This window comes from Danio rerio, chromosome 20 (genome assembly GCF_049306965.1).
Source record: "Danio rerio strain Tuebingen ecotype United States chromosome 20, GRCz12tu, whole genome shotgun sequence".
Classification (NCBI taxonomy): domain Eukaryota; kingdom Metazoa; phylum Chordata; class Actinopteri; order Cypriniformes; family Danionidae; genus Danio; species Danio rerio.
Genome location: NC_133195.1, coordinates 38,345,932 through 38,634,289, shown reverse-complemented (window position 1 = coordinate 38,634,289; position 288,358 = coordinate 38,345,932). Strand labels below are relative to the sequence as shown.

General features: G+C 35.3%; 6 protein-coding genes across 52 annotated transcripts; 2 read left to right on the top strand and 4 right to left on the bottom strand.

Moving 5' to 3' along the window:
• Window positions 1-45,168: 45,168 nt before the first annotated feature.
• fam49a (family with sequence similarity 49 member A) lies at window positions 45,169-86,746 on the bottom strand. 16 transcript variants are annotated; one of them, XM_073932209.1, is made up of 15 exons: window positions 86,555-86,654; window positions 70,165-70,212; window positions 69,810-69,923; window positions 59,545-59,598; window positions 53,353-53,433; window positions 52,853-53,285; window positions 51,290-51,411; window positions 50,400-50,505; window positions 50,181-50,317; window positions 49,986-50,063; window positions 49,778-49,894; window positions 47,977-48,056; window positions 46,122-46,248; window positions 45,944-46,014; window positions 45,169-45,853 (listed from the first exon to the last, which is right to left on the bottom strand). In XM_073932209.1, exons 6-15 carry the CDS (start codon window positions 53,115-53,117, stop codon window positions 45,790-45,792), a joined length of 1,167 nt encoding a protein of 388 aa, XP_073788310.1. In that variant the 5' UTR covers window positions 53,118-53,285; window positions 53,353-53,433; window positions 59,545-59,598; window positions 69,810-69,923; window positions 70,165-70,212; window positions 86,555-86,654; the 3' UTR covers window positions 45,169-45,789.
• Window positions 86,747-87,513: 767 nt separating this feature from the next.
• On the bottom strand, window positions 87,514-134,832 carry fbxo16 (F-box protein 16). 3 transcript variants are annotated; one of them, XM_073932459.1, is made up of 10 exons: window positions 134,769-134,832; window positions 94,228-94,469; window positions 93,940-94,081; window positions 93,746-93,781; window positions 93,444-93,650; window positions 90,276-90,440; window positions 89,955-90,199; window positions 88,863-88,941; window positions 88,103-88,331; window positions 87,514-87,986 (listed from the first exon to the last, which is right to left on the bottom strand). In XM_073932459.1, exons 3-10 carry the CDS (start codon window positions 94,018-94,020, stop codon window positions 87,958-87,960), a joined length of 1,071 nt encoding a protein of 356 aa, XP_073788560.1. In that variant the 5' UTR covers window positions 94,021-94,081; window positions 94,228-94,469; window positions 134,769-134,832; the 3' UTR covers window positions 87,514-87,957.
• fzd3a (frizzled class receptor 3a) lies at window positions 95,777-134,018 on the top strand. 3 transcript variants are annotated; one of them, XM_005160748.6, is made up of 7 exons: window positions 95,777-96,030; window positions 98,154-98,572; window positions 115,360-115,556; window positions 115,638-116,655; window positions 122,476-122,624; window positions 127,079-127,327; window positions 129,699-134,018. In XM_005160748.6, exons 2-7 carry the CDS (start codon window positions 98,378-98,380, stop codon window positions 129,949-129,951), a joined length of 2,061 nt encoding a protein of 686 aa, XP_005160805.2. In that variant the 5' UTR covers window positions 95,777-96,030; window positions 98,154-98,377; the 3' UTR covers window positions 129,952-134,018.
• Window positions 134,833-135,969: 1,137 nt separating the features above from the next.
• Window positions 135,970-264,512, bottom strand: cdc42bpab (CDC42 binding protein kinase alpha (DMPK-like) b). 27 transcript variants are annotated; one of them, XM_068215516.2, is made up of 42 exons: window positions 250,918-251,717; window positions 213,419-213,510; window positions 201,286-201,369; window positions 200,833-200,928; window positions 198,896-199,044; window positions 185,550-185,643; window positions 185,255-185,455; window positions 184,536-184,556; window positions 183,390-183,638; window positions 183,186-183,265; window positions 180,996-181,156; window positions 180,798-180,920; window positions 180,570-180,703; window positions 177,918-178,160; window positions 177,209-177,319; window positions 175,006-175,256; window positions 171,503-171,608; window positions 169,141-169,265; window positions 167,213-167,318; window positions 166,972-167,120; window positions 165,371-165,462; window positions 164,466-164,542; window positions 164,216-164,263; window positions 162,487-162,525; window positions 160,672-160,788; window positions 159,651-159,731; window positions 158,949-159,054; window positions 158,597-158,733; window positions 156,640-156,779; window positions 156,469-156,550; window positions 154,234-154,453; window positions 154,090-154,152; window positions 151,664-151,956; window positions 151,036-151,330; window positions 150,846-150,943; window positions 148,051-148,135; window positions 147,766-147,889; window positions 147,407-147,524; window positions 145,590-145,707; window positions 144,925-145,082; window positions 142,259-142,333; window positions 135,970-138,400 (listed from the first exon to the last, which is right to left on the bottom strand). In XM_068215516.2, exons 1-42 carry the CDS (start codon window positions 251,093-251,095, stop codon window positions 138,269-138,271), a joined length of 5,451 nt encoding a protein of 1,816 aa, XP_068071617.2. In that variant the 5' UTR covers window positions 251,096-251,717; the 3' UTR covers window positions 135,970-138,268.
• A 2,517-nt stretch (window positions 264,513-267,029) lies between these two features.
• On the top strand, window positions 267,030-269,429 carry lft1 (lefty1). Its single transcript, NM_130960.1, is given in 4 exon segments — window positions 267,030-267,323; window positions 267,530-267,773; window positions 267,877-268,116; window positions 268,837-269,429. Coding segments are annotated over 4 exon segments (1,077 nt in total). The 5' UTR covers window positions 267,030-267,055; the 3' UTR covers window positions 269,162-269,429.
• Window positions 269,430-272,936: 3,507 nt separating this feature from the next.
• Window positions 272,937-284,797, bottom strand: hnrnpub (heterogeneous nuclear ribonucleoprotein Ub). 2 transcript variants are annotated; one of them, NM_001033595.2, is given in 13 exon segments: window positions 272,937-274,802; window positions 275,320-275,418; window positions 276,369-276,658; window positions 277,820-278,104; window positions 278,225-278,522; window positions 278,613-278,732; window positions 278,901-279,164; window positions 279,415-279,527; window positions 279,619-279,718; window positions 280,380-280,519; window positions 280,632-280,705; window positions 282,980-283,094; window positions 284,214-284,797. In NM_001033595.2, coding segments are annotated over 13 exon segments (2,385 nt in total). In that variant the 5' UTR covers window positions 284,650-284,797; the 3' UTR covers window positions 272,937-274,751.
• Window positions 284,798-288,358: the final 3,561 nt, after the last annotated feature.

Here is a 288,358-nt window from a genome sequence, read left to right as displayed (position 1 = left end):
TATTACTAACCAAATGTCCCCACAGTGTAATAATTAAAAGACACAAACACAAAAGTGATGTTCAATAGTGAAAATCAGGATTCCTATTGGTCTACTTTCATCGTATGAGTCTTTTGATTTACATTAAAAATGCATTGATCGGTGTGCCATTCAATACATCGTAAATCAGTCACAGGCATATAAATATAAACGGGAGTGTGTGTATTCTGTGAGTCTAACTAATAGCTGATCTATTCAAGCTAAAGGAATGAAATGGTAATGATTATTAGGTATGTGTCTGGAAAATGTCTGCTATTATAACAAGAGGAAGGCATTTCTTATTTATCTCCAATGATTTTTTTGATAAGGCTCCTGGATATTAGCAATGTGGTGATTTACAGTTGCGTATTTGTAGGGTTAGCTTATGGTGTATGCCTAAATTGCCTATAAAATTTATAGTGGATCTGAATATGCCTTGAATACAATTAGTTTGTAGCATTCATTCTGTGGTCTAAATTACAGCAGGGGTTATCGAAAAAATACAACTGACCACCAGCAACTTAACCAGCTAGATAAGGAACTAGTCCATCCAAAATGTATTTTGTAGTTATTCAAGTATGTTTGCACAGATACCTGATTTGCAGTCTTTGAGAAAAAAAGTATGCATGCAAATAGCACATATGAGCACAGTTCATCCATTCTTTCCATGGCTGCCACTAAATGAGTCTACTTTTTTTTTTCTATATTCCTGACTGGGATTATTAAGCTCCATCATAAAGGAAGGAGAGAGGAAAGGAAATAAAATAAAACATTTTCTAAAACTTTTCAGTAAACCCTATTTTTATCTACCTCTTAAAGGGTAATTTTATTACATCAATGCAGGTTTTATGAATAAAAATAACAATAATGATCATACCAAAAATAGTTTTTTTTTTACAAGACATATTAGTAGTTTGTCACACACTAAAAAGCTGTAAAGATGTGTTTTGTTTTTAAATATGTGTTTTAACCTATATGCACCAGCCACTTTATTGGGTACACCTTACTAGTACCGGGCTGGGCCCCCTTTTACCTTCAGCACTGCCTTAATCCTTTGTGGCATAGATTTAACACGGTACTGCAAATATTCCTCAGAGATTTTGGTCCATATTGACATGATGGCATCACGCTGCCAAATTCCAACCCTACCATCTGAATGTTGTGGCAGAAATTGAGACTCATCAGACCAGGCAACGTTTTTCCATTCTTCTATTGTCCAATTTTGAATTGTAGCCTCAGTTTTCTGTTCTTAGCTGATAGAAGGAGAGGGGTCTGGATTCAGACCTGGTGCAGTGCAATCTGAGCTGCATCCAATGCTTTTTAATAGGCTCACCTACCCCACCCCAAATCCTACACCTCACAGTGGGGTTGCTGAGTGATGCAATCTAAGCTTGCATCGTAAAGGCTGCATCCAGATACTATTGAATAGGAGTGGCACCCTGTGTGGTCACTGTGTGATCTACCTCAAGGTTGGACACGTTGTGTGTTCAGAGATGCTCTTTTGCATACCTCGGTTGTAACGAGTGGTTATTTGAATTACTGTTGCCTTTCTATCAGCTTAAACCAGTCTGGCCATTCTCCTCAGACCTTTGGCATTAACAAAGACATTTGCGCCTACATGACTGCTGCTCACTGGATATTTGTTTTTTTATGGACCATTCTTTATAAACCCTATAGATGGTTGTGCGTGAAAATCCCAGTAGATCAGCAGTTTCTGAAATACTCAGACCTGCCTATCTGGCTCCAACAACCAAAATGTTCAAAGTCACTTAAATCACCTTTCTTCCTCATTCTGACGCTCGGTTTGAACAGCAGCAGATCGTCTTCACCATGTCTACATGCCTAAATGCATTGAGTTGCTGCCATGTGACTGGCTGATTAGAAATTTGCATTAACAAGCAGTTAGGCAGGTGTACCTAATAAAGTGACCAGTGAGTGTATATTAACAAATAGTGGAAAAAGAAGTATTGTTCATTGCTATAGTGATAATGGTTTATTACTTTATGATACCTAATGCATGCAATAAAAAGTAACATTTAATCAAGCAAAGCATTGTATCTCTAAACACCAAACCAATAGAGCCATATTTTTTTTCTCATCTCTGAGTTGTTTCAAGTAAACACTTTGATGATGTTTAGTGAGAAAAAAAAGGAAGTACAACAAAGGGCATTGCAATACAACACACAAGAGTATTGTTTCTATGTAGCATTAAATTAAACCAGCAGAAGTCAATACGCACAGGACAGCTCTGCAGCATCCACACAAACAATAATTTGATCGTCTCAGTGTACTTCACTATACATAGCGCTTGCTGGAACCCAATAGCGATTGTATTTTTTTCAGGCTGTTCACTGACGGCACTAAAAGCACTGACTATACGGCTCATTAAATAAGCTTCTATAGAGCCTGGCCGATGACTGAAATAGACATGGCCGCAGTGGCAGGGCAGTTTTTCCAGATCCTGCACTTGGAGATATTTTGGGATCATGATGAGATATTGATTGCTGGCAGGGTGAAAGCTGATTGGCTGATGGGCTGGACACTCATTGATCTATGGGTCTTGTTTGGGTGCTTGAGTTATAGGCTCGGGATGGTCCTGAGGCTTGGGGTTTTCACACAGATGGAGAAACCCATCTGACTGAGGGCATGCTTCATAAAACTCAAAATCAGTCCCTCTTTGAAGACAGGTGGCATAAAAATGGACATGAAAAAAATGGATGACTGCACAGATTACATTTAGACACTTTGTTTCCACTTGGGAAAGTAGGCCTGTAATGGAACACATACTGTATTTGTTACTGGTACTTTTCAGTATGGGTCTTTTAAACAACAAATACTGTGTTGTTTCAAGATCATGTGCAAACCTTAATTTTACACACCCAGTTTTTAAATCGTTATTTTAACAAAAAACAATATTGATTATTAAATCATAACGTCAATATTTTAGTCTATGCCATTTCAATTGGTGCATGAATAAACTTTCACTACACGGTATACTGGACATCACAAAATCCATCCAATAATGTCATGCAAGATGCTTTGACTTTGGTACTTTTAATGAGAAACAAAGACTCATCTTCTTAATTTTGTACATTTTATTGGGCATTTCAAATTTAAAAAATGACATTTTGACCTGACAGTAGATATGTGCATCAGTAAGTTCAAAAGGCAGTGAGTGTATACCATCATTCCTTTCTCTTTACTATGGGTGAAATGATAAACTCAAGCCACTATTTGATATGTATCACAATGCCAACAAAAACTTGATGTGATCTATTGAACTAAATCAATGGCAAAAGTGCTGAAATTAAAAGCTTGTCAAATAGCACTGAAAAAAATAATCATACATTGAACTAACAAGTTCTTTCATTTTAATGATGTGAATTGCTGTTTATTTAAGCTGTTTATTTAAGTGAAGTTTCATAAAATAATTTCCAGAGGAGCACGTGATTTGATTGAGCATCTGTAATCAGTAATAATCCAATCAGAGTGATACAAGTTTACAATAAATAGATCGTATTCTTCCTACTGCCCTATCTTCATTTTGAAAGAATCCCCCCTTCCACCCCATCTCCTCCTTTTCCGCCCTTTTCTAAGGCGGATCTCTCGAGACCTACCTGATCTCGGATCCCCTTATATGCTTATTGACCGGGCAGAAGCCTTAGGCTCAAGTATCTCCGAGCTCAGTGTTCTCTCACGGAACAGCATGCCAAACCTGCTATAAATGCTAAGCATATCTAGGTGGGAACTCTTAAAGCTGTGAATATTCAAAACATATTTTCATACCTAAAATTCAATACTTTATGATCAACTTCCAGATTTCACTTTCAAAATATTCAGCTCTATTTAAAAATATGACTATAATATTCAAAAGGTAACTTTTAGTTCATTTAATTTAGTCTAAAAATTTAGCTTTAAAATTCAGTGGTTCAAATTCGACATTACATCCAGGAACTGCAGAAAAAGCAATAGCAGGTGGTGAAGGACCAATTAGAGATTTTTAAACCAGTAAATAGTTGAGGAAAAAAGCTAATAACGGGACAAAAGTAGCATTTAATGTTGTAATGTCCAAGACATTGACATTAAGTAGTCTAATATAATGATGATGAGTAGGCCTAAAATGAGTAAATAATGTTTTGCACATTTATATGTGCCCTAATGTGACAAAAGCCAGCTGGTGATCAAATAAACACCATTTCTCAGAGCTAAAGATTAACAAAAATGTGTGGTTAATTAAAATATTTTCAGGTGGTGGACTTCTGTCACGATCACCAGCGAGCTAGCCACCATAGATCACTGGAGAACATTCACACAAACTACGATCCTGCCTCTAAATGAACTACAGATCCAGTCATGCAACACACACACACACACAGACACACACACACAGACACACACACACACACACACACACACACACACACACACAAACACACAAACAAACACACACAAACACACAAACACACATCTGCTCCAAGTCACCATTGATTGCAAACACTTGTAGACTGATTAATGCACTACTTATACAGCACATTAACACACAGAAGTTGCTGAGTCTTGTTATCTGTTTCTGTGACATTACAACTGGTATCTTCATATAACAATTTTTCTATAACAATGTCGACAGTTTGGGCTCTTTTTTAATTTTAGCATATCATAGTAATATACAAATAACCTATTGTTTCGTTGTTGTGAAATCTGCAACTGTATTTAGAGACAAAAACACCATTCGTTTTATTAGGTTTATTAAGAAATCAAAGATTTTTTATTTTAGTTTTTGTTTTTTTGTTTGACTTTAAAATTGAGGTATGCACTGAAACATCATTGTTTGTGTGTGTGTGTATATAAATATATATATATATATATATATATATATATATATATATATATATATATATATATATATATATATATATATGCTAAAACATATGCTAACATATGTTTTATGTTACTTTAACTTTCTAATTGATGTTGGTTTATGCGACACTATGGTGCTCACAGTGACCTGAGCTGAATTCTTGCCTCAAGGTCCTTTGCCGATCCTTCTTTCTATTTTTGCAATGCTTTTCTGTCAATACTCTCTACTATTCTGACTAATGAAAGGTGAAAAACACCTTCTAAATGCTTCCCCTATTCCATCTAGAGTTATTCAAGATTCAATTTGATGTTTTATGTAATGGATAATGTACATCCAGCTGGTTGTTCTTGCATAATAATGCCAGACAGACTTATCAGCAGCTGTTGAATAAGACTGAAGGGCTTTATCCTACATAAACAACCATCTGGATGTACATTATCCTACCTATTACATGGCTACTTGCCACAAAACTAAACAACAACACAAAACATTGATCTGAGCTGTAAAAATGTTATAGCTCTTTATTAAACATAACGCTAACAGAAAGAAAAATATTTCTTAAATGGCAAGATGCAGCCACTAACTTACTTTTATTATTGATCAATTGTTAGATGACACATATATGATAAGCATGTAGCTATTTATGTTCTTTTTATTGCCTTTAAAGTGAAACAACTAAGCATAAACATAGGAGAGTAAGAAAAAGGCTCATTTTAGAAGAATAATTGTTTTGACATCTAGAGGTTTTTACATCTAAACTCTCATATATATGTCCAGTCAGTACTCGCTCTATATATACATACCTTGGAATTTATGATTTACCAATCAAAAGTCAATTAAGTGTTTCATAGAGCCATGTCATTTGTCAATTTAATGTTAAGTTGAAATTAGATTTAGCTTAAAACCTTAAGACTGCAACTGTTGTTGTTTTCATTATAGTGTTCTGCAAACTCCCAGCATTAACAGCACAGAGTAAACACTACTGAGCCTGAACACTGAATAAAAGGCCCAGATGGCTTAGCCCTGTCTCTGTGGAGGCCAGGGGCCAATCATCCAGCTTTTTTCAGGGTCAGAGAAACAGACTGTGCCCATGACAGCAGGCAGGGTCGGTCGACGACTCCCCCTCGCCTGCCGTACTGCTCTCTGACATTCTCTGGATTATTTGGGCAGTACGCTCATGGCAAAACAAGTTATGGCCTTAGTCTGCAGACACAAAACAACCAACAAACAATCATTCGATGGTCATCTCAGGATTCTTTGCTATTTATAGAGCTTGCTCCATTTCCCAGAGCCCTTTATTTCAACTTGTATTTACTTCTGTGTGTCTGTCATTTTGGTGGGATTTTTCTTCTGTTGTCGGAATACAAAATCTTAGAACAGAATACAGCTTTGCTCAAATATGAAAAATCCTAAAGATTAAGTGATTTGTCAATGTTGTTAATAAAATGATTATTGAAATATCTTCACAACAAATAACATTTCAGCCAATTTCACATTTGTAATTTCTTTGCAAATTTGAGTAAACTGTCTATAGTATGGGCGGCATGGTGACTCAGTGGTTAGCACTGTTGCCTCACAGCAAAAAAGGTTGCTGGTTTGAGTCCCGGCTGGGCCAGTTGGCTTTTCTGTGTGGAGTTTGCACGTTCTTCCCATGTTGTTGTGGGTTTCCTCCGGGTGCTCTGGTTTCCCTCACAGTCTAAAGACATCCAGTATAAGTAAATAGGATGAACTAGATTGACCATAGAGTATGAGTGTGTGTGTGTGTGCGTGTGTGAATATAAAAGTTTATGGGGGTTTCCCAATATTGGGTTGCGGCTGGAAGGGAATCTACTGTGTAAAACATATGCTGGAATAATTTGTCGGTTAATTTCGCTGTAGTTATCCCTAATACATAATGGACTAAGGCGAAGGATAATGATGGAAAGAATGTCTTTAGTACACTGTAAAAATGCTGGGTTCCTTGCTTCATGTTTTCCCAACACAAATTGATTAAGTTAACTTCATTGTTTTTACAGATGTATGTGGATTGAACATAGAACAATGAAGAGTTTCAACAAGCAGCAAAAGTCTTTTTTTTTTTTTGAGTGCATTAGCCATACAAAGATAATTTAGGAGACGTGAACTAAAAATTAAAGATACTTTTAAAGCATACACTCAAAGAAATAACACAATTTTTAAGGTTTTTTGGGACAACTTAATTGTTTATGTTCAATCAACTTAAAATTGTAACAACTAATTAAATAACTTAATTAATTTGTGTTGGGACAAAGTGATTTTTTACAGTGTATACACTGTAATAAAACAAGTTTTGGTGGACTGAACAAAAAAATTAAGTTGTTCCCAAAAAATCTCAATAATTAAGTTGTTTCAGTTTGTTTTGAATAAGTTTGATCCGGCAAGAAAATAAATTTTATCTCAATTTGAGTTCATTTAAATTTTTAATAAACCGCCACTGAAGTGATAAGATACACTCCAAAAATCAAACAACATTTTGAGTTGTTTTGCACAAATTTGTTGGGTTAAATTTGTTATTAATTTGAAATTACATTTTAACCCAACCATTAGGTTTGTTCATATCTGACCTGAATTTGTCTAAAAAAAAAAAAACTGCATTTTTGAGTGTGCAAAAGTTGAGTGTTTCAATAATTATTTAAGCAGCCTAAGGTAACACAAACAACATATTTATATTATGAAACTTTATCAAATCTGGTATTAACCAACCTTTTCCAGCTTTTCTCTACAATTAAACAAAATCAAGCTGTTTTGGAAACAACAGAGATAAAAAATAAAAAAAATTAATTAAAAACAAACAAAAAAAAAAAACTAGAAACGGCAGCTATAAATAATACAGCTGTACACTGTCTGCATGGCTTTCGCTCACGTTAGAAGATTTAAAATGTGAGGTCATGCCATTTTCTCGATTACAGCAAGGAACTGCAGCTTTTATTCTGCCATCCAGAGACATTTCTGACTCGAACAAAATGAAAATAATAAAAAATTAAGAGAAGGGAATTGTGTGAAACCCAGCATTTTTTACAGTGTACTTTAGTAAGTTTATTAAAGGGTTTTGTAAAAAAAAAAAAAAAAAAAAAAAAAAACTGATTTGTTAATTTTTTTATGTTTTATGTTTTGTTTTGTTTTGTTTTTTTTATTAATTTTTTAAAAAAAGTTTTTTATTAAAGGGTTTTATGTTTTGCCAAAAAAATAATAATACAGTAGCAGGACAAAAAGAAAAAAAAACTAAAAACACAATTCAACCAGCTATAAATATTTAATAGTTTCTTACTTGTAATTGAATAGCAGCCATTCATCTGTGCCTTTTTCAGTTAAAACAACTGTAATGCTGAGAGCAGAGTGAAACATACACAGATCATATACTCTGCAAGCATATCTGATTTGCAAGTCAAAATAATAGCCCTCCTGTGAATTGTCTTTTTTAAATATTTCCCAAATGATTTTTAACAAAGCAAGAAATTCTGCATAGTATTTCCTATAATATTTTTTCTTCAGGAAAAAAGTCTTATTTGTTTTATTTTGGCATGAACAAATGTATTTTTTATTATTATTTTAAGATCAATATTATTAGCCCTCTTAAGCATTATTATATATATATATATATATATATATATATATATATATATATATATATATATATATATATATATATATATATATATATTTTTTTTTTTTTTTTTTTTTTTAAATGTCTACAGAACAAACCATTACACAAGAATTACCCTATAAGAATTATCTAATTACCTAAATTACCTAAATTTAATTGGTTTAAGCTGAATTCTAGTATCTTGAAAAATATCTAGTGAAATATTATTTACTGTCATCATGGCAAAGATAAAAGAAATCAGTTATTAGAAATTAGTTACTAAAACTATTATGCTCAGAAATGTGTTCTTTCCGTTAAACAGAAATTGGGGAAAAATATACAGCAGGGCTAAAAATTCAGACCAGAATATAACTGTATATTTATAGGTGAACAAATGGTAAAGAGAACAGTTTTCCTATTGTAACATCATGGGCTCTATTTTAACAATAGGCGCAAAGCTTGTGGCGCAAAACCATTAAGGGCGTGTCCGGATCCAATTTAGCTATTTTAAGGACAACAAAATACACTCTGCGGCCTGGCGCATGATCTGACAGGGTTGTGCTTATTCTCTTATTAAGTTTTGGGTGTGTTTTGAACATAATGTGCATTAAACCAATCACAGTCTCATCTCCTATTGCCATTAAGAGTCAGTTGTCTCTTGCCATGGCGCATTTGCTATTTACATGGTGGACTTTGTAAGTGTAAAAGCAGGCATTGGTTTTTATATCTATGTAGCAAAACTTTTTTTTTTCATATGCACGGATATTTGTGTGTTGCTGTACATCTTGTGTGTATTAATTGTTTGGACCTGCATAGGTGTATGACTAACACACTCTGCACTGGACTTTAGACTTGCTTTACTCTGTCAACAGCGTGGTCCATTTCAGTTTCTCAAAATAGCAATGTGCCAACAATGTGCCTTAACACACCTCCTTTCTAAACCAGTAGATCCATGAGTCCAAACGTGAAAATCAGGGTTGCGCTGGCCTAAAATAACACCAAAACGGGCCAAACACGTCTTGCGCCTTATTGTGCCGGGTGTATGATAGGGCCTCATACTTTAAACAACTATTAATGCACCTAGACATAAAAACTCGAAAATCCACACAAAAGCATACAGCATCTCAATGAAGTGAAAGGTTACAGTGTGAGCAATAACAACCTTTGACTGCTATTATACCTCCAGAGAGCAAACACACACAATGCATATGGTCTGAAAGCTCGAGTGTTTGCCCTGGCAGATTCCTCACAAATGAGAAAAACTACTAAAGAAGAAAAACTTTGCGCCTGACCTTGCACTTGTTCAATAATGCACGGAAACACAACATCAGTACAACAGCAATTCTTTCACTGAGACCTCAAGGTCCTGCTCCTGTCTGAGAGCATTTGTAAGCTGGAGCCTGGACTTGGCTCATAGAGATGCTCAGGGAGATGATTAAATCCCAAAGAGAAAGAGAAGCACGATAAAACCACTGCAGGGCGATGGAGATCATTACAGCACAGAGACACAAACTTTCCAAACACCAACCACAGTCTTTACAGTGATTTCACAACTGTCCTGCTTGATTGATTATAATGCATTAAACATAAGTGTGTACAAAAAAATCCAGACTTTTGCAAAAAAAAAAAAAAAATCCTAACGTTCTAACAGTATTGTATTTAGAGTGAATTAGTGGTATGCATATCATTTTTATATAAGTAGATTTGCACATAATTTTTTGCACATTTTCTAAATGTTAATAAAAATACTGCAAAATGATGGAAGTTCCATTACAGGAATAGTTCACCCTAAAATGAAAATGATCTCATCATTTATACTCCCTCATGTGGTCTCATTCCTTTTAAAAATAATGAGAATGAACACAAAAAAAGCATATTTAGAAAAATTCTGGTTTCTGGCACCTATTTACTTCCATGGTCAATTTGTTTCCTATTGTGAAAGTCAATGGGTGCCAGCAATGGGGGAAGATATTTTCAAAATATCTTTTTTTTGTGTTTACATTAGAAAGAAACTCTTTGAACAAGTGAAAGGTAAGTAAACGATTGCATTTTTTTCATTTTTGAGTTAGCTATGCCTTTAAACGATGTTATTTGATTAAAATAATTGCTTTTCCTCTTGCAATAAGTATTCAAGCATGAGTACGCATGTTGGTATGTTTAAGTATATTGTAGCCCCTCTCACACAGTGATACCGATAAATATCAGAAAAAAATACGGAATTTTTCTGGAAAAGACCATTTACACATCCATTCCAAAATATTGGTAAATTCTGACATCCTTAACCAGAAATAAGCTCTAAATGGCTGCACTTGTATTTGTAAACATATAAGTGGTCAGGCTTTTGTTGATGGTTTCACTTTTATTTAAAGCTTTAGCATTCATGCAGCTGCTTTGTCCCAAATACATCCAAAGGCGGGAGGGCGAACCGCAGTTAAATGATTACACATTTGACTACATTACAAATTCGGTGGAAACAACTTCGATGAAAACGCGCGTCAGGCAGAGCTAAACAAACAGCGGTTTATCATAAGCATTTTATCATAATTTTTTTTCACAGTTGGCATTAAGAAGGAACATAGAAAGGTTACCTGACTAACATCTAGCAGCTAAATGTGTCTGGAAAAATATTCTAAGGCTTTTATTTTCATAAACAGCGCGAATATGAATGCGGCTGTGTGTTCTGGTTTACTAAAGCAGACGACTCACATCAGCGTGTTCTAATCGTGAACACGCTCTTTCCAGCAATCTACAGGTAATGTTACAACTTCTCTTTTCGAAAATGAATGTAAAAGTATTTTTTTTAAAAACAGCCCGTTCACTCAGGATCCCTTTCTGTAAAATTGCCAGTAATTTTCTGGAAAGGTCTGTATGTGTGAAAGGGACTATTGTTTTTCATCCAAGGAGACGAACTTGCCATTATAGTCTGCAGTTTTGCTAAATATTCTTTTTTTATTATTGCTTTAAAAACAACCTCATGCGAGTGTGAAAGTTTTTTTTTTTTTTCTTTGCTATACTCTATGGGAATTTTTGTAAAATAATGTATTTACATTAGGTGTATTTTCACTATTTTGAATAGTACTAGAAATCTAGTAACTGTGGGCTAGGACATTTTCTGATTTTTTTTTTTCTATACAAAAATCACCAAATCACAATGTATTCAGCCTGATCTCACGAGAAAACGTAAGTATTTTACGTTTTGCCAGTTTATAGTTCAGTCGTACGAAATGGTAAGATTATAAAAAGGAGGCGTGGCACCTAACTCCACCCCTAACCCCAACCATCATTGGGGGATGAGCAAATCGTACTAAATTGTACGAATTAGATCATACGAATTTATACGAATTAGCCACTAAATGAAAAAGTTACGAATTGCCGTGAGATTGTGTTGATGTATTACAGCGCAAATCTTTTTTTTTTTCTTCTTTGAAATCATTATTGTGGTGATTAGTGTTCACTTTGGGAACTTTAACTTTACTTTTAATACAGTTACTTTCCTCCCAGCTGCTGTATTCAGTTACAGAACACTATTGATTGCACTGTTACAGTTAAAAAAAAATTTATAATTTAATCTTAGGGACTGATTCTCGTCTAGCACAACCTACAAATATTTAAAAGTGTTGTGCAATGCTTTTACAGTCTCAGATTCCTGCTTACTGTGAAATGCAGTCCAATACAGATCATAGAATTACAGAATTATGAAACTGCATGTATTTATTACATTACATATAAAGATTACATAAAGATTACAATTTACATATAAAGATCATAAAAGATTAGTTCAAGCAAAAATATAGAAACTATTTTATGTGTAAATGATCACAGAATTTATATTAATTTAAATTTATTTTGAAGTCCCACTTTAAAACACAAAACAAACATGCTGAAGTTCATATAACTGCATTTAAAAAAAACTAGTTTTTGTTTTAATTGCAGTTAACATTTTAAATTAAAATAAACTGTACCACATAAATTAATATTAAAACATATATGCACATATAATATAGGAAAACGGTCAGTTTTATATATGTCACATATATTTAAAAACCTATATCAAAACCTATATTAAAACATGTTTATATAGGTTATTTGCGTGTGGGTAGATCAACTCTAAGTAACTGTCTAACTTAGTCAAGCTGTTTTTATTTCGTTAGAGCATCACATCAGTGGAATTTGACATATAGTTCATTATATAAGATAATATTGTACAGTATCATTTTAAGAAATGGCTTCTTATTAATCAACATTATGAACACTAGGTTTTGTTGTTGTTTTCTGTGTGTCTGACGTTTGAGTTCTGTTTATAGCTTGAATTTGTATTTTTATTAGTTTATAGGCCTATAACACCTGGCAAAGGGACTATTAATGAAAACTAGACTTTGGGTTAGTTTGGGTACTTTAATTTATGTTCTTGTAGAATGCTGATTAATGCACACTGTCCCTTGTTGTGAAATAAATAAATAAACTAAAGAGACAAGATATGACCAGTGGCAGCTCAAGTATTGAGCTGTGGAATTGATGCTTGTCCGTGACATTGGCGTATTTGTCAGAATTAAAGCTCTTTTAAATACTCTGTGGGCAAGCTCATCTGGGCCTGGTTCGTGGATGTCCATTAATGAGATAGCCAAGTACTTCAAACAGAATTAATGCAGAATTCTGGCAAAGGAAATGCATGAACTACTCAGATGATATTTATGTGACATTCTTTATGCGCACACCCTTTTTATACTCAACCAAATCAAAATAAAATGGTCAGCCAAGGTTCTTTCACTCTATCTCAGTCAAGAAATCCAATGAAATCTGGATTGGCGTGAGGTTGCCTGCCAGAAGCACTAAATCAAAAGGCACAGTCATTTGGAAGAAGCTCAATTTCTCTTAATTTTAAGTTTAGAAGAGGTCTGTGTTTTATTGAGATAAAACAGATCTTACATAAAAATGTGAATAACAAATAAGTTTGCTTTACGGTAAAAGTCTAGATAGGATACAAGGCTGGCTACAAACAAGATATCCACATCAATATAGCAGCATTTTATGACACTGTATAACAATATTCAATATTTTACAGTACTTGACGGTTGGGTTTAAAGTTTGTGTAGGGGTAGACATTAAAAAATACAATTTATTGGGTAATTTAATAGATAACATAAATAATACTATTGTATAGCTACTGTTTTAAGTTACTGTGATGGTTGGGTTTAGGGTTGGGGTGGAGGTAGATGTTAATAAAATACAATTAATGGGAAATTTAATAAATAATATAAATCATTTTCGTTTACTTCCATCCACAAAAATATCTGATCCAGTACCTACCCCATTTTACATCTGGTATTAAGATGCATTTTAGTGAATGCGATCAGAAAATACAAATTTAAACTGTCTGAATAGTTTTAAGCATGTCAACCACATCTAGAGGAAAGTCAATTAATTTAAATTCTCATTTTTTTCTAAACAGGAAGAAAAAGCTTTAATCAAAACAACAATTCCAATAAAATGTTCATTCATCTAAATAAAAAATTTAAGCTAATGGTTTCACATCTAAATATGATCACTTGAGCCACTTATTCATTCATTCATTCATTCATTCATTCATTCATTCATTCATTAAAGGGCTTAGTCCCTTTATTAATCAAGGGTCGCCACAGCAAAATGAACTGCAAACTTATCCAGCATGTTTTAAGCAACAGATGCTGTTCCAGGTGCAACCTATTACTGGGAAACACCCATACACTCTCAAAGCATGTTGAGCTTCTGTTTAATGCGCATACACTGGCCTGTGTGAGTAACCTTAAAATTTTACATTGGTCAAAACAAATACTTCTTAGTTGAGCTCTTAATCAAAAACATTTATATTCAACTATGTTTTAAACCTAAAATATATTTATGTTACTTTATAGCAAAGAAGTCAGTTAACAGGCAGAGGTCAGGTTCTGAATGACAACAAAGCAAGAGCTAATGCACTAAATACTGTAACAGATTTTCCTAGGATACGTACACAAACTCCTATTCAATTAATCTTACTAACACAAGCAATTTCTTACTATGAACGTCAACACACCACTACCAACCACAAGTGAGCTCAAACAGCTAAACACAAAGTGACAAAAGAAGATTGGGTTGGCATCAATTGGAGCACAGGCAGGACCAAGCAAAGGAGCAAGTAGCTGCTTCCTGCAGAGAGAACAACAGAACACTTCCCAAAATAAAAAAAGAGCAGAATTAATGCGTAAAGGGACATAACACTTCTGTAATTATTTTTAAATAAAACAATATTAAACTGAAATGAAAGATACATTTTTAATTGGATGAAGTACTGCTCCAGATTTTTTTCTTTCTTCAGTGTAAACAATGCTCATTTTCAAGTTGGTATGAATCTTTGGCAATAATCAAATATCTGCTACATACTTTGAATACATTTCCACATTGATCATGCAAAAAAAAAACATACTTTTACTTTGTCAAAAAACATTCTGTTCAGCTCTGTTCTGCAACCCATCGCAATGCATGTCTCTTAAACTGATAATGAGCCACTGCTCTGCCGACCCTCTCAGGAAGATTATTCTGAAGAGCCGAAAACCTTTTACTATTTCTTTCTGCTTCACAGAGCCTGTTGAAAAAATGTCTTTTGGAAAAAAGAACAATTTCACAGAAATCCCAAGTCACTATTATGACACTATACACTGTTTTTAAAGATTTATGTTTGCCTTTTTGGGCTTAATTATGATAAGAAGTTTAAAGGAAACAAAGTTAGAGAGAGAGAGGAGAAAGGGAATGGTAAAAAATGCCTGCAACACAGTTACTTTATGCCTGTGCAATGACTTCCTATAGCTACTATAGTTTCCAGTGGATACAAAAAAATGTACTAAATAATACAATTTTCTTTCACATTAACTCAAAATAATAATATTAATTTATGTATGATCATACGGTACATTAACAATATTTTTGATCCATTTCAAATGTTGACTACTGTAAATTCTTAAATATGCAAATTGAGGTATACAGAGATGGCAGTCTGAACCTGTACTTTTATTTAACCAATTAAGTAGCTGGTCAAACTACAGTAACATGCTAAAAACTACGTTCTAGTCTGAGACTGACTTAGAAAAAGGCTGTGAGGAAATTCGCATTCATATAGCTACACATTAAAAAATATTGAGTTGTGGTATAACCTGAGGTTGATGAATTACAGAGCGACACAAACAGCACGCTAAAGTATATCAATGCATGGCTACGCGCAAGACAATCGGTGTGCGTCACGGCAATCAATCGATGCAGATGTACTGTATAAACAAATCCGCCTTTAAAGTCAGAGGCTGATTTATTCTATTATTCCACTTTGCAGCCACATCTGATCTCTAGTTAAGTTAGATTATGGACCCATTCTTGAACCTTGCTTTGCACTAAATTGACGATGATTGCAAGCTGCGCCAGAGATGGAATATTTTCCATTACATTCAAATTGTCCACAGAAGATGCAAGAAATGCACTGTTCAAAATATTATTTACAGGATATGCAAAAGTTATTTTATTTAGAAGACATGCTACTTACTTTCTAATTTTAATATGAAAAACATTTTTTTTTTTTACTTTTTTTTTTAAAGAGCAAGCTAATTATTTTCACTTTAAAAAAAAGTGACTTGGTTTTAGGCAATGTGTGTTTTAATTTTAGTTTTTCAACGTTAATGTTCGATAAATAATCATAGAAAGTATATAATGTGTGTTTCCTTCAATTATATATATTCAAGTAATGCACCGTTCATTTATAATTTTCTCACTTGTAATATGTGAGCATATTTACTGTACAAAGCCTGTGAGTGAATTATGAAGGCAAAAAAATATATACATAATTAGAAAATTTAATAGTCGTTCAATAATCGTAATTAAATTAAAATGTTCAATAATCGAGATTTAGATTTTTAGGCCTAACAAGAAACCTAAGTAAATGTAAAAACTGCTCTATATAATGTCCCATTTGAATCCAACAACTTGTATGACCTTCTTTCTTTAGTTATACCTAAAAACAGATTTGTTTGTAAATACAATGAAGCCAGAGGTTGAATGACACAATTTGAGATTTGACTTGTGACATTTCATTTTGTGATTTATCAGCAGTACCAGCCCACATGAACAACAGCAATCTTAATTTCCATATGTCAGGTTTTAAGATGCAACATGTTGTCATTAAAAATCACCTGCTTTTGACCATTTAGCGCTCAGTCTGTCTGACACAACAGGATCCATGTGATAACATCTATTATCAGCGTTGCTGAGAAAGCAGCAAAAATGCTCCGGGTTGGGCCTGCCCTTGTCCATTCTGCTACTCGGTTCATTAAAACCCTGACAACCTGGCAATTTCCACTTTCCCATCAGGTATCAGAGAACCAAGCCAGGGCCATGCTGAGAACAACAAAACACAACACCAACAGATACACACACAACCGTATGAGGACAGCGCCCATGCCATCTGTTTGAGAAAGAATTAGTGCCTCCATAGCTCAAAATTACACTCAGGAGCTTTTAATACATATTTATGATGCTGGTTACTTGTCTGGCATAGAGAGGTGTGGAAATTTATAAAGACACATTATACAATACACTGTTCATTTAAACTCTACAAACATACACCTACACACATCGACACTAACCAAAATGTACCAAGTTATTCTGTGAGAAGCTATGTAAATTACATGATACATGATTAGAATAATAATTTGCTACAAAACAATTGGCAATACTTATTTTCATGGAGCATTGCAGCATTTACAGTTTTTTTTTATAATTGCTTTCCCACAAATTTCAGAACCCTAATGTCAATTTTCAAAACTCTAGATACAAAACTCTAAACAGTCACTACCTATTACACAGGCTCTCCGGTGTTCAAAACTCTTTGTTCATTTCTTTAGAGAAGCCTTGCATTTGCAGGATCATTGGTTCACATAATCCTCTTATCATACAAATACTACAGGACTGTTAATTTAGATCAACAGGACACAAGATACACATCGCTTCAATAAACAATCATTAACAATCATTAAATTTTGTTGTTTAAAATATATGATACAGCTTTCATTATGGTTTATATATAAGTTTAGAGGGAACAGTACAGACAGTGAAATCACTCAACTAAATTTTTATTCATTCAACTATAACATAGGCTTACTGTAGAAAAAAAGTTAACCAAAGTGTTTCCCAACGCACGACACCGCTATTAAAGCTGATATGGTATATGGCAACATGTACAGTTTACATTTAAATACTGTATATAAAATTTGGATACTGTATATACTGTAAAATGTCATGTCAAAATATATTAACTAATATTATAGGTAATCTATTTAAACATAAATGTACATATTGGGAATTCTAATGGTTTTTAAAAAAATCACACAAGGGTTCTGAAGTTTGAGGTAAAACAGTTTAAAAAAAAAAACTGATAAAAATTTGTGCATATTTGATAACAAATATTTTTGTAATCATCAATCAAAATAACCTACCTGTCTTTTCTAATATAATCTTTGATGACAACAAGTTACCACTCATAATAATAAAGTTAGAAAACCTATATATATATATATATATATATATATATATATATATATATATATATATATATATATATATATATATATATATATATATATATATATATATATATATATATATATATATATATATATTTGGTGCTTTGTTGGGTTATTTTTAATCTTTATTGGGTTATTAATTAATAACTCAAGCAGTTGGGTTAAATAATTTCTTCTGTGTTGGGTTACTTTTTTTTACTTTATTAGGTTATTTATTAATAACTCAAACAGTTGGTTTAAAAATTTGGTTCTTTGTTGGGTTGTTTATGTAATAACTTAACCAGTTGGGTTAAACATTTTGAAATTCAACAGTCAACAGATTTAACTGACACAGAACAGCTGTATTAATATGCACACGTAATGTTGTTTTTGCGTTATAAACTTTATTAAAGCTCTAACTCAATCATGTTTGTTTTTTGTTTTTTTAATCAGATTACCTCTCCATGTCTTGTTTTTTTTTATATCTGTTTCACCAGCACTCTTAATTATTAATAGAAATGTGCGCTTCACAGCCAATCTATATTAAATGGATAAAAACCTCTAAATAAAAGTGTCTGGAACTTAAAATGTAATGGAAATAAAGCATTTTCAATATTTTTTAAACATTTATTATTTACACAGTCGTTATTATAAGATAAACAGTAGTACTAGTAATGCTAGCAATAGTAATACCAGAATGGAAAAAAAAGATGTAATCAAAATAACCCATTGCATTGGGTTAAATTATATGCCCCAATGCATTGGGTTAAAATAACCTATAGTTGGGAAGGTGCTATTTGGGTTATATGTTGGGGTATTTTTAACCCATCAATTTTAACTGAGTATAATGAGGTACACATTTGTACTTTTTAGGTACTACTTTTTAGCTTTAGTGTCCACATGTTGACCTAATAGGTACAAAAAGGTCTCTTTTAAAAAATTACCAATACAGTTTCAGGACTTTAAGTTTACTGGCTTGAAAGACAACCTGCCATTCATGTGAAATCCACCAAAAGCAAGCTAGAATCTGCCAACAATCCAATCAATTGCCATTAAACAAAATCAAATCCCAGCCCATGTTTTCTTAACTGTTTCCTTTCAAAATATGTCACAATAGGGAAAAAAACTTTCATGATGACTTTAAATAATTCTTATCTAATGCCGTCATCACACCACTATCATACCACTATAGCACTTATGTAATGGAAAAAGTACAAAAAAAACAACTTTAAAAGTCCCTTTTTGAAAAGATATTGATCAACACTGTAAAAATGCTGGGTTCAACTTCCACACAATCGATTTGTGTCGGAACAACATGAAGGAATTGAGTTAACTTACTAGTTTTTACAAATCTAGGTGGATTGAACATAAAACAAATAAACTGTCCTGAAAAAAACTCAAGAATTATGTTGTTTCCACTTATTTTAAATAAGTTGTTTAAACAAACAGCAAACATCGAAAGAATGGACCGGCGATGATGCTGAAAACTCAGCCAAAGCACACTCCTCCAGAATATTCTTTTAAACTCCTGAAACAAACATTGCAAGATTTTGTTGAAAAAGACAGCACGCCACTTAATTCTACAATTTCCCTTGAAGCATGGTTTTCTCGTTTGTACATCAGAAGCCAATGTCTCTAAAGATACCAGTAGACATTGCTTCATTCAGCCTAAAGTGGATTGTGAAAACACCCAGAAGAAAGTAGGGCTATTCCTGTATTACTGTCAACAATATAAAAAGACTTCAGGCATGGTATTCAACTTTTTATTGCCAAGTGCTCATGGGAGTCTGAATTCCCACTGTTCCACAATTCATCTAACAGCTTGCTCACTGTGTTGTGCCCACAGGTTTGGTATTAATGTTTCATTTGTAAACAGAGACCAATAAAAAACCCAGTGTAACGTTTGCAGAGGGTTATGTAAGGTTCTGTTAATCTCAATTAATTAATCAGAGGTTAAAATTGCAATGACATACATCTGAATCAAAGCTGATGTTAATTAATTCTGTGCTAATGTACTAGACATGGCTAATCGCTGTCTCAAACTATACCAGTTATCCATTGTTAGTGTTTAAGAGGGAAATATATTGGATATCTTCATGTCAGTTAATTTGGCTTGCCTTTCTAAATTATGAAAGTGAATAAAAACGTTTAAGGACTGGAAAATTCTGCTTTGCATATCATACCATCACCAACCCACTCAAGTAATAATTGCACAGTGTGAGCAATCAATAAAAGCACAACAGTGACCACCCACTTGTTCACCAGCCCTAGAAAACACATAGAGGAATTTAAACTCATTTATGATGCATGAACTATTCATCATACCAGAACAAAAGTATAACACAAAATCAGTCGAAACAAAAAGCTGTTTCCATCCACATTTTGAAATATTTCATAAAAACACAAAGATTTAGATATATTTAGATAATGCCCATAAAAAACATGACATTTCATCTTCGACTTCTGAGATGGAAGATGGAAAAAATCCCCACAATGGCTTCTTCTTTACCGCAACACATTTCATTTTGTACTGTGGACGCAAGAGCAAGCTGTCTGAAAGGGATGTCTGGGTGCTAACCCGGATTATATCCAAAAAACATAAATCCACAACAACCCAACTCACAGCAAAATTAAATGTGCACCTCAACTCTCGTTTCCACCAAAAACTGTTCATCAGGAGCTCCACAGAGTCAAAATGCATTGCTTGGCAGCTATAGCCAAACCTTTGGTCCCTCGTGCCAATCCCGAACATTAGTTTCAATGGAGCTAGCAGAAAAAAAATCTGTGGACAATGTGAAACATGTATTATTCTCTGATGAGTCCAGCTTGATTGTGTTTCCCACATCCGAGTGAGTTATGGTGTGGAGAAGCCCCAAAGAATCATACCACTTAGACAGTTGCATGGCCAAAGTGAAGAATGGGGGTGGATTAGAGATGGTTTGGGCTGCAATATCATGGCATTCCCTAGGCCCAGCACTTGTGCTAAATGGGCCCATTACTGCCAAGGAATACTGAACCATTCTAGAGGACCATGTTCACCCGATATTTCAAACAAATATCCTAAAAGCGGTCTCATGTATCAGGATGATAATGCACCAATACAATCAGCAAGACAGTGGTTTGATGAATACGAAAGTGAAGTTACCAGATTTAAATATTATTGAGCCACTTTGGGGTGTTTTGGAGGAGCGAGTTTGGAAACGTTATCCTCAACTAGCATTATATAGTGACCTGGACATTATTCTGCAAGAAAAATGATTCAAAATCAAGCCACAGTGCAGGACTTGTTTCTGTCATTCCCAAGATGATTTGATGCTGTATTGGCAGCAAAAGGAGGCCCTACACCTGGGGTCTCAAACTGACAGCCTGCGAGCCATTTACTGCCCGCCCTCCTCCTCCCTCCAGCGCGCAACTGACGTAGTTTATTTTTGTGGCTGATTTAAACATTAAAATACATGTCCGTAAGTGCTCTATTTTTACTAAAGCTCTATTTTTGTAAATATTCAAGGATCGTTTGATTATTGCCAGTTTTAAACCACTTGTATTTTGTTGTACAAACACTTCTAAATGGCTCACATGTTATGCTGCTGGTGTAACAAATATAATAATTTTGCTAATATTGATTCAAATGGTCTCATTTAAAAGACTTTCTTCATATGCTTATTTCAATTTGCATAAAAAAGATGTACTGTACATTAGTAAAATTGTACTGCTAGTTAAATTGAATTGTTAACGTTAATTTGAATATGTACATAATTTTCCCCCTCTTTGATATAGGTTTACAAAAGAGTATCTGCTGTTCTTGCGCTTTTGCTAAATACAATTGGTTAGGACAGAATTATTAATATGCCTAATATTTGTAGTATTTTCACGGCATTTTAAACGAACCCTTTAATCATACCTGTCAACAGTGGGATGTGAAATTAAGGGATTTGCCCATCATAATAAGGGACCCCCACCCCTTTAAAAAATCCCAAAATTACTAAATATTTTCATTTGAAGCGGTTTCATTGTATAAAAAAAAATAATAATAAAAAAAACTTTAAATGGTCTGTAATAGATTTTATTATTTTTATTTACAAGAGAAAAAATAAATAGTATACATTAGCTGAAAATACATTAGCAAACAGTTCAGCTTATTACTAGCTATTATAATAAAATAGAATCAAGCTATCAAACCTCATTAGCCATTTCTTCACTGTATAACTTAAACGCAACGAATGAATCTTTTATTTACTTAGATTTTCTTTGTTTGATTACATTAAATATCAGAGGTGTCAGTTTAAAAATGCACAGATCTAATGTCATAATGAAAGCATTCGATTACTTTCCTAACTTTATTTAGGACGAAATTAGTTGTGTTTGAAAAAAAAAAACAAGATTGACATATTTAGATATTATTATTGTTATTATTAAGTCTATTTAAACACACACTCAAAGCCCAGACCTTTGCTTCACTTCAAATCACGAGTACATAATACGTTTGGGAAACAGCTTCTGTTTATCACTATGGAGCACGTAAGCTGACAGTCACACACTGCTATATGGCTGTTTTGAGAATTACAAATGAAGGGGAGACGGCACCTGTAAAGAAAGGGAAAGGTTACAGGTTTAAAATGAAAAGGAAAATCCACCGTTTTTATATTTATTTTAAAGTGTTTTCATGCCTAAACAAAGCGAAAGCACAGAACAGACTTACATTTAAGAGCAAGGGGTGGCCCCTTGTGGTTCAGCGGTATGGGTTGCGTATAGGGAGGATCGGCTCTTTAATGTTTATTTGCCACCATTCAGAGAAAGACTGAAAATACGGGAAAATACCTTTACGGGATGATAGCGGTATAGAACTGTAAAATAAGGAAGAATCCCAGGAAAAATAGGAGGGTTGACAGCTATGCCTTTATTATGTACAACAAGAAACAAAAAGCTAGAGTTTTGACTGCATATAGTCTGTGGAAAGTGACTGAGTGTGTGTCTAACTCTCGGCCATACACACAACAACCACCAATGTATTTCAGCAGCTGTGTGACTGATTTGCATTATCACTGTTGACAGGTGATGCTTGATATAAACGTCATGTCTGTTATCCTAAGATACATCAATTACTTCAGGTTTCCACTTTTTTCTTGTGCTTGAATGTTAAAACGGCCCTCCTATGAATTGCCAGTCACTGAAATGACCCCCCGGCAATTTGAGTTTGATACCCCTGCCCTACATCATACTAATAAAGTATTATTGTATACATGAAATATATACACACAAAATATACAAAAACAAAATACACTTACACTGACAATAAGTGTATTGAAGTGAACTAACAATATACAACCACAGCACCAATATACAGATTGCTACCAACATAAGTGTGAACATTTCTCATTTCCAGATGAGCAGTTCCTTTACCTCACTGACAGGTCTGTCTTGAACAGTTTCTGCTTTTATCTTTAAAAGGAGTTTCTATGTTGGGTTTGTGCTTGTGCTGAGGTCAACCTGGCTAAAGGATCAGACTTAATGGCGCTTGATGTTCCAGCGTTCCTTATGCCCACAGGCGCAGGAGCCATACAGCCAACCCAAACCAGATGAGACAGGAGAGAGAGAGAGAGAGAGAGAGAGAGAGAGAGAGAGAGAGAGGGAGAGGGAGAGAGAGAGAGAGAGAGAGAGAGAGAGAGAGAGAGAGAGAGAGGGAGAGGGAGAGGGAGAGAGAAAGGGAGAGAGAGAGAGAGAGAGAGAGAAGGCACACATGCACACACATATACACTAAATACTTACTAAATTTACTGTTTATTATTATTTTGTTTTATCCTAAAATGTTGATTGATAAATATACTGTTTCTTATTATTTATTTATTCATTCATTCATTTTCTTGTCGGCTTAGTCCCTTATTAACCCGGGGCTGCCACAGCGGAATGAACCGCCAACTTATCCATCAAGGTTTTATGCAGCGGATGCCCTTCCAGCCGCAACCCATCTCTGGGAAACATCCACACACACATTCACACACACACTCATACACTACAGACAATTTAGCCTACCCAATTCACTTGTACCGCATGTCTTTGGACTGTGGGGGAAACCGGAGCACCCGGAGGAAACCCACGCGAACGCAGGGAGAACATGCAAACTCCACACAGAAACGCCAACTGAGCCAAGGCTCGAACCAGCGACCTTCACAGCGACCTTCTTGCTGTGAGGCGACAGCAGTACCTACTGTGCCACTGCTTCGCCCTTATTTATTAATATTGTTTTATTATGAAATGTTGATTGTTAAATTGACTTTTTATTGATATACTGTTTATTATTTATTATTATTGCTTATCCTAAAATATTGATTGTTAAATATGCTGGGGGCAGGTTTAATCACTATGTGTTGTTTTCGTATGTTCTATTTAATCTAAACATTACAAATGCTTTGACAATACATGTGTAGCATTAGTTATGTCAATGAGGCTTGAATAAAGTTTGAAATGAATAGAACGGAATTGAATTATCTTTTTAATAATAAAAAAAACATGTCTTTTTCTTATTTGTGTACATTTTTATCAAATTTCTTATTGTTTTTTTATGTATGTATGTAATATTTCATTCATTGTTTATGCTTTGGCAATACTTGACAAGTTATGCCAATAAAGCTCATTTAAATCAAATTGAACTAAGAGAGAGAAAGAGAGAGAGAGAGAGAGAGAGAGAGAGAGAGAGAGAGAGAGTGTCAGGAGACTATAAGAGGAGCTGTGATGGAGAAGCTAAAGATAGAGAGAGGGGGAAGGGGAGAGAGAGAAAGAGAATGAAGGGAAGATAGCAGTAGATGGAGAGCTAGATGAACAGGAGGATGAGGAGTAAATGGGGGTAGGGCACAGTCGAAAGACACACAAAATGAACTGAACACACAACAGAGTGAACAAATAACCTACAACAACAACAAAAAAAGAGCAGATAGAGAGGGAAACCCCACAGGTCTGCTGGGGAAACTGCAGCGGTAAGGATTTATTGCCTTAAGATTAATTGGGTTCAACCCGCGCTCAGAGAAAATCCATTGAAGTCAGCAGCGTGAGGCTCCAGCACACCGTGCAGCATGAGGAGGGGTTTTCAGACAAATATAAGCGCTTTGAAAACAATGGGGAAGTTAATGAATGATAATTTGCAAAAAGACTGATACAACGGTTTCTGTTAAACAGTCTGATGCTTATACATATACAAATTATGGCCCCTGAAAGGCATTCGAAGAATGTCAGTATGCTTTATAGTCCTTTTAGTGGTTACTCTCTCTCTATTCTGTGTTTGTAATAATAAACGTTGTTTTATTAAAAAAAAATGAATTAAAGAGTTTATAATCCTAAAATGTTGATTGCTAAATACACTGTTTATTATTTTTTAAATCACCACCACTATGTGTTTTGTTTTTAGATGTTCAATTTAATGTAAACATTACACAATAACTTGCCTAATTACCGTATCCTGCCTAGTTAACCTAATTAACCTAGTTAAGCCTTTAAATCAAGTCACTTTAAGCTGTATAGAAGTGTCTTGAAAAAGATCTAGTAAAATATTATTTACTGTCATCATGGCAAAGATAAAATAAATCTGTTTAAAAAATAAAAAAATAAACAGAGGGGCTAATAATTCTGACTTCAGTATGTAGCATTTGTTAAGCCAATAAAGCAAGTTTGAATTTAATTGAATTATCTTTTTAATAATTGTACCAGATTACACCAGTAGTTTGAAGAATCATAATTATGATATAAATTGTTTAAATCATCACACTGTCTGATGAAGTGTGATGTGACACTGTTTTTAAGTAAATTTGATACTTTGAGCTTTTAGCCTTTTCATATAAATCATTTATTTGTTAGAACGTCTAACTTTTTATGTCATAATTCAGATTTTTCAATTTCAGGTTTATCTCATCAACTCCAGTTATAATTCAATGTTTTTATATTAAATACTAATTTCTAACATTTATATAGCGCTGTTTCTAGACACTGAAAGTGCTTTACACATTCTAGAAGGCCATGATAGATATAGCTCAGTGGGCCAGGATGCTGGGGTTAAACCTCAATTCTTTTTCGAAAAAGATCTTGGGATTTTTAACAACCACAAAAAGTATGGGGCCTCAGTTTCACTATGCTGTGGTGTTAGGACCCACACAGACTGGTTGAGAGTCCCCTGCTGGGCTCACTAACACCACTTTCGACAGCAACCTAGCTTTCCCATGCATGTGGTCTTCCATCCAGGAACTGACCGGCCGCAGATCCTGCAGCTTTACTGGGCAACCATGTGAGACTTGCTGATCATTTCAAGATCATGACATGACTCTTTGTCATAGTTGATTTTGAACATCTGAAGGATGACTTTTATCTAAACATTTGACCTTTATCTCATTGTTATGATTTAATATCTCATCATTTGGCTCAGATGGATATTTTTGCTTTTTTTGATATACTTTGTTTCAGAATTATGATTTGAGTCTCCTCATTTCTTTGTCAAAATAATCGTTTAATCATGATCTCATCATTTTTAAATGCATCTCAAATGTATGATTTAAATATCTCTTGCCTGAAAATTCATTTTAACCTTATTTGGTTTCTTTTTCATAACTGATTTTTACCACATAATTCTATCTTTCATTTTATAATAATGATTCCGTATCTTGTCATTTCAGTCATTATCGACTCATCATAATTGACGATTTTTTAAATAATTTTATAGACTTTCATTAATTATTTCCTCAAAATGTTTATGTTAAAATTATGACGTTTAAAAATCTCAAATAATGTATGACTCAGCATTTTCTAATGTCACATTTTTATATCAGAATTTTGACTCATTATATGACATTACTTTTATGACATTATTATTGTTGTTTTTTTATGTACTTTATTATGTATTATATATTGATTTCTATAGTATTTAAAATCAAAGCAATTTTACCAGTATCATGTTTCTTAGAGACTAGCATCTCTACATTTTTGCTCCACAATCACTGTATTTGCCGAACTGTTGAACTCATCATAATTTTGAGGCTAAGAGGCTTGCAGACTGTGCATTTTTTTCTCCTCAGACAAAATTTGCCTAATTAGTTCATACATTAGCAATCAGCGGTCTTGTTTGTCTAGAATTGCTTAATTATATGATGCTCTGCAAATCCATATCAAAGTAGCTTAATAGGTTTAGATTCATCTATTACAGGAAAAGATGATAAAATAAAATACATTAAAAAGAAGGGTTGCATTTATTTGCATAGTTGTATAGACACAAAAAACAAACAACCCAACCCCCTCACAAAAATGCAATACACTCACTGGATGAAATGATTTTCAAAATGGTAAAAGCCTTGGATGATTTCAGACAGGGATTCCTGGTGTGTTTTCTATGGTATTCCCCTCAACACCCCCCACCTACACACTTCTCCATCCGCCCTATTGCAGTACGTCTCTCTGACACACACCAGCATTCAGAAAACCACACTGCAGAACTATAACATCTGCTGCTGAATACCAATCACGGAGAACTCTGGGAATCGGCCCTACCCACTGCAGTCCGGCCCTGACCAGGATCACACACACACACACACACACACACACACACACACACACACAAACACACACATTCAGCAGAGACCGCAGTTTACGATAAACCCTTTCGCCATCATGTGGATCACAATAAACAATTCATCAGACCCCGTTATGCTATAATAGGCATAATACAGCTATTATGCTGGCAAAATGAATCAATTCAACATGACAAATATGACAAATTCCCTGTGCATTTGAAAAATGATGCGTCATTCCCCTCAGGAAATAGACATGATGGGAATGTAGCCACTGCAAGAGGAAAAAGGAGAAAAGGAAATCTGATTTGCGTCTTTGAGGTGAACGACAATTGCAGAAAGAAACTGACCTTGAATCGGATGGCAATTATTATGAAGGCGTTAGGCGCTGTACGCAAGTAAAAAAAAAAACAACATCCCACACATTTTCGCAGGTGCCTACAGTTATAATCAGTGCTTTCACACTATTCACATAAGGAGATGGATGTAAATGGGAATTAGTCATTCATGTTATATAGCTACGCATGTGGAATGAAAACTTGCCAAATGAGAAAGGTTTTTAGAGGATATAAATTCATTTGCAATAATGACAAGATGACTGTACGTTATCCTTTATATTACACAATAGAAATGCGAGGAAATGATATATAGATTTCATATGATTGTATAATTATGTAAAAAAAATACAAATTTATTTTCTTAAAGCTGCACTCATTATCTTTAAGCTATAGTCTAAACATTTGTATTGGCAATAAGATAGACACAGAAACAATATCACAGTACATTACAGTAATGAAGTGCTCTGGGTTCATTGTCACTGCTGGGAAGCAAGATGGCACTGTGTATGTAGAGAGCAAAGTGCATAGAGATTAATATGAGAGACATACAGCGAGGAAAATAAGCATTGAACATATCATCTTTTTTCCTGGGAATACTATTTCTAAAGGAGCTGTTGACATGGAATTGAACCCGATTTTGGCTAAAACCTCAAATAATACAAACATAAAAATAAATCAAAGCAAAAAATTTGAATCATAAATTTAGTTGTGTAATAACAATGAAATGACACAGGGAGAATGTGCTGAATTACTGAAACGTATTTAATACTTTATATAAAAGGCTTTTTTTGGTGACACCTCTCATATGAGAATGAAGTCATGCATAGCTCAAGTGCAAGTTTTTCCACAGACTTCAACAGAGTGTAAAAATCTTGATGGTTCTGTTGCTTTTGTCTATCAAATCTGATCTTTAGTTTGTATTTTCTTTTGGATTGAAGTCTGATTTTCTTTCTCTGAAAGCATTTGAGAGTTTCCTTGGCTGTGTTTTGCATCGTTTTGCTGAAATGTTCACGTTGGTTTCATCATTATCCTGATCATGTAGATGTTGGACTGAAGCAGCTAATATTCATTTACAATGATGGAGGGCAGAGGGCTACTGAATAACTTCTGAGAGATTTCAGCTGCTGTCTGGGCTTTACATGCCTTTCCACACCTCCCTTTCCTCATGTGTTCACTACTTTTCTCCTGCATCATTTCATTTATTACGCATAACTTCTTTAAATTTGTAAACTAATTTATAATATTTTCTTTAAATATATTGATTTCTTTGATTGTTGCCAACATTCAGGGAAAATTTCAAGTGAACGGCACCTTTAGAAATATGTTTTTTGAGAAAAATGATGATATGTTCAACACCTATTTTCCCCATTGTATCAATAAAACCATTGTTTTTTATGTTCACTATTGAGTTCACCAATAATAAGTTCACTAAGAACAGAACTGTTTACATTTTCAAAGGCTCTGTTTACACGTGCTATTAAAATGTACTTTTTTTATCTGATCACAAGTGGACAACACTAAATAATGGGAAAAAATATTACCTTATGTTACCTTAAAATTATGATATGATAATTAGAAAAGTCCATAATTATAAATTTCCATGATTAGGAAAGTCAAATCAAAGTCAAAAAGACAAGTATAAACAAAAATATACAAAAAAAAAGGACCAAAGAGTCAAAAAAGTAATTTATTTATATTATAATATTATCAAAACTATATGAGATTTAACAACATAATGTCAATGAAATTGAATCATAACCGAAATTGACAAACTAAACAAGTCAAAGTTATAATAGAAGACAATTTTTAGATTAAAAGACAACTCATAATTATTATGTGTGAATTTTTTCTCAGTCTGACGTCATGAGAAAATTAAACTTTTATGTTTTGTCAGTTTAGTGGCTAATTCATAGTTTAGTCATACGAAAATGTACAGTTTTAAAAAGGAGGGATGAAACCAAACCCCAAACCTGAATCCAATCATCAATGGGGATGAGCAGATTGCTGCATAAATTAATACTAAATTGCATGAATTAGTCAAACGAATAAGCCACGAAATCAAAAAGATTGAGTGAAGAATGAATTTCCATGAGATAGCATTGAAATTTTGATATGGTCTGTATTTCTCCACCAACTGCTTTAATGCATTAGTGTTCAACCTGCGTCCAAATGCTATCAATTGGCAAAAACAAATATCATTTAGCTTTAATGTTACCAACAATTCTGGAACTTAACCTTTTCCATGCTGAAATCTCAGATGGTCAGCCAGTGATTCATCTTTTATAAATCATTAAAACGCTGTTATGTGCTCAGAGACTTACAGTAGTGAGTCCAAGAGAGATCAAACACGTTGCAAGATAAATAAGCACATTCAAGTAGAAAAAACGATTAACAAACACATTAGTTTGACAACATATACACACAAACTCTCACAACACATGCAAATACAGAAACACACACCAAAAAGCACAACAACAAGGAACCACCATGTTAAAATAAACATCAACAACAACAAAAAAAAACACCCTGACAATAATTCTGACTCTAAAGCGGAACAATTTTTTTTGTCTTCCACACATTTTTGTTGTTGTCTGTGCTATTTTTAGTGCCTTCCTGTACTTGCATGTTTTGTGAGAAGGTGTTCTATGAACATGTTGTCCAACTGATAAGGTTCTCTCAATTTGTTAGTGTTTTTCCAATTGCACATGTTTTCTTAACTTGCACAGCAATTGAGCTTTCTCAGCCACCATAGAGACTAGAGTGTGGTTTATGAAAAGGTTAGCTTAATATCTATAAACAATGCTCGTAAGCGGCACTTGAGACATTTTCTATAGAGTCTTGGAGCACAAGTGTATATTACTCGTGTTGCAATCAAGCACTCCTGCAAAAGCGATGTAAAGTGTGACAAAAGGATCTCAAGGACATCCAAACCCAAGTGGTTACACACACGTGATGTTTTTGAACGCATCTTTAAACCAGATGGAAACAGTGCTGGCTGTGCTTCCGACCACTTGAGATCAGAAAATGTGTAATATTTTGTCAGGAAACGGAGTCAAAAACATGAGATGCAAAAATATTTTTTGACTGAGGTTTTATATCTAGACGGTATAGATCTTCAAATTTAGAGAGTAAATACAATCAGTTATAGAAGACATAAAGAATGAACAATCAACTAGAAATTGTGTGCAGAGCCGTCTGATATAAAGCGCGATTTGGATTCTGAAAGTAAAAAAAACATCTGAAAATTGACTTTAAGCAATAACTTCAAGGAATTGTTCACTCAAAAATGAAAATAACCCGAAAATTTACTCACCCCCAAGCCATTTTCCAGATTGCACTTTTAGCTGAGCACTAGTATCTTAAACATATCTAGTCAAATATTATGTACTGTCATCATGGCAAATATAAACGAAATTAGTGTTTAGAAATCAGTTTTTAAAATAATTATGTTTAGGAATCTTCTCTTCATTAAACAGAACTTAGGAAAAAATTTTAAAGAATTTCAATTTTAACAGGAGGGCTCATAATTCCGACTTCAACTATATATATGACTTCTTTCATATGAACACAATTAGATTACCCTGGCTTTTTCATTCTCTTTATTGTTGTTGAAGTGGCTTTTTTTTAAAGCATACAAAAATGCATAAATCCATTGTAAAACTAACCCATAGCAGCCAGGGGGTAATGCATACTTTATGAAAAGGATTTTTTAGTACAAAAATATTGCACATTTTTAAATTCTATACTCAAATCCCTTACTTCTGGCAGCTGTTGAATGTGCATACTCGATAACTTCTTGGCCGACCACAGACTCAATGTATGACGCCTGATGATGACAATGATAATTCAAACAAGTAAAAGACTTTGCATAACTATGGGAAAATGTTTTGTTTTGTCACATGATCCTTTAGAAATCACTCTAATATTAATTATTATTGTTATTATTATTAATGTTTTTAGTAATAAAAGCAATAATGTCTGGACTAATAATTTCATTTGAAACTACATACAATAAGAAAGCAGTTATTTAATAGTGGATCGTCAAGAATACTCATTTAGCAGCTGCGAAAAGTCAGTGATTTAAAATACATACATATATATACATATATATATATACACATATATACATATACATATATATATACATATATACATATATATATACATACATATATATATATATATATATATATATATATATATATATATATATATATATATATATATATATATATACATACACACACACACACACACACACACACACACACACACACACACACACACAATACACTGTATAGGCTACATCTGCTTTAAGCTATATATTGCTTTGAAACTTTTGAAAATGTATGGTGTGATTTAGGAATTTGATTAAATAAATTTTAACTAAATAGGATATTTACAGCTACTGTATATTTCTGTCTGTTCGCACCCCGTCCCTTTGTGCCCCCGGTGGCATAGTTGCAAATTGCTGTTACACCTAAAACAACGTTCTCACACAAGGCGGTAATGGTCCTTTTGAAGTGTCACCCACTGTACCATGAGTACACAGAGGCTGTTTAAATGTTTGTATGTGCTTTTGTTTTCATTTGCATAAATTCATCATCTTTCTAATACAGTTTTATTTTCCTAGTGAAGTTCATGCAGAAGTGGCTTGACACTAATTCAATCTATTGAAAGGTTTGATCACAGAATGCTGTGAATGACCTATCAGAATAAAGTATTCCAGATAAATGTAACATCACACTAACTGTTAGCATAGAAACACGTCAAAGAAGAACAGGACCTATTCGAGCACGTTTAACTAATTTCCAGAAAACAAACATCACTTGGAATCAAAATAATTAAACCTGAATTAATTCATACACAGACACAACTGGAAGCTATTTCCATGCAATTAAAACAAACCATTCTGTTGTGTGTAATTTAGCCAGATGCACCGCGGCCTTTTTCCTTGATATTTTCACACAAACACAGTGTACCATCTAACTTAGTGATTACATGGTTGTTTCTTCTTTAGAAAACAAAGACAAATCAGCGTGGCTTTACTTTACCAACCACGCAGGGAGCAAGAGCACCAATTATCTGGCATTACGTGACGGTTGGCAGCTGTGGTATGAAGAAGAAAAAAAAAAGTACAGGAATGTGTGGAGAGCAGAATGAAGAAAGCTGTTTGTTTTAATCAAAGGCATGAAAAAAGGAGGCTCCAAGGTCTCCATATGCATCTTGCCAGTTATGCAACATAATTCAAGATGGAATTTGTATATGTATCATTCATCAGGCCACGACTTGCGTAATCCACCGCACTTCTGAAAGAGTGCACAATGAACGCTTTCATGTATATTTCAGAAAAGGATTTATTATTCAGGAGAAGGAGATGGTTTGTGAGTGAGTTCCTCCAAGTTTGACTAAATCTAAGAGATAGATCTGGAGGTTTAAAGACACAAAGTGCTTAAACTTCTGCTTTAGGATTTTTGACAAACTAGAGAAGAAAAAAACAGGATGTGTGCGACAACAGCTATGTTTCCATCCAAAAATGCAAATGAACTTTTTGCGCAAAAATGGATTATTGCATGAAAGACGTGCGAATAAAGCAGAGCTTCCATCCAGCGAGTCAAATCGAACAAAATCGTCACTTCCTGAACTGGTGCCACATACCAACAGTAAAAACTGAATTTACTGCAGTAGGAGAAGCTGTGTCAATCTTTTCTTCATCTAATAAATGACTTACGCCACAGAAGGCAATCCTGACACAATGAATTCGCTGTGGAGTTTGAAGGTGTCAGACGCGGAGCACAGACGCTGATTCTGGAGGTCATTAATAATATAACAGCACTAATACTTAAACAGTAAAAATGCGCATAACAATAGGTGGATGGAAACATAGCTAATGACTACAATTCCATCTATAGACGCACCGCTGAAATATACAACATGCTTGCAAAAGTTTGAGAACCGCTAGCAAATATGTGAAAATGTGAATAATTGTAACAAAATTAGAAACTGCACATATATAATATCTTTTTCTTTTAATGTAGCACTGTCCGGGGTAAGATATCTCACAAAATATGTTTACCTATAATCAACTAATTATTTAAAATCACTATTTTTTTTAAAAGTCTACGAACCCTTGGTTCTCAATACTGTGTAGTTGCTGTGACTTATTTAAAAAAAAAATTATGATCGGCGCAATAGCCTAGTCGTTAGCGCGTCGACATATGGTGCAGTAGCACGTCAGGGCGTCCCGAGATCGAATCCTGGCTCGGCGACATTTACCTACCCTACCCCCTCTCTCTCTCCAACTTCGCTTCTTGTCTAAATACTATCCTATCTAATAAAGGCAAAAAAGGCTAAAAATAAATCTTTAAAAAAAAGGAAAAAACTGACATATCAATATTGTTATTTTCTACTGCAATATTGAACATAACTTCACCAGGAGAAATGAATATGTCTATTCGGAAAGAATTTATAGTTTTAGATTGAGATGATTTTATAAGAGACAGCATCTGCACAAAATATAATAAAGCAATCACAAACATTGATAAATACAGTAAAGCAATGATACTGTACAAATCAAATGCACAGTTCTCTAAAATAGCGATTTTCAGATTTTTCAGACCAATTTAATAAGCAAAGGTAAAATAACCCTGTATAGTTTTCATTGCATATTTACCCAAATACAGCTAATCTTTCTTGAGGTTTAAAAAAAACATAATTTCTTATGCCTGTATGCTTTAAATTGACTTTGAAAAAATACTCATAGTCACAGGCCCTTAAAACACATGAACGTTTTGGTAACTTTTTGCGTAAACATTGCAATGACGAATCATGAGTGTTTTCAAATATAGCTCCTGGTCAATATTAATAATACAGTTCAACATTGCAGATTCTGGGATGTGACTATTGCAGATGCGCATATTGCAATATCGATGCTGAAACGATATATTGTGCCACCAGTCGAAATGTTTCTTATTTTGTTTATTGTTTATTATTTTGTTTATTATTTATTATTATTTGTTTGTCTTATTTATATATATATAATTAATATAATACTAATTTAGCTTGAGTTTCACTTTCAAAATATCCCACTTTATATTAAGTGGCCTTAAATAACATGTACTTCCATTAAAATTAATCATTTGTTACAATCTACTAATTGTGTAAAGACATATTTGTACATCATTCTTGCTTAATTAAATACCTGCATCTAATGACATCTATAATTAGTTTCTAGAATTACAGTTAGAATTACACTGCTGGCCATTCCTTACACCCCAACCCAACCTTAAACCTACCCTTACCCCCAAACCTGTCACTAACCCTACCCGTATTCCACCTCAAGAGCATCACAAGTGTTCTGCAATACTTTATAGACACACTGAGTACATCATATTTATGCTTTGATGTAGTTTTGTCATCAGAGTGTAGAGCATCTGAAAATCATAGTCACTGCTGAAAAGGGATCAAATATGCAAAAGAAGCAGTAAAACCAAATAATCTACAGTAAATATACTGATGAAAAACACCATGTTTGTCCTCAATTTGGCGAAACACTGAAAGTGCGTGCAGAAATCAGTGATTGGTGAGTGTTTGGTTTGTGGACGTGTTCTAGATGTGAATGTTTTCCATCTTAAACGGCTACACGGCAGATCAAATGCAAATGTTTATCATACGCATACATTGATTTAAATTCCACAGCGCATGAACACAATAGGAGCTACTTTGCGTGAACTGGATTATGGGAGTTTATTTTGCAGTTGTGGGCAGGAATGGATGGATTGAAAGTGTTTGCGGCTTATGCCCAAAGACCAAAGCTCTCATCAATGTGCTCTCCCATCCATGGAGAAAACATTTGATCAGCTATTCGAGTTGTGCACATAATCCATATCCCTAGTGTTTGAGCACGTGCTGCGAATATTTAAACGCTGTATTCAAATATCCTTTCTTTTCCAATTTCTGCACAGTCACGCCCAGCTGCTTTCACATCAGTTAACTCCCTACAGGCAAAACAATGCATTTCATTTGCTCAGAAACACAGAGAAACAATCCGGTTTGGTTTAAGAGAAGAGCAGTCCATTATACACCTCTAGAGGGATGGTAGTTCACCCAAAAATGATATTCTGCTAATTATATTCTCACCAATAAATTGTGTTTATTTACTCTGATGAACAAAAAAGCATGTTGTGAACCCATTGATTAGCAGTATTTATTTCCATAACATAGATGTCAATAGCTACTCATTTTGTATTTATTCATTTTGTATGTATTACTGTATACTTGAGTGAGTAAATGGTGGGTTAATTACATTTTTGGGTGAACTATAATACATGTTCAGCCAAACAACAAAACACGTTGTCAAAATGAGCAGCTTAGTACTGTCAATAAATGAACAGCTTGAAACTGCCAACAAATACAATAGCCAATACAATTGTTTGAATAACCCCATATGTGATATACATTGGGGCAGAAATATACAAACATCAGATGTCCTGTTTATTTGTGAAGGATATTGTGATGGTATAATGACATGTGCGTATTAGAACTGTACTGCATTGTATAAAATACACTGAGAATGCGATAAAACTGCGTATTGACAATCAAGTTTCATAAATTAATGAAGCCACTTTTCCACTATATTGTGTCTGGTGTTTTAGCCATGTACAGTTCCAGTTGTATTTTCTTGTGAGCCTGGTATAGTGCGGCACAACAAAAACAGTTCTTGGCATGGGATTCTGAACTGTTCAGGACTGGTAGAGCATGTGCATAACAGCTACCAGTTTCTCCATACAGTAGCAGCTATTTAATTGTTTTCATATTTGTTTGTTAGTGAACAAAGCAAATATTAAAAAAGGAGTGGCAAGAATAGAAAATACAGTTTAAAAGTCAGAATTATTAGCCCCGCTTTGAATTTTTTTTCTTTTTAAAATTTTTCCCAAATGATGTTTAACAGAGCAAAAACATTTTTACAGTATGTCTGATAATATTTTTGGTTCTGGAGAAAGTCTTATTTGTTTTATTTTGGCTAGAATAAAAGCAGTTTTTAATTTTTTAAACGCCATTTAAGGTCAAAATTTTTAACCCCTATATTAGCCACGATAGTCCAAAGAACAAACCATCGTTATCCAATAACTTACCTAATTACTTGCCTAGTTGAGCCTTTAAATGTCACTTTAAGCTGTATAAAATTGTCTTGAAAAATATCTAGTCAAATATTATTTACTGTCATTATGGCAAAGATAAAATAAATCAGTTATTAGAAATGAGTTATTAAAACTATTAGGTTTAGAAATGGGTGAGACAGTGGCGCAGTAGGTAGTGCTGTCACCTCACAGCAAATAGGTCGCTGGTTCGAACCTCGGCTCAGTTGGCATTTCTGTGTGGAGTTTGCCTTCGCGTAGGTTTCCTCCGGGTGCTCCGGTTTCCCCCACAGTCCAAAGACTAAGCGGTACAGGTGAACTAGGCTAAATTGTCCGTAGTAGATGAGTGTGTGTGTGAATGTGTGTGTGGATGTTTCCCCAGAGATGGGTTGTGGCTGGAAGGGCATCCACTGCGTAAAAACTTGCTGGATAAGTTGGCGGTTCATTCCGTTGTGGCGAACCCGGATTAATAAAGGGACTAAGTTGACAAGTATGAATGAATGAATGTTTAGAAATGTGTTGAAAAAATATCTTCTCTCCGTTAAACAGAAATTGGGGAAAAAATAAACAGGGGGGCTAATAATTCTGACTTCAACTGTATCAGATCATTTGCATTATTTGCGCATTTGTATCACATTTCAGAGAGCTACAATAACAGCACCAGCATGGAAAGGGAAACTGCACCATTGACTTGACCATTATAACTACATTTGATGGTGCATTAAAACACAGTCTTTGTTTTTATTTACTCCATGTAGTTCTGAGAGTTGAAATGCATATTTGGATTTTTCTCAGAAACATCAAGTCAAGTGCGTAAACACACGAACGCAGGCACGCACGCACGCACACACACACTTCCATTTGCTGTTATACTTTATAGAAAATCCAGAAACTAAGTTTTTGCACAGGCCTGTCTAAAGGGTTAATGTGCCAACTGATGATCAACAGTAAAAATAACAAATTTTACCTCTTCCCAACAGGGACCACAATCAACAATCAAAACTGCATGATTATATGGTGTCTTGGTTTTGTAATAATTTTTTTTTTGTTATAATAGAAGTCAATAGGGCAAAAACAGCCACCAACAGTAAATGACAATGAAAATGAATAAAAAATGCATCAAAGGCAATGTTGCTTTACATGTCAAAGACTTTGAAAAAAGGTTTTAAAAATCCAGTTCACAATTACTTTTGATATTGAAAATGTCAAAAAATCATTCTGCTAGCTAAAACACATAAAAAGTTATGGCTAAATTAAGACACAAAAATCACTCCAGAGTGGATGAAAACACAAAATGTACAATGCTTATTTTGCTAGTGCACATTGTTATTCTTTAGGTGAACAATTAAACCATGCAAAATTCAAAATTCTGAAATAACATTCAAAATCATGAAATAAAAGCCAACAGCAACTTCCAGTTCGTGTAGACTTTAAGCATAAGAAAACCCTTTAGCCTGATAGTTCAAAAGTGAATAGATTTTGACACCTTATGGACAATCTAGATAGCAAAATAATAATCAAAGCATATGCACGAGTGGTTCATACATTGTATGTACAGTTAAAAAAAACCTGGCCTATGTGAACAGTATAGTACACAAAGTTGGCTGTTTGTGAAATTCACCAATGCAAACTGCGTTAAAAAGCCAACTATATTAAAAACAGTGTAGCTTTAGTGTGAAGAACATTTTATTACCGTTTTTTCTTAATAAAGGGGTGCAACAGGAAGCTTACTTTTAGGACTCCAGGACTTTAAACACACCAAGGGATCATGAACCATTTGTTTATTTGATCAGCCTCATCATCAGTATGCAAAAAAGAAAAGAGATCTACTGCCAGAAACAAGACGTGATATAGACAAAAAAATAATAAGACTCCCCCAAATAAGACTGTTCTGTAATGGAGCACGCTTTTAAAGGCTTTTAAATCTGCGTTCTAATTACTCAACTGGACAGCATTCAAAAAATAGCCAAAAGATATATTTTAGTAGGCTATGAAATATTTTGAATGTCTTGACATTACAAATCTGACATTAAAATGTTCATAATTAGTCAAGAATGATTCTATTCAAGCACATTGAAAGCTACATCTGTTAGGGGTAATTATGAGATTATTCCATTAAGTCACAGAAATATATATATACATATATATATATATATATATATATATATATATATATATATATATATATATATATATATATATATATATATATATATATATATATATTTAATAAATTGGGCACTTTGATCCAAACAACCTTCTTCAATAAGCATTTATACATCGGGGGAAAACAGAACTCGGATTTCTGGACTTCTGCAATGTTGCTTGCACACAGAGTCTCAAGGGTTTAGATCCTGACGGTGACGCCAAGTTTGTGTTGCGAGGCGGTGTGAGTTTGCAGCGCCGCCACCAGGATCTGGCACCTGAAAGGATTTTCCTCCTCCATACTGAGACACCTCTCATGATTGCATAACAATATGGAGCCAGTGGCCACTCCATCAAGAGTGCTGGGCCATAAACAATAACAGCATGCTACTTAAATGCCTGCCAGTTGCAGCTAAAGCCACGCAATCAACCATGTGCTTGCATTTAGAACTAGTGACAAAAACATTCTGGCATACAAAACAGCTCATTTGGCACAAAAAAATATTGTCAATTATATTTTTAAATGATTGAAAAATATTTTAAAATGCCAAAAATGTATTTGGGAAAAATACGTTTTAAAATGAATTTAATATATTTAAATTTTTGCCTATGAAAAAAATTGCCTTCCCATATGAATACATAATTGCATAACATCATGGTGTTTATAACATTTGTCAAATGTTTGTCGTGAAAATAAGCCAGTCAAACCATTTGAATAAAGATAATGAATATAATTTTGATAGAGTCTATTACAAAAACTTAATATTTTTTCAAATAAATGTTGGTACATTAAGGGAAAAAATATTATATATTTCATTGAGCTTCACTGTTAACAGCATATAGTAATAATACTTACAGTACACACACATGAGCAATATCACACTCCTAGCAGTGCGATAAGGGTGTATATTGGCACTGGTGGGAGGCGTTGGTACGAGACCACAGGCCGAGTGCTTTAGTATCCCACCAGTGATGATATACAGCCATATCGCACTGCTAGGAGTGTGATATTGCGTTTATACAACAGTTTGACGGCATAATCATGTAAAAAAAAGAAACTCAAACACAAAGAATCTAAAAAACCCTTTTGTATGAGGAATTACTTTTTTCACCATTCATTCACATCTGCAGCTGACGTCAGAATAGCAGAAACCATTGCTACTTCACCAACATCACTTTAGAGCTAATGTTTGAGTGATTCTCTAGCATCATGTCTAAAGTGATGACAAAACGGGTATTTGAAGAGCTGAAATGCCATCAATATACAGAGATTTCCCAGTATTTCTCGGTTGCAATTGAGATATCACAATACTTAACCCCTATAAAGCCAAAGTCAAACAATTACTACCAGATTATTGTTGTGATTGTGATAAGGAAAAATGATAAACACATGCGGGCATTTCTTCTTTCTGCCTGTTTACTGAACTAGTCTCCATTAACGAAAACAGGAGACACATAAGAAACAGATGGCTAACCAAAAAGTAACTCGGGGTTATTTAAAGAGTGGTCAGCACAAAATACACACATTTCTAATATGCGAGTCCCATCTCACACTCAATACACTACGATTACTACAGTATAAATACAGCCCTACAGCACACCAAAGAGAGAGATCGACTTAGAATGTCACTTACCAATTTTATGTTTTGATCAGCTGTAGTTTACAATGTTTTTCTCGTCTAAAGGCTTATTATGTGGTCTCTTTAGCCATCTTGTGAATGGACAACAGCAACTGTCTTGGGATTGCTCAATGGTCGCCAATTTGCTGTTTCTCAGAAATTATAAATATTTAGCAGGTTTTGGCAGGTTAGGGTAATTAGGCAAGTTATTGCATAACGATTGTTTGTCCTGTAGAATATCGAAAAACAAGTTAGCTTAAAGGTGCTGATAATTTTGACCTTAAAATTTTTGTTTGTTTTTTTAAATTTAATTTGTTTCTCCAGAAGAAAAAATATTATCAGACATACTGTGGAAAACTGCCTTTCTTTTTTAAACATACAGTTGAAGTCAGAATTATTAGCCCCCCTGTATTATTAGCGCCCTTGTTTATTTTTTCCCCAATTTCTGTTTAATAGTGGGAAGATTGTTTCAGCACATTTCTAAACATAATAGTTTTAAAAACTTATTTCTAATAACTAATTTATTTTATCTTTGTCATGATGACAGTATATAATATTTTGCTTGATATTTTTCAAGACACTTCTATGCAGCTTAAAGTGACATTAAAAGGCTTAACTAGGTTAATAAGGTGAACTAGGCAGGTTAGGGTAATTAGGCAAGTTATTGTATGATGATGGTTTGTTCTGTAGACTATCGAAAAAAAATTAGCTTAAAGAGGCTAATAATTATGTCCCAAAAATGTTTTTTTTTTAATTAATAACTACTTTTATTCTTGCCGAAATAAAACAAATAAGACTTTCTCCAGAAGAAAAAATATTATCAGACATACTGTGAAAATGCCAATGCTCTGTTAAACATCATTTGGGAAATATTTAAAAAAGAAAATAAAAATGAAAAGGGGGCTAATAATTCTGACTTCAACTGTATATACAGAGATATATTTAAAAAAAAAAAAAAATTCAAAGGGGGGCTAATAAATCTGACTTTAACTGTACATTGTTCAGAAAATGTATGTTATTGTCACCATATTCATTCAAATTCATCAATTCATTTTGACAAATATAAAAAAAAGAATACATTGAAACCAAAACCCTGCATTATATAAAATATATTAATGTTCCACAGAAGTCAGAGTCCTACACTATGCTGCCGACAAACATTTCGAGTTTGGGTGGCCTGTCCCTTTAACAGAGACAATGCAGTCTCAAGGCCTCGGCTTCTATCATCTCTGCTAGAACACACTGCCAATACACACATTCTTCCCTGCTGATTGACTGAGACACAGAAGGGAGATTCCATTACCATCAATAACCCTGAAACTCCTCAAGCCAGCAGCATGGGCCATATAGAGGAGCTGCATGCCTGTTCGAGAGGAACTAAAATATACAGCTGACATTTGCTAGGGCTCATTTCCCTTTCATTTATGCCTATCTCGGGGCTCATAATCAGGGAGAAGATTTTACATGCCGCAATAAATATTCAATAAACACATACAGTGGACACAGATTATACACCATCCTCAAAACAAGACTGTTAACCCTTATCCACCGCGGTCTGCTCTCTGTTTGAGAGAATGTTATAAATCTGATTACTTTTAATGTTTCCGGAAGGTTTTCAGGCCAGATTTAAAACCAGAGTGAAGGACCACTAAGAAAGATGGAAGTCTATAATCTAATTTGCTGTAGTGCAGCCTAAAGAAGAAGCTGTTTACATGGCTCTCAATTCAATAGTATAAGCTGTCTATAATATAATATAATATAATATAATATAATATAATATAATATAATATAATATAATATAATATAATATAATATATTTCCCAGAGATGGGTTGCGGCTGGAAAGGCATCCACTGCAAAAAAACCTGCTGGATAAGTTGGCGGTTCATTCCGCTGTGGCGACCCCGTATTAATAAAGGGACTAAGCCGACAAGAAAATGAATAAATGAATAATATAATATAACATAGCTGTCTATAATATCTATCTATCTATCTATCTATCTATCTATCTATCTATCTATCTATCTATCTATCAGCACTTTAAATGGCTAGTCATTCATTACATAAACTAGCGTTCAGAGCATTGCATTTATAGATGTCATAAGACGATTCTTAATCATTCAGAATGTTAAAAGAAAAAAAAAGTACATTTTATATTGTACAATAATTGTTTTGCCCTAGTGATAATCATTCATTCCTATCTACGTGCACAGGTTTATGTTATAAAAGTTAATGAAAAAAAAAATCACTGCTATCTAGTCTAGAAGGTTGGGTTTATTCTAAGTGAAAGCAATGAAACACTGCCCTCTGGTGTTTGCAGTCGATATACATTCACTGCCTACCAAGGTTATTAAAATTTAGCACTTAAATTTTATAATCTAGCACTTAAACTTAAGTTTTTTATTTCAATGTCATTTTTAATCTTGCTGTAAATTTTAGTTTTAATTTATTCATTAATGGTTTTGGTAGTTGTAGTTTAATTTGATTTTGTGAGCATTTCTGTTTAGTTTTTTTTTTTTTTGTATTTGTCTTCCATTTAAGTAATTCTTTATATAAAACAACCAGTCAACCAGAGCACAGCCTAAAGTTTGTACAGCTTACATTAATTCTAGTGCAAATTTCTTAGCATTTGTTTAAACAAACCAATATTAGTAATTGTTGGTACAAATTTGAACAAACACTAAACTGAAACCCATAAATGTAGCTTAAACAAATAAAAAAATAAAAAATTCAAGTTTTTAAGAAATTAAGACAAACTTCATAATAAAAATTATATATAGTATTATACACACCTAGTTTACATTTATGACAACTGAAGGAAAGTTAGAACTCGTATTTAAGTTTACATAAAGGATGTACACAATCATGCACTTGACTGATATATTTGGCTGTAAAAGCACCATATAGAGTACAGGTAATTTCATAAACAGCTGTGGGTCAGATTTTCTAGCACAGAATTAATGCTTATTCATTCTTTTTAATAACTTTTATTTTATGTGAGCATTTTAGTGGCTGTTATGAGCCGTTTCCACTGAGAGGTATGGTACGGGTCACCTTTATCAAGCTTGCTTTTCCACTGCCAAAAGGGTACCCTTTTGTGGATTGTACTGTACAACAGAAAGTTTCAGTCAACGCCATTCTCACTCGAGGAAATGTCAAAGTAAAGCTGTATGGGTCATTCACATATCATATGAGAAGCCCTTCTCCCAAAACAGATGCTTTATACACATACTGTAAATACTTGTGTAGAAATGAACTAACCATTCTATGAACATGAGTTGATTATAACTGCAGATCAATGATAGTGTGAAATAGCCTACTGTAAAGTCTGCAATTATATTAAATACATAAATAAATAAATGCAACATATATAAACACATACAAACCCTTATCGTCTCCGATAGGTTACCTATTACAAAAAAACTACATACAACCAGCATACATTTAGTCCTTATTTCGGTTCAAAAACAACATACAGCCCAGTCAGTGCAAACCTTTCATACGAGTTCATTATAGTCAAAAAGGTGATGCTAACAGTTAAACATGGCAGATTGTTCCTGTTTTAGGTTGCTGAAAGAATCATTTGCTCCTGTTTTTTCGAGCTTCTCGTTTGTTTTTTCGCGCTTCACTCTGGCGTTTGTCTGTCTGTGAAAGGATGTCAGAAGCGCTTCAATAATCATGTGCATGTTATTATCATCAGCTCAAAAAGTGAGCTCTCTAGAGAGAGTGAAACCGCTCACACTTTAGATGGCCTTGTACAACACGGCACAGGGCAGAGTCTGCTCTTTTTCTTGGCTTTGTGGCTGTTGATGAAGATGACAATGTTTGTTTGAGCTCGGGCCGACCATGGCTCATTATTATATGTATATATTATTACGGTGTAATGTCTCGGCTGTGTATTTAAAAATGGTGCTTCCTTTGTTTTCATTCTTCTGGCTTGTGCACAAGCTAGTGACGCTTCTCTGTAAACCAATAGCGTTTAGCTGTGCGTCTTGCTCCACCTTCTGTAGTGCTAGGTACCCTTTCAAATGGCTACCAAAAAAGTGGTAAGGTACGGTTTGCTTTTTGGTACCTTTTGACAGTGGAAACGGCCATAAAAGCGCACCAAACCGTACCACTCAGTGGAAACAGGCCATTGGTTTCATTTATTGTGATTTTTTGTTTATTTTAGTTAACAAAAATGTATTTTGAACAATAGTTTTAGTCTTTGTTTTAATTTACTAAAATAACCTTGCTGCCTACTTTTAAGGTAAATTAATGGAATTAATGGGGCGTAATTAGTTGTAGTTATTGCTGGAAAAAAAACATTCATCAACAAAATCTGGGAGAACATTCATGAAAATATAAACCAAAATATAATCAAAATGTCAATTTTATTTTAGATTTTAAAGCTGTATTGATGAATATCGAATGTGTTAGAAACAAAGAGGCACAAAAAAACAAAGAGCACTCATCACATAATGACAAAAAAAATGCTGATCTCCACCTTCAGTCGGACCACAGATTTAGGGAAATGAACAAAAACAACAGATTATTTTACATAGTTTTTTTTTCTCTTATCTTTTCTTGTCATTACCTTACAAAATACAAAAGCACAACCATACCAACACACTTTACTCATTCAATATTGACAAGGCTTTAGCCAATATGATTTCACTGTAACTCACAACCAATGTTTTAGCCCCTTTGGTTAACATGATCACTGTTATATATTTGAAAGAAAATGGCAGATGATTTCTTTTTTCCATGAATTTGTATAAGGCTGCTTGGTTTTTTTCTTCATTTGTGCTTCTGTCAACAACAGTATAGGCAGTTTGTTTAGAATAAAGGTCTGCTTTTTTTTTTTTTTACATTGCAGTTACTCGGAGGGAATGATTATGTAAATACACCCAAGTATTAACATCAAGTCCTTAAATAATTGTAAACATATACATCTTTAGAGGTCAGGATATTGACCCGATTCACTTAAAAACCATTACTGGAGCATTGTTCTGATATTTTTTGGAGTGGACTCATCATTCAGGTGTTTTGTGGTGAACCTTAGGAGGAAAAACACGATTTTATAAAAACACATAAGTTACACAAGCTAAATCATATCTCTCTTTAATAAGGGGAAGGGAGAAACTTACTTGAGGGCATTAAGGAGACCTTCCACATTATCTGCAGGCTGATCTTTTAACACCTTAATGCATCCTTTCATCTAGAGAAAGCGTGTGCAGGAAATTATGAGAGAAAAGTCAATCTAAGCTCAATGGAATGAGGAGAAATATATTGGTTGATTGAGAAAGTGTGAGAACGTAGACTTACATCGATTTTTGAGGATTTGTTGAAGGCACCATTTGGATGCACATGGTCATAAAGGATAATAACCCCCACCATCACCCTCATACAAAATAGAAGTGTATCTTCACTGTTGAATCGACTTGTGTATTCTCTGTTAGCAGAGGAAAAACTTAGCTTAGTATTGATAAATCAATGCACTTTAAAAGAAACACTTAAAATGGGCTCCTTTTACAACTTTTAAACAGTTGAGTTTTACCATGTTTGAATCCATTCAGTCAATCTCTGTGTCTTGGGGGTGATCCTTTCAGCTTTGCTTAGCATACAGTAGATCATTGAATTGGATTAGACCATTAGCATCTCATTAAAAATGACCCAAGAGTTTTGATAATTTTCCTATTTAAAGCTCGACTCTTCTGTAGTCACACATTGTGTACAGAAACCGATGGAAAATAAAAAGTTGATATTTTCTAGGTCGATATTGCTAGGAACTATACTTGCATTATGGTGTAATAATCAAGGAGCTTTGCTGCAATATCATGGCTGCAGCAGGCACAATGATATTAAACCCCGGCAAGGTAACTAATCAGGCTAGGTAATGTTGGTCATATTGACAGGAGTTAGCCTATTTTCAGGCAAAATTTGAAATAGGGAAGTTGTCAAAAATTTTGCCCATTTTTGGGAAGGATGCTAATGGTCTAATCCAGAGGTGTTCAAACTTGGGCCTGGAGGGCCAGTGTCCTGCTGAGTTTAGTTCCAATTTGCTTCAACACCTGCCAGAAAGCTTCTAGTATATATAGTAAGAGCTTGATTAGCTGGTTCAGGTATGTTTGAATAGGCTTGGAGCTAAAATATCTAGGGCTCAGGCCCTCCATGACCGAGTTTGGGCACCCCTGGTCTAACCCGATTCAATTATCTACCCTAAGTTTAGCTAAAAGTGTTCCCACCAGACCCGAAAATCAGATAAATGCATTGATAAATGGTAACTCAATGGTAAACTCAACTGTTTAACTGGGTTTGTAAAATAAGTATTTTTTTATTAAAAGCTGACTGTTCCTTTAATACAAGCAGTCATATGTTTCATTAACAAGCAGTCATATGATTTGTTAACAATTATCAATAAACATGCTGTGACACTATTTATTTTTTTAGGTTAGTTGAGCCCTCATGAGAAAGTCCCATGTCCCATAGGAAACTGTTATTACATCTGCTGGCCAAAGAGTCACACAAACAGTTTCCTTCAGTGGGCAGACTGATGTTATCAGCAAGTTAAAATCGTACACAAGCATGCACAAATAGCAATGTCTAGCCCTAAAAATATTTGAGGATTTTAAAACGAACTACAAAATTTCAGAGAGAAATATGTTATTAATGGGAGCATAAAAAGTATGGTCCAATGAAAACTGAAAAATTAAATATACTCACACTCAGGCCAAATAAGAGGTATGTGGCTTTTTTTTCTTCAGTAAGATATGAAAGAGGATTATAGGCTGACGTTGTTGATGATTTATGAAATGTAAATCAAAAACTAAAACACCTGAAGACACACTGAGGTCTTAAAATAAATATGTTGAGTCTTTTCCCAGTAATGAATGTAAGACAAAGTGAAATATGAAGACTTGAGTTTGTTAGTGGTTTTCACGAGTGAGAATCATAATTTCTCATAAGTAATCTAATTGACACAACAAAAATTAAACAAATTAAAGAAGGATGGTGCAAATGGCTTTGTTGAAATGAATCACAAATGACCACCGCTTCAGCAAAAAAAAAATAATAATAATTAATTGTAGAAAAAGGCGAGTAAATGAAGAGCAAAATGTTCATTTTTGGGTGAACCATGTCTTTAAAGATGAAATAACACGAGAACAGACTGAGAACTCACGGTGTCTCCAGCATGACCTTGCAAACACTTGCCATAGTGCTCAGGCAGTCTGTGGTGTTCTCAAGAGGTAATGTCTTATTCTGAAGGAGAGAAAAAATAAGAAAAGTTTCACACAGAAAATTACAATGTATGGATACTGATTTTTACACTCTTAAACACTTTAAAAGTTTGGAGTTTATAAGACTATTTATGCAAGTTTTATGCTAACCGGGCATTAAAATACCTGTTATTTTATTAAAATACTTCATTTTAAAATATTAAATATTTAAATATTTTTCGTGATGGCAAAGCTAAATTTTGAGCATTATTACTTCATTCTTTGGTGTGACATGATCCTTCATAAATAATGTTATAGTTTTGTCCAATTGTTTACACACAATTACTTGTACTTCAGACACAAGGACTACAACATGTAACTGATGCACCAACCCCCTGAACCAGTTCTGCTAAGCTACAAGCACAATTCCTGCCTTACACTTAAATTGCAGGTTTTAAACACTTTTTTCAAAACACAACACACAATTCTCTGCATTTTGCACAATTTTCATGCAGAAAATCTCGTTTTCACAAAGAACACACTGTCTGTCAAAATTGTAAAGTCAGTTGTCCTACTTTGCATACCAACTTATCTCGAGTAAACACCTTTCACACAGAATTGCAATTTAGAAACCAGAGCTCATCTGGTTCATAACTGGTTCACTGCCCACCCATGTTTTTTAGTTGTTTATCTCCCTCCATTTTCTCCAATTCTCCAACCTTTTAAGGACTTTTTTCTGCCTGGGGATGGAAAGTGTATGACCGAAATCCACACATGCATACCCCTTATCCAAGCGATAGCAGCTGATGCTTTTCATGGCTAAATTCGCCATGCGAGTTGACATTACCCCCACTACTTGGCCAGACCAAAACAGAAAAGAGAATACAGTATAGCTGTTTGTTTTGTTTTTTTACTCTAACTGTATTCTATAAATACTTCTGTTGATGGTACATGTTGATCACGTTATGTGCAACTTTGTGTTGGTTGGGATGAACACTGCATACACTGTTTTTGTGGGGAAAATACAGTAAAATGTACTTGGTATTTGTGCTTTTTGTAATATATATATATATATATATATATATATATATATATATATATATATATATATATATATTTTACAGTTGACTTCTGTAGGCCTATGTATGTCTGTAGTAAGTGTAACACTGAACAAATAAAGGCTTACAGTTAGTCATTATGATGAATGGAGAAGAAGTGGTCAGAGGGTTTTACACTAGGCATATCAGTGTTCAACTGTTCTTAAAATTGTCTATTCATGTGATGGCTTGTGTGTGCCATTTGAAAGCAAAATAACATTTTGAGAAGAAATCTCATTGTTTTGAACGCAGAGTTTCATTTTGCAGAAGAAATGAAGAGTTTTGGCCAATGTGTGTGTGTTTTGTGATTTGTGTGTTCTGACAATATGAGACATGCTTTCAGAAAATGTGTGTAAGCAATCTGAAAAAAACTGTAATATGCTAATTTGATGGGGGGACGGGGGGGGGGGGGGGGTTAATTGTTTTATCTTATATTAAGGTGAAAACATTCTTAATAATCATAAACAGCATTTATTTAAAATAAAAATATGTAAAATGATAAAATACCTTGAGGGAATTTTTTTTAATGCAGTTACCAATGAAAATGATCATTGTTAAAAAATAATGTACGACTCCTAAACCTTTGACAGTACCATCTGTGAAAAGAAGCACTGCAACTGTAGACAAAGCTAGAATGAATGTAAAATAAAAAGACAACAGGTAATACCTCTGTCACAAAGTTTGTTGTTGCTGTGCTCAAGGTCTTCAACATCGGCGTGGCTTCAGCATAGAACAGAGACATTCTGTTTGCCATTTCATTATTGACCTCATTTTCAATATCAAGCTAGACCAAGGAAAAAAACACAACTGAGTACAGAAATGTTATCAGTGTACAGAATATTCTGTAAAATCTCACATTATGTTCCTGCACTTACATTCATGTTGTTTAATCGGTTTCGACTGATTGTTCTTCTGTAGTAGCTGAAGTCATTCTGGATGGCTGGTATTCTCATCTAAACAAATGTAATAATTTAATCAACAACACCCAGAACAGTGGAAATAGATATATATATTTTAATTCCACTAATTTGAAAACTGGTATTTGACAAAAACACTGAAGCCTCCAATACCTTAAGCTCATCAAAGCGGAGGGTGAAATGCAGGATTTCAGCAAACTGTTTAGCGAGGGCCTGCTCTCTCTCCAGGTGCTGAGTGGGAGTGTATGGTGGACACGTCAGAGACTCCAAAAGACTCTGCAGCGCTTGCTCTATATGAAGGAAAAGAGAAAACAAAAGTCATAAAGAGTGTACAATTATGAGGCTATAGGTGATTATATATGAGCAGCGCACCTAGTTTCAATGAAAATGCATAGAACTTCTTTAGCCGGATGACAAGGGGACACACAGAGTTCCATGCCCTTTCCTGAAGGAGCATGTCGTTAGGATTCTGAATTGCCTAAAAGAACAAACAAGACACATTATTTAATCTGACATGATAAATAAAACCAAAGTGTGTTTAGATACAAAGTGAAATCTCCTAGAGTTAAACAGTTGCGTTTTAGCATTTTTGAATTCACTGATCCATCTCTGGGTCTGGCGAGAGCTCTTTTAGCTTAGCATAAATCATTGAATCAAACTAGACCATTAGCATCTTGCTTAAATTTTTTTTTTAAGAATTTCTGTATTTTTTTCTTAAGACTTTTCTGCAGTTACAGACTTTTCTTACAGTTACCTGTAGAAAATGAAAGGTGCTATTTCTGCTTTATTTTTATTGCTATATTTCTATATTCTATATATTGCTAGTTTGTTGGTCCATATTTAAATTCCTGCTAAGAGAGGTCATGTTTTGATCCTCGATTGGTCTCATGAGTTCACCAAGGTCAGAGTTCACCAAGCTTGAACTTTCTAATGCAGCAAACTGTGAAACTTGACGCACGACCTTGCGTTTCCGGTCTGACGCATTCACGTGTGTATGAACAGAAGTCTATGGGGAGAAAAGTGCAGTGTGACCGCTTTACCTGTAGGTTTCAAATAAGCCTGAAGAACTTAATTAGTTTGATCAGGTGCGTTTAATTGGTAAATGGTTAAAACTAAACTGCACAGCTGCGGACCTCCAGGAACTGAGTTTGACACCAGTGGCTTAATGGATAAAAAAATGATAAAACTCAACCGTTTCATTTCATTATAAACTGAACCTATTTCCCCCAAAAAAGTGAAGAGTTCCTTTAAATAAGACGTACATCTCGTATTTCCTGGCCTGCACCCTTGTAGGCTTGAAGGCCAGAGAGGATGCTCTCAGACTCCTGGAGAACAGCATTCACCTGGTTCCACACTTCTCTCTCACAGTCTGTTGGTTGTGCGTCTGACACAAATAAACTTCATTATGTGCTGTTGAACACTAGTTATCACAGGCAATGGATTTCACTGCATAAGAAAATATGAAAGCAAGTGGCATCTTTAAACACAAGTAGTACAGAGCCTTCAAACTTCACCTTCATTTTCCCCAAATGTTGCATTTTCATAGTCTTATTTTGTGCTGCAATGTATAAAGGCATTATTCTGTTGAATCCAATTAAGCCAAATCTGACCCATAACGGAACAATTGCCACCAGATTTGACAACCAAAGTGTGTTCAGATACTAAAAATACAATAAGAACATTATTCATTCATGGACTACTTCTATGGGAAAAATAAAAGCTTTGTAAATTTTCTTCCAAACAAATACCATTTGCTTTAATATTTGGTTATGTGATATAATGACGTTTGAATATGAAGTTGTGGCTTAAAAGCCCCAATATTTTAGGGGCACTTCATATAAAAAATTTTTTTTTTTAAAAATCACACAAATCAGTGAATATATTTTGTTCACTGGGCTTTTCACACAGAGTCATGGAAATAAACAGAATTCTGGATTGCCTCGGTTCATTTTTTGTCTATTTACTATTAAATTATGTAATTAATTAAAAAAATTTAACCCTATATCTAAACTACAAGCATAAAAAGTTCCTTTTAACTCAGGTTTAAAATTGGTGTTTAGAATCACATGTGAAAAGCCCTAATGTTTCCTTTTATTTAAAGCAGAGATTCCCCAGTTTTTCAACATTTCACTGAAATGCTCATACAAAAAAAAAAAACTAAAGGTTATGATGATTTACATGGTCACACTAATTGTATTAATATGTATTAAAACTGGACTCTCTTTAAACAAGCAAATGCTCAAGAAATGTTGAAAATTTTGGGTAAAGCTCTCTTTAAAATGTATATACAGAAAAATAATCAATCTTTATTGTTATATAATTGGGGTTGAGTATAAGGTCACAGAGGAATTAAATGTTTAGTGGTAAGTATGGTATAACAGGTAAAGTTACAAGGTAAAGGAACAAACAGAGAAGAAAATAATATCAGAGAAAAAGCATAAGCTGCAAAGATTTAGCAGATCATTTTCTGAGAAAGGATCATGCATAGACACACATATTGGTTTAGTTACAAATACAAATTAGTAAATCATGCACATTTCGGCTGTCAACAACAAATCAGATTTTTAGAAACGTATGAGATTATCAAAAAAAGATTATTTAAAATTCCTCTGTAATAAATCTTAATTTAAAAATTAATTAAAGACTTAATTAAAAAGGCAAAGCCCTGTCAAACTCATTTGCACATGCAAAAATATTGTAATGCTCTGTTTTGCTGTTGCGTTGTGACAAAGAGGTTTGCAAGAACAATTCTGACAATGGTACTTGCAAAATGTTAGTAGCTGGAAAAAATGACAGACACCAGGCCAGGCAAAAGCTCTGCTCACTTTCAAAGTCAAGGAAAAAGTTTGGCCCCTGATCAAAGTCTGTGCAAGTGAGCACTTTTAACAGATTCCCCATTTGGTTTCTGAAACAGAAGAGCACGAAGAGAAAGAAGAAAAAAAAGGTAGAAAGAGAGAGAGAGAGAAAAGAAAGGTGTTGCATATCAAAGACTGTAAAAAAAAAAAAAAAAAAAAAATCACAGGATGTCACACTGAGTGTTAAAGAGTGAAGTCTCATGCTCCTACATACAAAATTCCCTCTGCCTGACATGGTGAATTTAGAAGCTGTTCAAAACTGAATCTAAACTCTATATGGTACTAATTCAAACACAAACTGCATTGGACAGCAGGAAGCATAAACTTTCACCACAAGAAGGCAAAGAGGGAAAAGTGTCTTATAAGAGCTCTGAGACTGAGGTTCCGGCTCCTCCTGTCACTGCTGAGGAAAGAAACAGCTGGTTAAAACGCCTCGCCAATCCCAGACTCCACTTCTTCTTAAAACTTACTTTCAAAGTCCAGGAAAAAATGTGGATAGTTCTCTATTTCCCTTGTAAGGACTTTTAGAAGATTACCCATTCCAGCGAAACCTAATCAAGATATAATGATAAAAAAGCAAATGAAGGAGATAAAAATCAGACACTTAAAATCACTATAATAAACAGTGAAACATTAATTGCGAGAATGGTGAGAGTTGTAACAGTAACTGATTTAAAACATGTGAAGTATTTAGGCCTGTCACAATAATCAATATATCAGCTTATCGCACAATACATGAACACACACTCAATCATTTTTGGTGGTGCATTATATATTTCCCAAACATAAAAAAACAATTCTAGCCACATTTTAGCTGATTGCACAACCTCTATAATGGTGTCAGTATGGTTAAAAAAAACACTATAGTATATTTTCATGTTCCTGACAACTGAAAATAGATCTGGTAGCAGTTATCACAGGCTTGGTTACTTTTTACCTTGCACTTTTTTGTTAACATTTATTATTATTTGTTTAGGATATGTTAAAAATAAGATAGGAGGTGTTCTTTGGACGAGTGTACTTGCATTATGATGCTATTACATTGCCTTAAAATGACAATGATATCGTTTAGCGCAATATATTTTATTGCAATATATCATACAACTAAAAAAAAGATATCGTGACAGGCCTATGTGTTTTTAACAGATAACAGTGTGGCAGCAGTTTGAACAATATTAAAGGCAATCTGCATATGTGAAAGCAAGCCATTAAATAACCACCAAATGAGTGGTTAACAGGAAAAACATGTAGCACCCAAGAGACCTCAAGACATTTGTTTTCTTTGTTGGTCAGTTTGACTTAGCCCTTTTCATTTGTACTCGAGAGACTGTTCACTCACAGCCAACAAATAAAACAGTCTGAAAAATATGCTGTCCTTTCTAGGGCTGTCATACTACATTAAAATTCAGCAGTTATTTGGTGTCCGAGCCTCAGTTAAAGGGAAAGTTCACCCAAAAATGACAATTATGTCATCATTTACTCACACCCTTCACTTATTTCAAACCTTTATGGGTTTCTTTCTTCTGTAAACACAAAAGAAAAGATTTTAAAGAAAGCTTGAAACCTGGAACCATTGACTTCCATAGTACTTGATTTTCCTATCATGGAAGTCATAGTTTACTGGTCTTCAGCTTTCTTCAAAATATCTTCTTTTGTTTAATTGCAGAAAAAGACAAATAAAGATTTGGAACCACTTAAGGGTGAGTAAATAGCAAGTAAATGTTTATATTTGGGTAAACTATCCCTTTAAGCAGTGTAACGTACATGTATGTTTGTTTAAATGCATTTTCTTTTGACGAACCAGCTACACTGTCCGTAAATGAAATGTGTTCTCTCACAAAAAGTGTTAATATTGCTCTATAATAATTTCATATAAAAAATTATATATAAATTATATAAATTATACATATATATATATATATATATATATATATATATATATATATATATATATATATAATTATTTTAAGTTACATAACAACATCAACAATACAGCTGCACAATAATATATCGTTTCAGCATCAATATTGCAATGTGCACCTCAGCAATAGTCACATCGTAGAATCTGTAATGTTGAATCCTATTATTATTGACCAGATTTTGGAAAACACTCATGATTTGTGGAGTTTTTGCAGTGTTTAACCATAAAGTTTCCAAATTTATTATTTGTGTATGTTTTTATCATTTAATTCTGTTTAAAAGTATTTAGGCAAAAGATTAGGAAAAGTAATTGTATTTATCTATATATACTACATGGTGCTACTTTACATTTGATTATTATATTTGTGCCTTTAAATATCGCTAGACTTCCAGAAAATTATACAGCACTGCATATTTTTACATTGTGTTGTTGCTGTACTATATTTCTCAGTGCTTGTGATTGGTTTGTTATTGTTTATGTAAATGCACTCCCTTACAAAATGTATCGAAAATGATTAATTCTTTCCAAACAGACGTATTCATTTCATCTAGTGAAGTTATACATTCAATATCCCGATATATATATATATATATATATATATATATATATATATATATATATATATATATATATATATATATATATATATATATATATATATATATTGTAGAAAAATAAAACATCAAAACGTCAGCTTTTTCAATATCGTGCAGCCCTAATCAACAATAATCACCATCATCATCCTCATCCTTGCTTTTAGAATTTTATAAATAACAACAGTGAAATGACAAACTTATTATTTATGGTTGTTTTGTCTCTACACTTTCAGATGCTAACCCATTAAACTTAATCTTGACTAAAATTACAAGGAAGAATCTTTTTTGAAATGCCTTTTTAAACTGTGCGACTATTCAAAAACACCATAATTACAAACATAAATTCATGCGTTTCAAGAACATTTTTATAAGATAATTATAATTATAAGAGAACATTATGTATGATGTCCACATGTTGACAGATCATGAGACTGGGAACTGTGCTGTTGTTTCAGTCTGTTACAACAGAGTTTATTGTTTGTGTGCTGTGTAAAACATAATTTGCAATGGTCTTTCCTTCATTATTGTCACATATATTATAGCACCTTTAAAATTGAATTAGTACCTTTAAAAAATAAACAGGACTTTCAGTATCATTTTCATTTATAATAAACTCTTCAAGAAATCAATTGACTCATGATGACAAAAAATATAGTGCCTGTGACTCCTCACTACTCCAGCAGAGGGAGCTACTGCACATTATATTAATATCATCATCATCATCATCATCATCTGGCATTAGTGCCATTGAATCACAGCTTCTAACAGTAGTGCTGACAATCTTAGTACTTTCAAGAATCCAGTCTCAGCCTTCACAGTGGTGTCTGTAGAGGTGTGTGGCACATCTATCAGCAAGTCAATAAAAACCTAAAGCAGCACCCTCTACTAAACCAGGTTAAATCAGTCAGTTTGATCCACCAGATGCTCTTCAGCGCAAAAGGATGTGAAGACAATACCGTTTCTGCTGTATGTGGTTAACCACCACACATGAGTGCAGGCGATTCAAACGAGCTTCCTGTCAAACCTAAAGTGCTTCAACTATCGGAACAACTGCACTTGCAAAGAAGCATGAGAAACCGTCAGTCGGTGGCTGTGAAACAAAGCTGGCATACAACGTTCTGCCTCGCCTGTGTGCGTGTGCATGTGTGTGACCATCACTATGAACTCTATTCATTATCCAGAGTGAATCATCACAGTATGACATGCACAGATCCAGCACTCTGCCCACATACTACATATGAAAAAACCTATTAGAAAACACAGGCAGCACACAGGCCTTGACCCGCATCGGTAATGAGGTGACCTTGCGGTGTAAAAAAATGTTGGAGGGCAGTGTAATAAAAACCCTGACACAAGTGCTCTTAGATGTGTTTGGGAGCCAGTATTGAAGAAAAAACAAAACATGATGAAGAGCTAGAATATGTGTTATGCGTTTTAAACCGGAGTAACCAGAAAAGTTGGTCAGAGAGAGTGTTACTCAAAGCAACTTCCTGTTTAAAGAAACTAGACTAGGAACAAACAGCCTGATTTTAATAATTGCGTGGGGATTTTTATTATTACTTTAAATTAAACTACTACTGCATGCATTTTTGGGTTTATGATGGAAATTTGAACAAGAACATGATTAATCAACTAATTAAACTAATTAAAACACCAAAAGAAACACAATTGTTTATTAATTCAGCACATAAAATAAATTATTTTCTTTTTTGTTTTCTGCCACTTAATCTAAAGCAATATAAAGCAAGAGAAACATGCACTAGCTTGTTTCACTTCAAATATGTTAGGGCTAGGCGTTAATAATAAATGTTTACAGTATAACACTGCAATTTGTCTTTGTTTCATTAACTGAGTTTCTATTTTAATGTAAAGAAAATCTTTTCAAAGATAACAAAAAAAAAAAAAAAAAATATATATATATATATATATATATATATATATATATATATATATATATATATATATATATATATATATATATATATATATATATATATATATATATATATATAAAGATTAGGGTTCCAAATGCAAATTAGGTGAATTTCCAAGTTGTTTGAGTGGACCTTTGTAGTATTGGCAACCTAGCAACCAACAGTAAACAGGGCAAGCATAATGGAAACATGTCTAAGCTCACAAGACTAATCAGCTGTGTCAGAGTTTCTCCCATTATTCGCATTAACCATTTGTCGCAAATCCAAAACATCCTTATACGAGTGTAAACCTTTGTTCTTTTTACAAATTAATTGTTTTTAAAATGTTGTATTTTTATCACTAGTTCAACTTCTAACACAGGACAGTGTAAACTCAGCTATCGTTAAAGTTTATCCTCTTTTTTGTTCTTAAAGATTTTGTTGCGAAGTGAGAGAAACTAAAACTATTTAATAGAGCTTGTCAAGATACTTTTACTAGTTGAGCTGGGTAGATACAACGGAATTGGTATTTATTGACCGAACACCATTATCAATAACGTAAAAAAAAAAAAAAAAGTTCAATATAAAGTTTTGATATGAAGTGCTTTAGCTTTATTAAAATGTGGCTGCTGAGAGCGCGCAGAATCGCAGCAAATGTTTGTTCGTTTGTCATCCCCTGAGAAAACGGTTGATGGTCACTTAGGTATGAAAGACGCCAAAGGACTGCGAGCATTGAAAATGGTAAAAATCGTGCATTTCACATGCTTTTAGACGCAACATGTGAATAACAACATACGTGAAAATAAGTGTTGTGACAAGCAGCAGTAAAGAGATTGTAAATAAAAATAAAATAAACGAAAAATCTATGCAAGGATGTCGCCAGAGTGGCTTTTTGTTTTTTTCTTTTGTATCCCATCCATTAGCTCCTCATCTGAATAGGGCGTAATGTAGTCATCCAACTTAACAATTTGTATTGCTGCAATATGTATTTGAATAATGATGGTTGGTTCCTTTACTTGAAAGCTCAGATTTAATTAGCATAATTTGTTTTGTTTAGAGAGTTCGAGGTTCACTGTATCAGTCTTTTTATTCACATCTTACAGGCATTAAGGTTTGCTTTGATTGTTTAGCGTTTACTTTTTACCATTGCACACCTTTTGTAACATTTTATCAAGTTTAACAGACGTTTTTATTTTATATTAAAACATTAGAGATTGTTTTTTGTTTTTGACTACTAAAACTATTTGCCTTAGGAATGTTGGTCAATTAAAATAAAGTGATTAAATAAAAAATTTTAAAAAATCCTAATATTCCTAGGATTGCTAAAAAAAAAATATCGATACCGAATGATATGAAATATGATATCGGGATAATTTTTTTGCAATATTGCCCAGCCCTAATTTATACCTAGTAATATATTTCTTTAAATTATTTCAGAGATCATTTACAAAATGCAGTTTTGTTCCTGCTGAGGACACAGAAGGTATTTTATACATCATTCAAAAACAAACAAAACTGCTTCCACTGATTTCATTACAACCAAGTGCCACAAAAAAAAGAGAAAATTAACCCAGTATAAGGTGACAGAATTTTTATTGCATGTCAATTAAAAAGAGCCCCCCATGGCTTGGGGAATTAGATGAAATCAAAAGCGTCTGTGGTCTGCGATTAAACCATGTATGCTGCAATTATAGGCCATGCGAGTAGAACAATAATCCACTTTATCCATGGCTGAAAAGACCTCTGTTAGCCTCTGCCCGCTGAGCAGCTCATAAACAGAGCAGCAAATGAACTTTTGCATCTCGGCCTGGGCTTAAACAGAATTTGGTCATCCTCGGTTCTTGCGTACAGCCGCAGTACTTACAACTTCACAAATTACTGGTTTATTCACTTCCTAATGGGGTTCCCACAGTGACCGTATTTGTGTTTATCAAATCCTCATGTTACGAGAGGCACCGGCCTACACAACAACACTTCCTGCTTTGTGGAAGCTAAACACCACGGCTCTCATTCACAGCGTACAGCAGTCCTGTTTGTTGTAACACTGTCTGGCTAGCTTTTAAAGCTCATTTGCTTACACAGAAAGGAAATGCAACATACTGTGGCAAGAGTGAAGCTCATTGAGCCTATGCTCAACGCGGCAAACAAGAAGTGCAAGAATAGTAATGCAAGTGTAAATCTGATATTGCTGTTATGAACAGAAAGCCTCTAGTGCAGGTTTATCAGTGTTACCTTTTCTGGAGGAGAACGTATGCTTCCTTTTAGATCATCCACGTGTGCTTGAGTCTGAAAACAAAACAATAAGCAAATTAGTCGAGTTGTGGTGAATGAGCAAAACAAAACGCATATTTTAACATGGAGTAAAATGTAAATACCAATATTTTGACATGCAAATGTGTTTTTTACATTGTGAGCAAACCACAGCAGAGATATTTTCATTATAAAACGCAATATATCTATTTCTGATCCACCGTACTGCACAAGAGGATAATAATAATAATCATCATAATAAAATACTACAGAGGATGATGCGGTGGCGCAGTGGGTAGCATGTTCGCCTCACAGCAAGGTTCAAGCCTTGGCTGGGTGAGTTGGTATTTTTGTGTGGAGTTTGCATGTTCTCCCCGTGTTCACGTCGGTGTACTAAACGCTGCCTAAAACGTATGCTGACCAAAAAAGTCTGCTATTTTAACAGTATACAATACTTTGTAGAAATTCTGTTAATTAAACTGCACAACCTGAAATAAATAATGCTAACTAAAAGGATAAGAGTCGGCTCTCTAAAGAACAAACATGATTGATTTTATTTTATTTAGCATTTTTGCATAAGGGAAAAAGCTTGGTTATGGATGTGACATCTCTCCGTTATGGATGTGACGAATGTGAAATAGCCACTTGTGTGAGTTGAAAGAGACATTTGAGTATGTTACAGTATTACAGTATACAGTACAGCACACGGTTTCGCTATTTTGGTGAAAACTTTCATGACAAGGTTGAAATTTGCATGGAATTGCTCAACTTTTGATGTCCTCTTTGCGTCACTACTTTTTCCTACATATCGTAAATGCTAATGATCGCAACCATAAACAATGACATACAAATCAAAGTTTCAATAAATTTTATCATGAACAAAAAAATTTTTTAAATCTTCACAGATCCATAGTTTCATCTTAATGGCGGGTATTAATTATCTAGAGACATCAAAGTCAAATGCAACTAATGGCAACCCAAAACACTCTTGAGTACAGAAACCATCAGAGACCCAATCTCTCTAAAGAGAGCTCATATGCACATAACAGCAATACATGCAGTTTCTATGACACCTGGCTTTCAACAACCAAGTATGTTAGTAACTGGATATTAAAATGAGATGTCATAGATAAATGATGGGCGCTCATGCAGTTTCAACAATACGAATAAGGAAAGAAAACATTTAGACACCAGGCATTCATGCAAAGAATGATCATGACAAAAGCAAAAAACTTGTCACATGAGTTAAGAAACTCCTAAATTACTAATCCATTTGTCAAGAAAAATGACGCTGCCTTCATGATAAAGTCATCTATATGGCAGGTCTGCTCCATCAACACGTGTGGACCTTTTTTTCCTCTGAGAGGCTTGAAATGAGCTTTCCCTCTTTATCAGCACACAGTGATACTCACAAACACCCTCCCACCAGACGGCGTTCCGGTTACACACTCCTTCTTTGATTCTTTTTGGAAGATTTGGATTGCTGATCCCAATTAATACATCAGCTTCTTCTGCCCTCATGCATCGCAACAGTGCTAATAAACCTGACGGAGAAAGAGATAAAGAACTGCCTCCCTCTGGCTCGACTCCCATCTGTCAGTGTGCATAGTGCTCATGCTCCCCTTCCCCCCTCCCTAAACCTGAGGACAGGGCATGAACAGACCCCACGGGGTCTCTGCCATCGAGTCACAGGCCCTTATATGGGCATACGGCTGCTCGACGTGTGAGCCGGATGAGTGGTCTTCCCTTGCCTTGTCCGTCTCTGCACTTTTCTCACACACACAGATAAAAAAAGACATCACTGTATGCCTGTCATCTCCACACTCTGCAAAACCAAACCAGTGCAATTTCTGTATATAGGGGAAAAACTATAAAATGTATGTTTTACAAGAATTTTTGTCCAAACCATCTACAATAGTAATGCTAAAATTTTATAAAGAGTTTCTATTTTTTATACGTCGCAGCCAAACAACTTTATAAATTACTATGACGATCACCTCAGGTACTGATAATGTGCGTTATTCGATGTTAGGTGCTACTAATGCAAGTTTTAATAACATTTTAAGTCACACTTATTGCCATTCTGAATGAGGAATAGGGATGCAACGACTATAGATTTTGGTTGTTAGATTATTATCTGAAGAACAATCATGGTTAATTGATTTCAACACCACTAGTTTAGAAAAATCACATAAAAACGTCTTCCATTTTAAAATGTTATTTGTTGCTGACCAGTAACTAAATAATACAGCACAAAATAATATTAAAAACGAACAATAGTCAATTTCTCTTTGGACCTAAAAAATAAGTGAAAACAGTTTTTAGCATTTAAACATAAGTAATAATTTTACAGTGAGAATAAATGAGAGAACAATGAATACATAAATAAATAAATGCATTTGTTTAATGTAAATATCTAAGCTACACATTAGCTAAGTACTTCCCTTTTAAACAGTAACAAATGTAGTCAAAGGCTGCTGAACCTGTGTTTGAAAGTCACTTTTAATCAACTACATTACAAAATTGTTTGTTATTTTCCTTTCGTATTTTTTTTCTGTTTGGAGTAGAAATGTGCATATTCCATACAAATTACAGTATGAGGCTGATCGGTCCAATTCTTGTCACGTGACTCGCGGTACGCTCGCGGTCTTCTTTCAACTGGGAGCACCTGGAAAGCGCGAGTACATTGTGCATCAATCCCTATACGTGCGTGCAAGCTGCGCGCCTCCACTGGAAATAACAAACTTGCGCCCACAAAAGACGCAGTATGTGAACGGTCCTTAGTTAATAGCCTCAGCCATAGTTAATCCAGTGTGCGTGGGTATTAGTTTTGGTGTAAAAGCTTGGAACTTTAAACTAGCACATAGTTGGCATAACTTTGTTTAGTTGCAGCAGTTTTATTCCGTGCAGAAACATGGTGTTGAGAAGCCTTTTACGATTAATTAATAACGAATTAAAGCGTTGTTAATAGTAAAATCGGTTAATAATTGCATCCCTTATGTGAAATCAGATGATAATGAAAGTTGGGACTGTAACAGTGCGAACCAACAAACATGAGTCACTCAGCATCTTTTTAATAATTTTAAAGAGGTTTAATATGCATTAAACAGATTTTAAACCGTATCATTTTATTGATTCTAAATGCATAATTTACATTTCACTTTCGTGTAACGTCTGGTGCGAACAGTCAAATTGTTTGTCCCTGTAATCTTGTCATGTCGCATATGAGCAAATAGTCACGATATCTATTTTTTGTTGTGCAATATTTTGCACCAAAATATATTGTGATAAACGATATTATTGTCATTTTAAGATCATTTTATGCCACTTACTATATAATGCCAGAATGACAATATACTTTCATTACAATGCAAGTACACGCTTCTAATAAACACTTATTTTATTTATATGGATATTTAAATTTATTTATAGTAATTTTAACAATTTAATAATGAGGCATTAGAATCAGAATGTAAAAAAGGCATATCCTAAATAAATAATAATAAATATTAGTTAAAAAAAAAAGGCAAAAAGTAACAGAGGCTGCGGAATCTTCTATCAGATCTATTATTAGAACACCCATTTATAATTATAAAATTTATAGGAACAGCTGTAACATTGCAATTGCAAGATTGACACTGTTAAGTGTGCAGTATTTTGGTCAGATCATTTTTAGTCTTTGATGATCTGGGTTAAAGTAGTATGGGGATATCATCTCTGGTATTTCCCTCCCACCAGGTCCAGGTACTGGAATCAGGAAAAGAGAATTCCCAGAGAATAAACATGTTTTTCTGAACCCGCAGTGGAATTTTCCAGTGACCCCAATAACACAAGCTGTACTATGCTGAAAAGCAGTTATCGTTTGAGATTAAACTAAAAGGATGAAGCAGCCTCCCAGATTATCTGCTTTCAAACTGAATATTTCCGCTTGGTTTATGAAATATGAGAATCTCCGCAACAAGAAGCAATTCCAAGATTGCGGAAATTGAAGTAACGAACATTCAATGAAAGTAAGCTGAGCTGACACACGGACATGAATGCGTCTGCCAGGATGACAATAATCTCCATGACAACTCAAGTGCTATTATTGCACAGTGAAGCACATTTGAGTAACATCTTTCCTCTAAGGCAAGGACAGTATGGATGATGAACACATCTTGACCTAGAATCAAGTTGGGAGCGAAGTCTACAGTGAAGTCACGTCATTCTTGGCTGAATCTAGCATGTGTGATCACAAATCTAGATCACATTTTTGAACAATTATATCATAAATTACATCACATATTTGGCAGAAGTTTTTCTAAAGTAAAAGGTTACCCATGCACTCAGAAAAAGAGACTCCTTAAAGACCCTTTGCAATCAAAAGTACAATTTTGTGGCATGTCTAAATAACTCTATTGTCTTCCATGTACTACTATGGCAAGGCAAGGGAAGTTTATTTATATAGCACATTTCATACAAAGTGGCAATTCAAAGTGCTTTACATAAACAGGAATAAAAGAAAAAAATATATCTACAAATAGAAAAAAACAGATTAAAATGTGTTAAAACAGGTTATAAAGAATGTAAAAGACAAGAAAAACATAATAGTGCAATCTGTTGGATGTAGCACAGTGCTCATTCAGTAAAGGCACAGCTAAATCAGATTTTGTTAATCTTGATTTGAATGTGGCCAATGTTGGAGCATATCTGATCATTTCTAGTAGTTACTTGGTGGGGGGGAGAGTAATAACTGAAGGCCAATTCACCCTGCTTTGGCTGAACTCTTGGAATTTCTAGTTTATATGATCCTAATGATCTGAGTGATCTAATATGATGTTTTTCAGCCAATATTTCCTAATGGCAACTCAGTTAAGAGCACACAGTAATGTCAAATAGCGAACCATGATCATCCCAGTGTTGTTATGGCTAACTATCCATGAAAAAAAAAAAAATTACACAAGATACAGAAAAATAAGCACATATTTTAAAAAAAGTTTTTAAAAAATCTATTTCAGTTCAATGAGTTTAAGCTAATTTTTGTCTCTGACTCCAAATGACTCAAAATCAAGCAGTCTGGGAAAGAGCTATGCCCATTTTTAAAAGCATTAGATTCTGACCAGCTGCTAACCTCCAGGACAAAACTGTTTGCCTGCGAGAGGCAGATGGGCTCATCAAACGACCCAGGCCAAATGACCCGACAGCATGAAATATTCAAGCAAACAACTCCCAGTTCCCATTCTCACTTGGCTGGCACACAGAGCAGTAAACAGGAGTGTGATTAGTTGAATAATATCACAGCAATCATATCAGTGCAAGAACATAACATTACATCTGTTGACAAACTGTGGCTGCAGACTTAAAACGGATTACACCACTTGATCACTCTTTACTTACATTAAGCAGCACAGCCAGATGCAACTGTGGTGAAACAGATGGTGATCTGTTCCAAAAAAAACAATGTGCACATCATGAAACTGTAGCACCTCTAGGCAATAACTGGCCTTTTAGATGATGACATCATCAGGGCTCTAAAAGAGCGGGGTGTAATCATGAGGCAAGATTCATTTACAGCTGCACATTTTTTTTTTCAAATCCTTGATATGATTTAGGAAAGATGGAAATACATAAATGTATATACGGTTTAGATTTGTAATCATGTACAACTATGTTAAATTAGGAATCTATTCTAGACATCAGTTTTGTCCATCATTAGAGAAAGGGTAAAGTGTTTTAACCCAGACATAAAGGCAACACATCAGCCATTCAAAAAGCTCTTAAGAGCCACTCTCCGCAGTTCATCCAGGGGTTAAGATGCATGAAGAGTCAATGAGGTGTAAAACTTCAAAACCACTACAGAACACAAGTGTGGATGCTGGACGGACAAGAAAAGAAGGAAATGCAGGGAAATACAACAGCACAGCAATTGCAAATTTGAACAGATCTGATTCTCATTGTAATGTGTTTTTTCCACTTCTAAACTGGTGGCATGCCAAAGATAACATTTAGAATTAAGAAGCAGGAGACTGCTTAACTGCAAGCATAGCAAAAATAGCCTGGATGGCTAATCTTACAAGAAAGTGATTTTAGTGATGGCTCAGTAGAGTGGGATTTGAAGTTTGACTATGGGGGTTCCTGTAATCATGTTTGCTTTAAAAAGCTAAGTAAATTCACAAGTAGCTCACAGCAAACAATTGTAAACTGTAGCAAATCCTGCCTCTCACTAACAGTCCACACTAAAGGTGTCAAAATTAATTGTTTCTTAGGTGCACCGCAATGCAGACGTGGACAATCTGGTATTGGTTCAGTAATAGATCATAACCGGTTAAAAAAAATTTTAATAATCTTATAAAACATACAATTCCAAACCATATAAATGAATCTGAAATTAATTGTTTTACATGACTTTCAGACATTGCACATGCAGCACACATGATGTATTTGAGTGTCTCTCAAAAAATGACGTCTCATCTCACAATAATTACATTACATGGAAGGGGGGGTTGCAAAAAAAAAAATGGAAAAAAAATTTCGCGAAAAACTAGGGGGTTTTAAAAACACAGAAACTCTGCAAAATTCACTGTGTGTGTTTGCTAGACAGTCTTTTTACTGAAACTGAAGTACAGCAGAAGCCCTGTTTCACTGTTATGGAAAAAATGAAAGTAAACTCTATTTCTCTCTCTCTCTCACTGTGGATCTTTGACCTGTTGACATGAGGTAACATTTCCTCTCCTCTTGGCCGTTACAGTGTTACTTCCATTAGAGTGCGTGTCTGCAGAGCGCGTTTTCTCCTATCATGGATCAGCTGTGATCGCCACTGCCTTTTATCAGTGTCACTCATTGGTGAACAGCAGCAGAGCGTTATAGCCAATCGCAGCCTTTTCTGTTGAGCATGTGACCAATAATAGGGGTGTAAGAATTTGCTTGACAAGGCTTAGAAAGTGAGCGGGATCTTTACATTTGTTCATTTGCTATAAATGCTCATGCTGTTATGCGCATGTACTTGAGTTTTTTAAAGGTATAGTTCATATATCTGACTGTTTGTATAAAAGCACAACATTTTATTAAAAATAATATATAAATCTAAATATATTTATACATTTTAACACAAGAATTGTTGTGCTGTGAAGTAAAATATATAATTGTGATATATTTATGTTACACTGCTCATCCCTAATTAAAGGACGCAGCCCAAAAAAATTGCTATTAATTACGCATTCACAAGCATTGAGCACTGATCTGTGTGTATATGCCCACGTACTGGCACTGAGGAAAAGAAAACAAAAAAGTCACTATTTTTGCTTTATGTGCACACAAAGGTTTTCTAGTAGCTTAATAATATTACAACTGAATCAGTAAAAACACATAGTTTGTCTTGACCATGTTTCTTCCTTTTTGGACTGTGAATCAATCAGAGTCATTGCTATCTATGGAGGATCAGGGAGCTCTCAAATTTAACCTAAAATTTCTTAAATTTCTTAAAAATCTTAAATTTGTGTTCTGATGATGAACAAAGGTCTCAGGGGTTTGGAACAACATGAGGGTGAGCAATTAATAACATAATTTTAATTTTTGGATGAACTAACCCTTTAGTCACGATAAAAGCCAATTCATTTGACAAACAGAAATATTGATGCATGGTTCAGTGATTTGGTGTTACAGTACATGCACACAAATCAGCATTTCTTATAAAGACCAATCAAATAAGCTGTTTTTGTTACGTTGATGTGACGTTAATTTATTAGTAGAAAAAGCTCATTTCAAATTTTAAAAGTTAATATAGTTTGTACATTAAGATATAAAACAGATTTGGAGTCCAAATTTTGTACTACTGTATATAATGTCTCAGCTTCTCTCTCTCTTTCACACACAGAAATGCAATGCTAGAGAATATTAGGTGACAGAGATATTTCTCTGCTGTAACATCTATGAAATGTAGCAAAGTGACCTTACTTGATGATGTGTGGGTGTTCACAAGATTTAGTAGCTCAGTGTGGTTTGTCAGAAACACCGGAGCAGTGCAGAAAACACAGTGAAAGGACACCACACAATAAGCCTGAAAGTCTAGCCTAACCAATAACAGTGTAGTAAAAACAACCATTTCCTGTCTCCACAACAAGTCCATTTGCTGCAAGCCGATCATCACTGGTGGTTGTTTTGCATTCTGCTGTTGCTAATATTATAGCACTTACTGACCTCATGAGAGGGCATCTAAACATCGCTTAATAAAAAAATATCAGATCCTGTAAAGTTTACCATTTATCCCAAATCATATGCTCCCTGATGCATCCATATAATTCTGGAAAGTACAGTTCTGCCCCTAAGAGCAAACTGCACTCCCAGATGGTGTTCAGCATGCTTAACTGAACTGAAACCGTCAAAGTATCGCACTTATTTGCACCACACAGACAGAACAGAGCCTTTTGAGCTTCGATTTAAACCATGCTGTGCATGAAGATTACAAGTATATAAAACATATTATTTCATACCATATTAATCTGATTAAAGGAATGGTTTACTCAAACATTACCTTCAAGATTATCATATCTGTCAACATTGAGATGTGAAAATAAGTCTACCCAATTTAGAGCTGCAACTAATGATTATTTTAATAATCGATTAATCTGTCGATTACTTCTTCGATTAATCAATGAATCGCATAAAAAGGCATTAATTTGTAACCCTTTATTCAAAAGAGCTGTTTATAATAATAATAATACAAAATAATAATAATAATAATAATAATACAAAAAGCTAACTAAGAAGTTTTGTCCTGTTTTTAATCTAAATATCTAAAAAAACATCTTAAAGATACATAATAGACACAAAGTAGCATAAGAAATTATGTATTTTTTCTGGAAAAAAAAAACACCTCAAAATTAAGTGATTGTTTGCTTAAAACAAGCAAATTTATTTGCCAATGAGGTAAGAAAAATAATTGTAATGAGAGAAGTTTTACGCATCACTTAATTTTCTCAAGCCGTTTTTCTTGTCTTGATTTAAGATTTTATAGATATTTTGACTAAGTGTATATATACACCACTTTCGTGGTGACGTGTCAAGTTTGCCACGTGACACACAGCAGCGCTCTATGACAGATGTGTCCCTTTTATTATGCTTTTCCATTTTATTTCAACATATTCACATGCCTGCTCATCATGTCATCTGCTACCTGATATTCCAATTTACAAAGACAAATGGTCAAATGGAATAAAAGTAGGATTCTGTAGTGATTCACCGAACTCTGCATCAGTGCAAAAGAGCGACGTGTTCACTCCGCTCCGCGTTGAACTGAAATTTTTTTTTAATAATCAAACGTCCACGTCACGCAACACAACAAACCGATTATGAAATTCGTTGCTAACGTTTTTAGTAAACGATTTTTATCGATTTAATCCATTCGTTGTTGCAGCCCTAACACAATTTACCTGTACCGCATGTCTTTGGACTTGTGGTGGGAAAAAAAGCACCCAGAGGAAACCAACAGAAACGACAACTGACCCAAAGCTCGAACCAGCGACCTTTTTGCTGTGAGGTGCAAGTGCTTTCCATTGCACCACAGTGCAGCCCCAGAATCAGAAACATGTTTTATTATTATTATTGTTATTATTATTATTTTTCAAAATAGTATACATTAGAAAAAGCTGAAAACAAATTAGCAAACAGTTTAGCCTATTTAAATAAATAGATATTATAAAGAAATATAATCAAGTTGTCAAATCTCATTAACCTTTTCTTCACTGTATAATTAAAACATTCTGATTAAAGAAAATTAATCTCCTTTAGAATTTTCATTTGATTACATTAAATAACAGAGGTGTCACTTTAAAAATGCACACTTCTTTAATGAAAGCATTCGATTACTTTCCTAACTTATTATGCTCGTTTAAGAGTAAATTAGTTGTGTTTAAAAGAAAACCCACCAAGAACGACATGTTTAGATGTTGTAATTATTATTATTATATGTATATGTCTGTTTAAACACGCACCCAAACCCCAGACTTTGCTCCTCTTTAAATCGCATGTACAGAATTCGTTTGAGAAACAGCGTCTATTTATCACTATGGAGCACGTCAGCATGAACTGACTGTTTTGAGGATTGCATAAGAGAGCCAATGGCGCCTGTAATGGAAAGGAAGGTAATCCCACAGTTTTGATATTCATTTCAAAGTGTTTTCATGCCTAAATAAAACGAAAGCACAGAACAAATTCACATTTAAGAACAAGGGGCGTCTCCTTGAAACTACAAGAGAAATACAGGAAAATACCTTTACAAGATGATAGCGGGATAGAATTGTTAAATAAGAAAGAATCCAGAGAAAAACGGGAGGGTTGGCAGGTATGATGATTATGGATCTTTATCTTTATGGGTTTCCTTTTTCCTGTTGAACACAAAAGATGAGATTTTAAAAAGATATGAGAAACCTGTAACCACCGACTTCCATAGTTGGAAAAAAAATATACTATGAACGTCAGTGTTTAACGTTTTCTAACATTTTTCAAAATGACTTATTTTGTGTTCAACAGAAAAGGTTAGTGATGTGAAGGGTGAGAAAAATGATGAAAGTCTTCTGTTTTGCTATCGATTAAATTGTGCGAGTGAAATGTAATTTTTTATCTTACCTTAACATTTTGATATGTAAATATTTTCATAAACACAACATGAGCCACCTGTAAGAAAGAAAGTGACCTAGATGACTGATATTCAAAACTAAGCAAGTGCTTTGTTTACAATTAGTATATCTGCTGTCCCACTTTCAGTTTCCTTTTTTGACTGAGGAACATAGAAACATAGCAGCTGATAAAGATACCTGGATTTTTTTAATTCAAATGATTAGAGGGTGGGGGGAATACAACGGATTACATGGAAACTATTTTAGTAGTCACTGTCATAAATGCTATGTCTTTAACTTTGCCAGACATGTCTATTTTATATAATTATACTAAAACCACAGAGTTTGTTACAACACCTACACATCATAGACTCCAAAATTAAAGCGCATTCAATTCTCAGATAAAATACTTTTTAATGAACCTACAGAATTTCAGTACAGCTCGCAAACTGCAGAGGTCTGGTCTAAAGCATAATCAAATATTTAGTGGCAGTCTGGTGCAGAAAGGTCAGTGAGCCATGCGCAAGTGCATTTTTGTTTACTTTAAGACGCTCTCAGAAAGCCAGACGGAGCTTAAACCTGCTTCTTAAACTGACACCTGACACACACACACACACACACACACACACACAATATTAGATGTAATGCAGTCTGCAGGACAAAAAGGCCTGACATGAAAATAAGGCTTCAACCAAGAGACTTGTAAAGAGCATAAAAGGGCTACTCCACCCTATAAAACATAACAGAGACACCACAGGGCGAGACCTCATGGTTTCATCCATTTTTAAAGACCTCTCTGTTTTGACTGTGGAGGAGAGCAAGCCTAAAATTGGGCTAAGAGAACTGTGCCTCCCTCAGGCTGCAGCAAATGTGACTGAGGCTTAAAGGAGGCTGGTTGACTTTTTTTGCCCCTACATGGGCAATGGTGGGCGGGCAGTTTGGCAAGAGGCAGGGCGACATAAACACTGCCACAACAGTTGTCTTGCTTCCTCTGCCGTAACACTGTGCTCATAGGGTCATGAAGGGTGGAGCAACACTTCCAAAACAACGCATCCCATTCAAACACCACATATGAACCTCTAGTCCTAAAAGTATGAATGTTTATAGTGTCTAAAGAAATTCAGATCATTCAGATAATGGTTTCTATTCACTTAACCAGGCAAAACTTCAGCTAGCCAATCTTCTTGGCATTTTGGTATATCGAACCGAGGAAAAAGCGCGAAAAACACAAAATAGCCTCAGTGTGTAAAGTGATGGGGGATTGGTATTCAGCGGCAGCCTCAGCAGTCAGTCATAAAGTGTGTAGAACTTGGAGGCGTACAATTCTTCATACAGTCTGCTTCTGGTCTGAACAGCACTTCTGTTCTTTGAACACAACATCTCAAAAGCTCTGAGATACAAAGAGCTATGTCTCAAAAGTCTATGGGAAAGAGCTTATTTTAGGCCTTTGTTGCGTTATCTAACAAGGGCCGCACAGTTGCATTTCCACTGACGGGCCAGTGCAAGACAGGGCTTTTATCGGGCCTGGCCGTGCCATTAGCTCGGGAGCATGAGCAGTGAGGCTGAAATCATGTTGCGTTTCCACTGTCAGGCAAGTAGCTCCGCCAGAAAGTCCACCGAATCAAACGTCACACAACCTGCCCAGTTCAGTGGAAATCAGGCAGGCAGATAAAGCACACCATCGCATCATCACAAAACGATTAATAAGCAGACAACCAAAACAAACAAATGACACATAACTGTACAGCATTACGTTTTATGTCTATACGCAGAGATCTATGTATTGTCATTCATTATATTTGTTTACTTGCCAACAGACTGTTGGCATCGTGCAGAGTCGCCACTAACAGAGGAGGGTTGATTGCTTGAGGGGGCTAATAATATCGAGCTATTAAGATAGGTTTCAAAATATTTAAACCTAAAAGGATCAGGACACCCTGGAGAACTTTTTTTTTTTATATTAACAGATGTGTGTGTGTGTTGAGCATCAGTTAAGACAATGTTAGCACCTGTCAGCTTTAATTGTGGGGAAAACTGGATAATTTTCAGCTTTTGTCAGCTAATTTCAGCTTCCGGGTTTAAAATGATTTTTGGGGCGGGATCAAAATCGGCGACGTAGCGCAGTACTGCAAGTGCAATGATGACGCGTCGGTTTCTCATTATTATTCATATCGGAGTTTTCTTATCCAATGAGAAGAGTCGGCTGCTTAATTATTCATGAGAGCACGTGCTTTCCGAGGGAAGGCATGCCAGTTTCAAGCGAGCTGAGAGTCAACAGACTTTAACAGACTTTAAGTATTAACAGACTTTAAGTATGTTCTGTTTGTTAATTCACAGTAAAGTGATGACATAAGAATATGACTATTGATCATTCTAAAGTTGAAATATTATGATTGAGATATATGCTTGTCATTTGTCATTGACAACATTATTAGACCATTTTTATCACTAGTAAAATGAGACATTTGTTATTATCAGATTTCTCTTGCATTATATAGGCTAGAGTAGTTATACTGACACTGTAAACATTTATTTGCATGCAAAATGCAGAATACACATTGTATTCGCTAGGAAAGAAAAGACAAAGCGCTTGTCATAATCATACCTCTAAAAAGCGATATGAAAAAACATACATGCAAATCATGCTTCTCTCGCAGCTCACAAACAATCAATCTGTGCAACAAACTGAACATTATTCACAACTTTATTACCTGTTATTCACAGCATATGCAGGTTCTGTTCAGTAAAGGATCATTGGCATGCACTCGCATGTCCTCTCGGTTGTAAACAAACTCACATGTTATTTGTAAATGTGTCATTACATTAAGAGAGAAAAACATTTTTGGGTGAATTAAAGCATATAAATACTGCAAGTACCACTTTTAATTAGCGCCATTTGGAGGTGTCCATTAGGCTTGGGCGGTATTACGGTATTATGGTATACCGCGGGATCTAAAAATAGCAACGGTGTCAGTTTCAATACCGTTATACCGTCATAAAATATTAAATATCCTTTATTTAATGCCTACAAAAACGTATGTGTGGTTGTCATCACGGGACAGTGTGGAGGAGAGAGGGAAAGGAAGGGGGAGGGAGAGAAGGGGGAGAGGGAGGGGGAGAGGTGACGTGACGAGTTGCGCTTCAAAGTGTCCTGCAGTTTGGCAGTTTCGACTGAACAGAAGGGAGACGTGGTTAATATGAACGAGAGGTCTGCATTAGAGCTAAAGATCTTTGACCGAACCCGGCGAGACCCGAAAAAATCCAAATCCCTGCATTAAAATCCATCCCTGCAAAGGTGAAACAAATGATGACGAAGTAGTAAAAAAAGAGAATTTTGACGGCGGTCAAGTCAGTCACTAGCTCAGAAGGAGCGGGTATTCCAGCCGCAGGTATTTCGCGGTCGCTCATACACTGCGTATTACGGTAGAGCCCTAAACCGCAAGCTGAAAAGGTAAAAAGAAGAGGCCATTCGCTAAAGTGAAACTGCTGTCATCGAAAATTAAATGCATGTTCCTGACTGGTAGAAGATGAACAAACAATCCTACCAAAAACTTGCAAAATCAGCCAGATCAGAACTCTGCATCTCGACCTGTAGCCGCAGGAAAGGGTGTTCAGCTGCTGGACGCACATGAGTGAGAGACTGCGCTAAAGCCTGTGGATTTAATAATGTTCCTCCACAAACACACGTAGCCTAATCTTGGTGCGTAAAGGGTTTTTAAATTATAAATAAATATTAATTAAACCATATAATCATAATGTAGACAGAGTATACAGACTAATGGTGGCATTATTCTTTTATTATTCAGCTTCACCGCCGCCTTAATGCCAGATTGTGAAGAGAAGTGGAGAAACACATCTTGCAGAGCCTTTATCTTAATTTCGTTATTGCCAAAATACCCGTCACCATTTAGAGTTTATTTTAATTTGATTTGTTAAGCAAGATTACTTTTCATTGGTGTGTAGGCTAATTTAAAGGCTAAGTGTACCTAGACCTATAGAGTGCTGAGATGTTACGATGTTACAGCTGTAGGACTTATTTTATTTCTTTGTTCCAACTTTCAAGTGGCCTATAGTCTACGCTTGTTACGAATACATAATGTTAAAACATATAAATGACTCATTCTTGAAAAAAATGCATTAGAGCTGTGTGCATGAGCACATTGTAATGTAGGCTGTGAACGGGTTTGGGCTGTATAAAGCTGTCAATCAAAATGTACCTGTCGGACTCGGGACCTATCGGGTATAACTGCTGTTCCGCGGGAGCCGGCCAGATTTCTTACGGTGTAGGAGTAAATTTCTGAATAAATCGCGGGAGAGATTGTGTGTGTGTGTGTGTGTGTGTGTGTAAAAGGGAGAGAGAGAGAGAGAGAGAGAGAGAGGTGCTGTGCGTCGCTTTGCTCTTCTCTCTCTCTCTCTCTCTCTCTCTCTCTCTCTCTCTCTCTCTCTCTCTCTCTCTCTCTCTCTCTCTCTCTCTCTCTCTCTGACCGCGAGCCTAAGGTCGCATAGAATGTATTCAGTTTCTGAATGGTTTAGGCTTAAGCCAACAGTTTGGTGACGCTGTTTGAGCCTTACGTCATATTTTTTTTTATTACGCCGGTAATACCGGATACCGGGGTAAAATATGGAGGCGGTTTGACGGTATCAAAATTTGGATACCGCCCAAGCCTAGTGTCCATCCATGTTGCTGTGAAGACATGTGCATCTGCCTTTATGCTTCTCTCCTGACTTTGAAAATATGATTAGCTGAATCGTAGAAAAGCTAAATTAAAATTGCGTGTAGGGTCGAATCGAGATCACAATGTTTTTCTGATCAATGGTGCAGCCCTAGTAGCTAATGAAATCAGGGAAATTTCTCGTACATTCGTTTGAAGAGGTCTCCTGAAAAATATCAGTTTGATATAAAATACCTTACCCCTATGCTTACAAGCAAAAATAAATAAATAAATTGGGACACTACCCTTCACATGAACGCAGATGCAGAGGTATTGGGGTTAGGGAAAGAGCTAAGAGGTAGAATTGAACGAATGCAGCTTTTCTGACAAACTACACATGAAAAAGGGCCTTCGATTTATCCCCCAAACCTATCAGCTTCAACATGCTGGGCCCAATACTAAGATTGGTCAGCTGATAAATTACAAGCTTGATGTAATAGTTTCCCTTACCATTACTGCTTTATTATTACAGCTGTAAATGTATTTATTTAATTCTAAAATATAATAAAATTTCTCAACAAGTAGATAATTGCATTTTAACAATACAACATTTTATATTACTGTCATACTGATGACAATATTTTTGACATCCATAAAAATCTAATTTATTTTACAATTTTTAGATTTTCTCCATAAATTATGCAGTTCAGCCTACAGAGAAAGGCTGTGGTCTGTAGGTGGTGTTTGAGCTCATGTGTAATTAGCATGGCTCTGGCATGCTGAAAAACGACTAGCTTAACAAAAGCAAAAATACACAAATTATTCCCACTAGCATGAGTTGCAATCAAGGCTTAAACATGTTATTAGCTCTGCCTCTTATTTCCAGACTATCTTCATCAAAAAAAAAATCTAGGTCATGGATGCTTCATCCAATTCTTGTTTCTTGGTATCACAGCAAAAGAGCGGTTGGTATTTTGCTAAACTTCTAGTACAAATAAATAGATTATAACAAAAAAAAAAAAACAGTAAAGCAAAGACAAGGTTACATAAACTTAAACAAGTGAGAAGACAGAGGGAGAAACAATATCTGAGCCATAACGCATTTCATTCACAGTGCTTTCACAGACTGTTACCATGGACAAAAACATCATAAATCTAAATTCCAGCAGCTGCTCAATTCAATGAGAAGCAGCATCACTGAGAAGAGCCAGAGAACTGAGGAGGCCAAGGTTACAGTCAGGTTCAAATGCCAGCTAAAGAGTCAGGTCTGGTAACACTCCAATGCACACAGTACGCTGCTAGTTATCACCTACACGATCTCCTGCAGTAAAAGCATGCTTCTGTTTTCTGGCACAACAGTAGGGCTACAAGCTTTCACAGATATCCTACTAATTACATTATGTAAAAATATTAACAGTGGTTACGGCAATCATTGCATTTCACACAAGCTACTTCCTGTGTGATTAACATCAGCATGACTGACACACAGAGAGGAAAAAAGAAAGTGTAAAGCAAACAGGAAGTTTATTGAAAGTGCACAATAAAGGCATCATGCTGCTTGTGTGCAATATAGTATGTCTGGTTCAATGCCAAATTCCTGTCACACTTCTGCCTGAGCACAATTGACCCGTGCTTGAACAATTTCAGAAAGTAATCAAGTATTAGGGCTTGGAATTTACAGGGAGAATTAGATGTTAAAGCAAGGACCTATATGAAGGTCATTTATCTTTGTCAATAATATTGGAGCACTGTGAATAGACAAATCATATCAGGCTATTAAATTGTTATGCATTACTTAAATCTCAGATGCAATTTGCTGATAAAAGTATACAGTATGAAAGAAATACATGTTTGTTAGAGCTCATTTACTAAGGAGTCACATTTTTATTATTTCCCCACTGAAAAAGAGGAAAGAAAATAATCTTTCAAACAGAACAACTGAACAATAATAGTTTTACAACAATTTAAAATAAAAAGTCTAAGCCACCCAATGCAAATAAACGTGAGTAAAAAAACAAACAGAAAAAAATCGACATAAAAAAATGAAGCATGTATTTTGAAAATAGAGCCCAATTGCACATCCAATTGTAGTGTTTGCATAAAATTCTACTTTAAATACAAATGTGACTTTAAGCACATTAAATGCAACTAATAATGCTTTAAACACCTATGTTAAAAATAAAACCACAAAATATGAAAGAAATAATGTACTTCACCATAACATATATTAAAAGTCTGATATCATAGTTCCAGAAGAGTGTCAAACAAAACAAAAAACATTAAAAACATATTAAAATCTAATGGTACAAGTTAATTCAAAATAAATAAATGTACAAAATAATTAAACAATTAACTTATATTTCTTATATTACATTATTAGTGTTTCTAAAACTTAATTGGTTTTAAATTGCGGCAAATGTAACCTAAAGGTAGGGCTGGGCAGTAAATCGATTTTATTGATTAACTTGAGTGTGAAGCGTACCTCGATTTTTTTGAGTGAAATTTTTTATTTTTTTTCCCCTTAATACGTGATGCTCTACTCTGGGCTCCCATCCGCTTGCTAAGTGTGACGTCACGCGAAGCGGCTTCCGGGTCCAAGCGCTCAATTCAACTGAATGGGGAGACTCATGAAATGGTAATAATAAACGTTTACAAAGCGATTTAATGCTTTCGAAAATCACGATCGCAATATATATGTCCATGCCAAATATCCAATGACCAGAAAGTGATTAATTTTTTTATAAATTGTAAAATTTTTGGTATTTGTTATGCAGCAACCCCAGAAATTGTTGTGTACACTATGACTTTTTATAAAATTAACTTTAATGTGTGATAGGAATAAAACGTTATCATAAACGAATGATTTCTCCACTCAAATGAATGGCAGCTTGGACCCGGAAACAGTATACATACGTCACAAACACGTCACCACTTAACAAGCGGATAGTTCTCCCTGCATTGCCATAGAAATGCATAAACAACATGCAGCGAGCAGAAGAGAACTATAAGAAATGTTGCGCTCTTTGAAATTAAACTTAATTATAAACAACACAGACGCACAACCATACCAGGCAAATAAACCCTGGCATAATTCAGGGCTCGCAGTCGTCACGCATTCAGCGCAAAACTGCATGCTATGGGACGATAACCGTTTTCAAGTTATACTGCGGTTTGGAAAAGTCAAGGTTTTAAGATAGTATATGTAAGATTTTTTTGTACCGTTTTTGGTTTGTTTTTTAGGACAACAATATCTCCAGCAGAAAAGCTAGCTGTTTTAAATCATAAAGAAATCGTTTTTTTGAAAGTAATATAAACAGCAGAAGTCAATGACTCATTTGAATTATTACCCTGAGGTTTATGGTTCCAAAATATTTTAAATGCTTCACAAAATAAAATTTACTGTGTTGAAAGAGGAAAAAGCTTTAGATTTTTACCCAGAGATTTAAAAAGATTTTTTTCACAATACCGTGAAACCGTGATATTTTTTATTTTTATGCAATCAGAATTTTATACCGACCCATGCCTACTGCACCTTCTATTTCTCACAGTGCGAAGTATGGATACAACAGTTAATGAATAAGATGTGCATATAAATGTAATGCACATACTAATAATAATAATGTATAGATATATAAAATGTAAATATCTATAACTGTTACCGATCTAGAGTTGTAATCCAATGTCGCCTTTTCCGAATAAATTATGTGACCCAGCCGCAAAGACGTTCATTACTGTATATATAAAGACTGACAAAACTCACTCAGTGCATTAGACTAATCTACCAGATGCAGCGACCCCACGCAATTAAGTGAAGTTTATTTCTAAACAAATTTCGACAGGATCACGTGCTTTTGTTTGTTAACAGCTGTTCCAGCATTAGCTTATGACCATTGACCAATTATCCTATCAGACGATTTCTAACTCACTATAAATAACCAGAGTTTTCTCATCTTAATATCTTCGTCTTGAAGAACAGAGTGATTGTTTGAGAGCCACACGGGAAGAAGGAACCGTACTTAGCACAAAATGAAAATGAAAACTGAAAGTAGATCGGGAAATCACACTTGACATGAGCTGCTGACCGTGAGCAGTTATCACAGAGAGGGTGCGCGCGCGTGCTCTACTCAATGATAGACGCGCACGTCTACTTTAGTGAACAGAACCTGCATATGTTGCGAGTAACGGGTAATACAGTTGTATATAATATTCTGTTTGTGGCACAGAGTGATCGTTTGGGAGCCGCCCGAAGTATGAACAAGCACTTACCAGTCAAAATGAAACTGAAATTGTGCACTTCATTTAAATGATTATATCACATTTTAGAGTTATGATTACGACAAGCATTTGATATGTTTTTTCTTTCATAGCGAACCCACAGTTGTGCATGAAAATAAATGTTTACAATGTCAGTATAACTACTCTAGCCTATATATTGTTGAACATAATCTGATAATGGCAAATGTCTGATTTTACCAGTGAATAAAATTGTCTAATATGAAAGATTGCAAGCATATATCTCAAACATAATAATTCAACATTAGAATTATTATAAGTAGAATAGAATTATTTATAGAAACCAGTAGACCTACACATAATATTATTATCAATGTTGTGCCATATGTTGGTTTTTACCATACCTTTATTTTACATCTACAGAATCGTGAGAAAATCGTGATCTTTATTTTAGGCAAAAAAAAATTGCGATTCTCATTTTAGCCAGAATCGTGCAGCTCTAACTGAAAGCATGCACAACATTTAAATAATTCTATAGCATTATAGAGTTATGATTAGGCTATGACAAGCATTTAATATGCTTTTTTCTTTCTTAGCGAACACAAAGTGTTGTGCATGAGAATAAACAGTAGACCTACATATTGATATAGTTTTTTTACCATATGTTCGAGAAATAATAATAATAGCCCATATATATTAACCTTTATTTTACATCAACAGAATCATGAGAAAATCGTGATCTTTATTTTAAGAAGAAAAAAAATTGCGATTCTCATTTTAGCCAGAATCGTGCATCTCTACCCACTGGCCTAATGTGAGTAATTTACAGGTATATGAACTGATAGAAAACAAAATAAAAATGAATAAATCTCTGAATGCATGTTTTTTTTTTTCAAACAGATATAATCGCCCAGCCCCACCTAATAAGAATCAGCAAAAACACACAAAGATCCAATAAACCTTATTTTAAATTCTCCCAATAACCACTGATACAATGCATTGCTAATATGCTGTAATGACAACAATATACTGGTTTAATCATGTAATCAGCTTTGAGAGCTTAAACGATGAGTCGACTAATCCAACCATGCTTAGAAAACCCTGGACAGCTAAAACAACGCAGGGTGCATCCTGTTTTTGCTTCTACACATGCACTGCATAGAACAGACAAACGACCTCTGTGGATTAACAAGTGATTTTACACATGCCTTGTTGCCAGCTGGATGAGGCGACGGAGGCCTTTTGGACGACACACAATGCATTTACACACTGCCAAAAGGCTACACATTCAGCACAACCCCATGCACTCCCATTCGCTATCTTTTGCATGTTCTGCCACCATGCTTGCTCGCCATGGCATGAGAAGATTCTCAACAAAGTCTGAAAAAGAAAAATTACTCAGAGCGACTAATCAATTAGCTCCTCAGCACAGCAGACTTTAAAAAAGAATGCAGCACATGTTCAGTCTAAGGCAACCTGATTTAGGGGCTGTTCACACAACATTTTCAGTCCAAAACAGGTAATTTTTATCAGTTTTGCTTATATGACAATGGCATAACGCTGCCATTGTGTCTGTTTAAAAACGAAAATGTGAGAAAACAATGACATCATGCGTGTGCATAGTATGCATTTACTGGATATACGAAGTGTGGACTTACTTTTACAGCCAACAATGTGACCCATCATACACTGTAAAAAATAAATCTGTAAAATTTACAGTGAAAAACCGGCAGCTGTGGTTGTCAGTACTTTACCATTAAAAACACTGTAAAAATTACAAAGTAATTTTTCATTTTCATGGTAAACTACCGTATTTCATTAATTTATAGAGGTAATACGTCTGTATTTTGAATGACCAACATCTACACATCTTTTGTTACACAGTTAGACACGTTAGCAGATCCATATGCAGGAGGTGATGAGGAAGTAACATAATGAACCAAAGCTCATCACAAGCAACTTTTCCCTTAAGCAGAAAAATGGATTCATATCTAGAAGGTGCTTAGTGTCATTCACACAGCTACTAAACACCAGTATGGTAATACGCATAAAATTAAAGTCATGAAATAAACATTGTTTATCAACATTAAATGTAACATAAATCTCTAATGTACATAATTTCTGGGAATTCTGGGAAAGTCAGTTTACGGTTATTTGCCGTATATATTAAGGAAACATATCGTTAACCAGGTTACGGATTTTGACTGTAGCATTTTTACAGTTGAAATCACGGCCATTTTTTACAGTGTACACACGCAGCAGATTCTACACACACACCAGTGCCGAGCTATCCATAGCACATAATCACTTCTTTACCTGTACTGTTTTCTAACTAGATGATGGCAACTACTGCAAATAGCAAATACTGGCCTGACATAAGTATTTATACATGTGTTTTTGGCCATTTTTACAGACATGAAATGCAGATCTTATTAAAAACAATGTGTAAAGATAGCCTTAAACCCTGATCACACCAACGCACTGGAATTGAGAGCCGCACCTTTTGAATAGTTTACTAATGGCTGTGAGCATTTTGCATGTTGCTTATGCACCCTGTGCACCTCGATTTTAACCACCTGGGGCCGGTTGCACCAGCAGTGCGCAAGTTAAAACGTAGCCCAGTTGTGACTTAAAGGGGCACCAAGTTACAATTTACACATTACTAAATATTTTTGTGTTGCACCACCGAACTTAGTTTAACCGTAACGCTACGTTCCACCTAAATATTTACAGCAACTTCCTGATTACTGAATAACGAATGAAAAGATATGACCATGAAATTAGTTTACATTGAGGAGCTCGCGATCATATTGAAGAATCATCTCGCACTACTCACAGCCTTAGTTTCCTCCCAAATCTCGCATTTGTTTTGGTTTGTGAAAAGAGTTAAACTTTCTATCAAGGAGTATTTTCTGTTAATTGTAATTAAAACGAGAATTTCTTCATGACTTTTTCTTCCAGCTGTTTTCTCTATCATGTGGAGGATTATAAAAAAAAAACAAGTATGTTTTGATTACTTCATGTGTATTTTGCGTGCATTCACGGCTCGCGATCCAGATGTGTGCATCGTCTGTTATTAATGCCTGCCTGTAATTTAAATTACTATAAAAACTTAATTTGTCATTTAAATTTCATAGGACAGTTATATCTAGATGCATTAGTTGCAGAATTTTCAAGCAGGTTAACGATTTAATTGCTTTTTATTGGATATTACATCATTCAATGCGACTACAAATGACTTTACGGGGAGCTTACGACCTAACTACGGTTTGCCCTAAAAACATGAGGTGCAACCTAGTGCTGCACGATTAGTCATATTGCAATCGCGATGTCAGCCTATGCGATTACATTACAGTAAAACTTGCGATTATATTAAATAAACAAAAGCGAAAGTAGTGCATGGGCAGCGCGTATGGAGAGCAGAAGTAGCACGCAGGCGTTTGCCTTTCACACTAGCTGCGTCTGCAGCACGCAGCTCTTCAACTAATAATGACTTCCCACAGCTAGAGCTGTGCGATTTGGGGCAAATATTTATTTGACAGATATTGCGATTTCAATTTGATTTGCGATTTAATTTTGTAGTCAATCTTTAGCTCAATAATCTGTATTGTAGATTGGGTTGGGTTTATGGTTGGGGTGGGGGAAGTCATTAAAAATACAATTTATTAGGTAGCAGATAGCATAAAAAATACTTTATACATCTATTGATTTTATGTTACTGCAGGTTGGGTTTAGGGTTGGGGTGGGGATAGACGTTAATAAAATACAATAAATGAAAAATGCTATAAATTATATAAATAATTCTCGTTAAGTTCCGGCCGCAACTGTATCCAATCTAGCAATGAGCCTAATCCAGCTGTGTTTAACTGCGATGTAAGTTCTAGGATGAGACTGGGTTGTTACACTTTTCTGGAATTATGGCAGGTCATGGACAACTAGGAGTTGTGAGGAGGTCCATACTTCCTGCTGACTTTTCCTCCGCTCTTTGTTTACTTCCATGTGTTGTGCACATGACTATCCCTGCTCATTAATTCTGACCGGTCAAAATGCAATTAAGGAAATCGGTCTAACCAATGACTGATGTGGATGTTGTCACGTGACAAGAGCATTCAGAGCAGTCGATCTGATGCGAAACGAAACCAAGACGGCTGAAAATGCTCCAATGCATAATTTTTACCTTTGGTCCAAACCAAAGAAAACATACGTTAGCTGTGAAAGTGGCCATACAACCATAATATTATCAGTGTTCAAACGCAGACTGATCTATGCAAGGACAACAAACAGCTTAAAAGCAGAAGAGATCAGAAAGTCGTTGCAGGCAGTTTGCATAGGTAATAATATTACCGTAAGAGGAAGTACTTGTCCACAGAAACTTCACTATTATCAATCTCCAGGTGCTTATGTGCTTTTCTAGCCACAATGAAAACTTTGTCAGGATGGAAGACTGGTCAAACTGCCCTGAAACAAGATCCCTGTCATTTCAAAAGATATCGTGCAAAGCCATACCCAGAGGCTGAACCCGTACACTGAGCACCGCAGCTGTCGCCATTCGTCTGGCAGCAGGCAGCATTTCACAATTGATCTGGGAAAACAATAATAAATCTCCAAATTCTCTGAATGTCCAAAGAAGCACAAAAACTGAAACACTAAAGCAACTGGAAGAGAAGAGTAGCTCAGCAGCAACTTGTCAGACTGACTTTAAATCATGGGGGTGTCCTAACTGGCGCTCCATCAATCCCTGTACAGGATCCAATGGGTGGGATTAGACTTTCCCAGCTCTCCTGAGTGTCAGTAAAGAAGCAGCTGCTGTGGTCTAGTGTTGACAATAACAACCTGGAGCTTCTCTTCGCCAACTAAGCACTTTGAAAAAAGGCTTTATCCTCAAAAATGCAATTGTATAGGGCTACATTTTAAGCTTAATTGCATTTGGTGCATGACTGGAATGCTAGTATCTTAGTATTTTATCCAGCAACAGAAGAACATGGAAACTATGCAAAAAATGTTTACAGAACAGTCGTCTCAACTCAAATGATCTTTCATATGGGGCAAGGTTAAAGCACAGTTCTCTCAAAAATGAAGTTTTTACAATAATTTATGCAAAAACATCCAAGATGCTGGTTACTTTATTTTTCTTTAATAAAAAAATGTAAAAATGTTCTTGATACATAAAATGCAAGCCATTTATATAACCAGCACATTGGGAGTCAAAAAACATAAAGAGGGAAAAAAAATAATAATACCCACAACTGCTGACAAAACAGCGCAAGATTCGTGGTGCATAATCATAAATGCATTGGAGCAAACTCTCATGAGTTAACACGGTTTGGTTACAATTTTTGTTTTATAGTTTTATATATTCAGAATAAGCAAAAGTACAGTTCAGATGGATAATACAACACTGAACACTAGGGATAGGAGGATAACCGGATTCAAGGTTTACCACAGTTTGAAAAAAAGTCAAGGTTTTGAAACCGCAAACATTTTTTATACCGTTCCTAAGGTGCATTTTTTATGACTATTTCATTAGGTTCTTTAGGGCAACAGTATTTACAGCAAAAGGACCGTCCAAATTTAAAAGCTACTGGCCAGCTTCACAATTCGGGAACTGTTTTAAAAACAAGTCACTTACACCAACATACAAGCATGAAGCATGCTGTAGACCTGAACAGTGCAGTGGCTTTACTTTATATACAAAAAAAAAAAAAGCTATGCAAAATAATCTTAAAATAAAACATATTGTGCTCAATGGGGAAAAAGTTGTTTTTATAACCATACATTTTAAAAGAACGTATTTTAGAGCAGTAATCACAATACTGTGAAACCATAAAACCTTGATTTTTTTATCTAAGGTTATCATACTGTCAGAATTTTATACCGGCCCATGCCTACTGAACACACACTTCATCCCTCAGCAGTGTAAACAAGAAGCATCAGTTCATGAGCAAGTTTGCATCTGTCTGCATCATGTGACAGGAAGCTTGCACTGCAGACTATCGTGAGCATGCTAAAGACCACTTACTGAGGCATTAAAGATAATTGCCATTTTACATTATTAGAAAACGTGATAATAGCTACAATATTTTAAAAAACTAAACAAAAAAAAATTTTTAGAGAAAAGATTTTTAGAAAAGATTAGAAAACATCACAACTGATATTGAAAATGAACAGTCATGGTTTACTGTTAAATAAAACAAAACAGACACTTTAACAATGTAAATATTACCACCACTTCGATTCACTAGTGTAGTTATATCAACCTGAAATCATCAAGAACAATCAGATAAACAAAAACACCTGAAAAAGAGTCAAGTTACTTCTTTGTTAATTGTTATCTACTGACTTTCTTATCATGGTTTGATTGTTGGTCATACAATATTTCAGAATCCATGCTAAAATGTTACAGATTTCTGTAAAAACTCTGCTTGGTCTCTTTCAGAGGGTGTGCTAAATCACCAACTTATCGCAAAAGCACTGTGAGCTAATATATATGCAGTATTTCAATACATTGCCAAGCCCTAATAGTAATATTGTTATAAATAATGTTCAGTTTTTCGCTTAAAGAGACCTCAATGTATCATTAGGAGCAATGGGTATTAATTCTGTTTTGCCTGTATGGTTTTTTTTTCACTCAGTGGCAATAAAAGTAGCACATTCTGATACACCAAAAAGCACAGATTCAGCTATAAATATATTTTAAATTTAATTAAAGAAAACAAATGTCACCTGTGTAATTTTGGGATGAACTATTCATTTTAAAGCTGGTATATTTCTGGTATATTGACTCTTGAGTCAAGTGTAACGTTACGAGGATTAAACCTTCGAGCAATGTCAGCAGTGTATATCCTTGACATACCACATGTATTAAGTCGTCATCACGCAGAGATATAACGTAAACGATATTCAAATTTCTCATTTCAATTTAAAACCAGATACAAACGTATTTGTGCTGCAGATCAACCGTTGGCAGTTAAACACCGTTACAGGCACGAGACTCACTGCCAAATGACAACTTCATTTACGTTTAACAGCCAGCGGGTGGGCTTTACTAAAACACCAGTAACGTTACGCTCTTAACCCAAACATATTCAAAACACATTTTGTGTATAAACATAAATTATCTGTACAGCTTTAATGTTCTTTAAATTCTCGTGATAATCGCTGTCGCAGTTAACAGCCACAAAAATCAATCACTGAACTCTACTAACGTTAGCGCCTTCCTCTTCGATACAGCCTAGTTCTGACTAACGTTAAGGGTTAAATAAAAAATATACCTGCTCTGTGAAACCTAAAACATATAACCAAATAAGATCCTTATGAGAACAGCAGAATAAAAACTCAAACATCGATGTTGCAGTGAAGTCGCACTTCCTGCGGCTCTGGGAATATTGAGGCGTTTGACAAGAGAGCGCCACTCTTCCAAATAATATAAACTGAGGAATTTGCAACAATTCATGTTTTATTCTTCAACGTAACATTAAGGATGCAGACACGTACAAGTAGTCTTGTTGTACTTACCAATAATTTCCGCAAATAACGTTTTTACAGAGATTTCTCTTCTGTCAACTCCAGCGACTCGGACAGCTCCACCTTCTACTTCACTAGTTTAGTTGCAGTCAACTCAGTGCACTGGAAAACACACACAACCGCGTGAACACCGCGACAGGCGCCCAATTCAAAATGGCCACCCGAGGAGTCAGCTTTTCATAATAAAAGTCGAGTTAAAAGGCGTTTATTTATTTATTATTTTCTTTTGTGCATCCTTTTGAACGTTTTGTCTTCTGCATTTTATTTTATATTATCTGATTTATGCTAAAGAACTCAAATAACACAATTATATTACTTTCTTTGATTGAACTTCTAAATATTTCATCCAAAGAAAACAATCTTACATTAGTTGTAAAATATATTTATACTAGGGACTTTTAGGGATACTACAGGGATATTTTTGTATCAGGACAATATTTCCACACACATTAAACCGCAATATTTTTCGCAGTGCCATTTAACCATTAGCATTTTAACCATTTTTGTTTACAAGCTTCCCTTTTGGCGAGGCATCTAAAATGTAAATATATATTTTTAAAATTCATAATAATGAAAAAAAACTTAAATTATAAACAGAACAAAAGGTATTCGATCATTTAGCTGACTTTATCAGTGGGGATTTCAGATGTTCTAAGCAGACAGAGGCATCTAGTGGACAATAACATTAATGCAGGCATACAAAATTAATAATCATGTAAAAATCAACAGCAAGTTTGTTTGTCTGTCAACATACATTGATGACAATAATGATTCAGGCAATTGACTGCAGGTGATTACAATGCAAACACTTTTGGATGACAAGTTTTTAAAATTATATTTTAATATTAGCTATTATTTTAAATAGTAACTAATTTGCATAATTTGAATCTGTACATAAGACATGAACATAAAAACAGTTTAATTTTTTACAAACAAAAGTTTTTAAAGAGTAGATTTTGAGAATCTTTTTAATAAAAGTCTTTTGCACAATAAATATTATACATAATCAGGCATATTGCATATGAACATAACCCTCTGTGATAATCTTCAGTATACAGATTTGAAGTAAACTGAAGTGCTCCTGAAATGGTGATTTATGAATCGGTGTAAATAAAAAAGTACATACTGTAAATAAAAATTACGAACTGAATCTACTGATAAATATCGATAAATACTTTAAAACTGTAGTTTGTATGTTTTTCCTTAAGAGTAAAAAAAAAAAAAACATTCAAAATCTCACAACTAAAAGGTGTATGAAAAAATGCCTGCACTGTCTCACCATTAAGACATGATAATAACTCAACTCTAAACTAAACAATCATTCATGTTGCAATCACAACATGATCCAGCAGATGTCCCAACTCTTCATTTGATTCTTCACATGTCTGTCTCCTTCATGGTTGTCCTTCAAAAAGAGTCACAGCTGGAACAAAAGAATTCATTATAAAAATGTCATTTTGTTGTGTAATTTTCAGTTCATCCTTGGTTAAATTAAAAATACGAGCCCAATAAATTATACGAGAGTGCACATAGGCTTACTTGGTGTGCTTCTATGAGATCTCTGTGATGCACGGAACCCCTCTTTACTCAGTCTAGGCACTGGAGGCCTCACAGGACCAGGACGTATCCCTGCATTCCACTGGGACGTCTGGGAAATTCTCTTTATGGAGTCCTTGTCAGCCGGAAGTGCTTCCAAATTCCGTGCTGCCCATTTCGGCCTGTTATGGCTTGGCTTTCCCGCTGTACTGAGATCCAGGGATAAAAACATCTGTGGAAAAAATATATACAAATGTTTTCCATATACAGCTATGGGGAAAAATGATACAAAATTCTCTGTTTGTCTGCATTTATTAGGTATGTGATTGAGTGAAATGTTAACATTTACCTGAGATCGGATCAAATTTATTCCAAATTTCCAATAAAAATCTTGTCATTTAGAGCATTTGACTTTTTGGTCATTGTTTTATTATTGAAAATCACTGTTATTCCACCAAATAGTGATGTCTAAACTAGACTGTGCTGTCCAGAAATGAATATACACAGATCTACACATGCTTGTATACATTTTTACATAGCGACATATGCAGTATGAGGTCAATTTTCTTCCCTCAGCAACACAGTGTTCTCTTTTTTTCTCTGAGGCACCATATTTCCATGATATTCTACATGTAGTCTGTTCAGTATGCGTGATGCCTCTTGGTTATGTCGTCTCTGGAGAATTATTTGCATTCTGCTGTGGCTGCTGCGTGATTTCTATGCGAATCAACAGTGCAGTCACACAACAGTTGTATTGGCTTACCAATGATTTGGCCTTGCGCAGCTTGTATGTTGAGTGAGATGGTGCTTTAATAGTATCTTCTTGCCTTGTCTTTAAGAGCCTGTAGAGATAAAGACAAATTATTTTTTGTTGGGATTAGGCATGGGACGATAACTGATTTCAAGTATACAGCGGTTTAGAAAAGTCAAGGTTTTAAAACCGTCAAAATTTTCTGCTATACCGTTCCTAGGCATGTGTAAGATTTTTTATTTACATTTTTTTAGGATAAAAGTACATACAGCAGAAAAGATATCCAAAGATGCTGTTTTAAATAGTAAAAAAAAATCTGTTTTTGAAACAAATGAAGACAGCAGAAGTCAATTATTCATTAAGCTTGACATGTTTAATGTTCCAAAATAATTTAAATGTTTCTCAAAATAAGATATGTTGTGTTTAAAAGGGAAAAAAGTTTTCCCAGACATTTAAAACTAAATATTTTAGAGCAGTAATCACAATACCGTGATACCTTGATATTTTTATCCAAGGTTATCATACCATCAGTATCTTATACCGGCCGATGCCTAGTTGGCAGTTAAGCTAACAATTTTTAATAGCTTTACAGATCATAAAATGCACAACAATAATGAAGCAAATCTGTTAAATGAGTCACATATAGTTTTTGTGGTTTTATTTTTTATTACTTCTTCCCTAAAAGTACATATCATGTGTATAATTAACAGTATGGAGTTGATAATAACACACAAAATAACATTTTAAACATTGGAATATAGTTTAAAATAGCTTCAAAAATGTTTTATGCTTAAGAAACATTTATTATTGTTATTATTATTATTATTATTATTATTATTATTATTATTAATGTTAAAAAAAAGTTTTACTGCTTAATTTACTGTTTACATTTTTAAATTACTGGAAATTCTTTTAGTATTCTTTGATAAATAGGCAGAAGATAAGATAACAAGATCAAAGCCTTTACTGTTAACTTTAATCGGTTTATTGTAATCTAATGCTGGATAAAAATATTAAATTACTTTAAAATTATCTTATAAGAAACAGCAGTCTACCTGCATATGTGCGAAACCAAACAGGTCATAATGAGGCACATTCACTTACGCTTTTCTTGCATGTTCACCCGAGTGGAGATTATCCAGATAGTTAAAGCGTATGGTGTCAGTAGGATGCCTGTCTGAGTCTCTCCATGGAGGAAGACCTTTGGCTGATTTCCCCAAGTCATTCCCATTTTTACTCCTCCCATGCAGACCCAAAAGATCCCTGTGACCGGTCAGAGGAAGTGACCCTTCTGTCTCACTGCCAATGACTTTCACATCAGGGACAATGAACTCTTCCTTCACAGGCACCTGCAATACATGAGAGAACACCCGAATGACATTTATTCCCGCATTTCCTCATGCAGAGTTCTCCAAAATCTCTTACCTTAGGCCTGCTAATGTGAAGCTCTTGTACTGTCTCTATGTATTGCCTCTTCCATACGCCTTGCTCAAATGGTGTCGGAGTAAAGGTTATGCACCAGCCGAGTTTCAGACATTTAGGCATCCACAGCTGGTCAAGCTCCACCAGGTTTTTCCAATGCCAGCTCACCTGCAAGCAAAATATCACTATAATCAGAGAATGCACTAATGTCATGGAAACAGTAACATTTCACAGTTCAGGGTCATTGTATTTTATTTATTTTAAGAAAATTATGACTTTTGTTTAACACAGATATATTCGGTTGCAAATAAATGTCCTTGTTTCCAAATCTATATTACTCCCATCATATCTCCAGAATTACATTCATAAAAAACCTGTCCTTAGCTATGGCCTTCAATTACAGAATATGGGGAAAAAGGCTTTTAAATACGCAGCACCTTTTGCATGGAATAAACTACAAAGTGGTCGTTTAAAGAATTGATTTTACTAAATGCTTTTTTTTAAAAAGTATAAATGATTTAGAAATTGAAACACAGGCTTATAGATGTTTTGAATAGTTTGTTTGTCAATGCGTGATTCATGTTAACTGTTAATAGCTTTTTGTTTGTTATCTGTTAGACCCATGTGACACGTATACTGCCTAATCTTGGCCAGGATGCTCTTGTAAAAGAGATTTTTAATCTGGTAAAATCCTGGTAACAGACAACCTGGTAAAATCCTGGTAAAATAAAGATTATAATAATAATAATAATAATAATAATAATAATAATAATAATAATAAGAAGAAGAAGAAGAAGAAGAAGAAGAAGAAGAAGAAGAAGAAGAAGAAGAAGAAGAAGAAGAAGATGCTTTTCTTTTGAGCTTATTTATTTATTATTGAATTTGACAAAACAAAATCCATCAGTTCCTATAGAAACATAATTTTTAACTGTGACAATAATCTTAAATGTTACTTGGGCATCAAATCAGCACATTAGAATTACTGTACTGTTACTGTGGCTGTTGAAGATTTAGCTTATATATTTGCCATAAATGTATTTAAATAGTAAACTGATTTTTTTTTCAAATATTTTAATACAATATTTTAATATAATGTTAATAAATGCATCATAAATGCATCATTTTTCTCCAAAACATTAATAAAACTTAAATGCCAGATTTTTAAAAACTTTAATGAATATGATATGCAAATATTATGTATAGTGTTTACGCCTTTTTTATTAATAGCATTACAATATAAACAGAATGTCAATTATGTGGTTTTATTTCTGTAGTTGATTTATAAATGCTGTTTTTTGAGCTTTCTATTTATCAAACAAAACAAGTCCATCAGTTCCTACAGAAACATCATTTTTAACAGACTATAATCTTAAATGTTACTTGAGCAACAAAACTTAAATGTTACAGAATATTTAGCTAATATATTTGCCAAAGATTTACTCAAATAGAAAACAGATATTTGAAAAAAAATATATATGGAGACAATATTTTAATATAGTGTTAATAAATGCATCATAATCATAATAGACAATATATCAAAAAACATTTACAAAACTTAAATGCCAGATTTTTTTTAACATTAGTGTATAAAGTATGCACATATTATGCATAGTGCTTATGCTGTTTTTTATCAGTAGCATTAAAATTTGAATATAATGCCAATAATGTGGTTTTATTTTTGTGGTAGATTTATAAATGTTGTTCTTTTGAGCTGTTTATTTATTAAATAAAACAAAAGTTCATCAGTTTGTGGTCAGTAAAAATCCCAGGATGCCCTTCAAAAAAAGAGTAGGGCAAATTTGCCCACTGGCCTCTGTCCATCATGGCCTCAACACAAGATATACTCCGCCCATACATGTATCTAAAAAAGAATTTAATATTGTTTGTAAGGCCATCTCCTTTGAACTTAGTATAATTTTTAGAAATAATAATAATACATTAATTTTTGTTTGTTCCTCTAGTCCTGATTCAGATTTTGGATCTATTTGTTTCTCCACTAAAAAAAATCATAAAATCAGATCTTTATTTTTAGACCTTGTCATTTCAAATCCTTCTTCTATTTCTTATTGGAACAACCTCTTTGATGATATTAAATGGTCGTATATTTGGTTACTCCCCTAGAATTTTTTTTTTTTAACAAATAAAATTAAAGAAATATCTTAAAAAATTATACACAGATTTTATCCAGTTAAACAATTTTTACAAAACTTCAAAAATGACATTAACATGTCTTGCACTTTCTATAAGTTTTCTATTTCATAATTTCTATTTCTTCTTCTGAATCTATTGCTCACTTGTTTTGGGAATGTCCCTTTGTTAAATCTTTGTGGTCTGATGTATATTCTTTAATTGTCCAAAAGGTTTGTGGTGATTTTTCTTTAATTTCATTTAATTTTTCTGTTGTTTTGGGGTTTTATATTTAAGAAAAACAATTCCTTAAATCAACTTTTTGCATCAACCTCATCTTATTTATTGGAAAGTTTTTTTTTTTTTACACAAATGCAAATATACTCAATGTAAGCCAATTTTTTTTTTACTTTTTAGAGAATTGGAACTGTATTTAAAAACCATCACAGACTCTCACAACAAGAAAGCAATTAAAACATAAAACATGTGCTTTATTTAATATTCTGCATTCATTTGTTTTATTTTGTCATGTGTTCTTATTTTTTTGTTTCTTTTTTTCCTCTCTCTTTCTCTGTTTTTCTTTTGCTTTACATTTTTTTAATTTATTTTAAAATTGTTACATTTGTCTTGTTGCAAAAAAATGTAATATTTGTATTGTTTGTACTATACTTCTATCAGTTTTGTATTTCTATTTGTTGTAATGGCCTGTTGTTTTTGCAAAAAAAAAATAATAATAAATAAATCATGGCCTCTACACTGGTGGTGAATAAACAGATTCCCAAATGTGTAAAGCGTTTTGAGTGTCCCGTAAAGCTCTATATAAATGTAAGAAATTATTCATTATTTGAATACAATTTTTTGTATAGTGTTAATAAATGCCTCATAAACATAATAGGCATTTTTCTTAAACATTTCCCATACAGTAGTGTATACATTATGCACATAATATGTATGGTGTTTATGCAGTTTTATTTTTTATTAGTAGCATTAAAATGTTGGTAGCATTAAATAATGTGATTTTATTTCTGTGGTAGATTTACTTACCTGAGCGCATCTGCAGAGACTCCTGGGGTCTAGATATGAAAATATATATAGAGAAATGACCCTGGGAAGGACCGTGGTGAAGTCGAGGGTTTCTTCTGGTACCCAGCTGCTCAGAGTCTGTCTGAGATGTTTCAGCTGGCCGGCAGAACATCTGGAGAAAAAATCTTGTAGCACCTGCTTCCGCTGACTATCCGTCCATTTCTCAAACTGAGTCAAACAAGCAAAGAAACTGAGCATAAATAAGCTGAGCAAACTTGTGTGGTGTTCAAATGGCATTTTGTACAGTAAAGTGCATGTCTTACCCACTTTCCAAGTAGATTTCTTCTCTCTTCAAAAACCTACACAAAAGTTTTACATAATATGCCTTCAGTCTGAAGCATTCTGTGCTATATCACTATATCAATGTTACTGGAGCTGCATATACAGCCAACATATTGATGCTGTATTCCTAATGGTAAATAAAGATAAGAAAATATTGTTTGTCTGGTGTACGTACATGAGCATTGGAGAGCTGGTGATTTAGAGGTGTCCAGGTACTCAGTTTAGTCTGCATTTTTGTGCTGGGTGCTTTAGGCATCTTTTCTCATTGAAGTTCAGACGTTTGAGGATCAGTTCCATTCAGTTATTCCTCCGTAAATCTGATTTCAGACACAACATCAGAATCACGTAAGCAAAATAGCATGATGTTAAGGTAAACAAATGTGCTGTGATTTTTCACACTGGCAGCAATGAAATATGTCATAGTACAATGCATTAGGTGAAAAAAAGAAGAAATCAGACCTACCATGTACAGCAGTGTCAACACGAATTAATAATGTTAGCCATCATAACGAAAACATTACACTAAAATGTTTAGTGACTCGATACTGATGTTTTTGGTCCTCCGGCTCGGTTCAGTTTACTAGTCTCCATAGCAATCACACTCTGTCCCGCCTCTTTCCAAACGCTGTCGATGCTCAATTCACGACTGAATCGTTCAACTGAGTCGGATCTTTTACATGATTCAGTTAAAGGAGTTGAGAAAAGCTGTGAATAAAAGAATTTGACAAATAAAACGAAATTAAGTAAATCGCTAGTCAAATAAAAGAAACTTTACAGATTAAATTTAAATATTTATGCTAATTTATGACTTTATTGTTTTGAAAGTTATTATTACGATAGGGGTTTACAAATTAATGTTATTAAAGAGCATTTTAAAGTATGCATTTATTTAACCAAGATATACATGAATTTTAATTGCACTTATTTTATTAGGTATCAAATCATCACATTAACACAGTTATGATAAAGAAAACAAGCACATAAAATAAAATGACGTTTATTTCATTTGTTTTTAAGGCATTATATATGTTTTTTGTGTACTGGTGGGTTCAAATATAATTTAAAATCATTTATAAAACGGACAAGTCTGGATTGCAAAGACTTTTTATCTGAATATTTATTTTTCTAGAAATTTAGGCAATAACTGAACAATTCTTAACTTTTCAAAATGTCATTCTGAAGACAAAAAGCCACCTCAAAATACACAAATATCTTATTTTTATATTGTTTAGTACGTGCTAATGCTACACAACTATCATAGTGGGATTTTTTTTATTAAAACAACCGCAAATATACTACAATTTAAACAAGACATCCAAAAATACAAATGTAACTAATAACATAAAATAAACAAAAATATAAATTACGTAAAATAAATAAAAGGACAGCCTCATCATAGAAACCTTTACAATAATATTATGATTTAACCTACCCAATTGACAGCAAGTTTACTATTCAATTAACTTCAGCTCCTTTGCAACTACAATTGTATCTTGACATTGTTTGCTATTAATATATTTGAGTGAGTCTATATACAAATGAAAATCTATAATAGAAACCTTTTTTAAAAAAGGTTAAGAGTTATTCAATCTACATTTATGAATATGAAATTTACCAAATATAATCTAGAGATAAATTGTTTGAGAAAAAATAAAATATAATTTATTTGAGGGTCAAATTACATCTCAAACCTGTTTTTTTTTTTTGGGGGGGGGGGGGGGGGGTTGACATAACTATAAGTCTTCCCAAAACTTCTTTGAATGTTGAAATTCATAAAAAAATATGAATCAAAGACTCTGAACGAGCACTTTTTATCACTCATCAGAGTGTGAATATGCGATGATGTAATTACGATATGACGTAAAAGAATAGGCTAAATGAATCTTCAAAAGCCGACTCTTCCAAATCATCTGCCCAAAAGAACCGAATCCCGAAAACGACTCGGACTTCCCACCACAACACACCGCCCCTCATTCCAGGCAACCACAAATCAACAGCGCCAACTTCATTTCATTATAGTGCTGACGCTCGTCGTTCCCAGCGCGACTGCATTAATGATATCTGTAGAGAAACCCAAGCCATCCCGTTTGCTTACAGAATGTGCTTTTGCACGCTTATTCGTGTGACGTAATACGATTTAGTACGCTTTTATATTGAGCGAGTCAAATGCGCGCGCCCGTACAAATCCACAAAACCTGCAGAAAGAAAGACACAAGGCGCTCGTATTGTTAGAGAAGCGGAGGGGACTCCTGCACGTGAAGGAGAGGTAAGACAGACTTTTAAAATCATTATATCGATCATTTTAGCTTATGAGCACGTTATATTCGTGAAAAACAGGAATAATTGACCTCAAAGTACATTAGATACCTATTTTGAAGGTAGTATTTTCATTCACAGCGATTCTGCTGCGCGCCTCCCGATGGAGAAGGTCTCATCTGTTAATAAAGGAAGGGTAGCTGTTTGCCTTTTTCGACGAAAACGCGACATTTTTATCCCATTATTGTTACAAATTAACTATTACTAACAACACAAAATCATGGTAAATGTAGCATTCGTCAGTTTGGCAGTAAAATTAGAGGTTCTGGGCGATGCCGGTGTGCTGAAGCGCTTTTTTGCCTGAGGTGAAAGGTGTTTACTGAGCGTTTGGCCTCAAAATGTAATTAAATCGATATAATAGATGTCAGGCACTAACAAGAATAACCACACATCATTTTGTGTAATCACAGTCTATCACTTTTTTGGCTATCATCTTTTTAAAATTATTTTTGAATCAACAAAGAAGGAAAGACTACAACATGCATCTTTTATTATTAGTATTATTATTATTATTGTTGTTATTATTATTATTATTATTATTATTATTATTATAAATGTCAGGGTAAAAAAAAAAACTGCATCATAATGTCATAAATGTGTTACATAGATTGCACAAGAGTTTTACAGAGAGGTAAAGCATCAAATAAGCGCATAAAAGAAAAATATAACCTAAAAACAGATAATATAAAATCATGTAATCATGTGTTAAACTAATTAAAAAAGGAAAATAAGTTAACAGATTTAATAGCTTTCATTTTAAGAGAAAGCAATAGCTCTAATGTACTGTTGAAGTTCCTTTTCAAAAACAATAATAGTGTATACGAATTTACAGCGGTGTATATGGATTTTTGCAAGAATTAAAAGAAGGTTAATAATGAAATATTCCTTACTTTTATCATAAGGAGGACTATTGAAAAAACCCAGCGGGATAATCCTTAAAAGATAACAAGAGTCCCGGTAGTATTTTGTAATGAATAACCAAAGAAAGTTCAATACAAATGCATTGTGTTTGAGGGCAATTCCAAAAAACATGATCAGCAGTTTCATTGGGTTTGTTACAGAAAGAGCAGCATGTCTGACTTGTTTATTTATTTATTTATTTTTAAAAATGTCTTGGCTGAGTAAAATCTGTGTTACAGTTTAAATGAAATTTCTCTAATTTTACTACATCTAAAACTACAGCCGTGACTATTTTGAGCAGTTACAGAAATTGAATTCAGGTTATTAAGCCCTTCATATTTAATGAGAAATATATTTAGGCCTGTCACAATATCTATTTTTTGTTGTTTGATATATTGCACCAAAATATATTGCGATAAACGATATTATTGTCATTTTAAGACCATTTTATGTCACTCACTATATAATGCCAGAATGACAATATACTATCATAATGCAAGTACACTCTTCCAAAGAACATGTAATATTTTATTCTTAAGAAAATTTCATTTAATTATAGTTGTTTTAACAATTTAATAACAGGCATTGGAATCAGAATGTAAGTAAATACTATAGCGTTTTTTTTTTTTTTTTTTTAAACCATACTAACACTGACACCTCCAGTATAGATAGAGAAGTTGCACAATCAGCTAAAATGTTGCTAGATTTGGTTATGTATGGGCGATATATATTGCATCACCAAAAATTATTGTGGTCATGTCCATGTGTTGTGTGATAAGCCAATAAATTGATTATTGATTATAGACCTAAATAAATCCACAAAATATATCTTATAACAGTTTAATTACAGTCACTGAATTCCAGTTCTAACACATTTCATTTTTATGATCAACTTCAGGTCAGAGCAGGATAGTATTGTGTCCTGTGCTCATTCTATTATTTCTGATGTTGAAGTTTCTCCGAGGTAATCCAATTTAAAAAGCCTCTTTTATTTGCTGCCAGTGTAATATGTCAGTGCTTTTTGATCATTGTTCACTCTGGAAACATTTCCCATGCCTTGAGAGATCTCTTCTAGATGTTTTTCATGTTTGAATAAACTGTCGCCCCATTCATGAATAATTAATGTTAGTCTGTTCATTTCGCACATGACATTTGATGCTCTTCCCCTCGCAGATGGAAATGCATATCTCCTAAATGCCTGGCACGCAGACATAGCAACACTGGATGGACATGCATTGAAAAGCACTGGATCTGGCTCAGCAAAATGGGGAAGCGCACTTTTATCCGTGCAATTTCATCCTTGTGTCAAGCAACAGATAATTAATGAGGGAATGGAGGAGCTCAAATTTTCTTGATTCAACCCGTCATTTGCAAGTCACAGCACAGACGGACGCACCATGGTTCTGCTTTGGGCTCTGTGCTCCATGCTGACTGTATGCATGGCCATCAATATGGAGGCTACTGGAAGCCATAGCATGTTTAGCTGTGAGCCCATCACATTGAGGATGTGCCAGGGCCTTGCCTACAATACCACCTTCATGCCCAACCTTCTGAATCACTATGATCAGCAGACTGCTGCTCTCGCCATGGAGGTAAACCAATTCACATTGCATTACTTTAACCTAGAACTAGCGCTGATTTTCATGCTCTAATAATGTGGTGTCCTTGTAAGGGTTGTGTCTAGATATAAATGTATGCAGTCCTATATAATTCTCTGAGAATGTAAAAGGAAAAACTAAAGGGTTTTAGTGATGATCTGATTCTAATGTGAAGTCCGCTGAATAACCAGGATTTGGTTGACAGATAACCTTTACTATTTTTGCATACAAATGGCATTAGTGACTAGAAGGTGATTAGATTCAACTTTAGTGTCATTACGCATGTACAAGTACAAGGCAATAAAATGCAGTTTAGGTCTAACCAGAAGTGCAATAGCAGCAAGTGCAATTATAGAAAAACTATGGGTAAAATTTACAGATGGATGTACTATAAACATGATATACAGGTTGTATTAACTGTGATCAGAGATTTACAATAGATAAATATATGTACAGGTTGATATTAATAATCAGAAGTATGCGGATATACAGTTAAAGTCAGAATTATTAACCCCCTTGAATTGTTAGCCACCCTGTTTATTTTTTCCCCCAATTTCTGTTTAACAGAGAGATTTTTTCAACACATTTCTAAACATGATAGTTTTAATAACTCATTTTTAATAACTGATTTATTTTATCTTTGCCATGATGACAGTAAAAAATATTTTACTAGGGATTTTTCAAGACACTTCTATACAGCTTAAAGTGACATTTAAAGGCTTAGCTAGGTTAATTAGATTAACTAGGCAGGTTAGGGTAATTATTCAAGGTATTGTATAATGATGGTTTGTTCTGTAGACCATCGAAAAAAAATGTGCCTAAAGGGGCTAGTAATTTTGTCCTTATATTGGTGTTTAAAAATTAAAAACTGCTTTTATTCTAGCCAAAATAAAACTAATATGACTTTCTCCATGAAGAAAAAAATATTACCAGACATACTGTGAAAATTTCCTTGCTCTGTTAAACATCATTTGGAAATATAAAAAGAAAGAAAAATTCAAAGGGGGGCTAATAATTCTGACTTCAACTGTATATGAACATGATTACAAATGTATATGTGCAGTGGACATGTACAATTCAAGATGAATTAGTTCAACGTATTGCAATGAGTATGTACAGTTTTAAATGTGCAAATATTAAATAGTGATTATGGGGAGTATAAGTTATGAGGAGAGTGTGGGGGTATATGATTATTTTAGTATTAAGTAAATTACGAAAAAAAAAATGTAATAGTATACCAGATTTTTTAATTTATTTCATTAGCTGGCAAACGTTTACTTCGGGCTTCATAAAGAGCTCATATCATCATGCTCTAATAACCACATGGCCTTAACAGCAGTCATATAGATGTGGGTTGTGCATGTATTCATGTGTACGTGTGCTTATACATTTTCTTTTCTAGTGAGAAAAAAGAGAGAGAGCAAATCAGGTTTCAAACAAAACTATAAAATAAAAAACTTCTACTTGAACAATAATAATATGAATTATAAATATGAATAAAAATGTATTTTATTTCAGCTAATTGCATATAAATAATATAAATATGCACACACACACACACACACACACACACACACACACACACACACACACACACACACACACACACACACACACATATATATATATATATATATATATATATATATATATATATATATATATATATATATATATATATATATATCAGGGCTCGAAATTGCGACCATTTTGGTCGCATATGCGCCCGAAAATTAATCTATGCGACCTCATAATATATCTGGGAGCATTAGTGCGACTGCTGATAATGGTTGTAGTGCGACCTGTTTTGGTTTTTTTTAAAAACGTGCTGAGTCGCTCTTCCCTGCCGCTATATTGGTTCATATTAGCTGTCATTCACTCAAGGTATTCCGCTGTCAGATGACAGGGAAGGAGCTTTTATGACCACGGGAAATACAAACGGCTGAAGAGTAAAAACTTAAAGCACGCAGGTTTGCAAACCCCACCTAAAGTTGAGGCGCAGATGAGAGCGATCACGACACGTCACGTGGTGAATAATGATCCGCCAGCTGTGATCAATCGAGTACGCGCTTCTTGGAGAAGGTGCCCGAATCTCCATGCGTTGCATTCACTGCGTGTTCAGCGCAAATGTCCGCTAAAAGTCAAATCTAACACTGTACATATCATCGCCGAAGAAGCTTGCCTTTACTAAGTTTACACTGAAACTGCGGCTCATAACAAAGACCGGTATTGGGCCGGTGGTCAGCGCAAGAATCCTGCTCTGCCTGCTCATAAATTGGGTCGGCTGACTCGCCAGCTTTTCCACAAACACAGAAACATGAAGATCAGCTCAGACTGAACCTTTAAATTGATACAAACTGAAACCAAAACTTTTAAAGAGTGATAGAAGTGAGACTTTAATTACTTTCTTTTGTCTATTTTTGTTTGAGGTGTGTATTATTTTTTTATTTATTTACTTATGACTGCTTTGCAGCTTTCATCATTGAATTGAATGATTTATTATAATCTTTTGTTTGTTTTGTTGCAGAAATATTATTTATTAAATTGACATGCATATAAAAACAGCAGCACAAAATAAATTTTTCTTACTGCAATGCTTCATTTTTGTTTGATGCAAACTATACAATTATTTTTCATAAAGTAACTGACATTTTATAGCAGATAACCTACAATCATGCACATTCAAGGCAGTATCATAATGAGAAATGGAATTCATTGTTACGATTATTGTCATTTTCATCATCATTAATATTCTATGGCCTAATTATTAGACATTCATTTTGGAATTATTGCACACAAATATCAAAGTCTTCGCAGCATTAGTTAGATAGTTGTTTCTGGTTTTTGTCAGTCCTATTAATGTTGTTTTAAAATACAATAAATCCCTTAAAAAACAATTTGCAGCGGTGCTCATTCATTTTTGGTGGGTGCTCCTAAATTTTTTCTGGTGCTCCTAAATATTTGAAGTTGGGAGCACCGGTGCTACCAAGTAAAAAAGTTAATTTCGAGCCCTGTATATATATATATAAATTTTTCAAATAATAATTTTTTTTAATCATTTACTTTTAACCTGTTTTGCAAATACTTAACTTCAAACTTAAACAAAAAAAAAAACATTTATAATAGTCAAAAATTTATATGTAGACCATTTTGATGGATGTAAACAAAAACAATGGTCCCAATGTATTTCCTGTTGTACATTTTTAATTTATATAGCTTCCAAGAATCTAAAGAGAGTCACATATTGATAAATAATGTTATGATAGCTGCTTTAACATTAAGTTGTGATTGAATTGTCTCTTGCTACAGTTATGAAATAGTTTGACAACAAGCAGGAAATGTTCATGGGCCAATGACGTGACCACATAGAAATGGTCAATTTAGTAATATTTGAAAATAATAGAGCAATGATCATTTTTGTTACTTTATAAAAACGTTTAAACTAAATTTTTAAAAAAATATTTTAATCAAACATTTTAAACGTTTAACTTTAGAATATCTAAAACTACAAAATCGAGAGACCTGTTTTAAAAATATTAATGCAAAAACATTCACTAAAAGGAAAGCAGGACGTAAAAACTAGATCTAATAAAAAACATGAAATAAAAACTACAATATTGACTTAATTGTACTAAATTATCTCCTCAAGTAAAGGAATTTTCTGACTAGGGCTGGACGATTAATCAAAAAGTAATCGAAATCGACATTCAGAACCTATAATCGATCAAATTTTTCCAAGTAATTTTTTAAAATTTGTTTCCCTAATCCCTACCGCATGTGGAGTCACATGAGCCTGCTCTGTTAAGGCTAATTTATACTTCTGCATTAAACGCACATGGTCCGGCGCAGCCTTTGTGCGGTTGTATACCCGCGCACCTCTCAAAAGAAAAACTTCACAACATGTTGGACATTTGCACTATATTGACTATGACTGGAAGCTGCAATTGGAAGCTATTACAATAAATTTATTATTTACATAAAATATTTGTCTAGAGAAGATTCAAGAAATGCATTGTTTAAAATATTATTTATAGGATAAACATGAGTTATTTTATTAGCAAGAGATACTGCTTATTTTCTACCTTTGCAATCAATTATTAAATATTTTGTTTCCAAAAGTGCCAAGTAATTTGTTTTCACTTTTTTTATAAGAAAAAAAGTGACTGTTGGTTTTAGGCAATGTGTGTTTTCATTTTAGTTCTTCAACGTTGATATTCAATAAATAATCATAAAAAGTAAATAATGTGTATTTACTTCAATTATTTTAAAATAAAGTAATGCACGCTTCATTTAGAAATCTCTCACTTGTAATATGTGAGCATATTTACTGTACAAAACCTGTCGGTGAACTATGAAGGCAAATAAATAAATAAAAGAATCGTTTATTAATTGTAATCAAGTTAGCATGTTCAATTATAATAATAATGACGTAAATATCATAATAATAAAGTAAATCCCTCTTCAAAAGCATTTTGTCTCTTTTTTCTAACACAAAAAAACAACAAATACAAATTGCAAGAGTGCATCCCTTTAAGCGCATGTACCAAAAGCACCAAGATTTGCCATTTTCAATTTGACCCAGTTCTTTCTCGTGCCTTGCAGATAAATCAGATCACATTACAGAAACGTTTAAAGGGAAATTAATCTTTAATCTGTCCCACAGGGCTGCTTGCAATGTCTTCATTTCTGAACTATCTTGCTGTTTTAAACAACATTTCAGGTCCTCTTTTGCTTGTAGCTTAGATGAAATAAGCATCTTACAACTACTCACGCAGCAAGGTTGCTTTCCATCAGCATGCTAGTACTGTATATGCCGCAGTCGCTGATGGTATGAGCATTTAATGATACTTGAGCACATTGTTTATTTTGATTGCTCCGTAATCTTTGTATCTGCAGCCACAACGCCTGGTTTGATTCTAGCCGATGGGTAATCCTCTTTACCGGGCTGCAGTTTTCAGCTGAGCCCGACTGAGAACAGCAGCATTAGCTTGTTACAGTGGTCAGTGTGTATCTGTTGAATAGACACTGCACTGTAAACGTTATCTAAAACCTGCTGTCCTCAGTCACAAGGTTTTAACTTATTCACTCCGGCCCTGCCTCAGTATAATCGAGGGATGGGATAGGAAATTAAAGAGATAAAATGAAGAAAGACAGGAGGATAGAGACGAGCCGAGGCAACCCATCTGTTCATCCTCTTGTACATTTGTGTGGAAATGTGGAGTTACATAACCTTTTGCACTGTAACCAGCACAAACACATGCAGAAAAGTGATGATACTTTTTAAATCCACCATTGCACAAAGGATTAACAGATGGCTGTAGAATATATCGAAATGCATTTTTGTACAATTCACACGTAACATGGCAGGATATATTTTCCAAGCATTGTATCAATAATAACAATACAATGATAGTAGATAGAAGTACAGCCCTCACAAATCTATCTTTTACATTATTATTTTTAATAAGAAGCTATACAATATTATATTTGTGCATATACATTAGCCAGTGCCAAACCAAATCTGGCACTAATCTAACAAAATAACTTATGATAACGGTCCAAAAATATGCACACACAAATGTTTATGTTAAAGAAAACATAAAATATTATGTATGAAATATTTAAATAATAAATAAACAGTTTAAAATGATCTTTATCATTTTATTTTTATGATTTTTAAAAATCAACAGAAACAAAATATATATATAAAATTTTGTTAAATCTTATTAAAAATATTTCACATAGATTTAAATGTGTTCTTTATATTTTTAAAGATGTTCAGTGAATAAAAGATTATTTTAATAAATATATCTGTTTAATAAATCAGTTTTGTTTAAATGCACCAATGTATGTTAACTATATTTACTGAGAAATCAATATAAATATTCATTTTCAAAATAGGGTGTACTCAATTATACTGAAAACTTTATATAGTACTGTGACTGTGGGGTTTTAAGCTTTTTCAGGCATAAGAAATTGTACCGCTTGTAATTTCAATTACAAATCAATAACAAATCTTTCTTTTTCTTCAATTGTTTATAGAAGAAGACTATGCAGTATGATTTTTTCATTTGATTATTCAATTACTGTATACCGGAATATATTTCGACTGTTCAGAAAACAATCAAATGCGGTTTATTTAATTCGCATATTTTTCTTTATTGAATTTTTCTATGCTTGTAGTTTGTTTATTAACTTTTTTGCACCCCCCACCCCCACAATTATTTTAATCAATCCAAAATAATAGATTCTTTATAAACATTTTACTCAACTATTGAAATTGTATGCATATCGCAATACATATCGCAGATCAAGAAATATCGCAGTTTGAAATTTTTTCATTATCGTGCAGTCCTATATATATATATATATATATATATATATATATATATATATATATATATATATATATATATATATATATATATATATATATAGTAAGTCGTTAGTTAATATTATATTAGTTAATATTAGTTAAGTCTGTTAGTAAATTCATTAGTTGATATATTTATTAACATGAACTGTAAATTAACAATATTTGTACAGCTTTTATTAATTGTCTTTCAACATTTATGAATTCATTAAACATTAGCTAATGCACTGTTAGTTAACAAGAACTATCAATGAATGACTTAATTTTCAATAATTAACGTTAACAAAGATGAATAAATACTGCAATAATTGTGTTGATCATTATTTGTTCATGTTGGTAAATACATTAACTAATATTAACTAATGGAATCTCATTGTAAAGTGTTACCAATTTTAGTTTAGCTTCAGTTTAATTTTAGATAATAAAATTCAGATTCGTTGCTTTCAGATTCAAAAGCACTGTGGGATGGTGGCAACATCTTGCTCTGAACTCTGGATAACCTCGTTTGTGAAGTGGGACAGTTGCCTACAGGGATGCTTTCTGGGAGTGTTATGCTTGCATGCAGTATAATGGGAGGGGTTCAGGCAGGATCTGAAGTTATCGTGCAAAGGGATTGCTGGGTAAAGCTAATGAAATCCAGCCTTTCAGGTGCACTGACTGATGTGGTTTGACATCCAGTTAATTTAAACTTCATCCCCCATTTGTCAAATGTACACAGATACATGACCTCGTCCTTTTGTTATTTTTACCATGGTGTGATCATTAAGGCCACACTGCAGATGGAGTTCAAAAACTCAGATGATTTCAGTTATGCAAAGGCTCGGAAGTCATTTAGATAGTAATCGGAAATACTGTGATCTTTTGATAGACCACTTTTGTCTGACCATAAATCCAACATATTTAGTAATACACTAATGACCTTGCTAGCAACCAATTGCTACTAGTGATTCTGCAAACTGTCAATTTTGGGTTTGCATATATTTATTCTTCGACTAGGGGTAAAGACAAGTTTTAGTACCTCAGCATTAGTATACTGTTTAGCAGGAATTTACTTAAGTTGGGATTATAGTTGATCAACAATTGAGTATATATGACATTGGTGGAGTCATTGCAATGTATAACCTTAAGAGAGTAAGGTTGTACTCACACTACGGACAGTTGCCTCGAACCGGGCCAAAGCACGCTTGTCCCGTCTCCCCCGACGGCCCGCACTCACATTACAATCGGGCCTACGCTTACGTCATCGATGCTGCGCTGTTCAGTTAAATTCAGTTAAATTCAGCTTTATTTGTATAGCGCTTTTACAATGTCGATTGTGTCAAAGCAGCTTCACATAAATGGTCATAGTAACTGGATCAGGGTAGTTCAGTTTTTAGTGTTTAAGTTCAGTTCAGTTTAGCTCAGTTCAGTGTGGTTTAAAATCATTACTGAAAGTCCAAACACTGAAGAGCAAATTCATTGATGCGTAGCTCTTCCGATCCTGAACCATGCAAGCCAGTGGCAACAGCGGAGAGGGAAAAAAAACTTCTACGATTGGGGAGTGAAGAAAAAAAACCTTGAGAGAAACCAGACTCAGTTGGGCACGACCATTTTAATTTCTCCGCTGGCCAAGTCTTGTGCAGAGCTGCAGTCTCAGCGGTGCAGGCTGGAAGCTAACTGTTCAGTAAGCGCTCTCGCTCAGCACAGTGGAGATTGCTTTATCTAAATCGTTTTAGTCGTTTGATATGCAGTGACATGGAGTCAAATATTTCGCCGAACAGATCCGCCACTTTTGGCACTCATAAACAATCATGCAGTGAGGGGTTTGCGTCTTTATAAACTACGACAGTTTGCGTTCACTGAACAGTAAGAATGATTAATAAATCCATATGAAACAGTCCCTTAAAAGTCATTTCTCGCTTTTTTAGTTTTGGGCTCAAGTGATAGCCCAAGTGAACCACGCACACCTCTTTCAACCGGGCCAGGGCCGGCCAAGTGAACCGTGCCTAAGCCAGATTCAGCACACTCACACTTCTCAAACCATCCGGGAAACGGGCCTGGGCACGGTTCGAATAGCATAGTGTAAGTAGGCCCTAAGGCCCAATCCCAATTTTATTTTTGTACCCCCACCCCTTCCCCTTTCCCTTGGCCCTTAAAACTGAGTGTGAAGGGGAAGGGCTTCAAAATTTACCCCTAAGAATTGGGACAGCACTACAGCACCTGCACATGTCGTCATATGTCATCGCCATCTCTTGCTTCATATGAGATCAGACGATCGCGACTGCTGTAGTGATTACAGCTGTTTTATTTTTTAGTATTTATCTTCAGAAAATCATTGAAGGCATATATTATGTTATCATAATGATCTAATGTGGCAATAAGATCGTAACTGGACTAAGCATTTAACACAGTGGCCAAATTTATCTATTTAAACACACCAAAAACGACATTAGCATTATAGCAGACACTGTAAAAAGCTCATTCCCAGCCAGTAGACTTTTCAGACAGGGTATTCAAGTGTCATCAATTGTCAGAATGTTGTGGGACTGCTGTACAGGAGTTATTTTTATGGATTATGGATCTCGAAATTTAGCAGTTTTTATTTTAGCGTTTTTTTTTTTTAAACATGACTGTAAAACATGAACGCAGTTATGAATATATTAAAACATGTGCTTGTTTGATGAATTATAAAATAACAGAGTTATTTTACATTACCAAATTTCCATATTTGAGTACTGTTTGACTCTCTGGAAAACCATAAAGAGCTGTTTATTTACTTTTTTTGTATTTTTGTAATTATCCTTGCAATTTTATTTTCATACATAATTCACTCCCTTAAAAAAAAAAAATCAACCCAACTTCTAGCTATTCAAGCCATCTGGTGAAATTGTTTTCATACTGCAATATGTATCGCAGCAAAATTTAATCTCTCTAGAACACGCAGTAATTCGAAAGTGTAGGAATGTTTACAGGGCGGCATGGTGGCTCAGCAGTTAGCACTGTTGCCTCACAGAAAATAAGTTGCTGGTTCAAGTCCCGGTTGGGCCAGTTGGCATTTCTGTGTGGAACCCCATATTGGCGTGGGTTTCCTCCAGGTGCTCCGGTTTCCCCCACTGTCCAAAGACATGCTATATAATTGGATGGACTAAATTGATCGTTTTGAGTGTTTCCTAGTGCTGTGTTGTGGCTGGAAGGGCATTCACAGCGTAAAACATATGCCGGAATAGTTGGCGGTTCATTCCGCTGATAAATAAGGGACTAAACTGAATGAAAATAAATGAAAGAAATGATTACACTATGTTGTAATTGCCATAATTATAAGATTCTCTTCTACGTTTGCGTGACGATGCAGGAAAAAACAGAAAAGTTTTTCCTCTTGCTTTTTAAAAAAGTTTCAAATTTTACCGTTTTCAAAATAACCGTTTACTCTTTATTTTGTACACAAGGCCAGTATTTGGTCCTGTCACCTTATTAGTAAACAATACCGTTAAGGAAGTCATGACATGCCATTGGAGGATTTGAAGTGTGTGTATGATATGCGTATAAGTAAATCCAGTAATCATAAATAATTATATAAGTAAATCCACACTTTGTTGATGGATCGTTAGCAAACACTTGAGCAACAACATTTCACCATTGAGTTTGTTCACACTTGCCTTAAATCTACACCTGCTTAAACATATACTGTATAATGCACATGCATGATGCCATTGTTTTCAGAGACTCTCCTTTTCAGTGTTTGCACAGACATGACATGCATGGCCTTTTTCAGAAACGTCCACTTTGTAAGGTCTTACAATTATGATCTGTCATGTTTAAAGATCAGAACATTTGAATTCTAGATTGAACTAATTCTTAATCCGTCTAACAGCCAATTAGCAACAAACTAGCAATCACATGACTGAAGATCACTTACGTATTCTTTATAATTCTCACGAAATAGGCTTTAAATGTGTAGAAATATACTATTTTGCACAAAAAAAATCTCATTTTATACTATATGGAAAACATGAAGGAAGCACATATTAGCATCATTTATGCGCATCATTAATGTATGATCATCAGGAGAGTGTTTACTGGATTTTTTTATTATTATTATCCATTTCTTCTTCTTTGTCCCTTCCTCTTCTGTCTGTTTCTCTCCACTCCCTTCTCTCTCTCTCTCCATCCCTCCCCCCACACAAGGTACTGCCGTTGCCCAGGAAACCGATCCCAATTGTGTTGCAACAAAAGAGCAGGCTTTCTGTCTCAGGAGGAGGTCGTCACTCGCACCCTGACCTCTCCTTTACACCCCTCCCTAAAAAAAAACAGCCCGCTTGTGCATCACAGGTTGCCATGGCAGTGCAGTTGAAAGAATGTTTTAAGGGTGAGACCTGAGTTTCCTTATCAATGACAAAATGGGGCTTCACAAAGAAAGGCATTCGTACAGTGGATTTATGGGTAGAGGGAGGGACAAAATCTATTTACTTGTGAATGGACGTTAAAAGGTCAGGTTAGGTGACTTTTTCTCTATTTTTAGCTTCTTTTTAGCCAATCTCTTACCACAATTAAAAAAGATTTGAAAAAATGTAATAAAATAAGTGAATTACACACTATATCAACTGCTATTATTGTTTTTTTTAATCATACTGAACACTAATTGAACAATTGTACATGCTCATTTCCAAAATCTGTATTATATATGCCAGACCAGTACTTGGTGATGTAGTTTTGTGAAGAAACATTATGCATTTGTGCAAAAGGGGTCCAATAATTCAGCAATGTTGTTTTGGTTGTCAAGTTAGTAGACTGGACACATAATGCATACAAACTACTATGTATAAACTACTTTAATAAAGGGCTGTAATGTAGTAGTATGGCAAAAATGTAATCTCCATAATTATTTCCCATATTGAACCATAACGATAGATATTTTGATATAAACTGTTGCTTCCAGATTTAAAAAAGTACCCCAACAATGACTAAAGTCAAAAAAAATAGAGGGTCCATTAAACGGTATAGCATGTTTTTGGCCAATAAATTTTCGGTGGCCAAAATTTGATGCATTTCTAACATGAACACTCTTTTAGATTCCCATTGCTGCACATTTCTGCTGTGTGATTGACTCTTAGATCAGTATAGAGTAAAAAAGATATAATAATCGTTTATCGGCCCAGTCCAACTATAATATAAAATATTTTGTAGTTTAAATAGAGGATATGATGCAGTTATCCAAAACTTGTACTGTTTTTTTATGTAAACAGTGGAGTGTTGAACACCCTATTCTGATAACAAGCTTTTTTTTCTTTTTGAAGAATTTACAGACCCTGAGAATTAGTTAAAATACTTATTTAATACTGCAAAATAGGCTGTAAGTCACTGTCCTTGCCATCCAAAATTAAAGAGATTATCCCAATCGAGGGAATTAGAATCATTGTTTTAATAGTTATCGTGACCCAACATTTGCCTCACATTTCAGGATGAAAAGATAAACATTTCAGGTGAAAAATAATCCCCAGCAGACAGTATTATGATCTATATGACCTTATTATTTTTATTGTGAGCATGAAGACTGATTTATACTTCTGCATCAAGCGCATGCGTATGGTCTGACGCAACCTTCGCGCAGTTGCATAGCCCTAGCCAGCGCTGACGCGCACCTCTCAAAAAATGTAACTACATGTCGCAACAATGCATAGCGCAACCTCTGTGATTGGTCGGCTTAGTACCAGTGAAGAGGGTGGGCAGTGTTGAGAGCCACGAGCCCGATGGAGCGATTGTTTACAAGTGTTGAGCCCGTGAAGGAGCTCCAGATGGAAAGTTTCGTTTTGTATGATTAAAGCTGTAATGCATGCTAAATGCAATGAGACTATCTTGTGATGATTTTCATAATGTCTTTTAATAATTTTATTGCAGTGGCTTTTATTGGGGTTCATTTATTATTTAATTAATAATAAATAAATTTGAGGCAGGTTGAGGCAGGTTAGATAACCACTCCCACTAGCCACTTTGGCTGGCTTAAACTCATTTTAAATTGCCAGTGCTGGCTTGTCGTCACTAGATTAGACTGTTAGTTTATGACCGTTTGTCTATATGCATACAAATGTGATATTAGAATCAAGAAGCAGCACGACTGACAAAAACAGCTTTTTACGCAAGTAAAAGAAAGCAGGTTTATAATGAGAGGATCACGCGCACAGTGAGACAGGCTTTCCTCACTCACTAACGAGGGCTTTAGTGTGTTTAGTGTTTAAAAGCTCCTGTGCCGTTTCCTCACTTGAAGCAAGCATGCCTGGCACCAAAACTAGTGCGATGCTCGTGCACCCACAGTCCATCAAGCGCTCGAGATTCATTCTAATAACTGGCTAGTAACGGTGGAAAACTACTAGCCACAGTGCCTGGTGATCAATAAAGTTAATGTCAAGCCCTGATATTATATATAAAATAACATTATAATACTTGCTATTTTTGGCCATAAAATAATTTTAAAATGATGCATCATCCCTAGTTCTTACACAAGTGTGTCGTTGAGCTCTAAAACAATTTAAAGCTTAAAAATCCCCTTTCTGAAATAGAGTAAAAGAAAACAATGGCCCTCAATTGGTAGCTATATGTGAAGACACAGCGATTCCAAACATGCAGCAGCTGCATTGAATGCTATGTCTCAAACAAAAACAATTCAGCCTTATTACAAAAGGTCTGTCCATCTTTAATCTTAATAATTGCTTCTGGGGATTATGGTCTCAGATCTGATTGTATAAAATCCCTCCACAAGAAGCATTGTATGGTCCCCTTGTGTGTTCATGTTCAAATGCGTGCCATCTCTGCGTGTTTTGAATTTCCCTAAATAACTTTCCGCAAGGCCCTTAAGAAACACAAAGGCACTGAAATGGACATTGATGAGTTGAAAGTGTACGTTTGCCTTTAGGACAGCAGCAGGCAAGATGAACACTTTTGAGTGCATCAAATCATCCCATTTCATGTAACATGTCCTGACAGCCACGATGAGATAATGTTTTACGCCAGAACAGCAAATAATAGCACTTGCTTTATTTTTATCTTGCCTAAAAGCCAGGGTATGTCCGCTCAATTGAGTTCAGAGAAAGGTCTTATGACTTTTGTACCGAATATAGCCATTGATAACTCAACCAATTTCTCAGTAATCTGACAATTAAAGTCAGTTGTCAAAGGTTTGAAGTTTTTTTCCAAAGCTATTTGTTTTTCACAACATATGAAATCGTTGTCCAGAAATAAAAGTTAATCTGACCGCCCGGCACAATTTTGGAAGCTTTTCACGTTCTTATAAGTTCTGATGGTTTAAGCCGGTGCTCTTTTGCATGTCATGATGGAGGGACATTTCAATGCTATGTATATGCCGCGTTAAATATGGATTATGTGTGTGGAAACGATTGCTGGATTTAGATGCTTTGTGTCAAAATGGGCAAGCATAATATCCATCCTAATCCCTTTTTACAGACATTTTGGGTGGTAGCCTGCATGGCGGGATGGCAGTGGCTGAATGCTCTCATTATGGATATGCATCCAGTTTTTCATAAACGCGTTGGACTGTAGCAGTAATGTATGCCTAGATGGTTTTATTTGGAATGATAAATAACCATGACACAGTTGTTAGTGCATTAATTCATCCCACTTGATTTAGCCAGAACATTTGGGTAATTTTCTCTGTATTAAGTGAAAAACTGCTTGTTTAGAAAGATAATTGAAGTCATTAGTGCACGTAATTTGTAATGAATAGAATTTTTAACAGCCAAATGCTGAGAGTAATATTGTGTTTTTATACTGTAATTATGTATTCAATCATTTTACCGATAAAGCACTATAGATATACAGCTCTGGAAAAAAGAGACCATTTCGAAATTATTATGGGTTTTCTGGACGTGTCGGTAATAAAAGTTTTGAAAAAAAATGTCTGTTTGTGTTTTATTAATAACTACAAATAAATTATATTCTACGGTTTTAATAAGAATATTTTATTAAAATTATTAATATTTGATAATTTTATATATTTCAAACCTTAAATATTGGAGATAATTATATGTAATATAAGATTAATATACATTTTTTCTCTGATATTTTAAATCTGACAGTGGAAATAACACATAAAAATATGTTATATTGCCCAATTGTCCTTTTCTATTAATAAATGATGGGAATTATACATTTTAAAATTTTTAACAACTAAACATGATTTGTTTTGTTGTTGGGGATGTTTTCATCCACTCTGGGGTGATTTTGTGTCTCAGTAAGTGGCCATAAGTCTGTTTCAGCTAGAAGAATGATTTTTGGTGTGAATCTTACTTTGACACATATTTTGAGAAATTGTTTAGAATGAAAAAACTCTACAATACACTAAATTTATTACCCTTTTGTTATGTTGGGGAAGAAAACATCCACTGAATTAAACTGCTGTAAAAATGCATCTGATCATTTTTTTTTTTCATTTTTTTTTTTTGCATAAATCTGTTAATCAAATTAGTCCTAATTAAAGCTACTAAACTGCTTAGAAAACAACAAGATTTTAACTCTTTCATTGCCAAATTCATAAATGATGTCATTGATTTGGTAGAAATAAAACACACACAAAATGACGTATTTTCAATATAAAAAGTAATCGTATATTATTTATTTATTTATTTATTTTTTTACCTTTTATCGCAGTCTTGGACATGTGACACAACATTGTCTTTGATGCATGGTTTTTCATGCCACCATATAATCACGGTAAAATGTGTCACTTTTACTGTTGATCATCTGTTGGCATCTGTTGATCTGTGTGCGTGAGAGAGTAATATTTGCGCACTTATATTGATGTGTCTGAGAACATCAAAAGATGCATCTCAGCTCTCAGAACTACATGGAGTAAATAAAAACAAAGACTGTGTATTAATGCACCATTAAATGTGGTTATAATGGAAGTCAATGGGGCAAAAACAGCCACCAACAGTAATTAAGGGAGAAAAAATGAAAACCTAACAATGAATCAAAGCTAATGTTATTATTGATCGTTTACATGCACAACACTGTGATAAAATGTTAAGAAAATCCAGTCCACAATTACTTTTCTATATTGAAAATACGTCATTTTGTGTGTGTTTTTTTTTCACCAAATCAGTGACATCATTTATTAATTAGAGAATTAAAGAGTTAAAATCCTATAATTTTCTAAACAATTTAGTAGTTTTTTTTTTTATCAGGACTGAGGTTGATTAACAGATTTATGCAAAATATTTGAAAAAAAAAATCTGATGCAATTTTACAGCATTTTAATTCAGTGGATGTTTTCATCCCGAACATAACAAAAGGGTAGTAAATTTTAATTTAAACAGTGCATAATGGTTAAAAATATAATAATAATGTTTTTATTATTGTTATGTTTTTAAAAATATAATAATAATGGTTTTATTATTGTTATGTTTTTAAAAAATATTATAATTATATATATATATATATATATATATATATATATATATATATATATATATATATATATATATATATATTTGTTATTATTTGTATTCTGGTCTTTTTATTATCTTTAATAATATTAAGTAAAATAACGTATAGGAATGTAAATATATACTGCTGTAATTTTATTTATTTACTATTATTTTTTATGATAAAAAATACTGTTTATGCCATGTGTAAATGATTGAAAGTTTTGGTGCTGGGATGTCAGAACCCCCACCCGAGTATCACAAAGGGCCGTGCTCTGCAGGGGTGGAGGCGTTTATTGTCTATCTGTCTGGTCCTGGGTGGAGTCTTTCTATTTCTCCCCCATGGGATTTGCATATTGATGTCCGGCCCCAGAACTGGTACAACTCCCAGAATGCCTCATGCTGTAACTGGGCCTCAGCCATAAACAGCATGTCTCCCCGCCCCAAACAAAAGCCTCCTCAGAGGGATGAGGGAGGGACGATACCAGGCCTGCACAACAGATCTAATTATGTTCATTTAACATAAGGGTGACCAAGTGACTGCGATTAAAAAAAAAAACTAAACTAGATGGGTCAGAAAGTAACGTGGCCTGATGGGTATTGTGTTTGTGCAGTTGACTGGTTAACATTCTGCTTCTGATGTTTTGTTTAGTCTGATTTAGAAACGTGATTAGGCTTTATGCGTTTTTAATAGTTGATTGTCAGAACTTGTTTCTGTATTTTATTAATACAATATTGCATAATGGCAATGGGCCACACAGTAAGATAAAACAGACAAATTTATAAATAAAATTATAAAAAATTTCAATTATTAAAATAAATTTAATATTTAAAATATTTAAATAGATAATGGAGTATCAAAACATAATATAAATATAATGACAAACAAACCCAAATGAAATGAAATGTTTCGCTGTGTTTCGCTGTCACATGTTTATTATGAAATTATTATTATTATTATTAACGTTACATTATTTTCTTCTCTTTCTATACAGCCCTTTCATCCTATGGTGAACTTGGAGTGCTCTACTGAAATACGCCCGTTCCTGTGTGCCCTTTATGCACCCGTGTGCACCGAGTATGGCCGTGTGACCCTGCCATGTCGCCGCCTGTGCCAGCGGGCTAAGAGCGACTGCTACAAGCTCATGGAGATGTTTGGGGTCAGCTGGCCAGATGAGATGGAGTGTAGCAGGTACAAGCTTCCTTTCATGAAGCCCTTCTGCTAGACATCTGTGTGTTATATAAGAACCCAATCTAATATTCTGTCTCTCAGGTTTCCCGAATGTGAAGAGTCGTACCCTCGAGCGATAGACCTGCTCCCCAGCAGCGACAGCACTGAGGAATCGCCATCAGCAGTTCAACGGGATTATGGCTTTTGGTGCCCGCGAGAGTTGAAGATCGAGCCCGACCTGGGTTACTCCTTCATGGGCGTCCGTGACTGCTCTCCTCCCTGCCCCAACATGTACTTCCGCAAAGACGAGCTCATCTTCGCCCGCTATTTCATCGGCGTCATTTCCATCGTCTGCCTATCTGCGACTCTGTTCACCTTCTTGACTTTTCTCATCGATGTGGGTCGCTTCCGCTACCCCGAGCGTCCCATCATCTTCTATGCTGTCTGCTATATGATGGTGTCTCTGGTCTTCTTCTTGGGCTTCCTGTTGGAGGATCGTGTCTCATGTAACACAGCAAGCCCGGGTCGTTTCCGAGCCTCCACCATCACCCAAGGCTCCCACAATAAAGCCTGCACCCTACTCTTCATGACCCTCTACTTCTTCACCATGGCAGGAAGTGTTTGGTGGGTCATTCTCACCATCACCTGGTTCCTAGCAGCAGTTCCCAAATGGGGAAGCGAGGCCATCGAGAAGAAGGCTTTGCTGTTTCATGCGGTGGCTTGGGGTGTGCCTGGAGCCCTCACCATCACTCTGATGGCCATGAACAAAATCGAGGGCGACAGCATGAGTGGTGTGTGTTTCGTTGGCCTCTACGACCTCATGGCTTTGCGCTGGTTCCTGTTGGTGCCGCTAGTGCTGGATGTGATTGTTGGTGTGGTGCTGCTGTTAGCAGGCATTGCGGCGCTAAATAGAGTACGGATGGAGATCCCACTAGAGAAGGAGAACCAGGACAAACTGGTGAAGTTCATGATCCGGATCGGCGTGTTCTCCGTGCTGTACCTGGTGCCTCTGCTGACGGTCATTGGATGTTATTTGTATGAGCAGAGCCATAGATCGGTGTGGGAGACCACCTGGGTTCAGGAGCGCTGCAGAGAGTATCATATCCCCTGCCCATTTAAGGTAAGTCTGATGTATGAAACACTTGTAATAGCGCTCAAATATTTGTGTAGACCCTTCACAATAACTGCTGTATTGACTTATTGTGCAATTGACCCTTTGCTAAGCCACACCTGAAAACTGCCACACTCCAATAGTGGCTATGCGCAGGTGGTCTGTCAAGCTTTCGAGCGAGGGAAACAAGCCAAAGTGTTGTGCATATGGATTGTGCAAATCTGATAGCCGGTATCCTAAAAGTTTGAACGAGGTGGTGAATTTTTTTTTTACATTCCAAAACCTAAAACCCAAGCGGAGAAATGCCAGCGTGGATCAAGCTGTGTGAGGGGCTGTAAAAGCAGCACGATTCAGTCATCTGTTTCGAGCTACGAGTATTTGGATTACATATCAACAGAACAAAACAGAGATATGATCGCAATATACTGCACCCGCAGCTGTTTTTCAGTAATTTATATCCGTCATGTCCATGTCAGAGCTACAATTCAATGTTTTTGTCTGTCTTTTGGAGTTTTAGTCATTGGTGAGGACGATATAGCGGGTTACTGTCTGCTTTTATATTTGGTGTGGGATTAATATTTGCTCATAGGGAAAATCTATTTGTTCACTTCTGCTATTTATACTTTGATTTGCTTTTCAGCATGTTTGTTTTTTCCACTGAACTGCAAATTCGAATAGAAACGGTATAAAAAACACACAAACATACTGACAGTTATAGGTATTGTACATTGTTATGGGTAAGGGTGTCACGATCCTCTAAATCCTCGATTCGATTACATTTTCGATTCTAAAGGCACGATTCGATTTTCGATTATGAATAATTAATTAATTAATGACCAATTAATTATTTGTAGCCTACCGTTTAAACTACCTGACCTGCATGGTCTTTGTTTTACCCATAAACAAATCCTACAGTAAATGAATAAAGGCAAGATACACACATAATTACCACCTGTCAATCACTTTTTCTGTGGGACCGGTTGAAAAGGCAGTGATCTGTGTCGTTATAATGGCGTCGGTAAAAAAGACAGGAACCAGCCAACAGTATCTGAGGTGTTCGCTAAAATGACAAAGTACAAGTGAGTGAAAGATTGAAGCAGTCCTCTGGCTGCCTGGACCTGCTCTCTCGAGCGCATGGCTGTGAGTGTGTCTGTGTCTGTGTGGTCACGTGATGTGTGTTTTCAGCGGTAGTGAAGAAGGAGGGCTGCTCAGAAATGCTACACGCCACTGTGGATGTCAAATCGTTGTCGTTCTAAAATGCCATTTAAAAACAAAGACAGTGTAAACAGGGCCTGAGTGTGTACTGTTCGCGAGTGGATTTGCAATGGGGGCGGGCGGAGGATCGCGATGCCGGTGTAGTCTATCGGACAAACCGTACGTAATACGTACATAGCAGAGCTTGCAAAACTGTGTTTTTTTTTTGTCGACAACACGAACGTTGTCAACATAACTCACTGGAAATCCAAAATGCTTACACACCGGCGACTTCATTGAAAGAGGAGAGGGTTTAAGTTCTGTCGATGGGTCTCCTGCTTCTGCAGTTTAACAAGCACTTCAACAAGCCTGTTTTTTTCCCGCTTCAAGCTGACGTGACATGGGGGTGTGACAGCATCGACGATTCTATTTTTTGATTCGACAATCGAAATTGAGCATAAATTTCGATCGATTTCGATTAAAAATCGAAATCGTGACACCCCTAGTTATGGGTCAATAATACTAATATTTGTCATAAATCCATCAATTTCCCCTTTCTGGCTGCTCTTTCTATGAATGAATTATGTAGATCAGCGTGTTTCCTCGTCGTTTAGTAATGCTTTATTTCATTGCACAACAATTAGTCTATCAAGCTTTTTGGCTAAAAAAAAGAGAAATTATGGTTTAATTTGTGAATTATATTATTTTTAAATTTCACCTCTCCTGCTGTGCATGAACTGAGCTGTTGAATGGTCAGTGTAAGAGGCGGCTAGGCTTTAGCTTCAGGTTTGATTCAATTATTGTCTAATTGAATATACCCCTGTAATGCAATCTGCAGTCCTGTTTTGTCTGGCTCTCTCAGACATCTCACCTGTACGCCAAAACTGACTAATTATATCCTTGGCAATGTCTGACACCAGCGCATACATATTGTAGTAGACATGCCAGGAATGAAAGCTTAACAGACATAACAACAGTAACTAAGGAGGGCGGAGTTTAGCAAAGGGCAATATATGTGGACAGAGGCAGTTCAAGACCATATCGACTGTTGGGCCACACTTTAAAATTAATTGTATTCAGGATTATTTCACCTCATGTTTTGTATCATTTCTTATTTCATGCATCACTCTGCCATCTTTAGATATAGGCTAATAAATAGTAATTATTAACACACACACACACACACACATATATATATATATATATTCATTCATTTTCTTGTCGGCTTAGTCCCTTTATTAATCCGGGGTTGCTACAGCGGAATGAACCGCCAACTTATCCAGCTAGTTTTTACACAGCGGATGGCCTTCCAGCCGCAACCCATCTCTGGAAATCATCCACACACATACTCATACACTACGGAAAATTTAGACTACCCAATTCACCTGTACCGCGCATGTCTTTGGACTGTGGGGGAAACCGGAGCACTCGGAGGAAACCCACGCGAAGGCAGGGAGAACATGCAAACTCCACACAGAAACACCAACTGAGCCGAGATTCGAACCAGCAACCTTCTTGCTGTGAGGCGACAGCACTACCTAGTGCGCCACTGCCTTGCCATATATATAGGGTGAATAAGCACTAACTGATCATGAATATGATGACAGATTTGTTATGTAAATGCTCTACACAGCATTATTAGTAAAAAAACAAAACAAAACTCAACAATCACATTACAAAAGCATCCACCTTTCCTGATATATTTATTCTCCTTCCTTTGACCTCAAGTGGATTTACTGTGCTTGCTGAATAATTAAAGGCCTCCACAGTTTGCTGCCAACTTTGTCAACAGTCTGTTTTTGGAAATGTTTTAGTAAATAAATAATTTATTACTGTGACTAAGTGGTCACTATAAGATGCAGGCAAAAATAAATAGTAGTCTGCTTACTCTTCATCTAGTGCCATAAATTGTACTGGTACAAATGGCATCAAAAGTAACCAAAAATGGCACAAAATGTGTTTTTCTATTAATTTTACAATATGTTCAATTACTCAAAATGAATGCTTATATCAGAGATGCCCAAAGTAGGGGCCGCAGGCCAAAGTTGGCCCATTGTAACCTTTGATTTGGCCCACCATCCCATCTAAGAAGGAAGTGACAATGATAGAGAGGGTTGGGGCAAATGCCTTTAAAAAAACATAGTCATTTCTAATTTGACAGGACATTTTGCTTATTTGTTTTATTGCTAAGCCTGAAAAAAGCAAACTGAAATTAAATGTTTCACTTAAATGATGTAAATGAATCTCATTTTTTAAAGTGTACAGTAAGTAATGTCACTCGATGGATAAAGGACTATGCAGAAGACATCAGCGAGCAAATCATGGCAAAGACTAGTGTAACTGCATTCTGTTATGTTTTTGTTTTACTGTAATAAGTTCGTCATGAAATGTAATATATGCTGTGTTATAGGGATGCTCTGATCGATGGGTTGAAGATTAGTATCGGCCGATAATCACATTTTACGTCTCAATCCACTGGCTGATCTGGCCGATCTCATGAACTGATTCCATGAACCGATTGCAAGTGTTTGTTTACGAGTTTACAACTCGGGTAACACATCCACAGCAGAACAACACATGAGCAATGTTTCCAAATCGCATCGCTAGTCATTTTTCTTATTTGTCTTTCTGATTTTTCTGTTTTATCTGGAGCATCCCTACTGTATTAGTTCATATAAAGCAATGTTTTCTAGATGTTTCTAAATATTATTCAATAAATTAGGAAATTACCCATGGCATATACTGTATTTACGTTCAGTCCACTAGCCTTAATCGAGTTTGGTTTTTGGCCCTTCACAAGAAAAAGTTTGGGCACCTCTGGTTTATATGATCTGACTGTAGTATTTAATATGAAAGGATGACAATGTCTATTCTTATATTGCTAGGGAACAAAATACCCTCAGAATATTAATAACTAAAATCCAGAGAGTAAAAACAGAATCTTTTCCGCTAAGTTCATTGCTTATAGCTGCGTCTGAGTAAAACATACAGCAGCATCTGCTCTGAATATCTCGTGTCAAACATGATACATATGAACTGATGCATTAATAAAAACTAATAGGCTGTGGAGGAAAGTTTCAGCTGCATCTCGATGATGTTTATCCATGTGTGTGTGTGTACTGTGTACATGCCTGAGGTTGTATGGGACTGTGGGATCAGTTTTAATGAGGTCTTGTTTACTGCTGCTGCTTCTGTTCTGTTCTGTTGTGGCGCAGAGGAAGGACAGTCTTGTGTCATGTTATATCTCTGTAGCAGCACTTCATGAACTGTTAAGAAGTGTTTTGCTATTTAAAGCAGATTTCTGTCATACTGTTGTAAGTCAAGATGTTGTGCAGCAGTCAAATAATGTATTTGTAAACAGTAAAGATGTGTGAGATGTTTATGTTGTGATGTATAACAATCAGCCAAAATCAAGCGACATATTTTAATTTAAATAAGGATTGCACAAGGTGCCATTTAAGCAAATGGCTCAGTAGATAACAAAAATTCTGTTCAAGATAAAGACAAAAGATTTGTTAAGATTTTTTCAGATCATTCAAATAAAGGTTTATTAAAGCTAATTAAACCCATTCTTGTTACGTCAAGTAATAATTACATTAAATTAAATACATTCGAAAGATTACAAAGTGCTTACCACTGATCTATATAGAATTCTCTCTTACAGAGCAATGACACAAACTAAAATAAAGATAATAAAAAAATTTTAAAAAACTATTTCTAAAAATGTAAATAAGAATTAAATGTAACTAATATATATGGATGTAAAGCCATACACAATTGCTCAAAACTAACAGTCAAGATAGTAATTTACCCAGCAGGCACTCAACATCACAAGACGTTAAAATTAGATTAGATTTAGGTCGTGATGTCAGGTGACCAAAATTCAATGTCTAGCCAGCGTCTTAAGGACAACGTTATTTTGACATCCAATAATGACGTCAAATTACGCTGATATTTGGTTGATTTTAAGTTGTGTTGGAAAGTCACCAAAATCCAACATCTGATAGATCTCATGGTGGTAATGTCCACAAAACGTCAAGGTTTTAGGTTGGACATTGACGTCAGCCTTATGTTGGGTTCTGATGTCAACCCAATTTTCATTTCCAAACAAAATCCAATGCAGCACAACTATTTTTAATGCTAATAACAAAAACAATAAAGGTTCTTGAGCAGCAAATCAAACTGGATTGTTTTAAATTGTAATATCACCATATGGCTATGTTCTAGGTCAAATAAATGATCAGATGTGTAGCAGTAATGTATATGAATGTAAAGTCAGGCTGACAGCATTCAGAGCAGAAGTAATGCTCCATCTAAAGCACAAATACAGAAAGAGTGTGTTTGTGTGTGTGTGTGCATTAGATAAAGGGCAGGACAGACATTTGTGTTGGCTGTTGCTGTGTTTATGCCATTGGCAATTGTGCAGTGAGCCGAGATAAAGCACTTCCCATCCACACAATCGCACACACACAACCCAAGGCTAAACTGACACAAACACACACTGCATGGGGTTAAGAGCGGATCCCACATGTTCCCACAGTACACGTTCTGATTATAAATCAGGTTTCTCCTGTTCTGAAGTTGCAGATTATGCAGAAGTGTGTGAAAGTGAATCTGCTTGTGCTGTGTTTACAGGTTGAGAAGACCAGCAGGCCTGATATCGCCCTGTTCCTCATCAAGTATCTGATGATGCTGGTGGTGGGCATCCCGTCTGTGTTTTGGGTCGGGAGTAAAAAGACCTGCTTCGAGTGGGCCAGTTTCTTCAGTGGGCATCGCAGAAAAGAGTGAGTTTTGTGTAACGTTTGGTGAATTTCTTACATTATTGTTGAAATTTATTGTAGGGATGTCCCAATCAGGTTTTTTTGCCCTTGAGTCCGAGTCTTTTGATTTTGAGTATCTACTGATACCAAAACCGATCCGATACTTCTATAATACATTTTTTTATTTAATTCAGCATATTTTAACATTTTAACTGTTAACAAACAGAGCACTTCTGTGAGGTAGCTTGAACAATCAAGTAATAAATAACATACATTTTTCACACTTAAGACTTTAGTGCAACAGTAAATACGAAAAATATCTAATATAAAAACAAATAGCACCTCAGCTTAAAATACCCTGCAGGTAAACCCAAGTTTGTGTATCTCACAGTTTGCTATGGCAATGATGTCATCATCTGCTTTATAATACCTCCAGACCTCAGACATACTCGTGCTTTCCGCTTCAAGCTACTTCCATGTTTTACTTTACCGGCATTAACCATTAGCATCTCTGCAATAAAGTGATGTTATGCAGTTTCTGTGTGAAGTCAAGAAAGAGGTCTAACTCTGTGCCATCGCATAACTATAGATGTGTTCAAAAATAACGAGTAAATATATGCAAACAGTTGAAGTTGAATTATTAGCCCCCTTTAGAATGTCTCACTTGTTTTATTTCGGCTATAATAAAAGCAGTTTTTAAATTTTTTTTTTTTTTTTTTTTTGGAAGAATATGTACAATTACAGAATGTTTGCAAATATATAAAAAAGATCCTCCACATTTTACTTATGCAAAAAATAAAATAAAATAAATTAAAAGAAATTAAAACTAAATATTTCCTTCTATAATTATTAGGTACAAGTGATTATATTACAACTACATGTCTATATGTATATATACATACACATACACATATATACACACAGACATACACACGTACATACAATTTTTCCCTTGGTCTATTAACACAATTTACAGAGTCTACCTATGAATATGTAAACCATTATCTGAATTGACAGAGAAAAAAAACAAAAAAAAACAAACAAACTTAGTTATCATTACAGAAGGAAAAGAAGAACAAAATATATACGAACTCAAACAAAATAGATCACAGTATGCAAACGAAAATAATACCCTATAATACCCCCCCACCCGTCAGTTTCTGTCTGTGTTGCACACCCGTAGGAAAGATTACTGAAAATGGGAGCTGCCATATGATTTGACAATATCCCCATCAAACAACTGTTCCATTTCTCCCTTCCAAGTACCTTATAAAAGGTTCCCATATTTGAAAAAATTTAGGCTTTTTATTCTGTAAATGGTACCGTATTCTTTTTAAATGGAGTGTGTTTGTGAGTTCACTGAGCCATAATTTGAAAGAAGGAGGAAGTTTACTTTTCCAGAATGTCAGAAGCAGTTTTAAATTTTTTAAATACCATTTTAAGGTCAAAACTATTAACCCCTTTAGGCCAATTTTTTTCCATAGTCTACAGAACAAACTATCGTTATACAATAACTTGTCTAATTACCCTAATGTGCCCAGTTAACCTAATTAACCTAGTTTAGCCTTTAAATGTCACTTAAAGCTGTATAGAAATGTCTTGGAAAATATCTAGTCAAATATTATTTACTGTCTTCATGGCAAAGATAAAATAACTCAGTTATTAGAAATAAAGGGCGAATAATTTAGGGGGCTAATAATTCTGACTTCAACTGTATTTATCCGAGTCCTGATTGCGATGTAACGTCTGAAACTGCGAGTCTAAAACTGTGTGATTGGGCTTGATTTCCATCATGTGATTGGATCTAACATCCCTAGTTTATTGTGTTTGCAGTGGGTTTCACAGGAATAAAAATAAATTAAGTGGTGTTTATGTAGAGCTGTAGCTATAATATTTATTTTATCACATTTTATTCTGAATATTTATACATTTCTTGTTTTTTCATTCTTGCCAGTTTCAATATTATGTGCTATTTTTTGCAAATACACTATTGATAAATAGTGCTCAAAATCAACTGTCATGAGCTTTATAATGATACACAAGATATATCAAGATCTTATTTTCAAATACATTCTATTCGTTTGAACTTTGGGAATTAAATAATCTTTAAAAACATTTTCAACAAAAATAGAAGCAGTAAGTAAGCAGTAAGTAAGCATTATTTTAACTTATAATGATACAAGCTGTTTCTTGATTGAAAACCTGTGTTACACTTTGTTAAAAAAAATAGTAGTTTTAAATTAGTTTGAAATCATAGTTCAAAATATCACTGTTGATTTATTTATTGATTCAATAAAAGTTTTGATAAAAACGCAGCACTGATAGACATAAGAGACCCGTTTTAAATGTCATTATGATATGATTAAGTGTTACATGGATTTTCATCATATTACAATAATTTCGTTGATTGTTAGGTAGTCAGCTAGTTGGTTATGCCGAAAAGTAAAAAATAATACTAAAAAGGTTTACATTTTTAAAAATGAAACAGGTTAAGTTTTTAAATCAATTTTCAGGTGCAGTGTGTAAGTTTGACACCCAGCGGTTGACTTAGGTATTGCATTCCTGGATCAAACGCTAGTGCAGGTTGCCAGCTGATCAACCGCGTTCTATATAAAAGTTACAGCACGTGATAGAAGGAATATTTTCCATAATAAAGGGAGTTTTTGTCATAACCAAAACCTTGAATTGATATATTAGAAACAGCTTTTTATTTCTCACAGGTAAACACCAGGGAAAACTTACAATGATCAACTCAGGTACACTACATATGCTTTATTCAGTGTTAAATGCTAATAATGTGAGTGTGGATGTCATTTTACATGACATTTATTCCCATACTACTGAAAACAGCCGCAGATACGTTAGTTCACCTCAGATCTTGAAAAAAAAAATGAAAAATTGAAATTGAACTTTAGAACTCTGAAATAATGCAAACAAACTCATACTGTGTCAGTGATCCAGCATGCATGTTTAATAATGTTAAAGAGGTTTAATATGTATTAATATTAATATGTAATCATAAACCTTACCATTTCATGAGTAAGTGCATATTCTGTGCTTCTGAATGGCTCAATTTAAATTGCTGTCATGCTGTGTCTGGTGCAAACAGCCAAATAGCTTATCACTGCAAATCTCGTCACGTAGCGGACATTTTCAAAACAGAATATCTGACTTCAGTATTGTTTGTCAGACAAACAAGAATGTTCACTTAGCATGTTTCTTGACATATTATGGTATTTTCATGCTTTAGAAGAGTCAAAAACTTACATACAGCACCTTTAATGTATTTATTTGTTAGCTACACTCAAAAAATTCAATTTGCTGCTTGTTCAAACTACTTCTTTGAATAAAGCTGGAGATTTTTTTGGAAAACGTAATTGTTTTATGCTCTGTGTACTAAAATTAGTTACGTTAACATAATGGATTTGTGTTGGGACAACATGAATGAATTGGGTGGAACAGTGTAGTTCCACCAAATGTTAAAAATCTATACTTTTAATTCTAAATGAGTGGCAAAAAGAGAACTAAAATTATTACTACATTTTGAATAGTACAAGACTGCTACTATCTAATTCCTGGAGGGCCGCAGGTCTGCAGTTTTGCTCCAACCCTAATTAAACACATCTGATCCAACTAATCAAGGTGTTCAAGGCTACTATAAACTATTTTAAGCAGATGTGAGTTGGAGCTGGTTGGAGCTGAGCTATGAAGAGCTGCGGCCTTCAGAGTTTTAGATCACTGATTTAAATTCAAAAACATTTAATCTAAAGCTTTAATAATTAAAATGACAACTTTAAAAAAATAAAAATAAATTAGGCAGAACAAGAATGAAGACATAATTCCTTTTTTAGATTTGATAAGGTTCACAATTAAAAGTGTCAGTACTGATGGTTTATTTTTATATATAATCGTATATTTCTATATAGGTTTTTATATGATGACATGGTAAATACGTTTTTATTAGCATGAACAATATCCAAAAATGAATAATAATAATAATAATAAAACTTACATTTTATATAGTGCTTTTCTGGACTCTCAAAGCGCTTTGGGGGAATCTCCTCATCCACCACAATAAGTAAAAGATACTACTAAAAAAAAAATCTCTTCTACTGTCCAATAATGAGAAAGCTACAAGCACAGTACCGGGAGTCTGCAATATGCATACATTTAAATATAATAAAAATAGCCACAGGTAGAAATTCAGTCAGTGTGACTTGAATAAATGCAAAATAGATAATTCAGTCAATAAACAGAAAGGAAACAGTGTCAGTAAGTGTGTCCTGTCTCATAGGGTTTAGTGTAAAGGCCTCCTCTCTACACACCCCTGTCCCTCATATCAGGGCATTAACCTCCTCTCCTTCCACCTGTCCCACTCCCTCCTCCCTCATTCATCTGCACTCCTCCACCTTTCCTTTGTCTCTTCCTTCTGTCCTCCGTCTCTCCCTCCCCTCATTCCCACCCATCTCCTCCGTCAGCAGTGCGGTGCACGAGAGCCGGCAGGTGCTGCAGGAGCCCGACTTTACCCAGCTCCTCCTCAGAGATCCCAACACCCCTGTGGTGAGGAAGAGCAGAGGCACCTCCACGCAGGGCACCTCCACCCATGCCTCCTCCACACACCTGGCCATGCTGGACGAGCCCCCGAGCGCGAGCACCAGCCGTGCTGGCAGCACACGCAGCAAATCCAGCAGCTTCCATGGCAGCTTGCACCGCTCCAGAGATGGCCGGTGAGTGTGTGTGATTTTTATCGTTTTCATTCAAAAGTGTCCTGTGAAGTGTTTTGAATTGTGCATTTTTATTAGATATTTGACCGAATCTCACATGAAAAATTAAAAGAGGGTGAGTCATAGTGCAGCTCCTTCCTTTTAAAAAAAACAGCCAGTTGTTGAACTCAAGCAAATCAAATGTAAAGCATCTTGAAGAGGGGGGGATATGTCAGATACTAGAGAGCATTTGGTCATGATTTTTTTTCAACTGTAGTAAGGGTTGACATGAATAAAACCTAGGCAGAAGTGACAAAATATAAGCTTTACATGTTTATATCTGTTTATATCTTCTAAACGCAAGTTTTGCCATTGTTTTGGTGCGCACACTAGCATATAGTTATCCTAAAAACCAACAATACTGATACAAATTATTAAAAAAACTTGATTATAATTTCATGGGACCTGTTTGAGTTGACGTTATTGAGTGTGTTGCTCAATTTGTAAGAAAAAAAGCACGTCTTGAGAGTGCAGAAGCATGGACTGATTGATTAAGCCTATGAAAGTATAAAGTATGTTACATAAACAGACTTGCAAAAACGGGCAACACAGAAATTTGTGACTAAAAAGTTTTTTTTAAAGCATCACAACTAAATTATTAGAAACCCGGAAGAGATGTGATGGTGGGGAAAAAAAATGATGGAAGAAACACTTCCTGTTCACTTTAGGCATGGGCCAGTATAAGATTCTGATGGTATGATAACCTTGGATAAATATGCCACGGTTTGACAGTATCACGGTATTGTGATTACTGCTCTAAAATATATCTTTTTAAATAACTAGGTTAAATACAAAATCTTTTTTCCCTTTTGAGCACAATATATTTTATTTTGAGAAACATTAAAAATATTTTGGAAGAGTAAACATCTCAGGCTAAATCAATTATTGACTTCTTCTGTCTTCATTTGTTTCAAAAACAGATTTTAAAAACAATTTAAAAGTGCATCTTTAGATATCTTTTCTCCAGAAGATACTGTTGTTCTAAAAAAAAGTAAATAAAAAAAATTATACACATACCTTAGGAACAGTATTGGAGAAAATTATGATGGTTTAAAATCGTCCCATGCCTAGTTCACTTTATACATGTCAACTATCCCGTTTTTACCATTTTAACCCACTATCATCAGTTTATCATATGGAGCGCGTCCGTCAGTCAGCGTTTACTGCGTTTACTGATTGCACAGGAAGTTTGGCGACCGACGTACAGCATTGATAAATAGAACAGAATGCAGACATATATATAATAATTTTAACATGCTTTCAAGATTAAAAATATGAGTGAATTATATGAGAAAATACTTAATGAAAGAATGATAGTGGGATAGAATGGCAAAATACGGGAGAATCTCGGCAAAAACGGGCGGGTTGACGTATAATGTGAATAGGAAGTGTTTGTGGAACACTTCCTGAATACATTCCATGGCATATACATTCCATATACTTCCTGAATATGGAAAACATCTTTGAGAGATAGCGTAAAACCTCTTTGTGTGGGAATGCAAAAACTTAAAAATATATATTTTCCCATAATTTCGTTTTTTTTTTTCTCACTTCATCATGTCCCTTCCGGGTCTCCGTATCGTATTAATCTTTTAACAGGTGTGATATTAAATTTGCACCAGAGTAACAGTTATGTTGAAATCTGTTGGAAAGAGTTATGACGTTTTAATTTTAATATTTTCAAAATATATTTAAATGAAGCATACTGTACACCAACAATCAAAATATTGAATAATTAGATCTTTTTATATGAGAATAAGATAATAATCTGATAATGAGACTTTTTAAGAGAAGTTTATGCTCAACAAGGTTGCATTTACTAGACTCAAAATTATCATTATTAAGTTTCAATTTAAAATGATTACAAATAACCAGTCATTTTCTATATTTAGTGCTCCATTACTGTTGGTTCTCAATTATGAACTATGGTTCTTATGCATGTTATTCTAAATAGTTTTTTTCACCAAAGCATTGAATGGTAATTTATTTTTAAATATTTATGTGTATCTTTGCCATCACAGAAATGAATTACATTATAAACTATCATTTTTAAATAGATTTTATATTGTAATAATGTTTCCCATTGTGGTTTTAGAATATTTATGCAGCCTTGGTAAGCATAACACACTTCTTTCAAAAATATATACTTATTCCAAACTTGTATTCATAATAACATGCACTTACATAATAGGAGTAAATATTCAGCAAGTTTTCCAAACCAAATTAGGCAGATGTCCCAGGATAATATCACCCCAATTGAGCACAGCTGGCCAAAGCCTGCATCTGCTTCTCTGACCAAAGATCTAAATGTCTCTGTTGCTGTGTTTGTCATCAGGTACACGGCCAGCAGTTTTCGCGGTGTGGAGGAGCGCGTTTCTCACGGGAGCTCCCTGCACCTCAATGAGCCGCTACAGCACTGCGCCATTAACCGCCTAGACAGCCAATCACGGCACGGCAGCCTGCAGCGCCTCGAGAGCCAATCACGGCACAGCAGTGTTCGAGACCTCAGCATCACAGCACAGGCCATCCAGAGCAGCCCTGGAAATGGCATCCACCGCGTCATGGAGGAGGACGCGACCAAAGCATAAACTATACTGCAAAACTACTCGTAACTAATGGAGCTAATGGAGCCACAAATACCAGAGTGTTCGAACTACACTGTTAACTGTGCGCGTTCACTGGGAATTGAACCCACAGCCTCATGACACTAGTTGAGCAGCTCCACGAACAAAAGGGACTTGAATTTATTTACTTTAAATTTGACTTTTAGTCAGAGGATTTCCAAATCAGAGGATACCAAACACTTGAAATCCTTTACCGTAAACTACCAACAGAAGTCTGGGGTCTGCATGCTTTTTTATTTCATTTCATTTGGTTATTGTAAACAATTTCACCTATCTTTTTATCAAAAATCATTATAACAAAAATAAATAATAACACAAATTAAATAACCATATTAGAGTTACTTTTTGTCATTAAATTCTTTTTTAAAATCTATTACTAGGGCTGAGCGATATTGGAAAAACCTGATATTGCGATATTTTATTTTTCTGTGATAAATATAGTGATATAAATACAGTTTCACAAGACAGTTGATGGTTTTCTGGGGAGTCTAACAGTATTTAGGTACAGAAATTGAAGTTACAATGCAAATATCAAGTCCAAATATCAAAGCATTCTTAGAGCAAGTAAAAATATTGTTTCGTTTTCACCATCAGCATAAAAAGGTAAAAATCTACAAGCTAAACAAGCTAAATGATCTGCTACTGAGGTAAGTTAAATAATCTTGTACTCGATACTTGAAATATAGATGTTTGGACTAGAAACGAGACAAAAATTCTAAGTAAGTAAAACATTTTTGATGCATAAATCATATAAATTCCATATAAAAACAGTGATGAAATAGGATTCTCTAGCTCCTGGTCTACTACAATTCAGACTTAACACTGCATATCTTTGCGAAGTGACAACTGCGGATGCACACATTGCGATAACGATGCTGAAATTATATATTGTGTAGCCCTGTATTTATTACTAGGGCTGGGCGAGATTGCAAAAATGCAATCTCCATAATTATTTTCTATAATAAACGATATATATTGTATATATATCGATATATATTTACAAAACTATATATATTTCGATAGAAGTTGTTGCTTCCAGATTCAAAAAAGTACCGCAACAATAGCTGTTTCCATCCAAAAATGATAATTAATTTTTTGCGCAAAACTGGTGTGTGAATAAAGCCGCGTTTCCATCCAACGAATCAAATCGTCAGTTCCTGATTAACTGGGGCCAAATATCAACAGTAAAAATGGAATATGCAGTGAACACGCGGTGGCCAAAACAACATTTCAGATGTTTTATAATATGCTCAATTTGTCAAATTTGTCAACTCACACACATTTTTATCATCACATGATCTCTTATAACAAAATCACATGACTTTTTTAATGCGCATACTGGAATTTGTTCGGTAAAAGTGTTTGCATTGCCGTTTATGAGCATCTTTTCTTATCAAATAAAAGTTTGTCCTACACAGTTATGCGCATGTTTTTTATGCGCATTTTCAAAATGTATGCACATCTTACCATTTCCATCAACTGTTTTTTATGTGCATATCTAAAATGCACATAAAAAATAGGTGGATGAAAACGTAGCTATTGAACTGAAGCCACAAAAATTAGACGGTCCATTTAAATGGCCATTAAAACATATTTTCAGCCAATAAATTTTTGGTATGCAAAAATTTACTGCATCTCTAATATCAACACACTTTTAGATTCCCATTGTTGCACATTTCTGTTGTGTGATTGGCTCCTAGATCAATATGGAGTAAAAATGTCTAAAGCTTATTAATGTTATTGACATTAATTTGATCGCGGTTCGATATAATATCGTTTATCAGCTCAGCCCTTTCTATTACAATAGAATAAAGTTATTTTATACCGTAATAAGATTTCAAAATCTGCTTTTCTGATCAAACTAATTATGCCTCAGGGAGCATAGAAACATGAACTATTCAAAAACTTTGTTTAAAAAATCATACAGACCCCAAATCTTTATAAGGTAGTGCATGTATTGTGAGCTTTTCTAAGGTGAGTCTGTGGAACCTTGAGTCAGTGTTCCTTCATAAACAGGGTCAAGCATAAGGGCTTTTAATGCATCATTGATGTGTTGAGCCACTTGCTGTTTTATACTCCCGTGATTTAAGCTTTCTGTTTTGACCACGACAGATGTGGTTTTGAATGTTTCTTTCCATTGTTTGTTGCACTTTTGACTGTTTTATAGAGAAAAACTAGTGATGGATATTGATATCTACACACATTTGGGTCAAATATAAATGGACAGTTTGCCCGAAACTGAAAAATCTATCACCAAATATTACTTGTGATTTTGAATCTGGAAATTTGCAGTACATAACAATGTTTTACATAACAAAACTGATTTTTTTTTTTGTATGTGCATAATGCCAGATTATGTACAGCACAGTGGCATTTTGGGGGCCTGAAAATGTATACGTTTTTAAACAGTTTTAAAATTGACGTAGACATCATGCGCATATGTATTGCTTGTTCAGTCCATGCTCTATAACAGTGGTTCTCAACCACATTCCCAGAGGACCAACAGCACTGCATGTTTTGGATGTCTCCTTTGTCTCAACCATTTCTAAATCTAGTGTGTTTGGTTAAGGAGACATGGAAAATGTGCAGAGCTGGTGGTTCTCCAGGAATGTGGTTGAGAAACACTGCTCTATAAGAATGTGCTTGAGTGGTTTGAAGAACTCTCGGTGTGTTCCAAATGGGATATAGATTTGCACCTGAAGGGCACTTCGGAGTGAAAACAGCCATGGCTGCCATATTGTTGTACCGAACCAAAGTGTTCAAAACGGTTGTTGCTAGATTAGATACACTTTCAGCTGGAAGTTAACAAAATTTATTTATATTATTTATTACTTTTCACATTAATTGTATTTTATTAACGTCTACCCCCACCCCAACCCCAAAACCAACCCTCACAGTAACGTAAAAACAGTAGTGGTACCAAGTAAATTACCCAATTAATTGTATTTTTTAACATCTACGCCTACCCTAACCCTAAGCCCAGCCATTAGAGTAACGCAAAAACAGTAGTTGTACTAAGTATTGTTTATGTTATCTATTAAATTACCCAATAAATTTTAGTTTTTAACATCTCCCCCCTACCCCAACCCTAAATCCAACCATCACAGTAACGTAAAAACAGTGGTTGTACCTAGTACTATTTATGCTATCTATTAAATTACCCAATAAATTGTATTTTAACGTCTACTTTAACGTAAAAATAATAAATGTTGTTATACAGTATCATAAAAAATGCTGCTATATTGATGTGCATATCTCACTTTCAGCCGGCCGTGTATCTTATCTAGACATAACCATTCAAAACTGGCCACTTTGAAGGGCCTTTCGAAATGAAGAATTTCAAAGGGTACAACTGATGGATACTTTGGGTCTTAACAATCCTATGCGCAGGGAAATTGATTGGTGACGCACCCTGCATTCCAATGGGATGGACTCATCCATAACCCTTCAAAGCTGTCACTCCAGAGGGTAAACTCTTTGAAGGGATTAGAGCATAGGGATGGAATGCAGTGTGTATGTGTGCAGGGCATTGTTGCTATACACAGTGATACTGCCATCTATTGGCCTGGCATGCAAAATACAGTGTGAAAAGGGATACTTTTTGACATGTCATCTGATTGTGAAATGTTTAAAAAAACTGCTTTTATAAACATTTTTTATTTCATATAAAATTATGAAAAACACCCTTATAACAACAGCTATTCTACAGAGAATCTTTTCCAGTGCCAAACGTCATTAGTTCTGTGTCTGAAGACAAGTACATTTTCATTTTTGGGTGAAATGTCCATTAAAGTGTGAAGAGCTGAATTAAAAAAAAAAAACATACAAAAAAATATGACTGTCATTTTAGAATAGATATTGTAGTCATTTTTGTCCTCTACTACTGAGCTCTTCTCTGTTGAGTTTTAGCACTAATGATCATTAGTCAAATTTGTGTCTTGTCATTTACCGAAAACTGTGAAAGGCTCTTTTGTTAACATGCTCAGACATCCTGAGTGCTTTATGTACAAAATAAAACATCACTCTCAACACGTTTACGTTAATGTGTGTCATTTCCCTTCGTTTATTGAAGTATATCAGCGTCAGCTTAATGTAGTATTGTCTCCAGAACTGCATAGTGGCCAGTTTATCCAGTCTCTGATTGAACTTCCACCTCAAATACAGCTGTGCAAAACCATTCCCCTTTGCTTGAAGTGATACAGTTTTCAAGTGAGTGAGAAACAATACAACCATATGGGCATGAACATTTATGACATGCAAAACTGTACTAATTATTTCAAAGCAAAAAACGTTATCCTGTTTAAAATAAATGAGGTGGGGATGAAAACATATTTACTTGTAAAGTGTAAGAGATTGCAGACACATTTAATTTCAGATTTATGTCCAAATTCGTTGCTTTACTGTAACGTTAGCTTATATAGAATGATAGCACATTGAGCTAACGTAATCTTTTTAGCTTTTGGAGCAAAACAATTTAGCGATTATCTCACAATGTTTACAGAGGGTAAACGAACATTTCACACCTGTAATTTAGAAAATCACGTTTAGCACTGTTAACCCCGCATTGTGAGGCCAAAATGTTCAGAATGAAACGAAACTTCAAATGTAACGTTAACGGCTAACGTTAGCGGTTTAACGTTAGCAACTGACAGTTTTATAACGTTACCTCAGAAAGTGTTTTGACAGCAACATAAACGTTATTTCAGCGTTTGACCGACTTAAACTGTTAAATGGTGACAAACAAAGCTACAATTTAAGTAAAAAAGTGGTTTCATTTTTACCTCAATAAGTCAAGAAGTGCTTTCAGGAAAAACTTGATAGTAACATTACAGACTCGTCATCACTAATAATGTGAGGATGAAGCGTAAACAAATGGCGTGCCGCCAGTGTTGCCAGATCTGACATTTTCCAGCCCAAAAGCTGTCCAAAACCCGCCCAAAATATTTGACTTTTATTTGATTTTATTAATTTGATGTTTTATTTATTTTTATTTTATTTAAATCGAAATTAATCTAGTTAGGCTACTTTGACTGTCATATTTTTACCCATACAGCAACCAACACCAGCAGTCACAGAACCACCACTTAATATTTAATAAAAGGTTAGTATTTTCAATTTCAGAAGGTTTCTTTTATACCAGTTGTGCCCAAACTCGGTCCTGGAAGGCTGATGTCCTGCAAAGTTTAGTTCCAACCTCAATCAGGCAAACTGGGCTAGCTAATCAAGCTCTTACTAGGACACTGGCCCTCCAGGACTGAGTTTGGGCACCCCTGTTGTACACCAAGGACAATGTAATGTAATGTAATTACAATACAATCAGTTAAACAGACTTCAGCCTTCATTTATTTGTTCAAGTGTAAAAGCGTCAGCAGGCTAACGCATATATTCCATTGAAAATACTGGGGTAAAATAAACTGTCATATTTTAAAGACATGGCCTGGGAAAACGGAATTTAATGCAGTGCTTCTGAGACCCACTTTATATCGTGTATCTATCAGATCTATGGAGATCACTTTTTTGTTTTTAAAAGTGGCAATTTTATAATGGAAATACAGCTCACCAAAGCGCTGAGGCTGGCTGACTGAAATTAAAAGTGCATGTGTCTATATATGGCATTGCGGAGAAACAGATTGATAAAAGAGTTGATAAACCGCTGTGAGTTTAACTGCAGGCTCTTCATGATGAAGAGTGAAGAGGAGTCAGATTTGTGTGGGAAGTCAGATTTTAAAGGTCACAAAACACCAAAACACATTTTTTGAGCTGTTGACAGTTGTATATGTGTCCCTCACTGCTAAAAACACTATTAGGACACCTATATTTTGCTAAAAAGTGTAAATTGGTTGTTTTTGCGTTATTTCAAGCAAATTCGTACTTCCGGTTTGAAACGAATTTTTGAAGCTGCGTCACGGTCATGACATAATAGCCTGTATTCCAGCATGCAGACTGGGCGTCTGTGCCAGAGTGTGTCTTATTACGTCTTACAGTGTGATGCATTAATGCATGAGTAAGGCTTGGTTCAAACCAATCAGCGCGCTCTATTGTGCAACTTCATTAATATTCACTACTGTCACAGTGTTTAGACGACAGACACACCACGCTGTATTGGCAAAACAAGCGTGAAGTGTTGCTTTTATAGTTTGCTGCAGGTAAGTTTTGTTTTCATTTTCTCTCTGTGAGAGCGCAACCTTCCTTCACCTCCTCTTGCGGGTGACCCACGCGGTTTGTGGTATGTACTGGTCACTACTAACTGAATAGAGTAGGAGCACACAGTTGTTTTGTTAAATAAGTTGCATATAAAATTTAACTTTCAAAACCACCCAAATTTTGTCAACCCGCCAATGCCATATTTTACCAGCACAATCAAATTCAAAACTGCCCGAAAACCCCACAATCTGGCAACACTGCTTACCAAGCTTGTACAATCATAGCGAAGATGCAAACAACGACAAAATTCTGGTATAAAAATGTGAATTAGGAAATAAAACCCAGGAATAATTGTTAACCCTGGTTAAACCCCAACCAAAATTAACCATCATTTTATATAGCAAGCGTGTAGTAATCATGTTTTTGATGAACTGATGACCACACATTTACTACAAACACCAGGTTAATTTCTGATAAGCAATGTTTTGTTTAATTTTTGTACAGGAAATTATGAACCGTGTAAAAACATAAAGTGAAATAAACCAGGATTGTGTTTACCAGGGGCTTAAAATGATCCATCAAGTATATCAAGTGTGCAAAGCCCTTTTTATGATATAAATAGATGGGAATTTGGCGTAAAAAAAATAAATTAAATAAAGCAGTGAGGAACAAACAGATCCGTGCATGAGGAGACTTGCTTTCTTGTGCAACTCTTGATTAAATCAAACTAATTAAGGAAAACAAAGATCACCCTGTGTCACTTATTAGACGTGTGATTTCAGAGAAGTTTTAAAACATTTTCCTTGAACGGAATAAATGAAGCACCACAGAAGCAATTTAACAACTACATCATGAAAATAACATCCTGGCGTTGTGGAAGCAGATTCATGTAATATGGTTTAATGTTTTAACCCTACATTTAATACCAGTGGTGAATGTTTTAACACTTAATAGGATAAAATGACTGAAAATACTACTCTATTTTTTTTCTCCAGAGTGGAAAGAGCCAAATTATGTGGGTGAACTGTGTGTTTGCAGCTTCTCTTACTGCAACATTAGATGAAACTATCCAGGAACAAAAGCAAATGTCTTTTGTCTGTCTGCGAATCTCAAATTACTCAGTACATGTTGGACGAGTTCCACAATACGGAGCAAATTGTTCCAGATTGCAGAAATGTGATATTTGTATGCAACCGTGTGCGGATGATTGTACAGTTTCGGTCAATGCATGTGAGGCATAACGTAGATTTCATAGTTAAAGCACACTTGTAGCACAACAGCTTGGCCTGCGTCTCACAAAAATCAGACAAGTTCTGTTATTAAAATAAAATAAAATACACAAGGCAGTATTGTCTCATAAACCAAAATAAAAGTCTAACACAACTAAAGCTTTTTAAATGGTCTTGGCGTGAGTATATTAAAATAATTTCTTCAAAATAAAAGCGATGAGATTTAGTTTTTCCCACATAGTTTATCTCTTCAATATTTCCTTATTATATATTATACTATACTTTTGACCTATATACATTACTGTGATGTGTGTTTTCACAGGTCATGTTGGTTGACGGAAGGTTCGGATTATACGGAGACTGGTGGTAAATGACGAAAGAGATTCCAAGATGTCTGAAAGCCTCTATAAATTCCTACAAATCTAGGACAGAAAGCAACAGATGGAGCTCTCATCCGTTGAGCTGAAGTAACAAAGGAATCACGGCACACATCACTTTTAAAAGCAAATAAAAAATATACATCATTGCATTTGTTTTTTCCAGGTTAATTAGTGGGATCCTATAATGGAATCGTCAATCCAGTACGGTCCAGAGCAGAGTGAGGGACGTGACTGTATTTTCCACCTTGAAATGGCTGAATGATAAATAAATAAAAGTTCACCCTTAACCCAGTCTATATACAAACACCAGTCACGATAAAATCCGCTGGCTTTTCTTCCAAATCTGAAGTGGTAAAACTTTAGCAAACGCATTCAACGTTGGGATGGTTTCTCCTTGGGATGTTCTCCGGTGGTGAGCCTTTATGCAAATTAAGTGGGAGGGGCCTGCAGTGCAGCTGTATGGGAGGGGGGCGGAGCACTGTGACAGGCAGACTTGAGTTTGTTGTGATTGGCTCACAGTTGAGTCCATCATGTGTCCCAGGCGGTGCGGTCTGTGCTCTCCAATGAGAGGGACTTTGTCTTGTGTGGGGAGGCGGGGCTCGGCGGGCTGCTGAAGGTGGAGCTGTTGGAGGCAGTGGAGTGCCGCGGCGAATCAGAGTCCTGGAAAACGAACACAAAAATGTATTGTAAAAACAGAAACGCTACCTATGAGCTCACTAATCAAAAGAGAGTCTACTATAAGAATCGAAGCCTAAAAAACATACATTAAAAAGACAATCACAATGACCTACTATTCAAAAGCTTTCTTGTTTGTTTTTGAAAGAAGTCTTTTATGTATTTATTTGATTTAAACCGAATTCTCTTTTCACTTAGTTCTGATTTATTTACTCCAATGATGGTTAAGCTGTCACATGATCCTTTAGAATTAAAAACCTAGCTTTTTTCAGAAGGTTACTCCAAAATTGTTCACAAACTTGTACTTTAATATGGATGCTTGTTTCCACCACACAATAAAAAAAGTGAACTGTAATACAGTGGTCCCTCTTCAGTGCTTCCCACAGGTTTGAAATATACTTGCGGTGGTAGCCGGACTGAAACACACCTTTTACCCACAGCACATAAATGGTCAACTACATGCGACAAACAAAAAATAATGTGATTTTTAATTACATTTTTATTTATTATGACACTGTTATACACCTTTTATTTTCAATAGGTTAAAGTTATTTTTAAAAAGGCTGTTAAAATAAATGAAATACACTATTTCTCTTACTCTTATGCTATTTAGGAGCCATGTGCACCCACTGACAGGTAAAGACTGCTCTCTTTTTCTCTCTCTCTAAAGTTGCTTTATTTGCTTGACATTTACAGTATTGCTGTAAATACTGACATTTTAGATATGTATAAAGCATGTAATATATTAACATCATTAAATTAAAATAGACAGCAAATGAGAAATAAATAACAGAAAAAAGGTGTACTGAACAGGATACATGGTATGCAGAAGACTGATTGAAAATGGTATACAGCTATTCAGGACACAGAACACATTGCGCTGTACAAAATAGGCATGTCAAATTAGACTAAAAACAAAATCAACGAAACTGCGAGACCACCAAGGTGAACCACGTTGTGGCGAGGGACCACTGTATATAAACTTGCTGTTATTGGTTAGATAGAAAGTTACAAATAGCATATTATAATTATTATTATTAGACACTTATTTATAATTTTTTATTCATTTATTTTCAATTATGTGGCTGAAACAAGCTTCTATAATTTATTGTAACCTTGAATGAAAGCATACATTACTGACCCAAAACTTTTGAACAGTAGTGCACACATGCAATGATACAAACACTTTAAGGGTGCAAATAAAAACACACTCAAGTGGGATCTGCCATTTAGCAGTTATTAACTGACGATGGCTTTGTAAACATGGCATCACTGCTTCAGACAAGTCATAAGTCTTAAAAGGTAAATATACCACATTACACAAAATAGAGAATTGGCAATTAAAGTCCTAAACCACTAAAACTTTGCAATATGCTCAGTTTAACAGGACAACATCTGAAAGTTTGGATTATAGACTGTTAAGAAGGCTCTACCATGTCTACAAAGCCAATAGGTGACACTACGAAGTAAATAAAATGACAGTTATGTGAACTAAAACAAGACATAAGACAAATGGCTCATCCTCAAAAACACAACTCAATACTCATGACCTGCGGTCTGCAGCTGTCGACTCATTGGAGTCTCTTCACAGCAAAACTTTGGAGAAACGACCACAGTAAGGCTTAAAATATACTTTTTGCAAGTTTGTGACGTGGTGCTATAGCACTTTAGCATATCCCTCTTCATCAATACATTTACACCTAGCATTCTTCTACAATGCTGACGTTTTGCTGCATTCCAATAGAGACAAATTTGGAGTTAGACTAAACATGGCCGCCAAATTGAAAGTGTCAATCCAAACCAAAATCAGATTAGGGTAAGGGTACAAGTGATGACACTTGAAAGACACCTTTTGATCCAAGTTTAATTTGTGAAGCAGAAAATGAAAAAGTTTGTTCTTAAGAGCAGTTCTTAACTGATCCTCTACACCCTTTACCCCTTCAAAGCTTTCTGAAAATAAACCCTTTAACAATTGGGGGTCAAAACTGGAGGATTTCTGTCCTGTAGAGTTTAGCCACAACCGTCATTACACCAGCTAATCTAGATCAACAGACCATCTAGACTCTATTATAGAGTGCAATTAATAATTTTTAAACTGAAATCGTGATTTGAAAGTGTACACGATGTTTAAAATCGCAAAAGCTGCGATTATTCCGATGTGCTGTCAAATATAGTAACAAGCATATCGTTTTTGACAGTTCTGACAATTTGTAAGCACATTACCTTGAGCAATGTCAAAAATGTAACACAAGCTAAATGTAAAGGTTTTATTCATCCTATAAAAGATTTTACATATCATTCATTTAACTGAATTTAAAATACTGTTGTTTTCTTAATTTGTCATCACAACTGACAACTTTATTGGGAAAAATGGCAACAATGTTTAAAAGGTTTTAAATAAAAAGTTACAAATTCTAGCATATTTTGTGTTGATGCTTGGTCTTTCTTTGGTGCTGTTTAAAGCACCACATCAGATCTGTAGGTCTTAAATGAAATGATAGTAAATTGCAAATCACATTATTGATCAGATAAATTGCAATTTATATCCCTCTTCATCAATACATTTACACCTAGCATTCTTCTACAATGCTGACGTTTTGCTGCATTCCAATTGAGACAAATTTGGAGTTAGACTAAACATGGCCGCCAAATTGAAAGTGTCAATCCAAACCAAAATCAGATTAGGGTAAGGGTACAAGTGATGACACTTGAAAGACACCTTTTGATCCAAGTTTAATTTGTGAAGCAGAAAATGAAAAAGTTTGTTCTTAAGAGCAGTTCTTAACTGATCCTCTACACCCTTTACCCCTTCAAAGCTTTCTGAAAATAAACCCTTTAACAATTGGGGGTCAAAACTGGAGGATTTCTGTCCTGTAGAGTTTAGCCTCAACCGTCATTACACCAGCTAATCTAGATCAACAGACCATCTAGACTCTATTATAGAGTGCAATTAATAATTTTTAAACTGAAATCGTGATTTGAAAGTGTACACGATGTTTAAAATCGCAAAAGCTGCGATTATTCCGATGTGCTGTCAAATATAGTAACAAGCATATCGTTTTTGACAGTTCTGACAATTTGTAAGCACATTACCTTGAGCAATGTCAAAAATGTAACACAAGCTAAATGTAAAGGTTTTATTCATCCTATAAAAGATTTTACATATCATTCATTTAACTGAATTTAAAATACTGTTGTTTTCTTAATTTGTCATCACAACTGACAACTTTATTGGGAAAAATGGCAACAATGTTTAAAAGGTTTTAAATAAAAAGTTACAAATTCTAGCATATTTTGTGTTGATGCTTGGTCTTTCTTTGGTGCTGTTTAAAGCACCCCATCAGATCTGTAGGTCTTAAATGAAATGATAATAAATTGCAAATCACATTATTGATCAGATAAATTGCAATTCAATTTTTTTCTCCAAATTATGCAGCCCTACTCTATTACGCAAACAAGTTGCATCTGAACTGTCCAGAAAGCTGCTCTCCAGGAGCAGGATTGAACATCACTGAAAAAGGGTATGGAATGCAGCCACTAGCACATTTGGAGCCTACATTTGCGTACTTGCATAAGAATATTTTTCTAGCCCAGCTCTCTTTTCATCTCTTAAAGACTTGTCTTGTGGAGACAGGGTTTGGTCAGCTGGAGCAGTATGAAGGCGAAACATGCAGATGAAAGCTTGCCATTCCTCTCTACTTCGCCACAGTCACTCATGGGCAGTGGAGGATAAGGCTGTGGGCAGTGGATTCCTGAAAAGCACTCTGCAGGGCTGCCTGAATGTGCAGATGACAGCAGGCGTGTTGGTGCGTGTGTGTTTCACTGCAAACATGTGACGTTTACCTTCATCTTACTAAGCAGGGTCCTTAAAGCCCTTTTCAGATCAGGGGTCTTCTCCGAGGGCGATACTGCCTGCCACTGAGAAGGAAAGGGCAGACTGAGTGCTGGAATGGCTTCCAGGACTGTTGAAGGAGAATGGTGGTGGCCAGGGGGCGCAAAGCGCAGCGGTATGGGAAGATGACGGGTGAGATAAGGGCGCAGGTGGGTGGATTGCTAAGGATACTGTCGGATGTAGTGGAATGGGACGGCAGGCATAAAGTGGAAGAAGCATTGAAAAAGCTAGGTGAGGGGAACACAGCGCTAAAGCTTGCTTTGGGGTAAATGATATTAGAAGTGTTCCACTTTTGAATGCCTCATGGGAAGGGATGGGGCGAGCTGCTTTTTATAAGTCAGGAGTTGTACAAAAAAATCAAACAACTTTAGGCCAACATAACGAGTGAGTAAATTACACTTGTTTGGGGAAACATTGATAGAAATGTTTGCTGACAGTCATGTCATTCAAAAGCGTTCAAAAGTAAAAGCTATCAATGAGAGAACAATGATTCTAAAAATATAACAGAAAGTATTTTTAACTGCATCTTGCTTAAAAACTGTTTGTGTATAATAAGATGTGCCTTCATGGGTCAACCTTTCATATCTGCAGTCATCATTTGTTGCATTTAAGTACTTTGTTGGCAGATAATAGTAATGCAAGTCAAAATGCATTAAACAAAGGACTTTGAATAATATGTAGCATCTCCTCCATAAAAGAAAATGCTCTGTTCCTTTTTCTGGATTTTTAAAATATAATAAATTATTTGGTATCACTTTATTTTGATGGTCCATTTGAGTATTAGTAGACTGTCTGCTTAATATCTGCTGATACTGTTCCTTCAACAGACATTTAACTGACTAAAAGAAACTTTGCAAGTACATGTCAACTTACACTAACCCTAACACTAAACTAAAAGTCTTTTTATAATGTAATCACCATCAAAATAAAGTGTGAGCAATTTTAAATGCTGTGTATTATATATTTTATATATGATATTTTAATGACAGTCATATATTTATGTAAGGGGGTTTTCACACATGTAGTTCGTTATCTTGGTTCTTTTGGTCCAGGCCAATGAATACATAAATACTTATTCCTGTATTAATATAAATAGTCTTGGGGTTCGTTCTTCGTACCTCGCTTAAATGATCTAAGATGATTTGGCTGATCCTGGATCTGTTCATCTTGACAACTGATCTCTGGCCAATGTTTGTTGGCAAATCAGATTAAAATGTCTGGATGAACTGATCTGAGATCGCTGCGTGTGTTGTAAAGGACAGATCTATCGATCCTCAAAATCACGATCAGCAATCCAACGATTGGTTGATGGCACAGCAGCGTATTGACATCATCTGATTAATATTTAATTATTCATGTGAGCAAAATCACATAAAATTAGTAGTAAACGGTTATACCTTATAACGCAATAACTTTCCACATGTGATGTGGGCATGTTTAGCGATTTTATTTAGTTTTACATTTTAGAGCGGATTTTCTTTATTATAGTAACCTAGGCCTATTCTAGCTTCTTAATCGGTGAATTAAAATTTATTTTGCATCAAAAAAAGCATTTCGATATCGGTAAAGGTGTGCAAAAAGCATCAAATCACCGTCATATTAGCTGTCAACACATCTGCATGACTGCATGAATTATTATTCCTTTAAAAAAACAACAAATGAACAAAAAACAGTTGAATATTGGGCATGTCTATTATCACACACAATTTGTAAAGCTGGGTCAGTACCTTAAAATAGTAAGCTTTTGTATCTAAAAAGTCGATATTAATAAATGTTCTCTTTGAACCCCTTGAGGAGAAACACCCCATTTTGTACTTTTATTTCGGAGTGTAGATAGCATAAGTTTCTCTTATATTGCTTTTAAAACGTTTATGTATATAAACATAAACATTATTCATTATTTAATATTAAATATTACAAATTATTATAAATTATAATTGTATATATAATTTTTTTATTTATTATTTTACTATTTTCAAAGTGTATATAATCTATAGGTTATTACTGTAAGAAAATATCAGCATTCGGTACGTACTTTTAGTATTACCTTTGCTTGAGAAGGCCCGATCTAATCCTGTTTATATGAAATAAACCTGCTCCTGAGCAGGTCTGTGCTACCACACCTGTTGCTATGAAAACTCTCAGATAAGTTTTGAAGAACGAAACAATCCTGGACCATGTCAAGTCATCAATAACCAAATCCAGCTAATCGAGTTAACCACGCATGAAGAACGAACCCCAGACCCCTGGTTTTAAAAACAAAACAAAAGTGAACACATCCTATATATACATAAATAAAATGACCATAGCAATCAAAGTTATCGCAAACTCTGTTAACAAAATTAATTCATTAATACTTAAAGGGCTGATCAAGTCCAGTTTTCCTTAATGACATGTTACTGAACTATATTTAAACCAAACATAAATGTCTACCGCAGATCAACTGAACAAGTTTTACAGTTGATGAATTTGATCTGTATTGTATAAAGCCTTGCAAGTCTTGAAGCTAGATGTCTAGCTGATCATGTGCTGTGACATCTCTGCATAGAGCAAATCTGCCATTGATGTGATGATGTAATGAAGTTCCCACTGTCTCGATTTCTAGATCCTGACTCACCTCTCTGTCAAACTGAGAGAGCGGCGCTTCCCCCACGTCCATCCCTCCTCCTGATGACAGCGAACTCTCGGAGGGTGAAGTCATGGTCTGCCGTTTAGAGCTGTAGCTGCCGCTGGACAGCTCCCTCCTTAGAGCACTGCCGTTCTGAGAGGACGACCCTGACATTACAGACCACCAGGAAGAAGCCAGAGTGAAAAAAATGCAAGGAATACAGAGAATGTACAAGAGAAGCATTAAAATTTCAAATGAAATTGTAAGTGCAATTATTACAATGTACATTTATGGATGTTTTAAATTGCTTTATACCATAAAATCCTAAGTTCAAGGCATTTGAAATGTAAGTGATTTTGTTGTTAATCTTTAAGAATCCCTTATCCGAAGAACACAGACACATTAATTAACCCCGAAGCACTTTTTGTTTGATTTTAGCTTTATACCATTGTTTGAAGTTATTGCATGCCATGATATTATAAATATAACATATTTGATTGCTTTTCTAATTGCTACAAATATCAATGTTTAGTTGCTTGAAATAAAAAATATGCAAAATGCATAAGACTGAAAAATAGAATCAAATGTAATAGTATAGCAATACCAGTTAAAGTTGACATTGTGGGGACCTTTTTTGATCCCTATGAGGAAAATGTGTGTGTGTGTGTGCTTACGCATTCCTAGGCCACTGCTTGCGCTCATGGATCGCCCTGGCTCTGCTCTGTTTTTTGTAATGGAGGGGATGCTGACGGAGCCGCTGAATCCAGCACGGTTGTCCTGAGCACGTACATTCTACCGGTTACACAAAGAAACAACACACACACATACACACACAGAGCAGGGACACACAAACATGCAATGAGTGCGGCAGACATGAGATGATGAAAACATTCTATGACGGTTACATAGTGATTTTCAAGATATTATCATGCCATAAATGAAAATATTAATTGAGGACCTGTAAATGAATTGTGATGTATTAGTGAATGTAGAGAACAGAGAACTGTGTACTGATGTACACTACAGTACAAAAGTTTGGAACAGGATTTTATACTCCTGAAAGAAGTTGCTTTTGCTTATCAAAGCTGCATTTATTTGACATAAGTAGGACGTTAACAGTACAAGGGAGTCATTGCTATATTTTATAAAGGCCTTAGAATAAACGTTATAGAAAAATATACTTCATACTAAATGGGAAAGAGTGCCCAGTGATAAAGCTATTTATTTTCGGCTAAGTTCCTTTATTAATCTGGGGTCGCCACAGCGAAACAACTGCCAAATTATCCAGCATATGTTTTACGCAGCGGATGCTCTTCCAGCTGCAACCCATTACTGGGAAACACCCATACACACTTATTCACACACATACACTACGGACAAATTAGCTTATCGAATTTACCTATAGTGAAAACCAGAGCACCCAGATGAAACCCACACCAACATTGATATTGATATTGATAGATGTGCATGCAAATTACACAAAGAAATGCCAACTGATCCAGCGGAGGCTCGAACCAGTGACCTTCTTGCTGTAAGGCGACAGCGCTACCCACTGTGCCACTGCACCACACATCAATTATATTAATGTTATGGAAAAAAAATATTTTTGTGGAGATAAAAAAACAACAACAATCTCCTACATACTTTTACCACACCAGAAACCAGTAGACTTTCTCCCAGTCTCCATCACACTTTGGTCCAAGAACAAACCCTGAACATTATTTAGTATGCATTATATTTCCCCTAAATTGTAAAAAATATTATTGTTAATAATAGTATTATTTAATGTTATTGGATTTTATTCATCCTATCCATCTGTTTTTGTATAATGTGAAAAAGAAACAGCAGAAAAACATTTAAACTCATCTTTTTGGAAATAGTGCATAGTTGTATATACTGCTACATCAAAATATTTAAAAATAATAATAATTAAAAAAAAAATTATTTTGATGCTTATTACATTTGATGCTTAAATAACATTTCTTTAAATCAATTTAATATACTATATTTGAATAGATAAAAAAAAAAAAAAAAATTCCAAACCTTTGAATGGTAGTGCGTGAACCAAACTTGGACAGTGATTTGATAAATGACCAGAAAAATACAAAGCAGAATGAAATGTGCATGTATTAAAGCAATATTCAGAGTTCAATATAATCTAAGATCAAACAGTATTTGTGGAACAATGTTAATTACCACAAAAAAATTATAGTTAAAAAAAAAAACACTGTGGATGATTTCAGGAGAATTACCTTTTAGCAAAAAGATGAATGTATTAGTTAGTTACAAACTAAATATTCATCTTTACACAACAAATGTCACACTAAAATCATGTTGACACACTAACTGTTTAGGTCTTCTGGCTATACTAAAGAAACAAGTGAAATATTTATTTTTGTAGTAATTAACACAGGCTAAATGCCATCAGCAGAGTTTGATCTTGTTCACTGAACCCAGATTATTCTTTTAAAGGGGTAGGCAGATCTCTCACCATTGGCAGGTCTCTGAGTATCTGCATGCCATCTCCAGGCCCCATATGAGCCACATGGTTAAAATTTGTTGGATTTGAGATCAGCTTGTTCCTCCTCTCAGGATCTTTCAACATTTCTCTGCAAACACACACGAGTCACTAAGTTAACACAACAGCCCTAGAATTATATTTTAAAAGTTAAATAAGTCAGATTTTACAAATGTAGATTTCTCATAAAAGTGTTTCATCAGAGTACATCCTTCAAACCAGAATCCAAATCCTGGTGACCAGCTCTGCTAGTCTTATCATTTATGTGTGTGTGTGTGTGTGTGTGTGTGTGTGTGTGTGTGTGTGTGTGTGTGTGTGTGTTTGACATTGACCTCCTCTGCTGCAGTCTCTCCTCCTCAGGAATACGAAATGAGAATCGTCTCTTGTTGCTCATGCTTCGCACCATCTGCTTTCTGCTGTTATCACACACCTCAGGCACCACCAGTTCATCCCCCTCTAAACACACACAAATAATGCATTATCAGACACATTATTCCAATTGCACTTATTTAATATTTCAAACAGCAGTACTAAACCAAAAGCTCAAACATCAGAACCCAACAAGAGCCATGATGAATGCATTTGACTGAGTTACGAAGTCACTGCTATTAAAGTACCTGCGGTCTTGTTTCTGAAGTAGATGAGTCTGACCGTTTCTAGGCCCAGGAGATTCAAAGAGCCATCCATGTTTAATGGCCGGACCTGAACAGAGACAGTGAGATCCTCAGTTCATTTACTGATTCATAAGAGGATTCATTTGTGCTTTCAGAACAAACAAAGAACAATATATGAAAAGGAAATAAAAACTAGCAATTTATCTTTACTCCGTATCATATATTTTTGGGGTCTTTTTATTGACAAATTATTTAGCTTAATTTACTTAAACACAAACTTGACCACATCAGATTGAAAAGTAAATGTTACAATTGTAAATTCCCTTACTTTTTTTGAAGGTAAAATAATAATAATTAAAATAAATACACAAGTGGGCTTAACAAAAAAAACAAACAACAACACTCCCCTCTTCTAACTCTTGCACTTAATTTTCTGAGCACTAACAGTATGTTTTGTATAATTAGCACTTCTTGTGTTTACTGCCTCTTCTTGTTGAGAGACCCAATCCCAATTCTACCTCTAGCCCTTCCCCTTACCCCTACCCCTCTTTTTGCGCGTTTCCATGAAGGGGTAGGGCTGTCCTAATTCTCTTTAGGTGCAGGGCTATGGGATAGGGCTAGATAGCCCTTCGAATGGAGATTTTTCAGAACTACACTCGAAACCAAGGGGTAAGAAAATTTCCCAGAAAAAAACAGCCACAAAGGCAGGATAGCAGCACCCAGAAGTAAGGAGATGCACAAATTGGTATTTTTTTGTCATTATTACGATTTTTAAAAACAGACAAGCACATGTATTAATACATGTATAACTGTGTTCGTGTTTTATCGTCATGATTTAAAATAACAAAAAACGGCAAAAAAAAAAAAAAAGGCGGCTAAATTTCACTATCAATAATCCCTCATAAAAACTCCTGTATAGCAGTCCCACAACATTCTGACACTCGGTGACACTGGAATACCCTGTCAGAAAAGTCTAGTGGCTGGGAATGAGCTTTTTACAATGTCTGCTGTAATGTTAATGTTGTTTTTGAGTGTTTACAGCACAGGTGTCAAACTCAGTTCCAAAAGGGCCGCAGCTCTGCACAGTTTAGTTCCAACCCTAATTAAACACACCTGATCAAACTAATCGAGTCCTTCAGGTTTGTTTGAAACCTACAGGTAAGTGTGTTGGAGCAGGTTTGGAACTAAACTGTGCAGGGCTTCAGCCCTCCAGGAATTGAGTTTGACATCCCTGGTTTACATAGATGACCACTGTGGCCAATGTGTAAATGCGCAGTACAGTTACGATCTTTTTGCCACAATAGATCATTATGACAAATTAATATATGCCTTTAGTGATTTCCTGAAGATAAATACCTAAAAATAGCACAACTGGAATAACTACAGCAGACATCATCATCTGATCTCATATAAAGAAAGAGATTGTGATAACATATAAGGACGTGTGCAGGTGCTGTAGTACTGTCCCAATCTTAGGGGTACATTTTGAAGCCCTTCCCCTTCTCCTTGACCTTTAAAACCGAGTGTGAAGGGAAAGGGCTTCAATATTTACCCCTAAGATTGGGACAAAAATAGAAGTGGGATTGGGCCTCTGATTGCCTCCCCAATGGTAAGTTGCTTTGGACAAAAGCATCTGCTAAATGACAAAGTATAAATGATGTATACAGTATATTAAAAAAAAACTTAGCTTTTTATTTGTTAATTAACTTCAGATTGAATCATTTAGAGAAGGCACAATTAATCAATTCTCAACATTTTAATCACGCAAAGTTGTTTAAAGAAAGTACTTAAAAATGATAAAATAAAAATGTACAATTTATTTACATTACTTTTTTTATTACGCAAGTCTTTAAAGTATTTTTTGTGATTTTATAAGAATAGAGGTCAGAACTATTTTTTTTTTCAAATTGTAACTATTTAATTTATTTATGTGCAGTTACAGTATACTTTTTTCATCATTACTCCAGTCTTTAGTGTTGCAATCTATCCTGCAGAATTCATAATAATATGCTGATTTTAATATTTATCTATTTTATTATTTGTTTAATACTAATGTTAAAAACAGTTGTGGCACTTAAACTGTATTGCATTCAATGAATTAATTTGAACATAGTTTGAACTATATATACTTTTTTTTTTTGAAAAACAATTGCAAAAACCTTACTTTAGATCAACTTAATTCATTCTTACTGAGTACATTTCTTCAACAAAGTGTAAAACAGTAGCGCATATATATACAGGGCTCTGCATTATGAGTACACCCCCACAGATCTCTCATTTAAATTAATATTTTCTTTACTATAGGTTGCTTTACAATATTATACTTGGCAAATACATTGGTTTAGTCAGTACTGAAGCCAAATCTGGAGCTAATCTAACAAAATAACTTTACACAAATTAGTAGTCCATTTATATTTTAGTAAAAAATACGAAATACAATTTTCAATAATGGCAAAAATCAAGAAAAACAAAAAAATATATACATTTTTTTGCAATATTTTGCATAAATTTAAATGCATTATCTTTCCATTTCTAAATATGTTTGGTGAGTAAAATAACATTTGAATAAATATATCTGTTTAATACATCTATTCTGTTTAAATGCACCAAAATACATTACCTATATTCACTGAAAACTTGATAAAAATATTCATTTTCAAAATGAGGTGTACTCAATTATGCTGAGCACTGTATACTCTCATATATATTTCAAAAGCACAAGTTTTGCAACTTTTAAAAGTTTATTTATTGTAATTCATATTTGAAATAAAGAATGCTGAAAATTAAAAATAGCAAACCTTTTTGAGAGGAATGGTCTGAATCCATTCCGTAGAGTTCACATCAAACACATCCACTGCATTTTCACTGTAGACCGACAGATAGGGGGCATTATAGCCTGCAAAAAAACAAAACACAACCACAGGGTCACAGTCCCACCCTCTGCCTCTCTTTAAAAGTCAAGCAAAAGATCAGCATCTCTTTACTCACAGCAGGCGGTGGGCGCCGCGGGCCACATCAGCTCCTGCTGGCGCGAGCGTCTGCCGTGTGTGTCAACATACACTGCTATTTTACTGAAGCAGAGCAGCAGTTCCTTATTGGAGATTTCCACAGCACAAAGGGCATCCAGGTTGTCTGTTTTAATAAATGCCAGTGTGGGGTCATCTGGATGAAGTAAGCTGGCTGGAGGTGTTTCTCCATACAAACTGTAGCGCATGAAGCCTGATGGGTAACCAACACACAACTGCTGGTTGAACAGCGCCATCCATTGGACAGTTCCTGGAGCCTGAGATACAAAAAAAGAGCTGTTGATGCTTGTGGTGAGCTTTTGGGTATGAACACTTAAAGGGATAGTTCACCCAACACTGAAAATTCCATCATCATTTACTCACCCTTTTGTTGAACACAAAAGAAGATATTTAAAAACATGTAACCATTGACCTTTATAGCAAGTTTTTTTCCTACTATTGTCAATGGTTACAGGTTTTCAGCTTTCTTTAAAATATCTTCTCTAGTGTTCAACAGAAGAAAGAAACTAATGCATACTTATTCTGGTGAACTATCCCTTTAAGATTTCACATCAGTATGATCTAAAAGGAAGAGGTTTTGGAGACTGTACTTGTATGTCCACGAGATGGGAGTGTCGTGACTTGCTCTTGTTAATTTCGAAGCATGAGATCTGCCGTTTAATGGCGAGGCAGAAGCAGGTGACATTGCGAACCACACCGGACACCAGCAACTGGCAGTTTTTAGTATCTGCCACCTTATTCTTGTCGACCTCCCTCCCATCGAGCCCCGCCATGGAGACCAGACATACTTGTCGGTTCCTGCCCGAGATGACGGCCAGTATGTGCTCCGTGGGCATCAGTTCTACATGATGCACCTTCTTGACATCACCCACACGAATAATTTCTGGAAGAAAGAGCAAAGATGTTGAGTCTTACATTGGTTTATATCCATTAAAATCAAAAGTAAACCTTAAATACGTTCTCAAAAATAATAAATCAGCATTTAATACTGGGCAGAGAGCAGAAATTTAGACTGTCAGTGATATTTATATCGATAATATTTTTCCCAGCTTTTCCCAATTAATAAAAAAATTTTCTCTTCCTAGCACTCATTTCTTTAGATACTTGCAACTTAGAAACTGTTCAAAACTCATTTCCAGATTTTCCTTGACAAAATGTTTGAAGTACCCATAGATAAAAAAAGGTATACCGTCTATTTTATACAGGTTGGTCCCCTCTTTCTCTACTCCCTCTCTTTCCTTTATTAAACAACAGTGGGAGTGAGACCTTAATCTTGCATTCGAGGATGAGACGTGGGACCAGATATTGTCTCTTGTTCATACCTCCTCTATCAGTGCACGACATTGCCTTATCCAACTAAAATTTGTTCATCAAATATACTGGACAAAAGTGAAGTTGGCAAAATCTCTACAGACTGTCAATCGAAATCTTAGGACCTTTCAATTCGTACATTGTATAAACACCTGAGGATTAATGTTTCTAATATTGAGTTATCAAGGCACTAGTGTATTATGTACAGGTTTAAATTTTTTTACTTAATTTTTTTTATTCATTTATTTTTATTTATTTTCATTTTTTCCTCTTCTTCTTTTCTCTCTTGGATAAATGTAATTTCATTTCGTTTAGAGGGTGGAGGTGGGAATAATATTTGTTTAAAATTCTCTGTAAAATTATTTGGTTATATCTGTAAAAGTTTAACCAACCGAACAAAAAGAAAAACATAATAAATTACCCAATCTGACTCATCTAATGATTAATAACTGATCTAATAACCTTAACTGTTCTGATTCTGATTGAAATATAATAATGTGCACCTTCTGTAAAGCTGCTTTGAAACAGTAATTATTGTGAAAATGCTATATACAAATCTGAATTTCAGATCGATTTCTTCAGCATTTGTAAATAGTGAAAATTTTGTTTTGCTTTTTGAATGTTTCTTTCATGATCCAGGTTTACATTTTATAGCACATAATTCGAATAACGTCATTGCGTCACCACACTATCCACATTTCCCCCGGAGTTTCATGCAATATCAGGTGTTTAATTTTTTGTTTGTTGACTTTAACTGCAGTTTGGCACTTTCAGTTTCATTCAGGAACATTTCATGCATGCCCCCTATGACAAACGAGATATTGGATGAGTTCTGCGCTTTGTAATAACTGAGTTCACAACTTGCAAAAAAGGGAGACCTGGAACAGCATAGTAAGTCATGTGACATACAAACCTTGCATGCAGGTTCTTTGATGTTTAGACACCCTAGAGCAGTGGTTCTCAAACTTTTTTTTATCAAGTACCACCTCAGAAAAAAAATGTCTCTCCAAGTACCACCAAAAATGAGCAGTATTGAAATACAGTAGCGTAGTAGGCCCAGTAAAGCAGCTCCAACTCTGCACAGTTAAAAAACATGGCAGATTACCTCAGAAATATAGGCTATATGTCATATACGGCATATTATATACATAATTTCTGATAAATTTTTAAATGTGTGTAGTATGTACATGACATATTTCATTCCTCTGCGTACCACTAGAAGGAAGCCTGCGTACCACTAGTGGTACATGTACCACAGTTTGAGAACCACTGCCCTAGAGTAAATTCAGGGCACATCTGTGCTGAAGAATTATTTTTTTCATATTATTTTCTTATTTAGAGGATTAGGAGGAGATTATGGGGACGTTTTTGTTATATATCTGTCTTTTATTTTTCAAGCCCATCTTTCAGTTCCCTGTCCTGTTTGTTTTGGTTTTTCAAATGTATTATTATATTATTTGTTTTGTACATATTAATGTACATATTAATGTATATTATGTACATATTATTTTGTAAAAAAATATGGTTTTTGTAGGCAATAAATCTTTTGCGGTGCTAATTTGTACTGTGTTTACCATTGCAGTGTTTACCATTAGTTTATTCTTTTTGTCATCTAAATGTTACTCCTTTTAATTTCCTAGACATATTTCCATCAATGGTCGTAAAACCAATGAAGAAATAAAACAATTAATGAAGATATTTTTACCATCTTTGGTGACGTGGATGACAAACAGGCCCTCCTCATTGCCCAAAGCAACGCGTTCATGATCTAAACACAGAGAGTGAATAGATATTAGCTCTTTTACATCATTTAGATCTGACATGACAAGAGTTTTGGGTGTCTCAGTACCTATAATAGCAGCAGTTTGGGTGGTTTTGATGAGAGGAAGTGTGCTGTCGTAGGCTTCTTTAGGCACATAGACGAAACGCTCCTTCAGCTTGTTTTTCCTCAGGATGCGATGCAGTTCATTCAGAGCGCACACCCACTTCGTTCTTTCTTGCTCGTTGTCAGCCAGAATTAGAATACACGTCTTCTGACTGGAGGAGGCGGACAGCTGAGATGCTGTTACCTAAAGAACAATGCATATAACTTATCTTAACAGCATATTTAAAAACATCTTAAAATAAAAGGACTAATGACCGCTCATGACTATAGTTAATAACATACTCACATATTCATAATATACTTATTAAATTTACAAAAACATCTCTATATTGTGTTACATTAATATTCTAAATAAATAATGACTGCTAAAGAATTTAGTTAGTCGGCCTGTGGTCAATACATCATTACCTGATCGCTATTATTTGATCTAATATTCTTGAAGAAGCCACAATTATTGCATGAAAAAGATATGATGATACTGCATGATAAATAATGAAATTATAAATGACTATTTCAATGAATTTAAATTAGAATTATCCCAATATTTTGACAGACACAGTTATAAGTGAGTTAATGTTACGTTCCAGAAGGTAATATAATTCTTTGTTTATTTATTTTATATTTACAAATATAATACATAAATATAGATTTGTATTTTGTTTACACATCTGGATGGAATAGCTGATGTTGTGTTGCGTGCCTTGGAGCATGCGCAGGTCTCCCTCTCTCTCCCTCTCTATAGCTGCACTTGATTGGATCCAGCTGTGTTGCGAGCGGGAGCGTATAAAAGCGGATTTAAATCTTTCTGCTTTTTTAATTCTTTGGGTACTGTTAAATTGTTAGATTCCGCTATTATAATTAAATATTTTTTACACCGATCATATTCCTCTAGCGTGGACAAGAGAGAAAACTTAATTAGATCAAAATCCATTTTAAACTTAAACTCCTGCCATACCAAAAGTTCAAAGACAACTAAGCAAATTTTTAAAGAAAAAAACTATATCGAAGAACCGAGCGGACGAGCCCCCATTGTTATGTCCCGACCAGTCTAGGGTTGGTGGGAACAATAACAAAAGTATAAATCAAACTTTTAAATAATAAAGTTAGGATCTCCTGCTCGGTGCAGGTCACTTGCCGCCACTGTTGCTGTAGTTCCGAGCGTCTCCTATCTCCTGCCACAGATTATTTGTTGCATTAGTGTGATGCGATTGACTCATTTGATTAGCTGAACAATCTTTATTTCTTTTCTAACTGCTCGCCGTATTTAATTTGAGCCTGTTTTCACTTATTTTAAAACTATATATTACTTTTGGATAATTGAAGCTGTGTTGGGAATCACCATTTACTTTACAGGGGAAAACTCTAAATTTATTATTTGAAAGTTTAATTTATACTTTTATTATTGTTCCTGCCAACCTTAGCCTGGTTGGGACGTAACACTAAATTTAAAAAGTTGCAGTTTTTAAACAATAACAATGTATAACGTTACAATAATTTCTAAAATGAATAATTTTTAAACATTTTTCTCATGTCAGTTTTCAAAACCTGTAATAAATTGAATGAAAAAAGAAACAAAAATAAGAAATGATATTTCTATGTAAAAAAACTTTTTTATTTATTATATTTATTTCTTTTTTATTTATATTTGCAAGTTGAGTATAAATGTCCATCATTGCTTACATATGTATGGTATTGCATTGGATATACAAAACAATTAAACATGCGAATGTGTAGAAAAATGAGTAAATAACATTGTGGACTCAAACATATTATGAGAATATGGTATTAAACTACCATAATAATAAAACTTTTGTATCTACTCAAATCTAAATATGATATTACAGATTTTTGCTTTTCAAATGCTAATCCAGTTGTGTGTTGTTTCTTAGCACAACTGTTTTCAAAAATACAATAAAAAATAATTATTTTAAACTGTAATATTGTGAAATTATTATTATTACTAAGATAACTATTTAATTTTTTAAAATTATGATTAAATAAATGCATTTTCAAAAACATTTTTTAATTAGGTTTTGATTCTCTCTACTATGTATTTACTTTTTATATTAAGTTGAAATTAACATCATGGTTAATTAAAATATTGATCATGGTAATTGATCTGAATATTATGTGTTTAAAAAATCTTCAGAACAACATTTCACAAAGAGCAACAAATGAGAATCATCTTCATGCTCTTACCCTAAAAATACAGGGTATATCCTTCCTATTAGCATGGATGACATCAGACTCCAGAACCGAACTGGCGGAAAACTCTTCATCCCTGTTCAAAATACAAGAGAGTTAAACATGATGTATAAAGTATTTGACTTTGACATTTAATTGTCACGTTCAGATGACCGCCTCGCTCACCTCATGTCAATGACCTGGTTTACTACAACACCAGGCTGAGCACCTTTCCCTTCTCCAAGCTCATACAGAAAAAGTTTGAAGTCACAAACCACTGCCCAGACCCTCTGCCAACCCTTCTTCACCCCAGTGGGCTTCGGCACCTGAAAAAGACCATCAAATCTCAATTATAAGACATTCACTAATTTTCCTTCAGCATAGTCCCTTATTTATCAGGGGTTGCCACAGCGTGTGAACCGACAACTACTCTAGAGTATGTTTTACGCAGCGGATGCCCTTCCAGCCACAACTCAGTACTGGGAAACACCCATACACTCTCAAATTAACACAGACACTCATAAACTATGGCTAATTTAGTTAATCCAATTCAGCTGTACTGCATGTCTTTGAACTGTGGAGGAAACCTGAGCACCCAGAGGAAACCCATGCCAATGAAGGGAAAACATGCAAACTCCACTCAGAAAAGACAACTGACCTAGCCGAGACTCGAATCAGTGACCTTCGTGCTGTGAATGTCAGTGCTAACCAATTATATTACGAAGTTAAAAAATGTGTGCCCAATATTATACATGCAGACAAATGTACAACACTGGAAGAGACATGAGACAGACAGGTCTATAGTGTACAAAATATGAGGAGCAGAATATCATTTAAGGCCAATTCACACCGCACACACAAACGCCAAGAAACAAGTCTGTCTGTGTTTATTGGATCAGTGTGTGTTACACCTGTCATCGTCTGTTGCCAATGGTTGGAATTTTATTTCTCGCAACTAAACACGTTTGGATCATGGAACATCTGAGCAGTGTGAAATGATTTTCCAACAAACTCAGACTTAAAGGGGACCGATTATGCCCCTTTTTACAAGATGTAAAATAAGTCTCTGATGTCCCTGGAGTGTGTATGTAAAGTTTCAGCCCAAAATACTCAACAAATAATGTTTTATAACTCTTTGAAACGGCCCCTTTCAGGCTTTTCAGCCAAATTGTGCCATATTGGTGACTGTCGCTTTAAAAACAAGATAGTGCTCCCAGTCATCTTTTCAAATAAGGGTGGAGCTATAAATGCTTCAACATAGCGGCAGTTTCAAAACTCTAATGTCAGACGGCTGCTTCTCACTCAGGGCTGTCAATGCTAATTAGGGAGAGATGATGATGGCTAATAGGTAGTGCCAGATAGAATCTGCGGACGTTTTTTGCTATTTCTGCGTTAAAAATCAGCAGATTCATGCAGAATTATTTTGGGAGTATCGTAAAAATAATAGCTTTTTAACTTTTATATAATGCTTACAATGCAAATCCAATTAGATCCACTTATTTGGTAAATAAAGCAAGTCTTTCGTATAATATATCCACTGAAAGAAAATATTACATTATAAGAAAATATTACTTTACAAACTCTATTGTAAATAAATCAAATGAACACTTAAATATTAGTCAATATTACTACTGAAATTAATTTACAAACTGAATAAATATAAATTTACACACATATACACAAGTAAATACATGGACTCAACGATGGGCAAAAAAATCTGTGGATTTCTGTGCGTGCAAATTCCATATGGGCCTTCTAAAGAGCAAGTCTTTCCCCTTTTGATGACACGTACAAAGGGAGAATGTCAATCAAAGTGTTTCTACAGACTGTTTTTATAAAGTGTGATTACAAAAAACAGAATTTATAATTTTTTACTATTAGACACTGCCAATATTCACAAACTGTCGCCATACAACTGTGTTTAAACCCCTTAAAGTGATTTTTGCATTAAATCAGACCAGGCACCAGATAGGCTTCACAAACAAATGTCTTTTTAGCCTTGAGAAGGATGACTAATTTAATTATTGTGAGTGGCAATTGTTAGGGCAGTGTGAAAACGACAGCAATTTTCTAAATACAATGGAAAACCTTTTTTTTTATTGACGTTTGTCTGTGCAGTGTGAACAGTCCTTAAGAAACTTACCCTAAGATGCCCCTCATATGCAGTCCCAATGCCCCTCTGAGTGTCAATGCCCAGTTTGCCCCTGGTCTGGTCTGGTGCCACGGGGCACACAGAAGGGGCTTTATCAGCACAGGTGACGTGACAGGAGAAGCTGCAGGCTGTAAGAAGAGTTTCATTAAGTGTTTTTACCCTTTCAATAAACCAGTTTTAAAGGAGAGATTTGCCCTTATTTTGTTCTAAGCCTTGACTTTATTTCTACCATGGAACACAAACAGGAACATTTCAAAGAATTACACCGGTTTTCATTGTGTTTACCGTTGAAGACCTACATTCATATTGCATTTCTGTCATCTGGAAAACTAAAGATCCTCACCTTCGCATGTGCAGCCCTGACGGATGAGTCCCACCATGAGAGAGGTGCACTGGTTACATTTAGTGGGAACATTGAAGGACTTTACACTAAACTGGTGTGCCTTGGGCTGTGGAGTAGAAAACATCACCAATTTAATTAAACAAAACCTTTTCTATAGATGTGTAAATAGAAAAAATACCTAATTCACAATACAAGACGTTTAATCACAGTAACAGTATACAGGTCCCATGTTGGTGTCTGTACCAAATGAGATTTATAAAGTGATTTATTTACATAGCACATTCCACGCAAGTGTGAAAATAAAACGTCAAAATTATCCATGGTCATTCAGCAAGATGGATATATTGTATGCATGTAATTTATATATTTATATATAATGTTAAAATATTTAAACTTGTTTATTTTATCTAGGTAATCAAAATGAGTAAAAACTAGTGGCTTTAGGTATAGTGGCAAAGTATTAAGCATTTTTTACTTCTACTTCACAGAACTATTCAAAAGGATATTTTTCAAAACACAGTTATATTTTATTTTACTGTTTTGACTGCTTTCAAAAACATCAAAACATTTTTTTAAATCTTAATAGCCAGGCTGACATATTTCTGCTGTTATGATATTAATAGAGTCCTACCACCAAGGTCTATTATACAAAAACGATTAGATTTTTTTCCATCTACATGTGGCCTAAATTCCTACTGTTACCTTAGGTGATGAGTGTCCCAAGCTCCCGTAGCCTGATCTGCCTGTTGGGGTCTGAAGACTACGTGACGTGTGGTCAATCAACTAAAAGGAGGACACACCAACACATCAGTGCATTTTCTTACATTAACACAAGTCACAATAAGTTTGAGTTCACTTAAAAAGCCCCTATTATGTTTTTTTTTTTTTTTTTTTTGTAATTCATTTTTTTTTATTGTTTAACAGCCAAGAACAAAGAACACACTTCACCCTACACATACATATGATACATGTTACATATTCAGCCACGTACACCAAGGAAATTCAACAAAGAATAACAATGTATAGCAAACATATATGGAAATTAAGGTTGTGGTACCTTTGAATGTGCATACTTAATTATAGTAATTTTAAATGTTGCCAAAGATTATCCCAATTTATATGTACTTCTCCTTCATTGTTCAATCTCCCCAGCATACATTCGTATGATGCACTTTTAATCATCCTTTTAATCCACTCCTTCATTTCTGGCATTCTGGGACACTTCCAGTTAAGTAGTATCATCCTAGCAGCTGTAAAGCATTCAATCTTGAGAAGAATCCCTATTATGGGTTTTTGAAAATGCCCTTCCATGGAGTGTGTAACACAGCTCTAAGTGAAGTGAAATATCCAGCTCAGGCTTAAATCTGAAAGTGCAAAGTGTTTAAAACTATTGATTCATTTATAAAAGACTCATAGTACTTCAAATGAATCGTTATGATAACGAGTCTTTAGCTGTTTCGGTGTGACGTCGACACGAAACTTAAGTCCCGCCCAATTGTTGCACGCGCAAACCCAAGAAAATTGAAACCTGAAAATTGAGACTGCATTCTACATTACACATTATACACATAGTTAGTGTTGTCCAGCTGTGATCTGAACAACAAAAACACATGTTAACACCAGGATTAAGCAGTTTGTAATGACATTAGGGTGAGCAAACAATAATACGTTTTTTTTTTTTTTTTTAGGATGAACCATCCCTTTAAAAGATTCCAAAAGATACCTCGATAGGCTCCATGTCACTGGCAGTGGAGGGTGAGCGAGAGCGTGAAATACGGCGAGATCTTGCGTCTTCATCTCTGGATGGAGTGTTGGAAGGGGTGAAATCTGCAGAGTCAAGCTAAGAAAAAAAAGAGAGCAATTGTTTTTAAGATTTCAAATGACTATGAAATCAGAAAAAAACATGCCAGCATTAAAGCAATACATCAAGACCATAGCACTTATCAAGACAACAATACTTTTACTGGAATTACACCCGCTAAGCAGGAAAAAGCAAGTGCATCCAGGCTTCATGCCAATGCACCCACTACACAGAGACCACACACCAACTACACATGCAAGACAAAACAGCAGAAACAGCATGGAAAATCAACACAAACCCAGTGAACTACAAGGAAAACAGTAAAGCAACATATCCACAATTTACGAGAGTCTTAAATTTCAGAGGTCAGTAAATTCCAAATTAGTTTGCTCAAATGTAAAAATTCTGTCAGCAATTGGGTTCTGTAATACTTTACAATTCATCAGAAAAAGTATCTTTTTCAAACCAATGTTGCATTCTAAAATACAACTAAATCAGCAGTACTGAGAAATATGCTGTTTATTTCTATTATACAATTTCTAGGTAATTCATACTATTTAATGTATCTTAATACAGCTGTTCCAGATCGACAGTGATTACACACACATACACACAACCGGAAGATAATCAAGGACTGATTACGATAACTATATATTTTAGTTTGTGTTCCTCTTTCGATTTCTGTTGTTATGTCATGATCCGGTGTGTAGTGCCCAGTGCAAAACAAAGTGTGGATCCAAACGCAGCAGTGAAAACATTTAATGAAAAACTATAACAAACAAAACAGTACTAAAACAGGGCAAGACAAATCAGAAAACACACAGGCAGGGGAACAAACTGAAATAGATAGTTCCCGTAATCAATCCATGATAATCCTCCGGCTGTGTGTGTAATCGCTGGCGATTTGGAACAGCTGTGTGTGAGGTGCATGACGGGACTTGTAGTTCGATAGTGTGTGTGTAGTCCATGTGATGTGTGTGTAGTTCAGCAGCAATCTACTATCCCTAGATAGCTGATAATTGTTACAATTATGTTGAAAACAGGTGTTTTTTAATATAGGTTTTTTGTAAAAACAGTGATGCACGATTAGCAATTTTTAAAAGAGTTTTAAAAAACAGAATTTATTTTAAATAGAAATCCATTATAGCATAAAATATGCTTAAGTTATTATCCAAATATAATATAGTCCTTTTGGAAAGAAAAAGAAAAGAGCTTGGACTTTGACAGTCTTTGTACATAAAAATGTACAATTCTAAGACTTAGACATACAGGTTTAGATCGACATTGGAGTGAGTAAAATGATGAGAAAATTATATTACAATAAACAACCTTAATATAGCTTATTTTGTCTTTAGAATCTTTAAACATGAGCAAACGATGAAATTACCCTTTTATCCTAACATAAATGTTCTTTTAAAATGTACCATAAAAGATCATGGTATGGAAAACAAACTACTACATCTAATTAACCAACCAACCCAGTTTCTCTGAAGTATACTAATATACAACACTTCAATCACATTTAGGGTATATATACATATGCATTTAAATAGATGAAAGAAGGCTCCCAAACACTTTTCAGATGCATTTAAGCTTTAAAGATCTCATGCAATACAGAAATCACCACAAATCAAAGCTGCCACCCATGCAGTTTGCAAAACATCCCATCACAACCACAGGAAAAAAAAATGCCAGTGCAATTTTTGTGTGACACGGGGAGGGGGAAGTGTCTCTTACATGTCTGGTTTTGCTTCCGGGACCAAAAGAGGGTGAGCGCTTCATGTGAAGAGAGAGAGAGAGAGAGAAGATGAGAGGAGAATCAGATTTGATGACCAATGTCAGCTGGAGAGGATCAAGGTCTGGGACAGCAGGTAGGAGAACAGAGGGAAGGGAACAAGGGCATGTAAAAACACGTCTAATATGGGGTTGGATGTCTGGGCATAGTTTACACGCACAAAGGATTCGCTTCACATCAAAGGACTTCAAAACTCACTATCACAAGGATCAGACAAAGAAAAATAGCACACTGAACTATGTTGTCGGTAGAAACTTCAAATCAGTTTAATGCTAAGTCCAAAATTGAAATGTAGCAATAAAGAAAATCAGTGCAGTTTACCCAATTTGTCTGCGCTGTTTTTATGCTAACTTTTATATCAAAACGACTTCAAAAAAACATGTCAAAGTGATTTGATATCAATTGACTACCTTTAACTGACATCTAACAATCTAAAAATCACCTAAAAACACCTAAAAATCAATTACAAGACTGTCCTGCAACACATTTCTGAGGTGTTTTTTGATGACAATGTTGGAAACAATGCATTTTTTATGTGCGTATAACACCATGTTATAACTACACGCGACAGGATACCGCAACATGAGATAAAAGGTATCTTTTTCATGCTAAAAAGATTTTTTATCCTAACCATCTGTGATGGCAATGAGCGAAATTTGGACTTTAGAAACGTTTTCTATTTCTGCGATGAACAGCACAACAGTATATGCTACTATAACAAAGATCACCGAAGGTACAGATTATGTGCTTTATTCACTGTCAAATGCTCTTAAACTGAATTTGAACATCTTTTTACGAGACATTTATTGCCATACTACTAAAAGCAGAGGCAGATAGTTTACCTAAGATCTTGAAAACAAAATAACTAGTAGTGAAATTTAGAACTGTGATTCAGTGCAAACCAACAACATCAGTCACTAAGTAGCCTATTACTAGAGGTTTAATATGTATTATTTAGATTGAAAGCCTTTCGGGATTTTCATTGGGAGTGCTGTGGCTGGTATTTAAATGTTTCTGTTATTTAGCGTTGGTTTTGATTAAGCTAAATTACTTAAATATTGAATAAAATATTTTCATGACACGGGCTATTCAACGTAACATTACAAAATAGTGAAGTAAATTAGCAACTTGGAATTGAAGCTTTCCGATAAATAAAACTTTTTTTTTATATTATGTTACTTTTTGTGTCGTTAATTAAATGTTTCCCAAGCCTATTCCTGCAGGCACACCAACACTACTAATATTTTATATTGTCTCCCTTATCTGACCTTTTAACGTTAGGTTTTGGAGACTCTTATAATGTTCTGATGAGTTGATTCAGGTGTGTTTGATTAGGAAGAGGTTGAAAATGTGTACTGTTGGTGTGTTTTCAGGAACAGGGTTGGGAAACACTGCGTTATTTTGAATGTCTAATTTACGAAAAGATTTTGACATCGATTTGCATTTATTTATGTCAATTTGATGTTGTTTTGACATCAAAGCGCCCGTTGGAAAGTCACATTTTTTGCTATTAGCTCAGCAACATGTCAAATCAATTGCAAGTGAGTTGCATTGGTATGGTGATTTTTTTCCTTGAAGAGTTTTATTACTGGAGTATCTGGTTTTTGCTCATCTGCTTTTAAATGTCTAAAATCAAAGACATTTCTGCAATAACATGGCTGGAGAACTTACATCTTCCCAAAATTCAACTAAAGAAGATGAAGAGGAAGAAAATGAGTCCTGATGGACAACAGAATAAAGAAAGAAAAAAAAAGACCATTCACATTATGACAAAATTCTGAAACAAATAAAACAGATCAGGAGGCATCAGAATAATACAGAATATATGTCAAAAAATCATGAAGAAAAATTAAGAAAATAAAACAAGATTAAACCTCTATGCAGATGTGCTCATGAACAACACCTGGCATCTCAAACTTACATCAAACTGATCCAGTGCAGAAGTGGGCGCATTGAGGAAAGCCAAAAAGGAATTTTGGGAATCCTGGTGCTTCACGCCTACAAGTGAGATTTTTATAAAGAAAAGGCATAATTTTACCACCATATAGACAGCAATGCAATAACTGTGTATTAAGCAATGATAATAGTTGTGGGTAGTGTGAATAATTGATTATTACCTCAATATTGTTACTATTAACTGAAATAGTTTTGTTCATTGAAATAAAGCTGATGGGTAAAAATAAGGGTCAACTACGAGACATGATTTTGATATGTACATCAAATTTAATTTACAAAGGTAATTTTCTAATTAAAAATTTTAAAATGCCAATTACATACAAGAAAATATTCAGCATTCTATATTTATGTCAAAATTAGAGTTAGTATTTTTTTAAGCATTTAAAAAGTCGATGGTTTGTAGTGATTTGAAGGATTTTTTCAGGGTTGCACTGTGACAATGATATTTTATTATGTATGATACTTTAATGGTACTTTAGTTGTAGGACATTTAAAATAATGATAAGCAGGTGAATAAGTTAAATACTTTGAGTGCCTTGGGCATAGGAATTTTTGTATGTCCATAAAACTTATTTTGCTGTTAAAACATAAAAACATGATAACTGAATATTACAAAAAATGCTGGATCTGTTTTTGCAAATTAAGTTGTGTGTGTGTGTATATACAGTATATATATAAAACATGATGCCTGAAATTGTTAGATAAGATTTGCAAAAACTCAGTCAATAAAAACATTAAAGCTACAAATGGAAAAAAGTATTATAACAATTACTTTCAAAATCAAATGAAAACTACAAGAAAAGAAACTAATTCAAAATATTAACAAAGCCTTTAAAAGCATATACATAAATAATTATGAGAGCTTTTCACCTCTCCTCAGCCTTAGCTCCTCTGTCTCCTTCCTCAGTCTCTCGATTTCTCCCAGCAGCTCCTGGTTTCTACTTTCGGATTCTTGCAATTTGCTGTACAGAAATAACAGACCGAAAACTGTGTCACCCTATTTAAGTTCACCTCATTCAAGACAAGAGTGTGAAGAAAATAAGCTACATTCAGCTAAGGGCCTGTGCAACAAACTATCCACATAATAAGTAAAAGAATTATCAAACCAAATTTCTAGTCTCAGTAGTAATGAGCACAACAGTGTTTCAACAGGGTTTCTTTCTTTCTTTCTTTCTTTCTTTCTTTCTTTCTTTCTTTCTTTTTTTCTTTCTTTCTTTCTTTCTTTCTTTCTTTCTTTCTTTCCACAAGTGGAAATTTATCTTTGGTTTCACCACATAATTACATCAGCATTCATATCACATACATCACATAAAAAGCAAGCAACACAAATATATTCAATATCATCGCATAAATCACATAAAAAAGAAACAAAAACAAAACTCAATTAACTCTATTCATACTTGAAGGCCGGTATTTAAAATTCTAATGGCAGTTGGCACAAATTACATCTGATAAACATTTTTAATTTTTCAGATTGCCTAAAACATCTTTTTGATGACAAAAGCTGAAATTTTAGATTTAAAGGATGGAAACAATCTTCAATAATGACATGAGCTTTCTGTTTACCTCTCATTATAGATGAATTTCATTTAGTTGTCTTTGTGCTTTACCTACAGTACAATAGCACTGGCAACATTTTTTTCACAGTTTTTTGTTTAGAATTGTAGTATTGTAAAGTATTATTATGTTGTCTAACTGGCGAATGACATGATCTAGTGGGTCTTTGTCACGTTTAATGTGCAAGTTCTAGTAAATTGTTACTACTTAACACATTTTTTAAAATGAAAACAGTCCATATTATGCAATCATGTTAAAACTCACAACAGTTTCGACCAGATTCTTAAATACCATGTCCAAAATATTGTGGCTCACATCTTTTTAAATCTTGTAAAAAAAATCTTGTTCGCCTATCCAAACTCATCTTTATTTTGTATTTTCTATTGCATTTAAATCAGGTGATTCGCTGGGCCATTCTACAGCTTGATTTTCTTTCTCTGAAAGCATTTGAGAGTTTCCTTGGCTGTGTTTTGAATCATCGTCTTACTGAAATGTCCACCCTGGTTTCATCTTTTCATCCTGATTATGTAGATGTTGGACTGAAGCAGCTAGAATTCATTTACAATGACGAAGGGCAGAGGGTTGCTTAATAACTACTGAGAGATTTCAGCTGCTGTCTGGGCTTTACATGCCTTTCTACACCTCCCTTTCTTCATGTGTTCAATACTTTTTTTTTCCTGTGTCATTTAATTTTATTACACATAGCTTAATTTGTAAACTAACTAGATTTTTTTTCTTTTCACATACGTATTAATTTAATTGTTATCAACATCTGGTGAAAAGTTTAAGTCAACAGCACCTTTAGAAATACGTTTTCTGGAAAAAAATGTGTTAAATACTGATCTCCCTATAAATGTTCCTAAATATTTAAAACATCTCGCTGTGTCTGTGTGAAATTATCTGTGTGGTCTCACCATTCTGTGGCAATGTTGGTTGCTTTGACTTTGTTAAGCTCGTCTTGGATGGACTGTTTGGCTCTGATCTCAGTATCCAGCGCCGACTGCAGCTCCAGACGCGCAGACATGTCCAGCTTGGCGAAACGCCTCATCTTCCACGGCATGTCCTGACAAATCCAAAAAAAAGAGGCCCAGCGCATCAGAAGATAAGAGTCTGCATGTGTTTTATCCTTATTGGCTGTGTGTTCACGTGTCTCACCGTTCCTCTGGCTCCCAAACTGGTGTTTCTGAGCCCTTCCAGCTCCTCTGTCATTTTGGTGGCCAGAGCTTGAAGGTAACCACGGGCATCCTTCTCATCGCTCACCCTGCACAGATTATCTTACTTTACTTTACTTTAAAATACACAATAAGAGATGTGCTGATATTCAGTGATACAATATGTTGTGATGATATTGTTATTGTAGGCAGTTTCGAGTGCAAGGCTGCACAATATACAATTTCAGCAATAGTCACATTGCAGGATATCAATGTTGAGTCTGGATTATAACTTATCATTTGCATGTGTTTTTGAAGACTTTATGAGGTTTTGAAAAGCATTCGGGCATAAGAAACTGTACCGTTTGTAGCTTTAACGGCGATGAATTTTACTAAATTGAAAACTGTTAGACCCGGTAAATGATAAAACACTCTATATTTTAATTGTATCTTTTTTGTTATTGTATTTATCTTTGCTTGTAAATAGTTTTTTCGACTTTATGCACAAGCTTTCCCCTAAGGAATCCTCCCAATCCATCTAAAATTATAACATATAGCGCAGAATAACAGAATATTGCAATGTTAAATTTTTCCAATATCATGCAGCCCAAGTTGAGTGTAATTAGTTACTAAGTTACTACTGTAGCTAGTATAATTCAATTATAGTAGTGCCTCCTTTTCCAAAAATACTTGGTATAACTTTTGTTGTGAATATGGTGACAGCTACCTGTATATTTGGAATTACCATTCAACATTATAATCCAAGCAAATCCCAGTCTGATGCTCGTGCTTTTTGTTGTCTTCTGACTAGAAGGCTAATTCTGTTTAAACCTTCCACATTTAAACACTGGATTAAAGATGTTTTGTATAACATACAATTAGAAAGACTTTGATGTTCTATGAAAGGGTCACAAAAGAGATTCTTTACTACTTGGCAACCTTTTTTAACTTTTCTGTTGACCAACTGAGCTGAATGTACATAGTTTTTTTTTGTTTGTTTGTTTGTTTTTTGGTAGGTCTGACTGATATATGGGGTTTGCTTGATTATCTGTTTTCTTTTAGTTTTTCTGTTCTGTCTAAAAAGTTGAAAAGATGGGATTTTTTAAGTGAGAAAAATTAAATGACAATTTGAGGAGCAATTACATTTTATTTTATAGAAATGAAATTACAGTTACTATCAAAGTAGCTGCCTTAACTATTGTAAATAAATCAAACAGTTCTGTATCAGATCATCAGATCAGTTGTGTATACAGTATATCAGATATTTTGCCAAACTATATATTTTAATTAAAGTAGGTTACATTTAAACATGCTTAAGAAACAATGAACTGAAAAAATAAATTTAATATGTATAAAATGTGGTGTCTGTACTCTGAGAGATTTCATGTTTTGGTACAAATAGCATTTCTTAAGCATTTTCCAACTAAGTTAAAAAGGCCCTGTTAAACTTTTAAAGTTTTAAAAAAAGGCTGAATTTCTATTTTCTGTGTGTTGAGATTTATACAGATTATAAGTGCTATAAGTCATGTAAATAAATAACTGATTAATTAAATTACTTTCAGACAAAGTGAATAGAAAAATCATTTAAACAAAATTTTTATGATGTAATTAGTAATTAATTACATTTTTAAAGCAACTTAACCAACACTGCCTGTAGGCACTTGAATAGTTATTTATTATTTATCATCCACCTACAAACCATTTAAATTCTTATTTGACTTTGATGATTATTCTGAATGTAATGTTTTACAGTGATTTTATTTCTTTTAAAAAGGAGATATCAGTATTTTGAATAAAATTCTTGCAAATGTTAAGATTAGACACTGATAATCCAGTAATGACAGAAATCAGATATGGATAAAGGTCATGTTGTAGTGTTAGTGTGTGTGCAAGTGTAATGTTGCGTGGCTGCAGGCAGGGGGCTCCACTCACCACTGGATGATCTCGGTGATCTGGGCCTCCCAGTGGGCAACACTCTCCTTCTTATCAGCCAGTTCTCTCATCTCCTCCTCCAGCTGCCGGTGACTGCTGCTCAGCTGCTCGAACTGACCGTTCAACTGAAGACACGCAGACAGACCACAGATACAGAGTAAGGATGAGAGAATGTTGACAAATGGCGGTTATATGTGCTGTAGAACTGATACTGTTATATGAAACTAAATCAAACACACATTCATGTTTAGATATTTATTAGAAAGGAAACAAGTGTTTATTGTAATACGAGATATATAAGATTTTAGACCTAAACTTAAGAGGCAATTCATTTTTAATTATTGGTTTAGGGTTACTGAAGTTCAAAACTACTATGAAAAGCTAAATACTATGAATGCTAATAAGTACTAATAATGTTTTAGGGTTACTGAAGTTCAAAACTACTGTGCTAATAAGTACTTCAATTACTTAAACTATGTATACAAATAATAAAAACATAGTACAGGTTGTAATTGTTAGTGCATTTCACATAAAGGGTTAGTTCACACTTAAACTTGTAAGTAAATTATTTTTAAATACATATTTTTAAATATAATAAATGTCATTGAAAAAATTACTTAAAAAATATATAATTATTAAAAACAATAAAACAATAAAAGCACATGAAAAAGAATTACGAACAAACTGAACACTTCGAATAAACTTAAAATGGGGCTGCACGGTGGTGCAGTGGGTAGCACGTTCACCTCCCAGCAAGGTCACTGGTTTAAGCCTCAGCTGGGTCAGTTGGCATTTCTGTGTGGAGTTTGCATGTTCTCCCAGTGTTGGCATGGGCTTTCTCCGGGTGCTCTCCCCCAAATTCCAAAGACATGCGGTACAGGTGAATTGGGTTAGCTAAATTATCCCTAGTATTTGTGTGTGAAGGGAAGTGTATAGGTGTTTCCCAATGATGGGTGGCAGCAGGAAGGGCATCCGCTGCATAAAACATATGCTGGATAAGTTGGCGATTCATTCCGCTGTGGCGATCCTAGATTAATAAAGGGACTAAGCCAAAAAGAAAATGAATGAATGAATGAATGAATATCCGAGTTTGGTTGTTGACCGAAGGGGATCTTTTGCATTAATTTCTTGTTTGTTTGGGAAATCCACCACCCAACAACATTTTTTTCCGTTTATTATGCCTATGTTGTTTTCTTCTAGACTTGGGGCGTAATAGTCTCATCAAAAAGAGAATATTTCTATCGCAGAAATGTAAGGCTCCGCCATCTTCCTTTCTGTCTGTTCCTGCAATCTCTCAATGTGTGCGGGATTCAATGTGACTATGATCTTTTAAATACAGCAGTTTATTTTTTAAAAGCTAATTAACTAAACTAAAAACTAACTCGCATTACTTTTTTTTTTTTTAAGTAACTCAAATAGTATTACTTATCTTTAAAAAGTAATGTGTTACTTTACTCTTTCCACACCCCTAAGACCTTCGCTCATCTTCAGATTATTAAGATATTAACTCTCGGATTTTATCTCAAATATCTTACTTTGTGTTCCAAAGAAAAATTAGGGTTTGGAACGACATGAATATGGATTATAAATTAAATCATATTTGGTATTGGGCGAACAAATTATTTTATTAAAAAAAATATACAAATAGCACATATTATTACAAATAAAAACACATTTATTTTATCATCTGATCGATTTGAAAAGTAACTGCACAGATTGTCATATAGCCCAAATCAACTCTGGTTATTACTGATTCTATCTTCGACAGGAAAGTGAAAGCTATACAAAAGACAGGAAGCAAACATAATACGTTACACTGAGTCTACACAAAACCTCTGCAGAGCTCTTTTATAGGAATGTGAATTTATTCAACCACCTCACATCCTGCTTCAATTCCTTCCAAATGCCATCGTTCTTGCTTATGTTTCTAAACCCCGTCCAATCTGGCATTTGACATGACAGCCCTGGCCTGCTCCGCTATTGTTTTAAACTGCCTTTTGTGTTTTGGGTTTCCAGGTATTTCTTTATTTTCGGAATGAATAATGCTTAATATCCATGCCACCAAAAATAAGGAGTCCTTTAATATCTGATACGTCCAAACTTGCAGAATTATTTGACTGGCTTATTCCGATTTTACCCCGCGGTCCAAAGAAAACAGTGGCTGAGCCAAGAAGCAATTCAGTGTAAGTGTGTGCGGTTGCGATCTCTCTCTAGGAATGTCAGCGCATTTGGAGAAAGGGTGCCAGAGGGAAGGGGGAATTACAGAATAGGGGGGTTTGATGTATGCCTTTCGTGATGAGAGAGAGAGACGCATAATGAATATCATGAGCACATGTGTTGTTGAGGGCGATAGAGATCTTACCTTCTCCACTTCGGCACTCAGCTTCTTGTTTTCGTCTGTCAGATGAGCTTTTTCCCTCTCGTACTTCTGCTTGTACTCGCACACAAATTCTTCTCGCTCGACTTGACTGTTGAAAACACAATACCGTACAGGAGGTGTTTATGGTACACTCGCATTCCATTAGGTTATTTAATATAAACAATTCAATGTACAGAAACTCTTTGGTGACTCAACAAAGCTGATGAAGGACTTCATATATCATGAGAATGAGCTCTCCACAAACCACAGTTTATTTTTTTCAGTAAGTGGTGCATTAGGGATGTAAGATTTCCATGATCTGACAAAATTCAGACAGATTCAGATGAAAAAGTAGTGCTGTGTATGAGAATAATAAAATGAAAACAGACCAAATATGTCTGTATGTTTTGCATGTCTGTAAATAAGCATTGTTTTACTTTACATTGTGACACTACACACATGACACTTGTGGTGTTTTTAGCTTCGAAAGTTGCTAAATATAAATAGATTCTAATTATTTGATTGTCATTTTAAGATTGCTAAAATATAATTTTTTTTTTTTATATATTTTTCATCTGATTTCCATTTAGGCACCATATGCTTATCTATACCAGGGTTTGACAATGAAACTGAAACGCATCACATTTAGTGTTGGAGGATTTATGGCTAAATTTGACCAGTCCAATCTTCATTGATTTCACCAGTAAGAGCAGAGTGTGAAGGTTTAATTTGCAGAGTAATAGCACAGTTTTGCTTAACATATCTTCATTGTCTTTCTCATATCTGGGAGAGTTACGGTGTGGAGAAATCCCAATGAAGTGCAACACCCAGACTGTTGCATGCCCAGAGTGTAGCATGAGGGTGGATCAGTGATGGTTTGGGCTGCAATATCATCGCTTTACCTAGACTCAATACTTGAGCTAGATGGGCGTGTCACTGCCAAGGACTACCGAACCATTCTGGAGGACCACGTGCACCCAATGGTTCAAACATTGTATCCTGAAGGTGATGCTGTGTATCGGAATGCAAAATTACGCAGAGCAAGACCGGTGACGGAGTGGTTTGATGAACATAAATCTGAGGTTGAAATGAAACATCTTCCATGGCCTGCACAGTCATCCGATGTAAATATTATTGAGCCACTTTGGGGTGTTTTGGAGGAGTGAGTCAGGCCACTATTCTGCCAGAAGAATGACTTAAAATATATGTCTCAGCAGTGGAGGCTGGAAGCTGGCCTCAGCGAAGACTCGTCTGTCCCTGGAGCGTCACTGGAATCAGTCTCATGCTCTCCAGGCCCCTATGACCAACAGCGCAGCAGCAGCTCAGGATACGGCCTGGCTTCTAATGCACGTAACTCCTCTTTGCCACTTATTTAAAATGTAAACGTTGATAAAAGATCTTATCTCTAAAGGAGGAATTTGCCGTTTGTTCACCACTTGCTTCAAAAAGTGTTTAGCAGCTGCATCAGTTTACTCATTTCCTGAAAGCCCAACATGTCCTGGAACCCAGCAAAAAAATTATATGATAAACTGGCTTTGTAGATGGCGAACTTTGGTTGAATTACTACCAATACTGTCACTTGGACACATGATTTGCAGTCTGTAAAAATAATAGAGTTCTTTTGTTGGACATTTTCTATATATTCCAATGCTAAAAGTAAAGCACAGGCTTCAGCTGTGAATATGGAGCATTCTTTAGGCAGACTGATTCCATAACGTTGTTGTCCAGTCATCAATGCTGCTGCTATGCCATTTTCCACCATTGAACCATCTGTAAATATTGGTGAATGTAGAGAATATTGGTTTCTAATATCCAGATATTGTCATCTATATACATTGGGATGAGTTGCTCCTTTCTTCCGATGTCCTTAATCCATATTGATTATGGGCCTCTTTAAATTCCAATGAGGTAGGGAGCTGAAGTTTGATTTAAAATGTCCAGGTTTAGGTAAAAATTGTATAAATGTGGATTAATACGCAAACCAAATGGTCTGATGGTTTTTGCAGGAAAGGTAAAGATTAATAATAAGTTAAAAATATGGTAAAATACCATGCAGGTTTTAGGTAATGTTCCGAAAAGTAATTAGCATTTTTTACACCCCCAAAAAGAAAACATATAAACGAAACAAATGGCAGAACTACTACATTATTCTCACACAAGACCGTTTGAAAGCAGTCGCCTGGGGCCTCATGTACAAAGACTTGCGTGGAAATCTTACTAAAACATTGCGTACGCACAAAGCTGTAAATGTGCGTACGCAGAAAAAAATTCAGATGTGTGAAACACTGCGTATGCCGAATCTCACGCATATTCTTTTGTACATCCGAATGAACGTGAAACTGAGCGCAACATGCACGAGCGCAAAACCCCTCCCTGCCTCCCCGCCCCAAAAAAAAATAGAGTGGGAGAGTTTAGCTGACGCGGTTAACACAGTTGGGTCTGAACATCGCACTGAGTGCATTAAAAAAAATAAATAGTCTGGTTTATATCTGTAAAATGTTGCAGCACTCTTAACAGTTTCAGTGGCACGCTCATAAGACGCATATGGTCATGTTTTGACACGTTCGAGCATGAACTCGGCTCGAATCCAGCGTCTGATGAACTCTTTCTTCTTTTTTTCCCCCGCTACATATCAGATTTTGCCTACTATTTATTACGAGAAAGACAAGTAGGAATCATCAATAAGTTTGTGCATATTTTATTTGCACATTTATTGAATGGAAATGTTTCTGATTCACGAATCCAAATTCATCTTCAGATGGTGCCTTTATAGCAATGTGCGTGCAGTAGATAGCTCAGATTACATTGAGAAAACAGGCGACCGCTGCAAATTGTGCTTTAATGTTTAGCTGCTCAACTGTATGGTATTGAAACCTTATATACCTGCTAGATGAACCCGTCTCATACAGCTGCGATTGCAAGGCTCAGACACTTTGTAGAGAGAAATTTAACACAACTGCCTCTAGGAGTCGCCAATGGAAATAAAACAGACACACACAAAAAATGTGCGTACGCCTGCCAGAAAGCTGCCGTGAAGCTGCGCACATTCCCACGTTCAGTTCATTGTTAGTAAATCCAAACGTGAGCGATTCTGAGCGTGAAACCTGGCGTACGCAAAGTTTTTGAGCGTACGCAGCGTTGATACATGAGGCCCCAGGTACTGAACACCAGTGTGGAAGAAAAACTAGACTAGACTCTTTATGCTTTTAAAAATTGGATTAACTTGGTACTGAAGGCCCGACAACAATTTTGACAACACGATATTCAATACATGGAATTTAAAATGTATGCCTTTAAATGTCATATAAATACAAACTGTGGTTCGTCAGACTGGCCCTTCTTTTCTAAGTTGGCAGCATACAAGATGAGCTGTAAATGTCTTCTCATGCAAACACAGACTATGCCAAGCTGCACAATTACCTGATAAATAACTAAAAGATAAAGGGAAATGGAAATGTACTTCACACAGATATCTGCTCATGAATAGCCACACACACATACTGTACCTTTCTCTGCGAGTTTTCTCCAGTTTGTCTTTAAGCACGAGTATCTCTTTCTGATGTGTGAGGTGTTGACCCTCGGCATCCCGTAGCTCTTTTTGGAGGTTCTTCATCTCACTGCTGTGGAGCGTCTCTCTGCGACACATCTCCTCCTCGTACTGTACGCTCTTCTTCTCCAGTTCAGCCCGAACGCGCATCAGCTCCTGCTGCTGGTCTGAGCTTGCAGCTCCGTTAGGAGGCCCAGTCTGCTTCAACTGCTGCAAGACCACCAAGACACACAGCCGTGAGTGTAAAGTAAAATACAATATCAAAGCCACTGTAAATCGGAAGTTGCTGCTGACTATTTTAGTGTGAAAAGCATTTTAAAGTAAAAGAGAATATTGAGTAGTGGGTGGGCTTTTATTTTGCATTATTTTTATTTTGCAAACTAACGGTTTCACTTAAGCATAATTCACCCAAGCCGTCAAACTCAGAGAAAGATGTCATCTCTGATCTTTTGACATTAAAATAGTAGTTCAATAAAACAGCTTACTCTCAATTCACATTTAAAACTTTAAAGCAGTTGAAATATAAAATTATTCGTGATAATTATCCATATGGACTGATATGAAAAATCTTGTCTTGATCATTTTGCCAGTCCTACTCTAAAGACAACACGACAAAATTTGATGCTGGATTATTAGAATATATTGAATGCTGGATTTTTAGACTATATTGGATCTAATAGTAATGTCGCTCAACCACACAAGTCTGAGAAAGGCCCCATTTTTTATTAGTTTTAGTTTTAGTTTATGTTTTAGAACATCAACGATCCATATCCACATATAGGGCCCTATCATACACCCGCACAATTAGGTGCAAGACATGTTTGGCAAGATTTGTTGCTATTTTCAGACAAGCGCAACCCTAATTTTGATGTTTTGCACCTCTTAGTTTAAATAGCAAATCCATTTGTTCCATATTGTGGACTCAAGGGTGTGCTGGTCTAAAATAGGGTTGTGTTAAGACGCATCATTGGCATGTTGCTATTTTGAAGAACTGAAATAGATTGCACCATTGACCATCTAAAATCAGGTCTAAAGCCTAGCATAGAGCGTGTTAGTTATGCGCTTATGCGGGTCAGCTAACACATTGCTTAATATAAACAGGATGTACAGCAATACACAAATATCTTTACAAATGAAAAAAAATTCTTATTTTCTACAAAATATAAAAACCACTGCCTGTATGCCTCTGGGTTTTTTCAGTTTATTCATGACCATTTGCATTTGTATAATGTTCTTATTATTAGCAGTATTATTTATCAGTTGCATATTTATATTAGTTTTAATAAAAACAAGATTAGATTCCTCCACCTGTCGGGTTATACATCACCATATGGGGCATAAGAATAGGATGAGTGTTTGGATATAACTTGTTTATTGATCACATTTTGTTTTTATTGTTCTTTTATTTGTTTGCTGGAAATTAGAATTGAATTTAAAAATAGTTTTGAAATTAATATTTGCACTTAATAAATGGCATCAAATATGTGGCCTAATGGATGTCTTCAGTGGATTGCGTACAACACCGTTTCTTTATCCACTAAAGTAAAGGAGTAAAAAGTAAAAGTAAAATGAAAGAAAAAGTAAAAAGGTTGAATGAAGGAGGCTTATTCTTTATCCTTGCGCTGCAGATGGTTTTTTCTTTTCTCGATAGTGAAGCATACAGTTTTACCACTAACAAAGTCATGTAAATAGCAAATGCACTATGGCGTCACACAACTGCCTCTTAACGGGAATAACTCATTAAGAAAATAAGCACAGCCCTGGTAGACCATGCGCCTGGGCACAGAGCGTAATATTCCATCCTTAAAATAGCAAAAGTGGATTCGTACATGCTCTTGACTTTGCACCTAGATCGTTAAAATAGAGCCCATAGTGTTTCATCTAGTGTGAAAAGATCTCTGGTTACACTATATAGCAAAAAACATTCATCACAGTCAAAAACTCTGGGGTACTGTGGATGGAAAGTATAACCATAGGAAAAGATATGCATTCTAAAACTAAAATGCATTAGTGCAAAAGAGGCCTGTTTTGATTAAATGGTCACTATTGCTTTGACAATTCTTACAGGTAGTTTACTATGTACTGAGTATTTTAAGTTAAATTATAGCAGCATACATCTATGAGGATGTTCAAGATAAACAAAAAAGGCTGCACTGTGTCACCTTCATGCCCTCGAGCTCCTCCTCTAGTTGTTTGCTGTACTGTTCTGTTCTTTCTCGAACCTTTCTCTCCTTCTGAGCTTCTGCTGCATGTTCCTCAGCCTGGGCCTCCAACTAAGTAAAAAAACACCACAAAAATTCAAAATGCAGCCACAAACACGACACGATTGCAGGGGCAGAGCATCAAAATTAAATCTATTTTGGCTTGGCTTATATGACGATTTCAGACATTTCAAACGATTTCCAGTGTGCTTCACATTTTTAAAACTTATATTTAATCATTTAGCAGATGCTTTTATCTAAAGCGACATAGTGAGGATAAAAGAAGCACTTCAAATCCTCAGAGATTTGCAGTATATAAATGCCAAGACAAGTCCAATTTATTATTATTATTTGTTTATTTATTTATATATGTGTTTATTTATCAACATTTTGTAATAATTTATTTTTCTTTAAGCATACAGAGAAGAGAGTGTGTCCTACAGGTGGTTTGTCAGGCCCACTCAGATGTAATAGAGCACACTGAGAATCGCACAATGTTTTCCAAGAAGTATGGGGAGCTTAAAAAGGGTCTGGTGCCATTTGGGAGGAAAAGAGTGTTCTATCTACAGGTGGTTTGTCAAGCAGACTCACCTGCGAGAAGCACACTAAGAATTGGAAGATTTTTTTTAGAAGCATAGAGTAGTGTGGCTGGAGTTAATGCATGATGTACCTCTTTGCGCATTCTCTCGGCTTTGCGTATCTCTAGCCGTAGAGCCTCTAGTTTCTGCGACACTCCTTCCATCTCCTCCTCCTTGTCTTTGAACTGTCGGCTGAGGCGCTGCTTTTGTGTGCGAACATCGCTCAGCTGTTCATTCAGCTCAGCGAACTCCTTTATGGCCATCTTTTTTTGACTGTGAGCATCCTTTAGCTCCTTCCCCTGAGCCTTCACCTTCTCTGCCAAACCCAGCAGCTCCTTCACAGATTTGTAACAGAAGCAATGTTAATGGAACTCATTGCAAATACTCACCAGTTACAGAGTAATCTGTTGAACAACGAAGTAAAAACTGAAAGTCAGCTCAGGTCACTGTGACTATTTGGCTTGTTTAGTTATTATGCTTTTACACTAGGGTCGACTGCATGGTCTGAACCCCAATTTGATTGATTTGATTGATTCAAACTGTGGTTTTTGTTTCCTGATTCATTTCCGATGAATGCGAGTGGAAATGAGATCCAAATTTTCTCTCTGCTTGCAGCGTGTAAGTCACGCTTGTCAGGAAAGCACATAAACACATAAATTTACATTTGGACTAATTCATGCCATTGGTAGTGTCTCCATGATTTTATTTTAAATGTGTTCACATCAAAAATTATAATAACTCAGGTATGTATCTGAGTTTAGAATAGAGTATATGCATTGTACAAACAAGCCAAACTCTGACATCAAACAAACCTATATACAGACAAGAAGTTTTATGGCCCCTTTCCACTGAGTGATACGGTACGGTAGGGTTCGGTATGCTTTTATGGCCATTTCCACTGTCAAAAGATACATACAAGTGAACCGTACCGTACCACTTTTTGGGTACCCTTTGCAAAGGGTACCTAGCACATAAAAAAGGGTACCAAAAAGCAGAGCGAGGCGTGGTTCACTATTGGTTTACAGAGCATTACTGCATACACAAGCAGGAGAATGGAAAATAAAGGAAGCGCCATGTTTTAAATACACAGCCAAGACATTACTTACACATTTATAATATATACATATAATAACTAGCCATGGTTGACCTGAGCTCAAACAAACCTTGTCGTCATCTTCATGAACAGCCACCAAGCCAAAAACAACAAAATCTGCCGTGTCCTGTTTTTGTTTTTATGGGGCCGTCTAAAAGTACGATAAGTTTCACTTTCTCCAGAGAGCTCACGATCGTGTCTATATTTAAAATAACAAACTTGTTGAGTTCATGATAGTAGCATGCACTTGATTATTGAAGTACTTTTGACATCTGATCCATTCAGAAACGGACAAGCGCGAGAGTGAAGCGCAAAAAAACAAAGAAGAACGAAAAAACAAAGGAGCAAATTATTCCTTTGAGCAACCTAAAACATGATCAAAATGCCATGTTTAATTACTTTCATCACCTTTTGGACTATTATGAACTCGCAATGACAGAATTCATTTCTAACAAGAGGTTACATGTGCTGGTGAATATTAAAGATACAGATGAGAGGTTTGCACTGACTTGGCTATATATTGCGTGTTGTTTTTGAACCCAGATAAGAATTAAATGTATGCTGTGTGTAGTTTTTCTGTAATTGGTAACATATCGGAGAGCGTAAGGGTCTGTATGTGTTCATATATGTTGCATTTATTTATTTACTTTATATAATTGCAGACATTTCAGTATTCATTGATCTGCAGTTATAATCAATTTATGTTTATAGAAAGGTTAGTAATGAACATTTCTACACAAGTATTTTTGTGTATAAAGCATCTGTTTTGTGAGAAGTGCTTCTCAAATGATATGTAAACAACCCATACAGCTTTACATAGAGCGAGATATCCTCGAGCGAAAATGACGTCGACTGAAACTTTCTGTTGTACACCATGCCATTGGTACTCTTTTGGCAGTGGAAATGCAAGACTGATAAAGGTGACCCGTACCGTACCATAATGTACCAGTCAGTGGAAACCGGCCATTACTGTGAAAGACCATTAAAAGAGGCTTAATATTTAGCAGTTTAACAGCACTAATATTAAATGTAGAGGTATATACAACAGATTTTATATGTGTGTGTATAATAGATTCTTGGACAAGAACAATTATATGACGAGAATTGATTTAATAAATAAATTGCTGTATTGATAGATCTGAAAATGACCACCTTTAAGGCCTCATTATTTACCATCACCCAGTTACTTCTTATGCTGAACACAGAACTAGATATTCTGAATAATGCTGGGGGGAAAAAATCAGCTACTGACATCCATAGTAGGAACAAAAACATATTATGGAAGTCGATGGCTGCTTTTTTCCCCCAACATTCTTCAGTATATCCTCTGATATGTTCAACATGAGAAAGAAACTCAAACCAGTTTGGAACAGGCGAAGAATGAGTAAATGATGGTGGAATTTTTATATTTGGATGAACAATCCCCTTAAATGTGTTGCCTGGTTTCCCAATCTAGCTAAACACTTGTTTAAGTGGTTTTAGAGAAGTTTCTGTCTGTTTTTTTAAAAGGTCGACTACCTAAACTTTGGCTTGGCCAGGCTTGAAAATCAGCTAGACCAGTTTAAACCAAATACCAAGTAAATATTTCCCAAATATTTTGACCTGAATGATAATACCACAGACTTTTGAAGTTAGCTACCAGAACAGATACCTTGTGAAGATCATCTTTCTCTTGTGTGACACTCTTCAGCTGTTTCTCTAAGTTCCTGACGACCTTGGACGAGTCTTCCAGGTCTCTTCTAGCTGTGCTGGCGTTCTCCAACTGCTGCTCCATCTGACCAGAGTCTGACATGACAAAAATGTCACCACAATCAAAGAGTAATCAATGGAGTACAATAAAGAAGCTTGACTGCACTTAAATCTAGTTTTGAGCTCTTACCTGCTATCTGTTTCTTCAGGATGTCGATCTCACTCTTTAAACTTCTTATCTCTACCTCTTTATTAGCATTCACTGGGGCATCTGAATCAGGGTACTGCAGTGCTTGCACCGTTTGCGTAGACTCTATAGGGACAAAAAGGTGTTTCAGAGACGCGGAAAAAATGATGGGATTTAGTGTGGATGTGTTGGTGTCCTCACCCTGTAGTTTACGGGTAAGTTCGGTTTTCTCCTGCTCTAAACGTCGAATTCTCCTCTCATAGGCTTCAGAGGCCAGGCTCTCCTCCAGGCTACGCTGAACATGAGCATCAACCTGTGCAGGTCCGACCGATTCCCGCAAACACCCTCGATCTGACAGCGTGCTTCACAATAATGCATAAATACATTAATGCTATACAATATAATACAATAACATTAATCATAGTAATATTATTAATTAGGCAAAATAAACTACCATACAAGACATTTCAGATTGGTTCCTTTTATTTGATCAGAGTTTACAGCAAAAACAGTATTATTGTGAAAAATTATTAGTGGTGTAAAACAACAAATTACAAATACTCTAATGACTGTAATTTGAGTATTTTTTCTCAGGAATTGTATTTAACTAAGTAGTTTTAAAATGTGTATTTTTACTTTCCCTTGAGTATATTTTTAGTACAGTATCGGTACTTTTACTCCACTATTTTCCCTCAATCTACAGCCACTACTTTATTTCTTTCTTGTCTATGGTGCTTGGCTAATTGCTTGAAAAATCAATCCTGCAATTCCCGTTCAATCAAATCCCACATCCTGTAGAAAGTTAATCGCATCATAATGAACAACCTCAAGACATTGGCGCTTTATAAATGCAGCAAACCATTTGGAATCATTAAAAAAATGTCTAAGAAGATGTTCAAAATCTTTACACGCAATCTCACTGATGAGAAAATAAAGGATGTCGACTGTATGATGATTAAAATCACCCAACAACCCTTAACAATCAATAAATAGAATGAAGAATGGAAGAAAGGGAAGATTAAAGGAAGGGCTGAAGAAGGAATAGAAGAAAGGACAGAACGAAGGACTAAATTAATGAAAAAAAGGATTCAAGGTAGGACTAAACAAACTAAGGAAGGAAGGAAGAAACAAGCGAATAAACAGATTAATGAATTAACAAAGGACCCAATGAAGGAAGAACCAAAATATGAATAAACGAATGAATGAGCGAACAAATGAAGGGAGCATTAAAGGAAGGACCAAATGAATGAAAGAAGTATTCAAGGAAGGAAGGGAGAAACGAACGAATGAATAAATGAATGAACAAAGGACCTAATATATAATATATATAAACATATATATATATATATATATATATATATATATATATATATATATATATATATATATATATATATATATATTTATTTATATATATATATTATATAATAAATATAAACAAACGAACAAATGAATGAGCGGACGAATAAAGGAAGGAACAAATGAATGAAGGAACAAACAAAGAAATTAATAAAGGGAGGACAGAATATACAAACAATGGAAGGAAGGTTGGAAGGAAAGAACAAATATAGGAAGATCACTAAATGCACTGCAGAATGCAACTTTTACCCATCCCTGCACAAACTGCATGTAAACACATGAGTATTACAGTGTAATACTCACTACTCACTACTTTTGAGTACTTTTAAAAGGGCTAATTTTTACTATATGTACTATTACAGATACTTTTACTCTACTTGCACTACATTTTTAGCCAAGTAATGGTACTTTTTCTTGAGCATGATTTTCAGTACCCTTAATAATATTATTGCCATTCAAAATAACTGTTTTCTATTTTAGTTAATGCTGGGATTAAATCGTGATTAATTGCATCCAAAATAAAAGTTTGGACATAATTTTTGTTTGTGTACTGTGTATAGTTACTATGGATTCATAAAGAAACACAGGCATGCATATATTTTGGAAATCCTTTATTTATATTTAGATATAAAATAAATGTGTATATGATACAAATTATATATATAAATGTTTCAAAACAAACTTTTATTTTGTATGCGATTAATCACGATTATTCTTTTACATTGTAAATTTGGATTTATTCCTGTTATTTAAAACAGAATATTCAGCATCACTGCTTCAGTCACATGACCTTTACGTGATCATTATATTATACTGATTTCAAATGGCATGTCTTATATCATCAATGTTGATAACAGTTGCTGAAAAATGTCAGTGTTCTTTAGTGAACTCAAAAGTACAAAAAACTCCATTTTGATTAAATAATGTATTCTTGTTGAGTAACAATATTAAATTATTTCCAAAAAACCCCACTCAAATATGAAGTAGTGTGCATTCTTAAATGCATGATGAATAAAGAGTCATCTGACTCACCATTTACTCGTGTAGGTGAAGCCTACGAATGGGAGGTGGTGTCCAGAAAATGCTGTGTGTGAAGGTGGAGGCAGCGTCTCCTAAAATATTTCAGAAAAACATTACGTGAAAACCATCAATTTCTATATATAAAAGAGGAAACGCATTTCTGCAAAATCAACACACAAAAGACTTAAACAAATATTTAAAAAAAAAGAATCATACACAGTTTTTGAGGCAGTCGTCATCCACATCAAAGTTGGAGGTGTCAGTGGGACTGCTGACTTCAGGGATGTAGGGGGCTTCGCATGTGCGGATGTTGTCCCAGTCGATGCCTGTGAAAAAGGGGTGCTGCTTAAAGTCTTCGATACCGTTCTGGCCCAGCCGGTGTTCTCTGCTGCAGATCAGCCGCCGAACAAGATCTTTAGCATCCTCGGACACATCAGTCACCTGAAGTGGGAACTGGAAGCGCTCCTGAAAATGAAAGAGTTCAAATAAACTTTAGGAGTGCACAGTGAAGCTCAATCAGACATCACTCAGTATTCTAATTAAGGACCCGATATACTCACAGCGTAGTTAAAATTCACTCTTCATTCAGTGGTAAAAAATAAAAAGATTTATACTGTTAGCAAATACTGCACTTCAATACTGCGACTACAATAGAAATACTCCACGTCTTAATTCAATTTCTGTTTTGTTTGATTAAGACTTCAGTCGGGTTAAGGTCATCAAAAATCGCTGTTTACATGGCAGACCCCTAATCAGAGCGTTGTTTTAATCGTATTAAAATCAGAGTATTGGTGTCCATGTAAACATACTCAGTATGACAAAAGAAAACATGCAACCAAAATTACAGTCTTAAAAACACAGCAGTTAAGAAAGCAATGAGGATCAGTAAAAGCAATGTAGATAATAGGAAGAAAAACAATCCAAGACAAGTCATGTCATGCTTATTTATATTTAGACTTTACAGTTTTAATCCTGAAAATAATGCTCAATGTTGCTTTCAATCAGAATTACACGTCGTTATAAAGCAGCTTTTCTGTGTTCATGTTTTTACTTGTAGATGCTTGACCTCAATGGACTGAACAGAGGAAGTGAACCTAAGAATATTTCCAAGTCAAAAAAGACAGAGCCGCAGGGCCACATCTACTCTGGTGTTTACCAACTCTTCTGGAAAGTTAACTTTGGCATGCTGGATTAACTGCAAACTAAGTTTAGGTTTTGTCTGATTGGTTAAAATGACTGCACGCCACTTCATTCTTTAATTTAGCTTGAAGTATATCGGGGCCTCTACAGTGGTTTAAGATGTGCTCGGTTAAGCTCCACACAAAATTAAATAAACTTTGATGAAAAGGTGTTTTTTTTTACCTCATCGTTAGGTTGAGACGACTAATCCAGAATAAAATAGTGAAGGAAAGACAAAAAGAATTTGTAATTCAAACCCATGCTTGATTTTTGGGGTTTTATACTAAATACAAGACACAAACTATTACACTGGTGAACAAAAAAAGAAAGAATGAATTACCAAGGTATCAAGGGGATAATTCACCAAACAATAATTTAATCACCCTCAAGTGGTTCCGAACCTCTTTCGTCTGCTGAATACAACAGAAGATATTTTGAAGAATGTTAGAAGCTGGTAGCCATATAAAATCATTAGTAAGTCCATGCTTAGAATGTTCAACATTCTTTAAAATATCTTCTGTATTCAACAGACTTAAACAGGTTTTGAGTAAATAATGACAGAATGTTCATGTTTTGGGTGAACTATCTCTATTAGTTACTCTACTGCAAACAGGGTACCTCCGCAATTAAAGGTGAAGTGTGTCATTTTTGCAACAGTAGCATCACAAAAGTTTATTAAAAAATGTATTTTCTAATTAGCATTTGATGTTTTGACAGCAACACAGTATTTCTATACTATTCAAAGGAATTCACAATTGATTGGCTCACTTACAGTATAATTTAGTCAAAACGAAGGCCATGTTTTACATCATGTGTTGCAAAATGACAAACATCACCTTTAACTTCACACTGGAAAAAGCATGTGGCAAAGAAACACATGTGGGCATTTGATGCAAACTAACCTTATGGTTCATGATCTTTCCATACGTCTCCACCAGAGATTCGGCATAAAAAGGCGTCTCTCCATACAGCATCTCATACATGCAGACCCCCAAAGACCACCAGTCACACTCGGGCCCGTACTTTCCCTTCCCGTCCTCCATAGCCTGCAGGATCTCTGGTGAGATGTAGTCCGGGGTCCCAACTGCTACAGAGGACTGGACCTAAAAGAAAACAGGAGCAAGAAGACGAGAAGATACACTACAGAAAAGAAATAATCATGTGCAGGACAACTTTAGCATTGGAGATTAAACTCACTGTCCCGTCTTCCATGAGTTTGAGGCAGGAGCCAAAGTCAGCCAGCCGGATGTGACCATTCATGTCCATCAGGATATTGTCTGGTTTGATATCTCTACATATACACAAAACACAATCACAAACATTTTTTATAACCAAAACAGAACCTTAACAAAACAGTGTTGCATAGTATTCCATGGAAATATAACAATATATAAATAAATAATTCAGAGCAACTTTATATAAAAACTTTTTATTAAAATTTAAGAAAATAATGCAATAAATATGACTAAATGTTTAAAATGTTTGTTTACAGTGTGATTAATATATATATATATATATATATATATATATATATATATATATATATATATATATATATATATATATATATATATATATATATATATATATATATATATATATATATATATATATGTATATATAAATATATATATATATTTATATATACATATATATATATATATATATATATATATATATATATATATATGAGAACTTAAAACATTATTAAACATTTGAAACATTTAGTTATATTCTTTTAATAGCAAAATTTATATAAATATAAAATAGCATTTATTAAATAACATTAATATTAATTTTACTATATGTAAAACTTTGAATCTATATAATTGTATATAAATTGTTGGATTGTATTTAAATATTTTAGCTTCCTATATAAATATATTTGCATATAAAACAAATAATAAAATTAATAAATAAAAAATTAAAAAATTAAAAAATAAATAATAATAAAATAAAAATAAATAAATAAAAAATAATAAAATAAAATTATAATAATATCATCAACTGTCTTCATTTATTGTTCAAATAAAAGAACTTGTGCCAAGACATTTCTAAAATGTCTGGAATTCATACGCCGTTCATAAGTCGTTTAAGACATCTGAATTTATCTATATCAATAAATCAAACTGTTTTCTGCCTGGCACAAGTACAGTGTTGGTCGTTGTAAAAGAAATAAGTTGAACTTTGAAGGAAGGTACGCACGCATGCTCGCAAACACACACACACACACACACACACACACACACACACACACACACACACAAATCTCACTGAAACAGACAGGGGATTTACCTGCGTCAGCACATCATTAATCACAACAGCTTATAAACCCTTAAACTCAGTGCTACTGCTCAGACGTTTTGGTTGTACTTCACAGTCAACGTCTGTAATAAGAAACTACAAGCTCATACAATGTGCGTGTGTTTGTGTATGTGTGATCTTCAATCTTTTGCAGAGTGTTAGTTCAGTGAGTGAAGAGAGTAGTGCAAAACACACAGATTTTTTGGTTGATTAATAATTGTCTGCAAGATATGAAGATGTGTGCGTGTGTTAGGTGAGAGGCAGGCAGTCGCCCCCTTGCTGTCTCACAGCTGAACAGTGGCCCAAAATGAAGCATGTATCAAGACTTTGACACAGAGAGGTCTGTCTGAGGCACTCAGTGGGTGGTGGAACTCAGTCCATAATGACTTGACCTTGTCCTCACTGAATAATAAAACGTCCATTGCTGTCTAAACTGCACTATAGATAATACACTGCTGTGTTGTTGTTGCTTTTTGTCAGTAATTCAGTTAATATTATTAAATTTAATCCAATTTCTATTCTCAGCTTCAACAATTCGCAAAGAGCGCAGCAACTAAAAATCTAGGGTAGTAAAAGGGTTTTAATTTGTTTTATATAAATACGATTTTCATTCATTTGAATCATTTCACTGTACTTTTGTATTATATATTAACAAATATATTTGAACACAAATACCTAAGTTTACATTTTAAAACTAAATATTGATAAAAATATATCACATTTTTCAACAATCAAGCCCAATGCACAAAAACTCTTTCCGCAACCATGATCCGTGACCAATCCCCTCCTCCTGCTGAATCTGTCACTGAGGTCTGCTTTGTACCGCTTTTGCTTTCTAAGAGGGTCTTGGCTTGATTGGGCCATTCTCACCGTCACGGTCTTGTGCCACAGCTCAAACAGCAGAGAGCAGAAGCCGACATGCTAAACCAATTAACAAAGTCGAGACGCTCTGAGCCAAACAAATATGCTCCACAGAGTCCATAGATAAACACTATGAGCTAACAAGGTTTGACTACATACTGTTAAACATGGAAATATTCATAACAGATCAAGTTTAAAGATTTTTAGATTAAATTAGTGAATAAATGAACTATGCTGTTAGAGATAATAGTAGCTACACAAACATATTCATAAACAATATAACACTTCTCACTTTCTTTCCTTCTACGCATGTTATTTTGGCACAAACGTCAGATTGTCGTGACTAAAATCAAGATTGTGACTCTTAAAGAGTGCTGGTTGTCATTGACTTGCATTTTTAGGGCCTACTTACACTATGCCATCCGTACCGTGCCCAGGCCCGTTTCCCGGATCGTTTGAGAAGTGTGAGTGCGGTGAATCGGGCTCAAGCACGCTTCACTTGGCCGGCCCTGGCCCGATTGGAAGAGGTGAGCCTGAGCCCGGTTCACTTGGGCTTTGGCGCGGTACGCTTGTGTGTGAGTGCAAAACGCGCCAAAGCCCGAAACTGAAAGCGAGACGTGACTTTTAAGGCACTGTTTCATATGGGTTTATTAATCATTCTTACTGTTCAGTGAACGCAAACTGCCGTAGTTTATTAAAGACGCAAACCTCTCACTGCACGACAGCTGCGCGCCTTCAGCAGACCTCCTCATTCCTGCAGCACGAGATCTTTATGATTGTTTATGAGCGCCAAAAGTCTGTCGGATCTGTTCGGCAAAATATCTGACTGCGTGTCCCCGCATCCCTAAGGACTGTTTGGCGAAATATTTGACGGCATATCAAACGACTGAAACGATATAACTAGAGAAATCTCCACTGTGCTGCTGAGTGAGAGAGTGCTTCTCACTGAACAGCGCAGCAGCGATGACGTAAGCGTGCCGAAGCCCGTTTGTGGTGTGAGCGCGGGCCGTCGGGGGAGACGGGAGGGGGGACAATCGTGCTTTGGCCCGCTTTGAGGCAACTGTACCTAGTGTGAGTATGGCCTTAATCACCAAGGACCATGATTTCAGTTAAGAATCTGAAATAAATTTAAAGCTGCTATAGAGTGCATTAATTCTATAATTTAAATTGTTCTCTGATACCTACATAGTAGTAAGCTCAACAATTCTGCAGAAACATTAACATTAATGAGATCTGCTCTGACGCTCCGTAGCTTGTGTCAGATGTACTATGAAATAAACATGTGCAAAATAATCATACTTCCAAAATATTTCAACAACCTGAGTAGATGTCTTGTTAACAATCTTCTCAAGTGAAGATGTGGAGAGGTTTATTATAGACAGTAGTGAGGGAGCTGTGTTTGAGCAACTAGAGGAGCCTAGCTTGCTCCTGAATTGTGTTGTGAATGAAATATAGGCAAAATAATGGTTATATTCAACAAAAAGCACAGAAAGAGATGTATTTCGAGTTTAATTTTGAAGCTTTAAAATAAATAAAAATGCAGACAGGAAATAATATCAACTTCTGCATAAACAGAGAAGGTTTTATAAAGGTCATTGGGGTCCTTTCACTCTAGACAAATCAAAGCAAGAGCTGAATGATATAAAAACGATGTACAAGCTTGCATTTAACATCAATTTTAGTGACTCACATGTGTCTGTTGCTTCATTACAAACATAGACAGCAAATTTCACGCATCTTAATGAATAGAATAAATCTGTAATCTGTATATCCTGCTTTTTGCATTTTGACGAGAGTTTAACAGATGCGATGCATAATTGCATGTTTCACAAAACTGCCTCTTTGGTCTTCCTGCCTCTCTAGATTTCATAATAAGAGTCCCCCATACATACTATGCTTATTATTAGTATGAAAAACTTTTTTAAAAAAAGGCAAAAATATCATTGTTACAATCTCACTAGAATACACCATGGGCAATCAAACTGACAAAGCAGACATCAAAAAGCATATTAATGCCCATGTGGACTGTCAGAGTTGGTGTTTTATTCCGATTGCTCTGTTTTAAATTCACAGTATTTACATGACAACAAGAAAACAGTGGCATTCGAGGCTCACAGTAAGTCATGTTCATGCAGTGAACGTTTATTACTAAATTTGCTATACCTAGGTATATCCACATTTACATTCGATGGCATCATTAATGATATACTAAAGCAAAACGTCATCTACATCTTGAATGGCATGAAGATAAGTAAATTAAAGGGATAGTTCTTCCAAAACAGAATTATTTATTTACCCTACACTTATTCCAAACAAACGTTTTTTTTTTGTGTTGTTTTGTTCTAATGAATACAAAAGAAGATATTTTGAAGGATGTTGGAAACATGTAACCATTGACATTCGGAAAAACAAATACAATGGAAGTCAATGGTTACAAGTTTCCAACATTCTTCAAAATGTCTTCTTTTGTGTTCAACAGAATTTTAATTTTAGTGTGATCTCATTAATAGCAAACATTCATTTATTGGGTGAACTATCCCTTTAAGACTCTAATCACAGCTAAGCTCCCCTTTAAACTACGATAAACTTGGCGCGTCTTAAATCGATGTTAGATTTGGTTAACCTGGCCGCATGCCTCCTGCCAGGCTAAAAGCCATTCACTTTGTAATGGTGCATTAAGGGGTCCGGTCCGGTCAGCAGGGGTTATAGTGTAGGTGATAATTGGGTGGCTCTGTCCCAGGCTGCTGTCTTAAGGAGCAGCGGACTGCGAGCAGAGGGAGGTAATCCCACTTTAAGACCACAATAACCATCTGTGAGCACCATCTGGCTCTGCCTCATGCCTACCACAGGGAGAGCTGGTCAGCTGTAGACAGGAATAAAGAGAAGGGGGTGGGACTCGTTGTATGGGGACGTTGGATACATTTCAGCAATTCATTTAGACCCTCTTTTCATTCATGCATTGAGCTCAGTCCATTATTTCTAGAGAAAAAAGTAAAGTATGAGGAAACTTCAACTTGTAGGTCAAGGCCCTCTGGTTGAAAAAAAAAGCTGTTCAACAAGCGTTAATACTGACGGCGGTGTGGCCAAACAAAGCTCTTTATGAGGTCACCCAATCACCTGTGCTGCTTCAAATGAATGTGGCTTTATCCTCAGGCAACGACTGTGCATCTTTTTCCTTTGATAGAGGATCTTTACAGGTAACAAGAGATCCCTTCTTGACTTTTGAGGTGCGATGAGCCGTGTCTGGCGGTGAATGAAATTCTAGTTTCTTTAAGGAATCAGCTGGGACGTCCCACTGATGATCAATAGTAGGACACACATATGGCCCTGATCAATAACTGTGTATAATGCAGTGGTCATGCATAACAAAAACACAAAGATGCTAGTGCGTTCAGTTCTTCAGCTGTGACATTCAGTGGAAGGATCAGAGCAAACTCTATGCAAATATCAGGCCACGAGGAACCGGGCACTTAACACCACTTACGAGCACAATCTCTAAAAATCCTCCACTTTAACACAACAGCTTGCCCACTTAGTCTAATGAGGACTGGGTGAAAGCAAGAGCTCCAGGCTTTTCCTGAAAGGAGCTTTCGGGCAAGAGCCAACTAATGTAATCTAGTGGCTGGATATAATGTGTGAAAAATGCATTGAAGTGTAAATATGAATTAATAAAGAGACTAAACTAATTTCAGATTTAATGAATCCACGCAAAGTGCATGATTATGCTTTCCGAATATTGTTTTTAAAGTAGTGTGTAATGGAGTTGTTTGTCAATGTGCAGAAAGTTTAAAAAATCTAAATGCACAACAAATAAAGTTACTGAGCTAAAAGAAAGTAAATAGTCAAAAAAAAAAAAGTCATCAGCAATTCCACTTTCCCTTCTGCAACTACTTAGATCTGTAACAAATCTGCATAAAGCCAGCCTATGGTCTTCAGCCTATGGTTAACAATGTCTACCCACACTCAAATGGAACTTTGCAAACAAATTTGAGAATTTAATAATAAATAAATCCTTGTAAAAAAAAAAAAAAAAAAAAAACACACAAAACAAATGAATAAATAATTCAATGTTTTAGAGTAAGGCATAACATTTTAACTTAAAATAAAAAATCATAATATTACTTATATTATATAGCAATTAGTATAATATTGTTTATTATATGTAATGTGTATTTATATAGGGCATTTATTGTGAATAGCCATACACAAAGCGCTTCACAATCATGAGGGGGTCTCCACATCACCACCAGTGTGCAGCATCCAATTGGATGATCCAACCGCAGCCACAGGATAACAGCACCAGTGTGCTCATCACACACCAGCTAATGATAGGGTCGAGAGACAGCGATAGAGCCAATTTAATGGATGGAGATGATCGGGAGGCCATGATGAATAAGGGGCAATGGAGGGAATTTGGCCAGGACACCGGGCACTGGGCAAGGCTTGAAATTTCCGTTCGGAAAATAATCTATGCAAACTCATAATATATTTGGAAGCATTTGCACGACTGCATATGATGGTTGTAGTGCGAACTGTTTTGATTTTTTCTACAAACGTGCTGAATCGCTCTCCCCTGCTGCTATATTGATTCATATTAGCTGTCAATCACTCAAGGTATTCAGCTGTCAGTTGACAGGAAAGGCTTTTATGACCATGGGAAATGCAAACGGCTGAAGAGTGAAAACTTAAAGCACACAGGTTTGCAAACCCCACCTAAAGTTGAGGCGCAGGTGAGAGCGATCATGACTTAATATTGATCCGCCAGCTGAGATCAATCAAGTGTTTTCGGAGAAGGAGCCCAAATCTCGATGCGTTGCATTTACTGCGTGTTCAGCACAAATGTCCACTAAAAGTTAAATCTAATACTGTACATATCATCGTCAAAGAAGCTTGCCTTTACAAAGTTTACACTGAAACTGCGGCTTACAACAAAGAGCGGTATTGCGCCGGTGGTCATCGTGAGAATCCTGCTCAGCCTGCTCATAAATTGGGTCGGCTGACTCGCCTGCTTTTCCACTAACACAGAAAAATGAAAATCAGCTCAGACTGAACATTTAAATTGACACAAACTGAAACCAAAAGTTTTAAAGAGTGATTTTGTCTTTCTTTTGTCTATTCTTTCTTAAGATGTATTTTATTTTTTCTATTTAGTTACTGATGACTGTTTTGTAGCAGAAATATTATTTATTAAATTGACATGCATATAAAAACAATAATGCAAACTGTATATTTCTTACTGCGATGCTTCATTTTTGTTTGATGCAAACCATAAATTTATTTTTCATAAAGTAACAGGCCTTTTAATTGCAGCTAACTCACACTCAAGCACATTCAAGGCAGCATCATAATGTAATTAATTGTTACTATTATTGTCATTTTCATCTTTATTAATATTCCATAATTATTAGAGATACATTTTGGAATTATTGCACATAAACATCAATGTCATCTCAGCATTAGTTAGTTAGTTGTTTCTGTTTTTGTTAGTCCAATTGATGTTGTTTTAAAATACAATAAATCCCTTAAAATACAATCTGCAGCGGTGCTCATTAATTTTTGGTGGGTGCTCCTAAATTTTTTTTGGTGCTCCTAAATATTTGAAGTTGGGAGCACCGGTGGTACCAAGTAAAAAAAGTTCATTTCGAGCCCTGCCGGGGGTTAAACCCAGAGTGCACATTATACATTGACGATCATGGGGGTAAAGTTTTTCGGTATTGTTATTTTGTGTAATAAATTCTTCAGTGAATAAAATGTATGCATTTTTTAAATGACATTATGATATTTCATTAATAAAACATATTTACATTTTCAGTGTTTTGTGGGATATTTTGTGTATTCTGACCAACAAATCCCCTGATTAGGTGTTTCAGAGGTTACTGTAGGTCAAACTATGCATCTAGTTTTACATTACTTTTAGGCTATATGTCAAAACAAACACCTATTTGACAAGAAAAGTGTCTTGTGAACACTTACCATGTCTATTGGCATACATGTAGACTAATTGACGTGATTATGCGTTTACAATGGTATAATCCATTATAGGGGTGGTCAAATGTATATTTATATTATCTATTATTTTAATTAATAATTTTAGTATTTAAGATACAGATCAGAGCTAACTATTTCTCACTATTTTGAGGGCTGGTCCCGCCGCCCATACATGCTGTTTTGATGTCACTCAATGTAATGTCTCATCCAAAAGACGGTACTTACTGAGAATTAAGTGTTCCCTTCACTATACTGGGGCATTAGGACTCATACAGACCATGGGTTGAGCGCTCCCTGCAGGCCTCCCTAACACTACTTCCAATAGACTGATTTCCCGCTGTCACAATTTGAAAAGCAAAATCGAGGCTGCGGTGGGAAGAAACCAGGAAGTATCGCCTGATTCACACAGGAATGTTAAGTACCTGGCAGTATATCTTATGAGCGAAGAGAAAGCGACACATATTTATAATTTCACTGCCCTCCGAGTGACCCGAAGGTCTGTTCTGAATGGATAGTGAAAATAATAAGGATATCGGACATCTTTTTTAGCTAAGTTAAGGGAAATGACACTAGTTACTAGCTAAGGGTGCTTTCACACCTACACTTTTGTTTCGGAACGTATCTCGTTTGCCCAGTTAGTGCGGTTCGATTGGCATATGTGAACAGGGCAATCGCACTCTGTTCCGCGCCAAAGTAATCGCTCCGAGATCGCTTGAGTGAGGTGGTCTCGGCTCGATTGAAACGAACCCTGGAGCGGTTCGATTGCAGTGAGAAAGCGATCCGATCCGAGCGCGGTTATATCACAGTGTTTTATGGATATGTAATAGGCTTACGGCTACATGAAGAGAGAATTATGAGTAGGGCGGGAAGTTTCGCGAGTCTCCGGATGCCCGCAAACGAGTGATGATCTCCCGGTAATCTCGCGTCTCTCTCCCAGTCCTCAAATAGGCATCGTCGCACACCCTTCTCACCCCTCCCCACCGTGTCTCTCCTCAGACACGTCACGCGCGCGCACCCTGTCAATCACCACCAAATCACCACCTCCTGACAGCTGAGCGGGACGCTGCAAAATAAACCCTGACACTCTGACCAATGTAAGGAGAGTTTACTCGCACGTGACTTGTTTTAGCTTTTTTGGTCCGATTAGAAACTTTGCAGTCTGAAAGCGAACCGCTCCAAGAGCAAAGAGCAACAATGTAACAATTTTAATCTCTGTTTCGGAACAACTGAATCGATTCACAGGTGTGAAAGCACCCTAACATTATCTTTCCCGAACACACGCCATTTATCAAACAAGTTAATGATCTGAATCTTTTACTATATTTCACTTTTACTATTCATGATACTGAATTTCAGTACTGAAAAAAAAAACGGCAATTTGCCCACTAACATTTAAGCGCCGCTGAGCGCGAAGCCATCGGTTGATCTTCGTGGCTTTAAATCGCTCCAGTGTCTGTGTATCTGTGTTTCTATTCTGTGAAGAGCAATGAACTGATGGCCTTTGTGGCCAATCACAGTCATTTCTGTTGAGCACTGGTGAATACAATGGCAAATTAGCTGTGTTTAAGAACACACTCAGCAGCGCTTAAATGTTAGCAATAAATAGATGTTTTTAAAACTTCATTAGGGTGTGCTACAGATGACTGCATTGTTTTAGCCCCCACGATATAACCTGGTGGCATGAACTGAAGCCTAAGAGGACATTCATTAAAAGATTGCGATTTTGTTTGATGCCTAGTATGCTTTTAATTGTTTAAATTTAACTTAACTGAATTATATTAAAGTGATGTTTACACCATATCTGCATTTTGAAATGGTGGCAACAGCTGGAGATTTGTACTCCACAGCATTTTGTTGCAAGGTTTACAGTGCTCATCCTATACTTCCGGGTTTCTTCCCACCACAGCCTCGCTTTCGCATTAAAAATTGTGGCCGCATGAAATAAGCTTATATAATTACATTATCCTTTAATACTACATAGTCATGTTAATAAACCAGTTGGGTTTTTTATCAATGTTTACATAATAAACAACTGGTCACAAAAAAATAATACAATAGATACATTTGTGTACACTAAATAGATTTGACCAAAGAATTACAGCATTTTATGGTACTTTTTAATATTTTTTGGAGCTTGAAAGCATGTTTTAATTAAATGAAGAAAAAAAAACTGTGTGAACGTTTGACTAAACATTTACATCTAGGTTTTTCAGATAAAAGAAATTCCTGATATGAGTTTGGAATGATATGGGATATGATATGGATCTACGATGAGTAGATGATAACAGAATAACAGAAGTAAAGCATCCATTTAAATCATTTTTTAGATGGTAAACTATTAATTACGAACCCATCACTGTGCATTCTTGCATACTGTGGTGTTTTTCGCACAGCACATCCACCCTCAATCATACAGACGCACGTATTCCCATTTGCACACCCTGGAACACAGCTTGCTCATACAAAAACACACCCACGCCAACCCCATCCCTGGGGACCAATCCACTTTGTCCCCACCCTCCACAAACCAGGCTTGCCAAACTCTCACGAGACGAGAGCTGACCACACCTCTAACCCCATGATTGCTGCCTTTAACTTTCCCCTGCCTGTCCCTCTGGGTGCCCCTAAAACACACTGCAATTGGCAGACCGAGACTGAAAAAAGCTGCACATACAGTAGGTTTGAGGAAGACTACAAGAGTACATTGGAAATAGTGTGTGTTTGTTTGTATCCAAATGTTTGGTGGGATTGTTGGTGCACACCCAAAGTCCCAGTACAAACACATCCATCACACTGAGTATCTATACAGCTGCTGCCTGTCATTATGCAAATGTAGAGAACTGTGTGATAACCGAGGATTAAGACTAAACATAGTCCCTTTTTAGGACTCTTACTTCATTTCAATCCATGCTTTGCTGATTTGATAAACCCTATGAAATATATGTAGCCGTTTTGTTGCTTTTAATTAATTTTAATTAGCATTGATGACATGTTTTTGTTAATTTACCCTGCTGTTCAAATAATCGTGAACTTAAAATTTAAAAAAACAATCACAAAAAAAAAGATTTCCCTACCCTTAATATTGATATATGAAGCACGCTGCTATGATCACCAGCGATCTAGCATTTGCAGATAGCTGAAGAACTAAAATTCTGCCATTGAATCTAACCACAACTGCAAGAAGTCATTGCTCCAATCCCCCCTGCCATAGCTGAAAGTCATCCAGACGCACACACAGCTGAAGTACATCATTGAATGATTACTTGGACTATACACCACACATTCACACAAACTTTGCTGAGTTTTGTTTCCGTTTAGAGCATCACGTAAGCATTGTCTTGCCTTCCTGTGTTATTGACCTTTGCTTTGTTTTACCGTTTATGTTGTTTTGCCACCTGACCTGACAATTTGCCTGCTTTTGACTGCTCTTGGATTTCCTGTTTGCTCCTGTTTGGCCCTATTTTGACCGTTGCCTGTCTGACTATTCTTTGTAATAAACTGCATGTGGATCCTTACCTCTGCTTTCCCAAACCCTTCCGTGATACACGCACTATGTGCAGAATCAAATCAATGTAATTTACATAGGTCAGGCCACTGAGGTCAGAAATGCAGAATCTGTATTTATAGAGAAAAGTCACTTCCCTAAACACAACGCCATCTGAAATCTGTTTTTCTGTGTGACTTCCTCCATTTTGTTAGCAACACTCATCTTCCAACAATCCAATTGGTTTGCAAAGGACAAAATCATGTACTGTCCTACATTTTTTTTCTCATCTCAGAGACCATTTCCATCAGCTGTATGTCGCAAAGGGTTATTTCATGTTGACTTTAGGCATGTAAACGCTTTTAAAATGTACAATGATTTTGTTCTGTAAAAACAGACCAAATTATTGGTGACTCATGTTGCACCACACATATTATTATCCAATCAAATTCTTTCTCAAATGAGAACCTCCATCTCCATAACACCACCTGCAACTAAATAGCAAACAAGCACATGTCTTTGACTTAACCAAAGCTGTACACTTTTTGTAAAATTTTTGTAAACTGTTAACCAAAGCTGTAAACTTGAGCCTTTAAGATATGTATGTTTCACCCAAGTCATGTTTTGGTCGATTAACATGGCAACTGCTGTTTTCCAATGAGCTTCTCCAATGATAGTCAACAGTATCAAGATGATCCATGAATTAACACGAACTAAAAGTGTTTTATAAGCTACTCATTTTTAAAGCGACATTTTATTGTGTTTATATGCCACAATGAGGTCATAAAATAATTATCATTGTGAGGCTGAGACCTACAATGGGCAAAAAAGTATATATTGTAATCCTAATCTTAAAAAACACATGCTTTCACATTGCCTTCCTTAAAAAGTAACAATGTAACACATTTAGTTTCTTAAAAAAAGTTACTTTAGGGTGCTTTCACACCTGTAGATCGATTGTTTTGTTCCGGGGGATTAAAATTGTTACAATGTTGCACTTTATTCTTGGTGCCACCCACAGACATAGTCATTAAATATAAATCAGAGGCAAGACTTTCTCATACATAGCCTTGGCTAAAATTATGCATTATACTGTATGCTTTACATTATAGAGAGAAATAACAGATAAACCAAGGCTGCATTTCGGTCAATTTTGGGATAAACAGCTGTTGTTAAACACACATTTACCAGAAGGAATGACATCCCGCCCTAATCATCATTCTCTCTTCATATAGCTGTATACATGCCTATTACATATTTATAATACACTGTGATACAGCCTGGTTCGTTAGATAGTTCATTGGATCGTATTGCTTTCTCACTACAATCGATCCGCTTTAGGGTTCGTTTCAATCAAGCCAAGACCACCTCATTCAGGCAATCTCGGGCCGACTGGTTTGGCGTGGATCCGAGTGTGATTGCTGGTTTCACATATGGCAAATGAACCATGCTAACAGGGGAAACATGCCAGGTTCCGAAATACAAGTCTAAAAGTGAAAGCACCCTCAGATTATATAATATAATATATTACTTTGAGAAGTAACTTTACCCAGCATTGTTTATAACGACACTTATCAGATTGATACTGATACTTATAGGACACATTTAACCCTTTATAGGGCACTCATTAAAATACTAATTGAGTAATCAATATAAATTAAGTTACCAAATATGGTTCTTCATCCTATAAAGGGATAAAAACAGTCACATGGAAACCAGAAGAAAATAAAGCAGAGAAAATGTAATTCATAAAAAAAAGTAATCCGTAAAAAAAAAAAAATGACTTCATATGTCTCAACATTAATATAGAATTAATTTAAGAAACTAAAAAGAATATCATGTAATTACTGTACCCATAATGTTTTAATTAACTGACACTCGACATTTCAAAGACATAAAGACTAACCTGTGAACATAATGTAGTTGATGCACAGAGTCAATAGCCAAGACCATCTCGGCCAGATAGAACTTTGCCATGTCTTCAGGCAGACGGTCTTCAAACTTACTAAGCAGAGTCAACAGATCTCCCCCTACATAGTAGTCCATCACCAGGTACTGGAAGGAGAGAAAAACAAGGAGTAATTAAGACAGACAAAGGAGAAAAGAAATGGGAAACACAAACATCAACCACAAGTAGAGCTGGGTGACACAACAAAAATCTCACATCACGATATAAGTCATCTGCTATCCTGATAACGATATATATTTATATTATATATTTATCACAATATTGTACCATTTCTGTAAATTCAATCAATAATTATATATTTTGACCACATGTAAAGGACCATTTCTTTTTTGTTTTAAAGTATATACTGAGAAATCGGTAACACTTTACATTAAACAAGTTCATTAGTTAATGCATTTACTAACATGAACTAATGATGAACAACACATGTACAGCATTTATTAATCATAATTGAACATTTACTAATGCATTATTAACATCCAAGTCCATGCTTGTTAACATTAGTTAATGAACCATGAGTTAACATGAACTAACAATGAACTACTGTATTTTCATTAACTAACGTTTACTAACATGAATAAATACAGTAGTAAATGTATTGTTCATTATTTGTTCATGTTAGTAAATGCACTAATTAACATTAACTAATGAACCTTACAGTAAAGTGTGACCGAGAAATCTATTCATTTATATAGTGCTCAGCATATATGGGTACACTTCTCACAAATCTGTCTTTAAAATGAATATTTTCTATATGATGCTTTACAATATTATATTTGTGCATACACATTGGACTAGTCAGTAGTGAAGTCAAATCTGAAGCTAATCTAACAAAATAACTCAAAAACCAGTCCAAAAATTTGTACGTTAAAGGGAAAAAATATTTTTTTTTAAATTGAAAAAGGGGAAAAATCAAGAGAAACAAAAAATATACAAAATTGTTGAAATTTTGTAGTTTGTAATTTTTTGCCATATTTTGCATAAATTAAAAATGTATTGTCTTTCTATTTTTAAAGATGTTCAATTATTAAAATATTATTTTAATAAATATATCTGTTTAATAAATCTATTTTGTTCAGATGCACCAAAATATATTACATAAATTCACTGAGAAATGGATAAAAATATTGGCGTATGGGTATACTCATTTATGCTGAGCACTGTATGTGATCCTATTTCTCACTTTATTTAGAAATTCAGGGTAAAACAAAATAAATTTTAACGTAATATAAAACCATTTCAAAATCAAAAACAAATGATTACAGCTCTGAAATAAAAATAATAAATTTAAATAAATAAATTAAATAATAAATTGCTAAATAAAATGCAAAAGGTAAACATTGCACTTTCAAAATGGCTTCCTCCTGATCCTGTTGTACATGTTTATGTTTGCTTTTCCATAATGACATGTAATAATTCACTCAATGTAAACTAGTACTGTAAACAATGTTTTTTGTGACACCATGCAATAAATCATATAGTATAATATAAAACAATAGATTTTTATTTTGTCCTTATGATAAAACAGTCATATGGTGCAGTCCTAATCACAGGCAGTCTATATGGTTTAAAATTCCCTTTACCCTAAGATTAACCCATCCCATATCAATTGTCCATGACAGTCTTTGATCTAAAACCTCTTCAAATCACTCTCTCCCTCCAGTTTCATTCCCTTACTCCTGAGCTGAACTCAAAATGATAATTCATATTAGAGACTCTCTTCTCCAGTCACGCTATATGCACAACATGACACAGATATTGTAAGATAGTGTCCCTTGAAACTCTGATTGATGATCATCGCATTATCTCCCCCTCGGCAGCTTATCGAGCAAATGTGAATCGGCCTTAATGTGAGCTTGAGACTTCTCACGCACCAAGTTGTTCTCGTCCTGGAAAGCATAGTGTAATGTCGTGATCCACTGACAGTCCCCATTCACCAGCACGTCCCGCTCCTCCCGAAAACATGCCGTCTGTGGGAACAGGGTTAAACGTCAAAAGAAAACCACTTTTTAGAGTCAAAAATGAGCCTCACATACTTAAGAATTACTCCAGCCAAGGGGTCTATTTCTACTTATTTCCATTGTGAAGAATGGTTTCTGAATCACACAGAGCAAAGGCTGTTTGTTTTTAAGTGGTTTCTCGTGTAACGGGCAAAGACAGAGAAAGTAACTCTCTACTAGGAAACTAAGGAATGACAGGACAGGGGAACAGATAAAATGGATAAAAGTCTGATGCTAAGTGGATCAAGATTTGTACATTATAGAAAATCCAGTCTTGAGAAAGCATTCATGTAATTTGTGGTTAAAACAGTAAAACAGCAGCTTTACCTCAGCCCTTTTGAGCATTTCCCATTTGTTGAGAATCTTCATGGCAAATACTTTGTCTGTGTTTTTCACTTTTACTACTGCAACCTGGAAGAGAGACAAAAACAGTCCTGATGTGAGCTTACCAGTGATGGAAAGAGTATTGAAAAATCATACTCAAGAAAAAGTACCATTACTTGCCCAAAAATGTAGCGCAAGTAGAGTAAAAGTATCTGTTGTAAATATTACTCAAAGTATGAGTAAAAAAGTAGACATTTTAAAAGTACTCAAGAGTAGTGAGTAGTGAGTATTACACTGTAAAAAGCTGATGCATTTACATGTAATTTACTTGTGTGTAAACGTAACATTCTGTAGTGCATGTAGTTATTGTCCAGCAGGCACACAACGTCATAAGACGTTAATGATAGGTTAGATTTAGGTTATGATGTCAGGTGGCCTAAATTCAATGTCTAGCCAGTGTCTAAGGGCAACATTATTTTGATGTCCAGTAATGATGTAAAATGATGCTGATGTTTGGTTGATTTCAGGTTAGAAGGTGACCAAAATCCAACTTCAACATTTTAAATCAACGTCACATTGACCTTAAATAATGACATTTATTCGTCAGGTATGGCAACCAAACCCAACATCTGATTGACATTATAGTGGTAACGTCCACACAACGTCAAGCTGTAACATCATTAGACGTTGATATTTGGTTGATTTCAGGTTGGACATTGACGTCGGCCTGACATTGAGTTCTGACGTCAACACGATTTTCATTTCCAGACAAAATGCAACGTCCCCACCATGTTAAGGTACAACGTCAATCTGACTTCATGTTGCCTGCTGGGTGTTTAAGGCAATTTCGGTCATCATACAATAAACATATATCATCTTCTCATCAGTGACACGTATCTAAACAGTCTCTAGGTCACAGCGTGTAGCGATTTTGTATATTTTCTTGGTCACTTTTAATGCTTCCGAAAAGTTTGCTGCAATTATAAATATCCATGTCTTGAGGTTTTTCATTATGAAGCGATTTAAGTTAATCTAATTTAAAAAAAAATAAAGTAGCGACTGCAGGTTGAAGAAAAGTAGGGGAGTAAAAGTACTAATACATCACTAAAAATGTACTCAAGGGAAAGTAAAAGTAAACATTTTTAAAACTACTTAGTTAATTACAATTCCTGAGAAAAAATACTCAATTACAGTAATTTGAGTATTTGTAGTTTGTTACTTTACACCACTGGATCTTACACGTGATCTTTAGCTTTATGTGGTCATAAACAATTCAAGAGTGTGTTTTTTTTTGTTATTCACACAAAAGTGTTACTTAGAAGCAAAATATTATTACCAGAAAAGCGTGGTCGTTCAGCAATCAGTAAAGAAAATGAAAGATTACAGCAGAAATATGTTTTCTTTTGATGTAAGTACCATTGTTCTCTATAACCTTTACATAAACATTGTTAAGGTTTCGGAGCAAATATAAATAAGAACACATATGATTTCAGTGTGTTCAGTAATTGTTGCCATGTTGCCAGGGGGGGTGGGGGTGAATATATTTAAATGTGCCCTATTCATTTCTGAGTTAAAGTGTTTGGGTTTAAGTTTATGTTTTTTTTGTTTTTTTTAATTCAAGATCTAGGTAGCACGGTGGCTAAGTGGTTAGCACTGTCGCCTCACAGCAATAAGGTCACTGGTTTGAGCCCAGGCAGGGCCAGTTGGCATTTCTGTGTGGAGGTTTCCTCCAAGTGTGCTCCAGTTTTTCCCACAATCCAAAGACATGCGCTATAGGTGAATTGAATAGACTAAATTGGCCATAGTGTATGAGAGAGCGTATGAATGAGTGTGTAAGGGTGTTTGGAATACTTGGTGGTTTAATCCACTGTGGCAACCTCTGAAATAGAAACTAAGCCAAAGGAAAATAAATGAATGAATACTCAAGATCTGGCAACATTTATGTGTCGATTAGCAGTGCGCTGACATATAGAGCCACTTCCATTTGCCAAGTTTGAGTTCTAGACCCCTGGCTACCCTTCTCCAAGTTCATCACTTCGAGTCTAGCTACTGTTCTGTCATAATCCGTGTTGGGGGATCTACTTTTAAAAGTATTATATTAAATAATCTTATGCCCAGCCGAGATGAAAAAAAGCAAAACTAACATAATTCAACACATTACTTTCCTTCAAAATATCAGAGTAACACATTTAGTGACTTTCTTTAAAAATTTATTTAATATTGTAATAAACACCACTTTTAAAAGGCTAGAGTGTGTGTAAAGTGTCCCTAGAGTGTGTATGTAAAAGTTTAGCTCAACATACCCCACAAATAATTTTAAATAACTCTTTAAAAACTCTTTAATCCAAATCGTGCTGTTTGGGTGACTGTCCCTTTAAATTCAACTGAGATTGTGCTCCCAGCCTCAAAAAAGTTTTTAGTTCACCCCTTAAAAAAGGGCTATGTGTCAGCACAGAGGCAGATTCAAAACAGGTCTAACGTTATCTGTGTGAAAAACTAAAATGTGAAAAGAAGTTTCTCAGAAGAACACAGTCTATAGAGACTACAGTGTGCGTTTGTGCATCCTAAAACTCCACATTTAAAATCTTCTTAGTTGCTGACATTATCTTGAGCACGTGAAGACTCTACTGTCAATCAAAGTGTTTTTACAGACTATTTTTATGAAATGTGAATTTTATAACTATTATTATTCAGGGCTCGAAATTAACCTTTTTGCTTGGTAGCACCGGTGCTCCTAACTTGTATTAAAAATGTAGGCAACATCAGCCAAAATTTTGTCGCACACACCAATTATACTACAAGTTTTAATCAAACAGATTTATTGCATTTGAAATCAACACTAATCAAACTAACAAGCAAAAAAATATGCCTGCGTGAGGAAAATATGTCTCAACGAAATCCTGTTATCACAAGAAATACATTTTTTTATAACATAACTGAGTGACTAAAAGATACACGGACAGCTCACCGGCCCTGCACGCACTACTTGACATGAATGAATCAGTTAACAATATAACTGTGCTGCTCTCACGGGTGCTGTCTGATATTGCACTGATGCTTTTGACATTTACTGTACCTTATTATATGGATACGTCATGTTAATAGCAAAACCGGTCTTTTCATGAGTAGCAATATTAGTTTACTCAGTGCAAGCCCATTTCCGATGGTGTACGTGGTGTTTAATTTTACATATAGCTGCCACTTGCACGGCGGACAGCATCTGGCAATTAAATGAAAGATTAAACAGAAGCTCTCGTGCTAGATGTGGCAAACATTTACCTGAAAATTCCATCCCACAGACTTTTCATAGCGGACTTGAAGCCAATGGAAGTCTTTTTTCCACTCTTCGAAAAGTATAGATGGTGGACTAACATTCAACACATGATCACTACTAAGATGTGTCACTATTTGTAACTTTAGATGGGTTCTAAAACAATATCTGTCAGTGTTATTTTAATTTTCATCTTCAGCGCTTAACATTTTCGCGGTTGGAGCTTTCCCTGTCATCCCAAGCCAGAAGGCATTGACTGAGTGATTGATATTAACCAATCCATTCGTGGTCAGTTCTAGAGCAGTGGGCGAATAAGAAGAGCGCGAAGGCGTGGCAAGCATTGCGGGTGCGTTTTGCATTCTGCGTGAATGTCTCCTAAATCTGCGCATGTGGTGAAAATTTTTCAGTAAAAACTGGTCGCACACAACAATTTTATGCACTAGCACAAATGCTCCAAAAATATTTTGAGGTCGCATACATAAAATTTCGGGCGCATATGTGACCAAAATGGTCGCAGTTTCAAGCCCTGTTATTAGAGGCTGGCTATATTTACACATTGTTGCCACACAACTGTTTAAAAAGTAGCCCTTAAAAAAGTGATTTTTGCATAATAGTTCCCCTTTAGAACAAACTTTCCTCAACACTGTCATATTAAAGGGAAAGAAAGCCAAATAATTAGTCTCTAAAAAAAGATCTGGCAACATTTAAATTAACTATTTAACTGTTTACTTCAAATTACTCCAATGTTTTGTATGGTTCAATTAGTTTGTTTTTTGCATTAAAAATAAATATAATCTTTTCATCTGAAAATGTTCTCTCAGAAATTGTTTTAATGTGCAGATATGGTGCTCAACAAACATTACTACTATAACTTTTATTAGTTATGAAGCTTAATTTTTTCTCTTTTTTGTAGAACAACGCCATGATAAAGTTTCTTCAGGACACAGCACAAAAACAGCATATATTTAAAGTAGAAGTCAAACATTATAAATGGCATTCAGACAGTCTATTCTGACTAATTGGACAGTTATTTGTAACAATATGCTGCAAATGGCATCTTTGTAAGACTACAATCAACACACTTTAAATACCCTGAAAAACATATGACTCTGAATGCCATCAGATAATAGTCCTTGTAGTGCAAGCCAATGATCTTATCAAGCATCTGCCCTGAAGAGGAAAAATAAAGCATCAGGCTGTCAGATGTGTGATGTCATCACTCTATTAAACGACGGCCTGTACAAAACAGTGCTCAGTGACATAGCTGTGAAGGAGCAAACTGTTCTTGGCCCCGACTTCGCTGATAGAGGAAATAGAGGAGACTCCTTCAGTTGTTTGCTCTTCACTTTCTGCCATCAAGAATGTGATGACATGCTCAGAGATTCCCCTTTCCACACCCTACACATCAACTCACAAATAAAGGCCAGTTTAACTGCTAAGACATGCAGCACAGAGATGTGTGCGTCTATTCACATTCAAATGATAGAAAATGTGGGGTATTTAGAGCATAAGAATTCTTATTTTCTTAAATTGAAGATACTTAAGGTTAATGATTTGGTTAAATTTCAAACAGCACAACTTGTGTTTAAAGTTAGGAATAAATTACTTCTAAAATGCATACAAAAGTTTTTTGAAGAAAGACAATGGGGATATAATCTGAGAGAAAAATAAAATCTTTAAAAAATAAAAAGGAGGTTGAAAACAAGGACAACTTTTAAACATTTGTGTATGTCTGTATGTGGTGTGAAATTATGAAACAGTCTGGAAGAAATTCTCAAACAATGTCAGTATATTAATAAATTTTTTAATTGATTGAAAAAATAAAAATATATTATTAAAGAAATATATTATTAAGGCCAAAATTATTTAAGTTAATGTCCATCTGCTTTCGATTTACCCATTCTTTGAACTGACTATTAACAGGGCTAATGTTAATGCCATCATCCTTTCATTATCATTCACAGTATGTTTTTCACCTGCTTTCTTTTGCTTAGTGTTATTTTTTGTTAATATATATTTTATATATAATTATAATAATTATATCAATTTATAATATTAATATAATATACTACATCATTTTTGTTAATATATTTTATGTATTACAATAAGATTGCATTATTAGGAGATTAACTCCCCATTTAGTTAACTGGTGATCTGAGACCTTTAGCCAGGACTCAGACTATGCATTATTTTAGATACATGACAATAATTATTTTTATTAATCAATTTTTTTTTTTAAGAAAAGTTTTGTTGAATAAAGTGCATGTATACAACAATATTTTGCTTGTTTTGACACATTATTTAAAATTTATGGCAAAAAAATAATTATTTATTTTGGGTGTGGTCAGAGATAAATTTGGTAAATCCTTAATTTGAGCCCTGAAAAGTCATGTGAAATAAAAACTAATTGCAGTGTGACACTATGAATCCACAACCCATTGCTCATACACATTGAGCAAGGTCACAAGTGAAATGCATGTGGCCATATAACAAAATCTAAAACCAAGTCATTTTAGCACGTCAAAGTCAAATTTATGCATATTAAAGATATATTTCCCAACAACATTGTAGCTGGTGAAAATGGTGAGAGGCTAGTTATGTTGTGATCAAAAAAGCTCTGAATTGAATGTATGAGAGAAATTCAAAAGCTGTATTATACCTTCATTGCTTTGATGCTTAAAAAAATAATAATTCTGAAAAAAAAAAAAGATTTACTTTTTTATGAGTAATCACACATTTGCACACTGTCTGAACCTTATTTTTAATTCCATATGAATTAAATTCTGAATATCAAATATGCCTCTTATGCATTTTAGATTCATAATATTTAAGCACTTTATTTTAAAAATACATCACAATGAGTGGAATTGAAATGGTTTGAAAATGATGACACAGCATCTTCAAATTTAAGATTCTGTATATCAGCCTCCACAGGAAGTGATATCATTGGCCCTTTGTTTTCTTGTGTATCTGTATGTGTCAGGAGATGAAAGTGTGTGACTGATCCTCAATCTATTCCTTTGCACGTTTTCTCACAGCTGCGTGGTTTCCTTTCTGGTGTTATTTTGGAAACAGGCTCCCATCAAGCAGAACCGACTTTCTGCTAGGTTTCCGTGAGCTGTTGATTCCAGCTGGCCTGAAGTAAGCAGACGCAGGCCGGAAACCCTGTCGAGTGGCGTGTCAGACCAAAAACGTTCCCACTGAGGCGGGAGCCAATGAATCACAGCTCACCAGACGCTGACAAGTGGAGGAAAACTCAACGACTGACACATACTGCCCTTTAAAATCCACTTTAATCCCAAGAATCTTTGATGTATTTCCATTCCACAAAATCTAATAAATGCGTTTCAGTTTCTTTTCTTTTTTTTTTTTTTGTCTTTTTGCAGACACAGTTGTTAATGCATTTTACTTCTTGGAAAATGTGAGTCTCTTGATTTCCCAGGAATTTGTTTCAATTATATCTGTATGATAGAAAGATTAGCTACAGGAATATTTGCTTACATTTAGAAAGCGGAATCATTTCATTGTTTCCATGTAGAAATTTCAATAAAACATTTTGTCCATTAGTTTAAATCACATAAGCATGGTGGGTGGCCTGAAACTTTCTGAAAAATTTTGCAAGCTTTGGAAAACGATAATCAATGGCTGTGTTCAAAACCGTACACTTCCATATTATATAGTAAATTAAAATCCGTGTAGTATCTGAGCTGAGTAGTATGTCCATGCAGAGAATTCAAAAATCAGTATGCAAGAAGTACCCGGATGATCTACTACTTCAAGCAAGATTCTAAAGTGGGCATCGGACAGACGCTACGCTACAATATGATGCCCTGCAGGATATTCGGCATGCCAAAGGCCATCTCATTTCAAAAACATTCAAAGGCTCCTTCAAAGGCAGCCTCCAAATGTGTCATTTGTTTCTCAGGTAATAAAGGACACAACTGGTGGATCCTTCGCGGCCTCGAAAGTCTTTAGATTCATTGAACACTGATAACGGCAGGATGTTTTTAAAACAAAACTCTGGATTAAATGTACGAGTTAGGTTTATTTTATGTGCATATGTAAACACGTGTTAAAAAACAAAAAGAGTATGACATGTCTTACAAAAGAGTGATTTTATAGACAGTTTACATGTTTATGTCTACATGTATGGATCAAAGGAAATATATTTCCCGCTTATGTATACCTCGCTTTGCCTTTAGATCGCTTTCAATAAGTTTTAAAATCATTTTGAGAAAAAAAAATTACAAATTTTATTACCACTTATTAACGGCAGCTGAGAGATCTGTCCTAGTCTAGATCCTGAAGTCTTGATCGTCTCTTTTCAAAATGCTCTGTTCGGACTGTGTAGACTTCAAAAGGACTCACCTTTAAAGTCTGCATCCTTCGGAGGATACAGCCTCTGAAATGTGACACAGTAACACTTTTCTAACGGTCGAGTAGTACATTTAAATTCAAACTAGGGCTGGGCGATTTGGCCTAAAATCAAAATCCATTAATTGAACATTTTAACTCGATTGCAATTATTAAACGATTCTTTTATTTATTTATTTGATTCATTTTTTCGCACTTATAGTTCACTAACAAGTTTTGTACAGTAAATATGCTCACATATTACAAGTGAGAGATTTTTAAATGTAGGGTGTGTTACTTGATTTTAAAATAGTTGAAAGAAACACATACTATCTATTATCTACGATGTTTTACTGCAGGGGTTCCCAAACTTTTCAGCACGCGACCCCTAAAATAACAATACCAGTGACTCGCGACCCCCAATATCCCCTGAGGTGGTTATAAATACAGAAAACTTGCATGCAATGGCGCATACACACACACACCAATAGACCAAAGTCTATTCTTCGTTTAATTTTTTTAATGTATTTCAGTGCTGTAAATGGGCCAGAAAGTTTAACCTGGTGTTATAAAATCAATCTGCTGCATCTGACGCTAATGCTGTCTTTAAAATAATGTATTTACCCCAGGGTCGAAATCCAATAGAACAAGTAAATAAGCTACTATAGTAACTATAAACGGCTGTTTTTTCTCATCAGTTGGTTATGGATAAAATATGGTAATTCTTATGGTCTAATAATAATAAGTAGATTTTTGGAAATCACCAGGTGACCCCCCTTCATTGTTCCGCGACCCCTCAAGGGGTCCCGACCCCCACTTTGAGAACCACTGTTTTACTGAACATCAATGTTGAACAACTGAAATTAAAACACACATTGTCTAAAGCACGACTCTTTATACCAACCACCCTCGTCACTGCTACCAAACTGACCAATCACAAACTTTCCTCTATGCGTCGTTATGACGTGTAGTTACATTTTTTTGAGAGGTGCGCAGGTACTGTATGTGAAGGTTGCGCTGGACTGTATGTGAGCGCTTGGCAGAAGTATGATATCAGAATAATATAGTAAGTTTAAAACATAATAAGTATAAATCAGCTTTAACAGAGAGGGGTCATGTGAATCCACACTCGGTAGGGAAAGTAATCTAAAAAAAATTGACCTGGAAAAATTTGATCGATTATAGGTTATGAACATCAATTTAGATTATTTTTCGACTAATCGCCCAGCCCTATTTCTAATGCAGTACCTACTGAGCAGTAGGCGATTTCGGACACAGCTATTGTCTTTGTGAAAATTTTGTAACATTATGTACATGCGCATTAAGTGTTAACTCTAAACACTCTGTTGGGTAATTTCAGTCCAAATTGGGTTAAATATGGACAAACCTGATTTATTAGTTCATTCATTCATTTTCATTCGCCTTAGTCCCTTATTTATCAGGGGTTGCCACAGTGGAATGAACTGCCAACTATTATAGCATATGCTTTACACAGCGATGCCCTTCCAAATGCAACCCAGTAATGGGAAACACCCATACACTCTCGCATTCACGCACACACACACACACACGTATACGCTATAGCCAATTTTTAGCTCATTCAATTCACCTATAGCGCATGGTTTTGGACTGTGGGCCAAATTCGGAGCACCCAGAGGAAATCCACGTGAACACGGGGAGAGCATGCAAACTCCACACAGAAATGCTAACTGTATGTACAGTACATGAAACTTAAATGGATTTTTTTTTAAAGTCCTTTCACTCGAAAAACCATGTATGTGTTCACATCAAAAATGATAACTACCAATGTCACAATAACAATCACAAGATTAGGGCAAACGATTGCACAATAAAACGTTGCGTCACTTTAAATGTTGCGCTTTAAACCAAGATGAATTCTGAAAGCTTTTATCATCTATTAGGAGAAAAGAAAATTATTCTGGAACTGATACCTTTTGAGAATGAACCTAAAGTGGATAGTTCAACCAAAAATGAATTTACTCACTATTTACATTCCCTTAAGTGGTTCCAACTTCCTAACCTTAATGAGTTTCTTTAAACTGTTGAACACAGAAGATATTTGGAAGAATGTTGGAAACCCGTAAGCCTTGACTTCCATACAAGTAGGAAAAACTTCTTTTGTGTTCAATAGAAAAATAAACTCAAACAGGTTTGTGACATTTGAAGTCTGAGAAAATGATGACAGAATTTTCCGTTTTGGGCGCACAATCTCTTCAAAAAGCTTTAAAGCTATAATAAGGATGAAATAGGAACTAAATAAAGGTTTTAAAAGTAGTCTGTATGACATCCAATAGTCCTCAAGAAGTTACACAGGTTATAAAATGACAGTAAATAATGGCGCAATATTTATTTTTATGTAACTTTTCCTTCAACAAAACGTTGACCCTGTCAAATAAAACCTGTGTAGAAATTCCATAAACCATTTGCCGGGTTTTAAAACATTACTCCAGACCAATGTTCCCACTTCATGGCCCATTCTGAGCAGCCAGGGATCACTAGGAAATTTAATAGTGCTGGTTTCCTGGCCTACCTGTGCACCACACATTCCCCAGTGACTACATCACACATCTGTCATTACAAAAGAACATCAACCACCTCGGGCTCTTTAAAAAACTGCATGAAGAATGTCCTTACTCTGCAACACGCTTACGGAAAATCAGTATACTAACTCATTAAAAGATGCGAAATGGGACTGTTGTAGGATGTAAAACAACTTGAATGTTCCTATTAGACCTGCACAATATATTGTTGCAGCACTGATGCTGCATTGTTCACATTGCAAGATATGTAATGTTGAGTCTGATTTATAGTTGTACAGAGAATACAGAAATTGTCTTTAATACTTTATTTATATGGGTTTATATAATTGTATACAAAAAAAATGTTTGTTTGTTTTTTAGTTTAGAACTGCTGTCTTGTTTCAAGTCTAAATATTTACATTTCAAAGTGAAAACATTATTTTTTACTTACCCCACAGGCAAAAATATTTATTTGTTTTAAGAAAAAACTCTTAGGGCTCTATTTTGATGGTCCATGCGCAGAGCGCAAAACGCAGGGCACAAACGCAGGGCGCAAACGCTTTCAGGGCGTGTCAGAACGCATTTTTGCTAATTTACGGACGGGAAAACCTGCTTTGTGCCGAGGCGCATGGGCTAAAAGGGTTGAGTTTATTTTCTTAATGAGTTATAGGTGTGTTTTGAGAATAAACTAATTAGAGTCTCATCTCCCATTCCCTTTTAGAGCCAGCTGCATCGCGCCAAGAGCGCATTCGCTATTTACAGGACGCCAAGTAAGTCTAAGTGGAAAAAATGAGCATTTCACAAGCAAACAGTTAACAGTTGACAGTTTTTTAACAGAAAACTGTTAAACAGAGCATCTACTGCGTGAGAATAAGAGATAATGGATCTACTTTCACTTTCGCTCTTGGATAGGGAAACCTTTATGCACAGACATCAATTAGCCTATAAATAATTAATTTCGTTTGTTAAGCGCAAAGATTTGTTTCAAAACTATTTCTAAATTCAGTTCTAATTTCTAGCAAACAAATAAATTAACAATAATGACCAAGTGTGGTCAAAATACTGAGTTATTTCCAAATACACCTGCCATGCCCCATATGGTCTAAAACCTGACAGGTGGGCAAATCTAAACTTGTTTTTAATAAAACAAATATAAATATGGATATATTAAATAATACTGCGAATAATAATACCATTATACAAAAGCAAATTGTTATGAATGAACTGAAAAAACCTCCTGAGATGAAGAAGACATAAAAGCAGTGATTTTTCATATTTATGTAGGCTAGAAAATAATGTTTTGTAATATTTTAATCCTTTATATTTATATCCTATATCTATTCTTATTATATCCTATATATATCCTTAATATTTAAATTTTTTCATATGTAAAGATATTTGCCTATTGCTCTCTTGTGCGTATTAAGAAGTGCGTAAGCGAGGCGCAACTCTGCGCCGGAGTTTAGACCAGGTTAGTTTTGGTCTAATGAAAAATCTATTATAGTTTCTCAAAATAGCAACGCGCCAGCGGTCCGCCTCAGAACGCCTCCCTTTTTAGACCAGAACGCCTATGAGCGCACATATGAGCGCTAATGCATTTGCTATTTAAACAGCGTAGCACAACGCCTCAAAATGACTCTTGCGCCAAGCTGAAACTACCAAAAGACTATTGCGCTGCGTCTTGCGCTACAGTGCGCCGGGTGTATGACAGGGCCCTTAGTTTTTAATCATTTCAGTTGAAAACAAAACAATATTTTTACTTGCTCTATGAATTTTTTTATAAGACTAAAAACTAAAAACAAGACAAAGTAAATAATAAAAGCATTTTTTAAATATTTGGTTACTCGATTTCTGTACCTGAATAATGTTAGACTCTATAGTGCTATTCAAACCATATTATGAAACCATATTCATATCGCAATATTGATCACAGAAAAATGAAAAATCCTATAGAAACACGAACAATACATACCTCTCCAAAAGCTCCCCGTCCAATCACCTTCAGGATCTCAAAGTCCTCCTTGTGTAAGCGCATCTGTTTGACCTTTGATGTGAAAGGTTTGGCTGTAAAAACAAAACAAATCAGGGCACAATCAGTTAAAATGTATGTGAACAACAATTTTATTGTAGATTTAATGTATGTATAAGATATATACATACATTAAATAAACTAAAATAATAAATTAAGTAGAATAACTTTGACATTGTGAATATCAAATATTTTCTTAACAACTCTGTTGCAACTCTCTAACCATGATGAAGAAACAAAAACTGCTGTGTGCTTGTTCTTTAATATGTGCATCATCTGTAAATCACACAAAGAAATTATTGTTTTGGATTTGCGTGTGGTAAATCTGGCCCAAAATGAAATGAAATTAAGTGGATTAATTTTAGTGAGTGTCTTCTATAAATTATAGCAATGAAATTCATGATTATGTTTGCTCAAAATAAAAATTAACTGATTACTTTAAAAGGAAATGAACATTTTTACTCATTAAGGTTGCAGTTTGCTACAAAATATTTGTATTTCACATAAAAACTGCCCTTTCTAAGAATAATAAAAGTTTCCTAAAGTATGACCAGCACAGCTTTCCAAATCAATAATAATGAGAAATGTTTATTGAGCACCAAATAAACTAACTGATTTATGAAGTATCATGTGATGCAGACGGCTGGAGAAAGGATGCTAAATCTTCTCCTTTGTCATAAATTACATTAAAAATAAAAATAAAAAACCTACTGGTTTAAGCTGCAATGATAATTATCATTGTATAGTTTTATTGTATTTTTAATCAAATTAATGCAGTCTGAATTAAAGTAATGTTTTATTAACATGCAAAAACAAACATATAACATATTTATGATACGTGTTTATATCATTATGCACATTATGCCTCACATTATGCAAATGAAATCATCATTTTACTACATCAGCAGCATTGTGTATGTGTTATTTATTCACAGGGTGTAACCATCCTCAACAGAGACCTGCCATCCCTGCCTCACATATCTAACAAGTGGGAAAACATGGGAACAGAGCAGAGGATGATCTCAACCGCAGTGCGATAAGGATAAAAGTCTGCCATGTTTATCCTCAACCAGGACACAAACACACCGCAGCTCCCATCTCCAGAGTCAATGCTTCTCTGACCTCAACATCTGAGAATGAAGTAAGAATTAAAAATAATCATATTTTCCCACAGCTTGAGCATATCTAACGTATCTGGTACACATTACTGAAGTGTGCTGCTGCTGCTGCTGCTATTTCCACTGCTGCAGACTCAGACCCTAAATCTCATCCAATCAGCATCATCCGCACAGGGAGGGGTGGCTCTGTTGCCATAGCCATACTGAAGAGGAGATAAAAGGAAACTTTTTTTTTTTTTAAGTCAGGAGAATGTCTCTCAGCCTACAACAAACAGGTCAAACTGAACTCTTATTAGGGTTTTAGCTTATTCTGCTCTTTCAGACTGAATAAATTCTTTAAAGATTCCAAAACACTTAAACCACACTTACAAATGTGAATGTCCTATAAGTATTACAGCAACTTTCCTTTCCTCAGGACTTACTGCACCTTTCTGAGCCATATTTCCTACTTCTTTTTTACCAACTAATCAAGTCCATATACTGTATTTTGTCTTTTTTAGACCTTGCAGAGTTTTAATGACCATCTATATTTTTATTTTGGTTTCTACAAGATACTAACTGAAATACATACACCAAATTAAACACACAAAAACACACACACAAATGGCCTTTTGGGCAAAAGTCAGAATTTTGTATGACCTCCCTTGACATTAAGCACACTCTTCAACTATTTTGAGCAGACTTTCTTGGAAAGCTAGGATACTGAAGTCATTGCATTTTGGAGCAGAAATGAGGTTCTCAAGGGGAATGCCTACCTTGGCTCTAAGGGTCACACAACAAAAAGTAAGGTCACGAATCGTTGTGCTATTCTGGAGTCAGATATAAGTACTATCATAACAAAAACATTGCAAGAACTAGATCCATTGTTTCCAGTGACGACTTAGAGAAACTTGTTCATGCTTTTATCAGCAGCAGGGTGGATTACTGTAATAGAAAAAATCAGTCACAGTTGCAGCTCATCAAGAACGCTGCTGTCAGGATTTTGACCAGAACCAAAAAAATCTGAGCACATCACATCTGTCCTCAGGTCAATACAGTGGCTCTCAGGTACATTCAAAATAGATTTTAAAGTATTGTTATTTGTTTATCAATAAATCACTTAATGGCTTCGGACAGGGATGTCAAACTCAATTCCTGGAGGGCCGCAGCCCTGCACAGTTTAGTTCCAACCCTGCTCCAACACACTTACCTGTAGGTTTCAAACAAACCTGAAGGACTCAATTAGTTTGATGAGGTGTGTTTAATTTGGGTTGGAAATAAACTGTGCAGGGATCCCTGTGCTAGGACCTCCATTCATTACAGATACTGAATACAAACCTAACAGATCACTCAGATCTTCAGGATATAAATTAGAAATTCCAATGGTTCAGTCAAAGCAGCGTGAATCTATCAGCAACTGCACTCCCCACTACTCGAATAAGCTCCCAGAAACGATCAGATGTGCTCCTATTACTCTGATTAACTTATCGTAAAAAAATAAATAAAACAATCATATTAACTGATGTGTAAATGGCACCTTAGATTTAGGCCTCCTTTATTTATTTCTCTCTGTCTAGGTAAACACATACTGCCAAAGATAATATTCAGAGCTGAACTCTTCATGACGATTAGTAGCTACGTTTCCATCCACCTATTTTTATGTGCATTTTCGACATGCGCATAAAAACTGGTCAATGGAAATGCCAATATGCGCACATATTTTGAAAATGCACATAAATAAGGTATGTGCAACTTTTTATTCGATGAGAAAAGATGCACATAAACTGCAATGGAAACACTTTTACCGAACAAATTCCAGTATGCGCATTTAAAAAAAGGTCATGTGATTTTGTTATATAAGATCATGTGACGACAAAAATGTGTGTGAATGGACAAACCAGTGGCTGAGCACATTGTAAAACATCTGAAATGTTGTTTTGGTCATTCAAAAAACGATGTAACCATTTCAGTATTAATAGTAGTAATAGTATTAGTAATAGTGTTAATATATGATTAATTACCTCCAGAATTGTCTAGAGTGTCTGTGCTCCACGTATGACGCCTTCAAACACCACCACACAGTCATTGTGTGTCGGCGATCGGCATACTAAATTAAATTAAAAAAAAGATTGACAGCTTGTCCTACCGCAGTAGATTTTGTTTTTACTTTTGATATTTGGCACCAGTTAATCAGGAAGTGACAACTTTTGTTTTTTTTGACTACTTGGATGGAAATGCTGCTATATTTGCACGTCTCATATGTGATATTCCAGTTATGCACAAACATTTAATTAGCATCTTTGGATGGAAATATAGCTAGTGTCTTATCAGCTGGTTTCTCTCCAAATGCTTTCAATGTTCATACTGAGGCTAAGAGATAATTATATATGGTCATTATATCATGTCTAACAGTGGAATATATGATTCATGACACTGATTCATGTTTTATAATTGATTTATTATATTATAAGTAATAGTGCACTTTATCTAGGCTACTGTGGCTATAAAGATTAATAAAGTGGCTATGAAGAATTTATACAGCTGTAAAGATCAAAAATTTTATTACAATCAACATCAAAAATAAAGATATGTAAAAATGTGATAAATACCCAACCTTGTATCAGAAAACTACCTCAAAATAGGAGTGGAAATGGCCTGTATTTTTGATCAAGCAACTGCTCAAGTGACGTTTGGATGTGAGCGCACTGTTCTGAACTAAATATAAAAACAAAGCATTAAATGTAATGTTTCCCACTCAACATTCCAGTATTGTATTTGTTAAGTCATTATCTGTTCTGTTCAAACGTACAGCATCTGTCTTTCAGAGCAAATAAGTGGGTAGATCACCAAGATACAATTGGTGGCTCCAAGGCATTTTGGTCCCAGCAGGCCTTCATTACGCAGCCAGGTCATTACATCTCATCAGAATTGCTCCACATTACTACTGTAATTACACTTAAGCGCTGACCCACTGCTAATCTAACAGTCGACACAGTCACATATCACAGGTCAGGTACTCCATCACACACCCTGCTGCCGACAGATCCAAACATGCCAACAAAACCACCATTGAGAGTGCTGTATACAATGTCATGATAGGAGTAATCATGATTATAACGTGTCATCATTTTATGACATTATTGAATTATTATTGAAACCTACATTCCCAGCAGAACTAAAGCAAATTTGCCAAAAACAATTATTAGAGATGAAACTCAACATATTAAAATACATATTAATACATGCATGTGTTAAAATGTGAATTCACACCATATTTTGCTGAAAACAGCACATTACAGAATACAGAATATGATGGAATACAGAATAAGTATTAGCATTTATAAACAATATATTTTATTAATAAATATTATATGAAATATATGTAATATATATGTAATTTGATGATTGTTCATTCATTCATTCATTCATTTTCTTGTCAGCTTAGTCACTTTATTAATCCGGGGTCGCCACAGCGGAATGAACCGCCAACTTATCCAGCAAGTTTTTACGCAGCGGATGCCCTTCCAGCCACAACCCATCTCTGGGAAACATCTACACACACACACTCATACACTATGGACAATTTAGCCTACCCAATTCACCTGTACCGCATGTCTTTAGACTGTGGGGGAAACCGGAGCACCCGGAGGAAACCCACGCGAACGCAGGGTGAACTTGCAAACTCAACACAGAAACACCAACTGAGCCGAGGCTCGAACCAGCAACCCAGCGACCTTCTTGCTGTGAGGCGACAGCACTACCTACTGTGCCACTGCTTCGCCAATTTGATGATTGTAATAATTTTATTGGAAAATAAAATAATATTTCAGTTGGCTTGTTCATGTTATTAATTCAGTATTTCTCCACATGCTTATGGTAGATACTACTATATTTATTAAATCCATGTACAGTCCAATGTATATTTATACAACAATTTCAAGTCCTGCAATTTCAAATTAAAGCAGGTTCAAGCACTTTGTCCAAAATCCAAGCACTTTTTTAACCTTGAAAAAACTATATTAAAAATCAAGCATTTTCCAGGGTTTCCAGCACCCGTACGAACCCTGTGTAATAGACTGTAATACTGTTAGTAGATATCTCTGTAGACTAACGGCATTTCATGTCACATTCAGCCTTATAATCTTAAAATGTCAGCAAAATCACTTGTTTTGTCATCAGACATTACGCTAGAGAATCAATTAAATACTAGATCTAGAGTGACATTGGTCATTTAGTAACGGCTTCTGCTATTCCGACATCAGCTGCAGATGTGAATGAATGGCGGAAGAAAGTAAATCCTAATACAAAAAGGTTTTTAGACTCTCCATGTTTGATTTACTTATTTTCACATACATGATCATGCTGTCGAACTGTTGTATAAATGCAATTTCACACATGTACCAGTGCGATATGGCTGTATATCAGCACTGGTGGGACACTAAAGCAATGCACATATATACATACATAAATATGCACTATATATATATATATATATATATATATATATATATATATATATATATATAATCTCAAGACAGTAGTTTGCTGTATTTTACAAAATTTCCTTAATATTATTATTATTATTATTATATTAATACTTATTATTTGTTAGTAATTTGATGATACCAATTTTATTGGGAAAAAAATAATATTTTTGAAATAATACACTGTATTATTTCAGTATTTCATCACTGTAAATGTGTGCTAATGTGTGTGTGTGTGTGTTATTTTATCTTATATTATATTTACCATTGTTAAACACATCTATGAAATTAAATATTACTAATCCAAAATACAAATAATCTAAAACAATATCAAATAACAACATGAAGTAGTCTGTATTTTTGGAAAATCTAGTCAATTAAAAATGTACATTTCATTTTTCAAACATTATGATTTCTTTTTTTTTTCTTGATGGACTCTAACCTACAAATTACAAAAGCCTCCCATTAGATAACACTTGATTACAAAAAGCCCTTAAAAAATTTAATCAATTTAAATGCTACTTAAAAATACATTTATAAGACAATTTAGGCACTAAATTCTGACTGGATGTTCTGCCCAGACTTACCACTGAGACAGGACAAAAATAGGCATAAAGTGAGCCACGGTCGACCTGTTAGAAACTTTCAACAGTTCTGAGACACAAGTTCGCAGTCAGCGCATGTCAAGCTGCAGTTACATCACACACACAATCGACTAAACAAACTCGGGCATAATAAAAACAAGCAAGAACCACTGGAGTCCTCAAACACTTCACATATCCACAGCATGATCAAATAATAAACTCAACACGAATATCAAAATAGATCTGCAAGACTCTTCAGAAAACAAGCAGAGTGATAGAGATACCCATGTGAGAGCTGTCCACTATTATGAAGCAGCTCCGCCTTATGTATTTAAGGATTAGCGAGTTAACGATATTAGTTTAGTGATGCTTCTATTCTTTAATTTTGGCAGCTGAACAATAGCCATACAGTATCAGTCACCTGAAATCCTAATAAAACAACACAGGCATGGCAAACATAGCAACAGTTGCCATGACAAAGGAGAGTGAGGTCACCTGAAGTGTTGTAAATGTAAACGTCTCCGCCACATTGCTGACTGACTGTACGGCTCAAAGAATGGTATATTATATTATGAGGTTCTACATGTGGTGATATTTGAGCGTCAGTGATGTAATGCTATGCTACAGTTTCTTAATATTTGGAAAACAAGTTTATTTGTACGTTTTATTTTCAGTTTCACAAAGTATTTTCTTGTGTTTTTGTTAGATTTTTGCTTCTTTAAACGTCACACAAGTAGCTCAGTTGGAGGGGATCACATTTTATTTATTTGTTGATTACTTTATTACTTTTATTTCAAGTAATGTTGTGTAATTTGTCATATTTATTAGCATTTGCCTTTTTAAAATCTCAAATTTGCTTTCAGTGAAGATGTGCAAAGCAGTGACATTTTATTCATTCATTCATTTTCTTGTCGGCTTAGTCCCTTTATTTTATCTGGGATCGCCACAGTGGAATGAACCGCCAACTTATCCAGCATATGTTTTACACAGCGTATGCCCTTCCAGCTGCAGCCCATCACTGGAAAACATCCATACACACTTATTCACACACATACACTACAGCCAATTTAGCTTACCCAATACACCTATACCACATGTCTTTGGACTTGTGGGGGAAACTGGAGCACCCGGACGAAAACCCACGTGAACACGGGAAGTAGGCATGGGACGAAAACCATGTTTAAGGTATACCGCGGTTTGGAAATGTCAAGGTTTTAAAATTTTAATTTTCTGCTATACCGTAGGGCTGCTCAATTTTGGAAAAAATCATAATCACGATTATTTTGGTCATATTTGTAATCACGATTATTCAAAACGATTATTAGTTGAATTCAAAATTATTAGCACTCCTGAGAATTTTTTTAAAATAAATATTTCCCAAATGATGTTTAACAGAGAAAGGAATTTTGACAGGCGTTTTGACACCTATTTGACCCTTACAGCGCTCACGTTAAGATGACTTAAGATGTGTGCGCACTCCTTGTCTCAGTGTGCGAGTGAGACCGAATGCTGATTGCATCCTTCTGTTCTGTGTGTGCGCGGCACACAGATTTATGCAGTCTTTCGCACTTTTAAGAGCAACACGTGTACAACTGGAAAGTAGGCGGTAAATTATGCAATAATCGTTTATCTCGATTAATGGTTTTTCATAATCGTTAGAAGCCATAATCGAAATCGAAATCTGATTTTTGATTAATTGCACAGCCCTCTACCGTTCCTAAGGTGCGAGTAATATTATCTTTTTTTTACATTTTTTGTTGTTTTTTAGGACAACAATATCTCCAGCAGAAAAGATATTCAAAGATGCCGTTATAATGTGTAAAAAAATCTGTGTTTTTGAAACAAATGAAGACAGCAGAGTTCAACAATTTATTTGAAATATTTAGCCTAACATGTTTACAACTCCAAAATATTTTAAATGTTCCCAAATTAAAATATATTGTGTACAAAGGGGGAAAAGATTTTGTTTTTTACCCAGACATTTAAAAAGAATATATTTTGGAGCAGTGATCTCAATATCGTGATACCGTGAAACCATGATATTTATATCCAAGGTTATCATACCGTCAGAATTTAATACCGGCCCATGCCTAACTAGGAGAACATGCAAACTCCACACAGAAATCCCAACTAACTTAAATATGTCTATAGTTTTTAGCAAGCTATTAATTTTTTTTTAAATATGATTTTATGTATGACTATTCTGATTTTTAATAGGTTGTTTTCACATGACGTCATTGATGATGAGCGAAATTCAGATGGAGGGCAGGAAGTGATTCTTCTACATAGGAATCGCTATCAGACCATCAAAAGGTTTCTGTTTTATGTTGTTTATAATTGTTTAAATTGGCCAAAATAAAAATTGCTGAACAGCTTTTATGGACTTCAAAAGTTTTGGGGAGAAAGTTTAAGAAACTGGCTAAAAAAAATTGAGGAAATGGCAGCATGTAACAAACATTTTTTCAATACATTCATGTATACAAACTTTTTTTAAATGCGATAATTCATTTGACAGCACCAATAAAGATTATATACAGGCCTAGCTATGAGTATAAATATGTTAATGTGTTATAGGAAAATCAGAAACAAACACCAACACACTTATACAAAATCTGGGAAAATATAAATAACATACCCTGCCATGTAATGGCTGCAATGAAACCTCCGACTTGTTTTGCAATAAGTCTTTACTGATGTTTCGGCGGAATAAACAACCGTAAAGTATACAGCAGTAAATGTTTGTTGATGGTTAAGTTCATCGATACAACAACAAAAAAATTCAGCCCTTGTGACAAAACTACACAGTTAATATTGTGGAGCCCTTCTTCCCCTTTACAAAAATAAATAAGTAAATAATAATGTAATCTATACATACACGCTTCTGTTTGCTTTCATCTGTTATTTTATGATGTCTGGAAGATCTCTGAATGGGGAAAAAACTATAGTAATTTATAATAATCATGTTTTTGAACCACATAGTAAAGTGTGTAATGTGTACAACTCTTCGTTAATGAATGCTACTGAATATTTTAGCATAGTAAATTTATAAACTGTAATAAATACTGTAACATTAGTGTAAATTGTGGTTCATTGTGATAATAGCGTAGAAAACTGAAGCGTATTAAATAATTTATTACTACAGTTGTGTCGTACCACAGCAACAATTTAATTAAACGACTATACACTATAGTAGTGACAATACACTATAGTATTTACTAGATTATTTTTTCATGTAACGTAATTATACAGTATGTACCGCTTCAATAACAGGCAAAGATATTTTAGTTCAGCAGAAAACTCAGCCCTCTTCATGATATAAGGATCATGCCCAACATATGTGCTTATTTTCTATTTATATCTCCTTAGAAATATGGTATAAATTTAAAAAAAAAAAAATACAGACTATCCTCAATCTCTCCCATTCAGTTTTTTACTTCCTGTCCTCCATCTGAATTTTGTGTGTCATCTGAACCACGTGATTGAAAACAACCTGTTAGAGTTGTTTATATTTGTTTGTGAATTTAGAAATTTTTAATAGGTTTTTCAATGTTTATGTAGCTCTTTCAAATATGTCTATCCTGTTTATAATGATCGCATAGTGTTTCTTATTATTGATCAATATGTATTTTATTTAATTGTATAATAATGGTTTAATTTTACATTTTATTTTTATTTTCATTTTGTTAAAATTTTGTTTTAACCGGCTTTCTGCAGGTTTCACAAACCTTAAACAAAGTCACAAAGTAAAAATCTGCTATTTCTTGGCCACATATTTTAAATATTATATCCAAATTCACATGTTATTTTAAGGATGTAAGGAATATAATTAAACCATATTGGTAAATAGTGTTTATCAATTTTACTTTTGTTAAACTTTTTTTTTTAGATGGATTGTGGGTTGTAGCGATTGAGTAGCATAACATGGACAAAGGGAAAATAAAGATCTGTTTAAAAGTATTTAAGTCTAACAACACCATATTGCAGTGGATTTGGGACTTTTTTAAGGCCTAAATTTTAGTTTTTGAAATTTAAGACTTTTAAAACATTTTAAGACCCTGCAGACACCCTGTTTGATCATAAAATTAATAGAATTGTAGCATCAACAATTAATACTATAGACATACAATATGATTTTTATATTTGCAGTTTTTCATAATGTTGTTGTGCATTTTTGTCATTTTCTTTCTTTTTGTTCATTTGTAATTATGTTACAATACAAGTAAGATGAACTTAAAACAATGCATGGAGCCTGAAAGCTAAAATAAATGAAAGCATTTTAACAATATATGTTATCGCAGTTTATTTTAAATAACATCAATTATTTAACATTGTTTGCTTTAGTTACAATAACAACACTTGTGCACATAAGATGAAACGTATGCAAAATATGAATGCTGAGGATTTGAGAGTGTCTCAGGCATTTAGGGACTGGAAAAACATGTCTCTGTGTCTCCTAGCACGCTGGTTAAGGGTGTGTGTGACAGGGCTTGTGTAAATTTGCCTTCTCCTCTGCTGTATTTGGGGCAAGGCGTGTGTGCATGAAGGATGCAGAGAGGAACAGAGGCCCAGACCGAGAGCTCCCACATCCACAGGACATCTGGAAGCCATAAGAAGGATTATTTACAGCCACGGTGAGGTAACAACGCAAAAATGCCGGTGCCAGAGGAGCACGTCCCGGCTCCTGGAGCTAAAAGACCCAAGGATGGCCTTTCTCTGCCGGAACCAAAGAGGATAATGAGACACTGAGACCCTATAACGTTAAAACTGTAGCTTATATGCTAATGCTAATAGGAATAGCATAGTGAAGCTTCATAATGAAACTCTGCTTTACAATATAGCTTGATTTATGCTCCATCTTGTTTACATTCAGTTTGACAATTTAAACATAAGACACTTTTGTAGCCTTTGAAGATAAGCTATAAATGACAGTGATTTAAAATCAAGATAATATTTTCAAGCACTGATATAATATCTTTTATATCTTGCAAATCTGATGACAACTTTAAGGGGCCGATCACACCGAACTGTCTTTTCCATTTTTAGAATAAAAGGTGCACAAGAAAAAACTGTGTGCGAGCGTTGCTGTTGATATTGTTATAATTGTATCGCAATTCGTAACATTTTGATTTAGTGGCTAATTCGCAGGAAATTGTACAATCTTATTCATACAATTTAGTATGATTTGCTTATCCCTCAATGATTGTTGGGCTTAGGGGTGGGGTTGAGTGCCACGTCTCCTTTCAAAGTTCATACATTTTCGTACCACTTAACTCATTCGAATTAGCCACTAAATTGACAAAACATAAAGTACTTAAGTTTCCTCGTGAGAACAGGCAGGAAATTCATGATTTGTGAAGTCATACGGCTCTAAATAATTCGAAACAGCCACAAATAATCTCTTCTCCATCTTAAAAGTCCTCTTGACAACACAAACACTGCTGTCACCTCAACAGAATATCAACTTACCCCAACTTTTATTCAAAATTTGTTTTTAAATATTCAGAAATGAAACACTAATTTTTCTGTAGAGCAAACAGTAGTGAGTTATGACATTAGTTATCTCCTAGTGCCTTCGTGATGGTTTTTCATATGGTGTAACAGCCGCAAACAACTCTAAAGATGTACTTTGCTGTTGCTGGTTGCTAGACTGAGGGTCGATGGCAATTTTTCGGTTGACTTTTTAGCAAGACACTCCTCATATACCCACCTGCGGTGCTTTTTTAGATGCTGGTTGTTGTATTTCCTCGTCCTGTGGCAACAATTCTGTGACAGCTCTTACATCTGACCTGTTTTTGTTCAGTGACTTTGAAACCAAAACATTCCAATATTATCGATATGCTGTTTTTCTTTGATATAAATTCGTCTATTGATGCTTCTGATGCCATCAGCCTACTTTGCTGCGCTTTCCTGTTTGTTTGGTTTATTGTGGGCATTCCACATAGCTTCGTTGCTCAATTTTGATTGGGCAGAACAAAAGTGTGTTCACTCATTTAGCTTGTAAGATTATCACACACAGACGGCAGTCACGCATTTGCTCTGGGTGGGGGAAATTAAATAATACATATATATTTCATATCGCAGCCTCTTGCGATTAGCTAATCGTAAAGTTTCATATCGCGATTACAATTCAATTTTGTTTAATCACACAGCCCCTAAAACAGCAGCAGTCGCACAAACAAATGCCGCTACCATTGACAAAAACAGAAAACAAACTCTCAGCCTTAAAGAAAAAAAAACTGCTTTGGTGGACACGCAGCCTAAAATAACTTGTTTTTATCCTATTGACTAACGGGTTTTAGCAGAAAATTACACTGCAAAAATTTGCACTTAAATAATTCATTTAATGTAATCTATAATGCAACAGATTTCAGATTTTTGTTCTCTGTGTGTGTTCATTTTGTTAATAGTAATATTATTATGCATTCCTATGTGAAGAGTACATTGGTAACATATTTCTGTTTAAATTTGCTGACCTCTAAATAAAGAACTCTGAAGGTTTTGTGTACTTAAGTAATGACGATAGTTTTGTCAAATTAAATGCACCTGCAAATCACTTTTAATATTTGAAAAATACATATAAGCAAACTCAAAACTGGCACTTTAAATCAACCAATATGTGGTCCAGCATTTTTCAAGTTATATATGATCTATTTTTAAATGACTGTAAAGCCGGCTAATTGAAAGTCTTGCTTGAGGTTTGCATTGAATCAAAATGTACGTTTATTTTGCTAACGCACATTGTTAGTCTTAAGGTTAATTTATACTTCTGCATCAAACGCACACGTATGGTCCAGTGCAGCCTTTACACGATCGCATAGCCCTGTAACAACACATAGCCCGTTAGTCACAAGATCGTTTAGCCCTGTAACTACTAGAGCTGTGAACCTACACTGGTCTCACTGTTCGGTTCGGTTATGATTGTCATGCCATCATTTCGGTTTAATTCGATATCTCGGCGCATCACGGTGCATTGACGGAGCTTTTCATACAGTTTTATATTATCTTCACAGCAGCAATTCTTGTATTAAAATGTTCGAATATATTTATATTTATATACTATTTGTAATACAATTTTGTCATTTAATACAAACACTCATTAAAATAAACTGTACATTTAAACAACACGAGCATTCATAGCAATTGATATAAACAAATATAAAATATAAATATCCCGCTCGCTTTCTCATCCTTGTCTAGTTCTCTTACACCCCTTTGATTGGTCACACCCTCAACAAAAACGTTTGTTCGCAGTTTATGAGTTTTAAGTCGTTGGAGTGTTGTGAATACTCGTGCTCGCCTCCCTCGCGACAGAGTGCATATGAGACAAATGACGTCAGTACGTAATAACCGGTTATAATTTTTACTACTGAACCAATACAGAAGTGTCCCCGTCTGCATCGCGGTGCACCGAAGAAACAATTAATTTTGACACCCCTAGTAACTACACATCTAACGACTTGCAACACAAGCTCTGTGATTGGTCAGCTTGTTAGCTGTGATGAGTGTGGGCGTTGCTGAGAGCCGCGAGCCAGATGGAGCGATTGTTTACATGTGGAGTCTCATGAAGGAACTACAGATAGAAACTTTTGTTTTAGGTTTACCTTATGATTAAAGTTGTTGCACGTCCGCCGGTTCCTGCCTCTGAATAAGCGAGTTTTAGCTACTTGTACATTAAGGTAGCATTCAGAAAATCAAAGCACCCGCAAAAAACCCGACACAGAGGAACATAAAAACGTACTGGCAGCTAGTGTTTCAGAAGTGTTATTGCAGAGCAACACAAACAGCATGCAGAAGTATAAATGCAGGGCTACGAGCAAGGCACACGATCACTCAACGTAGAAAGTATAAATCAGCCTTTAATTAACTAATGAATTTGTGAAAGTTAATCGACTAAAAATAAAACTTGATTTGGAAATCAAATTTGAACCATTTGTTCTGTGCTGAAAACACAGTCCTTTGATTATGTCATCTTCATGGCTCTGGTGAAATATGCAAAGCCACACCCCTCCAACCATTAGTTTGCTGCAAGTGAAATTTATGAGAAGTGCAAAAGTAAAACTCCGCCACCAACTCAATATTTCATTTCATTTGGAAATACATCATCATACAGAAACAAAGCCTGCAGCAACTTCTGGCTTATGCTGACTTTAATCTGGAATAAAAGTCCCAATATCTCACAATTGCTTCTGCTAATAAAGGCCATCAATAAACCTGAACAGATAAATTAAATGTACAAAATTGACTAGCTCCTGAGCTGGGCTTTCCTTCATAGTTACAACAACAGTCTCCTGTTATTAAACAAGCTAGCAGGGTTTTAAATTAATTTTTTAAAAAAAAGTAATGGGTGCTTTCATTCCCAAAGGCAAAGTCATGCTTCATGCTAGCATGCAGTTAGGGAAATATGAAACCTTCTATGAGAAGTAGAGAGCATTAAATCTTTAATAAGTACCAAACGACAAACGTACATAAACATGCCCGAGAATCACTTTCATACTGCATAAACATGCAATGGGGCGATAAATTGTGTTTAATGCTAGAGTGAGCAACCATGACGGTCTAATTCCCGAAGCAATATATACCACCCTAACAGCACCCCCCGCTATAGATGACAAAGACAAGACAAAAACGACACTTGTCTAAACCACTGCAATGCACAAACAGGATATTCCCAAAATACAATGAGACCAGAGGAAGAAACCAAGAACAAACAAAGCAATAAGGTCTGGGATGTTGTGCTGAAAAAATGCAAGCGGACGGGGTAGGTGAAAAAAATTAATAAAAAAAACGCCCATTAGACATGCCTGAAACTCAAAGTGCATTAATGCTGCAAAAGAGCAAAAACACACACACACACACACACACACACACACACACACACACACACACACACACACACACACACACACACACACACACACACAGGCAGCTATGTTAAAAATTCACTGAATGCAGGAAGGTTATTTGACAAATGCCATAAACAGAAACCTAGCCACAAAAGACAGAGACGTAATGAGACGGGAAACACGTCAGAAACGTGTTTGACACTCCACAGCAGCTCTGTGTGCGTTTAGTCACATCAACCGTTTTGTAACATGATCCACCTTCGCAATCCCCTATTTCTTCCATTTACATTGGAAATACATAAACTGAGTCATGCTACTGCAGCGAGGTTAGATAACAATCCTTCTTTTAAAGGACACTACCACCCCCAATGAGGAGCAAACTGACAATAAAAGAATTATGAAAGAAGCCTGTTAATCACCTGTGGATTTTGTCATTCACATTACTGATAAAAGTGTAAACATTTATTCTAAATTTAAAAAAAAAAAATGGGCATTCCAAACTATGACTTTGTTGTGAGTTCATAACATCTTATTTTTTCAGAAGAACACAAAGGGAGGTATTTTGAGGAATGTTTACACTGCACTTTTAGTAATTTTGTACTTTATGTAATGTTGCACTTTTAAGTTAATGTTGACCACAAGCTGTGGGTTTCTTTAAAAGTAAAGCCAAAAAAATCAGAATGTGGTTTTTCAGTTAAATATTCTGAGTGCAATTTAGACATTGTTTTGTTTTTTAACGGAAAAAATCCCCAATAAATATTTGCATGAACCAATTTTTGTTGGAAATCTGAAGCTACAGATTAAAGCTTTATAAAAAAAAAGCTTTAAAGCTTGATTAAAGCTTTTAAAGCTGGTTTGAATTTTTAGCTTGAAGTCATAAAACCTCTTACAAATCATGTTGTGTCTTCAACAGTGCTGGGGATGTTCCTTTAAAAGAGTCATTAGATATAGTTACTTTTACTTCTCACAAATAGTAACTGAGTTAATAACCGAGTTACATAATTATAATAGTATCTAATTACCAGGAAAAGTAGCCATTGCGTTACTTAAAAAAAAAATCTAATTTAAAAAAACATAATGGTACACTAATCTGCAATATTCAACTTCAAATTCATTCATTCATTTTCTTTTTTGGCTTTGTCCCTTTATTAATCTGGGGTCGCCACAGCGGAATGCAGATGCCCTTCCAGCTGCAACCCATCTCTGGGAATCATCCATACATACTTATTCATACTCATACACTATGGACAATTTAGCTTACCCAATCCACCTGTACCACATGTGTTTGGACTGTGAGGAAAACCGGAGCACCCAGAGGAAACCCACGCGAATGCAGGGAGAACATGCAAATTCCACACAGAAGCAACCTTCTTGCTGTGGGGCGACAGCACTAACTACTGTCACTGTCGCCCCGTCAAATTCAATATTTTAATATCATCATTACTTTAGTCCATTCCACAATGGATGGTTTAGAACTTTAAGGATTTCAGTTTGCAAAAGCTACCTTTGAATTTGCTATCGTTCTGACTGCTGGTCATTGGTATGTGCGACTGACTGTGCGTGTGTTTGTGTGTGAACACATCCACTACTCTTCCTCTGATTTGCAAATGATGGAAATGTACTCTATCTAGCCAGGGATGCCCAAACTAGGGTCTGCGGGCCAAAGGTGGCCCACAGTAACCTTTGATATGGCCAGCCATCCCATCTGAGAAAAGCGGAAGAACAATGGGCATGATTAAGTTTTAAGTTTTTTTTTATAGTTTCAGTAAAATCTGAAAGTTGATTTAGGTCATACAATTGATAATATGTACAAACATGCAACAACGTAGTGCATGATTTGTTAAAAATTGTTAGTGGCAAGTGAAAATATTGTAGAGCTAATCATTTGAAAATGTAAATACTTGCAGAGATTTATAGAAATAAAGACTTGCCTGTTGATATTTATCTGTTTCCTACCTTGTTAAATCATTGTTGACAACTGAATAATTAATAATGAATATCATTAGTTATTAACAATAATATAAAATTAAAAGTAAATTGAGTAAATTTGTTATTTGAGAAGTGTGTATTAGCCCTTCACATTAATCGGTACCCAAGAAGTAGCTCTCAGTTTCAAAAAGGTTGGTGACCGCTGGTTTAGAGGTTGTCATTTAAAATCTAATGTAACCTTTTGTTTGTTTGTTTTATTGTTAAAAGCTAACTGAAATTAAATGTGTCAATTATAGGGTGTAAATTAATCAGATTTAGTTAAAATGTACATACTGTCACTCGACAGATCAAGTCAAAGCAGATTCTGCTTGATTAATGTATTTATCATTGAGTTATGAATATAAATGTTCATGTTATTTTTGCAAATACGTTATCATTTTAAATGCTATACTGCATTAGTTAATAAGATTTAAGGTAATGTTTTTTATTTACTTTTAAATCTCATGAAATAAATTAGGAAATTACCCATGGTAACTTTAATGTAATACAGCTTGAAATATTTATATATTTATATTAATATTTAGGCCCATGGCTCTCAATGACATTTGGCTTTTGGCCCATTACACAAAAAAGTTTGGGCACCCCTGATACAAGCCAATCATCACGTTCTTAATTACACAACATTCACAAACACACCAGTCATCATCGCTGCTTGGTTATGTGTCCCACCCCAGCCCCTAACACACACACCCATAGAAAAAGAGGTCCTATGGCTGAGAGAGACGCTGCTAACATGAAAACCGCTTCAGTGTTCTCAATTATAGTACTGCGCATTTTACTGTCACTAAGGGTAACTGGGGAAACAGTAACTCATTTAATTACTCGTTACTGAATAAACTATCGCTGTTCTGTTCATTTATAGCAACGTTATTCCCATCACTGGGCTTCAAATGTTTGTTTTATGCATTTACAGCAAATCAAACAGCTTGGAGACACTGCTAAAACTAGATGATAAGCTGATCACATGTAAAACAGCATTTGCAATGATAACAGTAAGCTATTTTATTTCAATTAATCTTTCGGTCTATTCAGAAAGTATCATAAAGTCCATACGATGTAGTCGGATTCTAAAATAATAAAATAAATTTGGGGGAAAAGAAAGACTGAAATTTTAAAATCTTGACACACTTGGTCAGCATTGAAATTTATTGAATGGAAAACAGCATCTTGGACATTCAGCTCTAAATATCTCTATTGTCATGAGTAAATAATGACAGGATTTTCATTCATGGGTGAACTACTCCTTGAACATCAGTCATGAGACATAAGGGTAGTGTATGATATTGTTTCATGTGAGGCCTGATGTATAATTAAAAGGAGCGTTGCGTTTCTCAGAAACTAATTCCGACATCTTTGAAGAAAAGCAGAACGGTCATATCCCCCGCAGCGAGTCGAGCTCTTACGCTAAATTTGAGGAGATGTGGCTAATACCAGCATAAGCTTTGCCGGAGTTTTCAGTCAACATAACACCAGCGAGTCACCTCCCTGTGGCAAAATATGTTATGGTAGATGTAACTCTATCCCACTGCATTCTCCGTGAACAGAGGAGTGAATGAAATCTTGCTGGACGTTTCCTACCACTGCTGACTGAAAGACCCGCAGGCAGTCGGAACTTCGCCATCACCACCCATGTAATGTGTTCAAATAATCATCACTGTCATCATCGTAATCATTATAATCTTAATCGTCAATCGACTTCGCTGGAACATGCCACGGTGAAATTTTCATTTGGGCTAGACAATGAGTGTCAAACATACTTTTCCATTAAAAGCAAACATCAAACCCTATTACTAACCAGCAATTTGTAACATGATCTATACACACATGCTTCTCACAGGGTTTTTGCATGAGGTTAAAAAGAGAGTTCACTTAAAAATGAACAAATGCTAACATTAACTCAGCCTCCTGTTGCTCCAGATCTGTGTGACCAACCGACTTCTGAAAGCAACTTTTTTAAATGAATGCACTGTAAAGAATGATTAATTTTTTCTCAAATAAAGCTATTGAGTAAATTCAGAAGACTAATATGGTGCTTTCTATTCCTATTTAATGCCCAAAAAGCTCCATTTTCCATTATTTGCAAATGTTAATATTATAACAACACAATAATAATTGAAACTCTCACATGGACGCCCACTGAAGCTGATCTGTGTGAGTCCTAACTCCCCAGTATAGTGAATGAGACTCTTTACTGCTCAGCGTGCACCGTCTTTCAGGTAAGACGATGTTAAACCAAGGTACCGACTCTGTGGTTAAAAGTCCCAGGATGTTCAGAAAAGAGTAAAGGTTTAACCCCGACATTCTGGACAAATTTGCTCACTGGCCTCTGTCCATCATGGCCTCCAAATCATCCCCTTATCATAATTGGCTAGCTCACTCCATCTCCTCTCCACCTGGAGTCTCCTCTCCACCAATCAGCTGGTGCATGGTGTGCGGTCTGGTAGTGGATGCTGGATCTGGATGCTGCACATTGGAGGTGGATGAGGAGATTCCTTTTCAAAAATGTAGAAACCCCTTTAAGTGTCCAAAAAAGCACTATACAAATTTAAGGAAATATTATTATTATTATTATTATGCAAATAAATTTTATAAGATACTTATCATTCTTATGGTTATTTAGATTCTATAATTGTATTTTAAAAAAGTAAATTTCCCATTATACATTTAATACAAATTTCAAATGTTCAATTATAAACTTTGTAACAGGTGAGGTAGAATGTAAATGTCATTGTAAAATGACTTTAATGATATTTGTGAAATTGTAAATATATTTAGGAACAGAAGAAAATCATTGAGGTCATCTCCAAGTATTGCACAATAAGCCTGTCACAACCAGCGATCGCTCCCCAGAGGATCGCTGGTTCTCACACGAACTCAGGACTTCATTTCCGCATTCCCCAGGACTACACATTCATACATGCACTGCTCCCAAACATGCACGCCTGCTCACTCATGTATCCTGATTGCAAGCACCAGCTGAGCCTTGTTCACAGACTGATTACATCCCGTTCATAAGCCACCCTCTCACGCTAGTAACATTACAACGCGTTTCCCTGTCTTGTTTCTCCGTGTAACGATCCTAGCCTAGTACCTTGTTTTCCTGTTTAGCCGCCTGCCTTTAGACCTTTTGCCTGTTATATTGACGACGATTCTGGACTGCCTTTACATACCCGTTTGTACCTGATTTGACCATTGCTTGCCTGACATTGAATAAACTGCATAGTGGATCTTACCTCCTGTGGTCTCCTGTCACTCCACCCCAGTCGTGGTAACAAAGCCGATATAATGATTATTGTGACAGGCCTAGCACTCAGCCCTTTGGTACAAAAATCAAAGAAAGACTGAAGAAAAAAACATGCAGGACTGTTGATTTAGGATTGGACTGAAGAAAATATGAGTATGAGTGCTAAAAAGGTGGCAGGTTTTACACAGACAAGAAAAAAAAGTTTAAATAAATGTTACAGACGTCTGGCATTTCCATCCAAGTTATGACATATTGAATAAAATAAAACATCAATTGTGCATGGACTGACCATTCATAATAAGACAAACTGCATTTTCCAGAATTCTTTCCATTTTAGTTCACTCTTCCTTGCTGGTTGAATGAAATTCCACCTCATACATCATACAACACCAACTCGGCTGCAGAACCCCAGACAATATTCAAGCTATTCTTTGATCACTGTCATTTTTTTTTTCTTGTGCATTTGTTTTGTTGGATTTGTAATTTCACTGCATAAACAAAACAATGAGCAAAAGGTATGCAAATGCATCTTCTAGAGAGACTACAAAGTGTGCGCACATACTATCCCATAAAGCCTAAGGAGAAGATTTGTGTGGCATGGCAGTAAAGTGATGCCAGTAGGTCAAATGACAAAGACAACATGATGAAAGTGGAATGTCTGGACTGCATTCATACAATACACAGTCAGTGCACAATTTTAGATACAGAGTGAACATTTATTATCTATATTTATACTTCTATTTGTTATACTTTATGCTTCTATTTAAACTCACAGAACTTAGTATTTAGTCAAAAGTCTACAAAAGACTCAAATCCTAAATATCAGTTCAGTTAAATAAATGCTGAGAATCAAATCTTGTAACTCTGACCCAATGACAGAAAGCAGTCACAGTCTATAGACCTTTTTCTTGGCTGCTGCATGGAGGGCGCAATAGTGACTAACGTCTTCCAATAGAATGTTTAGAACTTCCGTTTATAGCGTTTACAACTGGTAATTTGCACTTCGAAAATGGGTTTCAATAGCGTTTTGGGTGAATTACGGATTTTTTTTGTGACATAAAACTTTGAAAGGTGTGTGTTAAAGCCGTTATAATCTGTCAGATGTGGTTCAAGCGTTAGTGTTTGTGTGTGTTTCGACCTGTCAGCTGTTAGCTCAGCGGCTCTTCAATGCGGGTACACACAGACACGCAAAACTTTACTGCATTTTATAGCATACCAGATTACTGGCATGAAACTTAACAGGTATGTAATTCGTGCAATTTACAAAAATGACCAATAAAAGTCTGTTACTGCTACTCTGCTGGCTGATGTGCTTGTTGATTCTAATCGAGAGCCGTTTATGTTCCATTTAGTGTGTTGTGTAGTATTTACCATGGTTTGTGTTTTTCTGTCATTTCAAAACACCGCTTTATTTTCACTTGTGTCACTCTTTTAATCAGTGTATTAGTGACACAGTACAGGCTACGCGTGTGTCAAACATTTTGGTGAATTACATTTGTTTGGGCTGGTTATACATTTGAAAAAAAGAGAGAAAATGTTGACTTTAGCGATGTCGAGGCTTTATTTAAACGGAACAAGATGCCGTCTGACAATGAGGGAAAACTGTCTCACAGCAGTTGTTTTTCATCCTATTAGATCACATTTTTTTAAATGATCAGTAAAGCAGGTGGCGCTGATCGACAACAGTATTGGTTCAAAGATGTTAAAAGCAGGTAAAATAGATTAAATCTATCGTTTTAAAGCTGTCCAAATGTGACTGATTATACGCATCAGCTGCCAACCAGAGGTTCTTAGCATTCTCCTTGCGCATACACGCAAAACACAATTTTGCGTTTTTAAAAAAAAGGTCTATAGCTGACAGTAGTCAGAAGTATGAATGGAACTCTGACTTGGTAGTTCTTGGTTTACATTGTAGATTCTTAATCGCAGTATTGTCTTAATACGGGAGTGCCCAAACTCAGTCCTGGAGGGCTGGTGTCCTGCAAAGTTTAGTTCCAACACCAATCAGACACACCTGGGCTAGCTAATCAAGCTCTTACTGGGCTTTCTAGAAACATCCTTGCAGCTGTGTTGAGGCAAGTTGGATCTAAAATCTGCTGGACACTGGCCCCCCAGGACTGAGTTTGGACACTACTGTCTTAATCGTATTAAAAAAAAAAAAGGTTATTGGTGTTCATGTAATCCTACTAATGATAGAAAGGAGTCACAGCCTAAAACTGCCCCAAACCTCAATTCTGTTACTATGTAGAACACATTGGACATGCTTATTAGCAATGACATGTCTTACATTAAATTGTCTACATATGTTCCCAGTGTCATCTATAAACCATTTGCAGTTAGTCGTGAAAAATAAAATCCATGCTCATTTTTGTAGTATAATTTACTTCAGGTAAAGAAAAAAAATCTGACTGGTTTCTTGTCAATCAGATGCCCTCTTCTATTCAAATTCACAGAACTTAATACTTTGCCACTGAGTCAAAAGTCTACACAAGAGTCCAATTGTAAACATAAGTTCAGTTAATCCTAAATGAATCAAATCTAGTAACTCTGACTCAATAACAGAAAGCAGTCAGAGTGTAAAACTGCCGGCAAAAATGAAAAGGACCAAAATGCCTATATATAAACATATCTGCAGTCCTCCAGTGCATACACTTTCTGGGCCACAGCCAATCCCTTAGGCTGGAAACAACTACTAATTATAACCTACGGAGGAAAGGTGTCAGCGCTAGGACTTGAAACCGTAAGTATCCTGAAAATATGCATTTGGTGAAGCGTGTTGCGACAAGACTCGAACAAATGCACATGAGAGTTCAAAAAGCGGATCGGCTCTCAAAGAAAGATGTTGCAAAACACGTCGACCGATGACAGACAGGTGGGGGGGGAGGCAAACCATGTTCTTTCAGCTCTACTGAACAGCCGACACGCAAATACCGTCTCAACCGCAAGGCCCTCCAAAAGAACGCACTTTGTTTTGGATTCTTTGTGTATTACAGAACAGAATTACAACAGAACCAAAAGCATCACTGATATTAAATTCAAACCAGTACCTGCTTCCTACAACAGCATGAATTATATATGGAGTGTGTGTGAAAACCCCCCTCTCTTTAAAAAAAAAGCCCCATCCCCCTCGTCCGTGAAGCACCTCCTCGCACCCATGCCCTTCTTCCAAACCCCCCGCAGTAGGCCAGATCCATGCTGACAGCACTCATAATGAGAGGACTCATCTCTGACCTTGATATATTTGACATGTGACAGCCATCAACATTGCCTTTAATCCAGTCTACTGCATGAGTGCCAAACACACCCACAAAACCCCTTCGATTCGGGCTTGGAATGTAGCATGGGGCATTTGGTGAGAGGGAAAGAACTGTAGCAACACTAATAGATTCTGTTACCAAACTAGGAATAGTTAATAATAATTCTTTGTCATTTAGCATGCTTAGTTATTGAAATAAACCTTTGATGATGGATAATCAAGAGCTCTGTTCCCAAACCAAAATACATAGACATGTGCCTTCTAATATTAAGTTGGTAACCTCAAACCTGAAGCGTTTTAAAAATAAAAACTATTATTATAAGGTTAGCATAACAATTTTGTAATAATATCTATAATAATTATTAATACTTAACTAAATCATGTATAAGTAAAGTCAGCTCCAAATTGGTGGAACTTATAGCTAAAAGGGGGCTTTACAAACTTCCTGGGGTATTTAATGTACATCTTTAGCATCTTTCTTTGTTCTCATATTCCACCTGGGGATACTCATCCCAAGGTCTCTAGAGATTGTGCAATGCCATTGATGTGATCCAAGTTCCGTGAAAAATAATGCCAACCATAGAGGATTTCTAGAGGTCTCCATAACCCTGGGCCAGGCCATATCCTGAGCATGAGACTCAGAATCCTGAAAGACCCAGTGACAGATGAGTCTTCGCACTGATCTCGTGGGCCAGCCTGTATACCACCGGTGACCTACTCACATCTACAGCTTTTCCACGATGTACGCCCAGCGTTCTCCAGCCCCAGGCACCTGTACTGCACCTCGGCACAATAGGTTTGGCCAGAGGAGAAATGGTCATGCCCAACTGAGTCTGGTCTCTTTTAAAGTTTTTTACCTTTACTTTCGTCAATTGGTGAAGTTTTGTTCCTGGCAACTGTTGCCACTGGCTTGCTGGCTTGCGCATCGATGGATTTGCTCTTCAGTGTTTGGACTTTCAGCAGTGAAAATTAAACCACACTGAACAGAACTAAATCAAACTTTAACTCTGAAAACTGTACTGACATGGTTTCAATTTACTAGAACTTCTATGTTAAGCTTCTTTGACACAATCTACATAGTAAAAGCGCTACAGAAATAAAAATGAATTGAACTAAATTACACATGAGTCCAATTTATTGTGCTTTTATTAACATCTGCACCAAACCCAACTCTAAACCTACTCTTTAAAGTAATGAAAACAAAGAATTGTTGTGCAGGGTCACAAAAATTATGCTCTATTAATTATATTATAGCCTTATCCCAACCTACCCTGACTAGAAGTCCCTCCCACTCTGAGGTCTCCAGGCTGCATCAATGCATAGTTACGTTTTCATGGATGTGTGTAAATTATAGCATTGTAAGTTTGCAAAACATTTTTAAAAACAAAAATAAGCATTCATTTTTAGTTGTGTAAATGGTAGAAGCCAGCATTTTATTTAACCATTTTAAAATAAACTATTTGCAAGGATTATGAAATGAAATGTTGTCTACATAAGAAGCTGACTGGATTTATTTTAATGAATCTACACTTTAAAAAATATCTGTAAAATGACAGTTTTCCATATTTTGTGATTTATTCTGTAATTTTCTTCACTTTTTTATGCTTTTGAATTGCATTATGGGACCTTGATCTTTCCTCCAAAAGTTTTTGATGTTGAAAAGTTTGAAAAATCCACTTTTATTAACATTTTTAATTAACATTGTAGAGCTGGAGGATATGGCAAAAATGTAATCTTGATAATTATTTTCCATATTGAACGATAACGATAGTTTCCGATATAAATTGTTGCTTCCAGATTTAAAAGAGCACCTCAACAATGACTGAAGCCACAAAAATTAGAGGGTCCATTAAATAGCATAACATATTTTTGGCCGCTAAGTCTTCGGTGGCCAAACATTCAGTACACCTCTAATATAAACACACTTTTAGATTCCCATGCCATTGCACATTTCTGCTTTATGATTGGCTCTTAGATCAATATAGAGTAAAAAAGTCTAGAGCTTATCATTGTTATTGACATAAATGTTATCGCTATTCGATATAATATCGTTTATCGGCCCAGTCTTAATATATTGTCTGGGTTGGTGTTAGGGCTAGGCGACTAATTGTATGGAAGTCGACATTCCATACGATTAATAGACATTCCAAATCGACATTCATAACCTATAAATCGATCTAATTTTTCCAGGTCAATTTTTTAATTACTTTCCCTATCTAGTGTGGAGTCACATGACCTCGTTCTGTTAAGGCTGATTAATACTTCTGCGTCGAACCCACAGGTATGGTCTGGTGCCGGCTTCGCAAGCTCGTATACATGCGCACCTCTCAATAAATGTAACTACACATTGCATGTTTGCACTACATTGACAGCGATTGGAAGCTGCGCCGGGGATGCCTTGAGACAGCATATTTTCTCTTATGACGTTTAATAAATAATCATATACTGCATGTTTCCTTCAATTATTTTACAATCAAGTAATACACCCTTCATTTAAAAACCTCTCACTAGTAAAATGAGAACATATTTCCTGTACAAAACTTGTCAGTGAACTATCAGGTAACATAAAAATAAATAAATAAATAAATAAATAAATAAATAAATAAATAAATAAATAAATACATTTTCCTTAAAATGTTCAATTAATCGAGATTTTGATTTTTGGCCAGATCGCCCATGTCTTGGTTTTGTAAATTACGGTAAAAAACCTGGTAATAAGCTGCCATTTTATGTTATTTTATAAACTTAGTTCTCTATATCATTTCTTAAACAATATCTTGTCTCAACCCCAAAAATGTCAATAAAAGTCAGTATGTTAAAAATCCATAGTTGAATTTACAAGTGGACAGAGCAGAGCTAAAACTCCCAAAAAGCAATTCACACTCTTAAATGAACAGAAAACAACTGTGAATCACGCAATATTTTACAGTGTAAAGTCCAAGAGGCCTAATAGCTGCTAGGCTAATCAACCTATACAGTGAAAACAGAAAACCTCAAAAGGTTAAATCATTATAACAAGACCAGTTAACATAATCATTCCATAAGCATCCATGATGCTTATCATCTGTCTCAGGCTGATAACAATCTATTAAAATGGCTGTTTAACTGTGTGCATTTTCCACTTAACAAACCCTCACTAGGCTGTGTACATTTTCTACAGCAAGGCAGCTATTACAGCAATTCAGCCTAACTATTCATCTCAGGGGTGCAGCATTTTTAGCATGCAGGGTAATTATCTCAAGATACTTGGCATTTACCATTTGGAAAGCTCATAAAATCTTCATTAACCATAGGTCATGCGTGATAGTTACTGAACTGTGAGGGTATTTTTGTCATTTGGAAGTCTCAAGAGGCAGATTCAGTTCAAACGTGGCCTGACGTACACGTGATGTGAGAGGCTAACAAAAACAGCAGCACGTAAAACAGCTAAAGAAGCCTAGCTTCATTTACAGGGTCAGCCAAGACAACCGACACATAAAAATCACTAGAACTGCAGGATTTCCTCATTTTGTGTCACTCGAGGCTGTTTGATCATTCTGTTCAGCCGGCTTAGAGCTTCCCGTGACCCTCGAGGACTAGAAACTATGATACAAAACACAAATAAACGCCTAGCGAAGGAGAAACCCCACCAAAACCAAAAATCTCAGCAAAATCACTTTACTATTCAAAACCTCAGGAGGAAAACAGATCTATGTGTCAGTTGTTCTTTATTCAGACTAAAATATCAGTAGATACTGCTAGTGTTCATTGTACTTGTTAATGTCGCTCATTCAGTCGGAATAGTCATATTTTTAGTCTTTATTGAACATTGGGGTCAAATCTCTGGTTCACACTGTGTCATGGCTTAGTGGTGCATGGGGTAGGATTCTGATAGGATGGTCTACTGTTCCACTGCATCAAAGCTCAAGGGCATACACTAAAAATACACACACACAAAGTTTTCAGGCACATAAATCAGGATGCAGCAGCACAGAGTAAGGCCGAGTGCTAACTGTGAGCTCGCAGCATTATTATAGCCGGTCAGCAATGGAAGAGGACACTGGCTGATCTGCACTGTCACTGAGGTTTGTGTATCACTGAACTATCCCTTATTTATATGGACAGTTCATCCAAAAATGGAAATCCTGTCATTATTTACTCCCTAACTCATGTTGTTCCAAATCTGTATGTCTCGATGTTTTTCTCTCTGTGGAAAGTCTAAATGATCTGCTTTGTCTTTCACTGTATGAGCCAGGGAAGGGTTGAACAGCATTTATTATAATTGTTGTGTTAGCAATGAGAAAGCCGAAAAAACTGCATGTTTAGAGTGCAATGGCCTTCACTGTGTGATGAAGTCTATTGGAATACAGTGGGGATGACACTATAATTTAAATCACAAAAGCAAAAAGTGTGTTTAAAAAAGGGCTGAACGAAATTGAAAATAAAACTGACATTGTGATGTTTTATTTTTCTCAGATACTATCCAGTGTTTCCCACACTAGGAGCTTCATTTTAACGATCTAGGCGCAAAGTTTTAAGTGCATGGCGCAAAAGAATAAAGGGAGTGTCCAAATCCACTTTTGCTATTTTAAGAATGGAGAACTACGCTCTGGTCTAACAGGGTTGTGCTTACTCTCTTAATGAATTCTGGGTTTGTTTTGAGAATAAATCAATCAGAGTCTCATCTCACATTCTCACTCATCTCAGTCAGTTGCATCGCACCATGGCACATTTGCTATTTACATAGGGGACTTGGTAAGTAGAAACACTGAATGCTTCACTACCGAGAAAAGTTAAACAGAGCATCTGCAGCAAGAGGATAAAGAATAAGCCTCCTCCATTCGTCCTTTCACTTTATCTTTCTCTCTTTCATTGATAAGGAAACAGTGTTGTACGCACAGATATCCCTTAGCCTTTATAATTAATTTAGTTTTTCAAGCACAAAATTTTGTTTAAAAAAAATAGTTTGTTGAAGTCAAAATTATTAGCTCTTCTATGATTTTTCTTTTTTAAATATTTCCCAAATTATGTTTAACAAGGCAAGGAATCTTTCACAGTATGTCCTACAATATTTTTTTCTTCTGGAGAAAGTCTTATTTGCTTCATTTCGGCTAGGATTTGGTTTCCAATTTTTAAGGTCAATATTATTAGCCCCCCTAAGCAATTTTTAGGAGGATTGAATACAGAACAAACCATTGTTACATGACTAACTAACTTGCCTAATTGCCTAGTTAACCTGGGGTGCGTTTCTAAAAACCATTGTTAGCTAAGTAAGGTCGCAAATTACATAGTTACAAACACAGTTTGTTGATTTTGCATATACCAAATCCATCGTTCCAACAAACATTCGCAAACTGCATCACAAACTGGTATGCTTGCAACTACAATTCTAGCGCTGTAGTTAGAAGCATAGTTCCTGGCTGTGTTTTATTAAGTTATCCCCTCTATGCCCTATTCATTTAGAACATTCTAACATTTAAACTTGAAATGATTTTAAAAAGGAAGCAATAAAGTCATCTCTCTTAGGTGTAATTTGCTTTCAAAATATATTTTTTACAGTTCAGTTTTAGTGATCTTCATATTGACAATTGCACTCCTTTTTGTAGTGCACTTTGAAATCATTTATGCCATTTTGAACGCAGCCATGGCTCATGACGAAAGCTATAGGTGACCTATTACTCAAAAGCGGAATTTACGTTACTTCTACAAAGCTTGTAAAAACAAAATATGTTAATGGTTTTAATTTATCGAGGGTTATTTATAAAGAAATCTGTATCTGTACTGTATATGACATGGGTCTGTTGGTTAGAAGATTTCTGCAGTGGTTTGAATGTGCCAAATTGTAAAAGTAGACTTTTCAGAAAAATAAAAATAAAATAAATAAACAAACAATAATAGTAATAATAATGTCATTTTACATTATAACTAACATGGTACAAACAATGGATCTGTGACAAAGGAACCATGGTTTTGGGAAACACTCGTCACTACATCAATCTTTTCCCAAATGATGCATTGTACAATAATAGTTCAGCCGCAAATTATGCCGTTGTTTGGGAAATGCACACCTAATTAAATAACCTAGTAAAGCCTTTAAATTGCTCATTTATACTAGTATCTTTCAAAATTATCTAGTAAAATATTATTTAATGTCATCATGGCAAAGATAAAAGAAATCAGTCATTAGTAATAAGTTATTAAAACTATTATGTTTGCAAATGTACTGAAAAAAAATCTTCTCTCTATTAAACAGAAACTGTAGAAAAAAATAAAATAACATTTTACATAATAAATATAGATGACTGTGCAGCATTTCGTTTTTGTTTACAACAAAGATCAAGTGTCACCAATGCTTTCCTCAAATCTCAAATGCCAATTGAAACCAAGACTGTGTCTGTTATATTCCTCTGCCAACGCTGGCACCAGAAATCGTCAGACTGATTAAGATGCTTGCCAATTGAAAACTAGGATACATTGAGAGAAAGACAGAGAGCGCGACGACAGAGCGTGGGCATCAAACAGCTGTCTCACAAGCCCCTTCACACTGCACATCAGAGCACTGAGTCAGCACTTCTATGCAAATCTGCCCTTAGCCTAAGTGGAGTGCAACAATCCTTCATCTACAGTGTGCAATGGAGGGTCTCAGAGCACCAGTGCACTGCGGTGTTGGCTGTCGTGCGTGTCTATCTCCTGTGACAGATCTGTATTGGTGAAACACACCCTAAACATGTGTCTAAATACATATACAATGACAAAAACATACCCTCTTCCCATATATGTATGTGAACAGACTACAGCTTCAGGCATGGGCGGGCTTCTGAGTGTACAATGTTAGCACTAAATAAGATGTTTCTGTTTGACTGTGCTGGAGGGTGTGCTGACGGAGAGTGGGAATGGAGACAGATGAGGGAGAAGAGGTGAATTCTTTGGCTTTAAACCATACTATTACAGGCGAGCGATCCAGGCCCTCAGCAGGAGAAACATCATGTGACGGGGAAGAACAATGCATCCAGATCTCTGCAGTGCCGAGGCTTTATTTTGGGAGTTTGGCATTGCTCTTACACCTCAGTGTGGAGCAGCTCAGGGGTCTGGCATGCCTTGCATTTTAGCAGGACGTGTAAGTATGCAGCGGATGGACTGTAAAATCCTGTCACATTGCCATGTGTCCAATGACTTCACCTTTAAATATACTATTAGAAAAATAATATAGGACAAAAACTGCTAAATAAATGAATTGCAAACAATTGTAAACAAACTTTTCTCTTGTCATCAAACTCACCGCTATTTTCTGAGTGTAACTACAGATACAGACACACTGGAGCATTTTAAAGCCGCGAAGATCAGCTGGTCTGTTTATAAGGTGACATATGAGCATGTCCCTGTATCTGTGGTTACGCTAATATAAAAACAGTTGAAGTCAGAATTATTAGCCCCTCTTTGAATTTGTTTTTCTTTTTTAAATATTTCTCAAATGATGTTTAACAGAGCAAGCTAATTTTCACAGTGTGTCTGATAATATTTTTCTTCAGTCTTATTTGCTTTATTTAGGCTAGAGTAAAAGCAGTTTCAAATTTTTTTAAAAACCATTTTAAGGTCAAAATGATTAGCCCCTTTAAGCTATTCTTTTTGTTTTTTTTTTGATAGTTTACAGAACAAACCATCGATGTACAATAACTTGCCTAATTACCATAACTGGCTATTTAACCTAATTAACATAGTTAAGCCTTTAAATGCCACTTTAAGCTGTATAGAAGTGTCTTCAAAAATATCTAGTCAAATATTATTTACTGTGATCATGGCAATGATAAAATAAACCAGTTATTATTTATTGAAACTATTATGTTTAGAAATGTGCTGAAAAAAAATCTCCTCTCTGTTAAACAGAAATTGAGGAAAAAAATAAACAGGGCGGCTAATAATTCAGGGGGGCTAATAATTCTGACTTCAACTGTATTTATACATTTTAATGTCCAAAAAATGTTAACTATTTTTATACTTTCAGTTTTGGTCAACAATAACAGTAATATGCGCATTACTGACACCAATATAATTTTTTTATTATATTTATAGAGGTTACACGTTACAAAATGTATTTGGGTGCTTTAACATCTGAGGTTGGGTTAATTTGGTCCGGACCAAGGGAAACAATTGATATATCTTAGCATTTTTTTGCCTTCTTTGGATCATTGGAGCACAAACGAACCCCCCCAAGAGGGAAAACAACCTGTAGTGCGATTTAACTGAACTAAACAAGGCAGGCGTCAGAGCACCATTTATTGACAGGTAGAAATTAGCAATCCTGCTACAACCTGGCACAATGCATCTTTCCTCTTTGAGGTTAATGTCATTTTTGTGCATTGTCCCTGTTAAATAAATTAATTCATTCATTCATTTATTCATTCATTCATTGAAAAATATAAAATATAAGGCTGGTTTTGAGGTCCAGGGCCACATATCATGCTACAAAACTAGCATTTAAAGAGTTCAGATGCAAAAACCATCAGAATTTTTTTTCCTTAAAAGAGCATTTTTCACAGGCTCCTGTGTGTATGTTCAGCGAATAGAAATTTATGGCAAAGAATAGGTCCTTTGCATTACCTTTAAAGTGAAATAACTGAGAAAAAAAATAGGAAGATGAGAAAAATGCTTATTTTAGAAAATTATTTCAGATGGCATTCAGAGGTTTTTGCATCTGAACTCACATGCCTTGCATCACAAACCAAGAAAATTATGCAAAACCATAATATTACCACAGCAACATGTACAACAAACAATGGCGAGTACTTTACATAAGGTTTTCCAAAAAGATTTTCAAAATACTTTTGCCATGAAAACGATCAACCAAAATGCATAAAAGGCTTTCCATTAACACTGTTGTGTAAACACCCCTAAATGTTGTCCGTTCTGAAACGTAGCGAGGAAATACCGGTTTAACCTACTGCGTGGTGTGATGAATGTATCATGTGGGAAACCCCGTCAAACCCTTCCCCAAGCTGCCTCCAAGCTGTCCTCTATGGGGTCAGTCAAGGGAAAGCAAATGAATAGCTCAAGTATGTCCGCATCTTTGCCAATTGGCCCTAGATCTATTTCAGTGAAAGCCCAGGGAGCCTGCATGAATTCAGTCATTTTTTACAATGAAAAAATAATCAGTACAATACAATATGGCTCTGGGTCACTGGTCTAGACTTGGTTGGCAATGAAAGCCAAGGAAATGCATATGAATCATTCATTATGCGTCTCGCAAAGTTTAGCATGCATTTCTCAGGAGGACTGGGACATTCCAGGGGGTTTCACGTATAATTGTAGCATCGCAGCCTTGTCCCAACATACATGTGATTCTCATTATGTTGTAGTACATTGTGAAGGCTTCAAGGCTCCAATTACAATCCGTCAACGCTGAATGTGGAATCCTCATCACTGATCTACCTAAACCATAATAACTGGCTGATGCGTGCACTGAAATTGTGTTTATGAAGTGCCGTCAGACGTTGAGGAAAACCAGAGCGACCGGCCAAATTCGTCTTCTGAATGCCTTTAGATTTACAAAGCTACGCTGGAGTGAATTTTAGAAAGAAAAAAATGGAGGCAGTAAAAATGTGTTAGTGTGTCATTAAGAACCAAGACACAAAGTCCCCTGAGGAGCTAAATTTGACCTTGGTTACAATAAACTGTGACTTTGGTCTGTATGCCAATGACAGCGCTGTACATTATAATGTATGAATGAGTGAGTGTGTGCTAATGAGCACATGAGTGAGTGACCTATCCAGTCGCTCTTTAAATAGACAGGTCTACAAAGGGACAAACACAATACGCAGCCGTTTCCCCATATGACATCATGTGTCCAGCGGCTCAGCAGAGTTTCCTGACGCTGCCCTATTGAGACTCCCTACAGGAAAAGGGCACTTACAATTTTTTCGCATAAGCACACATGCACAATGATGCACCATATCTCTATCTATAATGTTCTGACCTATGTTCGACATCAATGATATACAGTGCATCTGGAAAGTATTTATAGCGCTTCACTTTTTCATTTTACAGCCTTATTCCAAAATGGATTAAATTAATTTATTTGCTCAACAGTCTAAACACAACACCCCATAATGACAATGTGAAAAAATATTTTTTGAAATTGTTGCAAATTTGTTAAAAATAAAAAAACCTGAAAAAGTCACATGTACAGAAGTATTCACAGCCTTTGCTCAATAGTTTGTTGCTGCACCTTCGCCAGCAATTACAGCCTCAAGTCTTTTTGAATATGATGCCACAAGCTTGGCACACCTGTCTTTGGGAATTTTTGCCCATTCCACTTTGCAGTACCTCTCAAGTTCTATCAGGCTGGATTGGAAGTGACGGTGAACAGCCATTTTCAGATCTCTCCAAAGAAGTTCAATGGGATTTAGGTTTGAGCTCTGGCTGGGCCACTCAAGGACATTCACAGAGTTGTTATGAAGCCACTCCATTGATATTTTGGCGCTGTGCTTTGGGTCATTGTCCTGCTGGAAGATGAACCGTCGCCCACGCCTGAGGTCAAGAGCACTCTAAAGCAGGTTTTCATTCAGAATGTCTCTGTACAGTGCTGCATTCATCTTTCCCTCTATCCTAACTCGTCTTCCAATTCCTGCTGCTGAAAAACATCTCCACAGCATGATACTGCCACCATCATGCTTCACTCTAGGGATGGTATTAGCCTGGTGATGAGCGATGCCTGCTTTTCTCTAATTGTAATGCCTGGCATTCACTACAGAGTTCAATTGTAGTCTCATCAGACCAGACAATTTTGTTTCTCATGGTCTGAGAGTCCTTCAGATGCCTTTAGGCAAATTCCAGAAGGGGAGTGGCTTCCGTCTGGCCACTCTACCATACAGGCCTGACTGGTGGATTGCTGCACAGATGGTTATCCTGCTGTAAGGTTCTCCTCTCTCCACAGAAGAACGCTGGAGCTCAGACAGAGTGACTATCGGGTTATTGATCCCCTCCCTGACTAAGGCCCTTCTCCACAAATAACACAGCTTAGATGGCCGGCCAGCTCTAGGAAGAGTCCTGGTGGTTCCAAACATCTTCGACTTACGGATGATGAAGGCCACTGTGCTCATTGGAAATTTCAGAGCAGCACAATTTTTCTGTAACCTTCCCCAGCCTTGTGCCTAGAGACAATCTAGTCTCGGAGGTCTACAGACAATTCCTTTGTCTTCATGCTTGGTTTGTGCTTTGACATGCACTGTAAACCCTTATGTAGACAGGTGTATGCCTTTTCAAATCATGTCCAATCAACTTAATTAACCACAGGGGAACTCCAATTAAGCTGCTGAAACATCTCAAGAATGATCAGTGGAAACAGAATGTACCTGAGCTCAATTTAGAGCTTCACGGCAAATGCTGTAAATACTTATGCACATGTGATTTTTCAGCTTTTTTATTTTTTATCTGCAACAATTTCAAAAAATGATTTTCACATTATCATTATGGGGTATTGTGTGTAGAATATTGAGGAAATAAATGAATTTAATTTATTTTGGAATAAGGTTGTAACTGAAAAAATGTGGAAAAAGTGAAGTGTTATAAATACTTTCCGGATGCACTGTAGTCATATTGTGGCCATTCTTAATCCCTTATCCCCTTAACTGTCACCGTCCAACAGGTTAGATGTTATTTACTATATATTTAATGCATCATATTAAATGCATCCAAACCTGAACTTATTTTGACAATATATAATATGCATAAATCATATCTAATTAATTTGATCTCGAAAAGTAGGGTAGCAGTTAAGAGGGTAAAGGCATGTTCAATTGTCATTTTCATTGAAATTAAAGGACAGAGGAATGTAAACAAAACAACCAAACTAAGCAGGGACTTTGCTGTAAATTGTCACTGCATTCAGATGATGTGCCGGTGAATCTAAACCCATGCTGTTTGTTGCATTCTATTCATTTCTCAGAAAGTTACGTAACATGACAGTTAGTTGAGCCAAACTTTTTTTTTCTAGAGACAGAAGGCCATTTCTGCTCCACTTTAAACTGGCAATTAGATCATTCACAGATGCAGGGTGAACTCGGGCTCTATTAAAGGTTGCCTGTTTCATTTAAAGTAGGGTTTTGTTTACATTCAGCATCTTGGTCTGAGAGTACCAGTGTTTTTTAAACATGATAATAAAACATGCTGGCATGGTGGGCTGAAGTTCATACTGGTAAATATATAACAGGGCTGCATGCAAATTCATGAATAATTCCCTACTATACATACGCAGAACAGAACACAGAATGTGACAAAAAAAGAATTTATGAAGACTATGAACAAAATACAATCTATTACTACCCGCCAGAATCAGAAGTGTGTATATATGATAGGTACATTAATATACCATGACCACACGTGACAAGATATGTGAAAAGAAGGAAACAACATAACCGGTAGCACGCCCAAAGTAGTACATCCATATTACATTTATACTGAAATGCTATTAAGAATAATAAGTACCAGAAAAGTCCTGTAAGATGTACTTACTGTTAACCAGGGCTATGTCAGGTAATGGAAGTTTATAGTGCATTTTATTTCCAAATATGTAGTACTTTAAAGTTATATAAAACCACATTAAAATACTTTGAGAAAGGGGTGTCCAAACTTGGTCCAGGAGGGCCGGTGTCCAGCATATTTTAGTTTTAACCCCAATTAAACACAACTGAAACAGCTAATTAAGCTCTTTCCAGGTATACTAAAAACTTCCTTGCAGGTGTGTTGAAGGAAGTTGGAGCTAAACTATGCAGGACACCGGCCCTCCAAGACTTCAAGTTTGGACACCCCTGCTTTAAGATACATGAATTAGTTTTCCTTCGGCTTAGTCCCTTTATTCATCAGGGGGTCACCACAGCAGAACGAACCGCCGACTTATCCAGCATATGTTTTCCACAGCGGAGAACTGCAACCTAGTACTGGGAAACTAGGTTACGCACTCGTTAACACACATACACTACTGCCAGTAGTTAGTTTATCCAACTCACCTATAGCGCGTGTGTTTGGACTCGAGGTTAGCACACACAGGAAACCCACATAAACATAATGAAAACATAATGCAAACTCCACACAGAAATGCCAACTGGCCCAGTCAGAACTCAGTGACCTTCTTGCTGTGAGACGACAGTGCTAACCACAAAGCCACCATGTTGCCCACTTTAAGATATTACAAAATGCAAATAAAAGGTTAAAAGGAGCATAAGTGACAACAGGAAAAGAGACTATGGTGGGTTTGTGGAATGTTTATATTGTGTATGTGCTATCGTTGAAGTTCTTGTTTTACTTGAACATGTGCTGAGATAAACTCTTGCAATTCTGTGTAATAAGGTGGCTTTACCCATGACTGAAATCGGTATTTAAAGTAAACATATTTATATTCAATTGCATGACAAGGCTGGTCATGTGACCCCAAAAATGCCGGCGCCCATAAACGACAGATCATGAAGAATAAAACAGCATTTTCCTGACTTGTTTTCTATTCTTCATCTCCTCAAAACCTTACCAAGTGAACATAAATCATTTACACACCAAAAATAAACATGGACACGGATATGCTACAGCAATAATACACACTGGTACGTCAGAATAATGTTCTCCCATGTTATTCTGAAGCCATAAATAAATGATTTCTTCAGATATGTCACCGCGAAGGCCCGCTGCAGTGTATCCACCTTGTTTCAGCAGTAGGACTCATAAAGGTGAGCTTCACATTCCACATTCATGCACAAACCAGTCCAGCGATGATGTCACCTTCATTTCTGTTCCCCCCTCGAAAAACAACTCAATGACTTTTCCGTGCAGCAACTTTTGTCTGAAAGCAGCTGGCTAACGTCAGACGATAAAACAATAGTTTGTTTGCCTCTCGCATATGTCAGTGAATGAATAACTAAACAACCGGCGTGTGGGACGCGAGAAAAGACAAGCCGTGCAATGCATGAAATGTGCATCTTACCCCAGTCTAGAAACTCCAGGACGTTCTTCTCTCTTCTGATGGGAGAACTGCTGCACTCGTCGTACAGGCAAACTAAGATATCCAACAAGGTCTCCATGCTGAAGCACTGGCCGCTGGACTGAGACGGGCCATCCATAATCAGTTTCTCCAGCTTCTTTAAACGCACCTCCACAGACATGGTTTCAAATGGTGCTGATGCCTCACAGTATGCTCAGTATTTGCACAAAAAAAGCTTAATGACTCAAAAAGATAAGGAGTCAATCATGGTTCCTTTCGCAAGGATTCCTCCATATATCAATCCACAACATCATGAATTCGCAGTCCGTAGGTGCAGAGAACTTACAGCCATCGACCCTGCCCTGGCCGGTGGATTTGACGTATATAACCTAGGCTTATGTATTCCCGACTGCAGCGTCTCCTTTGAAGGACAGTTTGCACAAAAGAAGTCACCAAAGAAGTTTAAAGCAATCCCCTGAGATATGGTGATATCTGTGGTTATCCATTATGCAGTAACAAAAGCGCATCAGCAGCACGGGATCTGCATTGCTACAAAGCCCCATATGCCCCTCCTCTGCCAGGACTGCGAAAGCCTTAGCAAGCTGTTTTTTCCTTTAAATTCCTCTCCTCGTGGATACAAAACCCTGGCGGAAGGAGCAAATCTTGCTTTCGGAAACTGTTATGCACTTGTCGAGGCGAGGGGCTGGAAATGTGCGTCCTCCTCGGTCATGTCGGTGCGCGGAGGACTCTCTGCCGCCGCCGCCGCCGCTGCTCCCGGTCACCGTGTGTGTCTCTCTCTCACTGCTCGCTGCTGCTGCTGCAGGCAAAAACCGACATCATCATGGCGACCAGCACGGCATCTACTGCGGGGAACGGGCTGAGGGATATGCTGGAGGGGGACAGCTTGAGTAATGTGTATTAAAGCAGTTAACAAATTTTCCGCCAATTATTCGCTGACCTTCAAGAGGGTCGACCCTTTTTTTGACGAATATCTGTCAGTAATTTGCTGTTTCGCGTATGCGAAGATGTATTTTAGTGCAATGCACTATCCGTTTTGAGTAATGAAGCGATGAAAAAAACGCTTTAGTCTTGTGGTGACTAAAGAGATAATAACAGCAGGACTTTTTTGTTGACGTATGTCTGAAGGTGACGGAAACAGCTCGAACTACGTACTGTTGCTATGGTTACTGGGCAAACGCGACTTGTTTTCTTGAGCGTCTTGACTAACGCAGTTTGTCCAACTTTTATGCTAAGCTGATTTGGTTTCTACTTTGGTTTCCGCTTGTTTTGAGTTCCACAGGGGTTCGTTTGAGTTGGAGAGAACTTAAAGCGAACTTCTTATGCACGTTGAACTTTTGCCTTAACAAAACAAACAAAAAATAACACTGCACACCTTAAAACAGAAAATGGTCATGCTTGCTAATACCAGTGGAAATTGATGACTTAATATTCCAGTCACTGATGAGAAAAATACTGGAAAAAGAAGTTTTAAATGTTTCACTCTTTGTGCCATAACTTCTGTAGTAAGTTTTCTTATTGTTGTGAAAATTGAGCACGTGCGCCCTCTTGTGCCCGTTATACCGCATTGCAATTGCAGTAAAAACTGTAGGACTGTACAGAGAAAAGTCACCATGTATAACATCAGTAGTTTACAGAATAAAACAAAAGGTATGTTTTACTTAAATGTATAATTTGTAAATCTAGGAAAACAATTTCTAGCACTGGATTAATTAAAAAAATTCAAGCACTCTTAGCATTCTTCAGTTTGAGATGAGATAGGCCTAGGTATTCAATTGTGTGTGTGTGTGTTTATCTATCTATCTATCTATCTATCTATCTATCTATCTATCTATCTATCTATCTATCTATCTATCTATCTATCTATCTATCTATCTATCTATCTATCTATCTGTCTGTCTGTCTGTCTGTGTCTGTCTATCTATCTATCTATCTATATCTGTCTGTCTGTCTGTCTGTCTGTCTGTCTGTCTGTCTGAAATTGGGAAGAAATCTGTTATTGTTCCTATAGCCAAAAATAAGTTTCCTTCGGTAGTTAAATGATTTCAGACCTGTTGCGTTTGCTTCATTAGTTATGAAGTAGTTTAAGAGATTTATTAAAGGTGATATTTTGATCTGTTACAGTTTGCATTAAGACAGAGCAGGAGAGTTAAAGATGCTAATCTTACACTGTTGAATTAACCGTTTAATCACCTGGAAAAGCCCAAGACCCATGCCAGCTTGTTATTTACTGATTTCTCTTCTGCTTTTAATACTATGAAGCCACATTTGTTGGTGGAGAAGTTAATTTCTCTTTTTAACTTGGATCTTAATATTTGTGGATGGATTCTGGATGTTTTAGCGGGACGTCTGCAGTGTGTCAGAGTCAGTGGTGCTCTTTCTGACCTTCAGCATTGTTCCACTGGGTCCCCTCAAGGTTGTTGCCTCTCACCTCGTCTGTTCATCATGTAGACTAATGATTGTCGGAGTATGTACAGAAATATCAATGTCATATCATAAAATATGCTGACGATTCAGTGATTTTGAGTCTCCTCCATGTTCAGGATTTGGGGCATGGCCCAGTTGTGGCAGAATGTTCTTCCTGGTGTCATAGATTTCTTCTCCAGTTGAATGTAAACAAAACAAAAGACATGGTGATTACACAAAGGCTTCTCCTACAAACAGCATAACAAATATTATAGACTTAGACATTGAAATTGTTGACAAATAAATATCTAGGGGTCGTTACTGACAATATGTTGACATTTTAACCTAACACCCAGGCTGTCTAAATAAATGTTCAGCAAAGAAACTTGGATCGTTTGGGGTTTGTGTCTCTATGATGACACTGTTCAATAAACAACTTATTAAATGTGTTTTATTTTTCTGCATTGTAGCTTGGTAATCTGAGTGTGTCAAATAAGAACAGGTTGGGTAGTCTTGTGAAGGTAGCAGGCAAGATCATTGGTTTTAACCAAACTGGTCCAATGATAATTTACCATAATTTTGCTTTAAAGAGAGCTCAGGGTATCACCCATCACCCATTGTTCTCTGTGTTTCAGCCGCTGCCATCAGGATGTCGTTTCAGAGTTCCTGTTTGCAGGACAAATAGAACTAAATTCTAGAAAGAAGTAGAAATTATTTATAATGGTAGCCATTCATTCATTAAATGAGTTCAGTGGGGAGGCAGATGCATCTAAAAAATGATGTACCATATGTTGTGTGGTAATATTTTGTTATGTGTACATGGAACTTTGTACTACGGCACCTTGGAATCAATCAATCAATCTATCTATCTATCTATCTATCTATCTATCTATCTATCTATCTATCTATCTATCTATCTATCTATCTATCTATCTATCTATCTATCTACACTGTAAACGATTTCTTGTTAAATTAACAGTAAGTTACTGGCAACAATTATCCAGTAGCTGCTGTATTTCATAAAACAGTAACATTACTGTAATACTAATTACATTAGTATTAGATTTACTGTAAAATGTAATACATCATTTTACTGTTTTCTTTTTATACTGTAACACCAATTACAGTAGTAATACACATACTGCAAAACTGAAAACAGTATTTTACTGTACATTTTTACCATGCAGAACTACGGTATTTTAACGTTACTTTCATTATTACTGTATAGTATTTTACAGTTATTAAATGTTATTTTATTGTATTTAACAGTGCTACTTTATAATGAGCAAAAAAAGTTCAAAAATTGCACAAATGTTATTTTAACTGTTCAAGAAATACAAGAAAAATAAAGAAACTGAAACTTTAACTTCACAATAAAAGTTTATTGTGTAAACCCTACTGAAACAGTAGCAATTATTCAATATAACACAGCAACAGAACACTAATGAACAATTGATCATTAAAACCAGTCAACAATTAATGCATCAAAAAGTATTACAATTTTAAAAACAGGTGAAAATACTGCTACAAGACACGAAATGATGAAGGCCAAATGATGTTGTGGAAAAGGGACAGTGAAAAAGGGCAGGAGCAATTCTGATGATCCTGCAAAAACGACAAGCAAAATCAATCACTGGAGTAAAAACTAATCATGCCTCAAATTATTTCATTCATTCAGAAACCAAACACCGCACTGCTGTTATATATATATATAAAAACACTGTTTTTTATCGTTTTTGTTGGCAAAATACAGATTGTTGTCTATTTACAATTACACTAACGTTAATGGGGAAAAGATCAGTCAAGTCAACACTAGTCAAGTGTCCACACAGGTATGTAAAAAATAAAGTCTCATCTTAACTTAATGTCTGATTCTGTATAGCTTGAATATCTGATTCCATGACCACACTAGCGCTTCCACGAATTTAAGAGGGGTGAACACAGTTCATTCTGACCTTAAGAGGCTACATATTTAAAATAAATAAATAAATAAAATAATTAATTTAACGTGACTAATGTTAATCAAGTACTTTTAGGCTTTTAACATGTGAAAATCTACTTCTAACTTACAGACAAGATTACGTTAGAGAACATGAAAGCCATGGGTGATTTTTAAAAAAATAATGCTAATGATAAGTTACTGACATTTGTAAAATTTGTAAAAAAGTAATCACTAAGCATTCATTTTTGGCAAAATCTGCCGAAAGGCACAGCAACACGATCAAATGTGTTAAAGTTGAGCAAAGAAATAAAGAGTAGTCAAGCAGTCTACTTCATGAAATGTTTGTGATAATATTTTGCGGTTAATTCGTATTACTGTATTTCAATATGCAGTGATGGCATGTCAGTGAGACGAATAAATATTATTACACCTCACCAGTGACATTTCCTCAAATTAAATCATCTTGACGTTACTGTGCACAGCATCAGTAAAACGTTAAGAATGATTTAAATACCAAATTTTAAAACAGTCACTGCTGATTACAAACTAACATTAAAGATAGGCTTACAGAAATCCTGAATGCATGATAATATGAAGATTTATTACTCACTGATGTCGAAGCACTTCGTCAGAGATGTAGACAGGACAGAATGTGTGCCATCAAATGAGCTCTTGTGCAGTCTTTGTTGGACATCAAGGTAGTATGTTCACCCACACTGTAAAAAAAAAATCTGTTATTTTACATGTTTTTTTCCCAGAAGCTAGGGTAATAGAGTCATTTGGTTAAGTGGTTTAAAATAATTTTATTTATTAAATACTTGCTTACCCATATATAGATGTAAAAGTAACCAAAATAAATAATTCATTAAAATGTGTGGGATACTAAGCATGTTTGGCCTACAGAGAGAAGTAAACATTTACTTTAAGCATTGATCCTAATGAATCTATTTCTGAACTACATCCAACCTCACCTCTGAAACAGCATTTTTGAGCATTTAGATCAGGGGTGCTCAACCCTGTTCCTGGAGATCTACCTTTCTGCAGAGCTTACCTGCAACCTTGATCAAGAACACCTGTCTTTATTTACCAAGTGCTCCTTCAGATACTATTTAGTTTGTTTAGTTGCGTTTGATCAGGGTTGGAGCTAAACTCTGCAGAAAGGTCGATCTCCAGGAACAGGGTTGAGCACCAATGTTTAAGACAATAAAAAATAAGACATCTAGATCAGTGGTTCTCAAACTGTGGTACGTGTACCACTAGTGGTACGCAGGCTTCCTTTTAGTGGTACGCGGAGGAATGAAATATGTCATGTACATGCTACACACATTCAAAATTTACCAAAAATGATGTATATAATATGCCATATATGACATATAGCCTATGTTTTTGAGGTAATCTGCCATGTTTTTTTTAACCGTGCAGAGTTTTAGCTGCTTTACTGGGCCTACTACGCTGCTGTATTTCAATACTGCTCATTTTGGTGGTACTTGTAGAGACAAATTGTTCCTGAGGTGGTACTTGATGAAAAAAGTTTGAGAACCACTGATCTAGATGATATTTTATATTCAATCATTTGTGAAATTTAAATGACTTATATTCAGTATATACATAACATTAAATCAGAATAAGAATAAAAAAATAATACTCTATGCTAAATAAAATACTTCAGATCTAAATAAAGCAGGTGTTTTTACCTAAAGGTTCCTTTCCTCCAGTTAGTTTAGTTGCAGATCCCTCCACATCTGTGCTTTATTTGGTTCTTGACTTAAGAGTAACTGGTGTCACATTCCAGGTCCATCACAATCTGAGCTAGAAAGACAATATGGCAAAAGACAAGACACATTTAAATAAATCTCAGAATAAAATATTTAAAAGGAGAGTTTACTATTCTGCCACCATTACTCCATGTGTTTTAAATCCATTTAAATTTCTGTTGAACACTAAAGCAGATATTTTGAAGAATGTTAGAAACCAGAAACTATTGACATCCATATTTGAACCAAATTTCTTTAAAAAAAAAAAAGAGTTTGTGTTCAATGGAACAAAAAAAAACTAACTATTTTGAAACAAGTGGAGGATGCCAAAGATGCCATTATTTTCATTTTTGGGTGAACTGTCCCTTCAATTCAAGTGTCACGCATTACTCATAAAAACTGATGTATCGCTTGAGGAAAACTAAATCAAGTACCTCCTGTGGGCAAGCAGAATCATTATGCCATTGTATTCAGCCAACTGACCCAGCCGAGACTCGAACCAGCAACCTTCTTGCTGTGAGGTGACAGCACTACCTACTGTGCCACTGCGTCGCTACTGGAAGAAGAAGAAAAAGAGGTTGTACATGAAACTCCTCACAACAAATCTGTGAACAGCTTGACATTTCAAAATCTAATCAAAATGAGGAAGACATCAACATTACCTCGAATAAACAAGTGAGGAGTGATTGGTAGCATCATTTTTTCAGCATGAATTGCTGTAGTTGCAAAAAAGATAAATATAATAAGAGTAAAATAAGACTTAACATTTAATAATCTAAATCTATGGTACAACCATACAAATCTGTATGGGGTTCAAATAAATTTGTATACAAATCATTCCCTACACCTGAACACCAAAAATAAAATGTACAATTAATGACACAATAACGTTATACAATAAGCTCATTAACCAGTGAGAAATAGACAATTAATATGAATTATGTTAATATTAACGTTAGCTTAAAAGACATCAACTGAATTTTATTATCAGCTCAATTTAATAAAACAGTTACACTTATTTCATTGTGAGTTTAGTTTGAATAACTAACTTACAGTTTACAAATTTAACCATAATGATAACTTGGTCATAATGACCACATGAAGACCAGAGCTTACCTTAACGTTAAACGTTTAACTTTTCATGGTGACTTTGCCTTCATCTCAGTGTTGTGCTGAAATAGAGAATTCATTAATGCAGTTAACCCCAAGTTTTTTTCAGGTAACTTAACGTTACTATGGTCAAAAACTCACTCAAGATAAACTCACTGTAATTACCTTATCTAATACCTCGCAAACACTACAAACACGGTCTGGCGTCGAATAACGTGACATAAGTACCTAACTTACAACTAAAGTAACTTGGTTAATTATTTTAAATTACACACACACTACACGGAAATATACACAAAACAATCCTTTAACGAACAGAATTTGACTTTTAAACACTTACCGAGGATGAATTCACTGGAAGAAAAGGCGACAGGTGGATTTCAAATTAGAAGAGCCGTTGCTTGCCTGGTGAAGGTCGAATCGAGTCGGCTCGGCTTTATGAATCGGCTCCTTAGAACAGTAAAGAGTCGAGTCCGCCTAAAACCGATTCCTTTTTGTATATTATTGTAAGACACAACAATGAATCATTACTATTTCGTTATACTGCTCGGCCACACACATTTATACACATATTGCTGAATGTGCTTGTTAACACGTGTGATAAAATAATTCCTGAGCAAACGGTTCAATCCGATTCGGTGTCGTTTGTGTGCTGAACCGAACCAGTGCAAACGTGATATTTATAAAATAGTAATATTGTTTTTTTTCTTCTCACTTTACCAGCGAAAATATTACATATATCTGACTTTAACAATAAGAATAAGGTTCGCTTGAAGTGTTTTGAGAATTAATATTTTTTCTCCCAGAGTTCATTTCACACCAACAAGCAAATATAATAGCGGATGAGAAAAGCCAGATCATATAAATATTGCGTTTAATATGTCACGAAATGAAGTTTTAACAGTTTTTCATGTTCTTCCAAACTCAAATCTGTGGTTTGTTTTTAGATATCATGTCTAATTTTAAGTGTGCTTTGCCGATAGGGGAGATTCTGACCTCCAGGGGTTGACGGCGCTCCGTCACTCATGTATCCGGCAAACCTCATGCTTTAATCGGCCTAGACATTATTGAGACATGCCCCTGTCTTCGATGACTAGATAATAAATGTGTTATGAAATAAAGTTTAAACCGTTTTTCATGCGAGAATGTAGTTGTTTTAAACTCAATTCTGTGGTTTATTTATTAAGATAGTGCGTATTTTAAAATGTCGTTTTGAAAATGTGGAGATATGTGCCCTCTACGGTGGCCAATATGGGCGCCCAATATTCTTGAATCCGTCTAAAGCAGGTTGGTCACTCTGACATTTAAACTGACTTTGAAATCATTTTGTGTGTTTAACAGTCTTTGGTTACGTGAATCAATTTATTTTTGTTCCAATTTACGTTTTGGTTTAGCACAAAGTTATGTTTATTAAATATTATTTAATATTTCCATGTTGCCTTATAAAGTGCACCCAAAAATGGAAAACCAGGGGACAGTTTAATGCACTGAACAGTCTGAAGAAACTGGTTAGGTTATTTACTTCACAAAATAATTTGTCTAAAAATAAATAAACATAATAATCATAATATATAGTGTGTGTGGAGTTGTTCTTGGTCATTTGCAGTACTGTATTTAGATGCACAGTAACGGATTTTTCCCCAAAATTCATTATAAAATCTACAGTAACATACTGTTAACCATGTTCACAGTATAGAAAAGTTGAAAATACATTATTATACTGTGAAAACAACAATATATACAGTAACACACTGTGCACAGCTTATACAGTAAAAAACTGTTGAGAAATGCAGTATAATACTGTGAAAACAACAGAAATCGTTTACAGTGTATCTATCTATCTATCTATCTATCTCTGTCTATATCTGTTTTTCTGTCTATCTATCATAAATGAGTACAGTCTTCACAGATCTCTCTTTTAAATTAAAATTTTCTAAATTGCTTTGGTACATTTCTCTAATCATCCTTAAAATTTGCAAAACAGTAAATGTGTTTCTCAACAACTCTAACAAAAAGCAAAACACCATGGATTACCTGCCAATTAAAGTATGTCTTTTGCTCAGAATCCTTAGTTCATCTCCCAAAAATAAACATCTGGGCCAATGAACATGTATGGATAAGACAGTCGAAACGCTTAGTCATGTTATCAACATCACTGTGTACTCTGGAGGGATGATCTGATGAAAACTATGGCTACAGTTTTGATGGCAATTATTGTAAATTATAGAATACACCTTGAGGTGACGTAATGATGCAGTGGGTAGCACGTTCGCCTCACAGCAAGAAGGTCTCTGGTTCAAGCCTCGGCTGGGTCAGTTGGTGTTTCTGTGTTTCTCCCTGTGTTCGCATGGGTTTCCCCCGGGTGCTCCGGTTTTCCCCACAGTCCAAAGACATGCGGTACAGGTAAAATGGGTATGCTAAAATAGTGTATGACTGTATGAGTGTGTGTGTGAATGAGTATGATTGGATGTTTCCCTGTGATGGATTGCAGCTGGATGGGAAACCACTGCGTAAAGCATATGCTGAATAAGTTGGCAACCTCAGATTGATAAAAGGAACTAAAGGGACTGTAATTTGTTGACATTCCATGTCATTGTGATGCAGAAAAGAAAAGACAGTACTGCACAGCACAAAAACTGAACAATCTCCTTAGGATAAACTGCACATGTAGTGCTGTAGAAATTACAGTGCAGCCTTCTTACACCTACTAGCTTTCCTGTCTGTTGGGCCACAAAAACTCATCTCTAATAACTGATTTATTTTATCTTTGCTATGATGACAGTGCATAATATTTGTATAGATATTTATCAAGACACTTCTATACAGCTTAAAGTGACAATTAATGGCTTAACTAGGTTAATTAGGTTAACTAGCCGGGTTAGTTTAATTAGGCAAGTTATTGTATAACGATGGTGTTCTGTAGACTATCAAGGAAAAATATAGCTTAAAGAGGCTAATCATTTAAAATAAAAACAGCTTTTATTCTAGCCGAAATACAACAAATATCCAGAAGAAAAATATTATCAGACATACTGTGAAAATTTCCTTGCTCTGTTAAACATCGTTTGGAAAATATAAAAAAATAAAAAATCAAAGAAGGCCTAATAGTTCTCATTGCAACTGTATATATAAACATTATGGTTCATTAAATGCAGATTTAGAAACAAAAGTATTATAGAAATGTATAGAAATATGCTTGACATATTATGACAACTTGTTCAACCATTTCGCATGTAAAGAATATATGCTGTGTACTATTGCCTTAATGTTGTGGAAGACCTGTTATAATACATTTTGATGAACATGCAGTAAGTATACTACATAAATACATAAATGTATACTTTACATGCCAATTTGCACATAACAGCTGCACATATAACGTTGTATATAGTAATATACTTGTACATACACTTGTCAATTTGCATATTAGCATTCACTATTTACTTATGTTTTTAAAAATATTTTTATTATCTGCTTTTTGTCTTGTAACTGTAATTCTGTTCCACTGTAGAAGCTCTGTCATGAAAACAAATTCTTTGTACAGTGTGTGTGAACATACCTGGTAAGCTCTTTCAGATTTCTGATAAGCAATTGACAATGTAGACACATCAGAGAATTGTACATAACCATTTGCATGGATGTACCAAAGCATTTCCAACTTGTTCAAAGAAAAATTGTGTGTGCACAAGTGGCACAATGATGGGAAGTTTGTGTAGGTAGTTTTGATAATTTCAAATACATATTTGTGTATATACATTATGTCAATAAACACCAAATCCAAAAGCAAAACCAAATCTATTTTAACAAAATAACTTAGGATCACGGTCCAAAAATAATATGTTAGAGAAAATTATTAAATACATTTTTTTATAATGAGGAAAATCAGAAAAAAAAACATCTTAAAATAATAAACAATGTTGAGATTTTTTAATAACTTGTTATTTTAATTAAAATAAGTTTATTATAACTGTTTATATTCAAAGAGAAATGGATAAAAAATATTGAACATAAGGGTGTATGAAAAAAGGGTGTAATACACGAACGGTCAAAAGTTTGGGGTCAGTAGGATTTTTAAATGTTTTAAAATAAGCTTCTCCTGCTCACCAAGACTCCATTCATTTTATCGAAAGTGCAGTACAAATTGTACAATTGTGAAATATTATTGCACTATAAAATAACTGCTCAAAAGCAGTTTATAATTGAATTTTATAATTTATTCCAGTGATTTTAAAGATGAATTTTCAGCTTCATTACTCCAGTCTTCGGAGTCCTTCAGAAATCACTCTAATAATAATTATTATTGTTATGATTATTATCTATGGTAAAAGTAATAAAAGCAATAATGACTATAGTAATCATTATATTTGAAACTACACGCAACAAGAAGGTAGTTATTTAAAATGCTAATAGATATTTAACATTTTTCTCACATTTAATAAATGTCCCCAGACATGAACTTTCTTTAAAAAAAAAAACAAGAAAAAAAAAAACTGACCCCAAACTTTTGACCGAACTGCCAAGCATATTTCCAACACATTTCTATTAAACTTTTTGTGCCATGAAATGTGCAAATGAATCTTTTACTGCTGAAGGAAATGTGGATCAATCAATGGTAAACCAGTTCCCTGAAATGGCTATGTTATTCTTCAATTGAAAAGCATAGACAGAGGACAACAAAAAAGTCACAAAGTCTGACAATGAATGAACGATCATGGTTAAAATTAACGTTCTGCCTAAGGGTTGTTTCCATCAACTTACCTTTCTGTTTTAGCATTTGTACCTGTTTATGTTGTAGCCTATTGTGTTTTCTTATTTTGACCGTATATCCTATAAGCATTTCTATCTTTATAGACCGATATGCATGTAGTAGTTAAACAAGCAAGCTGTTTATTTGAGCAGTAAATCGAAGCAGATTTGTGATAACAAACAAAAGCTTTACTTGTGTTTTTTTATTATTGAATACAAAAATAATAACATCACTGCATTGTAGAAAAAATACAATAACAAAAAATACATCCAAAAACTCACAAAGCCTTAATCACTAAGAAAAAAGATTATCATAAGCTTTAAGAAACGTATTATTCTGTATTAATACGTTTAAGAGATTCAATATTGTATGAAATTTCAGCAAGGAAAGTATTAAATATAGTTATTGTTTTAGGAACTTATTTTTGTGTATAAAAAATGTACAGTGTAACACAAAATAAAAATAACAATAGGATTGAGAGAATGGTTGTTACTAAAATTAAATCATGTTTAAATAAGGACAGTAAATAAAAAATAATGTTGTTCCAGAGATGTTTGACGTGAGTGCAACTATAGAATAAGTTAGTCTCTTCATGTATGTAAGTGCACAAATTAGATAAATCAAAATAATTTGCAATTTGGGAATTTGTAGGATAAACCATATGCAAGATCTTAAAATGTATCTTTCTTATTTTGTTGGATATGCAAAATTTTTCAGGTAATAACCATTCTCTTACATTACCAAAAATCTCTTTCATTGTCAGAAAAATTAGTCCAGAAAAAGTTAGGCTACATCTTGGGGAGGCATAAACAGAGTACTGTAACAATCGTCTGATGTCTGTTGTTACTTTTTATATATATATATATATATATATATATATATATATATATATATATATATATATATATATATATATATATATATATATATATATAAAGACACTCCATCCAAAAAAAGTTTAGGCTAGTATTACTTGTAAGCTTCTGACGTTTGATAACATGACGTCTTCTTTTAAAGTGGCGTACATCACAAACCTCTTTAAATCTCAATCTGACAATCGCCACACCAGGCCTAATAAGGTGCTAATAGTGTCTTTCATGTCAAAAACATTTGATGTTAGAACCAAACTGGCGGCAGGATGTAGGAAATTTTGAACAGGAAGTTAACATTCGGCGATTATCTCATTTCTGCTGACCATAAGAATTTGTTTAGTCAATAAACATCCTCTAGTACGCTCACAATTTTCAAAAAAAAAAAAAAAAAAAATTAAGTAAATAAATATACAAACTTAATCACTGATAGAGAGTATAACAAGGTTTTTAACGCAGCAATATTTACAGTCGTTAGCCTACCTCTTCATGACGCCGAAGAATAGTTTGTTGTTTTATCAAACCGAGGCAGGATCCGCTTGAATAGGTCTGTCTTTCGTATGCAGTGAAGAGGTGTTAATTAGCACATGTTTTGTTGATTGGCATGTACCATCCTTTGATTAGGAGATATACTACCCGTGAGAATTAGATGGTACTTATATTGACAAAAGGGCCTCAAAATAATCGACAAGGGAAGGACAGAAGACTGAAAGAAATCACACAGGGTCTTGGACTTCAGTTTACTCATGCACGGATCACAGGGCCGGAGTGGGACTCTTTTTCAGCCCTGGAGTTTCAAGCCTTAGACCGGCCCACCTCAGTTCACCACTGACTATCTTAAAATAAGGTCATTTCCAATTCAGTTTCTAATTACACTATCATGTCTTTTTTTTTTTTTTTTTTTTTTTTTTTTTAGAAAACAGCTGTTTTGGAACTTCAAATGTTCAACAACCCTTACAGTATTATATGTCTTAACAATAAAAATGAAAAAAAAAAAAACCTTCATAGACGAGGACCGAACCCTGGGTGACCGCGTCTTAACCTAACGTGCTAACCACTGTACCACAACAGCTGAACGTTAGTTAGTGACTTATCTAGTTATATTATCATTAACCTGCAGGCTGCATCTTGCTCACGAGTTTACGAGAAAATAGATAACAAGAGCAGAGCTGCGGTAAAATAATAAATAAGAAGGCTGTGGTCAAGTAAATAAATAAATTATATTTAAAAAGTGTGACTGCTGAGAGCAACAGATTCTGGAGCTAGGGACACCGGCCCTCGCAGCCAAAAAACGGACCGGCCCACCGGGAATTCTCCCGGTCCTCCCGATTAGCCAATCCGGGCCTGACGGATCATGTGTATTGTACAGAGAGTCAGCAGACTCGTTGACAGAATTAGTTGGTGGCTAATTTCACATCTATTTACAGTTGATAGCATTAAAAAAATATGTGCAAGATGTAAATATTGCAGGCCATTTACAGCATGCATTTATTTTAAATATGTATGGGTTTGTTCATATTCCATTGTACATGATTATTAAAAGATGGTCAAACAAACATGTTCATAAAATGTTGAATGTAGAAAGTTTCATGAAATACACCAAAATCTAAACAGATGACGACTAATCATCTCTTGTAGCGAATATGGTAATACTCCCGTTGGCTGAAACAGAGCTCTTTTGTCTGATTCTGCATTTGTATTGCATTAATTTGCCTCCATCTCAAGCCAGTCATTTGTCATCTGTTCTTCCTGTGAGCTCCTTCAGTCTGTCTGACATCTTAGAGCAAATAGAGGGGCCAATACACATACTCAGACACTGGGCCCTCAGTGCCACTAGCCCCTCTTCTAATGTTAGTGTGACCAAACAAGGCATGGCAAATCTGGCAATGGAATCAGATAATCACCAACCTGTGAAGAGCCTTCCAATCCACATCCATGCAGTAGCCCTGGATTAAATAGTCTGTTTGCCTAATAATTTTAATCTGCGCACCAAGCAGAAGGATGGTGGTCTTGGAATAAACATCTAATCCCTCCTCGGGCCACCCAATGATGATGGACCCACAATGGTGCTTAGACAGAGCTGTAGTGGGCACTCCACGCTGACGGACTCTCGCCAGACAAGGAATGTTTTACAATGTCCAGGGGAATGTACACATGAGGAACAAGGGTGCTACATCGGCGTGCACATGCAAGCTGGGAAAGGAGGGTGCATTGTAGGTTCACTATGTCTGGAAGGTCATCGGTAAAGCCATACAACATGAACATCATGTGTCAGCAATATAGACAGAATTAAAGACAAGAGAATCATACATTAAACATACTCCGGTTCAGATTTAAATGCATCACAAAGAACATCTATCAATCTATCAATCTATCTATCTATCTATCTATCTATCTATCTATCTATCTATCTATCTATCTATCTATCTATCTATCTATCTATCTATCTATCTATCTGTCTGTCTGTCTGTCTGTCTGTCTGTCTATCTATCTATCTATGTAAATATAGCATATCTATCTTTCTATCTATCTATCTATCTATCTATCTATCTATCTATCTATCTATCTATCTATCTATGTAAATATAGCATATCTATCTATCTATCTATCTATCTATCTATCTATCTATCTATCTATCTATCTATCTATCTATCTATCTATCTATCTATCTATCCATCCATCCATCCACCCATCCATCCATGGCATATCAATTTTATCTATCTATCTATCTATCTATCTATCTATCTATCTATCTATCTATCTATCTATCTATCTATCTATCTATCTATCTATCCATCCATCCATCCACCCATCCATCCATCCATGGCATATCTATCTATCTATCTATCTATCTATCTATCTATCTATCTATCTATCTATCTATCTATCTATCTATCTATCTATCTATCTATCTATCTATCTATCTATCTATCTATCTATCTATCTTTTCACATTTTAGAAATAATCTATAAAATATGTTTATAGGCCTATATGAATTACAAATTATTATTAGTTGTAAATATTGTTTCAATTTTATCTCAATTAAAAAAAAAGGATCATATTGACTGTTGTTGTAGTTCAAAGTTGGACATTTTGCTTTAATTTCTCGGATGAATCGTGGCTTTCATGTATCACCTTCCCTCTGATGTCGGTCCCCTCCCCTTTGTCAAAGCGCGAACAGCTTGGGGGTCAGTCTGCATATAAGGCCGGGAGGGCCGGGCCCCTGTCAAAGAGTCATTAGAGCCAGAGCACAGCATCAGCACAGCAGTGACAGCTTCTCCTGCACCTTGAAAAGATGACTTCAGTCCGCGTCGCGTGCCTCCTTTGCGCAGCACTTTTCGCGATGGCTAGGGGTTTCACCCACGAAGACATGAAAGACGCTCTGCTGAAGAAACTGGGACTTAATGAAATTCCGCAAATTCACAAGAGGGATCTGGAGAACCTTGTGATCCCAACGCACGTAAAGAACAAATATATCTCCATGCTGAAACTTCACCACTCAAGAAAACGCCGCTCGCTTCCCAGTTTGGCCGGCATCCTGAGGGGAATTCCTGGAAATGCAGGTAAGATAACTGAAATGAAACTAATAACATTTTTTAACCAGTCAAATTATTATACATTTATAATTTAGATATAGAATTATATACCTAATCTATATTTACAATTACTGTATTTTTATAGTTCAGTGTGTTGTGCAAGTTAACATATAGGCTAATGCTTTTTTTAATTAAAAATGTCATTTTAACATAAATGTCTTCAATCTTTTCAGACATATCTGGTGAATTCGTATATTCTGACACGACACGTCAGCGTGTGGTCTTTGAAATGACATCAAGAATCCCCGAGAACAGTGAAGTGACCATGGCAGAATTGAAGCTCTACAAGAAGGCCCCACACAAGCGCTCCATACCGGAGAGAAAGGGCCACAGACCGGTCAACAACGCACGAGTGAGCATCTACTGGGTGGAACCTCAGAAAGACGGGTCAAACCGAACTTCACTAGTGGATTCCAGGTAAGCAGAGACGGCCACAGACCATCCTTTCATTATGTTAATTCCTTGGCTGATTGGCGTTAAGGGACATGCGTGCTAATTGTCACGACCATTACTTCCTCAGGTTGATTCCCATTCACGAAACCGGCTGGAAGAGCTTTGATGTCACCCAGGCGGTGCAATATTGGTCTAGGAGCCGAATGGAGATGCCCATGCACCTTGAGGTGTGGATCGAGGGCGAGAGACCCGGCAGTTACGCGGCAGAGATGGCCAAGTGTGTCCACTTCACAACTCAAGACCCAGACGACAACACTCTGGGAAAACCAGAGCTGGTGCTTTACACACTCAACCTAGAGGAGTTTGGGTAAGCATGCCATTCAGAATTTGTTTCAGTCGTTTTTACCAATTGCTTAAATTCGTTATTATTATTTTTCGTTTTGAATTTAATTTGATAAAGTGTTATTATGTTTTGTGCTTATTATTATTATTATTAGTTTCTGCTTTTAAATGCCTGTTTGTACCCATAATTCTTGTTTTAATATGAGTTATTTCATCATGTAGATAAAACTAAATTAGGCTGCTTTATTAAATTACCTTGGCAGATTAAATTAAAAGCTTTTTTTTTTTTGTAAAACAAAATACTCAAGAATTTGTATGTAAAGTACCCTATCTGTCAAAACTGGTGGTGTTGTTCTTAAAAAAACATTTAACCTACTACCTTTACAAAACTGATAGATACCACTGATTATTTTATCATGTAAATTACTATAATTAATAAGTAATTATAGTCTATAATAAATTATATTTAATGAATATACATAAATATAACAGATGACTTCAATAAAGAAAGATTTTTGCTGCTTGTTTAAACTATTTAGACATATTTGAAATGAGCTTAAACAGCACAATTCTTGAGGGTTTATTTATTTATTTTTTAACAACTTAATTGTTTTAATCCACCTAAATTAGTTACATGTAATCGATTTGTGTTGGGACAACATGAATAAATTGTGTGGAACCCTGCGTTTTCACAGTGTATCCTATATTTATCAGTGTGTTAAAATACATTTCCTTCACTTTGCAGGTCTAGTGGAGACTGTGAAAACAACAAAGACCGTGAAATGTGCTGCAGGGAACAGTACTTCATCAATTTCCGAGCTCTGACTTGGACACAGTACTGGATCATCGAGCCGTCCGGTTACCAGGCGTTCAGGTGTAAAGGCGGCTGCCGGCAGCCAAAGCGCAACTACGGCTACGGAGAGAGGAAATGCGCGGTCGTCGAGAGCGCGCCACTACCGATGATGTATCTAGTAAAAAAGGGAGATTACACAGAAATAGAAGTGGCTGAATTCCCAAACATGATTGTGGAAAAATGTGGATGCGCAATGGACAATATTTCAGTTGTATAAATAGCCTGTTTGTATCGACCAGCTATCTTCATGACGCACTATACTACCTAAAGTTATAAGATTTAGAATGGGTGTTGTCAATTTAACCCTTACTAGATACCTCGAGCACTTTGTATAGACTTGTAAATAGAGCTAATCTGATATGCGTTTATTTTTGCATTTGTATATGATGCCATTGATTTGTAGATGTTTTATTTTGAGCATATAGCACGGGTTTGTTGTATATGTGAGACTGACTGAATATAAATTAAACTATTTTTCATTGAAACTTTGCTCATTTAGTGAATTTGTTTTCCCCCCTTGTCAACCAAATTTGCATATTGTAATGTTTGCAGATGGCCACATGCAGAGCAGAGGTAAACATATAAATAATCACTTATTAAACAGAACAATTTGTAAAGTCTAAAAGGTGTTAACTGTCAATAACCTTTATTTAAATATACCTATAAACATCTGCAAATTGTTCTGATACAAATTCCAAGGTTGTTTTCACATGCAAAATTAGTAAATTATAATCATGCATTTCCCAGAGATGGGTTGCAGCTAGAAGGGCATCCGCTGCGTAAAAACTTGCTGGATAAGTTGGCGGTTCATTCCGCTGTGGCGACCCCGGATTAACAAAGGAACTAAGCCGACAAGAAAATGAATGAATGAATATAATCATACATTTCTGTTTTTTGTAGATGCGTCTAATCTTTTAGATTTTAGATCTTTTAGAACAGAGTTCTTCCCTCTGTTTAGTCTTTCCTGTAAAGTATTATTCTAATGCTTTAGCCATATACTTTATCAGCCATTTTAAAGTTAGCAAGCTCACCACCAAAAACGACAATAACCAATCCCAAAATGACCCATAAAAAGGTGTATTAGTGGTTCAGTTACTTTGGGACATTTCTCAAGTCAGAATTAATGTATTAAACATGACCTAAATAACCTCCACATAATAGACACATGATTCATAGTCCCTTTTTTATTCTTTTGAACAAGTTGCCTTCGTATGTTCTTTCAAGGGATTGCTCCAGATGAATTTTAGTTCTCTGTGCAATAGTCTTTCCCCGCAAAAACAAAATTCATTCAAGACAAAACTGTTGATTGACAGTACAGCGGCAGAAGACCACACCAGGTGCCACTCCTGTCAAAAACAGGAAACTGAGGTTATATTTTGCATGGGCTCACCAAAATTGGACAACAGAAGATTGGAAAATGTTGCCTAGTTTGATGAGTCTCGATTTCGGATTGGTAGGGTCAGAGTTTGGTGTCAGCAATATAAAAAGGAAGGATCCATTGTGCTATGTATCAATAGTTCAGTCTGGTGTTGTAATGGTGTGTGGTGGATATTTTCTTGGCACACTTTGAGCCCATTAGTACCAATTGAGCATTGTGTCAATGCCACAGCATACCTGAGTATTGTTGCTGGCCATGTCGATCCCTTTATGATAGAGCACCCATCTTCTGATGGCTACTTCCAGTAGAATATGCACAATGTCATTAAGCAAGAATCATCTCAGACTGGTTTCATGACCATGACAGTGAGTTTACTGTCCTCAAATGGCTTCCACAATCACCGGAACTCAATCCAATAGAGCACTTTTGGGATGTGGTGGAATGGTAGATATGCATCATGGATGTGCAGCCGACAAATCTGCAGCAACTGCATGCTGCTATCGTCAATATGGACCAAAATCTCTGAGGAATATTTCCAGTACCTTGAATCTATGCCACAAAGGATTAAGGCAGTTCTGAAGGCAAATGGGGGTCGAACCCAGTGCTAGTAAGGTGTACTCAATGAAGTGGCCAGAGAGTATATATCACAATGATCAAATGTACTTTTAAAACAGATATATGAAATAGGAAGTGTAGCCATCTGCAACCGGGTAGGTGTAGGTTGTGTGTAGGTTCAGTAATTTTAAGTTTATGGCAAAGAATACACTCTTTTAATAGTCTTTAAAATGAAATAACTCAATAATAATGAAATGAGAATGAAATTTATATATATGAACACATAGTTGAAGGCAAAATTATTATCATTTCTGTGCAACATTTATTCTTTTTCAAATATTTCTCAAGTGATATTTAATGGATTAAGGGCATTTTCACAGTATTTCCTCTACTTACTCTTCTGGAGAATGTCTTATTTGTTTTATTTCGGCATAAATAAAAGCAGTTTATATATTTAAAAAAACATTTTAAGGTCAATATTATTATCCCCCTTACGCAATAGTTTTTAGTTTTTTTTCTCGATAGTCTACAGAACAAACCACTGTTATACAATGACTTGTCTATAACCACTAGTTAAGTCTTTAAATTGCATGTTAAACTGAATAATACTTGAAAATATCTAGTAAAATATTTTGTTCAGTCCCATAACGTTTTTTAGATGTTAGTTTCAGTCTGATGTTTTCAGTCTGTTTTAAGGATGAATAATAGCAAGTGCGCATCAAAACTAATAAAATAAATTATTTTTTAGAATGCGGTATTAAAAGTACTTTGTTTAAAAATGTGTTGGGATTTGGGGAAAAAATCTCTTCGTTAAACAGAAATTGGGGAAAAAATATGAAAGAATTAAAATGAACAAGAGGGCGAATATAATTCTGACTACAACTGCATAGTTATATATTGGAGCATATACAATACATATGTTTAAATCCAATGTTTGGAAAAAAGTAAGCTGTATTGTTTGTTATATTTTACATTTTATACATGTAAAATCCAAATACGAACTTTGTCATTTATATGCATATATTGCCTTATATTAGATTTCTGTGTACTGACTGATTGAACAATCACACACTAACTTCGATGAACTGACGTGTTTATAGACATAAATACTTACTTCTAAGTAACTTGAGTGAGTTCCAGAATCCAGGCTTTGCAGGTAATTCACTGTGTGGTGCTCTTTGTTTTGAAAAATACACATTCTTCTTTGAAAATATTAATGATTGGATGACATACAATTAAAGAACTTAGGCTACTTTCAGTAGACCAAGAATAGGCTAACCCCAAAAAGAGTATGCAGCTATATTATGTGTTAAACATTACTCCAGTTGTCTTCCATCATCTAAAATGTGGTAGTTTTGTAAGAACGTTTAACAAACCGGAAGTGTAAGCAATAGTTTCAAACGCAGTCACCAGCGACACCGCTGGTCGTTAATCAAGCTGTAAAACTGGGTCGTTATTTCCCCTTTAAGTTTCATTCATGTTTCTAAAGCAGAATTTACAATGTCAAAGTTACAAAAAAAATCTCGAAATTCTGAATATTCCTTACTACGCTATAAAGACTACTTTGTACACTCTCAGAATGTTCAAATTCTTCATTCAAACATTGACGCCAATAAAAATCTAATTTGAAGAGTAAAGCAATTGATAAAATTGAGTGAAACGCTTTCTTACAAGTATATCCTCTTTATAGGCCCCATGAAATGCTTTGAAACGTGGAGGTAACGTGAAAAGCATCGTCAATTATTTAGGCGGGAGTGTCAAACTGCAAGCGTGGGACGTTATCAAATTTTTATTTTCTTAACGCTAATGTTGTCTCTGTTTTGATGCGCACTCGCTAATATTCGTCCTTAAAATACACTGAAAACATCAGACTGAAACAACCATTTAAAGCAGGATGTATCTATTAGCCATTATTGTTTTCATTGTTCGTTATCAGGAATAACAATAACTTTAATCAGTTTATCGTTACTACAACCATTCATAAAACGATTTCTTAATGTATCTTGAACGGGCCTTTATCACAGTACTAACTCTAATAGAAATTAAGGGAGGCAGATAATAAAAATAAAACAAATTCACCTCAGAGGTGTATTACATCATTTAATGACACATTTCCTTACATTATGTAACAATTTAACATTCATCTCGTTGAAAAACGAACTCGACCCCAAAATACATACCGACTGCAGTCTCCCAATAACACAATGCCACATTTTAGTACAATTTAGAAAAGAAACGTCCATCCTCAAAATAGCACATTTTGCACAAGCAAGGTCTCTGTAGTAAAACACTATCATCACAAAATCTCTCATGCCATGCCATTCAGTTAGAAAAAAAATCACTTGTTTTATTTAAGGACGGGGTCAATATTTAATTCAAAAGTATTAGAGAAGAAAACATTCCCCAAAATAAATTACTGCTATAGTCAAACGAAATATTCCACTTAAACTTATTACATCAGGATAAATTACACCAATTTTAAGTTAAAAATAGCTGCCCTTTTTCTTTGGCCATTTGGCACTCGATAAGAAATATATCAATTCAAAACATCAAGGGCTAGTCTTCATGAAAATCAGGACGGATGTAGATGTGATATTATTGTGGCCAAAATAACGAGTATCAAAATGCAGGTTATAATTAAAATCCCTTAAATGATTTAATCCAGAAATTTTGATATGATAACCTTAACTCCATGTAACATTGAAGCATTTCACAAAACTTGTTTATGTGGTGGCTATTAGATGATGATTTATCAATATTCAATCCCTATTTGACAAATTAATGCAAAAGAAAAAGGATCCAGGAACAAACGAGTCTAAATATAGTCTAATGCATATTATGTGCCCTGGAAATAGATTAGTTGCATTATTAAACAGATCAATATAGTGGTTACAGATAAAAATAACACGATTAGCTTGGGATAAAGGTTTTGCAAGGATATTTTATAATGTATCGCCACAAAATGAGCTGATGAGCTTAGTGCACAATTTTTATGAAGTTACTGGATATGAGTTGACTTATGTAATGCAGTAAGCACAATCAAATGCTTAATGAATACACACGTTTCATTGTACTTAAGATTTAAAAAGGCATAAAATTACTTGTGAAAAAAGCAATGCATTAAGAAAATAGCCACACATCAACTAAAACCATTTTAAATTTAAGACAGAAAGACCATTAAAAAAAGGACAGTCTGAGAATAAACCAATTGACATTCAAAGGCTGTTTGAAATCAAATGTTCAAGGTATCAGTCAAAAGCCATAATGAAAGGTCATAGAAAAGCAAGCACGTCATTTATTGCAAACCTATGAAGTAACCGTTACAGTCTGGGCTTAAACAAACAGTAAAAAGTAAAAATCGAGAACAATATTTTCACTCCTGCACTAAACATGAAGTTGCTGCATTAATGATTAATGACAAAAGCCTCAAAAAGACTATATATGGATTCTTTCACACTAGAACACAAGTCTTGCACAAAAAAATCTTGACAAATAATAAAATAATAATTTACATTGTGTAAAAAAAATGACATTTTACAGAATAAAAATGCACAACCCTGAAATTCAAAGCATCACTCGCACAAGAGAAATGCAGTGATAGAACAATATCAATCAAAGCTGTGATAGAAAATAAAAGGGGAAGGAAAACCTTTCTACGAAAAAATCTGAGCGTGAAGCCATCACACATCCGTTGAACGTAGACTGTTTACTTCAGAGGCGGAATGTTTGTTTGCCACTTGCTTCTCATATTTAAAAATGGACTATCTTTTTAAAAAAATTATTTTAAACAAGGACCATAAAAGTGGATGGTTGTTTTTTTTTTTTTCCAGTGGCTGCGCACCACAGGCCACGAGTCTTTAATACAAATGTGCATTCAATAATATCCTGGATGGTACTGTTGATTCCATGGCTTCTGGTTCCAGAACTAAAAGGTCAAACAGAGATTCAACAGTCAAATTATACAGCAATCTGATTTTGAGGAAAACATTGCAAATCACAGTCAATCTTACAAATCATATTTTTGGATTTCCTTTTGGAAATGAATGCAGAATTTATTTTAGTTTAGGTCAAAATTATGCCATTACCTACTGGCTTATTACCTGCCTATTATTAAGATATTAACTGTTCATTAGAAGTTATAAAGTATATTCATATTTAGCTTCCCTAATCCTACCCAAAACCCAACTACATAAAATACAAAATAATATTAATAAAAAACCTTGGTTCAAAAAACTTATTTAAAATAAGCTAAAACACAATTCTTGATTTTTTGTTTTTTTTCAATACAGTTAAACTTGTAAAAACTAACAGGTTAAATCAATTCCTATAAGGCAAATCTATTAAGTGAAACCCAGCATTTTTAAGTGTTCAAACTATTAATAAACTGGTAATTAGTAGTTTACTCAGCCAGCGGTGTTAGCTGAATGAAGAGCTGTACTCACCCCTTGTTGCCAGCTCTGGTTGAAGGCTTGGGCAAAAGAGCCGTTCTTGTTGCCATATCCTCCACGATTCTGCTGGTGGCCTCCTCTGCCGTGGAATTTCTAGAAAGATGCAAATATTCAACATTATTCTCAAGTCAAACTCAAGTGTCGATCGTGTACATTACTGATTTAATGTTTGAGGTCAGCAAGATATAGACATGTGTAAATTTTCAGTACATCATGGTAATGAACATGTAGGATATAGTTATTGTGGGTGCTTTAAAGCACAGTGAGTAACACTTAAGAGTGCCTTTAAAAATGTTTTGCTGTATTCACAGTGGTGACAATACATTTATTAAAGAAAAACATTTCTAATCTGGCATACGCCACATGCATTATTTTAATACGCATTATTTGCTTTACAGGATTTCAGGGTACATGCTAGGGTGGCATAATATTAAAAAAAATTTAACATTGCAATATTTTATTATTCTGTGATTTACATTGCGATACGAATACCATTTCAACAGATGACTTGAATATTTTTAGTTGGGAAAAAAAAAAAAAAAAAAAAAAAAAAAAAAAGTAATAATTTTAGATTTGGAATGACTGCAGTAGAAGTGCATCACATAAAATCAAATAGACAATCTATAGCATACGATGCAATTAAAACAAACAGTACTTTATCGGTTGCAAGTGGACAAATTCAATGAGATAAAGAATAAATTAAATAAAATCAATCATCATTAAAGTTATAAATAGTACAATTTAGTAGGACTTTTCAAATCATTAAACTGTCACAGGCCTATTGCAAATGCGATATTGATGCTGAAATGATACTGTACATATTTCACATGCGCAACTAGACATGGGGACAGAAATTAATAAGGTCAATATGTATGTATTATAAGTTTATATTCAAGTAATATATTGTTAAGTTCGCTGAGTGCTGTTGGTATGACCAAATACGTTTCTACAAAACTGATATGCATCTTAACACTGAATACGAACACAAGTGTCTACAAGTTTACAGCATATAGAAGGAGGACCACTGTATACTAGGTACTGACCTGCTGGTAGTGTCCTCTGTGGTTGGGACCACCTTGTCCACCTCCGCGGTGCATGTTTCCTCCTCTGTTGGCATGTCCTCCACGGCTCATTCCACCACCTCTGCTGGCCATGTTGCCCCTCATTTGTCCACCGCGTGGAGACATTCCTCTACTCTGCATTCCACCAGACCCTCCTCTGTTGTAACCGTCTCTGCTAGGATAACCTCGGTAGACTGGTGGTGGTGGTGGAGGTGGCAGAATGTAACCCCGCGGGCGACGATCAAATCCGCTCACACGAGGTGGTGCAAGCACTGAAAGAAGAAAAGAGATCAATTCCAATGGAGAATTTCAGGGGGGGGGTCTATCTGAAAAAGTAATGTTTTCAACAATAGCAAAACCCTTTTCAAGTTTGAGTAGGCTTGTATTTTACAGGACTGTAAACATGCATAATGTCTTAATGTTTTCAAACAATTATATTTGATTTATTAAAGTCGCACACCCATCACACTCATAACAGAGAAATTAAAGTATGAAAGTATGTTATACACTCGCTAACAATGTCACATCCATAACACGTTTATTTTCATGTAAAACATTTTTTTACAGATAGATATTTTTCTGATCCATAACTCTGCACTTAGTAATTTTGGAAAATATAAACATGTTTCAATACGTTAAGATATACATCCTCTGTGAATTTATGTTATGGGATCTTACTGTAAATGTCACATCTATAACGCTGGAATTGCTCATATGCAAGTGCATTGGCTCAATGCTTTAAAAGGGGTCTCTGCAGGTTTTTTAAAGTCAAATTCAAGACCCCTTTAAGACCATTATGAAGGGTTTATTTCTTTTGCTTGCCACAAAAAAAATTTAAATAGTTCTTAGCGACATACTCTGTGAAAACAAGACAACTCTAGCTGTATACACATCTTCAACACAATATTTCTTTATTATAACCTTTTTTTTTTTTAAATGACAAGTTTAACACTGTTAAAGGTATGTTTATGGTGGAGGCAATTACATAAAAAAATTAATCAAAATTATATATTTGTTGGCTTTTGATCCAAATTGAATAAGTATAACTTGTATTCAACCTAATACATTTCTGTTAAAAACCCCCAAGTTTCATGTTTATTTATAAATATGTCTACTCCCCTTTAGTATATAGTTTTTGTATGAATGGAAAATAACGTAAAGGGATACATTTCTGTATTATGATGATGAGGAACTGTGTAATTGTTTAGTTCTTTCCCTGATTTTATTAAGATGGATTGCTGAAGATTGGATGTTGGCCCGATAAAATTTTGATTTTAAAATTAAAGACCCTGTGAATGCAAAATACATAAAGCCATTTAAATATACAAAAACAAAATGGGAAAGGGCAAATCATTTCCTTATTCCTCAACAAATTTCAACAATAAATACATAAACAGATGCTACAAAGACAGACTGAAGACAACTCTACTTACACGCTCTGTAGTTTCCTCGGGGCTGGAATCCACCTCTGCCTCCACGGTTGCCTTGACCACCACCACCACCACCACCACTCCTGTTGAACTGGTTCTTTTGCCCTCTTCCTCGGCGGGATCCCCGTTTGGGAGTTGGGGGTCCCTGGTTGGGCTTCTTCTCTGGAGGCAAAGCATTCTTACTCTCTTCCTTGTACTTCTCCAAAAGCTTGGAGGCCTCGTCCTTCTGCAGCTCAACATAGGTGACCTCTGAAAAGCAGTCCCCTTGTTCTGGAAGCGTGTAGAGAGCTGTGCAGAGAACAACAATTTTTCTTTATCCTGATATTCATATTTTGGCTGTCAGGGTTTTGAATTCATTAAGAACATGCTGGTTTTACAACGCAACAGAAAAATGACACCATGTCTCACCTTTCATTTTGAGTAGGGCGTGCTCGGGTATATCTTTACCATCCGCTTCTGCCTTCTTCTGCGCTCTCTCCTTTAAGTTCTCATCTGTGGGAAAGACCACCACGGCTTTGCGCTGGAAACCAGCAAACAGACACATCTTCCTTCTTTGGGCTGCTGAAGAGACGTTCGTCTGGTCCAAAATATAGTGTCTTTTTTTGCGGGCAGCAATTTCAATCAACTTGCCCAGGTAAAAAGGAACACGCTGGGAAATGGCCATGAGTTTTGTTATGTCTTTATTTTGCCTCTTTACGCTGTTAATCTGGGGGAAAGAGAGAAGAAAAAGAGATTAGACGACAAAAGATAAAAGAATGAAAAGGCCAATAAATAATACCCAACTAAAAATAGTCACCATCAATTTCTCCAAGACTGTGTTGGTGCTGAGGATGTTGTACTTCCCAGGGTTTTCTTCAACATGTTTAACTACCCAGGTAGTTTTTCCAGATCCAGGAAGGCCGACCATGACAATCACCTTGAGAGTAACACAGTGATTACATTTACTGAATGCAATAATTTATCCAGATACATTAAGAACACTTATTATAAGACTTGTAAGTCCATCGCAACCTTATGTTATTTGATTAATAAAACCATACTAGATTTTAAAAAAAATATTGTTTGAATGGAAATGTACAAGTACCTCGCAGTCTTTCTTGGTCACAGGTCCTTTGGGTCCTCTGATACGCTCTTCCAGAGGAATCTGCTGCATGAAGGTGAAGTCCTCCAACTTAGGGAAGAACGGAGTCTCGTTCTGACCAAAATTGAACTCAACAGTACAGTTGTGACAAAGAACATGGGGGAACAGGGCTCTGTCAGCCAACGACTCCTTATTGACCTTGAAAGCCACACCAAGGTCATTGCCATTTTTAGAAAAGGAAATCTCCACTTCATCAGCCTCGAAATTCTAGATTTAAAAAAAAAGCACATAAGAATAAATGTGAAGTAAAAATTAAATTAAATTAATCTTTGTTTGTATAGCGCTTTTACAATGTAGATTGTGTCAAAGCAGCTTCAGATAGGAGAGTATAGTGAATTGAAAGTGTTAGTTTAGTTTTCAGAGTTTAAGTTCAGTGTGGTTTAAGATTCACTGCTGAGAGTCCAAACACTGAAGAGTACATGTAAACTGTTATTGAAGAGAGATGCGAATGGCTTACAATGAAGCAGCCGATGACATCATTTTCATCAAAGCCCTCCCCGTAGTCTTCAGTCACACAGTTTGAAGCCTTCTTCCCTTTGTCAGAATAGGAGTAAGAAAACTCCTCCTCACCTAAAACAGCAGTAAAAATATAAATGAAATGGCTTGTGCAATCATACACTATGGTCTTATAGGCACATTAATAGTAATTAGCTCAACTTACCTAGTGACAGACACCCATTAGCCAGAGACCAGCCAATATGGACATCATGGAAGTCCATGATTTTGCTGTTTAAATGCTTGATTGGGGTTTTCTCAGTGACCTGCAAATAAAAAGCAACATATAGAAATCCAAAATCTACAACTTGTCTATCAATATGAAGAAAGCAGGGCAACACAAAATGAAACTAATACGGCAACATGTCATTGGTTCACTGCAAATTGTTAATGCAGAACAATATATGCAGTGCTTCTTCAAGAGTAAGCTGCAGTGGTTTATAATTGTGTAAGCATTTTTAAATAGCTCAATTTCTGTGAATCAATGTTTTGAGCTGCATAGGGATAATTAACAGTGGAAAGCTTCAATCCGAAACTAGTAAAGCTTTTTTCGCTTAAAATAAAAGCTATAATTCAACAAACATTTTGGTTTTAAAACAACCGAGTAGTCCAAGTAGAATAAAAGTTGATCTACTTCAAATGTCAACCACGGCATATATAAAAATAATGTCACTAAAATGGCAAAAAAAAAAAAAAAAAAACTGTGGGACTGCAACTCAAGAAAAAGCTAGGAACAACATGCAAACACTTTCTGCTTTAAAACAAAACTAGATTTTTTTCTACAAGAGATGGCAGAAACATTAAAATAAAAAGAACACTTGTTTATCTTCACCAAATAAACAGCAGCTTTTATGGTGATCTTATAATACCATAATATGAGTTTCTTACACTCCTATGAAGTCCTAATTCAAAAGCTGTAGGCCTCACCTTCATTTCAAAGCAGACTTTGCCCTTGTTTACACCATAAGATGCACGGCCACCTGCCCAAAGGTGAGCAAAACTCTCCATGGTAAGAGAGGAGGCACTGTAACGGTTCCGGGACACTTTGAAGTGAAGGTCACAATTGTCTAGAACCAATAAACAAATTTGTTAGTCTAACATTGCACAGTTTCTAACAATTTAATACTCCTGGTCAGAACATTTCACATATATATATAAAAAAAAAAAAAAAACACCCACATGGATCCAAGCAGACCAGGGTGTCATCAAACTCTTCATCCACTTCCTCCAAAGGCGGCTGAGGAGACTTGGTCCTGAAAGAGAGGCAAAATGCCATTAATGCAATGAGTGAATCAGAAAAATTGGGGAGTGATGGAATGGCATGCTTCCCACGTCGAGGTGAGGTCCTCCATCACAGCCAGAGCAGCATCAGTCAATTTAGTTTACCTTACATTGATGAATTCATTTTGTTTTAATGCAAAATTTACCATCATTGCTTACCAGTGTACCTCGAGAAGAAGCCTGAAAGAAAACTGAAAGTGAACGTCATATGTTTCCTATGTGGAGAGGATTGTGACCTTTCTTCATCAAATTACAATATGAAAAGGTCTAAGGTTATTTATCTACATCCACATCTTTTTTTGGAAAGGACAAATCAAGCTAATATGTATACATCACTAATATTGAATGCTTGTCTGTTAAAAAAGGTAAAATGCAAAGCCCAATTACAGAGAAATTGCACATTTTTATATTTATCATTTGATGATCATATGATCTTTAAATCAGGGATGTACGGAACTTGACTGCCAAAAACAAAAATCAATGGATAACGTCATTTTCAGTTTTAGCCGAAAGAGAAAACTGCCTATTAAAAAAAGACTGCATCACACTACCTAGCAGTTTTCAGAACCCTGGTTACACTTTTCCTCTAGATAAAATTACTGCCTAGATTGAATTGGCTTTTACACTGGATGCAGAAAGTGCTGCATTAAGAAACCTATTCATTTCAGCAGAGTACACCTTAGACTAGCTTTATGGGGACACTAACTGTACTCATATCCAAGCATGAAGTGCACATGCTCACCAGAAAAGTCAATGCAATATCACGGTAGATAAAATATGGTTATAATGTTGAATTGTAAATCTGTATAATTTAAAATTACAAAGTCTTACAAAAGTATTTTATATATATATATATATATATATATATATATATATATATATATATATATATATATATATATATATATATATATATAAAAAAACCTTTATGGTTTTAGATTTTGGCATGCCGAATTTTCATTTCAGTGCAACTCTAGTTTGAACACTTTACAGTCTTGGCGGTAACAACATGTTAAAATTATACTATGGCTCAAGTATTTGAAACATTTAAAAAAAATATATATAATAAAATTGCAACGAGAATATTAGGGCCTTTAGGGACACCTTAAAAAGTTTTTTAGCAGTTACCAAAATAAACAAGACAGACTTTAACATGTACTACGATTACTGGAGAGATTTCTGAAGAATTTGTAATTCCAAACTGAAGGAGTTTAAATGGCTACAGATTTTACCAGAGGCCCTGTATTGACAGGAGCCATTCAATTTTACATTTCATAATGTATGGGGGATGAAACCATTATAATGTCCTCCAGGGCCCTATGAACCAACCTATGAGATCCCCCAACAAACTAATGGATGTCATTAGTGACTGGGTCAGTTAATGAAACAACTTCTTTGTTAGAAACAATAAATCATACAGTAAAGGCCCAAAAAGTCAAACAGCCATAAAGATTTTCATGATTGCGACCTTCCATTTGGAATTTAACAGTAAAATATTTCTAGCCACAAACAATGGTCCACTATAGATGAGAAATACAAAAGAAAAGATAGTTAATGTATTCAGTCTGAATCTGAGCACCACACACACAAAAAACATGCATTAAAAGAATTAAATAGATTTCCTTTGTCTTATCACAATGTGTAGAATCTGCAGATGCTGTACTTACCTGCCGATCACACGTGAAAAACTTTAAAAGGAAGAGTTAATACAGTTCTTTACCCAAATTACATTACATATAAAATCGTAAAATATAACAATCAACCTTTCAGAATTAAGATCTTACTAAGAAAACGAAGGAAAAAGAAAAAGGCACAATTATTACAAGCAACTGAAAATTACAATTTGCTTTATTACCATTATTAACCGCCCCATTACGTCATGACACTGTGCGATAAGCTCTACGTCACTGCCACTGACAGAAAAGCCGTATCCCGTACTATCATGATTGCTTTATTCACTGCCTGAACTGCCACACGCGCACACAGTGAGCCTGAGAAGAGAGTGTATGTGTAACAATATTTATCGTTTCTGCATCTGAGGACTGTTGTGGTTCCATGATCTCACTGAAGGTAAGGCGTTTCATTTTACTCAAGAATGACCCCCAACAAATATGGTATTTATTTAAGAGGTAGATGAGGGTTGCATTTCTTTTCAAGATAAAGCATTGGCACTTAAAGCCAATACACAGAAATATATTAAAATTGGCACTTCGTGGGATAATGAAGGCCTTTACTCTCATCCTTACCGGCTGTATTTGCTTTCTTCAATAAATTCAAAGTAGCCCCTTCCATGATCCTCTCGGCGTCTCTTAACACCCTTCTTATTCTTCTGATCAGCACTGCTGTCTTTGTCCGCATCCCCTTTGAAAATAAAACAAACAGTAATGAAATGCCCGGACGTGTTGGACCCTGGGTTTTAAGGGTGGCCCACACAACAGGAGTGCTCGGACTCCACCAGTTAGAAGATGAGCCGACCACCTCTGATCAGACAGAATAATTTGCTTGGTTATATCATTATGGCATTCAGGATTTAAACTGCAACATTGATCTGACTGTGTTAAGCAGATCAGACAAAAATAATATGGGTGGTGCAAACAATTGTGTATCAAGTGCTTTTCTTTGCAACAATGTAATGCATTCACAAGTGAATATTATGTTACAATATGTGTTTTATATGTAGGCTTCTGCAGCTGGCTATACAATAAATGCTCACATCTTGAATGAGCATCATTAGGCGAACAGCGTCAATTTATTATCCTGAACTGACCTCGAACGGAAGCAGACGGCGCCATCTTGAATTCTGAACAGAAACTAAACAATGGCCTTTTCTTTGGACGCTCCATCTAATATGTGATCAAATAAATTTGAAAAATACGACTCCAACCTTATCACTCATTTTCCGCTCTAATCCCATCAATTCTGCATTATCTACCATAAGGTTTTCTGCACAACAACGTCCGCGTCCACGCGAGAACAGCGCGCCTCGAGCATGCAGCGAGGCTATTCTCTCGCGAGACATTTCACCGTTGCCTAAATTAGCCAAACCGACCAAAATAAAAAGATATAACAAAAAACTGTTATTTTGCAGATTATAGCGCAAATATATAGTCATTCAGAACAAAATATGCACAATAACCAACAAACCAAAAGACAAAAGGCTAGCTAGCGCGGGCGTTTCGACTAACTTAGCTTAACTAGCATAACGTTACACTGAAAACAAACAAATAAATAAAAAATAAAACTCAAAACCGTAAACTCAATCTTTAAAAAAAGCTCAGAGCTAGTACAGAAACTAAACTCAAATCCAAAGGATTAGCACGTCGGCTACATACACAATAGCTCCCGGTTAGCCATTAGCCACCTATGCTAAACGATGATCTCACCGGCTTCAATGCGCACGTGAATTCGATCCTCCCGCGTCCAGAAAACCGCTTTTTACACCAAAAAACTCACCCTCTAATGGATGAGATTAAAGCTCACCGTCTTCAACGTCGATTTTGTCAATGATATCGTCTTCTTCATCATCTTCATCGTCTAAGGCTTTGTCTATTTCCTCCCCGGCGTCGTCGTCCTCCTCCTCCTCCTCCTCCTCTCCCATTTCGTCGTCCTGACCGGCGGCTTCATCTCCTTCCCCATTCTGCTCCTCGGCCTCCATGTTTTCCCCCTCCGGCTCTTCTTCACCCGTACCTTCTTGTTCGGCTGCAACGCCGTTTCCATCGGCATCGTTTCCTACCTTACTACCTTCTGTAGTCCCTGGCGCGGTCGTTTCTTCCTCTTGGGCCTGGGCCTCTGCGTCGAGCGCGGCCTGCAGACGCTCCATGAGCTCGGCCTTCAACCCCTTGTCAGAGAGCTGCCGCTTCTTTAGCTCGTCCTTCAGCTCGTTCACCTTAAGCTTTTTCACGTTGATTTCACTCATCTTGTCGATTTAGCGTAGATGGTCTAATAAAAACAGAGAGACTCGGTTGTTTGAATATAGCAATGCAGGGGAGCCGACGGCCGCTTCGCTTCTGTGAGTTGCACACAGCCGCGGTGATTCTGCGTCTGTCCACCGGCAAAACAATTCAATGGCGCCTTAGGTACTCAGACCCCTCCCAAATCTACTGTGCCGAGGAAACATGGGCGTGTCCAGCACAAATGATCCTCCTCGACTTTTAAACATGCCCCCATTTTGGTAGATGAATTCGGGTGTTTATTATTCTTTTTTATTTATTTATTTATTTATTTATTTATTTATTTATTTATTTATTTATTCATTTAAACGGGAATACAGAGTTATACATAAAAAAGTACACAAAGGAATTAACAAAAAATTCAATACGTTTAATTCAAGCATATTAATCATGTACATTTAAGTATTTTCTTCAGCAGTTGAGTGAATTTGGGGGGATAAGCAGGAATTTTAAAATGCTTTAAAGCTGAATAATTAAGCTTTCCATTAATGTACTTTGTTAGGATAGGACAATTTTCTCCCCATGTCTGTGTGGGCTTCCTCCTAGTGCTCTGGTTTCCCCAAAAAGTCCGAACACATTTGGTATAGATGAATTAGATAAGCTAAATTGTCCATAGTGAATGTGTGCGAATGAAATTGCATTGATGTTTCCCAGTGATGGGTTACAGCTGAAAGGGCATCCGCTGCGTAAAATATGCTGGATAAGCTGGTGGTTCATTCTGCTGTGGTGACCCAAGATGATATATTTTGTTATATTTACAGTAAATGTTCAAGTAAATAAATAAATGAAATATGATCTTTAAATTGTAATGATATTTGGTATAAAAGAAAAAAAATTTTTTTTTTTTTCAAACAAGCCTATTTTTTGGTTATAGGCAAAATATACCAATAAACCAAATGCGATTTGTGAATTTATTATCATTTATGAATTGTATTATTAAGCAAAAGCCTAATACATTGAATATACGATCACTGAAAAAAATACATTACCCTGGCTCTGTTCACAATCACTCAAAAATATTTGCAAATCGAGCTTTTACTTTCTCAATACATTTTACAGCGTTCATATCATTGTCTTGCAATGTTTAAATACCTCCTACCTGCTTAACAAGATTTTTTTTTTAGCCAAGAATGACTTACAGGAAATCTTTGTTGACAACAGCAAAATTCATTCATTCATTCATTCATTCATTTTCGGCTTAGTCCCTTTATTCATCAAGGGACGCCACAAAGGAATGAACCGCCAACTTATTCAGCATGTGTTTTACGCAGCGGATGCCCTTTCAGCTGCAACCCAGTACTGGGAAACACCCATACACACTCATTCACATACATACACTATGGCCAATTTAACTTATTCAATTCACTTATAGCGCATGTCTTTGGACTGTGGATGAAACTGGAGCACCTGGAGGAAACCCATGTGCAGGGGCAGATTTAACCAATAAGCAAGGAAAGCAGCCACTTAGGGCCCCAGGAAATCTGAGGGCCCCCAAATAAATACCTAGAAGTATAAATGATACTATAAATTATAACATCGTTTTCTGTCACATTTTGTTTAGTGAGGGTCTAAAAATTTGATTTGGAACGTAATTTTTACCTCTGCGCAGATGTGTCCCCCATCTTTAATCATAGCCCAGTCTAGCAGTAAAATCAGTAAAGATTTAGCTTTAACAAAAAAAACAGGTCCTTTATTATGTTTGGTTGTGCATTCAACTTAAGAAAACAAATAATTGAAAAATTTTTACAAGGTACTTTACATGTTTTTGCATAAAGATAAAATGTAGAAAGCGAGATCGAATGATATAAGAAAAAAATTGCATAATAATAATAATTTTAAAAAATTAAATAAAAAAAATGTGCATTTTAGAACTTTTGGTCCCCTTGGCTGGAATTACTTAGGGCCATAAAATTACTAAATCCACCCATGTTAACACGGGGAGAACATGCAAACTCCACACAGAAATGCCAACTCACCCAGCTGGGGCTTGAACCAGCGACCTTCTTGCTGTGTGGCGATAGCACTATCCACTGCACCACAGTGTTGCCCAATAGCAAAGTTTTCAATACAAAAATAAAGTCTTAAAAAAAGATGCATTGCTGACAGGTATTTTCCACATTATTATCAGCTCTCTGTTCCTAGTTCTGACTGTCAGAGGATCACCAGCTTTCTGACAGATAGACAACAGCTATCGGAATGGGTAAAATCACATCCGACAGCCGCACCATCAGCACTGGTACCCCCCAGGGATGTGCTCTCTCCCCACTGCTCTTCTTCCTGTACACCAACGACTGCACCGCAAAAGACCCCTCCACCAAGCTCCCTGAGTTTCCAGATGACACTACTGTTATCGTCTTCATCCGGAACGGTGACGAGTCTGCATACAGACAGGAGGTGGAGCGGTTGGCGGACTTTAGGAGAAACCCCCCTGCACTCCCCCCACTCACCATCATGAACAGCACTGTGGCTGCAGTAGAGTCATTTAGGTTCCAGGGCACCACCATCTCTAAGGACCTGAAGTGGGACATTCACATAAACTCTATTGTGAAAAAAGCCCAGCAGAGACTGTACTTCCTTCGTCAGCTGAGGAAGTTCAACTTGCCACAGGAGCTGCTTATACAATTGTACAATTGTCATCCAATCCACCCTCTGCACTTCAATCACCATCTGGTTCGGCTTAGCTGACAAAACGGACCTTCGTAGACTACAGCGAATAGTCCGGACTGCTGAATGAATTAATAGCACTACCCTTCTATCACTTCAAGAACGGTACTCTTCCAGAGTGAGTAAAACTCTGGACACCTCGCACCCAGCACACTGTTCAAACTGTTACCATCTGGTCGGAGCTTTAGAGCACCAAGCACAAAAACAGCCATACAAAAGTTTCTTTCCTCAGGCCATCTACCTCATGAACAGCTAAATATTCCCCAACTGTGCAGTACTTTCTCATACGCACTTGTACACAGCTCCTTATATCAATACATAATGCAATACTTTTTCCATTCGGATTTTAATACAACACCTTATAACTTGTATATTTATAACAAATCTGTACATCCAATTCAACATTCAGAGCTTTTTGACTAACCGCATCTTGTTTAATGTTTATCGTATTTATTTTTTCCATATTTATTTTGTGTTGTCACTTGTTACTTTAGGTACACTGGAAGCTTAAACAAATTCCGTGTGTATATGAAGCACTCTTGGCAATAAAACTAATTCTGATGAATAAATATTCTGGCTCCTACATGTTGAGGTCCTATATAGGAAGCTAGACAAACCATATGCAAGAGCCTTAACATTGGCTTCATTCACTAACTTGGAGTCAAACTCATGTTTGACCTTACGTTGTTTGTTTACTACTAGGTTGCTGCATCCATGATAAGCTCAAGAATAATTATCCTGAAAAATAAACCAGATGCATTCTCTCTCACTGTTGTAAACAATCTGTGTCAACTCCCATGTGAGTTAGCATACATCACTATCTTCTCCAGACTGTCCTCAGGGCCATTAGCAAGGGTGCAAATTGCTCATTGGCCATTAGGGAAGTCAGACATATAGTAATGTAAAAAAGTTAGGACACCATATTGAATTTCATGGTGTTCTGTAATAAAATAATAAAAAAAACGACATGGTCCTTGACAGGTCTGAAAGATAAAACCTCAGATGAACAAC

Excerpts from the sequence above, each read along its gene's own strand:
- fam49a (XM_073932209.1), bottom strand. The coding sequence starts at position 53,117 with ATGTCAGGCAGAGGGAATTTTGTATGTAGGAGCATGAGACTTCACTCT. Across the intron at positions 48,057-49,777 it reads CAACAAACTTTGTGACAGAG|AATAAGACATTACCTCTTGA; the intron begins GTATTACCTGTT and ends TCTCTCCTTCAG. Across the intron at positions 45,854-45,943 it reads GGTCTCCTTAATGCCCTCAA|GTTCACCACAAAACACCTGA; the intron begins GTAAGTTTCTCC and ends TTTCCTCCTAAG.
- fbxo16 (XM_073932459.1), bottom strand. The coding sequence starts at position 94,020 with ATGCCTAAAGCACCCAGCACAAAAATGCAGACTAAACTGAGTACCTGG. Across the intron at positions 93,782-93,939 it reads ACCAGCTCTCCAATGCTCAT|GTTTTTGAAGAGAGAAGAAA; the intron begins GTACGTACACCA and ends ACTTTTGTGTAG. Across the intron at positions 93,651-93,745 it reads GAAATCTACTTGGAAAGTGG|TTTGAGAAATGGACGGATAG; the intron begins GTAAGACATGCA and ends TGTTTGACTCAG.
- fzd3a (XM_073932887.1), top strand. The coding sequence starts at position 98,378 with ATGGTTCTGCTTTGGGCTCTGTGCTCCATGCTGACTGTATGCATGGCC. Across the intron at positions 115,557-115,637 it reads GATGAGATGGAGTGTAGCAG|GTTTCCCGAATGTGAAGAGT; the intron begins GTACAAGCTTCC and ends TCTGTCTCTCAG. Across the intron at positions 122,625-126,943 it reads AGTGGGCATCGCAGAAAAGA|GGCATTAACCTCCTCTCCTT; the intron begins GTGAGTTTTGTG and ends CCCTCATATCAG.
- cdc42bpab (XM_068215516.2), bottom strand. The coding sequence starts at position 251,095 with ATGTCTGTGGAGGTGCGTTTAAAGAAGCTGGAGAAACTGATTATGGAT. Across the intron at positions 164,543-165,370 it reads GGAGCTAAGGCTGAGGAGAG|GCGTGAAGCACCAGGATTCC; the intron begins GTGAAAAGCTCT and ends TCTCACTTGTAG. Across the intron at positions 145,083-145,589 it reads AAGCAGTGGCCTAGGAATGC|GGTCGTCCTCTCAGAACGGC; the intron begins GTAAGCACACAC and ends CTGTAATGTCAG.
- hnrnpub (XM_073932193.1), bottom strand. The coding sequence starts at position 280,460 with ATGGAGAGTTTTGCTCACCTTTGGGCAGGTGGCCGTGCATCTTATGGT. Across the intron at positions 279,719-280,379 it reads AAGTCTGCTTTGAAATGAAG|GTCACTGAGAAAACCCCAAT; the intron begins GTGAGGCCTACA and ends TTTTATTTGCAG. Across the intron at positions 279,528-279,618 it reads TAATGGGTGTCTGTCACTAG|GTGAGGAGGAGTTTTCTTAC; the intron begins GTAAGTTGAGCT and ends CTGCTGTTTTAG.